Source organism: Bufo gargarizans, chromosome 6 (genome assembly GCF_014858855.1).
Source record: "Bufo gargarizans isolate SCDJY-AF-19 chromosome 6, ASM1485885v1, whole genome shotgun sequence".
Taxonomy (NCBI): Eukaryota; Metazoa; Chordata; class Amphibia; order Anura; family Bufonidae; genus Bufo; species Bufo gargarizans.
The window spans coordinates 228,256,275-228,544,632 of NC_058085.1; the positions used below are offsets into that span (position 1 = coordinate 228,256,275).

Consider the following 288,358-nt stretch of genomic DNA (forward strand, 5'->3'; position numbering starts at 1 on the left):
GGAGAAGCCTCCCCTCCTTCTATTATGCGCATTCCGACAGTGCGATTACTATTGCACTGTCTGGAATGCTAGGTGCTGCAGGCGGGAGATCAAAGGCTTCTCCCGCCTGTGTACTAGAAGCGCGCCCCCTGATGTGATGCGGGCCGGCGCAGTGACTTCATGGGCGGCGCGGTGCGGGAGTGCGGGCCGCCGGGGATAAATATCCGGCGGCCCCTGGCACTCAGTAGTTAGGACCGGACCCCCACCTGATAGGGGAGCACGTCCTGCGCTCCGGAAGAGAGCAGGCCGCCCACCCCCCAAGAAACATCCCCAGGACGACGAGCATCCCCTGGACAACGAGCGGAAGGACTAAGTATCCCCCCCCCCCACTATCCCACCAACGAATTACCTCCATTAACCCCCCACTATCCCACCAACAAATACCTCCATTAACCCCCACTCCTCCCCATTGAATTTAACCCTATAACCCCCATACCACTAACCCTATAACCCCCATACCACTATCCCACCTTATTATCCCCTATCCCACCAACGATCCCTACCACTATCCTGACCCCCCTACTGCAATATTCCCTTTACCCTGGTACCCTTGCCTACCCCATAACCCCTGGTTTACCCTGGTCCCTGATACCCTTGCCCTGGTTAACCCTTGCAGTTAGCCCCCCCCCCCCCCTTGGTTTAACCTCAGCACTCACTGGCAAATAACCCTTGCAGTGCTGAATCTATAGTGTCTGTGGCCTGCACTCGCCCCTGCAGCGCCACTGTTAACCCTTATTGTACCCCATAGGGACAGAAAGTAGTCAGGTGGGTGGTTGATATATACTTGTATGTGTGAACTGTATAGTTAGTTTATGGGTGGAATTTGGGAACGTGTAGTGTAGTTTTTAGGCTGTGTATTTACTGTATATCGTGTGCGTCAGGTGTTAATAAATACTGTTATATTTGTACCCTTTGTGTAGCGTGTACTTGTTAGCGGTAGTGAGTTAGGCGCATGCAGCTAGCATAGTGATTAGTGTAAAGTATAGCGAAAGTATTGTGTAATTGTTATATAAAGGTATAAACTAGACGGCTCCTCCTATTTAGGAATATTAATTATCGATATTTGCATAATATTGGTGATTAATATTCCCCCTTTACATCCGCCCACTTTATGAATGAAGCAGGCGGCGCTGGTGCGTGATTTCGTGATTTACGCTGCTGCCCGCCCGGCCTCCCAGCTGCTACAAAGTTAGTAGTAAGTAGTACATGCGCTGGATTTCAGATGATTTGAATGGTTTAACAATACCTACAAGTTAGATATGATTATACTACAGTGAGCAGGGCCATTACAAAACCAGATGCAGGCCCCCATTCACTACACAGGGACACTCTGTGGATGACACATTAGATAAGATGCTATATATGTGTCATCCACAGATCCCTCATAGCAGTGTCATGCCATCCACAGATGCCCCCATAACAGTGCAATCCACAGATGCCCCCATAATGATCCCCCATAGCAGTGCCATCCACAGATGCCCTCATAACAGTGCCATCCACAGATGCCCCCATAACAGTGCCATTCACAGATGCCCCCATAACAGTGCCATCCACAGACCACCATTAGTTCAAAACCGACCAAAAGCGCACCTTTTGGTTCAAAATTTATTTTTTCTTATTTTCCTCCTCAGAAACCTAGGTGCGTCTTATGGGCTGAAAAATACGGTACCTTTTCTTTTGGGCTGATTACCCCTTTCAATGGCTTTTACCTGCAAGGTCTGTGTGTTGATTTGGTGGCTATGCACACAATTGGCAGCTGCACCTGACAGGTTTTTCAATTGAGGATTTTTAATACTGTCGAAGTATTCACCAAAGCATTTTTTAAAGCTGGATCCTGCATTCAATACCATAAATAATATAATTGTTGTTGCAGTTAATAAAAGTATTGATATTGTGACAATATTTATTTGCTGTGGAGGTCACAAATTTAAAGGGTGTGACATGTTTGCATATATTACATCTGTTGTGACCGTGTTTACTGAGTCAAACGCTTTTGCCGTGTCTAACGCGGCCAAAGCCCATGATCTCTGATCTGCGCATCCCATCTGAGCAATAACCTGTGCCCTTCGTAAGTTGCTAGAGGTGGATCTACCAGGAATAAAGCCGGATTGGTTTTCGTGTATAATGGATGATATAGCTCTATTTAGTCTGTTTGCTAATAATTTGGTGAGAATTTTGTAGTCTAGGTTTAATAGGGAAATAGGGCGGTATGACCCGCATTCTAAGGGACTTTATCGGGCTTTAACAGGACTACAATAGAGGCCTCGTACAGCGACTCTGGGAGTATATCAGTATCCAGGGACGCTTTGTACATGCGCAGGAGTTGCGGTGCCAAAAAGTCTGCATACTTAGAATACATCTCCAATGGAATCCCATCCGGTCCAGGGGGCTTTGCCTGAATTTAACCCTGAGATCGCCTCACTCACTTCCTCCAAGGTCAATTCGCCATCCAGCATTTCCCTATCTGATGCAGACAACTGTGGGTAGGAAACCTCCTGAAGGTAGTCCTCTAGTGCTTGAGTGAAATACTGAGCCCGAGAGCAGTATAGGTCCTGATAGAAGTCTTTGAACCGGTCCAATATGCCTTCAGGCTCAGATATCACTGTCCCACTATTGTCTGTAATACGTAGTATCAGTGGAGACATGTTGTTCCTCCTCACTACCTGTGCCAACACTTTACCTACTCTGCTGCCTTGTTCAAAGGTTTGTTGCTGCATGAAAAGCATCTTGCTGTCACTTTTCTCTTGCAAATGGTTCATGTACTGTCTACCCTTCATCATCTAATTCCTCCTGTTTTCTTCAATAGGGTCAGAGATATATGCGATTTCTGCATTCCTGCACTGTGTGCTCAAGTCCTCCTCCTTACGACAAGTGAATTTCTTAATGTAAGAGATGGACGACTTAAGGCACCCACGCAGGAAGGCTTTCAAAGTCTCCCACAGCAGGGCCGAGTCGGTGTCAGCTAAGTTAACAGCAAGAAATGCATGAAGCTGGTCAGGTATCCTATCATTTAGGGACATTAAAGATAGCCAGAACGGGTGTATGCGCTATTTGGGTATACGGGTAGCAGAAAAGGGGTCAATAATCAAGGCCATTATAGGTGCATGGTCAGATGGACCCTGGGGCCCATAATGTATCTCTCGCGTTGCCATGAAGGTGCCAGGGGTGCCCAGGAGGTAGTCAATCCTAGATAAGGCTCCCCTAGAGGGAGTGAAGCAAGAGAATTCAATTCTATCTGGGTACCTCTCCCTCCAGATGTCAATCCACCCAAGCTCAGACAATAGGCGTGCCAGGGGGGTTTTACTTGATGTTTGTCTATAGGAGCAATTGGACGGATTGCGGAATCTATCTTTCAAATCATCCAGGAGCAGGTTAAATCCCCCATGCCGAGAATCCCGGCTGACGGAAATTGTGCTGCGAATCCTGCCGCTGCCTGTAACAGTGAGAGATTGGCAGGAGGAGGGTTGTACATGTTCAGTATCACATAAGGCATTCCATTAATATGAGCATATACAAAAATAAACTTCCCCTCTGGGTCAACATTCGTGTGATGGGGTTCCCATCGATCCGTCCTATGGATCAATAATGACACCCCTCTAGAGTAAGAATCGCCATATGCACTTTCCACCCATTGGGCCCAGGGTTTCCTAACTCTCCCACCAGTTTCTGTGGTAAGGTGTGTTTCCTGAAGACCTAGAATATGTGGAGCATAGCTGCGGATATGCGAAAATACTGCCATTCGTTTCCTAGGTCCACCTAAACCTCTGACATTCCAGGACATCACTCTTAAACCCGCCATAATGAATACCAGACATATAAATAAGAATAATCTCCCAACGCCTGGGGTCCACTATGGCAAGGATAATGTTCATTGTACAGTATATAACTCTCATAGCTTGACTATTAGACATTGAGGTAAAAGCGTAAAACATTGCGTATACTCTCAACCACCCCAACAGTGGGTGAACTATTAGAACATAATCACGTCCATAATAACAATTGGCCATGTGCTTGGGGGGCCTGCACGGTGTAAATAGGTGTTAACCTAATGCAGGTGGAGTAGCTGGCTCCCCCCATTTACAGTAATACTCACCAGTTACTTGAGTAACTTTGAAGAGCTACACACAATTATCCCCCATTGTCCCTGAGTCCACATAAAAAAAGAATGAGGCAATACATTACCCAACTCTGAACCAGGGTAACTTTGAAGAATAGAGGTATGGAAAAAATAAGAAAAAAAAAGGGTATTCATGGTGCAGTCCTTGCAGTAGCCTTTTCGTCTCCCTTAGGCTTATCAATAAAGGCCTCAACTGCTAGCTAAATCATTTGGGAGGGGAGCGACAGCGTCTTCCAGATAACCAGTCCTCCGCTTCAGCAGGGTTGGAAAAAAAAGTGATTTGTCGCGGTCCACAACTCTCAAGCGTGCAGGGTACGCCATGGAATACTTGAGGTTCATCTCACAAAGGCGCCTTTTAATGGAGACAAAGGTAGCATGTTTCTTCTGAAGGTCAGCAGAGAAATCCGGATACAGAGAAATGTTCGCTGAGCCCAGTGATATGGTTTGTGCGACTCTAGCTTGCGCCAGAATGAGATCCCTGTCACGCCAGTTTAGCATGCGGGCTAGTAGGGGTCTTGGGGGGGCACCAGGAGGTAGCGGTCTAGTAGGAACTCGGTGTGCCCTTTCTACTGCATACGCAGATGAAAAAACAGCATTGGGGAACACCTCCTTAAACCAACCCTCCAGGAAGGTTGCTGTATCTGGGCCTTCAGCCCGCTCTGGCATGCCGATGATGTGCACATTATTGCACCGTGCGCGGTTTTCAAGATCGTCACATTTTTGACTATATAATTCCACAGATGCCTCCACTGCGGTGATCCTTGCCGGTAAGGGATTGGTCAGATCCTCCAAGTCCGACACCCGAGTCTCGGTTAGCCGGACCCGCTCACGCAGCTGTTGCACATCCTGGTGCAGTAGGCCCAGGTCCACCCTCACCTCCTCTATCTTCCTTGTCAGGGAGACTTGGCACCCGGTGATGGGCATCATAAGTTGTTGGTGGGAGGTTTGCAGGGTAAATTCGGGTTCAGCCTCGGCATCAGAGTGTGGTTGCAGTGACATCTGGCTCCTGGTGCTGGCCGCACGTGTCGGAGACTGAGTCGCTGCGCCATGTTGGGCATCCTGTCTAGCGAACTCCTTTAGTCGCTCTGCCGCCATCTGTGCTTTGCTGGGGCTCATGATTCGGGTCTAGCGCTCGCTGCTGATTTAGGTAAGCTTGCCGGGTCAGAGTTCGGTGAATGTAGAGGTCAGGATGGCTCAGGATAGCTGGTGGGAGCCGGAGCTGCTCTTTGATGCGTCCGGCCATTACGGCAGTTGGCCACGCCCCCGTTGTGACCGTGTTTATATATACCTTTGCATGTAAACCAGTGTTGTGCATTTTTGCTAATGTGACTGTTTGGAGACCCATACATAGAGGGAGCTAAAGTATTACCTAGCGTGACACCCCGTTTGGCCACAATCTGATCGTATTCTAAAGAACAGTTAGTAGAAAAAGTAACTAAATCAGTATTGCGATTGGTGGTGTTACATTTTGTTGGGGAGTTTGCCATGGCGAAACACTTCGGCTCACTACCTATTAGCGTCCATCTGGCGCTACTGCGCAGGTCCACAATCAGGATGCTCTTCCGTGTCCAGGGCAATAGTGACCGCAGGCCTAGCATCGCTGATAAAGGTGAGGACACAGGTGTAATCACTAGTTATGCAAAGTAAACATTGAAATGTTTGTCCAACTTGATTGGCTTTTGGGCAGTAAGAACTTGCCCCTACACAGAGGATTGGATTAACCATTTGGGGGAGGTATGTGTGTTTTACTATTTATATGTGGGGCGATTCAGTCTGTAATTATGCTTGACAAAGGCTGAGTGCAGCCGAAACATTGCATTGTTTGTTTGTACATATGCTTTGAAGTACCAGAAATAAAGATTATTGGAGATGCTGCTGCAACCTTCTTTTAATTTACTGGTTTTGAAAAGAATCACTAATCAGAGTTAGATCCAGAAAGGAAATTTCATATGGATGGCTATTTAGGTGAAAATAAGTGAAAAATTATTGTTATTTAAAATTGTTTAGTGTCATCTGCAAAAACTGATATATTACTTAGCAAGATCTTATACAAGATCCTTAATAAATAATATTCAAGACAATAGGGCCCAATACTGACCCCTGTGGTACCCCACTAGTGATGTTGATCCAATCTGAGTGTGTACCGCTAATAATCACCCTCTGTATTCTATCACTGAACCAGTTAATTACCCACATACACACGTTTTATCCCAGTCCAAGCATTCTCATTTTATATACTAGCCTTTTATGTGGCACAGTATCAAATGCTTTGGAGAAGTCAAGATACGGGTATATGACTTCCATTGAGTCACCCCAGTCAAGTCTAGAACTTACTTCCTCATAGAAACTGATTAAGGCAGAGTTCACATCACTGTTTCATTTTCCATTCTTCCAATCCGTCCAAAGAACAGAAAAATTTGGATCCTGTAAAAAAAAAATCAACAACAACAGATCCAGTGCAGCAGTTAGGCAACACAAGCAGCATCAGGAGGATACCCCAGTGGCAAGGTGACATAGTGTGGAGGTGGCAAGGTTACATGGTGTGGAGATGGCAGTAGCAGCAGCATCAGGAGACCACAGAGTGGCAAGGTGACATAGTGTGGAGATGGCAGCAGCAGCATCATCAGACCACAGAGTGGCAAGGTGATATAATGTGGAGATGGCAGCATCAGGAGACCACAGAGTGGCAAGGTGACATAATGTGGATATGGCAGCAGCAGGAGAATACCACAGAGTGGCAAGGTGACATAGTGTGGAGATGGCAGCAGCATCAGGAAACCACAGAGTGGCAATGTGACATAATGTGGAGATGGTAGCAGGAGGATACCACACAGTGGCAAGGTGACATAGTGTGGAGATGGCAGAAGCGGCATCCTCAGACCACAGAGTGGCAAGGGGATATAATATGGCAGCAGCAGGATGATACCACAGAGTGGTATCAAATGCTTTGGAGAAGTCAAGATACGGGTATATGACTTCCATTGAGTCACCCCAGTCAAGTCTAGAACTTACTTCCTCATAGAAACTGATTAAGGCAGAGTTCACATCACTATTTCATTTTCCATTCTTCCAATCCGTCCAAAGAACAGAAAAATTTGGATCCTGTAAAAAAAAAATCAACAACAACGGATCCTGTGCAGCAGTTAGGCAACACAAGCAGCATCAGGAGGATACCCCAGTGGCAAGGTGACATAGTGTGGAGGTGGCAAGGTTACATGGTGTGGAGATGGCAGTAGCAGCAGCATCAGGAGACCACAGAGTGGCAAGGTGACATAGTGTGGAGATGGCAGCAGCAGCATCATCAGACCACAGAGTGGCAAGGTGATATAATGTGGAGATGGCAGCATCAGGAGACCACAGAGTGGCAAGGTGACATAATGTGGATATGGCAGCAGCAGGAGAATACCACAGAGTGGCAAGGTGACATAGTGTGGAGATGGCAGCAGCATCAGGAAACCACAGAGTGGCAATGTGACATAATGTGGAGATGGTAGCAGGAGGATACCACACAGTGGCAAGGTGACATAGTGTGGAGATGGCAGAAGCGGCATCCTCAGACCACAGAGTGGCAAGGGGATATAATATGGCAGCAGCAGGATGATACCACAGAGTGGTATCAAATGCTTTGGAGAAGTCAAGATACGGGTATATGACTTCCATTGAGTCACCCCAGTCAAGTCTAGAACTTACTTCCTCATAGAAACTGATTAAGGCAGAGTTCACATCACTATTTCATTTTCCATTCTTCCAATCCGTCCAAAGAACAGAAAAATTTGGATCCTGTAAAAAAAAATCAACAACAACGGATCCTGTGCAGCAGTTAGGCAACACAAGCAGCATCAGGAGGATACCCCAGTGGCAAGGTGACATAGTGTGGAGGTGGCAAGGTTACATGGTGTGGAGATGGCAGTAGCAGCAGCATCAGGAGACCACAGAGTGGCAAGGTGACATAGTGTGGAGATGGCAGCAGCAGCATCATCAGACCACAGAGTGGCAAGGTGATATAATGTGGAGATGGCAGCATCAGGAGACCACAGAGTGGCAAGGTGACATAATGTGGATATGGCAGCAGCAGGAGAATACCACAGAGTGGCAAGGTGACATAGTGTGGAGATGGCAGCAGCATCAGGAAACCACAGAGTGGCAATGTGACATAATGTGGAGATGGTAGCAGGAGGATACCACACAGTGGCAAGGTGACATAGTGTGGAGATGGCAGAAGCGGCATCCTCAGACCACAGAGTGGCAAGGGGACATAATATGGCAGCAGCAGGATGATACCACAGAGTGGCAAGTTGACATAGTGTGGAGATGGCAGCAGCAGCATTATCAGACCACAGAGTGGCAAGGTGACATAATGTGGATATGGCAGCAGCATCAGGAGACCACAGAGTGGCAAGGTGACATAATGTGGATATGGCAGCAGCAGCAGGAGCATACCTCAGAGTGGCAAGGTGACATAGTGTGGGGATGGCAGCAGCATCAGGAGACCACAGAGTGGCAAGGTGACATAATGTGGATATGGCCGCAGCAGCAGGAGGATGCCACAGAGTGGCAAGGTGACATCATGTGGATATGGCAGGAGCAGCAGGAGGACACCTCAGAGTGGCAAGATGGCATAGTGTGCAGATGGCAGCAGGAGGATGCCATAGAGTGGCAAGGTGACCTAACTGGAGATGGCAGCAGCATCAGGAGACCACAGAGTGGCAAGGTGACTTAATTTGAATATGGTAGCAGCAGAATGATACCCCAGAGTGGCAAGGTGACATAGTGTGGAGATGGCAGCATCAGGAGACCACAGAGTGGCAAGGTGACATAGTGTGGAGATGGCAGCATCATCATTAGACCACAGTGGGAAGGTGACATAATGTGGATATGGCAGCAGAAGCAGCATCAGGATACCACAGAGTGGCAAGGTGACATAGTGTGGAGATGGCAGCAGCAGCATCATCAGTCCACAGAGTGGCAAGGTGACATAATGTGGATATGCAGCAGTAGCAGCAGGAGGATACCACAGAGTGACAAGGTGAGATAGTGTGGACATGGCAGCAGCATCAGGAGACCACAGAGTGGCAAAGTGACATAGTGTGGATATGGCAGCAGCAGGAGGATACCTCAGAGTGGCAAGGCAGAATAGTGTGGAGATGAAAGCAGCAGCAGCATCAGACTACAGAGTGGCAAGGTAACATAGTGTGGAAATGGCAGCCGCAGCAGGAGGATACCTCAGAGTGGCAAGGTGACATAGTGTGGAGATGGCAGCAGCATCAGGACACCACAGAGTGGCAAGTTGACATAATGTGGAGATGGCAGCAGTATTATCAGATCACAGAGTGGCAAGGTGACGACATACTGTGGATATGGCAGCAGCAGTAGCAGCAGAAGGCTACCATAGAGTGGCAAGTAGATATAGTGTGTAGATGGCAGCAGCAGCATCAGGAGACCATAGAGTGGCAAGGTGACATAATGTGGAGATGGCAGCAGCAGGAGGATACCACACAGTGGCAAGGTGACATAGTGTGGAGATGGCAGTAGCATCAGGAGATCACAGAGTGGCAAGGTGACATAATGTGGATATGGCAGCAGCAGGAGGATACCTCAGAGTGGCAAGGTGACATAGTGTGGGGATGGCAACAGCATCAAGAGACCACAGAGTGGCAAGGTGACATAATGTGGATATGGCAGGAGCAGCAGGAGGATATCTCAGAGTGGCAAGATGGCATAGTGTGGAGATGGCAGCAGGAGGATGCCACAGAGTGGCAAGGTGACCTAGTGTGGAGATGGCAGCAGCATCAGGAGACCACAGAGTGGCAAGGTGACATAATGTGGATATGGTAGCAGCAGAAGGATACCCCAGAGTGGCAAGGTGACATAGTGTGGATATGGCAGCGGCAGGAGGATACCTCAGAGTGGCAAGGTGACCTAGCGTGGAGATGGCAGCAGCAGCATCAGGAGACCACAGAGTGGCAAGGTGACATAATGTGGATATGGCAGGAGCAGCAGCATCATCAGGAGGATACCACACAGTGGCAAGTTGACATAGTGTGGAGATGGCAGAAGCAGCATCAGGAGACCACAAAGTGGCCCAGTGACAGAGTGGGGCAGTGGGTGGCAATGCCAGTACCCACTTATTAGGGGTGGGCTGTATAGGCGATATGCGATATAAATTTGTGCCACGATATGGATTTTGTGCATATCGCCGGACTGCAATATGACCACGGAGCGACCATGGTATGTCAGTGAGCGGCATTATACTCACGGGGTGGAGGGGGGCCCCTGCCACCAATGATCAATACTGGAGAAGGAGGGGGGGGCCACCGCCACCAATGATGGGGGGAGGGGGACACTGTGGCCACTGCCACCAATGATTAATACTGGGGAGAGGGGGTGGGTTTGAGTTAGCAGAGGGGTATGATAAGAGGGAGAGGCTGGGGGGCACATGAGAGACGGGGGGTCTACATGAGAGGCTGGGGGGCTACATCAGAGGCTGGAGGGCACATAAGAGGTTGGAGGGCGAATCAGAGGCTGGGGGGCACATCAGAGGCTGGGGGGCACATGAGGCTGGGGCGCTGATCAGAGGCTGGCTGCCATGGTCAGCTCCCTGCTGTTGTGTGCACAAAGCACAGGGCAGCAGGGAGAGTGTAAAGTCCTATTCACCCTAATAGAGCTCTATTAGGGTGAATATGACAAGGGTTCTGAAAGGATTCTGATCTTTCTCCATACCCTCCCCTATCATAAAAACAGGAATGTGGCTGTACACATTAGGACACAGATGCGTAACCTATCTAGACAAGATAGATGCTGATACATGCAAAGATGGAGAATCACAGTTTCCCTTCAATCCCCTCTTAGAACCATTAAATTATATGACATGGTTCTTTCTCAGCTTTTCTATACTGGATTCCACAAACCCAATTTCCCATCGCCACTTTTGCTGATCCTTGGGACACCCTTTTATTTGGCAAAAGGTGAATTTATAGGTGGCAATCTGGGTGTCAGTGGAATTATACCAGAGGGTGTACCGATCGTCTTTTTTGGTAATAGCTACTTCAGCATAATTGCCTGCAAGGAAAGTCAGTATAGTCAGTACTATTACACATTGGAGCGTGCACCATTTTCCAAAACTCGGGGAGGATGTCATGTTCGAGGTCAGGGTTGTCTACCCTCTTTGCTACCTCCTTTTCTTGGTCCCTTTTTCCGAGGTCAGGGCTGTCTGCCCCCGTTAGTACCTCAGTATGAGCTTCTGGAGTGTGCTGGTATAGTTTGACTCTTGTAGCGTGTATTTTGATTTTGTAGGGTAGGGTAAGTTAGCATCTCTAACTTATTAGTGTAGCATTTGTAATTATGATGCAATTTTGTACTTTATTTGGTTTGCAGTGAGCTGTTGCATTGCATGTTTTGTTTAACAGTCTTGTTCTCAGCCATCGCAACGTGCCCCTGCGCTTTGGGATGTGCTGACTGACACCCTTTTTCTTTGCAGTTTGTGCTGGAGGTGTGGCTGCCTCCTGAGTCGTGCAATCCTGTCCAGCTCGTCTGCTCCATTGGCTGATTTTAATTAGTGTTAGTATATAGCTTGGCCTGCTCCCCCTCACTCACTGAAGCCATATGGCACCAGGAGACAGATAGTGTGTGGACTCTCATTGCAGTCCCTGGTGGCCATGTGGCGCCAGGGGGTGGTGTGGAGTGGGCCCGGCATGCATGCTGGTAACTGCTTTCCGTGGATATAATGGAGGCCATTTTGGCACCAAAAATGACAGAAATTCAGGCAGATCCAGCATGCATGTGGAACCTGCACTTCCTGAATTATATGGTAGCCGTCATGGCACACAACAGGTAAAATTTAGTGTTAGGAACCCGTCTAACTAGAGATCGCCTTGACGTGTGGCAGCCGGGCTCAAATAATTTTGTACAAAATGATTTGCTAAGCATTTCTAACTTAGTGGTGTACAGGATTGTATTATGCCCCATTGTCAGTGGAGTTGTAAGTTCAACCATCATTGCACAGGCTGCAAGAGATCTAAGACATGCTGGCATTCCTTGGACAAAAGCCGTATTAAAGGAAAACACGGCGCAACCCTAGCCCTGCTACTTGCCCGCAGGGCTAAGCTGCCTGCACAAACTACCTGCCCGGCGCCCGGAATTGCATGTCCCGGGCGTCGGGCGATAGGAATTCCACACCCCTGGTGAGGTTGTAGTCAGGGAGGCCCAAACCTGGACTTGTCATTAAAGCACATTTCAAGTAATCAAATGCATTCAACATTTCCTTTGACCATTTAATCAAATCTGGCTGTTCGTTCAGTGTGACTTGCTTCATTACATTGTCATAGTAGGAGCAATCAGGAATCTATTGTCTGCAGTAGTTTATCATACCAAGAAAAGATAGCATCTCTTTCTTGGTATGCGGGGTGACCAGGCCCGCAACAGACTGGACTCTTTCTGTGCTGATTCTCCTTTCTCCCTTTTTGAGGACAAAGCCCAAGTACTCAACTTGCTTCTTACACCATTTTAACAAAGATACACCATGTGTAACATTGGCCTCCTCTGACATACTACACAATAACAGATCATCCACATATTGAAAGAGCACAGAACCCTGGGGGGGGGGGGGGGTGCCATGGTTTTAAACTGGCTTGGAGGACAATGCTGTACACTACAGGTGAATCAGCATATCCCTAGAGCATCCTGCACCAGGTGAGTTGACGATCCTCAAAGGAAAAAGCAAAAAGGAGCCTAGTCTTCTTGTCAACCGGGATAGAGAAGAAAGCATTGAAACAAACAGCATCTGCAGGAATGGTTGAAAGCAACTGTCATGAACTGATCCCCTATTGTCATTAAGGGGAATCTCTCATCATGGACATTACGCCTCAAACGTTGTGAGATGGGAGGACTTGCAAAACTATCACTCTGTGAGGTATCCTCTTCTCCCTCAGCTCCCAAATCTTCCCCCTGCACTGAGGTAGAAGTGGGTGACTCCGCTGGTGGGCTTGTTGCAGCTGCGACCCCTGGTGGACCATGTGGGGGTTGCACCTGCTGTTGTGGTATCAGTAGTGCGGGTGGTGCAGTGGGTTGTTGCTGCAGGCTAGCATGAGCTCCAGCTGCTAATTATTCTTCTGTAAAACTAGGGTAGATCTTTTGTATATTACAACTTTTCTTACCCACTGAGCTGTCTGTATTGTTACAGGGGACATTAGGAACTTGGTATGGAGGAGATCTGTCTAAAACTTGACTCTTTCTACCTTTTCTTAGGTCTGCCTCAAGATTATGTTTCTTTGATTCATCAGGCATACTTTTAGGTGGTTTAGTTTTCTTTGTACTCCTATCATACCAATGGGGCGCTATTTCTAGACACTGTTTCCTTCCCTTCTGCATATATGTTATATCCCACTCTGGAGCTGGTTCAAAGTGCGGCCAGGCGACCTTGTCCCCTAGGCACAACCCTTTGACCATATCCATGTGATAAGGACCAGTGTCCCCGTCACGTGGAAAAGGACTACAGGCTTCCATGTATTCTGTCCAGCCCGCCAAATTATCTATCTATGGATTTATGAGATAGTAATTTGTGGGGCTAACCCTAGCAACATATTCTTTACATGTTTCTCCTACATTAGGGGGAGGGACATCTAGTTTTGAACCTTGTCCACCCATACAGGACACAATATAATGACAGTGGAGTATGTCTGTACACTTACCACCCAGACAGAATCTCCACACAATATAACAAATAATCTTATCACTCTATAATAATCTTATCACTTTAAAAAGTTATCTATATGGGTCAAACCAAGGTAGGTTAGTCTCCCTGAGACTTATGCCTTACTCACGTTAGTCTCCCTGAGACTTATGCCGTATTCACAGCAATACGCAGTACTCCAAGTACTGACTATAAACTCCCTGAGTCTATATTAAGGCTTTAACTATGTATCCTGGATACAAAAGTAAAACTTACGGATCGAGACGTGGCCAGTGCCCTCGGACCGGACAGGTGGACAAAAAAATGTCTTTCTTACCAGACGCGACGATGACCTTCTCGATTCCCAGATGAGAGCCCCCAAATTGAAAGGATTCTGATCTTTCTGAACCTCTAGGACTACCTTGATTTGACCCTACTGACGTTAGGAGAGTATTCCTCAGCAGCAAAGGACTGACACGCACACGGGTATCACTGAGAAACACTCTGGTTTATTGCACCTGAAGCTTTGCCTTTCATAGACAGTTAAGACATACGTGGCTAAATCAGAACAAAAGACTCCATACCCTCCCCTATCATAAAAACAGGAATGTGGCTGTACACATTAGGACACAGATGCGTAACTTATCTAGACAAGATAGATGCTGATACATGCAAAGATGGAGAATCACAGTTTCCCTTCAGGTTCTAGCCCTTAAAGGGAACCTGTCACAGGGATTTTGTGTATACAGCTGAGGACATGGGTTGCTAGATGGCCGCTAGCACATCCACAATACCCAGTCCCCATAGCTCTGTGTGCCTTTATTGTGTCAAAAAAACGATTTGATACATATGCAAATTAACCTGAGATGAGTCCTGTCCCTGACTCATCTCATGGACAGGACTCATCTCAGGTTAATTTGCATATGCATCAAGTCGTTTTTTTTTTACACAATAAAAGCACACAGAGCTATGGGGACTGGATATTGCGGATGTGCTAGCAGCCATCTAGCAACCCATGTCCTCAGCTCTATAACCCAAATCCCAGTGACAGGTTCCCTTTAAGGGGGCTAATAGTTATTAAATAAATGAAATAAAAAATTAAAAAAAGTTTAACCCCCCCTCCAAATATAGAAAACAATATATCGCATATTGCACATGCCTAAAATTATATTGCAATATAGATTTTAGGCCATATCGCCCACCCCTACCGCTTATGAAGCTGGCTGAAAGAAGGAGCTCGTGGCATCAGGCGGGTGGCAGCATCAGAGTAGTAGCTGAGGCAGGTAGTCAGAAGAAACCGGTATCTTTTATCAAAGTGTTGGTGTGGCACCATGGATGATCTAGTCTGATGCATCAGGAATTGGTGGTTGGAAATCCTGGCTAATCCATGCCTGATTCATCTTGACAAAGTTCAGGGTCTCCACAATTTGGGACTAAACAAATGGATGTCACACTACTGGCCGGGCAGGACAGCTTTTCCAGAGCAAACTCTGCTAGTTGCGGCCACAAATCCAGTTTGGCTACCCAGTAGTCCAGCGGATCTTCAGTGTGGGGTGGCAAAGTGCTGTCCAAATATGCCACCACCTGATGGTTCAGGTCATGCTCCAGGGCTACCTGCTGCTGCTGGTGAATAGTTTCTTCTCTATGCGGGTGAAGAAAGCTACTCATCAGCGACTCATGCTGCTGCTGATTAGGTTGGTACTGCTCCTGCAACCCCACCCCTCCCCAGCAGCCATGGCAGTGGAACGTGAGCGCAGAGGGCCCCCCCGGTCAGACCTGCGAGAGGATGGACGATGGCGCAGATAGGCAGCGGCCAACTTACTACATAGGATGTCTCTGTAGTAGTTAAGTTTGTCCTCCCTCTCAGTGAGTGTAAAAAAGGTCCCCATTCTGGACCGGTAGTGAGGGTCCAACAAGGTGGAGAGCGAGAAGTCATCCCTCTGCTGAATGGTGACGCAAGCAAGTGAGCATAAATCGGGCCATTTGTGTAAATGACTCGGAGGGACTCCCTGCCTCCATCTCCACTGCATACTGCCACGGTGTGTCCGGGTTCTCTGTCTCGTCTCCTCATCACCCTGTAGCTCCTCTGGCTGCTCCTGCTCCTCCTGTCCTGTCAGCTGAGTAGAAAAAACACCTATTTCTCTACACATTGCCTGTGCTTCAATGTCCTCCTCCCCCTTCTCTTCCAGGTCATCCCCCACAGGGCTCATGTGGCCATGAGATCTAGGCACTACGTCTTCTGTCCCCTGACCAGCCATTGTTACCAGCATTTGTTCCAGGACACGAAGCAGTGGAATTACATCGTTCAGCCTGTAGTCCTGCTGACTGACAAATAACGTGGCGACCAAAGGGCCTGAGCAAACAACAGGTGCCACGTATGAGCTGCCTCTGGCTGACATCGAAGTGTCCTCAACTGATACAGACGTCTCTGATAGCGAGAGGGACAGATATCCCAGGACTAGGGGACGCGGGCGTAACAGTTTTAGATCTAGACGCCGGGGCGGTCGCTATAATACATACCAGCCAAACGATCAGGCACAATGCGCGCCTCTCAGTCAACAATCATCTGCCCCACAGTCATCATCATCTGCCTCTTTTTTAGAACAAACCATACATTATCCACTTCGGAGTCGCAACATCAACCTCCCGCCCATTTGGTGGAGCCTTCAGATGACAAACTGGTCATTAATCTCTCATCACGTATACTAACAGAAGTAGAGATTACGGTACTGAGATGAGGCCTATCCTTCGTCCCCACCGACCCAATTCGATCTCTTTCACTGGACTAAGGATCTCCACCTGTTCGCCCGCAAGCTTAAGTGGCACAAACACTTTAGGCTCAAAGATAAGAAAGAGAGCCGCGAGCTGGGCGTGCCGGTGGAGATCCTTAGTGATGTACACTTCCTATTCAATCTGGATAGTATACCGGAATGTCCAGATGGTACAGGCCCCTTTACTGACCTAAAAAATAGGAGCACTAAACTGCCTCCAGTGGGTGACATCTCATGTGTTGATGTCTTTCTCAAACAGACCTTTGCCGAACTCTCCGAGATAATTCCCAACCACAAGAGATCCAATTGCAGCTGGAAGGAGAGACAAGCAATCAAAGAGCTGTCAAAGGATAGTAGCATCACGATCAAGCCCTCTGACAAAGGGGGCAATGTGGTCATCTTAGACACCTTAGCCTATCGAGACATATGCCTCACGCTACTGGGTGATAAACAAGGCTATGAGGTACAACCTTCTGACCCTACCCCCAGACTCCAGCAGGAACTGAGGGAGATCTTGTCAAAGGCCAAAACAGAAAAACAGCAGTGAGGAATTTGAATTCCTGTACCCAGCGCACCCCATAATGGCTACATTCTACTGCCTACCCAAGGTCCATAAGGGTACCCTGCCCCTTCGGGGCCGGCCGATCGTATCAGGGGTAGGCAGTTTACCGCAAAACTGCGGGATATATGTTGATCGCATATTGGGCCCGTTTGTGCAGTCCCTTCCATCGTACGTGAGAGACACAGGCGACCTTCTCTCTAAACTTGAGCACCTCAACCTACAGCCCAGCTGGTTCTTGGCATCAATTGATGTCAAGGCCCTGTATTCATCTATCCCCCACGACAAGGGTTTAACAGCCACCGCACACTACCTGAGGGCCAGGGGAATACAGTTTTCAGCACACAACGTGCTGGTCCTCCGTCTTCTGCGTTTCGTACTTACCAGCAGTTGCTTTTTCTTTGACGGTCGTATATACCACCAGCTCAGGGGCACCGCCATGGGCAGCTCCTGCGCACCATTGTACGCTAACCTGCTCCTGGGCTGGTGGGAAGAGACCATTGTTTTTGGCAATGTGCCCTGTTGGTACACAGAGTTTATCGTCCTCTGGGCCCGCTACATAGATGACATTTTCATCCTGTGGAGCGGCTCAGAGGACGATTTCAGTAGGCTGGTGGAGGAACTGAATAACAACGGTATTAACCTAAGATTCACTTCAGTCATCGTACGCAACAACCTCCCATTTCTGGATCTATGCATATCCAGGGATACAAAAGGGGGTTTGCAGACCACCATATAGCGAAAGGACACCTCAACTAATTTGCTGCTCCGATGGGACAGTTGTCACCCGGTCCCTTTGAAACGGGGGATTCCCGTTGGCCAGTACTTGCGGCTCAAACGCAACTGCTCGGACCAACGGGAATTCACACGTCAGGCCAAGGAGCTGAGAGAACGTTTCTTAGCACGGGGATATCCAGACAACACACTTAGACAGGCCTACCAGCGAGTACGACAGACGTCACGTACCAGACTGCTACATCCGACCGCGGACCAGAAACCCAAGCCACAAAACACACTTAGGATAATAGGTACATTCGATACAACGGCTACACAAATCAAAGAAATTCTTGGACGGAACTGGGGCACGCTTCTGATGGACCCAGACCTGGCTGATGTGGTCAGCCCCCACCCATCAGTCACTTATAGGAGAGGGACCAACTTAAGAGACCGTTTCGTCCACAGCCACTACAATCCCCCTAAGAAAAATACGTGGCTGCACGGACCGGTCAGTGGGTGTTTCAAGTGCGGTCGTTGCACTTTTGTAAATTTGTCACACAGTGCAAGTCCATTATTCTCGACCCCACGGGCTTTACCCACTATATACGGAACTTCATCAATTGTCACACCGCAGGGGTTATCTACCTGCTTACCTGCGAGTGCGGTATGAGATATGTGGGTAAGACCCGTAGGGAATTGAGGGTACGTATAGGTGAACACATGGGCAACATCCGCAACAACAGGGACACTTCGGTGGCAAGACATGTTCACTCCGCACATGGGGGACGGGCATCAGCTGTAACCTTCTTGGGCTTAGAACAAATTAAGAAGCCACTTTGAGGGGGAGACTGGGACAAAAAGATCCTCCAGAGAGAATGCTGGTGGATTTTTAAATTAAAAACCACACAACCCCTAGGTCTCAATGACCAACTGCAATTCGGATGTTTCCTGTGACCCATGCGAATCACAATTTACCTCTCACATCCACCATAAATTAGGGTGTCCCTTCCCTCGCCATGCGCCAATGGTCCCTAATTAAACCCAGACGTTGTCACCACCCCCTATGATCATGCTGCGGGCTTCACCTTGTGTCCCTGCCTTAGCTGGGTGTTAAGGAGGGTTTTCACCGTCCCTATTCCCACTTCCCACCCCCTAATGTGTTATAAGGGACCCTCCATGACACCCTGTTATGTGCCGTACCCCACACTTTTATCTTGTGTTATCTTCTTCATTAATGGGTCACCCTAGGTTTGATTGCAAAAGGGAGTAGACACCTATATAGGTCTCCTCCCAAATTATAACCACCAGTGGCCATCAGCCGCTATCTCTCCAAATTGATGGTTAGCGGTTACCACGATTGGGTAACTCTCTTTCCTCTCTTGTGACTCAAACCTGCCCATTAAGCCCCTGCCAGGTCCCGTGCTGGAGGGGATGGCTCTTGTCCTCCCCAGCACAGGCAGGTGTGCAGTCGCAGGAGCAAGGAGTATTTACTTGTATACCGGCTCCTCCCACACCAGCCTCCTTACTTGGACAGCTGCTGCAGCGCTCCGCCACGACCACGCCCCCATGCTATGATGTACATGGGGTGTCGCTATGTGGGCAGGGCTGAGCGGCGCCAAGGCTGCCCTCACTGGCAACGGAGCATGCGCAAGGGGTGATGCGGCCGGCCGCACCACGTGACATATACCAAACCACGTGAGCGGCGGCCGCACCTACCGCGCATGCGTCCGACCAGCCTGCCCCTACATTTAAACCACACAGCGCGCGTACAAGCGCTGTCAGACGCCGGCTGTCGGTTCGGCATGTGCATCCATCCTGCCGTACCCCACACAAGCCTTTAGACCTTCAGGCCAAACAGTAAGTAACCTGACATGCCGATGCTTTGAGTGTAGCGTATATATGTACCTGACTGTACCCCCATCGATGTCCTTTACTTTTTAGGTACCTGGGTCATTCTGGACTATCAAGTCCCGGTCAGTCTGCGCCATTCAATACCCACAAACCCCCCCCCCTGCATCTGCCATAACCATACAGATGGACTGAGAGTGGGGGCTCACATCCTACCTTATACCCCTGTCCCCTGATGATTTAAGGGGGTCTTTAATAGGTAGTGACTTCTATTCCCTTACTGTTGGATGTACCTTATTGGATATTCTCTTCAATGAAACGCGTAGGGACTCAGAGTATATCCCCACACAAGCCTGGGATCCAGAGCTTGTTTCCATTGTTACCCCCATATTAACCACCTCCCGACCGCTGTACGCGTATATGCGTCCGGGAGGTGGTTGCTTTATTCCTCCTGGACGCATATACGCGTCTTCTCGCGAGACGCGAGATTTCCTGTGAACGCGCGCGCACAGGCGCGCGCGCTCACAGGAACGGAAGGTAAGCGAGTGGATCTCCAGCCTGCCAGCGGCGATCGCTCGCTGGCAGGCTGGAGATCCGAATTTTTTAACCCCTAACAGGTATATTAGACGCTGTTTTCATAACAGCGTCTAATATACCTCCTACCTGGTCCTCTGGTGGTCCCTTTTGTTAGGATCGACCACCAGAGGACTCAGGTAGGTCAGTACAGTCGCACCAAACACCACACTACACTACACTACACCCCCCCCATCACTTATTAACCCCTTATAAACCCCTGATCACCCATGATCACCCCATATAAACTCCCTGATCACCCCCCTGTCATTGATCACCGCCCTGTCATTGATCAACCCCCTGTCAGGCTCCGTTCAGACGTCCGTATGATTTTTACGGATACATGGATCGGATCCGCAAAAAGCATACGGACGTCTGAATGGAGCCTTACAGGGGGGTGATCAATGACAGGCGGGTGATCACCCATATACACTCCCTGATCACCCCCTGTCATTGATCACCCCCCTGTCATTGATCACCCCCCTGTAAGGCTCCATTCAGACGTCCGCATGATTTTTACGGATCCGATCCATGTATCCATGGATCCGTAAAAATCATGCGGACGTCTGAATGGAGCCTTACAGGGGGGGTGATCAGTGACAGGGGGGTGATCACCCTGATCACCCCCTGTCATTGATAACCCCCCTGTAAGGCTCCATTCAGACGTCCGCATGCGTTTTGTGGATCCGATCCATGTATCCATGGATCCGTAAAAAATCATGCGGCTGTCTGAATGGAGCCTTACAGGGGGGGTGATCAGTGACAGGGGGGTGATCACCCTGATCACCCCCTGTCATTGATAACCCCCCTGTAAGGCTCCATTCAGACGTCCGCATGCGTTTTGTGGATCTGATCCATGTATCCATGGATCCGTAAAAAATCATGCAGATGTCTGAATGGAACCTTACAGGGGGGGTGATCATTGACAGGGGGGTGATCACCCTGATCATCCCCTGTCATTGATTACCCCCCTGTAAGGCTCCATTCAGACGTCCGCATGCGTTTTGTGGATCCGATCCATGTATCCATGGATCCGTAAAAAATCATGCGGATGTCTGAATGGAGCCTTACAGGGGGGGTGATCAGTGACAGGGGGGTGATCACCCTGATCACCCCCTGTCATTGATAACCCCCCTGTAAGGCTCCATTCAGACGTCCGCATGCGTTTTGTGGATCCGATCCATGTATCCATGGATCCGTAAAAAATCATGCGGATGTCTGAATGGAGCCTTACAGGGGGTGTGATCAGTGACAGGGGGGTGAACCCCCTTGTAAGCGGAAATTTTTTGTTTGTTTTTGTTTTTTCTTACAAAGTCTCATATTCTACTAACTTGTGTCAAAAAATAAAATCTCACATGAACTCGCCATACCCCTCACGGAATCCAAATGCGTAAACATTTTTAGACATTTATATTCCAGACTTCTTCTCACGCTTTAGGGCCCCTAAAAAGCCAGGGCAGTATAAATACCCCACATGTGACCCCATTTCGGAAAGAAGACACCCCAAGGTATTCCGTGAGGGGCATATTGAGTCCATGAAAGATTGAAATTTTTGTCCTAAGTTAGCGGAAAGTGAGACTTTGTGAGAAAAAAACAAAAAAAAATCAATATCCGCTAACTTATGCAAAAAAAAAAAAATTCTAGGAACTCGCCATGCCCCTCATTGAATACCTTGGGGTGTCTTCTTTCCAAAGTGGGGTCACATGTGGGGTATTTATACTGCCCTGGCTTTTTAGGGGCCCGAAAGTGTGAGAAGAAGTCTGGGATCCAAATGTCTAAAAATGCCCAACTGGATCGAGATTCAAGGTGTTGATTTTATTGAGGAAGTCCATCGTGTCCCTCGTATAAGCCGGGAGGGACACGACGAACTCCCTCAGAATCTGGTCCAGATAGATGCCACAGTTCTGGGTTAAGTAATTGACCCCTGAGACTATCTGGCGACCCTTGAGGGGAGAAGTCCCCTTATGGACTTTCGGAAGGCCATAAAATGTGGCTGTGAGTGGATTGGCCTGGCAATTCAAGATGTTCTTGAGTTCCACTAAATACAGTTGAGTAGGATTAGTGGATAAAACCTCGTAACACCCTCTGTCCTTCAAGAGATCCAGACACATATTTCTGTACCTATCGCAATCAAGGATGACCAAGTTGCCACCCTTGTCGGATGGTTTAATGACGATAGTGTCATCAGTCTCGAGTGACCTTAGTGCCTGCATCTCTGAGACAGAAAGGTTGAAGGTCCTGGGTCTCACCTGTTCCATCCGATCAAGGTCCCGTGTGACCAACTGGAGAAATATATCAATGTGCTCCAAGCTCGAAGGGGGAGGCATACGCGTGCTTCTAGATCGTAGTGTGGTGAAAGGGCCTGTTCCAGGGGTTTTATACTGCTCACTACTGAGATCCATGAGGTTTTGAAGATCATCATAGTCGCCCTCCTCAAGCCCCAGTCTATGGCAGGTATCACTATTGGAGTTCTTGTAGAACTTATGCCATTTGAGCCTTCTACAGAAGAGATGGAGGTCCCTAGTCCAAGCGAAAAGACTGAAGTCCGTGGTCGGTACGAACGACAGTCCCCGCCTAAGGACCCCCACCTCCTGTCGTCCTGTCCTACCGATTCCGAAGCTGGTAGGGGATCCCCCCCTTTTCTAAAAAAGAGGAAGAGGAGGAGGAAGAGGAAGAGGCAGCAGCGAGAGGTGGTTGCTGTGACAGGGAGGCAGAGAGGCGGGGGGCAAATTGTATTGCCCAGATCCCCCGGGGCCTCTGCCCTTGCCCCGATAGCCGCCCTGTTTTAGGGATAATCGGGCTTACGTATCGATACAGAGCCAGATCTCGGGTTCTGAACCTTCATCCTCGGAGGCTGACACCTCTGACACTGACTCTTATTCTAAACCACGTGGCGGATCATCTAATCGTGGTCGCCCTAACTTCAGACGTCAGGGGGGTCTAGGATGGTCAAGACAGGGCGACTATCGGGGCAAGGGCAGAGGCCCCGGGGGATCTCGGCAATACAATTTGCCCCCCGCCTCTCTGCTTCCCTCATCATCTGGTCCTTTGAATGCCCTGTCACAACAACCACCTCTCGCTGCTGCCTCTGCCTCTTCCTCCTCCTCTTCCTCTTTTTTAGAAAAGGGGGGGATCCCCTACCAGCTTCGGAATCGGTAGGACAGGACGACCTTCAAATCATCAATTTATCGGCGCGGGTCCTTCGCCCGGAGGAGGTGGGGGTCCTTAGGCGGGAACTGTCGTTCATACCGACCACGGACTTCAGTCTTTTCGCTTGGACTAGGGACCTCCACCTCTTCTGTAGAAGGCTCAAATGGCATAAGTTCTACAAGAACTCCAATAGTGATACCTGCCATAGACTGGGGCGGGCGACTATGATGATCTTCAAAACCTCATGGATCTCAGTAGTGAGCAGTATAAAACCCCTGGAACAGGCCCTTTCACCACACTACGATCTAGAAGCACGCGTATGCCTCCCCCTTCGAGGTCGGAGCACATTGATATATTTCTCCAGTTGGTCACACGGGACCTTGATCGGATGGAACAGGTGAGACCCCTGTCTCAGAGATGCAGGCACTAAGGTCACTCGAGACTGATGACACTATCGTCATTAAACCATCCGACAAGGGTGGCAACTTGGTCATCCTTGATTGCGATAGGTACAGAAATATGTGTCTGGATCTCTTGAAGGACAGAGGGTGTTACGAGGTTTTATCCACTAATCCTACTCAACTGTATTTAGTGTAACTCAAGAACATCTTGAACAAGGGGGTATTGAATCAAGTCATAAGTGCAGCTGAATATGATTTTCTCCTGCCGGCCAATCCACTCACAGCCACATTTTATGGCCTTCTGAAAGTCCATAAGGGGACTTCTCCCCTCAAGGGTCGCCCGATAGTCTCAGGCGTCAATTGCTTAACCCAGAACTGGGGCATCTATCTGGACCAGATTCTGAGGGAGTTCGTTGTGTCCCTCCCGGCTTATACGAGGGACACGATGGACTTCCTCAATAAAATCAACACCTTGAATCTCGATCCAGACTGTTTACTGGGCAGCATTGACGTCGAGGCTCTATATAGCTCCATACCACACGACTAGGGTCTCAAGGCTGTTGACCATTATCTGAGAACTAGGGGTATCCATTGTTTTCCCCACAATGCGTTTATTCTGGAACTATTGAGGTTCACCCTTAATCATAATTGTTTTCTTTTCGACACGCGGTTCTACCACCAGCTCAGGGGGACGGCAATGGGCAGTCCATGTGCCCCATCTTATGCCAACCTCTTCCTGGGCTGGTGGGAAGACACCCATGTGTTTCCGGACCACGTCGTCTGGTGGGCAGACAACATCCAACTTTGGACACGCTACATAGACGACGTGTTTGTTGTCTGGAAGGGTGACCCTCATAGTTTTAAACAGTTTGTCTTGGACCTCAATCAGAACCACATGGGCCTCAGGTTCACATATGAGATTGACCCGGTGTCTCTAGCCTTCCTCGATGTGAGGGTTACCAAGGTAGGGGACTCTCTATCCACCAATATTTATCGTAAGAGTACTGCCACAAACTCCCTGCTCCATTGGAGCAGCCACCATCCCATTGCTCTTAAACGAGGCATACCCAGAGGTCAATACCTCAGGGTAAGGAGGAACTGCTCCAATAATACTTCATTTTTCAATGAGGCTGGGAACCTGCAGCAGAGACTCCTGGCAAGGGGGTATCCCAGAGGAGTACTTCGAGAGGCTTTTCAATGTGCAGCAGCTAAACCTCGAACCGAACTTCTAGTTCCGAGATGCAGAACTACTGATGGTCCCCAACCAGCACGGATCATTGCAAACTTCGACACGGCCAATCGCGAAATTAGAGCAGTCCTCACTAAATATTGGCCTGTATTACAGATGGACTCCGACCTGTCGGACATTGTGAGCACATACCCCTCGGTTTCCTATAGACGAGGTAGGAGCCTGAAGGATCGCCTTGTCCGCAGCCACTTCTCACCACCAACGAGAGGTGGCTGCTGGCTGGATCGTAAACCTATCGGCGTCTTTAAGTGTGGGAGATGTAAGGCTTGCAAATACATCTCAACTGCAAGGACCACCACCTGCTCGGTGACGGGTCAGTCATATCAGATTCGCGATTTCATCAACAGCGTGTCTAAAGGTTTGGTGTATCTCTGCCAGTGCCCTTGTCCTATGGACTACGTGGGCAAGACCATACGCGAGTTCAGGAGAAGGATCCTTGAACACATTAACGATGTAGCCAAGAAGGAGTCAACACCACCAGTCAATAACTGTCATGGGGGGGATTCCTCAGTACTTAGGTTCACCGTCCTTGAATTGGTGCCCCCCTCTCCACGTGGAGGTGCCTGGGATAGGCGAATCTTACAAAAGGAGAGCGAATGGATACATAGGGTCTGTTCACAATCTCCTCGCGGTCTCAATGAGCGTCTAACTTTTTCTTGCTTTTTATGAGCTTTACCTGCGTCTGTGGTCTATATTCTTCCATATATTCTTCTTTTTCTCCCACTTTTTGCCTGCTATACATTCTTCTCAGGCTCTACTTCTTCATTTTTCCATCCTTTTATATTCTATAATATATATTTCTGTCATACTGCAATTATTCTGTTTTGCTACAGCCTTGGCCCTATGCGGTGGCTCTCCCTGTTAGGTCCCGTTTGCCAATTTGGCCATCCGTAGAATTATTTACTATTCCCTGTTTCATAGCCTGGGCACGTGAAGTACCCGAACGTAATATTTACGAAGGTGTGGCTCTATATCCAAGCACACCGTGTATCTGGCATCCGGTTATCAATGCGGTAGCCAGTTTTTTACAGTATATTTTGAGTATTTTTTCTATATCTCTATGTATTCCATTCTCTGCACAAATCCCCCCCCCCCCCCGTCTGCGCCTCCCATCTTGCTGCCCTAATGTTTAATCAGCAATTTGCATCCGTCACTTTAGACCATCATTAGCGCTCCGCCATATATGTTATAGATCTTTAGAGTTCATCATGATCAATATCATCTCTGTATCACTGTAACTTAATTAGGCCGACTTGGTATCTTACAGGGTTTACTGAGCAGTGAGCACCATCATCTGTACATTCCCTGCATCTGTCACCCTGTTCGGCTCTAACCCCGAAGTGGTATCCTCGGCATGCGTTCCACGCTGACACGCATAATGACGGCCACACAGGAAGTGCGGCTCACACACCGGATATCCGCCCGGCAGTGCCGCGATCATGTGTCTTCGGCGTGCGTCCCACTGTAGAACACACGATCTGCCCGGGAGCGGTTCGTTCACCAGCCCTGGGTGTGCGTCCCACTGTGGAACGCACCATACAAGCGGCAGTTGACGTGACTGTTCATCTGGGGGAGGTCCTTATTTTAGACGGCGGGTCGGTCATTTTACATAAAAAGGGGAGGGCTGGCTTTCATCCCTGTTGCTCCAGACCCTCTTCCCATCAGTTCCATCAACATGTGAGTACCTACTTTAATGATCTCTTGGTTTTGGCTTTAGGTTTATTACATTAGCCTCTGTTTATCTTTAGGTTCTCTTGGGTGGATAGCTCTACACCATAGAAGCTATTTTCAGCGAGTAATCCTCACACTGGGAGTGTACGGCAGCTTCATCCACCATGATGTGGGGTCATCATTTTTGATGCCCCTCTTTGAGCACCCGCATTATTTATCTTTGTGAGATAGGGTTGCTCCCTCTGTCTCCAGGTATCCGTTCTTTTACGTATTTGTTTAGATTTGGACGTGTACCTCTCATGTTCTTTTCTCTTATATCTACAATTATGTTTCCGATAGAGACGCAACCTCGCATGGACTCATGTTATCCTGCCGCTCACTTCATTTCCCATTGACTGTATGTACTCTCTTTTGGGGGCTGATTTATCGATCCTTATTTATCAATTTGGTTGGGTCTGGTGTCTTTTCCAACCACAATTATTAATTACGTATTATCATTAGACAGGGCCCACTGCATCTTTTAGTTGGGCCTTCTATACCTTGTATATCTACCTCGCATTACCCCCTGAGGATCCCACTCTGTGGGTGAAACGCGTCGGGGTTAATTTTGCATCCTTTGTACATCATTTAATTTTTGTATATATGTTTCCTTTGTGCGTGTGTTCTGTCTACGTAATTTTTAACTACTAGGTGAACCCGGTACCTCCTGGCAATAGGTCACGAGGGTTGTATACTGTGGACACCTCTTTGATTGTATCCTCTTGTGTTTTTTTTGTGTAAGTCAATCGTTGAGGAGGGCCACTTTTCGTCACTAGCATTCCTCGAATTGTCACCTTATCAGGGTTAGATAGGAGTTTCAGGCTAGGCACGAGGACAGGGAGTCCCCACCACCAGGAGACGTCCCTGGGCATAGGACTAGATTAGGGTAACAGTGGCAGGGATATCTTCCCCACCACTCACTCAGCCTGTCCTACTTATCTGTGGCCCACCCGATCTGACTTTGTTAGAGTTATAGTTTCCTCATTAAATTTAGTCATTAAATCCTTCAATAGGGTCTATTGCTGGACGTTCTGTTTTATATATGATTACCCTTATGCTTTATATTATCGATATCATTCTTGCTGGACTTCTGCTTTAAACAGTTTACCCACAACAGATGTTAAACTTACCGGCCTATAGTTTCCAGGCTCTGTTTTTGGACCCTTTTTGAATATTGGCACCACATTTGCCATGCGCCAATCCTGTGGGACATTCCCTGTCAATATAGAATCTGCAAATATCAGAAATAAGGGTCTGGCTATGACATTACTTAATTCCCTTAGGATACGAGGGTGTATGCCATCCGGTCCTGGCGATTTGTCTATTTTAATATTTTTAAGTCGCTGTTGCACTTCTTCCTGGGTCAGACAGGACGAGTGAATTACGTATATATTTTTCTTGTAGTACTGAAAGACTGTATGTTAGGGGTGAAGGGAGGGAAGTTACATGGGACAGTGGGGGTGAAGTGATGTTATTTACATGGGACTGAAAGTTCAGGGAGTGATGTTATTTACATGGGAATGCATGTTGGAGGTGTCTGGGGCAGGGTGATGTTATTTACATTGGACTTATATGTTGAAGGAGGCTGTGGGAGGGAGTGATATTATTTACATCAGACTGAATGTTGAGGGGTAATGTGATTTACATTGGACTGCATGTTGGAGGTGGCTGGGGAGGAAGTGATGTTTTTTGCATGGGACTGTATGTTAAAGGCGGCTGGGGAGGGGGTTATGCTATTTACGTGAGACTGTATATTGAGGGGGCAGGAGAGATGGTGTGATGTTATTTACATGGGACTGTAATTTAGAGGGGGGTATAGATAGAAAGGGATGTTATTTACATGGGACTGTGTATTGGAGGGGGCTGGAGAGATGGTGTGATGGTATTTACATGGTACTCTATGGCGGAGAATGGAAATAATGTTATTTACATGGGACTGTATGGTGGAGGGGCTGAGGAATTATACATTTCGAGGACAGTAAACGGAGGAATATAACTACATGGGTCACTGCAGGGGGCATTAAAAATACTAGGAGGGCTTTAGGGCGAGAATTATAACTGTAGGGGCGATATAAATACTGGGGCACTTCAGGGTGAGCATTATAACAGTAGGGGGCATTATAAATACCGGGGGCACTGTGGGGGCATTTTAAATCCAGGAGACATTAGGCGTTCTTATTACTACTCGGGTCTCTATAGGAGGGACTTATAGATCCCCATTATTTCTACTAAGAGGACTGTTGGGGTCTTATTACTACTGAGAGGTCAGTAGATAGCTTTATTACCACTGGGGGAACAATAGGGGGGTCTTATTTCTACTAGGGGCTCTGTAAGGGCATTATTAATACTGGAGGGCTCTTCAACTAATGGGGGAACTCTTGGGGAGCATCATCACAGTTGGGGGCAGTATTACTAATCAGGGCATTCTAGAAGGGAAATACTATTGGTGGAACTATGAGGAGCACTATTACTATGGGGAGCACTTCAGGATAGTATTTGGGGGTACAGAAAAATGAGAAAGCTAAGATGTCTGTGTGTCACACTCTGTAGAGACGAGGCGCGGCTGAGAGAAGTTGTCCGGATGGAATGGAGAAGAGGATGACAGAGAAGATCTACATCAGAGGAGACATCACCTGGGAGGAACTAGATGTGAGAAGTACGTACTGCTGTATAGCTATAGTGAGCTTAGGGGTCTGTTGGCCGACTTAAGAATTGGGCCATATGCATTGGGGCCCCGGATCTTTTGAGACCCTAGCAACACCCCTGTTGGACTGAAATAGGCTACTATATGCTTTGACCAGAAAAAACTTAGAGTGAAGTGCGTATATATTTTTGTTGCAGTACTGAAATACGCCCCTATACTCTTTCACCATAAATAACTGCAATGGCATAAATAACTGCCATTTTAGGAAAAATGTGATTTTAGGAAAAAGTTTGATTCGCAACAAATGCGAATTTCCTCACCCTTCGTGAAATTCGCATTTGTTGCGAATCAAACTTTTTCTGTAATTCTAAACGAATTCCACTTCGTCAGCTTCAATTCACTGATCTCTAATGAGGATGATAAAGACACTGTACTGCACATGGATATGGCTTTGCTGCTTCAAAGGAGACCCGAAGTAGGAGGATACTCTTGTTGCACTAGCTGGCGGCCACTTGTATTTTCCCATAGTAACTGGTGATGCCGTTTCATGTGGTCCAATAGAGCCATGGTGCCTGTGTTTATGTTTGAACGCCCACAGCTTATTTTAATGCTGCAGATCTTGCACACAGCAATGCTTCTGTCTTCCAGATGGGAGATACTCGAACAGAGCTAGCGGCACCCGGGGCGAACCCTTTGTTTGGCACCCCCCCCCCCCCCAAGAAAGTTATTTTATTTTTTGACACAAGTTAGTGGAATATGAGACTTAGTAAGAAAAAACAAAAACAAACAAAAAATGTCCGCTAACTTGTGCCCAAAAAAATGTCTGAATGGAGCCTTACAGGGGGTGATCAATGACAGGGGGGTTATCAGGGAGTCTATATGGGGTAATCACCCCCCTGTCATTGATCACCCCCCTGTAAGGCTCCATTCAGACGTCCGTATGATTTTTTACGGATCCACGGATACATGGATCGGATCCCCAAAACACATGCGGACGTCTGAATGGAGCCTTACAGGGGGGTGATCAATGGCAGAGGGGTGATCAATGACAGGGGGGTGATCAGGGAGTCTATATGGGGTGATCAGGGGTGATCAGTGGTTCATAAGGGGTTAATAAGTGACAGGGGGGGTGTAGTGTAGTGTAGTGGTGTTTTGTGGTACTTTACACAGCTACCTGTGTCCTCTGGTGGTCGATCCAAACAAAAGGGACCACCAGAGGACCAGGTAGCAGGTATATTAGACGCTGTTATCAAAACAGCGTCTAATATACATGTTAGGGGTTAAAAAAATCACATCTCCAGCCTGCCAGCGAGCGATCGCCGCTGGCAGGCTAGAGATCCACTCACTTACCTTCCGTTCCTGTGAGCGCGCGCGCCTGTGTGCGCGCGTTCACAGGAAATCTCGCGTCTCGCGAGATGACGCGTATATGCGTCGCTGTGCGCAGTGCTGCCACCTCCGGACCGCACATCTGCGTTAGGCGGTCCGGAGGTGGTTAATAAAATAAAAACCTGCACCCCCTTAAAAAAATCACTTTCCATCTGCACCAAAAAGAAAAAAAATCCAAATCCCCATCAATAAAATGAACAAATCCTGCACCCTCCCCTTAATTACACCCTCTCTCTCCCCTTAATTACACCCCCTCCCTTAATAACACCCCCCCCCTTAATTACACGGTACACCCCCCCCCCCCTTAATTACACACACAATTATTTACTCACATTTATTTTGTTGATGCCCGTCCGACCGCTGGTATAATGGATCCTTCCGCTTCTGATCCGTGAAGGCGGCGCGGCGTCAGCGTCGTGACGTCACGTCATGTTGCGCGCCGCCGCAATAATCCTTGTAGATGCTGTATTTTACTGGAGGTGACTGTCACTTTAAGGCGATGATTCGGATGATTTGTGGAAGTGCGCTTGTGCGCTTGCGCAGTGCACCACGTCACTTCCGCTATAGACTTTCGGCAAGCTATAGAAATCTGGCAGAACACCGGCGCCTGGCGGAGTCGCGTCGCGGTCGCGGTGCAGCATTGGATGGAGCCGGGGACCGGGGTGACTCCGTCATGGCACCCCCCTTGTGAGTGGCAGCGGGGGCGGCCCGACCCCCCCTTGGTACGCCACTGGCGGCAGCCAAACTTGGCTTAGGCTACTTTCACACTAGCGTTCGGGGCTCCGCTTGTGAGTTCCGTTTGAAGGCTCTCACAAGAGGCCCCGAACGCATCCGTCCAGCCCTAATGCATTCTGAGTGGATGCGGATCCGCTCAGAATGCATCAGTCTGGCACCGTTTGTCCTCTGCTCCGCTCAGCAGGCGGACACCTGAACGCTGCTTGCAGCGTTCGGGTGTCTGCCTGGCCGTGCGGAGGCAAACAGATCCGTCCAGACTTACAATGTAAGTCAATGGGGACGGATCCGTTTGAAGTTGACACAATATGGCTCAATTTTCAAACGGATCCGTCCCCCATTGACTTTCAATGTAAAGTCAAAACGGATCCGTTTGCATTATCATGGTAATGCAAACGGATCCGTTCTGAACGGATCTAAGCATTTGCATTATAGGTGCGGATCCGTCTGTGCAGATACCAGACGGATCCGCACCTAAACGCAGGTGTGAAAGTAGCCTTAAGTCTAGCACATTTTGAGCCTGCAATTTGATCTCTTTAATAATAATATTGTGTCACTTGGAAGCCAGGGAAAACTGTTGCCTACTACTTCTACTACTACTGGCTGGCAGCTACTGCTGCTACTAGGAGGATGAAGCCTGGATCTTTCATTTTGTACTCTTCCATTTCATTTCCCAGGCATTTTATTGATAAATGGCCTATAAATGAAAAGTCCCAGGTTTGGTACACACAGATTTTTAAACAGTACTAGCAAAATTACTGGCACTATTAAAACACTACACCCTATCATTGACAATTTACTTTGAGAATAGGTAATTTATGCAGTGAAATGTCTTTCAAGTATGCATTTAAGGCTGCTTTCACACTAGCGTTCGCTGGTCCGCTCGTGAGTTCCGTTTGAAGGAGCTCACGAGCGGACCCGAACGCAGCCGTCCAGCCCTGATGCAGTCTGAATGGAGGCGGATCCGCTCAGACTGCATCAGTCTGGCGGCGTTCAGCCTCCGCTCGCCTCCGCACGGACAGGCGGACAGCTGAACGCTGCTTGCAGCGTTCGGGTGTCCGCCTGGCCGTGCGGAGGCGTGCGGATCCGTGCGGATCCGTCCAGACTTTCAATGTAAGTCAATGGGGACGGATCCGTTTGAAGATGCCACAATGTGGCTCAATCTTCAAGCGGATCCGTCCCCCATTGACTTTACATTGAAAGTCTGGACGGATCCGTACTAGGCTATTTTCACACTTAGCTGTTCTATGCTAAAAATAATGCAGACGGATCCGTTCTGAACGGAGCCTCCGTCTGCATTATTATGAGCGGATCCGTTCAGAACGGATCCGCCCGAACGCTAGTGTGAAAGTAGCCTAATACCACTGGATCAACAATTACGTTTTTGTACAAAAATTTCTTTGAAACGCACATCTGATCTCTGATGCGTACACTAACATGGATACAACTATTGCAACAGTGTTTGCAGCGAATTGTTTTTCCACTGGAATAACATTTATTCAGCTATGACCTAAAATTTAGGCCTCTTTCACACTACCGTTTTTTTTTTCCGTTTTGCGGTCCGTTTTCTGCGTTCCGTATACGTTCCGTATACGGAACCATTCATTTCAATGGTTCCGCAAAAAAACCGGAATGTGTTCCGTATGCATTCCGTTTCCGTATTTCCGTTCCGTTGAAAGATAGAACATGTCCTATATTTGGCCGCAAATCACGGTCCGTGGCTCCATTCAAGTCAATGGGTCTGCAAAAAAAACGGAACACATACGGAAATGCATCCGTATGTCTTCCGTTTCCGTTCCGTTTTTTCTGAACCATCTATTGAAAATGTTATGCCCAGCCCAATTTTTTCTATGTAATTACTGTATACTGTATATGCCATACGGAAAAATGGAACAGAACAACGGAACGGAAACGGAACCACAACGGAAGCAAAAAAACGGAACAACGGATCCGTGAAAAACGGACCGCAAAACACTGAAATGGACATACTGTAGTGTGAAAGAGGCCTTATGAAAACATTGTCTGATCTAGCAATGCATGGGTAGGCAACCCCCGGCACTGCAGGTGCTGTGAAACTACAACTCACAACCAGCATGCACACTTGCTCTGCTCTTCTCATAACCCTCACAGAAATGAGTGAAACATGCTGGGCGTTGTAGTTTTACAAAAGCTGGTGTGCCGAAGGTTGCTGACCCCTGTAGTAATGCATCCGCTAACACGAATAATACAACAGAGTGTTTGCGACATATAGTTTTTTTCACTAGCCCTTAAATAACACTTGTTAAATTATGAAATTATTGGACTAAAATCTATAAAAACAACGACTTATGCAGTAATGTGCCCACTAACATGGATAAAAAACGGCAGTGTTTGCTGTCAACTAAGGGTTCAATAACATGGGTATAAAAATTGTGTTATTGCTGTATAATGTGACATGTTTAATAACACAGTTATAAAGCACTGGAAAAAATGTGTAATTGCTCAGAGTTTGCAGCAGAATTCTATTGGGGTGCTTTGCTGGCAATAAGGTTTTGAATAATATTAATAAAAAAGCAACAAGTTGTCTCTCTGTTCAAGTTTTTTTCTTGCACATTGTTGGTTTTGTAACTTAGAACTGCTAGAATGAAGTGCTGCTTGCAGCAGTAGCTGTGTTAGGGTCCATTCACACGTCCGTTGTTTCTTTCCCGATCTGTTCCGTTTTTTGCGGAACAGATCTGCAGCAGATCTGGACCCATTCATTTTCAATGGGTCCTGAAAAAAATCGGACAGCACAACGTCTGATTTTTTTTCAGGACCCATTGAAAATGAATGGGTCCAGATCTGGTCCAGATCTGTTCCGCAAAAAACGGAACAGATCAGGAAAGAAACATCGGACGTGTGAATGGACCCTTAAGCAGTGTGCCAAGCCGCTCAGCCCTCAGTGATCCACCCTCATCAGCAACTCAACACAGTAGGGCATTTGCTTGTTCTGTCCAGACTTCTTCCTGACTTCTGCCACTCCTCATTGGCTGATGAAGCTGTATGTCAGCCTCTGAGCCAATCAGGGCTAACCCTCCCCTTTACTTAGCAAATCAGAAAAGTTTTAGGTTTCAGTTTGTTACAAATTTCACAAAAATTTGGCCACTAAATTTGGTTAGTTATAAATCAATTCACTCATCCTTAAATCAGACCCCTTTTATTCTGTTTCAAACCTCTTTAATTCTAGTTTTAAACCCTGGAGCTTCTTACATTTTAGGGCTCTTTCACACTAGCGTTCTTTTCTTCCGGCATAGAGTTCCGTCGTCGGGGCTCTATGCCGGAAGAATCCTGATCAGTTTTATCCTAATGCATTCTGAATGGAGAAAAATCTGTTAAGGATGCATCAGGATGTCTTCAGTTCCGGACTGGAACGTTTTTTGGCCGGAGAAAATACCGCAGCATGCTGCGCTTTTTGCTCCAGCCAAAAATCCTGAAGACTTGCCGCAAGGCCGGATCCAGAATTAATGCCCATTGAAAGGCATTGATCCAGATCTGGCCTTAAGCTAAACGTCGTTTCGGCGCATTGCCGGATCCGACGTTTAGCTTTTTCTGAATGGTTACCATGGCTGCCGGGACGCTAAAGTCCTGGCAGCCATGGTAAAGTGTAGTGGGGAACGGGGGAGCAGTATACTTACCCTCCGTGCGGCTCCCGGGGCGCTCCAGAGTGACGTCAGGGCTCCCCAAGCGCATGGATCACGTGATCGCATGGCACGTCATCCATGCGCATGGGGCGCTCTGACGTCATTCTGGAGCGCCCCGGGAGCCGCACGGACTGTAAGTATACCGCTCCCCCGCTCCCCACTACTACTATGGCAACCAGTCCATAATAACACTGAAAGCATTTTGAAGACGGATCCGTCTTCAAATGCTTTCAGTTCACTTGCGTTTTTCCGGATCCGGCGTGTAACTCCGGCAAGTCGAGTACACACCGGATCCGGACAACGCAAGTGTGAAAGAGGCCTCCGACTTGGACTATTTTTAAGGGATTCAAAGTGAATTTTAGGCTTTATTTATCAGTTTCCATCCAACTGTCTCAAGTGAGAAGAGACAAAAGCATGGATCATATACACTCACCTAAAGAATTTTTAGGAACACCTGTTCTATTTCTCATTAATGCGATTATCTAGTCAACCAATCACATGGCAGTTGCTTCAATGCATTTAGGGTTGTGGTCCTGGTCAAGACAATCTCCTGAACTCCAAACTGAATGTCAGAATGGGAAAGAAAGCTAATTAAAGCAATTTTGAGCGTGGCATGGTTGTTGGTGCCAGACGGGCCGGTCTGAGTATTTCACAATCTGCTCAGTTACTGGGATTTTCATGCACAACCATTTCTATGGTTTACAAAGAATGGTGTGAAAGGGGAAAAACATCCAGTATGCGGCAGTCCTGTGGGCGAAAATGCCTTGTTGATGCTAGAGGTCAGAGGAGAATGGGCCGACTGATTTCAAGCTGATAGAAGAGCAATCGTTACAACCGAGGTATGCAGCAAAGCATTTGTGAAGCCACAACACACACAACCTTGAGGCAGATGGGCTACAACAGCAGAAGACCCCACTGGGTACCACTTATCTCCACTACATATAGGAAAAAGAGGCTACAATTTGCACAAGCTCACCAAAATTGGACTGTTGAAGACTGGAAAAATGTTGCCTGGTCTGATGAGTCTCGATTTCTGTTGACACATTCAAATGGTAGAGTCCGAATTTGGCATAAACAGAATGAGAACATGTATCCATCATGCCTTGTTACCATTGTGCAAGCTGGTGGTGGTGGTGTAATGGTGTGGGGGATGTTTTCTGGGCACACTTTAGGCCCCATAGTGCCAATTGGCCATCGTTTAAATGCCACGGGCTACCTGAGCATTGTTTGACCATGTCCATCCCTTCATGACCACCATGTACCCATCCTCTGATGCCTACTTCCAGCAGGATAATGCACCATGTCACAAAGCTTGAATCATTTCAAATTGGTTTCTTGAACATGACAATGAGTTCACTGTACTAAAATGTCCCCCGCAGTCACCAGATCTCAACCCAATAGAGCATCTTGGGATGTGGTGGAACGGGAGGTTCGCGCCCTGGATGTGCATCCCTCAAATCTCCATCAACTGCAAGATGCTATCCTATCAATATGGGCCAACATTTCTAAAGAATGCTATCAGCACCTTGTTGAATCAATACCACGTAGAATTAAGGCAGTTCTGAAGGCAAAAGTGGGTCCAACACTGTATTAGTATGATGTTCCTAATAATTCTAACCAATTCACATGGCCATTTTGTTAAAGGCCAGTGAAGAGCGGCTGTCCCAAAAAATAGGACGGATGGACCTCACTGAAATCGATGGGAACATTTTTCACGGCTGTTTAGACAGAAATGCACCCTTCTAATGACCATTTAAAATCGGTACACTGTGTAAAAAAAATATCTATCTATACTCCCCTCTCCACAGGCATGGCTGGAAACACCTACACCGTACTGGAGACACAAGGACCTGATTTTCCCAGGATAATCATGTGATGTCACAACTTTGGTAATCCCCCGCACCCTCAAGTGATGACCGAATGTTTTCAGCTGTGACTGTAGTGAGGTATTTTTTTCCCCATTTGTTAGCACTGTTGTGGGGGCATAGGGGGGCACAATGGAGGCATTATATCTACAAAGGAAACACCATGGGCCTTATTTTTACAGCAGACACAATGGCGGCAATTATATCTACAGGGAGCACTGTTTGGGGGCCAATATATATACTTGGGGCACAACTGGGGGCCAATATATATCCTGGGGGCACCATTGGGGGCCGTTATTTCTACTGGGGGCGCAAATGGGTACTATTATAGATACTGGGGGCACCATTAGAGCTATTATAGGGCACTACAGAGGGGCAATATTTATGCTCAGGGCACTATGGGGGCATTGTATATACTGAGGGCACTGTGGGGGGACTTAATGCATACTGAGGGTGTTATACCGATCGTGCATGCCCGTCGCTGCTCTACTGTTTCCAGAAGGTGACTCACTATGGTTGCCACCATCCTCTGCAATTTGCGGCCTGTATGCTCCTGCCTAGTGCTCCAGTATCTGTCCCCTTAGGGTAAACATGCGTCTGGCCTCTTAAAGAGCCAATGCGTGTGCTTCTGAATCCTTCCCCAGCCAATGGGTGTCTGAGCTTTAGGCTACCTGGTGACCAGCAAAGGTGTTTCCTAGTTTAGTGCTTCTGTGATTTGCCTGTTTTTCCTGCATTATTCCTGCCAGTGTTCCAACCATGTTCCAGTCCTGTACCCATCCTGCCTCTATGCTCAATCACTTCTAGTTCAGTTCTGTTTGAGTACCTAGTCTGCCTCCACCACTACTCTGCCCATTAGCCTATCCTGTGTCTAACCTTATCCACGTTTACAGTGTGCTGCGTGGATCTCCAAAATACAGTTTGCCTGTTCAGCTGCCAACTACACTGATATTATCCCAGGAGGTAATGGTCCATTTGCTCCCCTGCAGCAAAGTCCAAATTTCTGTACAGGGGTTAAAGGGTGAATAACAGAGTCGTGCCGGAATAACTGCCAAACAGGTTAGCTGGCACAGTGGGTCCACGCTCACTGACCTGTTTCAGGAGGCACTAGAGGGGTTAGGATTTTAAACAAAAGCCAATGAAATTCATGTATTTTTAATGGGCTTTAAAACTGGAAGCAAAACTGATGCAAGACGGATGTTAAAATTGGATAGATGGATGAAAAATGGATGCACACACTGAAGCAAAATGGCCATGAAAGACAAACAGTTTATACATTTTTTATAGATTTACTTTTAACTGATGTGTGAATGCACCCTAAGGCTACATTCACACAACAAGAAAAACAAACAAAAAACAGCCGTTAAAAATGGACACACTGTCAGTTTTTTATGGCCATTTTTAAAACATTTGTGCATGCATTTTCTGGCCATCTGGCCATTTTTAATGCCCATTTCACATTCATTTTTAACAGCCATGAAAAACAGCTATTAAAATGGATGATTTGATTGGAAATTAAAGATAAAACCCCAACTTTTGCAATGCTCTCAGTAGATATATTATGCCCCTCCCCATATTGCACCCAGTATAAATAATGCAACCCCTTGTGTCCCCTGTAGTTATAATGGCCCCCAGCTTGTGCCCCAGTATAGATAATAGCCTGCAGTTGTGCCCCCATACATATATTATGGCCCCAGTCATGCCCCCATACATATATATAATGACCCCCAGTTTTTCCCCTTTGTATAGAATACTCCTGCCTTCTCCACATCCCTGCTAGCTCCGGCATTAAAATAAGTAAATAAAATACTCACCTCATCCACTTGACTGCTCCCCAAACCCTCGCTATTCACTGCATACAGCAAGACATGATGTTCGAAGAGCGAGTGTCCCTGCGTGTTCAAGTTGATGAGGTCGTTTTTATTGGCAGTTAGATGGATGCACTTAAAAATGGGCCCATTGATTTCAATGAGAACATCCATAAACAGGACATGTCCTATGTGTTGACGGCTGCTATTTATTGGCCACTAAAAAATGCCCATGAGAATAGCCCCACAGACTTTAATCAGCTCTGAAAACAGCCATGTGATGGCCATTACAAAAATGACCTCCACACAGCCGTTTTTCACTTTTTTTTTTTATAGATGGAATTAAAGTCTAAATTGTCATCACTAGATTTAAATAACTCGTCCAGACCAAGTGGAACTCCTTAGACCTTTGCTTTGATAGCAGCTGTACTTATTACCACCAGAGAAAAAGCCCTATTACAGCCCTATCTTGGAACCTCAAGGTCATAGCCCTTAATCCCATATCACATGCTCTTGATGCAAGCAGCACTGCATAGCCCTTCATTACCATGATCCCACTACATGGCTGCTTCCATGAGGTTGTAGTTCCCCTTTATGTCCCATGCCAACCCCTTCCTACACTCCCTTACCCTCAGGAGTTTTTTTCGCTGTCAAAAATTCTAAATATTAAGAAACAAAAAAAAAAAAAGAAAATTATTCCAAATGAGTTGTTCTAGAAACCTGTACTGTAAAGGCCACATCATAGAAGAATATAATAAATTGGGAATGCATTAATTTGATGGCAAGATCAATATATAAACTGTGTGACAACATTGGCCTAAATTATTCCGCCACAGCTTGCTCATAACAGCTGCTCTTTTTGTGTGTTCTCCTCCTCTGAAGTGGCTGCTCTCTGTAGTCTTCTTCACTTGCTGATATTTCGCCCCCGGCTATGTCACTGTTATTTCCCTCCTCTTCAGAGTCAGACTCATCAGAATTCTCTTCTTCCAGGTAACGGTAGCCTTTTACTTTGTGACGTGGGGAAGGAATCTTAGGGATTCGAGGTTGTACCTTTAGGCTAATCTTATGCTCCATCCATAGGTATGAGAGAACCGATATCAAGGCAGAGGCCAGTACTAATCCCAGTTTTGCCTAAAAAGGCAAGAGATAAGAATACAGATTACACTACTTATTAGGCAATTTCCCCTGTTGTTCTCTATAAAATATATTGGAGAACAGTTCCTTCAGAAAGCATGACTACCCTCATACTCCAAAGAACCGTCCCTCTCAATTAGTCTCGACTACCGAAGTGCCCACTCCCCATACCAATCTCACAGCTCAATTGAAATAACAGCCGGACAATGGAAAATGGGGCGACACTTAGGTCAGCCATAGCTTTTATTAAATAACTTGTATAAACATTACTTAACTTTTGTTTATTCAACATGAATAGATTGGTTCGCCGAGATAAAAGTCTGGAGGTCCCCAACAGGCATGTGTCAACCCTCCTATGGCCTTTCAAGGGCTACCAACCCGCCGGTTATGGCATGCAGAACAAAAGCCTTCTAAAAGTAGCACACCAAGGAAAGGACGCTAGAAAAAACGTGCTGACTGACTGCCCCTCACCCTATATCACCCCTTCTTTAGCCAATCTGAACTACGCCCATGAAAATTAAAGCCGCCCTATTAACCCTTAACCACCCAAAACCCCTTAAATAACCAGATATTTTATTTGCTTACCATCATGGGTAGTCCAGACCAGAGATATACAATAAATATAGCGAGTGCTTGGAGCCAGTGGTAGATAGTGAACACAAAGTCTTGACGTCCTTTATCCTCATAAAACATCCCTATTAAAACTGGATAAAATAAAGAATTCCTAATTAATTCAAAAAAAAATAGCCATATGATGTTAAAATGTCTTCAGTCTGGAGAGTGTTCTGATACCCTTGATCATTGGGGTCTCCTCGGAAAGGGTATACACATTATTGGCAAGAGGGTAAAGCACTATCCATAGAAGAAATCATTCTGTTCTTTATAAATGCACAAGTAAATTTGCCATGTTTAATTAATTCTGATTCTGTGACATTGCACCACCGACTCAACCAACTTATTGCGGAGGTGGAAGCAATGTATATTACAAAGAAGTAGACTTTTTTTTTATATATTTTGCCTCCGAGCAGAGATACAGTATAGTTATGGGACCAAGGAAAGATTACTGAAAAATTCTGATTGTCCCACTTTTGATTACAAGTGCTCCATCTACAGTATATTAATGTCTATTCCAGGCTTATACAGTTACAAAAATGTTGTATATGTGAGTATTGAGGGTCAATCAGACAGGTTATTCCAAACTTAAAATATTCAACAAATAAAAAGTACAGTAAATGTGAATAGGGGAAAAATAACTGGAAAAAATAATGCTGTTGGAGGCCATGTTGCAAATCATTAGGCATACTGTATCCTATTATTGTTGATTTAAAAGGCATCTGTCAGCAGGATCGTCCCAAATAAGCCCTCATTTTGTCCTTATCACGTTTCTTTAAGTGCTGAGAGGGCCCCTACCAACTTGGTGCACCTTAGCTCCTCCTCTATTCCTCTTCTCTGGACATTTTCCTGTTCACTTGATAGAGCCAGGCATCTAGGGGAGTAGAACGTGTCCAGGGAATTAGGGCTGAGAAGCTAAGGACCACAGCAACACATTGGGGGAAGAAAAGTATGTTTTTAGTCAGCAAAGGAAGGCTGCTTTCACACTAGTGTTAAAGTTTTCCGGTATTGAGTTCAGTCATAGGGGCTCAATACCGGAAAAAACGCATCCGCTTTATCCTAATGCATTCTGAATGGAAAGCAATCCGTTCAGTATGCTTCAGGATGTCTTTTGTTCCGTCCCTTTTCTCCGGCCAAAATTCCGGAACAGATTGAAATGTATTAATGCCAGTACCAAGTGTTTAGGAAATTGACAGGTGTAGGTTTCCGGTCTGCACATGCGCAGACCTTTAAAAATGTGAAAAAAATAAATACCGGATCCGTTTTTCCAGATGACGCTGGAGAGACGGATCCAGTATTTCAATCCATTTGCAGACGGATCCGCATCCGGAACCGGAAACAAATGATACCCATTTGCATACGGATTTCCTGATCCGGCAGGCAGTTCCGGCACTGGAACTGCCTGACGGATTCTTCTAACGCTAGTGTGAAAGTACCCTAAGCCCTCTGCACTATGGCTTGTTTAATAGGGTGCAGCCTGCTCTCAGTTACCCTTTAATTGAATGTATTGGGATGAGGTGAAATCTGCAACAAAATCTACATGCTAAATGCTGCAGTTTGTGAATACAGCCGTATAAATTTCCTTTTAATACTATGTCTCCTCTAAATAATGAGCTCATAATAAATCTAAATAACTTAAAACATGTCTAAGATAGGAAGAAAATCCTAACTATGGAATTTAAGCAACAATACAAATGTAAAATATACTCATTGACAAATAATTGCACACCCAGATAGAAACGTCAGATTGCTGCAAAACTCGGCATGCAACTATGTAAATGATTACAAGTGTGGTCTTATTAGACACTGGGTCTTGCCACAAGAATACATCCTCTCTGCCTCATAAAAAGGCAGAGTCTGCTTTTGGGTGGAGTACCTCTTGGTGAGCGATTGTTTACAGCTAAACATGCCTCAACAATGACATTTTGCCCAGTTGACAACCTTTGAGAGGGGGCATATCACTGGACTGAGAGAAGCAGGATAGGCTTTGCCCACTATCTAGGTTGCTCTGACCTAGATGTTAGGAGGTGTTGGGAGCAGTGGTTATGTAAGGACACAAACACATGGCGAACAGGCTCCAGATGGCCGAGACAGACCCCGAGTAGAGAGGATTGTTTCATCTGCGGGCATACACATGTAGCTTCTACAGTTTTCTTGTTCACTATCCAGACACAGGTGGCACCTATAATGCACACCCCTGTCTCTGCCCGGACAATTTCAAGGTTCTTAGGATTGTCACGTCACCCCTTATATGTCCTGTTTTTGACAGCCAGCCACCATCACCTTTGTTTGCAGTGCTGTTGTGAACAAGAAACCTGGACTGTTACGCACTGAAACTGTGGATACCACGATGGTCAGGTTCAAGCATGGAGGCCTCGTAGTTCAATCTTGCCTTTGCCGTGGAGACACACTGCTCCGACTGATAGTGTGATGATTTGGTAAGCCATCACATATTACAGTCATCCTCTCATGGCAGCGCTTCCAACTGGCAATTTTCAGTAGAATAATGTTAGCTTATACACTGCAAGGGTTTCCCAGGAATGTCTCTGCCAATTGCCACTTCCTTGGCCTTCCTGGTCACCAGATTTATTGCCAATCAAACATTTATGGCACCAGCTGGGATGCCAGTTTCAGCAACCAATGAGTGTGCGGCATCTACAGGACCAGCTGCAACATCTGTGGGCAAATGTGCTGCAAGATAACATATGGAACCTGTATGCCTCCTTGGCCAACCATATCTCATCTTAAATCCAGGCTACAGGTGGCCCAACAGCGCCTCGTTTCAATTGTACAGTTATCCCCAATAAACATTTTGCGCTAATATTGTAATCACTTGCAGTACATACAGTATATCATCATTACATTCACACATATGAAGTTTCATTTTATTCTAACAACTCCTTCTTGGTGTGTTATTTTTTGTTAGTGTATTTTGTGTCCAAAAGCCAATACTCACTGCTGACACTGGTCTTGTTCATAGCACTGCCCATACCCCACAGGACAGCCACCAAATACAGCACAGGACTCTGTGACTGGTCCTTGGGAGTTGGACTCCAGAAAAACAGTCCAATCAGGATACAGGAATGGAGTAATGGTCCAACTAACAATGGGATTTGTCGAGGAAGGCGAAGAAACAAAAGTGCAAAAGAAGAGAAGACGCAGGCTGAAAGACCATAAGCTGTTAGGATATGTGGAAGATTCTCCAGCCCAATTGAGCATACCCCATAACCCTGTTTGGTAAAAAGATAAAAGCAGTGAACAAATACATGAACAATAAATTATATTTTTATCTATCTTTATCTATTTTTATATCTACATCCTTCCCTACCTATATTTAAAAAAATTACAGAGGACAGCAAAAATAAGTAGTTCCTGAGAGCAAGAAAATATGATACAAAGAAAGGGCTTCATTTATGAAATCTAGTGCAGACAAGCCCATAGCAACCAATCCAATTTTTTTTTTTAAAGTATGATATACCATAATAGTGATCAGGTTGGTTGCTATGGGCCATAAATGGCTAATAGGCCAGTCATGTTGTCAAAATCCGTGTGGAAAACAGTTAAGTATTGATCCTCTAAATGGCAATGTCACTCACCAAAGCAAACCCAGTGCAGGCAAACAGAACCTCAAATCCAGTGTAAAGGAAGTAAGGACTCAAACAGCGCAGGCGATAGTCTCTGGCATGCTTGAAGGGTAACTGGAAAATGTTACCCCAGCCGATACTTCGGAGGTCAATCTCTTCAGTTGGCCGATATGCTGAACCACAGAGGATCAGGATCTAAGTAAAAGATAAAGTAGAATCATAACACATATTTTCTAAATGCCAATTAAAACTCAATTTCTCTTCTCTTACCAGTAGCATAGATGACAGAGCAACCAACATGAGCACACTTTCCATATAGATAAGATTCACACTGGAAGGCAGAGAATGTAGGACAGTCACATTAAACCCTGGAAGAAGTCCATGTGGGATGGATGCACCTGCAATGATATCATGTAACACATGGCACTTTGAACTTACTCTAGGACAGGACCTCTGATAAAACTTTGGAGGGCAGCTGATCACTTACCACACTGCTTGACATCACATAATGTGTGGTTATACCCATATAAGAATCTACCAAGGAAGAAGTAAACTGGGAACTGGGACAAAATAAAGCACAGCTGTGAAGAGAAGAGAGAGATGAGCTATAGGGATGTCAGAGAAAAAGTTATAAAAAAAGACTGTAATGGTGGTCACTCACATGGAAGACAGAAAAGAAAATGCTCTGAAATATGATGATATACTTGTGGCTGGCTCCTCGTGGCAGCTTGCGCTGTTCTCGCATGTTCTCCTCTTTATAATTAGCAAATTCATAATATCTTTGAGCCATTCTGTAATGAAATGACTAGTAAGTTTTGTAATTTTGGGATTAATACTGCATTTACCAAATATTTTTTAGTGAGGGGTCCATGGACTTATATAAACTATAAAAAATGTATAGCTTGTTTGTTTCTTGCTCCATTAAAGGGGTTGTCCCACTTTAGAAAATGGCATTTATAACGTAGACAAAGTTAATAAAAAACACTAATGTATTGTGATTACTTATTGCCTTTTTTGAAAGCTTGATTGATTTTTCCATTGCATTACACACTGCATGTTTCCAAGGGTTACGACAACCGCTGCAACGGTGGCCGTGCTTGCACATGATAGGAGAAAGTGCCGGCCTTTCTGGTGGCCGGGACAATGGGAGTGCACATATGCAGGCATGCACAGCAGCTTTCTTCTGGGACTTATCTGTGCTACAGCGGTGGCCATAACCCCTGGAAACAAGCAGTGTATAATGTGATGGAAAAATTAATCAAGCCAGCAAAAAGAGGCAATATGGGCAATCACAATACATTAGTAAATGCCTTGTAATAACTTTGTCTACATGATAAATGCCATTTGCTGAAGTGAAACAACCCCTTTAATAAAACCGATCAAAGTGTTACCTGGTAATGTAGTTGCCTATTGATGCCCAGAAGGGGACAATCATGGCTCCAATGACTGTAGCAGAAGGGACAAGTGTGTAGTATCTTTCCCAGTAGTTGGTGGAGACAAACAAAGCATAGATCCCAGAGGAGAGGAACAGCATCCATTTTGTACCAAAGTACCTGCAATGTAAAGTTAAATTTAGGTGGTGTATTGAAAAATGTGCAGTGTCCACTGTAAGAAGGTTTAGATGTGTAACTCCTGGCTTCAGTCTAGAAAAGACTAAATGGTCTCATGCACATGGCCATGGCCGTATTGCGGCCACTTGAATGGGTCTGCAATCCTGGAGATGCGGTCTGGTGCGGAACGGAGGCACGGATCGGAAGTCCACGGAAGCACTACGGAATGCTTCCATAGGTCTTCTGTCCGTGCCTCTGAGTATGCACTACTTTTTTGCGGTGCCGACCGTCAGATGCGGATCCCATTCAAGAGAATGGTTCCGCGATCCACATGCGGCCTCCCCACGGTCGGTGCACGTGCTTTGCGGTCCGCAGCACAGGCCAGGCCAGCACACGGTCGTGTGCATGAGCCCTTAGGCCTCATGCACACGACAGTATTGCTTTTTCAGTGTTTTGCGGTCCGTTTTTTACGGATCCGTTGTTCCGTTTTTTGTTTCCATTGTGTTTCCGTTTCCTTTCCGTTCTGTTTTTCCGTATGCCATATACAGTATACAGTAATTACATAGTAAAAATTGGGCTGGGCATAACATTTTCAATAGATGGTTCTGCAAAAACGGAACGGATACGGAAGACATACGGATGCATTTCCGTATGTGTTCCGTTTTTTTTGCGGACCCATTGACTTGAATGGAGCCAAGCACCGTGATTTGCGGACAAGAATAGGACATGTTCTATCTTTTCACGGCACGGAAATACTGAAATACTGAAACGGAATGCACACTGAGACACTTCAGTATTTTTTGCTGAACCATTGAAATGAATGGTTCAGTATATGTTCCACATACTGAACTACAAAAACGGCCAGTATACTGAACGCAAATTACTGTCGTGTGCATGAGCCCTTACTGTGCATTTCTGTAATTGAGATAACAAGCCATATCTACCGACCACTAGGTGCAGCTGTATCCTCTCCCCTGAAGGAGGAGCAGGCTACAGCCAGTCTAGTCTAGTCCAGTGTGAGTCTAGATGCTGATGGGAGCATACCTAGCTGATTCGTGCTCGGGATTGAATCCGCCAGAAGCAAAGCAAAGCTGCAGAATAAGCAGGGAGAAGTAGAGAAAAAAAAATGAAGAGATATACTTTGAGAGCATGGCAGATGTAAAGAGGCAGCATAGAGTAGAATTTCATTGAATAATTGCTGTCTGATGAAGACCACTGAGTCTCCATTGCTGTGTGTCTGGGAGTATAAATCTGTCCTTCACTCACTGCGCCTGCGCCTAATACTAAAATGGACGGCGCAGGCACGGGATTTGCGGGGCATGGAGGAAACCGAGGAAGTCAATCACCTTTACAAAGGCATGCCAAACAGTGAGAGGACGGAGCCTCTAGGTGCTGCAGCAACGCCCCACTAGCACCTAGAGGCTAATTTGCATATTATAAATGATAAGTCATTATTTAGCGCAAACGGCGGCAAGTAGGGAGATAAAAGTCATACAATTATGTTCTGCTGTCAGCCAGCTACATAACGATTTTTATGATGACAGAAACCCTTAAAAAATTTTTAAAAATCCACGTTTAAAAAAAATACACAAATTGCAAAAATAAAATCTCATCCACATATTTGTTAGTGCCCCATCCATAATAACTTGCACTACACAATTATGATGTAAATTATCTCATACAGCGAATACCTTAAAAATACTAAATTGCTGTTTTTCACTTATTCACAACCAACAAAATGAAATAAAAGAAATTAAAAAAATCTTATGTACCTCAGAATGATAACAATGAAAAGTACAACAAAAATCAAGCTCTCACACATCTCAGTAGAAAGATACCAAGACAAAACTATATGTATTTGGTATCATTTAGGGGCGGAGTGGGAAAAAAACTGGGGCTCGTGACCTGTAGGTGGGTCCAAACTGACAGAAGGTGGGGCAACAAAAGTAGGCAGGGCCAACACAAACTACAAGTAAGCAGGGACAACAGAAGTAGGCTTGGGCCAGCCATACCCTAGGGGATCACAAAATACCGCTCTAGCAAAACCAAATACCACAGTGCAGCACAAAATACTGCCTTATCACCATACTGAGGACAGCAATACAGTTGAATTCAGGAGGCCACCATGCTGCTGACCAGGTGCACAAGTACTTGATACTCCTAGCATTAATTAATGCTGAGAGCATCAGATCTTTATGTACATAGACATTGGCCAAGAGGAGGGCTTGGGCAGTCCCTTTGGTCCCTTTGGTATCGGCCCACTGGGAAATTTCCCTGTGGGGTCTGTGGCCAGTCTGCCCCTGGTAACTCTGTAAATGTACTGACCCAGAGACTAAAGTTATCATGTTGTGTATGCTGACGAATTAACTCCACAAAGTTTAGAACATAAAAAGTCTGTGGAAGTATTGTTGTGTTTTCCATCCCCTCCCTAGAAAGAATAAATAAAACTTAAACAGTAAGTTTATGTACCCCAAAATGGTGCCATTAACAACTGCAACTTGTCCCACAAAAATCAAGCCTTACATGGAAAGAAAAACAAAAAAGTTGTAGCTTTCAGAATATGAAAATGAGAAAAATAAAAAAATTGCTTGGTCCCTATGGCCAATAACAGGTTGGTCAGTACAGGAGCACTGTCACCACCAGACATCTGAGAAGCTCTGACAGACATTCTTCAGAACCTCCTCCTTGAGGTTCCTTTTGTTTTGCTTTCGTTTTCTCATCTCGTTAGCCTCTCTCAGCTGTCATGTAGTTGCACTGATTGCATCCCTTTAAATCCCTTCCCATACTGCATCACTTTGCGGTTTATTCAACTTCCTTGGGTGTGTGCATGCTGGATGCTACTACTGAATCTTCTACAGATAAGTTTTGTTCATTCATTTGTGTTTTCCTGTTTGCTGGATCAAGTGTAGGGAGCCGGTGGTCGTGTTATAGGGTGTTCAGGTGTTATACAGTCGAGGAACGAGGATATGCGATCATCTACCATTGAGATTTTTGCATAGGCTGAGCAGTTAGGGAGAGAGCCAGGTCTGTTGCAGGGCTCTCCCTTTGGTTCCTTAGTTTTGGATCCAGTCAGTCGGATCTTCATTTTGTGTCTTCTAGTTTTCTGTACACCTTCCGTGACAAGCACTCAAAGGGCTCTCAAAAATAACAAAAAGGTTTATGTTCCTTTGAAGACTTGTTTTCTCTTTCATCCTCTTTCTATTTTCTAGCAATAAGGCCTCATGCACACAACCGTTTTTTTTTAAGGTCCGCAAAAACGGGGTCTGTAGGTCCGTGATCCGTTTTTCCTTCCATGGGTCTTCCTTGATTTTTGGAGGATCCACGGACATGAAGGAAAAAGTTGTTTTGGTGTCCGCCTGGCCGTGCGGAGCCAAGCGGATCCGTCCTGACTTACAATGCAAGTCAAGGAGGACGGATCCGTTTGACGTTGACACAATATGGTGCAATTGCAAACGGATCCGTCCCCCATTGACTTTCAATGTAAATTCAGGAGTCCCTATTATACCATTGGATCAGAGTTTTCTCCAATCCGATGGTATTTTTTAACTTGAAGGGTCCCCATCACCATGGGAACGACTCTATGTTAGAATATCAGATTTGAGTTACATTGTGAAAACTCATATCCGACGCTTCTAGTTAGAATATACTATGAACTGTGTACATGACTGCCCCCTGCTGCCTGGCAGCACCCGATCTCTTACAGGGGGCCATGATCAGCACAATTAACCCCTCAGGTGCCGCACCTGAAGGTGTTAATTGTGCGTATCATATCCCCCTGTAAGAGATCAGGGGCTGCCAGGCAGCAGGGGGCAGACCCCCCTCCCTCCCCAGTTTGAATATCATTGGTGGCCAGTGTGCGGCCCCCCCTCCCTCCCTCTATTGTATTATCATTGGTGGCCAGTGTGCGGCCCCTCCTCCCTCCCTCTATTTTATTAATATCATTGGTGGCCAGTGTGCGGGCCCCCCCTCCCTCCCTCTATTGTATTATCATTGGTGGCCAGCGTGCGGCCCCTCCCTCCCTCTATTGTATTTATATCATTGGTGGCACAGTGTGCGGACCCCCCCCCCCCCCCGCCCTTTCTCTATTGTATTTATATCATTGGTAGCACAGTGTGCGGCCCCCCTTTCCTCCCTCTATTGTATTTATATCATTGGTGGCACAGTGTGCGGCTTCCCCCCCCCCCCCCCCGATCATTGGTGGAAGCGGAGAGTTCCGATCGGAGTCCCAGTTTAATCGCTGGGGCTCCGATCGGTAACTATGGCAACCAGGACACTACTGCAGTCCTGGTTGCCATGGTTACTTAGCAATATTAGAAGCATCATACTTACCTGCTGGCTGCTGCGCTGTCTGTGACCGGCCGGGAAATCCTCCTACTGGTAAGTGACAGGTCTGTGCGGCGCATTGCTTAATGATCTGTCACTTACCAGTAGGAGGAGCTCCTGGCCGGTCACAGGCCACCAATGATATAAATACAATAGAGGGAGGGGGGCCGGGGGGGCCGCACACTGTGCCACCAATGATAAAAATACAATAGAGGGAGGGGGGGGGGGGGGGGCGCACACTGGCCACCAATGATAATACAATAGAGGGAGGGAGGGGGGCCCGCACTGGCCACCAATGATATAAATACAATAGAGGGGGGGCCGGGGGGCCGCACTGGCCACCAATGATATTCAAACTGGGGATGGGGGGGTCTGCCCCCTGCTGCCTGGCAGCCCCGGATCTCTTACAGGGGGCTATGATACACACAATTAACCCCTTCAGATGCGGGACCTGAGGGGTTAATTGTACGGCTCACAGCCCCCTGTAAGAGATCGGGTGCTGCCAGGCAGCAGGGGGCAGTCATGTACACAGTTCATAGTATATTCTAACTAGAAGCGTCCCCATCACTATGAGAACGCCTCTGTGTTAGAATATACTGTCGGATCTGAGTTTTCACGAAGTGAAAACTCAGCTCTGAAAAAGCTTTTATGCATCACGGACACGGATGCCAATCTGGTGTGCATCCGTGTTTTTTCACTGACCCTTTGACTTGAATGGGTCTGTGAACTGTTGTCCGTCAAAAAAATAGGACAGGTCATATTTTTTTGACGGACAGGATACACGGATCACGGAGGCGGATGACAAACGGTGCATTTTCCGAGTTTTCAACGGACCCAGAAAATCACGGAAAACGGAACAACGGCCACGGGTGCACACAACGGTCGTGTGCATGAGGCCTAAGGAAAATATATTAAATAATTGGATCTAATTAAATTAGAGATGAGCAATCCAGTTGGTAACAAATCAGGTTTGTTATGAACTTCCCAAAGTTTCATCCGGCAGATGAACCTGAAGCTTTTCAGGTTTCTTTTGCACAAATCCATCTTACTGCACTTTGGTTGAAGAAAGCAAAATAAAGGAAGATGAAGGATGCTGTGGGGATTTGCTCTGGTAAACATGCATGAGGATAAGCAAAACAAAAAGTCATTTTCAAGGAAAACAGTCACCTTGAGTCTGGCGTTTGTGTTTGTTAACACCATGCAGCAATGCAGAAGTCCTTAGACATAGCAGAAACCAGCTGCTCTCACGCCAACAAGGTAGCAGGCCTATACCCAGGACCAAACTCCCAGGTCTCAACACAGAGCCTGACAGAGCTTCACTGTCAGAGAGGAGTAATTTCCTACCACCTGACAGTGCTGCCTGTGTTTTATAGCCCAAAACAAGACCAAGCCTGGAACGTGGGGAGCAGCCACCCACTCTGCACTTTGGCTGCTCCCAGTAAGAGCCGGCCGGATCGGCTTTACAGCCATACTAAATGGAAAAACCATGTCAGCCAACACTAGCTGCCGCTTACACATGAAATTACCGGCTCTTACCTCACCAAGGCCAGGAATCTTGGTGACACATATCTTCCGCCAATGACAGACACTTGCGCCTTCCTACATACCTCCCCATTTGTTCAACCCTGAGGGGGTGAACACCTGCCAGACGGTGTACCCGGGACAGGGCATCCGCGTTTCCCTGTAAGCAGCCTGCCCTCTGTTCCACTGAGAACTTCTGTAACGACAAGAACCATCTGGTAACCCCGAGCATTCCTCTCTTTGGCTTGGCTCATCCACGTGAGTGGCGAGTGGTCGGTCACCAGACAGAACTTTATCCCCAACAGATAATAGCGGAGAGACTTGAGCGCCCATTTGATGGCCAGGCACTCTCTCTCCACTATACTGTTCCTAGTCTCGGTTGGGGTAAGCTTTCGGCTCAGGAAAACAACAGGATGTTCCTTCCCATTGATGTCCTGAGAGAGTACCGCTCCATGGCCTACTTCAGAGGCATCGGTCTGTACCACAAATTCTCTCTGGGAGTCAGGTGTCACCAATACCGGGGACCCACACAGGGCCGACTTCAAAGCGGAGAAAGCCTTTTCCACCTGTTCATTCCACTGAACCATCTCTGACTTTTATCCCTTCAAAAGGCCTGTCAATAATGCTGTGACTGTAGCAAAATTGGGGACAAACCTCATATAGTACCCCACCATACCCAGGAATGACTTTACTTGCTGAGTAGTGACAGGTCAGGGCCAATTCCTAATTGCCTCAATTTTGTTCACCTGAGGTTTAATCATTCCATACCCCAGATACTTTGTCTCTTCTAACCCTATCACACACTTTTTTGGGTTAGCGGTTAAGCCAGCCTTCCTAAGGGAATCCACTACAGCCTGTACTTTAGATCCTGTACTTTCCCAGTCGTTGCTATGGATAACGATATCGTCCCGGTACGCCGAAGCACACCGACGATGTGGACGGAGTACGATGTCCATTAGCCTTTAAAACATTGCGGGAGCACCATGTAGACCAAAGGGTAATACCTTGTACTGATACAGCCCCTCTGGTGTGATGAAAGCCGATTTTTTTCTTGGCAGCCTCCGTCAAGGGTACCAGCCAGGACCCTTTAGTGAGGTCCAACACAGAAAAATACCGGGCTTGGCCTAACTTCTCAATAAGCTCATTTACTCGGGGCATGGAATATGTGTCAAACTTGGACATCTCATTCAGTTTGCGGAAGTCGTTACAGAACCGCAATGTCCCATCCGGCTTGGGTATTAAGACTATCGGACTGGCCCATTCCCTTTTTGAATCCTTGATGACACCTAGCTGGAGCATTAGCTGCACTTCTTCCGCGATGGCTTGTCGCCGAGCCTCAGGTACCCGGTACAGTTTTAACCAGACTTTTGAGTGAGGCTCAGTGATAATGTCATGCCGGATTATGGACGTGCATCCAGGGAGGTCCTAGAACACATCCGTGTTCCGACTAATGAACTTCCTGGCTTCCTGAGCCTTTTTACAGTAGAGGCTGTCAGCAATTTCAATGTTGCTTCAGACAGAGGGGCAGAAACCGCTTCCCCTAAGAACCCTGGTCATGGGCTGTCTTCCGTACAGGTTTCCTATCTCTCCATGATTTGAGCAGATTCACATGGTACACCTGATTCAGCTTTCGCCTCCCTGGCTGGTATACCTTGTAATCTACCTCCAATTTTTTCGAGTATCTCGTAGGGCCCCTGCCACCTAGCTAGGAACTGTCTACAGTCGGTACCAGAACCAACACCCGATCACCCGGGTTAATGTTCCGGACCCGAGCCTGCCGATTATAGACCCTACTCTGGGCTTGCTGTGCTGCCTCCATATGCTCCCTAACCAGAGGTAACACTGTTTCCATCCGTCCTTGCATCTAGGTGACGTACTCGACAACACTTTTGTGTGGTGTGCGTTGGTGTTCCCACGCCTCTTTGGTGACGTCCAACAGACCACGAGGGTGTCTGCCGTATAGTAGTTCGAAGGGTGAGAACCCAGTAGAGGCTTGGGGCACTTCTCGCACTGCGAACATGAGATAGGGCAGAAGAAGGTCTCAGTCCCTCCCATCCTTAGACACCACTCTTTTTAACATATTTTTTAATGTTTCATTAAACCTTTCTACCAGGTCATCCGTTTGCGGATGATACCCGGACGTCCGTAATTGTTTTATGTGGAGCAACTTACAGAGTTCCCTCATGACCTTGGACATAAACAGGGTCCCTTGGTCAGCCAGAACCTCCTTAGGCAGACCCACTTGAGAAAACATCTCCATTAACTCCTTGGCTATGAGTTTGGCTGATTTATGACGCAGTGGCACCGCCTCCGGGTACCGAGTGGTGTAGTAGAGGATGACCAAGGAGGAAGGGGTGTATACCCTGAAACGCGTTTGGGCAAGTTAGGACAGTGAGCCTTCTCCCCTAAGTACTACAGGTGACCGAGCAGTGATCACGTCGGTTGGGGTGATTTGTATACCAGTCTCGCATTGAGGTGGTGTTTGTAAAACTCAACAAGATTTGCCATCACAGTTCCAGCTGAGGAGTCACGTGAGACGTCACGTCTTGACTCTACACCACGTGGGACGCCGCGTTAGCTGGGATCAGCCGCTGCTTCGAATCACCACAGTGAGCCGTGTGAAGGCATATGGTAAGAAGCATCTGCTACTATTTCGCTACTATATCTGAAGAGCGATTATTCTCAGAACTTGATACAAATTATCTTTCCTCCTATCCTGGAGGTTGGATTCTGGACATTGTTTGGCAAATATATCTTTAACTGATACAACCTAATCAGACGCCTTGGAATCACATTCAGGTGCTTTCAGACCTGCTGGGACTAACTTTCATTGTGAGCTGTGTCCCATGAACCCCTGAATTTTTATTATCAACAGGTTTTTTCAGGACCCTATCTTCATTGATCTTACTTTCCATTTTTATTTTTTATTTCATAGTACTATTTGTTATTATAATGTTTTTATGGATGTTAAATTGATGTGATATATATTATTTCTATTAAATTTTAACCCTTACTACCGATCATTGTTCCCTTATAAGGAGTGCCCCTCATCTTTTTATTACAATGACCAAGATGTGTTGGTGCCCTCTAGCGGACTTCGGTACTGGGCCTATGTGTCACGGATGGTGTTGCAGAAAACAAGAAGTAACAAATAAAGATCCGACTGACTTGATCCCAAACTAAGGAACAAAAGGGTGAGCCCTATTAAAGCCTTATAGCTCCTGACTGCTCAGCCCATGCAAAGATCTCTGTGATAGAAAGTTGCATGTCCACGTACCTAGACTGAGTTACACCTGAAAACCCTATAATAGTGAGAGGACACGACCACCGGCTCCCTGCACTAAATACGAAGGGAGTCAGGGTCACCTAGAATCAAGCCAACAGGAAAACACAAATATAGGGATAGACTTATCTGAGAAAACAGCAGTAGCAAACTTCTAGCAGTGAGCACAATCCAGGAAGTAGTATAAACCGCAAAGTGAGGCAGTATGGGATGGGATATAAAGGGAGGCAATCACTGCTAATAGATGACAGCTGGAAGAGGGAGAAGAGATGTCAAAGCGAAACCAAAACAAAAGAACATCATGCAGGAGGTACTGAAGAACGTCTGTCAGAACTTCTCAGAGATCTGGCGGTGACACTATGAGATCCATAGCGGTCCGCTCGAATGGAACCTCAATAATCGGGAGAGGGACCAGAGGACTACGGAAATGTGGCTGGGGGCTGGTTATCTGGCAGGTTGGGCAAGACTTGCAATACTCTTCCACCTCTCTGAACACACTGGGCCAGTAGAACCGCTGTAGAATCCGGTCCTGCATTTTTCGGCTGGCCCAGGTGTCCCCCAAGAACATGTTGGTGGGCTAACTCCAACACGAGCTTGCGATACGCCTTGGGCACCACCAGCTGTTCAATATGCTCACCACGTAGTTGATTTACCCGGTACAGCATCTCCTGTTGAACCACAAAACGGGGAGACATAGACTCGGCCCCCGGTTGTGGAGGCTCACCCTCAACTACTACCACTTTCTCCCAGCCTCGGGATAGAGTCAGGTCCTGATACTCTGCTGTACCAAAATTATCTCTGGAGACGTTGAGGTCTGCCAACTCCGGACCCAAGTCCTCCACCTCTCCCACCATGACACTTAGCAGAGTTGTCACCCCCTCTTCCACCGAAGTGGCGTCACCCCTACCACTGGCCCTTTGGACTCAGGTTCCCAGGGTTCTGATCTCCCCCCTGAGCCAGGCCACTCTGCTAGGGTTACGTCTATCTCCTGGGTATCGGTAACTTTCGTATCTGGCCATAGTCTCTCCCAATTATGAGTTCATACTGTAATTGTGTGGCGACGGCCACCTCATGTTTCCACCTGCCAGCCACCATCGATAGAGAGACCAGGGCAGTGGGATAGTCCTTTAAGTCTCCATGAATACACACTACGCCTACCTTTCGGCCAGTATACTCAGCGGGCCATACCAGAGCAGCTTTTACCAGGGACACCAGGCTCCCTGAATCCAGCAGAGCCACCGCCAGAGTGTCCCCCACTTCCACCTGCCACAGGTGGCTATTGTCTATAGTCTCGGAGGTTCCTGTGGCACACAACTTCCTGACATATAATGATTGGCGGTAGCCATAGTTGGTGTCCCTGGGTTCACCCCGATGGGGACAGTTGGCCCTTATGTGTCCAGGCTCCTGACATCACCAGCAGACCACCGGGGCTGGGTCTACAATCCAGTGCTGGAGTGGGTATGGCAAAGCCCTCCAGAACACATCCGCCAAGAGACGGTCCAGCATAGCAGTAGGGGTCAGCACGTCAGGTGCAGCCATTTTTGCAAACGGTGTGACAGGTCATAATACTGCGGTCTGGCGGGTTCAGCCGGGTTAAATTCCCACAGATGCACTCGCTGGGCCCGGACCAACACATTTACACCCAGTCTCGCCAGGATCTCACCTCATCGGGGAGATGGAAAAAAACTTACTGGGGTCCAGACGCCAGGAACCGAGCGACGACCTCAGCCCACTTGTCTCGAAACCTCAAAAGCAGCTACTTGATAGGACATTTTTATTTTTCTATTTTAACAGAAATACAGTATTTTTTGTGGGGGCTCAAAACTGTACTGTTTTGCCATTTAGAGCTACAGATGGATCTGGATAGATTGGATGCTTCGGCAGATAAGTGGCAGATGAGATTTAACACTGACAAATGTAAGGTTCTGGGCCCCTGTGAACAAGGCAGACATAGCAGATCTGCAGAGGGTTCAGAGGAGGGCGACTAAAGAAATAACTTGAATGGGTGGACTACAGTACCCTGAAAGATTATCAAAATTAGGGTTATTCACTTTAGAAAAAAGACGACTGAGGGGAGATCTAATAACGATGTATAAATATATCAGGGTTCAGTACAGAGATCTCTCCCATAATCTATTTATCCCCAGGACTGTGATGAGGGGACATCCTCTGCGTCTGGAGGAAAGAAGGTTTGTACACAAACATAGATGAGGATTCTTTATGGTAAGAGCAGTGAGACTATGGAACTATCTGCCTGAGGTGGTAGTGATGGTGAGTTCACTAAAAGAGTTCACTAGGGGCCTGGATGTATTTCTGGAGTGTACTAATATTTCAGGTTATAGTTACTAGAGATGTGTCATTGATCCAGGGAATTATTCTGATTGCCTGATTAGAGTCGGGAAGGAATTTTTTTCCCCCTAAAGTAGCAAAAATTGGCTTCTACCTCATTTTTTTTGCCTTCTTCTGTATCAACGTGCAGGATAACAGGCTGAACTAGATAAATGTCTTTTTTCTGTCTTATAAACTGCGGTATGTTACTATGTAGAGGATAGACAGCATTTGAAATTGTTAACTACTAGTCCAAAATCCATGTCAGGGCATTTCTAGAGAGTTATTTTCTTTTTTTCGGTGGGGGGGGGGGGCATATACGTGTTTATTACAATACAAAGTGAAATACTAGTCCGAAATCTGTGCCGGTGAATCTCCAATACAAAGGAAGGTGGTAGTGGAGTGATAGAGGTAGGATCAATCATGCCATGGGGCTGTGTTGCAGCCAACAGCAAGGGAAACATTTCATGGGTAGACAGAAGAACGGATTCAATTAAATTACTGCAAATTCCAGAAGTAAATATAACACCAACTGTAAAAATGCTGAGGTGAAAAGAAGATGGCTTCTACAAATGAATAATGATCCTAAACACACCTCGACATCCACAATAGACTACCTCAAAAGCTGAAGGTTTTACTACAACCCTCAAAGGCCCCTGATCTAAACATCATTGACAATCTGTGGATAAACTTCAAAAGAACAGTGTTTGCAAGACTTTTGCAAAGAAAAATGGATGAAAATCCCTCAAAGAAGAACTGAAAGACTTTGGCTGGCTACAAAAAGTGTTTACAAGCTGTGGTATTTGCCAAAGGGGTACTACTAAGTACTAACCATGCAAGGTGCCCAAACTTCTGCTTCAAGCTCTTTTCCTTTTTTTGTTATTTTGGAAGTGTAAAATATGCAAATAAAAAAATAGTTTGGGCTTAAAATACAAAGAGAATGTGTCATCTCTTTATGCCTTTTGGAGATCAGTTCTTCTTCATCTTGTTTAACTGTTCACAATAACAGTATTTTTGACCAAGGATGCCCAAACCCTTGCATGTCACTGTACAATAAAGTAGTAATAAGTTTGGGAGAATACAATATAAAGATAGCAGTTTTATTTTATTTTAAGTTTGGGAAAATAGCATTAGCATATATGTGTGTCTGACAATACGATGTCAGTGCATCTCCACGCAGTTCAAGGGTTTTTGTTTAACCCCTTCCCGACCACCACCGCTGCAACTTTATGATGGTGCCAGTTCGCAAGCGCTATAGCCTCCGGGTGCGTGCTGTTTTTTACAGCAGACACTCGTAGCAATATCTGGTAATACTGTTCGTGAATCTTTAACCCTTCAGATGCCGTAGTCAAAGGGACTGATTCATTGGAGTCTATGAAAGAAGCAATCCAATGATTTTCCCTGTAGGAACTATAAAAAAAAAGTGTAAATTTTTTTTATTGAAAAAAATGGAAAATAAAATGAAAATAAAAAGTCCATAAAAATGGTTTTAGGGATTTAGGTCACAAGCTTAGGGCAAGGACCTCAAAATTAATGTTTTCTGAAATACTACCTGTACCATGAGCCACACCAGAAAGGCAGCATGAGATTAGGGAGGTTAATAAGTGGCTCAGGAACTAGTGTAGGAAGGAGAGGTTTGGGTTCCTGGAGAACTGGGCCGACTTTTCTGTCCGCTACAGGCTCTATCGTAGGGATGGGATGCACCTCAATGGGTAAGGTGCAGCTGTTTTTTGGGGAGAAGATGGCTAGAAGAGAAGCGTTTAAACTAGGGACTGTGGGGAGGGTAATTACATTATAGGAGTATCATGACTGACGTGCCGATCACATACGTGACGCAAAGGGAGGGAAAAGGGAAGGCCCTGTCCAAAAGAGAGGGAAAGGTGGTGACCCCTAACTCACCTTGAGGCTGGCACCTGACTGCCCTGACGTCCCTAGACGGGTTTCTCACCCGTACGCCGATCACGTGCCTAAAACCCTGGCTTTCGATAAGATGAGCCCTAGGTAGTGAACAGGGCGGTGGGAACACTAGTCCACACCACTAACACTAAAGGAAAACACCAAGGAGAGGACAGACAATACACAAAAAACATATAACCCCAGGTGGGCGATAACAGTGTACAACAAAAGCCCAACAGGGATCCGGAGGGTAACGCTCTGGAACAACAACCAGGAAACACAGCTACACAGCTCCAGTGGGTCAGTATAGAAGTCCAGGCAGGAAGCTCTATATCTGGCAACCAGAGAAGTGGGAGAGGGGAATATAAGGAGGTTGGGAGTGACAAACAAGAAACAGCTGAGGAGAAGAAGCTACGGATCCCTGAGTGAGACAAAAAGGATTGCAAGGCAAACACAGAAAGCTATCTTTAAGAAGCAGCATGATCTTTAGACATAGAGCGCGCAGCCACCCGCTGCGACTTCCTGACCCCGTGTATAACGGAGTCAGACGTGGCTCTTGACACCCTCGTGACAAGGAGGGGAAGATAGAGACCTGGGGCAAAGTAATGAAACTGGGGGAGGAGTGGGAGGAGGGACTAGTACAGTTCCTAGGGATAGGTGCAGGGTAAAATATATATAAAAATCTCTCAATTGTATGTATACTAATGCCAGAAGCCTGACTAATAAAACTGGTGAACTATATACAATGTTAATCCCTGTTCTGTCCCCACATGCAGGCAAGGATGTTGGGCTTCCTCACTTCTCCCTGCTGCTGTGCGCCGTGCCGACAGTTCTGGGTTCTTCTTAGCTGTGGTCTGTGCTCCTGCTGTCGGCATTCTCCTCCTGGCTCTGAGCGGAGCTTGCACTCCGGCTCAGAGTTCCTTGTGTGCATATAGGATGTATCCTGAGGATAGGTCATCAGTTATAAAGTCTTGGAAAACCATTTTAAGTTTTGGAAAATAGCATATACATGTGTCTTACAATTCAAAGGGTAGCAGTTTATATTTCTGAGTGATAATGTGATATACTAGGCCGAAATCCATGTTGGTGCATCTCCATGTAGTTAAAACATTTTGGTTTGTATTTATTTGGGGGAAAAAAGCATAATAAGCATATACAGGGAGTGCAGAATTATTAGGCAAGTTGTATTTTTGAGGATTAATTTTATTATTGAACAACAACCATGTTCTCAATGAACTCAAAAAACTCATTAATATCAAAGCTGAATATTTTTGGAAGTAGTTTTTAGTTTGTTTTTAGTTTTAGCTATTTTAGGGGGATATCTGTGTGTGCAGGTGACTATTACTGTGCATAATTATTAGGCAACTTAACAAAAAACAAATATATACCCATTTCAATTATTTATTTTTACCAGTGAAACCAATATAACATCTCAACATTCACAAATATACATTTCTGACATTCAAAAACAAAACAAAAACAAATCAGTGACCAATATAGCCACCTTTTTTTGCAAGGACACTCAAAAGCCTGCCATCCATGGATTCTGTCAGTGTTTTGATCTGTTCGCCATCAACATTGCGCGCAGCAGCAACCACAGCCTCCCAGACACTGTTCAGAGAGGTGTACTGTTTTCCCTCCTTGTAAACCTCACATTTGATGATGGACCACAGGTTCTCAATGGGGTTCAGATCAGGTGAACAAGGAGGCCATGTCATTAGATTTTCTTCTTTTATACCCTTTCTTGCCAGCCACGCTGTGGAGTACTTGGACGCGTGTGATGGAGCATTGTCCTGCATGAAAATCATGTTTTTCTTGAAGGATGCAGACTTCTTCCTGTACCACTGCTTGAAGAAGGTGTCTTCCAGAAACTGGCAGTAGGACTGGGAGTTGAGCTTGACTCCATCCTCAACCCAAAAAGGCCCCACAAGCTCATCTTTGATGATACCAGCCCAAACCAGTACTCCACCTCCACCTTGCTGGCGTCTGAGTCGGACTGGAGCTCTCTGCCCTTTACCAATCCGGCCAGGGGCCCATCCATCTGGCCCATCAAGACTCACTCTCATTTCATCAGTCCATAAAACCTTAGAAAAATCAGTCTTGAGATATTTCTTGGCCCAGTCTTGACGTTTCAGCTTGTGTGTCTTGTTCAGTGGTGGTCGTCTTTCAGCCTTTCTTACCTTGGCCATGTCTCTGAGTATTGCACACCTTGTGCTTTTGGGCACTCCAGTGATGTTGCAGCTCTGAAATATGGCCAAACTGGTGGCAAGTGGCATCTTGGCAGCTGCACGCTTGACTTTTCTCGGTTCATGGGCAGTTATTTTGCGCCTTGGTTTTTCCACACGCTTCTTGCGACCCTGTTGACTATTTTGAATGAAACGCTTGATTGTTCGATGATCACACTTCAGAAGCTTTGCAATTTTAAGAGTGCTGCATCCCTCTGCAATATCTCACTATTTTTGACTTTTCTGAGCCTGTCAAGTCCTTCTTTTGACCCATTTTGCCAAAGGAAAGGAAGTTGCCTAATAATTATGCACACCTGATATAGGGTGTTGATATCATTAGACCACACCCCTTCTCACTACAGAGATGCACATCACCTAATATGCTTAATTGGTAGTAGGCTTTCGAGCCTATACAGCTTGGAGTAAGACATAAAGAGGATGATGTGGTCAAAATACTCATTTGCCTAATAATTCTGCACTCCCTGTACTTGTGTCTGACAATACAAAGGGTGGCACTTCACATCTTACAAACTAGGTCGAAAGTCATGTCGGTGCATCTCCAGGCTGTTCAAGTTTATATATTTTTTTAGTTTAGGCTTAGAAAAATTGCATATTCATGTGTCTGACAATACAGAGGGTAGTGTTTTACATATCTGAATGATAACGTGAAATACCAGACAGAAATCCATGTTGATACATCTCCAGGAAGTTCTTTTTTTTTTTTCTTTAAGTTTGGGAAAATAGCATATATGTGTGTCTTACAATACAAAGGGTTGCGTTTTGCATCTCTGAGTAATAAGGTGTTCTACTAGGGTAAAGTCTGTGTCAGTGCATCTCTATGCAGTTAAAAAAATAATAATAATAATTTGGGAAAATAGCATTATAAGCATATACAGTACAGACCAAAAGTTTGGACACACCTTCTCATTCAAAGAGTTTTCTTTATTTTCATGACTATGAAAATTGTAGATTCACACTGAAGGCATCAAAACTATGAATTAACACATGTGGAATTATATACATAACAAAAAGTGTGAAACAACTGAAAATATGTCATATTCTAGGTTCTTCAAAGTAGCCACCTTTTGCTTTGATTACTGCTTTGCACACTCTTGGCATTCTCTTGATGAGCTTCAAGAGGTAGTCACCTGAAATGGTTTTCACTTCACAGGTGTGCCCTGTCAGGTTTAATAAGTGGGATTTCTTGCCTTATAAATGGGTTTGGGACCATCAGTTGCGTTGTGGAGAAGTCAGGTGGATACTCAGCTGATAGTCCTACTGAATAGACTGTTAGAATTTGTATTATGGCAAGAAAAAAGCAGCTAAGTAAAGAAAAACGAGTGGCCATCATTACTTTAAGAAATGAAGGTCGGTCAGTCCGAAAAATTGGGAAAACTTTGAAAGTGCCACCAAGTGCAGTCACAACAACCATCAAGCGCTACAAAGAAACTGGCTCACATGCGGACCGCCCCAGGAAAGGAAGACCAAGAGTCACCTCTGCTGCGGAGGATAAGTTCATCCGAGTCACCAGCCTCAGAAATCGCAGGTTAACAGCAGCTCATATTAGAGACCAGGTCAATGCCACACAGAGTTCTAGCAGCAGACACATCTCTAGAACAACTGTTAAGAGGAGACTGTGTGAATCAGGCCTTGATGGTAGAATATCTGCTAGGAAACCACTGCTAAGGACAGGCAACAAGCAGAAGAGACTTGTTTGGACTAAAGAACACCAGGAATGGACATTAGACCAGTGGAAATCTGTGCTTTGGTCCAAATTTAAGATCTTTGGTTCCAACCACCGTGTCTTTGTGCGACGCAGAAAAGGTGAACGGATGGACTCTACATGCCTGGTTCCCACCGTGAAGCATGGAGGAGGAGGTGTGATGGTGTGGGGGTGCTTTGCTGGTGACACTGTTGGGGATTTATTCAAAATTGAAGGCATACTGAACCAGCATGGCTACCACAGCATCTTGCAGCGGCATGCTATTCCATCCGGTTTGCGTTTAGTTGGACCATTATTTATTTTTCAACAGGACAATGACCCCAAACACACCTCCAGGCTGTGTAAGGGCTATTTGACCATGAAGGAGTGTGATGGGGTGCTGCGCCAGATGACCTGGCCTCCACAGTCATCGGACCTGAACCCAATCAAGATGGTTTGGGGTTAGCTGGACCGCAGAGTAAAGGCAAAAGGGCCAACAAGTGCTAAGCATCTCTGGGAACTCCTTCAAGACTGTTGGAAGACCATTTCAGGTGACTACCTCTTGAAGCTCATCAAGAGAATGCCAAGAGTATGCAAAGCAGTAATCAAAGCAAAAGGTGGCTACTTTGAAGAACCTAGAATATGACATATTTTCAGTTGTTTCACACTTTTTTGTTATGTATATAATTCCACATGTGTTAATTCATAGTTTTGATGCCTTCAGTGTGAATCTACAATTTTCATAGTCATGAAAATAAAGAAAACTCTTTGAATGAGAAGGTGTGTCCAAACTTTTTGTCTGTACTGTACATGTGTCTGAAAATACAAAGATTAGTGTTTTACATCTCTGATTGATAACATGAAATACTAGCCTGAATGTCATTTTGAGTGCATATCCAGGCAGTTCATTTTTAGTTTTGATTTGGGGAAAAAACATATACATGCGTATGACAATACAGAGGGTAGGATTTTACATAATGTAAAATACTAGTCCAAAATCCATATCAGTGCATCTCAAGAAAATTCAAAGTATATATATTTTTTTTTTGGGGGGGGTGTTTGGGAAAATAGCATATATACTTGTCAGTTATAATACAAAGAGCAACGTAGAGATTGTGGACTGCATGGCTCACGCCTCCCTGTCGCAGCAGGATGGCATAGAGGTGACTTCTGAGTCTGACATCATGCCAAGGAGCCAGAGGTCACAGCATTCCTCATGCGCCTTCTCCCTGCAGCTCCAGAGAAGGCTTTCTGTGGAGTCCTCTCTGTCTTCACTGCCCCTTCCTTTTTCTTAAGAAGTGGCAAGAAAACCCCATGGCAGATCATCAAGAGAGTCTTCCTGTTGACGACTTGTGTTAGAGCAGTCACTATTTGTAATGCCTTGAGGAGGAGGTACAGGAGAAGGTCGGGGACCCCACGCATAGATGTGTTGGTGGTGATAATAGTGGGGCTCGTACACACGGCATTGGCTGCGGATGCAGTGATAGTGGCAGACGGGGCAAATGCAGAGCAGGGGAGCCAGGGAGCCCAGCATGATATCTTACAGTCTGAGACAGTGGCAGGGAGGGTGATGACTCTGATGACTATTGTGTGTCAGACAGGACCTGGGAGCCTAATCGGGGTGTTGAGGATGAGGCAACATCAGAGGAGGAGGGTGGTGGTAGTATCAATGAAGAGAAGAAGCTACATACCTCCCAAAGAACAGTCAGGGCCATGTCTGCTTTGGGATCTGGTGATGCCGCTGACACTGGGTGTGTTAGGCCCAAAATGTGTCAAAGCTAAGCCAAGCTCAGCTGCCTCTAGCTAGTCCTGCGCGAGTATGGTGTTTTTTCTCCACAAAGCTACAGTCAAAACCATAGCCGTGTGCAAAAATAAACCTGTCCTACTTCTCCCGATCCGCCTTGTCGCAACTAACCCCAAAGCAATACAGTGTCCTTGTTTTCTCCTTTTCCTGATAAGAATCCATCTGCTCCTTGTCCTCCACTTCACCGTGAGACATCTATACCAGAATGTTTGGCCTGGGAAAAACTTTTCTCGACAAGCAATTAGTTTGTCTACAAGCTGAACTAAGTTGGCTAAGTTGAACCTGAGGGAAATAACACATGCTCCCTGCATGGCGCACGTCATTTCTCCTTGTTATGGAACGTTTTTTAAAAGAATACACTGACTTGCACAAGGTGCTGGCTATGTCGACTGTCCCCCTTTTCAGCCATTTTTATGTGGCGAGGAACGCTCTCCTAGACTAGCAGCAACAGAACGGTCTGCCGCTACACCGTTTCCGATGTTCCAACTCGTTGAAATTCAACATTGCTCATGTTAGTGCGTCTGTACGAGCAGCAGAAAGCCATGGATGATTTTGTCATGCAGGGAGCATGTGTTGTTTCAATGTTGGGCAGTGGCAACTCATACTGTTAATGCTGAAGATGTGCCTCAACCAGCTCATATGTATCTTAAAATAGATAGTGATGTTCATGCAACAGGGGGCAACTGAGAAACAGCTAACGCATCTTGGTGTCTGCCCTCTAGCTGTTGGTAACCCCCAAGCAGCAACTCCCATAGAGGAGGAGGAGGAGGAAGATGAGGAGCTGGCACTGGAGGAGGAGTCGGAGGATGATGATTATGATAAGGATGGTGATGGTGGGGGGGGGTGGAGTTGAAAATACCCGATTCCTCGGACATACAGCCCAGAATTGCGAGCTGTATACTCGCTTGCTTGCTACTTGACAGGTGTATGATTGACATCATGCAGTCTGGTGATTACTGGATAGCCATGCTTTTAGAACTTCACTATCAAAGTGGGGGAATGTTTTCCTCCCTCTAAAAGGGAGGCAAAATTACATTATAACCAGGAAACACTGTGTTTTTCGGCAAACACACACCTTCGCTAAGCGTGTCTGAAAGGGAGGCCTCTCTCCGCCCCTCACAGAGTCAGCCCCTCTCGTCACCACAAGCAGTAGAAGCAGCTGCAGCCAGCGTAATCTTCTCAACATATTTTTTTTTCATTTGCCACACCAGGCTGAGGCCAAACAGGAGGCCTCAGCACCCAGGTTCAAGCCTACCTATACTATGGCCTGTCTCCAGTGCATACCCTGTTCCATGACCCCATGGATCTCTGGGCAAGCAGACTGAAACAGTGGCCCAAACTGGCAAAGTATGCTCTCTTTCTTTCATCTTGCCCAGCCTCCAGTATCATCTTGGAGATGGTTTTCAGCACCACAGGAGGCATAGTGACACCCAAATAGACCAAGTTGTCTTCCGCCAGTGTCCAATACATAATTTTTGTCAAAATGAACCAAGCCTTGATTCAAGAGGATTTTCAGACTCCTCTGGCTGAGGCTGATGTATAGATTTGGCCTTGCTGATGATACCCCATCTTACCACTGTTGCTGTCTGCCTACCATGATGTTCTGTATGGCTGCTGCCGCCTCCGTCATACTGCTTCCGCCATCATGCTATTGCTGCTGCTGCCTGTATACTATCGAGTTCCGTATGGCTGTTGCTGCCTGCCTAACAACATATTTAATATGGCTGCTGTTGCCTCTCTCATGCTGCTGTATCCCTACCAACATGTACCATTCGGCTGTAGCTGCCGCCACCGCCTCAGCTGCTGCTCCTCGCTGCCACCATTATTAATGCTATGCATCTACCACTACTGCTACCACTACTACTACTACCCATAGACAGCCGATCTACTGACATGTATGTTCCATGCTATGCTGCTGAAACGTGCGCCTCCTCCCAGGGCCCCTATATCGCGACACAGGTATAGTAGGAATGCCGAGTGGTGTAGTGCGGCCTAAATGTCTCTCTATGTGTGCCACAGTGCTCCTACCTGGATACCCCTGAACCCCAGGCTTTGGCTCCGAAGCAATAAATAGGGGAATAATTGAGGGATAAAAGAATAACTGGAGTCCAGATCTTGAGATGAAAATCAATGGCTGCTTTACTTTGAATAAACATTCTCCAAAACGGTTTACAGACTATGTCTTGGTTTCAGCAGGCTTTAGCATGAAACTGGCAGGCAAACTCCACTCTGCTATGTGTCTGTTTCTCTCTGACTCTGCTGTACTGACAGGCTGGATGTATAACTTAGCTTTGTCTGTATGCTACACTTCTTCTCTGTAGTCTTACTCTAGGTTATGCCAGGGAACTTTCCTCCTGGCTCCTGAGGCTTTAAGCTTTGGCCTCAATGGCCAGCAGAGCTTAGGGTGCTTTGCGTGGCGCGGGCACGTCCAACAGAGACATGCCCCTGCACACCCTTCCCTTGTCTAGGGAAGACCTAAACTCACTAACTGGTCCCCACTATTCCTGCAGGAAATATGGCTGGCTGGCCCACTTCTCTCCAGAGGAGGGTTAGAATGGAATGGTAAGTTGCATTCTATCTAAGTACAGCTCTGCCGTGTTTTCTGCCACCTGCTGGTGAAGCAGGCACAGTACATGAATGTAACAGTCGCAAACAGATTAGGAGAGGAATGCACAGTGTATAGGACCTGGACAACAATACATAAGATGACATTTTGTTAGCCCATTAGCGATAGTAGCAGGGTGCAGTAGTGGTAACACCACTCTGGAGTGTTACACTGCTTCTGCTGATGCTACTATTGCAGCCACATGCCTCTAATACCCTACTTTTTCCACATCCACACTGCACTGCTGCTGCTCCCAATTAAACAGGAAAGTTTTTATAGGCTTGTTCACAACCAGCAACTTTTCTCCTGCTGGTGAAGCAGGCACAGTACATGAATGTAACAGTTGCAAACAGATTAGGAGAGGAATGCACAGTATATAGGACCTGGACAACAATACATAAGATGACATTTTGTTAGCCCATTAGCGATAGTAGCAGGGTGCAGTAGTGGTAACACCACTCTGGAGTGTTAGGCCCCTTTCACACGAGCGAGTATTCCGCGCGGGTGCGATGCGTGAGTTGAACGCATTGCACCCGCACTGAATCCTGACCCATTCATTTCTATGGGGCTGTTCACATGAGCGGTGATTTTCACGCATCACTCTATGGGGCTGTTCACAGCATGCTCCTCTTTGTGCGTTGCGGTGCGATAATCCACGCAACGCAGGCCCCATAGAAGTGAATGGGGTTGCGTGAAAATCGCAAGCATCCGCAAGCAAGTGCGGATGCGGTGCGATTTCCACGCATGGGTTCTAGGTGACAGTCTATTCACTGTATTATTTTCCCTTATAACATGGTTATAAGGGAAAATAATAGCATTCTGACTACAGAATACATAGTATAATGCTGCTGGAAGGGTTAAAAAAATAAAAAAGTTAACTCACCTTATCCTCTTGTTCGCGTAGTTCGTTCCCGGTCTGTTCTTTGCTAGCTGTGGGCTTGGGCTAAAGGACCTTTGATGACGTCAGATCACATGCTCCATCACCATGGTGATGGACCATGTGATTGGAGCATGTGATCTGACGTCATCAAAGGTCCTTTAGCCCAAGCCCACAGCTAGCAAAGAACAGACCTGGAACGAACTATGCGAACAAGAGGATAAGGTGAGTTAACTTTTTATTTTTTTAACCCTTCCAGCAGTATTATACTATGCATTCTGTAGTCAGAATGCTATTATTTTCCCTTATAACCATGTTATAAGGGAAAATAATACAATCTTCAGAACATCAATCCCAAGCCCGAACTTCTGTGAAGAAGTTCGGGTTTGGGTACCAAACATGCGCGAGTTTTCGCATGAAAACGCATGACAATGTTTTGCACTTGCGCTGAAAAATTGCGCATTTTCCCGCAACGCACCCGGCTCTTATCAGGGCAAAAAACATGACGCCCGTGTGAAAGATGCCTTACACTGCTTCTGCAGATGCTACTATTGCAGCCACATGCCTCCAATACCCTACTTTTTCCACACTGCACTGCTGCTGCTCCCAATTAAAGAGGAAAGTTTTTATAGGCTTGTTCACAACCAGCAACTTTTCTTCTGAAAATAATACTGGACAATTTTTGGAAGCTTTGGAAGATGAGAGAGAGCTGCTTCTCTCACTAATAAATGAGGGTTCTGAATGGGAGATTTCCATCTATAAACCCAGAATTCTGTAGTAGTGAATATAAAAAATCTTCTGCCCACACTGCTGGGAAAAATTGCTGGAGAAGGCGTGGCAGTTGCAGAGAGAGGAGAGCCTCTAGATCTAATGGCAACACCCCCTTTGCTCTTAGAGAATGATTTGCATATATTAAAACATCATTTTTCTCAGCAATGTGAGCACATATGAACATGGGACCAACACAGATGTCTTCAGCTGCAAAGCGCACATGCAACAGGTTAGCCAGTTTCATAGGTACAAATCTGCTGACAGATGCCCTTTAAGTCCTTTATTTCTATGTACCGGTCTGTATCAAATGTAATATCTTGCACCACAATAAGCTATATAACACGTCTACATACTAACCTGATAAGAACAGGAGTATATAGCAGGGCAGCAATTGGGGTGACATTAATACCCATCAGCATCTTGTTATCAATATCCTGCAATCCCATGTTACCATATTTCACTTCTCTGTAGGTTTCATCATAATGTAAAATCAGTTGCATCTCAAGGAGTCCTGAAATAAAAGGATGGCAACATCATGTCATGTATGTATGTACGACTTCCTACTTTTGTATAGAATAATTTATTCCAACCTGAAAGTGGTTAACAGGTTAATGTTTTTGACCAAGCCAGTTTTAGATAGTTACATATTTGTTATGGTTAAAAAAATACAAAAGTCCATCAAGTCCATCAAGATTTAGAGAAAACAATATAGGTCAATTGGAATAAATGGCCAGACCTATGTAGATAACATACAATTTGTAGTGAATGGAAGAAAAACTAGAGCTTACCCTCGAACTCCCCCCCCCCCCTCCCCCCCCAGAAAAAAAACAAAGGTTATCTGATCACATAATACCAAGATAAATAGACAGTCCAATTCACTCAAAATAGGGTTTATTGTAGGTTGCTTTTCTGAAGAAGTACGTAGGTTTAACAGGTTGATTTTTAAGGTTTCGAAGGTGGGGAAAATCTGATCAGATGAAATAGTGAGCTCAAGATTATGGGGGTTCTGCGGGGGAAGTCTTGTAGATGGTTCTGTGAAGAGTATATAAGAGGATACCAAAGAGGGAGATTAGGTCAGAGATCTATGGAGGGGACTGGTTATGAACTGGTTATGGACAGTGCTGTATGTCACTGATACATTTTTAACAGAATTTGCAAGGCTAAGGGTAGCTAGTAAAGGAATTGGCACGAGGAGAGACTGAGGATAAATATTGGGACAGGTGGATTAATTGGGAAGCAGGGTTGAGGATGGATTGGAGGGAGCAAGTGTGTTAGGATGGGAGGCCACAGAAATGGATGCTGTAGTGGTCTAGATGAAGGCATGTACAAGTATTTTGTTGACTAGAGGTTGAAGGAGTAGATTTGATAAATGTTTTAGAGGTAAAGGAAGTGGTAAGAGCTTTGCAGTTTGAAAGAGGGGGTAGAATTAGAGATTTTCTGGAGGCAGTGGCATTAACTGTGACTGATCATTTTGGTGAGGCGATGGTTGAGCGAGATGTGGGAAATATGATGTATGCTGGTTGCTTGGGGCTGTGTGCTGGCTGCGGTGTCTTGTGTGAACTTGCCTGTGAATGTGTGCTCTCCCTGTGTCTGCATCTCTGTGCAGTTCTTGCCTTGGTTGCTGTGTAGACTGGCTGCAGGCTCTCTTGCGTACTGGCTGCAGGCTGACACCTGTGTATGCTGGTTGGTTGGGGCTGCGTGCAGTTTGAAAGAGGGGGCAGAATTAGAGATTTTCTGGAGGCAGTGGCATTAACTGTGAATGATTGTTTTGGTGAGGCGATGGTTGAGCGAGATGCGGGAAAGATGATAAATTCAGTTTTCTCAATTTTTTTGAAGTTTTAGAAAATGGGGAAGAAAGAACATATCGTTTATAAGTCACTCTGGAGTTTTGGTAAATATGAGTGTTAAAACTGGTACTGAGATCCATGGAATTCTATTAATCAAAGGTTCCCGGGCCAAAGAGGTTGTCACAGTACAGTTCACTGTGACAGTTGTGGCTATGTAGGCTGGCTGCATGCACTCTCGCGTACTGGCTGCAGTATTACTCCTGTGTATGCTGGTTGCTTGGGGCTGCGCGCTGGCTGCTGTGTCTTGTGTGAACTTGCCTGTGAATGTGTGTTCTCCCCGTGTCTGTATCTCTGTACAGTTCTTGGCTCGGTTGCTGTGTAGGCTGGCTGCAGGCTCTCTCGCGGACTGGCTGCAGGCTGACACCTGTGTATGCTCGTTGCTTGGGGCTGCGTGCTGGCTGCGGTTTTGTGTTTGAACTGTGGCCTGTGTTTGTAGCTTCCGTGTCTGTATCTCTGTGGTTCCTGTCATCGGTGCCGTGCAGGCTGGCTGCATGCGCTTTGTATTCTGGCTGTGGGTGTTACCATGAATGCTGGTTCTGCAATGCATGTAAACTGTGGTCTGTATCGTTTATTACCAGTGCTTCTGGTTACCCCTGGTCCTAATGGGGTTAACTATCTCTGGTCTGTTCCTGGGTGTGGCTTATAAGCAGGGGCGTAGCTATAGGGGGTGCAGAGGTAGCAGTCGCTACCGGGCCCAGGAGCCTGAGGGGGCCCAAAGACCCTTGTGCTGCATAAGAAGATACACAAAGCACTGAGGGAAGGGGGGCCCAAGCCTAACTCTTGCACCAGGGCCCATGAACCTTTAGCTACGCCCCTGCTTATAAGGTGCCCTCATTATGCAGCTATTTCTATCTGTGTGCTGTGGTGCTTGTAGTCAGTCTGTCTTGTTCCTTGCTGGGTATAGCCCCTTGCTGCAGACCCAGGGGGTTTTGCCATCTGCCCTTCTGTGTAGTGTCGCCTGGTTAAGCATTGGTGTTAATGTTATTCTGTTGTCTGATCTTCTGTACCTATTCTGTGGTGATGTTGTTATATTCTTGTCAATGTTTTGCCTGTTCTTCTGTTCCTGTTCTGTTGTGCGTTTCCACTGGTGTTTTCATCAGTGTGGTTCTCTGCAGGTAGGGGCCAAGTGTATCGGGACTGTCAGAACTTCTGAATATAAAATAATTCATCATACATATATATATATTTATATATATATATATATATATATATAAAGAGAGAGAGAGAGAGAGAGACTTTGATATCCTGATATATGTGCTGTATGATGGCTATTTTGTCTTAATTTGAAAGGGCAAGATGAGTTCAGGATCTTTTGAACTCAGAATTACTAACTTTAGGTTAACAATCTGTACCAAAGTGTTTACCCAAGTCTGCTTTTGTGAAAAGGAGGTTTCACAAGGTCTAATGAAAAGTATATATTTATATAAGACATTGGGGTAGAAATGTGCTGAGTTTTAGTGTTATTATGTTAAGATATAGGAAGTAAACTATAATCATATAAATGCCTTATATATAAGTATATTCATGGTATCTATTATAGAAATAGCTGAATTTCTTGTATAGTCTGAATGTGTATGTTACTATGTCACTATGGGGAGTTAACTATTTCAGTCTCAGGTGTTACTTCAGGAGAATTGTAGAGAGAGAGATCATGAACAAATAGTGTATCTTCATTCTAAAGACAATAGACCAAAGTATCACCAGAAAGTTGTCTATCCCAATGAATAGAAAAGGGACTTTATAGTATTTGTCTTAATTAGATAGGTTTAATCCTGGATTTCGAAATAGAATGGATGTCTGGTGGAGTTGTATACTAAGGTGTCTGTGTGACTAGAGTAGGACTTTGGATTGTGTGACTAGACTGGAAGTTAACAAAGTGTATATATGATTGCTTGGCGAGAGTCAACATTCTATTGTTTCCCTGTTAGACATTCCAAATCCTGTTCTGAAAATCAGTTAATAAGTAAAATCCGTATTAATTCCCAAAATGTATACTTGGACCTCTGGTGCCATCTAGTGGTAGAATAGAATTAAGGAATGAATTGTGAAATCACTAGGGGAGGTCCTATTAGTTATAAAGTGATGTCACTAAGTAAATGATCAAACCAGACCAGTCCCATTTTAGATGGGCTAAAAAGATGGTATGGGCTGACAGAGATCATCATCTGAACACACCTCTGGAGGGGAATATCTTGAAAGACACATCTCGAGACATCTTGATCCATCTGATCCAACCACTTGACCACCTTTTCAGCCATTGGAGGCAGCCATCTTAGAACCATTGAAACAGATTTCTGCTAGCTGACATTTTGGTATAGTATAACCTTACCTATATTTTATAGGATAATTAATTAATATAAAAAAAATATATATATATATATATATATATATATATTCAATTAACCATACTTTGCGTATAGTATCTGTTTTGAAATAAGATTGGGGTGTACCTGCAGTATCATCCTAAAACTTGATCCGATTCAGGGAGATTTATATGTACTGTTGGAAACACGGTATAATCTCCAAAGAACTGAATTCAGTTCTAGGCCGGTATGGTTAATTATGTATATATATTTGTATCAATAAAAGAGGAAATCTGAAATAGACCAGATTTGGATTTGATCAGACATTTGTCGGCTAAGAAAAATCAAGTATCAAATTGATTCAAAATATAATTGAAGGGTATTGTCATAATAAGACATAGTAGTGGATATATACACTGCTCAAAAAAATAAAGGGAACACTTAAACAACACAATGTAACTCCAAGTCAATCACACTTCTGTGAAATCAAACTGTCCACTTAGGAAGCAACACTGAGTGACAATCAATTTCACATGCTGTTGTGCAAATGGGATAGACAACAGGTGGAAATTATAGGCAATTAGCAAGACACCCCCAATAAAGGAGTGGTTCTGCAGGTGGTGACCACAGACCACTTCTCAGTTACTATGCTTCCTGGCTGATGTTTTGGTCACTTTTGAATGCTGGCGGTGCTTTCACTCTAGTGGTAGCATGAGACGGAGTCTAGAACCCACACAAGTGGCTTAGGTAGTGCAGCTTATCCAGGATGGCACATCAATGCGAGCTGTGGCAAGAAGGTTTGCTGTGTCTGTCAGCGTAGTGTCCAGAGCATGGAGGCGCTACCAGGAGACAGGCCAGTACATCAGGAGACGTGGAGGAGGCCGTAGGAGGGCAACAACCCAGCATTAGGACCGCTACCTCCCCCTTTGTGCAAAGAGGAACAGGAGGAGCACTGCCAGAGCCCTGCAAAATGACCTCCAGCAGGCCACAAATGTGCATGTGTCTGCTCAAACGGTCAGAAACAGACTCCATGATGGTGATATGAGGGCCCAACGTCCACAGGTGGGGGTTGTGCTTACAGCCCAACAGCGTGCAGGCATTGCCAGAGAACACCAAGATTGGCAAATTCGCCACTGGCGCCCTCTGCTCTTCACAGATGAAAGCAGGTTCACACTGAGCGCATGACAGACGTGACAGAGTCTGGAGACGCCGTGGAGAACGTTCTGCTGCCTGCAACATCCTCCAGCATGACCGGTTTGGCATTGGGTCAGTAATGGTGTGGGGTGGCATTTCTTTGGAGGGCCGCACAGCCCTCCATGTGCTCGTCAGAGGTAGCCTGACTGCCATTAGGTACCAAGATGAGATCCTCAGACCCCTTGTGAGACCATATGCTGGTGCGGTTGGCCCTGGGTTCCTCCTAATGCAAGACAATGCTAGACCTTATGTGGCTGGAGTATGTCAGCAGTTCCTGCAAGACGAAGGCATTGATGCTATGGACTGGCCCGCCAGTTCCCCAAACCTGAATCCAATTGAGCACATCTGGGACATCATGTCTCACTCTATCCACCAACGTCACATTGCACCACAGACTGTCCAGGAGTTGGCAGATGCTTTAGTCCAGGTCTGGGAGGAGATCCCTCAGGAGACCGTCCGCCACCTCATCAAGAGCATGCACAGGCATTGTAGGGAGGTCATACAGGCACGTGGAGGCCACACACACTACTGAGCCTCATTTTGACTTGTTTTAAGGACATTACATCAAAGTTGGATCAGCCTGTAGTGTGTTTTTCCACTTTAATTTTGAGTGTGACTCCAAATCCAGACCTCCATGGGTTTAAAAATTAAATTTCCATTTTTTTATTTTTGTGATTTTGTTGTCAGCACATTCAACTATGTAAAGAACAAAGTATTTCAGAAGAATATTTAATTAATTCAGATCTAGGATGTGTTATTTTTGTGTTCCCTTCATTTTTTTGAGCAGTGTATATATATATATATACATATATATATATATATATATATATATATATATACACATATACATATATATATATATATATATATATATATATATATATACACACACACACATATACACTCTAGATTATTTTGACTTTCTTAAAATGTTGCATATCATTGATTGAATTTCAATTGTCACCAATTTTCTTTTATATATATATATATATATATATATATATATATATATATACACACTCACCTAAAGAATTATTAGGAACACCCTAATTTTGCCTTCAGAACTGCCTTAATTCTACGTGGCATTGATTCAACAAGGTGCTGATAGCATTCTTTAGAAATGTTGGCCCATATTGATAGGATAGCATCTTGCAGTTGAGATTTGAGGGATGCACATCCAGGGCACGAAGATCCCGTTCCACCACATCCCAAAGATGCTCTATTGGGTTGAGATCTGGTGACTGCGGGGGCCATTTTAGTACAGTGAACTCATTGTCATGTTCAAGAAACCAATTTGAAATGATTCGAGCTTTGTGACATGGTGCATCATCCTGCTGGAAGTAACCATCAGAGGATGGGTAGATGGTGGTCATGAAGGGATGGACATGGTCAGAAACAATGCTCAGGTAGCCCGTGGCATTTAAATGATGGCCAATTGGCACTATGGGGCCGAAAGTGTGCCCAGAAAACATCCCCCATACCATTACACCACCACCACCAGCCTGCACAGTGGTAACAAGGCATGATGGATACATGTTCTCATTCTGATTACACCAAATTCGGACTCTACCATTTGAATGTCTCAACAGAAATCGAGACTCATCAGACCAGGCAAAATTTTTCCAGTCTTCAACAGTCCAATTTTGGTGAGCTCGTGCAAATTTTAGCCTCTTTTTCCTATTTGTAGTGGAGATGAGTGGTACCCAGTGGGGTCTTCTGCTGTTGTAGCCCATTCGCCTCAAGGTTGTGCTTGTTGTGGCTTCACAAATGCTTTGCTGCATACTTTGGTTGTAACGAGTGGTTATTTCAGTCAACGTTGCTCTTCTATCAGCTTGAATCAGTCGGACCATTCTCCTCTGACCTCTAGCATCAACAAGGCATTTTCGCCCACAGGACTGCCGCATACTGGATGCTTTTCCCTTTTCACACCATTCTTTGTAAAAGGGAATTTGTCATGTGAAACAGCGGGGGTAATCTACTTGTTAGAGTGCCTCTGCAAGACACAATATATAGGTCGTACTCTAAGAAAATTAAAAACCTGCATTGCTGAACATGTCCGAAACATTAAGAAGGGTCTGGAGACCCACAGTGTTTCGGCACATTACAAAAAAGTGCACCAGAAAAATCAGAGCGGTTTAAAATTCTGTGCCGTTGAACTGGTGCGGAGACACTGGAGAGGGGGAGACCCTGTTAAACAGATAAACAAAAGAGAAGCAGAGTGGATATACGAGATGGGCACCCTCCTACCACACGGCCTTAACATAGAATTGGGATATTAAGGCAGCTTGCATGTCATAATCGCAGGCTGCACAGTTTGTGTAAACTCTGTCATATTTTAACTTTTTTGTATTTCCCATGCTAAGCGCATGTGGATAATGTTTGGAATTAGTTTTTTATTTGATATTGTGTATGATTGATTTTTGTAGTATGGATGTTTTTAGTGTTGTTTGTATTTAATGCATGTCACCCGCCCTCCGGACAAATTGGAAGTTGGGTGTGGCCCTAGAGCAATTTAGGAAGGATATTTAACACTGAGTCTGAGGGAATTCAGTTCCTCAACCCCTGACGAAGCCTAAGGCGAAACCCGGGTCGGGTGTGATTTTATGAAATGTCTTTTATCACATGGACTTTGTAAGTACAATAAATTGGATACTTACTTTTACCACTTGGGTATTGCGCTATGTGTTTCTTTGTCTTGTGAAGGAATTGGTGCCGTACATTGAATTTTTCGGTTGGCATCAAGACGCTGCAGGAGACGTCCATAGGAGTGGATTGATAACAGCTGCCTGCTGGAGCGTGTTGAAGTCAGCATTGTGTCTATTACTGCAGAATACTGAGATGATCAAAACTCTGGAAAGATTTGGATCAAGTCTCTAGAGAATTGGCAGGATGTCAACAATTAAAATCAGAATTAGAAAAGGAATGCAAAAGATTGCGTAATGATAATAAAAAGTTACAGAGCGTGATAGATAATCAGAATGTATCATATCTGCCGTATAGACAGGAAGAATCCGCCAGTAAAATGAAGGTTAGACATTAAATATGGAGGTCAGAGGCAGAAAGTGAATATGATGGCCCCTCTGAAGGAGAAGACTTAATGTCTCTGAGAGAACGTTCTATTCTTAAGTTAAAACCCATATCACCCCCTGGGACCACCAAAAGTTTGTCACAGAAAGACTATCAGCCTATGATTGATACTACCAAAGTGATTAAGTTTCTGTTTCACCTAGAAACATATGAAGAGGCAATGAAAACATTACATTTAGAAAAGGATAGACAGAAAATTGAATTTATTACCTGGGTATTTGAACCAAAGCACCGGTACTTCTTTAATTCCCTCAGAGATATGGGCAAATATAGTTGGTCAGAGGTGGTATCAGAAATTAAGACTGAGTTTGGTCCGTATAAGTCTGCAACTGGTGCTAGGAGGGCCATGTTTACACTGAAGTGCAGGCCAAATCAAAGTCCCAGGGAATTTTTGTCAGTCCTTAAAGGGTTTCTACCACTTCCTTTTCACATAATTAGCTTTCAGACACTAGCGATCCGCTAGTGTCTGCTCTGCCAAACAATCCTAATATAATAGCTTTTGGGGCAGCCGTTTCACAAAAAAAAAGAACTTATATTGATATGCTAATGACTCTCTAGGTGCTATGGGGGTGTCATTAGCACCTAGAGGATCGGTCTACCTTCACAAGATGCCGCCGCCCAGCGCGTCCCTCCAGCCCACCCATCTCCTTCGGAATGCGATCAAGCGGACGACTTCTCACGCATGCGCCGTGAGCATCTGTATTCGGCGCATGCGCAGTGAATGTCCGACCGCTTCCCTGCTCAGACATCTCCTTTTCGCCTGCGCCGATGACGTCATAGTGCTCCATCGGCGCAGGCGCAGTGGAGCTGTCTGAGCAGGGAGGCGGTCGGACATTCACTGCGCATGCGCCGAATACAGACACGCACGGCGCATGCGCGAGAAGTCGTCCGCTTGATCGCATTCCGAAGGAGATGGGCGGGCTGGAGGGACACGCTGGGCGGCTGCATCTTGTGAAGGTAGACCGATCCTCTAGGTGCTAATGATGCCCCTATAGCACCTAGAGGGTCATTAGCATATCAATATAAGTTCTTTTTTTAGAGAAACGGCTGCCCCAAAAGCTATTATATTAGGATTGTTTGGCAGAGCAGACACTAGCGGATCGCTAGTGTCTGAAAGCTAATTATGTGAAAAGGAAGTGGTAGAAACCCTTTAAAAATGCTTATAGCTTGGCTGAAAAATATCCCAATTTTGAAAATTGTGAATTCATCCAGTTGTTTTATGACGCATTACCTAATAAAATAAAATTAATTTTGACTAGGGATTACCATCACAGAAAAACTCTGGATTGGTTGCTAACAGAGAGTAAAAGTCTGTATACCGCGCTACAAAATAGCGATGAGTCTCCAGATAGATTTTAAAAAATCTAATGAGGAGATAGCTGAAACTCATATAAAAAGAGATCAGGGAAAATTTCAGAGCCCCAAAAGGAGTTATGCGGAGGTGGTAAAAAGCTCTAGGCCTTCCCAGACAAATATAATTCAGCCTAGACCAGATGATAATAAGGGCCCAAAAGTTGCTAAAAACCCAAATAACAAGAATGAGTTGAGGAATAAATGGTTCCCTCCTTTCCAAAGATACCAGAGAAATTATTACAGATTTCAACGTGGGCCAGAAAGGGTTCAAAGTGGTTCTGAGTCAGATGATTCTGGGAGATCCCAATCATATAGGTCCCAAAATCAATCTCCAAAAGGTAATGGGAATAAGAGAGTTAACTTATATGATCGAATGGATCAAATCCAAAGCCAGTTTGGAGTGATGATGCAGCAGATTGTCCAAAGCATTATCTGCTAACCTTAAAAATCCTTTTTTAGGAGCAGCTCCTCCTGTAGAGAATCCTACCCAATTATAAATGGGGGGAAGCAGGTAAGTATGTCCAATGTTGCAAACACTGAAGACTTAAGTGTATGTAATAATGGGGAAACTAACACAAAGGTCTTTCCCCATGAAAATAATTTAACCCTTCCAAAGCCACATGGCAAGGAGGAGGGGAGACATGTTTGTTCTGTCTTACAGCCCACAAAGTCTTCAGCTGTGCAGATGACGACATGCAATCCTGCTAATAAAAGGAAGGAGGAGTAGTCGAGGGTAAGGATGACTGCAGAGCAGGAAAACAATTTCACTTTCCATTCCAAATATCTTTGTTCTTTACAGGAAATAGAACAATGATATTACATGAAAGTGGAATTGTTCGATAATTTTCCACCAATAATAGCCTTGATGGATACAGGTAGCCAAGAAACTTTATTATCTCAAAAGTATTTCCAACAACTACAGGATATATCTTCTGAGAGGTATAAGTTAAAAAGTTTTAATGCTAACTTGGTTAGTGTCTCAGGCAATGCCCTCAAGGTATTAGGATTTTAAAGTAGGAAATAAAGTAATCAGCCATCCTACATTGATCGTGGATATGCCCATTATTGGCATCGATTTCCTCAAAAGATTAAGCCCTGTGATTGATTTTGTTAATAAGGTTATATAGTCTTAAGTAAGGATGCCCATCAGTAATGAACAGTCACAATCCTATCACAGTCGGCGTAGCTGCCATATGATAGAGGAAAGGTCGGAATCCATTGAGGTACATTTCAGAAATAGCCAAATCCCTGATGTCTCTTTCCTGCAAGCAACCCCTAACGCCACTGTGGATGGACTGGAGGATAACACCATATGTGTAGCTCCTGAACAAGTTAAAGATGTCTGTTTGGAAGGGGATGTTCTTACAATCCATCTACATCCAGAAACTACTGACCCTACTGGGTTTAGTGGTCATGAACAATTCCTAGTGGGGATTGAAAAGGTGGATGATGAGGTGTTCTTCCCAGTACAAGTGAATGACCTAGGAAGAATGAAAAGGGCTAAATTGGATTTGTGCCATGAAAATAGTTATATTAGTAGGGATCTACTACATCAATTGGCCAATCCCAAAGTAATTAGGTATCCAAATCCTCAGGATAATTGGGTCCATGGCTTGGATACTTACTCTGATAACCATAATATAATAGCAAAATGTATGTTAACCATTTCCATTGCAGGTAAATCAGCAACTCATTTATTCCTGGTGCTAAATGAACCACGGTATCAAATGTATATAGGTAACAATATAATACATTGTTTTGCCATTCATGTGGATTTTACGTAAATTCCACAATGTGGACAAGGATAAACGGAAATCCTGATAGTTTTATGGATGAACATGAAGCTCTCAAGTCATCCCAGATACTGCCATATGCAGTCAGTGTATTAGTACCACGAGATGTAATCATCCCTCCAGGTACTAATAATTTCCTGTTACCCATTCAGGTATCAAAAGGCCAAAAATTAAGAATTCTGATGCATTGATATGCCTATCAAACAGAATGCAACAATTAGGTATTTCAGTAAATCCTACCCCTATGGTGAATTTACAAACCTTTAAAAACCAAATAATTATGAATAATGGTATGCCAAATGAAGTCCATTTGTCTAAAGACACAATCATTGGTATGGCATTAGATTCAGATTATTATACCTTTGGGTTTCAGAATGTAATTATTGGCCTAATACCTGAATCGTATCGAACAGAAGAATAATTGGTTGAACAAACATTTTATTCTTCTCCTGAAGGATTATTCACCATTAGTTCAGTATATCCTTTTAATCTTGAAAAAGGTACGTGTAGGGTAGAGGAATCCTCCCTGACCTTTAGTCATACCATTAATGAGCAGGAAGCCCAGGAATATCATGAGTTTGCTGAAAAAGCAGGTCAAATCATAACCTCACTGACAGGTTGGAGGAAGCCCATGAAATAGGTCAACCTGAAGTTTTTCCAGGGTTCCTAGAAATGGTACAGCAGCAAATATTGTTGGCTGATGGATTCTCCAATGACCTAGAGTGCCAACAATTAAAAAAAGTTCTCTTAGAATTCAAGGATATCTTTGCTAAAGATTCCTTTGATTGTGTTCTGACTGACATACACATTGCCAGGATTCAGACTGATCCTGAGGCACCTCCTGTTTATATCAAGCAATATTGTCTTCCACTAGCTTGTTACGACTCATTAGCAGAAATAATCTGAAATCTCAAGGAGAGAGGTATTATAAGACCGGTGCACAGTTCTTATAACAATCCTATCCTTGGAATTCTTAAACCAAATGGTCAATAGTGTTTATGTGCTGATCTCCGGCAGCTCAATAAACGAGTATATATGTCCGGCTGGCCCGTGCCATATATAGACCAATGCTTGGTACAAATCCAAGGCGCCAAGATCTTTACCACATTAGATTGCACTCAGGGGTATTGGACCATCAAGGTAAGTCCTGAAGACCAACATAAATTGGCATTTACCTTTGGTAAGGAACAGTTTGCCTGGACCAGACTATCGTTTGGATACATAAACTCAGGTCATGAATTTGCGGTGTTTTTACATAAGGCTATGCCACGGAAAGAGGAAGCTTGATGTTCGTGGATGACATTTCAATGAAAAGTACCTCATTTGACCAACAAATCCAAGAGATTAGGCATGTGCTTAATCAGTTGAGAAAGGCAGGTGTGAAAATTTCTTTACAGAAAGCCCAGTGGTCTCGAACCAAGGTAAATTTCCATGGACATAAGGTTACTTCTGAAGGCCTGAATCCCCTAATGGAAAAAGATGGAGACTGTAATGAAATCTAAAATGCTTACCAATATCAGTGAACGGAGGTCATTTTTGGGTATGATGAATTACTCATGTAAGTTCATTTATAACTTGTCACGGACGGTGTACAGGAAACAAGACAATGCAACACGCATATATGACTCACTGGATCCAAAGCTAAGGAACCAAAAGGGAGACCCTTGCACAAGACCTGGCACTTTCCCTGGCTGCTCAGCCTATGCAAAAATCCCAAAGGTGGATGGTTGCATATCCACGTACCTCGACTATATAACACCTGAACACCCTACAATAGTGAGGGGACACGACCACCGGCTCCCTACACCAGACATGGAGGGAGTCAGGGTCACCTGGGATCCAGCAAACAGAAAATAACAGATAAATGTACAGCACTTAACTTAGTAGCAGACTGGGAAATAGGATCAGCATACACACACACTCCAGAAAGAAGTATAAGCCGCCCAGTAATGCATTATGGGACGGAATTTAAAGGGATGCAATCAGTCCAACTACATGACAGCGGAGAGAGGCTAACGAGAACATCACAACAAAGAAAACTCAAGGAGGAGGTTCTGAAAGGCTTCTGTCAGAGCTTCTCAGCTGTCTGGTTGTGACAGTACCCCTCCCTCTACGAGTGGACTCCGGACACTCAGAGCCCACCTTATCAGTAAATACGGTAATAGGGTGTCTGGCTCCCTCTAGCCAATGGCGCCATTCCTCAAAAGCCAACTTGATGGCCAACAATTCCCTATCTCCCACATCGTAATTTCTCTCTGCGGATGAGAGTTTTTTCGAGAAAAAGGCACACGGTCGCCATTTGGCAGGAGAGGAACCCTGAGACAAGACCGCACCCACACCCACACCCACCTCAGAAGCATCAACCTCAACTATGAAGGGTAAAGAATTATCAGGTTGCACCAAGATGGGAGCGGAAGCAAAACTCTCCTTGATATTAGAAAAAGCCTTACGCGCCTCTACTGACCAAGAAGAATAATCTACCCCCTTTCTGGTCATATCAGTGAGTGGTTTAACAATAGAGAAATAATTCAAAATAAACTTCCTATAATAATTGGCAAAGCCCAAAAAACGCATCAGCGCCTTCTGATTCTCAGGAAACTCCCACTCAAGCACAGCGCGGACCTTATCGGGGTCCATGCGAAAACCAGAAGCGGAGAGAAGAAACCCCAGAAATTGAATTTCTGGAACCGCAAACACACATTTTTCCAGTTTCGCATATAATTTATTCTCCCGCAGGATGAGCAAGACCTGACGTAAATGTTCCTTATGAGTTTTGAAATCAGGAGAAAAAATCAAAATGTCATCCAAATACACTAATGCAAATTTTCCCATCAAATGATAAAAAATGCTGAAAAACGGCTGGGGCATTCATCAAACCAAAAGGCATAACCAAATTCTCAAAATGGCCCTCAGGGGTATTGAAGGCCGTCTTCCATTCGTCTCCTTCTCTGACCCTGACCAGGTTGTATGCCCCTCTTAGATCTAATTTGGAAAAGACTTTAGCCCCAACCACCTGGTTAAACAGGTCCGGGATCAGAGGAAGCGGATAAGGGTCACGAATAGTGATACTGTTCAGCTCCCTGAAATCCAGACATGGTCTTAAAGAACCATCTTTTTTCTTAACAAAGAAAAAAACAGCGGCAACAGGTGACTTCGAGGGTCGTATGTGTCCTTTTCTCAGACTCTCAGAGATATAAGCACGCATAGCGATCCTTTCAGGTTGGGAAAGATTGTATAAACGAGATTTAGGCAGCTTGGCGCTTGGGATGAGATTAATAGGGCAATCGTACTCCCTGTGCGGGGGCAAATCCTGAACTCCACTCTCAGAGAAGACATCCGAAAATTCTGAGAGAAAAGATGGTACAGTCTTAGTAGCAACCTCAGAAACAGATGTCGTGAGGCAATTCTCTCTGCAAAAGTCACTCCAACCATTTATTTGCCTCGCTTGCCAATCAATGGTGGGGTTATGTTAAGTGAGCCAAGGTAGCCCCAACACTAGAGGAGTAGGCAAACCGCTAAGGACGAAACATGACACATCCTCAACATGATCATCACTCACAATTAAACGGATATTGTGAACTATGCCCTTTAATGATTTCTGAGAAAGTGGAGCGGAATCAAGAGCAAAAACAGGAATATCCTTTCCCAAAGTGCACACCTGGAAACTATGAGTTATTGCAAATTGATTATCAATGAGATTGACAGCTGCTCCACTATCCACTATCCAGGCAGGACAAAACGGGAACTACAAGCAAACGGAAAACCTTCAATTTCCGCCTCAACCCTGCCAATAGTAACAGACGGAACATTTTTAAAAGATTTTTTCCTCTTTGTTTCTTTATTACTCCCAGAGAACTGCCTGACTCTCCTAGAGGGACAAACATTTGCCAAATGATTTATACCTCCACAACAAAAACAAACCCTCCAATGCGGGCTGAATCTTCTATTGTCCGAAGCAATCAACCCCAACTGCATGGGCTCCTGCTCAGAAGGGGCTGACAGCGACTGAGACCCCTGCGCACAGAATGGGACCGCTGCACTGTCCTGGGACTAAGTATGACAGGAAGAAGAGATCTCTCCTCTCTCTCTAAGACACCTGTCAATACGAACGGCCTGAGACATAGCAGAGTCCAAGGAAATAGGCCTTTCATGAAAGGCAAATGCATCTTTCAATCCCTCTGAAAGACCATGGCAAAATTGACTTCAGAGTGCAGCATCATTCCAACCAGTATCAGCTGCCCATCTCCGAAATTCTGAGCAGTATATCTCTGCGGATTGTTTACCCTGGCATAATAGACGCAGTCTAGACTCAGCCAGAGCAATACGATCCGGATCATCATATATCTGACCCAGGGCTAAAAAGAATTCATCCACTGAACGGAGAGGCCGTGCCCCCTCCGGCAGCAAAAAGGCCCAGGTCTGAGCGTTACCCCTGAGCAGCGATAAAATGATCCCTACCCTCCGTTCCTCATCACCAGAGGAATGGGGAAGAAGGCGAAAATGGAGTTTGCAAGCCTCTCTAAAACGCACAAAATTCTCACTACCCCCGGAGAACGTATCCGGGAGCGAGATCTTAGGCTCAGAACAAACTCCATGAACGCAAGCTGAACCGGTCACTTGAAGCTGAGAAAAAGTCTTACGGAGATCAGCTACCTCCAATGAAAGACCCTGGAAACGTTCAGCCAAAAGTGAAACCGGATCCATGCTTGAGACGGTTTTGGCGGCTTATAATGTCACGGACGGTGTACAGCAAACAAGACAATGCAACAAGCATCTATGACTCACTGGATCCAAAGCTAAGGAACCAAAAGGGAGACCCCTGCACAAGACCTGGCACTTTCCCAGGCTGCTCAGCCTATGCAAAAATCCCAAAGGTGGATGGTTGCATATCCACGTACCTCGACTATATAACACCTGAACACCCTACAATAGTGAGGGGACACGACCACCGGCTCCCTACACCAGACACGGAGGGAGTCAGGGTCACCTGGGATCCAGCAAACAGAAAATAACAGATAAATGTACAGCACTTAACTTAGTAGCAGACTGGGAAATAGGATCAGCATGCACACACACTCCAGGAAGAAGTATAAGCCGCCCAGTAATGCATTATGGGACGGAATTTAAAGGGATGCAATCAGTCCAACTACATGACAGCTGAGAGAGGCTAACGAGATGAGGAAATGAACATCACAACAAAGAAAACTCAAGGAGGAGGTTCTGAAAGGCTTCTGTCAGAGCTTCTCAGCTGTCTGGTTGTGACATAACTATGCAGAGATCAGTAAACCGTTATTAACATTGTTAAAGAGGAGGGAGGAGGATCAGGAACAAGCCATGACGGAGCTTAAAAGGAGACTCACCCAAGCCCCATGTCTAGCGTATCCCGAGGGGGGGGGGGTAAACCCTTTTATCTGGAAACTGGTTTTACAGACCTTAGTATCAGTGCCATCTTATGTCAGAAACAGGATAAATTGCATAAAGTTATTGCTTATGCAAGTAAGTCCCTGTCACCGGTAGAAATAAAGTTTAACGATTGTGAAAAAGCTTTATTAGCCACAGTCTGGGCACATCAAAACTTTAGAAGTTTTATTCAGGGTGAAAAAATCATTGTTGAAACGGCACACCAACCCCTACATACTTACAGAGTGAGACAATTAGGGATGGTAACTTGTCTAATAGCAGAATTACTGTTTGGACCTTGTCTTTACAAGAATGGTCGTTGGAAGTTTGGTATAAGCAAAATAAAAAGTGTCCAGTAGCCCCAGGACTCGCCGAACTTCATGATTGTGCAGCTCATTATTATAAAGAAGAGCTGGTAGATGATTTTCTAGAGGAACAAAAATCTTCCCCTTACAAAGTATATGACGAAGATAATTGTTCTCTACTCCCCTGTGTGTATATAGATGGTTGTGCTTATCACACTATGGTAGGGGATGAGAGAAAATTGGTGGCAGGAATTGGCATTACTTGGACAGATGAATTTCCTAATATTTCAGTGGGATACAGTATTGGTGCTAAAAGTAACCAGGTAGCAGAATTAGCTGCTGTATACCAAACTGTTAAGATTGCTATAGAGAACAATATCAAAGAATTTGTCATAGTTACTGATTTTAATTATGTCCGGAACAGTTTTGTAGAATATATGCCCACATGGAAGAGGAATCACATGTTACGGTCCAACAATAAACTGGTGAAACACGCCAAGTTGTTTTGTGCCATAGATGAATTGGAAAAAGACTAAAGGTAATTCCAAAACCCAGAATATAAAGAGGTTAATGACCTAGCTGATAAACTGGCTAAACAAGGAGCCATAAATGGTGACCACATGGATATAGATAATTTATTAGAGATGATTCCCATTGATGCTATCACTAGACAACAGGCTAAGGCTCAACCTGTGGCCCTCCAGCTGTTGCAAGACTACAACTCCCAGCATGCCCGAACAGCCTACAGTTATCATCCTACAGCAGGGTGTTGTGGGAGTTGTAGTTTTACAACAGCTGGAGGGCCGCAGGTTGAGCATGACTGGTGTAGCCCAATGGAGCCAAGAATCTACCAGTGAGGATCTGATCAAAAGCCAGAAGGAAGATCTTATATTAGGAATCTTTTATAAACATATTGAGGATCCTAATAATAATCCCATATCGGAAGATGATTATGGCCAAAAGGAAGATCTACTTATGAATACCAAATCCCAATTTAGTATTCAAGATGGGTTATTGATGAGAACCTCTAAAAACGGTATTCAACAATGGGTAGTTCTCACTACGTTTAGAGGTTTGATGTTACATCATGCCCATGATGCGCCTACAGGTGGTCATCGTGGAGAGAAGATTACATATTAATTACTACATGATTATTACTACATGATTATGCCTATTGGCCTCATATGTTGAAGGATGTCCAGATTTACTGTTAAGGTTGTTTGGTGCATGCTCAATTTCAACCTCAAGGTCCAACACATCGTGCTCTGCTTCAGAAAAAGGGTTTTTCATTACCATGGTCTGATATCCAAATAGATTTTATTGGTCCTGTTACGCAGTCGTCTCGAGGGAATAAATACATTTTGACAGTCACTTGCGTGTTTACCAAATGGGTAGAGTGTCTACCAGCCAGCAATAACACAGCCGAGACCTGTGCCTTTTTGTTGATTAACCATGTATTTTCCAGATTTAGGTTACCGTTAAGGATCGATTCAGACCATGGATCACACTTTGTAAGTGAGGTAATGGAGAAGATGTGGAAGATCTTGGGGGTAAAACGGAGATTACATATTGCCTATCGTCCAGCCTCTAGTGGATCCGTTGAGCATTATAGCCAGTCTATTGTCAACATCCTTAAGAAATATGTCAAGGAGTCAGGTAAAGACTGGGACATAAAGTTACCGTTAGTGCTCATGGCCATTAGAGCTACTCCAAGCACAGCTACCATGATGTCACCCTTCGAGCTGATGATGGGAAGAAGAACTTCCGAAAGATCTGTTGTATCGCACATCAGATCATAACCTGATCAATGCAGCCACAACACATCAGTATGTGGAGGACCTTCGTAAGTATCTTCAACATGTGTTTGTGTCTGTCACGACCATGTTATGGCCGTGACTCCTTGGGAGCCGCATACAGTTGCCCGCAGTTTGGGTTGTAGTGTCAACCGCAGCTGTAGGCATAATGTTGTAGGCCTCAAGTGTGGTTGCTGCGGACAACAGCTATGTGTGCGGTTCCCTTGGAGTTGTGTGCGTGTTTGTAAGCACTTTTGTATGTCTGTGTGCACTTTGCTTATGTGTGGTGTAGACTTACATCTTCCCCTCACTGTGGTTGCCCGTGGCAACGTTTGGTTGTATAGTGTACATGTGGTGGCAGTGTCCCGGCCTTCGGGCTGACTCCCAGGACATGAGTGCCACCCATGTCGTTGCCTGCGGCAACAGCCACAGTGTGTTCGTTGATTGGACACTTCCCCTTTTAGTTGTGTTTTCCCTTCTGTGGTTTTAGAAGGGTTAACTCCCTTTCTGTGTGTGTGAGTCACGGGGTGTTTCTGATTGTTGGGTGTGGCCTCTTGGCCCTATATAGCCTCAGTTGTAGGCAGTAGTCAGAGAGGGTGCTTCAGCCATGCTTGCTGGAGACATCCTCCTGGTTACTTACCAACTGCCAGTGGGGGCCATCCTTCTGGTCATAGAAATATAATATCTTGTTTGGTGTCTTGAAGATGTGTTTGTGTCACAACCAGACATCTGAGAAGCTCTGACAGATGCCTTTCAGAACCTCCTCCTTGAGCTTTCTTTGTGTTGGTTTTCAGTTCCTCATCTCGTTAGCCTCTCTCAGCTGTCTTGTAGTTGGACTGATTGCATCCCTTTAAATTCCTCCCCATAATGCATTAGTGTGCAGCTTATACAACTTCCTGGAGTGTGTGTGCATGCTGATCCTATTTCCCACTCTTCTACAAGATAAGTGTTACATTCATTTGTGATTTTCTGTTTGCTGGATCCCAGGTGACCCTGACTCCCTCCGTGTCTAGTGTAGGGAGCCGGTGGTCGTGTCCCCTCACTATTATAGGGTGTTCAGGTGTTATACAGACGAGGATATGCGATCATCTACCATTGGGATCTTCGCATAGGCTGAGCAGTAAGGGAGAGTGCCAGGTCTTATGCAGGGGTCTCCCTTTTGTTCCTTAGTTTTGGATCCAGTGAGTCATATATTAATTTTGCATTGTCTTGTTTCCTGTACACCTTCCGTGACATTATAAGCCGCCAAAACCGTCTCAAGCATGGATCCGGTTTCACTTTTGACTGAACGCTTTCAGGGTCTTTCATTGGAGGTAGCTGATCTCCGTAAGACTCTTTCTCCGTTTCTAGTGACCGGTTCAGCTTGCGTTCATGGAGTTTGTTCTGAGCCTAAGATCTCGCTCCTGGATACGTTCTCCGGGGGTAGTGAGAATTTTGTGCGTTTTAGAGAGGCTTGCAAACTCCATTTTCGCCTTCTTCCCCATTCCTCTGGTGATGAGGAACGGAGGGTAAGGATCATTTTATCGCTGCTCAGGGGTAACGCTCAGTCAGTGGGCCTTTTCGCTGAATTCTTTTTAGCCCTGGGTCAGATATATGATGATCTGGATCGTATTGCTCTGGCTGAGTCTAGACTACGTCTCTTATGCCAGGGTAAACAATCCGCAGAGATATACTGCTCAGAATTTCGGAGATGGGCAGCTGATACTGGTTGGAATGATGCTGCACTCCGAAGTCAATTTTGCCATGGTTTTTTAGAGGGATTGAAAGATGCATTTGCCTTTCATGAGAGGCCTATCTCCTTGGACTCTGCTATGTCTCAGGCCGTTCGTATTGACAGGCGTCTTAGAGAGAGAGGACAGAGCACTCCTTCCTGTCATACTCAATCCCAGGACAGTGCAGCGGTCTCATTCTGTGCGCAGGGGTCTCAGTCGCTGTCATTCTCTTCTGAACAGGAGCCCATGCAGCTGGGGTTGATTGCCTCTGACAATAGAAGATTCAGCCCGCATGGGAAAGTTTGTTTTTGTTGTGGAGGTATAAATCATTTGGCAAATGTTTGTCCCTCTAGGAGATTCAGGCAGTTTTTTTGGGAGTAATAAAGAAACAAAAAGGAAAAAATCTTAAAAATGTTCCATCTGTTACTATTGGCAGGGTTGAGGCGGAGATTGAAGGTTTTCCGTTTGCTTGTAGTTCCCATTTTGTCCTGCCTGCCAGGGTGGCGCTAGAGAGCAAGAACATTTTTGTGAGATTTTTGTAGATAGTGGAGCAGCTGTCAATCTCATTGATAATCAATTTGCGATAACTCATGGTTTCCAGGTATGCACTTTGGGAAAGGATATTCCTGTTTTTGCTCTTGATTCCGATCCACTTTCTCAGAAATCATTAAAGGGCATAGTTCACAATATCCGTTTAATTGTGAGTGATGCTCCTGTTGAGGATGTGTCATGTTTCGTCCTTAGCGGATTACCTACTCCTCTTGTGTTGAGGCTACCCTGGCTCACTAAACATAACCCCACCACTGATTGGCAAGCAAGGCAAATAAATGGTTGGAGTGACTTTTGCAGAGAGAATTGCCTCACGACATCTGTTTCTGAGGTTTCTACTAAGACTGTACCACCTTTTCTCTCAGAATTTTCGGATGTCTTCTCTGAGAGTGGAGTTCAGGATTTGCCCCCGCACAGGGAGTACAATTGCCCTATTAATCTCATCCCAGGCGCCAAGCTGCCTAAATCTCGTTTATACAATCTTTCCCAACCTGAAAGGGTCGCTATGCGTGCTTATATCTCTGAGAGTCTGAGAAAAGGACACATACGACCCTCGAAGTCACCTGTTGCCGCTGTTTTTTTCTTTAAGAAAAAAGATGGTTCTTTAAGACCTTGTCTGGATTTCAGGGAGCTGAACAGTATCACTATTCGTGACCCTTATCCGCTTCCACTGATCCCGGACCTGTTTAACCAGATTGTTGGGGCTAAAGTATTTTCTAAATTAGATCTAAGAGGGGCATACAACCTGGTCAGGGTCAGAGAAGGAGACGAATGGAAGACGGCCTTCAATACCCCTGAGGGCCATTTTGAGAATTTGGTTATGCCTTTTGGTTTGATGAATGCCCCAGCCGTTTTTCAGCATTTCGTGAACAGCATTTTTTATCATTTAATGGGAAAATTTGTATTAGTGTATTTGGATGACATTTTGATTTTTTCTCCTGATTTCAAAACTCATAAGGAACACTTACATCAGGTCTTGCTCATCCTGCGGGAGAATAAATTATACGCGAAACTGGAAAAATGTGTGTTTGCGGTTCCAGAAATTCAATTTCTGGGGTTTCTTCTCTCCGCTTCTGGTTTTCGCATGGACCCCGAGAAGGTCCGTGCTGTGCTTGAGTGGGAGCTTCCTGAGAATCAGAAGGCGCTGATGCGTTTTTTGGGCTTTGCCAATTGTTACAGGAAGTTTATTTTGAATTATTCCTCCTGTTGCTAAACCACTCACTGATATGACCAGAAAGGGGGTAGATATTTCATCCTGGTCGGTAGAGGCGCGTAAGGCCTTTTCTAATATCAAGGAGAGTTTTGCTTCCGCTCCCATCTTGGTACAACCTGATATTTCTCTACCCTTCATAGTTGAGGTTGATGCTTCTGAGGTGGGTGTGGGTGCGGTCTTGTCTCAGGGTTCCTGGGGTTTCTTCTCTCCGCTTCTGGTTTTCGCATGGACCCCGATAAGGTCCGCGCTGTGCTTGAGTGGGAGTTTCCTGAGAATCAGAAGGCGCTGATGCGTTTTTTGGGCTTTGCCAATTATTATAGGAAGTTTATTTTGAATTATTTCTCTATTGTTAAACCACTCACTGATATGACCAGAAAGGGGGTAGATTATTCTTCTTGGTCAGTAGAGGCGCGTAAGGCTTTTTCTAATATCAAGGAGAGTTTTGCTTCCGCTCCCATCTTGGTGCAACCTGATATTTCTTTACCCTTCATAGTTGAGGTTGATGCTTCTGAGGTGGGTGTGGGTGTGGGTGCGGTCTTGTCTCAGGGTTCCTCTCCTGCCAAATGGCGACCGTGTGCCTTTTTCTCGAAGAAACTCTCCTCCGCAGAGAGAAATTACGATGTGGGAGATAGGGAGTTGTTGGCCATCAAATTGGCTTTTGAGGAATGGCGCCATTGGCTAGAGGGAGCCAGACACCCTATTACCGTGTTTACTGACCATAAAAATCTGGCCTACTTGGAGTCAGCCAAGCGTCTGAACCCGAGACAGGCCAGATGGTCTTTGTTCTTTTCAAGGTTTAATTTTGTTGTCACGTTCTGCCCTGGGGTTAAGAATGTTAAGGCAGATGCCCTGTCACGTTGTTTCCCGGGAGGTGGGAATTTTGAAGACCCGGGTCCCATTTTGGCTGAAGGTGTGGTGGTCTCTGCTCTTTTTCCTGAATTGGAGGCAGAGGTGCAGGTAGCCCAGTCAGAGGCTCCTGATCTTTGTCCTCCTTGGAGGTTGTTTGTGCCTCTCGCTTTAAGACACAAGATTTTTAAGGAACACCACGATACGCTCCTTGCTGGGCACCCGGGGGCAAGAGCCACAGTGGATCTCATCGCTCGGAGATTCTGGTGGCCTGCGCTTCGTAAGTCGGTTGAGGGTTTTGTGTCTGCTTGCGAGACTTGCGCTCGTGCACAAGACCTGGCACTTTCCCTGGCTGCTCAGCCTATGCGAAAATCCCAAAGGTGGATGGTTGTATATACTCGTACCTCGACTGTATAACATCTGAACACCCTATAATAGTGAGGGGACACGACCACCGGCTCCCTACACTAGACATGGAGGGAGTCAGGGTCACCTGGGATCCAGCAAACAGAAAATCACAAATGAATGTACAACACTTATCTTGTAGAAGACTGGGAAATAGGATCAGCATGCACACACACTCCAGGAAGTTGTATAAACCGCACACTAATGCATTATGGGGAGGAATTTAAAGGGATGCAATCAGTCCAACTACATGACAGTTGAGAGAGGCTAACGAGATGAGGAACTGAAAACCAAAACAAAGAAAGCTCAAGGAGGAGGTTCTGAAAGGCATCTGTCAGAGCTTCTCAGATGTCTGGTGGTGACAGTTTGCTTTCGCGCAGAAGAATCTTGAGAAAGCCGCCGTAACAAGACTTATTACGATTTAAAGACCACTAAGAAGGAATATGAGGTAGGAGATAGAGTGTATCTCTACAATTTTGCCCGGGATCAGGTAAAAAAGAGGGAATTCCTCCCATCATGGAAAGGTCCTTATGACATCATTGATAAAATGTCACCTGTGGTATACAAGGTGAAAATGGATTAAAAAGCGGGGTTCATGTGAATAAATTGCGGGTGTGTCACCCAAGGTCAGAACTGAGAATCATAGAAGGTGATACTGAATAAAAGAATGAATAAGGATAGCGTTAATCTGATTTCTCTCAGTTCACAGACGTTCCGATTTGGTGTTTCCTTGCAAAGTATTTTTCATAGCAACGCTAGGGAAATTGTATATATCAAAATATTAAATAATATGTATTCATACTCTCATTTTATTTTATAGAAGGACGGTTTGAACCAAGACATGATCCACCTCCACCGAGACGACGATGATTAACTTCATCCCAAAAAACCTTTCTACTGCATTTCATTGCTGTCATTAAAGGACCTGCTGAGATCATTTCAGTAATCGTCTTGTTAACTCAGGTGAGAATGTTGACGACCACAAGGCTGGAGATCATTATGTCAGGCTGATTGGGTTAAAATGGCAGACTTGACCTGTTAAAAGGAGGGTGATGATTGAAATCATTGTTCTTCCATTGTTAACCATGGTGACCTGCAAAGAAACGCGTGCAGCCATCATTGCATTGCATAAAAATGGTTTCACAGGCAAGGATATTGTGGCTACTAAGATTGCGCCTCAATCAAAAATTTATAGGATCATCAAGAACATCAAGGAAAGAGGTTCAATTCTTGTTAAGAAGGCTTCAGGGCGTCCAAGAAAGTCCAGCAAGCGCCAGGATCGTCTCCTAAAGAGGATTCAGCTGCGGGATCGGAGTGCCACCAGTACAGAGCTTGCTTAGGAATGGCAGCAGGCAGGTGTGAGCGCATCTGCACGCACAGTGAGGCGAAGACTTTTGGAAGATGGCCTGGTGTCAAGAAGGGCAGAAAAAAAGCCACTTCTCTCCAAAAAAAGTCATATTCTCCGATGAAGCCTCTTTCCGATTGTTTGAGGCATCAGAAAAAAGGCTTGTCCGGAGAAGAAAAGGTGAGCGCTACCATCAGTCCTGTGTCATGCCAACAGTAAAGCATCCTGAGACCATTCATGTTGGGGTTGCTTCTCATCCAAAGGAGTGGTCTCACTCACAATTTTGCCCAAAAACACAGCCATGAATAAAGAATGGTACCAAAACACCCTCCAACAACAACTTCTTCCAACAATCCAACAACAGTTTGGTGAACAATGCATTTTCCAGCACGATGGAGCACCGTGCCATAAGGCAAAATTGATAACTAAGTGGCTCGGGGACCAAAACGTTGACATTTTGGGTCCATGGCCTGGAAACTCCCCAGATCTTAATCCCATTGAGAACTTGTGGTCAATCCTCAAGAGGTGGGTGGACAAACAAAAACCCACTAATTCTGACAAACTCCAAGAAGTGATTATGAAAGAATGGGTTGCTATCAGTCAGGAATTGGCCCAGAAGATGATTGAGAGCATGACCAGTCAAATTGCAGAGGTCCTGAAAAAGAAGGGCCAACACTGCAAATACTGACTCTTTGCATAAATGTCATGTAATTGTCGATAAAAGCCTTTGAAACGTATGAAGTGCGTGTAATTATATTTCACTACATCACAGAAACAAAGATCTATAAGCAGTTTAGCAGCAAACTTTGTGAAAACTAATATTTGTGTCATTCTTAAAACTTTTGGCCACGACTGTATGTTACTATGTCACTATGGGGAGTTAACTATTTCAGTCTCAGGTGTTACTTCAGGAGAATTGTAGAGAGAGATCATGAACAAATAGTGTATCTTCAATCTAAAGACAGTAGACCAAAGTATCACCAGAAAGTGGTCTATCCCAATGAATAGAAAAGGGACTTTATAGTATTTGACTTGGATAGGTTTAATCCTTGATTTAGAAATAGAATGGATGTCTGGTGGAGTTGTATACTAAGGTGTATTTGTGAATAGAGTAGGACTTTGGATTGTGTGACTAGACTGGAAGTTAACAAAGTGTATATATGATTGCTTGGCGAGAGTCAACATTCTATTGTTTCTCTGTTAGACATTCCAAATCCTGTTTTGAAAATCAGTTAAGTAAAATCATAATTAATTCCCAAAATGTATAGGTGGACCTCTGGTGCCATCTAGTGGTAGAATAGAATTAAATAATGAATTGTGAAATCACTAGGGGAGGTCCTATTAGTTATAAAGTGATGTCACTAAGTAAATGATCGAACCAGGCCAGTCCCATTTTAGATGGGCTAAAAAGATGGTATGGGCTGACAGAGATCATCATCTGAACACACCTCTGGAGGGGAATATCTTGAAAGACACATCTAGAGACCTCTTGATCCATCTGATCCAACCACTTGACCACCTTTTCAGCCATTGGAGGCAGCCATCTTAGAACTATTGAAACTGATTTCTGCTAGCTGACATTTTGGTATAGTATAACCTTACCTATATTTTATAGAATAATCAATTAATATAATATATATCTATATATATTCAATTAACCATACTTTGTGTATAGTATCTGTTTTGGAATAAGATTGGGGTGTACCTGCGGAATCATCCTAAAACTTGATCCGATTCAGGGAGATTTATATGTACTTTTGGAAACACGATATCATCTCCAAAGAACTGAATTCAGTTCTAGGCCGGTATGGTTAATTATGTATATATATTTGGGTTCAGGCCTCCGAGAAAGCTGCAGAGATGCTGATGCCCAAGAAAGATCGCATTGCCATCTACGAGCTCCTTTTTAAGGAGGGAGTTATGGTGGCCAAGAAAGATGTACATATGCCAAAGCATCCGGAACTAGCTGACAAGAACGTGCCCAACCTCCACGTCATGAAGGCCATGCAGTCTCTGAAGTCCCGTGGCTACGTCAAGGAGCAGTTTGCCTGGCGTCACTTCTACTGGTACCTGACAAACTAAGGCATCCAGTATCTGCGGGATTTCCTGCACCTGCCCCCAGAGATCGTCCCTGCTACTCTGAGGAGGAGTCGTCCAGAGACTGGCAGACCACGACCCAAAGGTTTGGAGGGTGAGCGCCCTGCCCGCTTGTCCCGAGGAGAGACAGACAGAGACACTTACAGACGCAGCGCTGCTCCACCTGGTGCCGACAAGAAGGCCGAGGCTGGCGCTGGAGCCGCTACAGAATTTCAGTTTAGAGGAGGCTTCGGATGTGGTCGCGGACAGCAACCTTCACAATGATGCGGCTCTCATTCTTTTGTCAATAAAACATTTGTGACATAAAAAAAAAAAAATTATGTATATATATTTGTATCAATAAAAGAGGAAATCTGAAATAGACCATTTGTCGCTGAGAGAAAATCAGGTATCAAATTGATCTAAAATATAATTGAAGGGTATTGTAATAATAAGGCATAGTAATGTATATATATATATATATATATATTATACACAAACACACACTCTCGATTTTGACTTTCTTAAAATTTTGCATATCATTGATTGAATTTCAATTGTCACCAATTTTCTTATTTACACTCACCTAAATAATTATTAGGAACACCTGTTCTATTTCTCATTAATGCGATTATCTAGTCAACCAATCACATGGCAGTTGCTTCAATGCATGTAGGGTTGTGGTCCTGGTCAAGACAATCTCCTGAACTCCAAACTGAATGTCAGAATGGGAAAGAAAGGTGATTTAAGCAATTTTGAGCGTGGCATGGTTGTTGGTGCCAGACGGGCTGGTCTGAGTATTTCACAATCTGCTCAGTTACTGGGATTTTCACGCACAATAATTTCTAGGGTTTACAAAGAATGGTGTGAAAAGGGAAAAACATCCAGTATGCGGAAGTCCTGTGGGCAAAATGCCTTGTTGATGCTAGAGGTCAGAGGAGAATGGGCCGACTGATTCAAGCTGATAGAAGAGCAACGTTGACTGAAATAACCACTCGTTACAACCAAGGTATGCAGCAAAGCATGTGAAGCCACAACACGCACAACCTTGAGGCGGATGGGCTACAACAGCAGAAGACCCCACCGGGTACCACTCATCTCTACTACAAATAGGAAAAAGAGGCTACAATTTGCACAAGCTCACCAAAATTGGACTGTTGAAGACCAGAAAAATTTTGCCTGGTCTGATGAGTCTCGATTTCTGTTGAGACATTCAAATGGTAGAGTCCGAATTTGGCGTAAACAGAATGAGAACATGTATCCATTATGCCTTGTTACCACTGTGCAGGCTGGTGGTGTAATGGTGTGGGGGATGTTTTCTGGGCACACTTTAGGCCCCTTAGTGCCAATTTCAATGCCACAGGCTACCTGAGCATTGTTTCTGACCATGTCCATCCCTTCATGACCACCATGTACCCATCCTCTGATGGCTACTTCCAGCAGGATAATGCACCATGTCACAAAGCTTGAATCATTTCAAATTGGTTTCTTGAACATGACAATGAGTTAACTGTACTAACATGGCCCCCACAATCACCAGATCTCAACCAAATAGAGCATCTTTGGGATGTGGTGGAACGGGAGCTTCGTGCCCTGGATGTGCATCCCTCAAATCTTCATCAACTGCAAGATGCTATCCTATCAATATGGGTCAACATTTCTAAAGAATGCTCTCAGCATCTTGTTGAATCAATCCCACATAGAAATAAGGCAGTTCTGATGGCAAAAGGGGGTCCAACATAGTATTAGTATGGTGTTCCTAATAATTCTTTAGGTGAGTGTATATTAGTTTGCACCATATTATTGTTATTTAATAAATATATATTTTGATTTATGACCGCCTTCTTTGTGTCGTCTAACTTAGTGCAGATCACAAGCTCATTTTAGCTTGGTATTTATGATAATAGATTAGAATCTCCATTATAGATGCAAATTTCTCTTCTTATATGCCAGAAAACTAGCATAAATTAAGACAGAAATCTATGGCAGTTCTGAGCTGCCATTGATTTCTGTTTGGGCGCACAGACTGCTGGAGGATGCACTTCCTTTGAAAGTGCAGGCGATATCCTAGATTGCCATAAGTATGAGAAAGGGGTGTACATAAATCTTATAGGGCCCCAAAGCAAAACTAAGTATGGCCCCCAGTCCCACTCAACTTCCCAGTATGCAGGTGACAATCACTCCTAAGCAACGCAAAGCTCAACTCCCCCATTTTCTGAGAAAATAACTTTTTTTTAATTAAGCAGAAGAAAGTTTAACTAAAAATACCAGACCCACTTTATCCAAGAATTGGCAAAAAATACATTGAAAAATCTGCTTCCTTTCTATTACAAAGCTTTCTGCCTGCAGACACCACTAGGAGGGGCGCAGTGCGTAGGAATTCATGTAGTTACTTTTTACTGGTAGCTGAAATAAGCTAAGCTACCCTTAGTGCGGCTGCTTGAAAATGCAGTGTTCTCTTGTCAGGAGAATGAGTTTAGTGCTGGTATGAGGCGTTAAAAACAGGAGGGAGTGGTTGACCTATTTCGAAAGCACAGGAAAAGGAACAGAGTAACGCCCCTTTCACACGAGCGAGTTTTCCGCGCGGGTGCAATGTGTGATGTGAATGCATTGGACCTGCACTGAATCCTGACACATGCATTTCAATGGGTCTGTGTACATGAGCGTTTTTTTTCACACAGCAGTTCTGCGTTGCTTGAAAATCGCAGTATGTTCTATATTCAGCATTTTCACGCAGCCCTGGCCCCATAAAAGCGAATGGGGCTGTGTGAAAAACGCATTGCATCCACAAGCAAGTGCGGGTGCGATGCGTTTTTCACTGATGGTTGTTAAGAGACGTTATTTGTAAACCTTAAATTTTTTCATCATGCACATCAACAACTGAACGCAATCGCAGACAAAACGGACTGAAATTTCTTGCAAAATGGTGCGAGTTTCACTGAATGCACCCTGAACCTATCCGGACCTAATCCGTCACGCTCGTGTGAAAGGGGCCTAAGTGCTCAATCAGACGACCAAGGTTTTGGTCTGCATCCAAGCCGCATTTTTTGCGGCTCGGGTGTGGACTTATTCATTTCTATGGGGCTGCAAAAGATGCGGACAGCACTCTGTGTGCTGTCCGCATCCATTGCTCTGTCCCGTGGTCCTGCGAAAGTTATGAGTCATGTCCTATTCTTGTCCATTTTGCGGACAAGAATAGGCATTTCTCTAAAGGGCCGTCCCTTCCGCAAATCTGCATCCGTGTTTAGCAGATCCGCAATTTACGGACCTCAAAACATGGCATGGTCATGTGAACAAGCCCTAAGGGCTTATGGACACGACCGTGTCCCCGCCATGGCCGTATTGCAGCCCGCAATACATGGGGCATCGGCCTTGTGCACCCCGCATCACGGATGCGGATACATTTACTTGAATGGGTCCGCAAACCCGGAGATGCGGTGCAGAAGCACAGATGGGAACCCCACGGAAGCACTATGGGTGCTACTTGTAGGCCTAGGTTGGGAGCTCTAGTATATGTGATTGAGGGGCTTGTTGGTAATAGAGGTCCTATCAGTTTATCTCCCAAGAGAGGGTGCCAGTGTTTTCTAAAATTCTTTTGTTCTCATCTTTTTTGGTCTCATTATCTATCTTGTTGTTAGAAATAAAATAAAAATCACTCCTATTCATCGTTCTTACTTTGTTTAATGAGGCATCCACTATTTCTCTTGGGTAGTCTTTTGCTAGAAATTGTTGTTTTAGATCATTAGCTTCTTTTTCAAATTGATCGGTTTCTGTGCAATTTAGTTTTAGTCACCTGAATTGACTAGTCGGAATATTGGTTAAGCATCTAGGAAGATAACAGTTGGAGTATAAGATGTAGTTATTTTTCATGACATGTTTCTGATATGTTTTGCATATAATAATTTTTTCCCACAAATTTCCACTGTCAGAAATAGGAATTCAACATGGGTGTGACTAATATTCGTGGAGAAATTCAGATCTCTGTCGTTATTATTAATTTCTTTTAGAAAGCTCTGTAGATCCTCCTCCGTATCTTGCCATATAAAAATGATCTCTATGTACCGATGCCATAGCACCAGGCTCCCCCCCAGCGTAGGCGAATGACTTCCATTTCCCACTGTGGCATAAAGATGTTTGCATAGCTGAGGGCGAACCTGGTACCCATGGCGGTACCACGTTTTTGTAAGAAGTAATCTGATTCAAATTTGAAATAATTGTGTGTTAAAATGAAATTGACTCCCTCTATAACAAATTCAATTTGTATACTCATACAGATGACAATAAAAAGAGGCACATAGATCTTAGAACAAACAGTAGAACAGATTGCCAAATTGAAAGAGATAATTTATACACTACCACAAAACGAGGACTTTATGAGATGGCAAGAATGCATATGTACCAGTTTAGACACACTAGAGAGGGAGATAATGAACAAAAAGAATAAAAAATGAAAACATAGAATACAAACAGAATGAGCACCTAGTCATACTAAGGATTCACAGAAAATACCATAAGACAGGACCAAAGAAAAAAGGAAGAAAAATAGTCTACCGAATAACACACAATCACATTATAGTATCCCTACAAATAACCGATTTGAAACACTATCTCCGCCTCATTTTTTAGACCAGACTCCACCTCACCACAGAACAAGGACGCGATGACAGTCCCAATCCCCGAGACACGACATAAGGACACAATCTCCTATACACATATACAATTTGAGACAATGACGCCACTCCCAGATAGGGAACACAATGAGGGACCATGTAGAGACACAATCACAGGGCACTCTGAACAATCACGATCACCAAAAAGGCACAAGAAAAAAAAAATCTATACAATGAACACAGGATACAATAATCACAGAGGACATAATAGTGAACTTAAGGAAAACTAATCTAATTGAATCACAAAAGAAACTATTGAATAAAGGCCTAAAATTTTCCCCAACACCCAAATTGGATAAATTCAATACCTATGAGAGGTACATACTGTATGAGAATAAAAGGTTAGGGAACAAAAATAAACCAATGTGGATAAACAGAACTGTAAAGAAAGCAATAAATGACAAAAATATAGCATATAAAACACTAAAACAGGAGGGTAGCACGGAAGCACTGAAAAACTATAAGGAAAAAAATAAAACATGTAAAAAACAAATAAAAGCGGCCAAACTAGAGACCGAGAGATTAATTGCCAAAGAGAGTAAAACTAACCCTAAAATGTTCTTCAATTATATAAATGTTAAAAAGTATAAATCTGAAGGTGTCGACCCTTTAAAAAGTAATGAGGGGGGAGTCGCAGAGAGCGACAAGGAGAAAGCAAAGCTGTTAAATATTTTTTTCTCCAATGTATTCACTGAGGAAAATAAACTGTCAGATGAAATGCTGAATGTTGAAATAAATTCCCCATTAAAAGTGTCCTGTCTGACCCAGGAAGAAGTACAACAGCGACTTAAAAAGATTAAAATAGACAAATCACCAGGACCGGATGGCATACACCCCCGTATCCTAAGGGAATTAAGTAATGTCATAGCCAGACCCTTATTTCTGATATTTGCAGATTCTATACTGACAGGTAATGTCCCACATTACGCATGGCAAATGTGGTGCCAATATTTAAAAAGGGTCCAAAAACAGAGCCTGGAAACTATAGGCCGGTAAGTTTAACATCTGTTGTGGGTAAACTGTTTGAAGGTTTTCTGAGGGATGCTATGTTAGAGCATCTTAAAGGAAATAAGCAAATAACGCCATATCAGCATGGCTTTGTGAGGGATCGGTCATGTCAAACTAATTTAATCAGTTTCTATGAGGAGGTAAGTTCTAGACTTGACAGCGGCGAATCAATGGATGTCGTGTATCTGGACTTCTCCAAAGCGTTTGACACTGTACCACATAAAAGGTTAGTATAAAAAATGAGAATGCTCGCACTGGGAGAAAACATCTAAACATCTGTAGGTGGGTAAGTAACTGGCTCAATTATAGAAAACAGAGGGTGGTTATTAACGGTACATACTCAGATTGGGTCACTGTCACTAGTGGAGTACCTCAGGGGTCAGTATTGGGCCCTATTCTCTTTAATATATTTATTAATGATCTTGTAGAAGGCTTGCATAGTAAAATATCAATTTTCGCAGATGACACTAAACTGTATAAAGTAATTAACACTGAAGAGGACAGTACAGGGAGTGCAGAATTATTAGACAAATGAGTATTTTGACCACATCATCCTCTTTATGCATGTTGTCTTACTCCAAGCTGTATAGTCTCGAAAGCCTACTACCAATTAAGCATATTAGGTGATGTGCATCTCTGTAATGAGAAGGGGTGTGGTCTAATGATATCAACACCCTATATCAGGTGTGCATAATTATTAGGCAACTTCCTTTCCTTTGGCAAAATGGGTCAAAAGAAGGACTTGACATGCTCAGAAAAGTCAAAAATAGTGAGATATCTTGCAGAGGGATGCAGCACTCTTAAAATTGCAAAGCTTCTGAAGCGTGATCATCGAACAATCAAGCGTTTCATTCAAAATAGTCAACAGGGTCGCAAGAAGCGTGTGGAAAAACCAAGGCGCAAAATAACTGCCCATGAACTGAGAAAAGTCAAGCGTGCAGCTGCCAAGATGCCACTTTCCACCAGTTTGGCCATATTTCAGAGCTGCAACATCACTGGAGTGCCCAAAAGCACAAGGTGTGCAATACTCAGAGACATGGCCAAGGTAAGAAAGGCTGAAAGACGACCACCACTGAACAAGACACACAAGCTGAAACGTCAAGACTGGGCCAAGAAATATCTCAAGACTGATTTTTCTAAGGTTTTATGGACTGATGAAATGAGAGTGAGTCTTGATGGGCCAGATGGATGAGCCCGTGGCTGGATTGGTAAAGGGCAGAGAGCTCCAGTCCGACTCAGACGCCAGCAAGGTGGAGGTGGAGTACTGGTTTGGGCTGGTATTATCAAAGATGAGCTTGTGTGGCCTTTTTGGGTTGAGGATGGAGTCAAGCTCAACTCCCAGTCCTACTGCCAGTTTCTGGAAGACACCTTCTTCAAGCAGTGGTACAGGAAGAAGTCTGCATCCTTCAAGAAAAACATGATTTTCATGCAGGACAATGCTCCATCACACGCGTCCAAGTACTCCACAGCGTGGCTGGCAAGAAAGGGTATAAAAGAAGAAAATCTAATGACATGGCCTCCTTGTTCACCTGATCTGAACCCCATTGAGAACCTGTGGTCCATCATCAAATGTGAGATTTACAAGGAGGGAAAACAGTACACTTCTCTAAACAGTGTCTGGGAGGCTGTGGTTGCTGCTGCACGCAATGTTGATGGTGAACAGATCAAAACACTGACAGAATCCATGGATGGCAGGCTTTTGAGTGTCCTTGCAAAGAAAGGTGGCTATATTGGTCACTGATTTGTTTTTGTTTTGTTTTTGAATGTCAGAAATGTTTATTTGTGTCATGGTCTTACCTCCTTGCTGTTCCCTTCGTTTGACATGTGCTGGCGGCCATCTTGGTTTCTGGGTTTTCTTGTAGCCTCCCACCCTGCGGCTCCTCCTTCCCACTGGGAGGAGCTGGATGCCCAGCTCATATATATAGGAGGTCTGTGGCTTCAGTTCCTTGCTTGGTCCTCCTGTGTTCACATGCTTCCAAGACTGCTGCTGCTTCTGGTTCCTGATCCTGGCCTCGTCTGACTACCCCGTTGGTTCCTGATTCCGGCTTCGTCTGACTACCCCGTTGGTTCCTGATTCCGGCTTCGTCTGACTACCCCGTTGGTTCCTGTTCCTGGCTTCGTCTGACTACCCTTCTGGTTCCTGACCTCTGTCTCCGCAAGACCCTGCTTCGGTTTAGCCATCCGTTCGGACTTTGCTTACGGCTTGCTCTTCAATAAAACCTTCTTATTTTCCACTTATCTCTTGTTGTACGTCTGGTTCATGGTTCCATGACATTAGGACCAAGCCATGAATTCTGACGGTACAGGGCCACCCTCGCTACCTACGCTGGTTGCCAGACTTGATCAGCAGGATCACCTGTTGGGTCGGTTCGCTGTGGCGTTGCAAACCCTGCTTGAACGCACGGCTCATTTAGCTTCCGTTGCCGATGGGTCGGTTGTCGCTCCTGGGCCCGCTCCTACTGCCGCTCCGGTTGTTGCGCCAGAGTCTACCCTGACACCTGTTGCTGCGCCTGTGGTGTTTCAGGGTATGACCGGTTCTGCCCCCCTTCCACAGCGCTTTGGGGGAGAGCCAACTCAGTGCCGAGGTTTCCTTAACCAGGTGGGCATTTACTTCGAGTTGCTGCCACATGCCTTTCCTACTGAGAGATCAAGGGTGGGCTTCTTGATCTCGCTGCTCTCGGACAAGGCCTTGGCCTGGGCCAGCCCTTTATGGGAGAACAACAATCCGGTGGTTGCCGAGTTTTCCGGTTTTGTTGCTTCTCTTCGGAAGGTATTCGATGTGCCGGCTCGTGCTGCCTCTGCTGCGAAGCTCCTTATGTCCATCAGACAGGGTTCACGATCCGTAGCTGAATACGCCATTGAGTTTCGTACCCTGGCAGCAGAGGTGGGCTGGAATAATGAGGCTCTGGTCGCTGCTTTCTCTCATGGTCTCTCGGATGCCTTGAAGGATGAGGTTGCAGCTAAGGACCTACCAGTGGAGCTCGAGTCTCTTATTTCTTTCCTGATTTTGATTGACACCAGACTCAGGGAGAGACCTTCCTTTAAGGAGAGCCTGCGGAGGTCTCCTAACAGATTGGCGCCTACGTTTGCTGTCCCACCCGTGCCTCCCTCTCCTCCCACGCCTCCTGGGGATGACTTGTCTGGGGGTGAACCCATGCAGCGGGGGTTTGCTCGCCTGTCCGAGGGGGAGAGGGCACTCCGGAGACGCGAGGGCCGATGCATGTACTGTGGTCTCGGTGGGCATTTTCGGTTGGCATGTCCGAACCGTCCGGGAGAACGCTCGCACCTGAGGTCCTGTCGGGGGCAGATCTTGGGTGGAGTCTCCTCGTCCCCGGTTTCCCGTGTTGACAAACCACTGATTACTGTTGTCCTCTCCTGGGTCGGGGGCTCGGTGACGACCCAGGCGTTGGTGGACTCTGGTGCTGGTGGTTTGTTCATTGATAGTGTGTTCGCTGCCGCCAATTCCATTCCTCTGCAGCCTCGAGGTTCCCCACTGGCTCTTGAGGCGATAGACGGCAGACCCCTTCTGCCGCCACACGTGACTCATGAGACCCTTCCAGTGGGGATGGCCATTGGTGCCGTTCACAGAGAGTCGGTCTGTCTCCAGGTTATTTCGTCTCCACACTACTCGGTGGTCTTGGGGTACCCCTGGCTCCAGAAGCATAATCCGACTTTCGATTGGAGATCGGTCGAGATCCTCTCGTGGTCACCGCAGTGTGGGGCTAGTTGCATCCATGGGCCTGTCAAGTTGCTGTGTACTTCCTCGGACTCTCTGTTGCCTCCTGAATACGAAGAGTACCGGGATGTATTCGATAAGGTGCGCGCGGTTGCCCTACCTCCGCACCGCCCATACGATTGTGCCATAGAGTTACAATCCGGTGCCGTTCCTCCTCGTGGCAAAGTCTATCCACTGTCGGTAGCGGAGAATGAGGCCATGGAGGAGTACGTGAGGGGGGCGCTTTCACGCGGACACATTCGCAAATCCTCGTCCCCGGCAGGGGCTGGATTTTTCTTTGTGAAAAAGAAGGGCGGCGAGTTGAGGCCTTGCATCGATTACAGGGGTCTCAATCGCATCACGATCAAGAATGCTTACCCGATACCCTTGATTTCCGAGCTGTTCGATCGCCTCAAAGGGGCCACGGTCTTTACCAAACTCGACCTGAGGGCGGCATATAACCTGGTAAGGATCAAGGCGGGCGATGAGTGGAAGACCGCGTTTAACACCAGGACCCGTCATTATGAATCCTTGGTTATGCCCTTTGGGTTGTGCAATGCGCCCGCAGTCTTCCAGGAATTCATCAACGATGTTTTCCGTGACCTGTTGCAGCAGTGTGTGGTGGTCTATTTGGATGACATCTTGGTATATTCTGCATCCATGGAGGCCCACATTCTGGATGTCAGACGAGTGTTGCAACGCTTACGAGAGAACAAGCTGTTCGGTAAGCTTGAGAAATGCGAATTTCACCGATCCCAGGTAACCTTCTTAGGTTACATCATTTCCGCTGAGGGGTTCTCCATGGATCCTGAGAAGGTTTCGGCTGTCTTACAGTGGCCCCAGCCCAGTGGGCTTCGTGCCCTGCAGCGCTTTTTGGGCTTCGCCAATTATTATCGGAAGTTCATCAGGGACTTTTCCATGCTAGCCAAGCCTCTCACGGATCTGACCAGGAAGGGCAGTAATCCTCAGGTCTGGCCGCTCGAGGCCATCCGAGCTTTTGAGGCTCTAAAGTCCGCCTTTGTGTCGGCTCCGATTCTGTCGCATCCCAACCCTGGGTTGCCTTTTGTCCTCGAGGTGGACGCGTCTGAGACGGGAGTAGGCGCCCTCCTGTCTCAGCGTAGAACACCAGAGGGTCCTCTGCTTCCTTGTGGGTTTTACTCCCGGAAACTGTCTTCCGCGGAGTGCAACTATCAGATTGGTGACAGGGAGTTATTGGCCATCGTGCAGGCCCTTAAAGAATGGAGGCACTTGCTCGAGGGCTCGGTGGTTCCGGTTCTCATCCTGACGGACCACAAGAATCTGACCTACCTCTCTGAGGCCAAGAGATTGACACCACGTCAGGCCAGATGGGCTCTGTTCTTGTCACGTTTTAATTACGTGGTCTCCTACCTACCCGGCTCCAAGAACATCAGAGCGGATGCCTTATCACGGCAGTACTCCGAGCTGTCCGGGGAGGAGTCGATTCCGACTACGGTCATACCCCCGAATCAGATCCTGGCCGCTATTCGCACCAGCCTGACTTCTCCTCTGGGTGAGCAGATTTTGGCGGCTCAATCTGGTGCTCCCTCTGGGAGACCCAACGGCAGATGTTTTGTGCCTGAGGAGTTGCGCACTCGGTTGTTGCGAACCTACCATAACTCCAAGGCCGCGGGGCACCCTGGAAAGAATCAGCTGTCCTGGGCGGTTTCACGTCTGTTCTGGTGGCCTTCTCTACGTTCCGACATCGCCGCATATGTAGCGGCATGCTCCGTTTGTGCCCAGAGTAAGTCCCCTCGGCACCTTCCGTTGGGCCTTTTGCAACCCATAGCCACCGGGGAGCGTCCATGGTCACACCTGGGGATGGATTTCATTGTGGACCTCCCTGCATCCCGAGGCCATACGGTCATTCTCATGATTGTGGATCGGTTTTCCAAAATGTGCCACTGTGTTCCTCTCAAGAAGTTACCCTCTGCACAAGAGTTGGCCTCGATTTTTGCCAGGGAGGTCTTCCGGTTGCACGGTTTGCCCAAGGAGATTGTGTCGGATTGGGGGAGTCAGTTTGTGTCCAGGTTCTGGCGTGCCTTTTGCTCCCAGTTGGGGATTCATCTCTCTTTCTCCTCGGCCTACCACCCTCAGTCCAATGGGGCCGCAGAACGATCCAATCAGGCCTTGGAGCAATTCCTTCGTTGCTATGTCTCCGATCACCAAGACAATTGGGTTGACCTCCTGCCTTGGGCTGAGTTTGCCAGGAACACGGCGGTGAACTCTTCCTCTGGGACGTCTCCCTTCATGGCCAATTATGGGTTCCAACCTGCCGTGTTACCGGAGGTATTCTCTCCCCAGGATATTCCGGCTGTGGAGGATCACCTTTCCGTCCTACGTGCTTCTTGGGTACAGATCCAGAGGTCCCTTGAGGTCTCTGCGCAGCGCCAGAAACTCCAGGCTGATCGCAGACGAGCGCCCGCTCCTTCCTACCAGGTCGGAGACCGCGTATGGTTGTCCACCCGCAACCTCAACCTTCGAGTGCCCACTCCCAAGCTGGCGCCTCGCTTTGTTGGTCCCTTCCGAGTGCTTCGCAGGGTAAACCCGGTAGCCTATGCCCTTGCGCTTCCTCCTGGAATGCGGATCTCCAACGTGTTTCATGTCTCCCTGTTGAAGCCACTGGTGTGTAATCGTTTCACTTCCTCGATTCCTCGGCCTCGTCCGGTCCAAGTGGGCAATCGTGAGGAGTATGAGGTGAGCAATATCCTGGACTCACGCCTGGTCCGCGGCCGGGTGCAGTTTTTGGTCCATTGGCGTGGTTATGGTCCAGAGGAGCGTTCCTGGGTTCCCTCCGCAGATGTCCATGCTCCTGTCTTGCTCCGAGCCTTCCATGCACGCTTCCCTCAGAAACCGTTCCTTACTCCGCGGAGGAGGGGCCCTTGAGGGGGAGGTACTGTCATGGTCTTACCTCCTTGCTGTTCCCTTCGTTTGACATGTGCTGGCGGCCATCTTGGTTTCTGGGTTTTCTTGTAGCCTCCCACCCTGCGGCTCCTCCTTCCCACTGGGAGGAGCTGGATGCCCAGCTCATATATATAGGAGGTCTGTGGCTTCAGTTCCTTGCTTGGTCCTCCTGTGTTCACATGCTTCCAAGACTGCTGCTGCTTCTGGTTCCTGATCCTGGCCTCGTCTGACTACCCCGTTGGTTCCTGATTCCGGCTTCGTCTGACTACCCCGTTGGTTCCTGATTCCGGCTTCGTCTGACTACCCCGTTGGTTCCTGTTCCTGGCTTCGTCTGACTACCCTTCTGGTTCCTGACCTCTGTCTCCGCAAGACCCTGCTTCGGTTTAGCCATCCGTTCGGACTTTGCTTACGGCTTGCTCTTCAATAAAACCTTCTTATTTTCCACTTATCTCTTGTTGTACGTCTGGTTCATGGTTCCATGACAATTTGTGAATGTTGAGATGTTATATTGGTTTCACTGGTAAAAATAAATAATTGAAATGGGTATATATTTGTTTTTTGTTACGTTGCCTAATAATTATGCACAGTAATAGTCACCTGCACACACAGATTTCCCCCTAAAATAGCTAAAACTAAAAACAAACTAAAAACTACTTCCAAAAATATTCAGCTTTGATATTAATGAGTTTTTTGGGTTCATTGAGAACATGGTTGTTGTTCAAAAATAAAATTAATCCTCAGAAATACAACTTGCCTAATAATTCTGCACTCCCTGTATACTACTACAGAGGGATCTGGATAGATTGCAGGCTTGGGCAGATAAGTGGCAGATAAGGTTTAACACTGACAAATGTAAAGTTATGCACATGGGAAGAAATAATGCAAGTCACCCGTACATACTAAATGGTAAAACACTAGGTAACACTGACATGGAAAAGGATCTAGCAATTTTACAGCAAACTAAGCTGCAAAAAACAGCGTCAGGCAGCTGCTGCCAAGGCTAATAAGATAACGGCCACCTCGTACTTACAGCTGCAGCCTCTGTAATGGAGGCTCAGCAGCTTTGAATATTTATCCTGCGAACCACAGATACACGCTCCTGACGAGCCTTATGGCGAAACGCGTTGAGTGTGGTGTGGGGATGAATCAATGTTCATTTGTATCTGCTTTGCGCTCACACTGCAGTTGAGGTCTGCGGTTCTCAGCCCTCTGCAGTTAGATGAGCAACAGCAATCCAGATCTGCCTGTTTCACCCAGCTTAGCTTAGATCCAGTGATTCGTGTCTGCAGGGCCGATTCTTAGACATCCGTTTCACATGAACGGATGGATTCAATTGAGATCGGCTTCTGCAGGCAGATGTTTATCACTGGATTAGTCTATCCATAACTTTAGTCGAGGGATCCATGAGCTGGTAGTGATTCAGAGCACACTGACCGCACCTTAGTGCTTACTTCTGTGGAATCAATTAGCACGGCCCCATGGCCCTCTGCTTTCACTTGCAGTATAGCACTAGCCTGCGGCATTTCTAGTGACCCCATCCGCAGCTGCATTTACCGTGTATGCGGCTTATAGGTCCTCATATCGACCCTATACTGAATGGATGGTGTCCTAGAATTTTAATATAGGTTAGTCCCCCTTCCCTTTTGTTTTTCTGATTAATAAAGTAACAGTTTTAACAGAAATGTAGCGTTCCAAACGACAGTGATTTGATGTCAATAAGATAATGGGTTGCATCAAAAGGGGCATGAGCATAGTCCTACCACTTTACAAATCATTAGTCAGACCACACATGGAGTACTGTGTACAGTTCTGGGCTCCAGTGAACAAGGCAGACATAGCAGAGCTGGAGAGGGTCCAGAGAAGGGCAACTAAAGTAATAACTGGAATGGGGCAACTACAGTACCCTGAAAGATTATCAAAATTAGGGTTATTCACTTTAGAAAAAAGGCGACTGAGGGGAGATCTAATTACTATGTATAAATATATCAGGGGTCAGTACAGAGATCTATCCCATCATCTGTTTATCCCCAGGACTGTGACTGTGACGAGGGGACATCCTCTGCATCTAGAGGAAAGAAGGTTTGTACACAAACATAGAAGAGGATTCTTTACGGTAAGTGCAGTGAGACTATGTAACTCTCTGCCTGAGGAGGTGGTGATGGTGAGTACAATAAAAGAATTCAAGAGGGGCCTGGATGTATTTCTGGAGTGTAATAATATTACAGGATATAGCTACTAGAGAGGGGTTGTTGATCCAGGGAGTTATTCTGATTGCCTGATTGGTGTCGGGAAGGAATTTTTTATTCCCCTAAAGTGAGGAAAATTGGCTTCTACCTCAGAGGTTTTTTTTGCCTTCCTCTGGATCAACTCGCAGGATGACAGGCCGAACTGGATGGACAAATGTCTTTTTTCGGCCTTATGTACTATGTTACTATATCGGGGTAGAATTTTTTATTTTTTTTAATTAATTCTTTATTTTCAGAATTTTTTCAGTATAGAAAAAAACATACAATGACCTGAAGGTCTTACTTTGAGATCGATAGATATACAGCAACATATTTTCAGGCATAACAAACAGTAAGTACACATAGCAATGTTATGATCATTTACAGAATGGTAGCCCGCTGTGTAGAAGGAGATGTAAAACCGTGTGTGACATCCGAATAGTCGCACCCACAACCATGCAGCCATGAGCTCGACTACCCAGGTCCACACCTACAATTTATTGTTGGGCGAGTTAAACATCTAGTATATGTACTAATAGACAAAAACCTTTATAGGAAAATTATAATCAAGTACTTTGAGCAGAAGAAATTGGGGAAGGGGGAGAAGAAAGAAGAAGAATAGGGGGGGGGAGAGGGGTGGGGGGAGGAGGGGGGGGGGGCATATACCGCTGGCTAAAAACAATAAGCCTATCTGGTATCTAAGGTACCTAGTGGATGTATATCTTTGTGATGCAATAATAAGCAATAACCTTGCCCGTTACCTCAAACCATCCCTACAGTGAGTTCACTGCACTCACCCTCGATCAGATTCTTCCAAGGTTGCCAAGTTTTCAAATATTTCTCATGGCTTCTTGTAATCCAGCTCGTCATTTCTTCGAATTGGCATATTTGGTTTACTTTGGCTTTCCATTCCTGTATTGAGGGAGTATTGGTGTTTCTCCAGTGGAGGGGTATAATAGCCTTTGCTGCCGAGATAAGGTGAGTCACTAGATTGCGTTTAGATGGCCTATATAGGTCAGATGGTAGAGAAAAGAGAACCATCTCCAATGTGACCTTGAGCTCAGGAGTAGCAACTTTGTTGATTATCTTAGTGACATTTTCCCAGAAAGGTATAATGAGAGGGCAAGACCACCATATGTGAGATAATGATCCCACATCTCCACCACATCTCCAGCACAACCGATCAGGGGCCAGACCACACCTATGTAAGAACTCAGGGGTTCTGTACCATCTCGATAAAAGCTTGAAATGGTTTTCTTGTAAGCGTATACATGGTGTCGTTTCATGTGAAAAGGCTAAAACCTTCTTGAGTTCCTGATCCGAGAAGGTAGTATCAAGCTCTCTCTCCCATTCCCTGATGTATAAAGGTTTTTTCACCTCGCCCTCGGCTCCTACCAAAGCATAGAGTGACGAAATTCTCCTCTGTTCAGGAAGTGGTGATAGTAAGATCTTTTCGAAGTCAGTTAAAGACCTACCTGGGTTGCACCTCTTATCAAGTTCACCGCACACAGCACCTAAGTAAGATTTTGTTAGGAAGAAGCCCGCAGAATTCTTGATTTGCTTCGGTAATCTACTCAGTATAGCCGCTTCAGTGTCAGGGAGTAAGTCCCTCAGTCTAGCTTGGGTTAATGATGTCCAGACCTCCTGATGAATGTCTCTGCTTTTTCCTAGCAAATCCGGGTTAGGGAAGTAGCTCATGATTCAGAGAAAGAGATGTTTAGAATTTCAGACTTAGAGTGATTGACCTTAAAATCTGAGATTGAGCTAAAGATCTCGATTTTTTGGGCTAGATGTACTAGTCCTGTCTCGGGGTTGGTTACCAAAAATAGAAGATCGTCTGCAAACGCAGTACATTTCAGATCTCCTTGGCCTCTGCCAACTCCTTTAATTTCTGAGGTGTGTCTAACTAGCTGAATGAGTGTTTCTACAACTAGAATGAATAGGGAAGGGGACAGAGGGCACCCCTGCCTTGTTCCATTTGTTATTTCAAAGGTCGGGGACAGGGTACCATTGACCTTCAATCTAGCATGTGGGTGCTGATAGAGGGTGAATATTGAATGTATGAAAGGTTCTGATATGGCAAATTTTTCAAGTGTCATTTTCATGAAGCTCCAGTTGACCCTGTCAAACGCCTTCTCAGCATCTATGCTCAACAGGGTCAACGGGAACCTCTTTGTTTTAGCTGCGTGAATTGCGTGGAAGATTCTACAAGCGTTGTCTTTCCCCTCTCTCCCTTGTATGAACCCCGACTGTTCTGGGCCTATTAGATAGGGTAATAGTTTACCTAGTCTAGTTGCTAATATTTTGGCCCAAATCTTCAGGTCCAAATTCAAAAGGGAAATAGGCCTATAGCTTCCACAATTCTGGGGGTCTTTCCCTTCTTTGTGTATAAGCGTGACATAAGATTCTTGCGTCTGTCTAGGGAGTTGACCTCCTTGTAATAGTGAGTTGCATACGTTAGTAAATCTGGGTAATAGAATATCCCAAAAACTCCTGTAGTAGAGTAACGGCAGACCGTCGGGTCCTGGACTCTTTCCCGGGGGGAAACTACAAACAATGGACTCTACTTCGTCTAGCGTAATTGGAGTAGTCAGGGAGTCTGAGTCCTCCGGTCGTATAACCGGTAGCTTCAGGGAGTCCAGAAAATTTCTGATTAGTGTTTGCCTATTATCCTTTTGGTCTGGGGGTTTGTCCTTATTTAGGTTGTATAGGTCCTCATAAAATTTTTGAAAAGCCTCGGCTATCTCAGACGTTTCCTGAGTGGTTTTACCGTCAACTTTTTTTATTTTAGAGATGTGTGATATATTTTTAGTTTTTTTTAGGATCGAGGTCATCATTTTGCCTCCCTTATCACCATGTGCATATACCCTATGCTGGAAGTTTAGTAGCTGTTTCCTCACTCTATGAGATAACAGTTTTTTAAGTTGGGCTCTGAGGTCCGCTAGCTCTTCCTGTTTTTTTCTGCAAGCAGACAGTTTGTTTAGCTTTTCGATTTTCGATATCTGAGATAGGATGGAATCTATGGCCTTTTGCTGTTCTTTTTTGGCCCTAGTGCCAATGGAGATGAAATACCCTCTAATGTATGCCTTGTGTGCTTCCCATTCGATAGGAGAGGTGCTGTGTGAGGTGGAGTTGACCCTGAAATACAGCTCCAGTTGAGATCTGACCTGTTCAGTATGAAGTTTGTTATTCAACAGAGATTCGTTCAGTTTCCAATTCCATTCTCTTCTTGGTAAGGAGGCCAGGGCAAGGATCACATGGCAGGGTGCATGATCAGAGATGGTGATACTCCCGATCTCGGCACTTCTGGAAACGGGTAAAAGAGAAGCAGATGTTAGGATGTGGTCGAGTCTCTGATAGGAGCCGTGCGGATTGGAAAAAAAAGAATAATCCTTAACCAAGGGATTGCTATATCTCCATACATCGATCAGTTGTAAGTCCTGTAATTTTTTATGTAATTTGCTAATGTGTTTCTGAGAAATATGTGACTTGGCGATGGAAGAGTCGATTTCTGGGTTGAGAACTAGGTTAAGATCAGCTCCCAGTATCACCTGTCCCTCTGCAAAGTGTTTTAGGGTTTCCAAAGCTTTGAGAAGCCATTGGACCGTAGCCTTATTTGGGGCGTATAGGTTAGCTAAAGTGTATTTTCGTGAGGCTATTTCCCCTTTCAGAATCAGGAGTCTGCCTTCTTCATCTGCAAACTGTTGATTCAGTGTGAAAGGTATCGAGTGATGGATGGCAATAGATACTCCCTTAGAAGCTGAAGTAGGGTGAGCGCTGTGAAACCACTGGCTAAATGGGTGAGATGGCAACTTTGGGATTTTTTTCTGACGCAGGTGAGTCTCTTGTAGAAAGACTATGTGCGCGCCCATTTTTCTTATGGCTAACATCACCTGACCTCTCTTTTGAGGAGAGTTGAGGCCCTTTACATTAAAGGTTGTTATTTTAATTTCCGCCATTTCCTTCTTAGTGACACAATCCCGTTTATCCTCTCTAGTTTAGTATATTTGTGTACTTTTTACAGGATGGGAGAGGGGGGAGAGGGAAAGGGAAAGGAGGACAGTAGGGTATAGAATAGAACTAGGAAAAGAAGAAAAATTCGAGAAGAGAGAAAAAAAAAAAGAAACAATAGAAGAATGCAAGTATTAATCAATACAATAAATTCTTGGTAAGGGGTGTATCAAATAGGAGTCGGGAGAGAGTAAAGCAACTGGACTGTCCCCACACACTCCATCCCACAAACCAGTTTTCATTTCCCCAACTGATAACTTATGTTATGTTGTGTTAATTGACCAACGACTGAACAACAAAAGATATGAGAAAACTCAGATCTCAAACCCTGCAAGAGGAGACAGCTCACTAAGGGACAGCAGTCATCTGTTGATGCACCAACTGTCCATCGTGCGATGCGGCCTGCAAACCCAGGATCAGCTTTCAAGGTGGAGGGGAGCGCATCTCCGTCGCCGTTCTGTTCGCCTTGGACTTCGGTTTCTGCATCCTCTTCCAGTCCGTTGATTGTGCTATCGGCATCCATGAAGAGACTTCTACAGGCTGAATTCCGATGGCATCACAGGCTCTCTCCAGGTCGTCGGGTGTGTGTATAGCGATGCGTTTTCCGTTCCTGATAATCGCAATTCCGAATGGATATAACCATACATATGGGATCTTCTGCTCTCTCAGCTCGTCCAAGAGTGGCTTCATTATGCGCCGCTTCGCTAATGTGGTGGGCGCAATGTCCTGGTACAGTGCTATTTCTGCGCCGTCATAAACAATTTGCCTCTTTTCCCTGGCAGCCGCCATTATGCGGGCGGTGTCCACATATGAAAGAAGGCCACAGATAACATCTCTGGGCCTGTCAGTCGGCTTCGGCATGGGCCTCAAGGCCCTGTGGATCCGTTCAATTACAATTGAGCCCACCGACTCCTCGCCAAGCAGATCGGCGAAGATTTCCAGGGCGACTTTGCGCAGGGATTCAGCGGCCCAGGACTCAGGTAGGCCCTTGAAGCGTACATTACGTCTTCTGCCTCTATTCTCCTGGTCTTCGAGCATTAACATTGCTTTGTTAAGCTCTGCAGTATGAAAATTGAGGTATTCCTCTACTCCTGTGGAGTGCGACACAATCTCTTGCGTTGCGGTTTCCAGAGTTTCAACACTGTGTCCCATCTGCGCTATCTCCGATTTGATATCGGACAGTTCATTAAGTACTGGTTTTATAGCTTTTTCAAGCGCTTGTCCCAGTACCTTTGTGAGAAAGGATTTTGACACTGGCGAAGGGTCTCTCGGTTCCGCTGTGTCTCCTTGAGAGCTGGCTGCATCAGAGTCCTCCCCTTCTTTACATGCCGCTGCCGCCGTCATCTTAGGGCCTGCGCCTGGAGAGATGAGTGCTTTCTTTTTAAGAAATCTCTGCATAGCTTGCTGGCTCTTTTGGGTTCTCGGGGTGTCAGGAGCATCAGCACTCCTATCTCTCCTGTATTTGACCATTATAAAGTGGGTCACCGCTATTTAAATGGTTTGAATCGCTAGAGTGTGGAGGAGCCGAGGTCTCACACAACCATCTGCAGTCACAGCTAGGCTCCGCCCCCTCTCGGGGTAGAAAATTTAATTAGTAAATTGTGTCTGAAAAAAGATTTCATGAAGAATGATAACCCGAGATATAAAACAAACCCATTCAATTTCTCCATACAGACCTTAAAGCCAAATCCATTAAATATCCTAGACAATAAATATCAAAAGACTTAGCGACATTTCAGAAATCTGTGGAATCAGACACCAGGGAAATTTAAAATAATAAAATACCTGAAAATCTGACCAAAAAAGAAGAAGAGGCCCTTAAATTCAATCTATAAATGATATAACGATTAGGCCAGCGGATAAAGGGGGAGCCATTGTAGTGTTAGATACAGAGGATTACATGAAGGAATATAAAAGACAACTATATGATCAAACCACATACAATATGCTGAAAACAGACTCAACAGAAGAACATCATAGAGAACTTCTGAAATACTGCCAAAGAGGACGCGACAAAGATATTTTATTAGAACAGGAATTTAGATTCATTACGGGATCCCAAAAGAGATTACCAATATTTTATTATCTATCTAAAAATCATACAATTCTAACAAACCCACCAGGTAGACCCATAATCTCAGGTATTGGATCAGTTACCTCCAATTTATCCCAATATATAGATCACAGTCAAAAAATGACCATCCTATATAATAGATACTACGGACATTATAGCAATACTTGAACAAATTGAATATCAGGACCATTGGTTACTAGGTACAATGGACATGAACTCCCTTTATACTATATTTGATTACGACCAGGAAATGGACGCACTAAAAAACAGCTCAATTACAATAAGGCTCGCATAAAGATCAAATTGAATTTGTTATAGAGGGAGTCAATTTCATTTTAACACACAATTATTTCAAATTTGAATCAGATTACTTCTTACAGAAACATGGTACCGCCATGGCCACCAGGTTCGCCCCAAGCTATGCAAACACCTTTATGGCACAGTGGGAAATGTACAGTGGGATGCGAAAGTTTGGGCAACCTTGTTAATCATCAGGATTTTCCTGTATAAATCGTTGTTAAGATAAAAAATGTCAGTTAAATATATCATATAGGAGACAAACACAGTGATATTTGAGAAGTGAAATGAAGTTTATTGTATTTACACAGAAAGTGTGCTATAATTGTTGAAACAAAATTAGGCAGGTGCATAAATTTGGGCACCACAAAAAAGAAATGAAATCAATATTTAGTAGATCCTCCTTTTGCAGAAATTACAGCCTCTAAACGCTTCCTGTAGGTTCCAATGAGAGTCTGGATTTTGGACCATTCCTCTTTACAAAACATCTTTAGTTCATTCAGGTTTGATGGCTTCTGAGCATGGACAGCTCTCTTTAAGTCACACCACAGATTTTCAATTATATTCAGGTCTGGGGACTGAGATGGCCATTCCAGAACGTAGTACTTGTTCCTCTGCATAAATGCCTTAGTGGATTTTGAGCAGTGTTTAGGGTCGTTGTCTTGTTGAAAGATCCAGCCCTGGCGCAGCTTCAGCTTTGTCACTGATTCCTGGACATTGGTCTCCAGAATCTGCTGATACTGAGTGGACTCCATGCGTCCCTCAATTTAACAAGATTCCCAGTCCCTGCACTGGCCACACAGCCCCACAAGCATGATGGAACCACCAACATATTTTACTGTAGGTAGCAGGTGTTTTTCTTGGAATGCTGTGTTCTTTTTCCTCCATGCATAACGCCCCTTGTTATGGCCGAATAACTAAATTTTAATTTCATCAGTCCACAGCATCTTATTCCAAAATGAAGCTGGCCTGTCCAAATGTGCTTTAGCCCACCTCAAGCGGCACTTTTTGTGCTGTGGGCGGAGAAAAGGCTTCCTCTGCATCCCTATCGCATACAGCATCTCCTTGTGTAAAGTGCGCCGAATGGTTAAACAATGCACAGTGACTCCATCTGCAGCAAGATGATGTTGTAGGTCTTTGGTGCTTGTATGTGGGTTGACTGACTGTTCTCACCATTCGTCGCTTCTGTCTATCCAAGATTTTTCTTGGTCTGCCACTTCGAGCCTTAACTTGAACTGAGCCCGTGGTCTTCCATTTCCTCAATATGTTCCTAACTGTGGAAACAGACAGCTGAAATCTCTGAGACAGCTTTCTGTATCCTTCCCCTAAACCATGATGGTGAACAATCTTTGTCTTCAGGTCATTTGAGAGTTGTTTTGAGACTCCCATGTTGCTACTCTTCAGAGAAAATTAAAAGAGGAGGTTAACTTACAATTGACCTCCTTAAATACTCTTTCTCATAATTGGATTCACCTGTGTATGTAGGTTAGGGGTGACTGAGCTTACCAAACCAATTTTAGTTCCAATAATTAGTTCTAAAGGTTTTGGAATCAATAAAATGACAACAGTGCCCAAATTTATGCACCTCCCTAATTTTGTTTGAACAATTATAGCACACTTTCTGTTAAGCCAATAAACTTTATTTCACTTCTCAAATATCACTGTGTGTGTCTCCTATATGATATATTTAACTGACATTTTTTTATCGTAACAACCAACGATTTATACAGGAAAATCATGACAATTAACAAGGTTGCCCAAACTTTCGCATCCCACTTTAAGTCATTCGGCCTAGGCTGGGGTGGAGCCTGGTTCTATGGCAGCGGTACATAGATTATATAATTTTTATATGGCAAGATACAGAGGAGGATCTACAGAGCTTCCTAAAATAAATTAATGATAACGACAGAAATCTGAATTTCTCCACAAATATTAGTCGCACCCATGTTGAATTCCTAGATCTGACAGTGAACATTTGTGGGAAAAAATTAATATGCAAAACATATAAGAAACCGGTCATGAAAAATAACTACATCTTATACTCCAGCTGCCATCTTCCTAGATGGTTAACCAATATTCCGACTAGTCAATTCAGACGACTAAAACGAAATTCCACAGAAACCGACCGATTTTAAAAATAAGCTAATGATCTAAAACAATTACTAGCAAAAGACTACCCAAAAGAATAGTGATATTTTTTTATTTTCTAACAACAAGATAGATAATGAGACCAAAAAGATGATAACATTTGTTTAATAATGCCATTCAATGCTCAATATAAGACCATAGAAAAGATTATTAGAAAACACTGGCACCATCTCTTGGGAGATAAACTGATAGGACCTATATTACTAACAAGCCCCTCATTCAGATATACTAGAGCTCCCACAAGTAGCACCCTCAATTAAAAATATACCATCGGGAGTTAAGTCTAGTTGGCTAACACTTCAGAGATTTTTTTGATGCGCTAGATGTAAAAATTGTAACATTTGAAACTTCCCGAAAAAAACAACCATAATCAAATCAACATGCAATTCCCACAAATATCATATAAGAGATCATCTATTGTGTAACTCATCTGATGTTATCTACCTATTACAATGTCCATGTCATAAAAAGAATATAGGAAGAACTAAGAGACCTTTCATGAAAAGGGTAGCTTAACATATTTCGACTATCATAAAAGGCTATTAACAACATTCAGTTTCAAAACACTTCAAGGACCACCACACTCAAGATCCTTCAGTACTTACATTTGTGGCCTTTGAAAAAAATCAGAAGACATTGGAAAGGGGGGAACTGTATAACAAACATGTCGAGAACTGAATCTAGGAGAATCTTTAAATTTGACACTATGATCCCTAAAGGTTTGAACGCGGAAATTGAACTTTGCGGTTTCCTGTAAACTTGGGGTGGGTGCCCTTTGAGGACGGGACATCGAGTGTCTGGCTCTTTATCAACACCTCCTCTCCTTGGAGGGCCCCCATCCCTATCCACAACCCCATCACCTCTCTACTGTACGTATATTTCTATCCAAAACATAAATCATAAGAGCAATATGAGAATATATTAGGAATATCTCAATAAATAGACCCCATTACTTATCTCATGAACATATCCTATTATTCTTCACAAAATGTTTTGACTAATATAAAAAACGCACACAAATCGCATAGCTAACGCAGTTGCCATTTATTGAGGCATTCATCAACTTTTTTATTTTTTATGACATACGTGCACATTTATATTATATATATATTTAATATATATATATATATATATATATATATATATATACACACACACTCACCTAAAGAATTATTAGGAACACCTGTTCTATTTCTCATTAATGCGATTATCTAGTCAACCAATCACATGGCAGTTGCTTCAATGCATGTAGGGTTGTGGTCCTGGTCAAGACAATCTCCTGAACTCCAAACTGAATGTCAGAATGGGAAAGAAAGGTGATTTAAGCAATTTTGAGCGTGGCATGGTAGTTGGTACCAGACGGGCCGGTCTGAGTATTTCACAATCTGCTCAGTTACTGGGATTTTCACGCACAATCATTTCTAGGGTTTACAAAGAATGGTGTGAAAAGGGAAAAACATCCAGTATGCGGAAGTCCTGTGGGCAAAAATGCCTTGTTGATGCTAGAGGTCAGAGGAGAATGGGCCGACTGATTCAAGCTGATAGAAGAGCAACGTTGACTGAAATAACCACTCGTTACAACCAAGGTATGCAGCAAAGCATTTGTGAAGCCACAACACGCACAACCTTGAGGCGGATGGGCTACAACAGCAGAAGACCCCACCGGGTACCACTCATCTCTACTACAAATAGGAAAAAGAGGCTACAATTTGTACAAGCTCACCAAAATTGGACTGTTGAAGACCAGAAAAATTTTGCCTGGTCTGATGAGTCTCGAATTCTGTTGAGACATTCAAATGGTAGAGTCCGAATTTGGCGTAAACAGAATGAGAACATGTATCCATTATGCCTTGTTACCACTGTGCAGGCTGGTTGTGTAATGGTGTGGGGGATGTTTTCTGGGCACACTTTAGGCCCCTTAGTGCCAATTTCAATGCCACAGGCTACCTGAGCATTGTTTCTGACCATGTCCATCCCTTCATGACCACCATGTACCCATCCTCTGATGGCTACTTCCAGCAGGATAATGCACCATGTCACAAAGCTTGAATCATTTCAAATTGGTTTCTTGAACATGACAATGAGTTAACTGTACTAACATGGCCCCCACAATCACCAGATCTCAACCAAATAGAGCATCTTTGGGATGTGGTGGAACGGGAGCTTCGTGCCCTGGATGTGCATTCCTCAAATCTTCATCAACTGTAAGATGCTATCCTATCAATATGGGCCAACATTTCTAAAGAATGCTATCAGCACTTTGTTGAATCAATGCCACGTAGAATTAAGGCAGTTCTGAAGACAAAAGGGGGTCCAACACCGCATTAGTATGGTGTTCCTAACAATTCTTTAGGTGAGTGTATATATCCAAATACTATTTTTTAAGAGATATTTGCTGTGTACTATATTTATATTTTTATAAATTTATATCTCCACTCTATATGTTCACATTCCAGTATGTATTTTAAATAAGAGAGCTCCTATCAGGGAATTTGGATGTGACTGTTCGGTCCACAAACTAGATAAAGTCCGGTCCAGCGTTTCATTATATTCGTCACGGACCCATACCTTTATATATATCCACCAAACAAGATGGCTATCAATACCCACTGAGGAAGAAGCATGTACGCTCTGAAATGAGTTTGGGGGATTATGATAGCCAGCACGCCATATGTGACTAACAGATATTGAATTCCATACTTAAGTAGTGCATGCATTAACTATCAGCCTAACAGCAATCTGAGACATTAAAAAAGCACTTCTACTTACTTATTACATAACTAACCAGTGAGAAAGCAGAATTCCACTACAAGCCCGGCGCGACCTCGAACAATACACCACGTGGGATGCCCCGTGGGACGCCTAGGGCAGCGGGATTTGTGATTAAGCCGTACAGCCAATAGGAGCAAGAATACCACAGAGGGGAGAAAGTATCCACAGATCGGTGAGTGGTAACATGTGAAGCATAATATTACAATATGTTTCAACACTGAATTTTACACTATAAGTGATAATAGACTTTGTGACTATGCGACCACGGTCTATGTATCAAAGGAGCGATCTGAACTAAGGATCGATCTGTTTGGAACATTTTTGAAAAGAAGGAACGCACCGGTGTGCTCAGCAACACCAAAAGACCCGGAAGACCACGGAAAACAACTGTGGTGGATGACCGAAAAATTACTTCCCTGGTGAAGAAAACACCCTTTACAACAGTTGGCCAGATCAAGAACACTCTCCAGGACGTAGGTGTATGTGTGTCAAAGTAAACAATCAAGAGAAGACTTCACCAGAGTGAATACAGAGGGTTCACCACAAGATGTAAATCATTGGTGAGCCTCAAAAACAGGAAGACCAGATTAGAGTTTGCCAAACGACATCTAAAAAAGCCTTCACAGTTCAGGAACAACATCCTATGAACAGATGAGACTAAGATCAACTTGTACCAGAGTGATGGGAAGAGAAGAGTATGGAGAAGGAAAGGAACTGCTCATGATCCTAAGCATACAACCTGATGAGTGAAGCATGGTGGTGGTAGTGTCATGGCATGGGCATGTATGGCTGCCAATTGAGCTGTTTCTCTTGTATTTATTGATGATCTGACCGCCGACAAAAGAAGCAAGATGAATTCTGAAGTGTTTCAGGCAATATTATCTGCTCATGTTAAGCCAAATGCTTCAGAACTTATTGGACGGCACTTCACAGTGCAGATGGACAATGACCCAAAGCATGTTGCAAAAGCAACCAACAAGTTTTTTAAGGGAAACAAGTGCAATGTTATGCAATGGCCAATCCAATCACCTGACCTAAATCCAATTGAGCATGCATTTCACTTGCTGAAGGGAAAATGCCCCATTAGCAAGCAGGAACTGAAGACAGTTGCAGTAGAGCCTGGCTTGATCCCTGGCAGAGCATCACTACATTTGAATTTCTCAACTTTTAATACAGATAGTAATGCCTCAAAAAATAGTTATCAATCAACATTCCCCATATCTCTGCTTTATGTTTGCATCATTTTGTAAATGTCATTTTATTTTTTAGGATGTTAGAAGGCTTAGAAGCCATTTTTCAAATTTTCAAAAAATTTCCAAAACCATTTTTTTAAGCGCTAATTCAGTTATAAGGTGATTTTGCAGGGCTTTTCTTAATAGAAACCACCCATACATGACCCCATTTTAGAAACGACACCCCTCAAATTATTCCAAACTGATGTTACAAACTGTGTTAACCCTTTAGGTGTTCCACAAGAATTAAAGGAAAATGCAAGTGACATTTCTAAATGTAACTTTTTAAGCAGATTTTTCATGTTAATCAATTTTTTTTTGCAACACAGCAAGGGTACACAGCAAACTAAACCTTAATATGCATTACTCTGATTCTGCAGTTTATAAAAATATACCCCATATGTGCTGGTAAACTGCTCTATGGGCACATGGCAGTGGTCAGAAGGAAAGGAGCGCCATATGGATTTATGAGGCAGCTTTTGCTAGAATGTTTTTTGGGAACCATTTTGTATTTGAAGATACCCTAACGTACCCCTACAGACAGTGGAAAACCTCAAAAAGTGACCCCATTTTGGAAACGACACCCTTCAAAGAATATATTAAGGGAGTTCTGAGCACTTTGACCCCCTAAGCATTTTACGGAAATTGAAAATACTTGGCCGTGAAAAAGAAAAGTTTCATTTCTTCCAATAAAATGCCCCAAATTTCTCATTTTCACAGGGGGTAACAGGAGAAAATGCACCCCATAATTTGTTACCCATTTTATCCTGAATACGGCAACACCCCATATGTGGTGGTAAACTGCCGTCGGGGGACACATGACAGGACTCAGAAAAGAAGAAGCGACATATGGCTTTTGATGGATTGGTTACAGGTGCCATTGGTTATTATTTTTTGAGTGATTGTCTTACGTGGTGGCAATTTTTTTGTGGGATGAGGTGACCTTTTCATTAGAACCTAAGGGTACATAAGACTTTTTGATCGCTTGGTATTACACTTTTTGTGAGGCAAGGTGAAAAAAAGGCTGTTTTGGCGTAGTTTTTTTAAACTTTTATTTTTTACAGTATTGACCTGAGGGGGCATATAATGTGATATTTGTATAGAGAAGGTTGTTACTGATGCAGCGATACCCAATATGTCTATTATTTTTATTTTTGTTATCTTTTACACAGTAAATGCATTTTTGAACAGAATTAAATCTTGTTGCCATTTTCTGACTGCCCTATTTTTTTTATTTTTCTGGCGATTGCCTTAGGTAGAGTCTTATTTTTTTGTGGGATAAGATGGCGGTTTGATTTGTACCATTTTGGGGTACATAAGACTTTTTGATCGCTTGGTATTATACTTTTTGTGAGGGAAGGTGACAAAAAATGGTGCCTGATTCAAATCCCTGTATGTAGAGGGGGTATCTAACACACGGTCTGAACCAGTCTAGGCCTGAAGTAAATATACTGTTTTGGCATAGTTTTTTTTACAGGACGTGACAATACCTAATATGTCTATCATTTTTATTTTTGTTAAGTTTTACACAATAAATGCATTTTTGAACAGAATTAAATCTTAAATCCCGGGCTAAGAGTGGTGTGCTCTGATTGGATGCGCTCACAGCCAGGGAGAAGAGAACCGCCCCCAGCAAAACTGCGAGTCTCCACCTAGTATAACCGAGTTGGCTCATTATAATATAAGGCGCTGAAATCAACGGGGCCAAGAGCAGACGAACAGGGGATGGGGGTGGTTTTGAAAAAAAAGTGCCATGGCATTTATTATTCAAAACTAGAGTTGAGCGAACACCTGGATGTTCGGGTTCGAGAAGTTCGGCCGAACTTCCCGAAAATGTTCGGGTTCGGGATCCGAACCCGATCCGAACTTCGTCCCGAACCCGAACCCCATTGAAGTCAATGGGGACCCGAACTTTTCGGCACTAAAAAGGCTGTAAAACAGCCCAGGAAAGGGCTAGAGGGCTGCAAAAGGCAGCAACATGTAGGTAAATCCCCTGCAAACAAATGTGGATAGGGAAATGAATTAAAATAAAAATTAAATAAATAAAAATTAACCAAAATCAATTGGAGAGAGGTCCCATAGCAGAGAATCTGGCTTCCCGTCACCCACCACTGGAACAGTCCATTCTCAGATATTTAGGCCCCGGAACCCAGGCAGAGGAGAGAGGTCCCGTAACAGAGAATCTGGCTTCATGTCAGCAGAGAATTAGTCTGCATGTCATAGCAGAGAATGAGGCTTCACGTCAGCCACCACTGCAACAGTCCATTGGCATATATTTAGTCCCAGCACCCAGGCAGAGGAGAGAGGTCCCGTAACAGAGGATCTGGCTTCATGTCAGCAGAGAATCAGTCTTCATGTCATAGCAGAGAATCAGGCTTCACGTCAGCCACCACTGTAAGAGTCCATTTTCATAAGTTTAGGCCCAGCACCCAGGCAGAGGAGAGAGGTCCCGTAACAGACAATCTGGCTTCATGTCAGCAGAGAATTAGTCTGCATGTCATAGCAGAGAATGAGGCTTCACGTCAGCCACCACTGCAACAGTCCATTGGCATATATTTAGGCCCAGCACCCAGGCAGAGGAGAGAGGTCCCGTAACAGAGGATCTGGCTTCATGTCAGCAGAGAATCAGTCTTCATGTCATAGCAGAGAATCAGGCTTCACTGTCAGCCACCACTGCAACAGTCCATTGGCATATATTTAGGCCCAGCACCCAGGCAGAGGAGAGAGGTCCCGTAACAGACAATCTGGCTTCATGTCAGCAGAGAATCAGTCTTCATATCATAGCAGAGAATCAGGCTTCACGTCACCCACCACTGTAAGAGTCCATTTTCATAAATTTAGGGCCAGCACCCAGGCAGAGGAGAGAGGTCCCGTAACAGAGGATCTGGCTTCATGTCAGCAGAGAATCAGTCTGCATGTCATAGCAGAGAATCAGGCTTCACGTCACCCAACATTGGAACAGTCCATTGGCATATATTTAGGCCCCGGCACCCAGACAGAGGAGAGGTTCATTCAACTTTGGGTAGCCTCGCAATATAATGGTAAAATGAAAATAAAAATAGGATTGAATGAGGAAGTGCCCTGGAGTCCAATAATATATGGTTAAGGGGAGGTAGTTAATGTCTAAGCTGGACAAGGGACGGACAGATCCTGTGGGATCCATGCCTGGTTCATTTTTATGAACGTCAGCTTGTCCACATTGGCTGTAGACAGGCGGCTGCGTTTGTCTGTAATGACGCCCCCTGCCGTGCTGAATACACGTTCAGACAAAACGCTGGCCGCCGGGCAGGCCAGCACCTCCAAGGCATAAAAGGCTAGCTCTGGCCACGTGGACAATTTAGAGACCCAGAAGTTGAATGGGGCCGAACCATCAGTCAGTACGTGGAGGGGTGTGCACATGTACTGTTCCACCATGTTAGTGAAATGTTGCCTCCTGCTAACACGTTGCGTATCAGGTGGTGGTGCAGTTAGCTGTGGCGTGTTGACAAAAGTTTTCCACATCTCTGCCATGCTAACCCTGCCCTCAGAGGAGCTGGCATTGACACAGCTGCCTTGGCGACCTCTTGCTCCTCCTCTGCCTTGGCCTTGGGCTTCCACTTGTTCCCCTGTGACATTTGGGAATGCTCTCAGTAGCGCGTCTACCAACGTGCGCTTGTACTCGCGCATCTTCCTATCACGCTCCAGTGCAGGAAGTAAGGTGGGCACATTGTCTTTGTACCGTGGATCCAGCAGGGTGGCAACCCAGTAGTCCGCACAGGTTAAAATGTGGGCAACTCTGCTGTCGTTGCGCAGGCACTGCATAATGTAGTCGCTCATGTGTGCCAGGCTGCCCAGGGGTAAGGACAAGCTGTCCTCTGTGGGAGGCGTATCGTCATCGTCCTGCCTTTCCCCCCAGCCACGCACCAGTGATGGACCCGAGCTGCGTTGGGTGCCACCCCGCTGTGACCATGCTTCATCCTCATCCTCCTCCACCTCCTCCTCATCCTCGTCCTCCTCGTCCTCCAGTAGTGGGCCCTGGCTGGCCACATTTGTACCTGGCCTCTGCTGTTGCCAAAAACCTCCCTCTGAGTCACTTCGAAGAGACTGGCCTGAAAGTGCTAAAAATGACCCCTCTTCCTCCTCCTCCTCCTCCTCCTGGGCCACCTCCTCTTCCATCATCGCCCTAAGTGTTTTCTCAAGGAGACATAGAAGTGGTATTGTAACGCTGATAACGGCGTCAACGCCACTGGCCATGTTGGTGGAGTACTCGAAACAGCGCAACAGGGCACACAGGTCTCGCATGGACGCCCAGTCATTGGTGGTGAAATGGTGCTGTTCTGTAGTGCGACTGACCCATGCGTGCTGCAGCTGAAACTCCACTATGGCCTGCTGCTGCTCGCACAGTCTGTCCAGCATGTGCAAGGTGGAGTTCCACCTGGTGGGCACGTCGCATATGAGGCGGTGAGCGGGAAGGCCGAAGTTACGCTGTAGCGCAGACAGGCGAGCAGCAGCAGGATGTGAACGCCGGAAGCGCGAACAGACGGCCCGCACTTTATGCAGCAGCTCTGACATGTCGGGGTAGTTGTGTATTAACTTCTGCACCACCAAATTCAGCACATGCGCCAAGCAAGGGATGTGCGTCAAATTGGCTAGTCCCAGAGCTGCAACGAGATTTCGCCCGTTATCACACACCACCAGGCCGGGCTTGAGGCTCACCGGCAGCAACCACTCGTCGGTCTGTTGTTCTATACCCCGCCACAACTCCTGTGCGGTGTGGGGCCTGTCCCCCAAACATATGAGTTTCAGAATGGCCTGCTGACGTTTACCCCGGGCTGTGCTCAAGTTGGTGGTGAAGGTGTATGGCTGACTGGATGAGCAGGTGGAAGAAGAGGAGGAGGAAGCCGAGAAGGAGGAGGTGGCAACAGGAGGCAAAGAATGTTGCCCTACGATCCTTGGCGGCGGAAGGACGTGCGCCAAACAGCTCTCCGCCTGGGGCCCAGCTGCCACTACATTTACCCAGTGTGCAGTTAGGGAGATATAGCGTCCCTGGCCGTGCTTACTGGTCCACGTATCTGTGGTTAGGTGGACCTTGCTACAGATGGCGTGTTGCGCAGTGCACACTTGATTTTATCGGATACTTGGTTGTGCAGGGAAGGCACGGCTCTCTTGGAGAAGTAGTGGCGGCTGGGAACAACATACTGTGGGACAGCAAGCGACATGAGCTGTTTGAAGCTGTCTGTGTCCACCAGCCTAAATGACAGCATTTCATAGGCCAGTAGTTTAGAAATGCTGGCATTCAGGGCCAGGGATCGAGGGTGGCTAGGTGGGAATTTACGCTTTCTCTCAAATGTTTGTGAGATGGAGAGCTGAACGCTGCCGTGTGACATGGTTGAGACGCTTGGTGACGGAGGTGGTGGTGGTGGTGTTGGTGGTACATCCCCTGTTTGCTGGGCGGCAGGTGCCAACGTTCCTCCAGAGGCGGAGGAAGAGGCCGAGGCGGCAGCAGCAGAAGAGGTAGCAGGGGGAGCCTGAGTGACTTCCTTGGTTTTAAGGTGTTTACTCCACTGCAGTTCATGCTTTGCATGCATGTGCCTGGTCATGCAGGTTGTGCTCAGGTTCAGAACGTTAATGCCTCGCTTCAGGCTCTGATGGCACAGCGTGCAAACCACTCGGGTCTTGTCGTCAGCACATTGTTTGAAGAAGTGCCATGCCAGGGAACTCCTTGAAGCTGCCTTTGGGGTGCTCGGTCCCAGATGGCGGCGGTCAGTAGCAGGCGGAGTCTCTTGGCGGCGGGTGTTCTGCTTTTGCCCACTGCTCCCTCTTTTGCTACGCTGTTGGCTCGGTCTCACCACTGCCTCTTCCTCCGAACTGTGAAAGTCAGTGGCACGACCTTCATTCCATGTGGGGTCTAGGACCTCATCGTCCCCTGCATCGTCTTCCACCCAGTCTTGATCCCTGACCTCCTGTTCAGTCTGCACACTGCAGAAAGACGCAGCAGTTGGCACCTGTGTTTCGTCATCATCAGAGACATGCTGAGGTGGTATTCCCATGTCCTCATCATCAGGAAACATAAGTGGTTGTGCGTCAGTGCATTCTATGTCTTTCACCGCTGGGGAAGGGCTAGGTGGATGCCCTTGGGAAACCCTGCCAGCGGAGTCTTCAAACAGCATAAGAGACTGCTGCATAACTTGAGGCTGAGACAGTTTCTCTGGTATGCATGGGGGTGATGTGACAGACTGATGGGGTTGGTTTTCAGGCGCCATCTGTGCGCTTTCTGCAGAAGACTGGGTGGGAGATAATGTGAACGTGCTGGATCCACTGTCGGCCACCCAATTGACTAATGCCTGTACCTGCTCAGGCCTTACCATCCTTAGAACGGCATTGGGCCCCACCATATATCGCTGTAAATTCTGGCGGCTACTGGTACCTGAGGTAGTTGGTACACTAGGACGTGTGGATGTGGCAGAACGGCCACGTCCTCTCCCAGCACCAGAGGGTCCACTAACACCACCACGACCATGTCCACGTCCGCGTCCCTTACTAGATGTTTTCCTCATTGTTATGGTTCACCACAACAACAAAAATATTATTTGGCCCAATGTATTGTATTCAAATTCAGCGAGATATAAATTTGAGGCCTAGTATTTAGGCACTGGGTGACCGGTATGGATTTACTAACAGAATTGGACTTGGAAATGCACAGTAGCGTGTGTGTGAAGTTATTCTGAATGACCCTATGTGCACCTTGAATATTATATACCCTTTTAGGGATAGATTTCAAATAGCTCTGATATAGCAGGAACCACTAAATTATGAAATTGCTAAATTGGGAATTGTATTTCAACCCAGAACAAAAAATGTGCTTTGACGGACACTAAATAACTTTCCTAGCCACAACAGTAAAGCGGTAACGAGAGATTTAGCGGGATATAAATTTGAGGCCTAGTATTTAGGCGCTGGGTGACCGGTATGGATTTACTAACAGAATTAGACTTGGAAATGCACAGTAGCGTGTGTGTGAAGTTATTCTGAATGACCCTATGTGCACCTTGAATATTATATACCCTTTTAGGGATAGATTTCAAATAGCTCTGATATAGCAGAAACCACTAAATTATGAAATTGCTAAATTGGGAATTGTATTTCAACCCAGAACAAAAAATGTGCTTTGACGGACACTAAATAACTTTCCCAGCCACAACAGGACAGCGGTAACGAGAGATTTAGCGGGATATAAATTTGAGGCCTAGTATTTAGGCGCTGGGTGACCGGTATGGATTTAGTGACAGAATTAGACTTGGAAATGCACAGTAGCGTGTGTGTGAAGTTATTCTGAATGACCCTATGTGCACCTTGAATATTATATACCCTTTTAGGGATAGATTTCAAATAGCTCTGATATAGCAGGAACCACTAAATTATGAAATTGCTAAATTGGGAATTGTATTTCAACCCAGAGCAAGAAATCTGCTTTGACGGACACTAAATAACTTTTCCAGCCACAACAGGACAGCGGTAACGAGAGATTTAGCGGGATATAAATTTGAGGCCTAGTATTTAGGCGCTGGGTGACCGGTATGGATTTACTAACAGAATTAGACTTGGAAATGCACAGTAGCGTGTGTGTGAAGTTATTCTGAATGACCCTATGTGCACCTTGAATATTATATACCCTTTTAGGGATAGATTTCAAATAGCTCTGATATAGCAGGAACCACTAAATTATGAAATTGCTAAATTGGGAATTGTATTTCAACCCAGAACAAGAAATGTGCTTTGACGGACACTAAATAACTTTTCCAGCCACAACAGGACAGCGGTAACGAGAGATTTAGCGGGATATAAATTTGAGGCCTAGTATTTAGGCGCTGGGTGACCGGTATGGATTTACTAACAGAATTAGACTTGGAAATGCACAGTAGCGTGTGTGTGAAGTTATTCTGAATGACCCTATGTGCACCTTGAATATTATATACCCTTTTAGGGATAGATTTCAAATAGCTCTGATATAGCAGGAACCACTAAATTATGAAATTGCTAAATTGGGAATTGTATTTCAACCCAGAACAAAAAATGTGCTTTGACGGACACTAAATAACTTTCCCAGCCACAACAGGACAGCGGTAACGAGAGATTTAGCGGGATATAAATTTGAGGCCTAGTATTTAGGCGCTGGGTGACCGGTATGGATTTAGTGACAGAATTAGACTGGGATATGGCCAAAAAATAACCACACTATTGCTGGTTAAATGCACTTGGTGACGGGCGCAGCTTGCCCCTGATGTAGTATATGGCCAAAAAATGAACAGACTATTGCTGGTTAAATGCACTTGGTGTCACAGCTTGACGAACCACACTACTGAGGGTTAAATGCACTTGGTGACGGGCGCAGCTTGCCCCTGATGTAGTATATGGCCAAAAAATGAACAGACTATTGCTGGTTAAATGCACTTGGTGACAGGCGCAGCTTGCCCCTGATTTAGTATATGGCCAAAAAATGAACAGACTATTGCTGGTTAAATACACTTGGTGTGATAGCTTGACCAACCACACTACTGAGGGTTAAATGCACTTGGTGACGGGCGCAGCTTGCCCCTGATGTAGTATATGGCCAAAAAATGAACAGACTATTGCTGGTTAAATGCACTTGGTGACGGGCGCAGCTTGCCCCTGATTTAGTATATGGCCAAAAAATGAACAGACTATTGCTGGTTGAATGCACTTGGTGTGACAGCTTCACCCTGATGTAGGCTTTAGCCAAAAAACAACCACACCATTGAGGGTTAAATGCACTTGGTGACAGGCGCAGCTTGCCCCTGATGTAGTATATGGCCAAAAAATAAACAGACTATTGCTGGTTAAATGCACTTGGTGTGACAGCTTCACCCTGATGTAGGCTTTAGCCAAAAAACAACCACACCATTGAGGGTTAAATGCACTTGGTCGCAGCTTGTGCTGGCGCACCACAAGACACAAAATGGCCGCCGATCACCCCAGAAAAATGTGACTGACAAACGGTCTGGGCAGCCTAAAAACAGTGAGCAATTGAGTATCAGCAGCTTAATGACCCACAGCTGCAGATCGATCAATAATCAAGTCCTTTGGAGGAGTTAATCTGCCTAATCTCGCCCTACTGTCGCAGCCGCAACCTCTCCCTACGCTAATCAGAGCAGAGTGACGGGCGGCACTATGTGACTCCAGCTTAAATAGAGGCGAGGTCACATGGTGCTCTGGCCAATCACAGCCATGCCAATAGTAGGCATGGCTGTGATGGCCTCTTGGGGCAAGTAGTATGACGCTTGTTGATTGGCTGCTTTGCAGCCTTTCAAAAAGCGCCAAGAAAGCGTCACAAAAGCGCCAAGAAAGCGACGAACACCGAACCCGAACCCAGACTTTTACGAAAATGTCTGGGTTCGGGTCCGTGTCACGGACACCCCAAAATTCGGTACGAACCCGAACTATACAGTTCGAGTTCGCTCATCCCTATTCAAAACTTAATTTTAACTTAAATTTTTTTTTTTTATGTTTTATTCCCACAACTATTGGGGGTCTGATCCCCTGTACAATGAATTACAATACTTCTGTATTGTAATGCATTGGCTGTAAGTGTATTACACACTGTAATACACTTACAGCCTTCCTGTCTGTGAGATCCAGGGGGCTGGATCTCACAGGCTTACATGGAAGACAGCCTCGATGCTCCCTCCCTCCACACACCCCGCACATGCCGCGGTCATCGCTGACCGTGGCATAGTGAGGGTTAATGCACCGGAATCAGTGTTTTCACCGATGACGGCGCATACATTAGGGGTCCAGCTAACGGGAACAGCTGGTTCCCTGCAGCTAATCGGGCGGGTGCAGCTTCTGCATCCACCCAATCAGCGCACCGTAGTACTACGGTGCTGGTCGGGAAGTCACTTCCCGCAGCGCCATACTAATACGGCGCTGGTTGGAAAGGGGTTAAGGTGGGCATTGTTGTTGAGGGAGTTTTAAGGCAAATGGGATTAGTTAGATGGGGCGATAACTATACATACAGGAAATGTCTGAAAAATGGCTTAAGGATGGGTGTGACTTTAACCTCTTAAGGACATAGGGCGTACAGGTACGCCCTTATGTCCTGATACTTAAGGACACAGGGCGTACATGTACGCCCTGTGTATTTTCGATCACCAGCGAGCGGCGATCGGAACCCCGTGCCTGCTCAAATTATTGAGCAGGTACTTGGGGCAAATGCGCCGGGACCCCCCCCCCCCCCCCCCCCCATGTATGCGATCGCAGAAAACCGCAGGTCAATTCAGACCTGCGGTTTTCTGCGTTTCCGGGTTATTCGGGTCTCTGAAGACCTGATAACCCGGAAAAGGATGGTGATGGTGGTGTGATTTCACCCCACCAATCACCATCCAGGATCCTGAGTGGTGATGGTGACATCACCACTCAGGATCGCTTCTGATTGGTCTGTGGGCGGTCCGGCGGCAAATTGAAAAGAGGCAGGCGCTCCTCTCCTCCTCCCTTTGTGTTCCAGAGCCGGAGGAGCTGCCTGCACGTGTCGTCCATCGTTGCCAGCAGCACCCAATCTGTGCCCCTGGGACCCGATCTGTGCCCCAGCACCCCCCATCAGGTAACATAGTACATAACATAGTACATAAGGCCGAAAAAAAGACATTTGTCCATCCAGTTCGGCCTGTTATCCCGCAAGTTGATCCAGAGGAAGGGAAAAAAAAAAAAAACCTGTGAGGTAGAAGCCAATTTTCTCCACTTTAGGGGACTATAAACTTCCTTCCCGACTCCAATCAGGCCATCAGAATAACTCCCTGGATCAACGACCCCTCTCTAGTAGCTATAGCCTGTAATATTATTAATCTCCAGAAATATGTCCAGGGCCCTCTTGAATTCCTTTATTGTACTCACCATCACCACCTCCTCAGGTAGAGAGTTGCATATTCTCACTGCTCTTACCGTAAAGAATCCTTTTCTATGTTTGTGTACAAACCTTCTTTCCTCCAGACGCAGAGGATGTCCCCTCGTCACAGTCACAGTCCTGGGGATAAATAGCTGATGGGATAGATCTCTGTACTGACCCCTGATATATTTATACATATTAATTAGATCTCCCCTCAGTCGTCTTTTTTCTAAAGTGAATAACCCTAATTTTGATAATCTTTCAGGGTACTGTAGTTGCCTCATTCCAGTTATTACTTTAGATGCCCTCCTCTGGACCTTCTCCAGCTCTGCTATGTCTGCCTTGTTTACAGGAGCCCAGAACTGTACACAGTACTCCATGTGTGGTCTGACCAGCGATTTGTAAAGTGGTAGGACTATGTTCTTATCACGGGAATCTATGCCCCTTCTGATGCAACCCATTATCTTGTTGGCCTTGGCAGCAGCTGCCTGACACTGGTTTTTGCAGCTAAGGGCTCTTTCACACCTGCGTTATAGTCTTCCGGCATAGAGTTCCGTCGTCGGGGCTCTATGCCGGAAGAATACTGATCAGGATTTTCCTAATGCATTCTGAATGGACAGTCCGTCCTTCAGGATGCATCAGGATGTCTTCCGTTCCGGAACGGAACGTTTTTTGGCCGCAGCAAATAGCGCAGCATGCTGCGCTTTTTGCTCCGGCCAAAAATCCGGAACACTTGCCGCAAGGCCGGATCCGGAATGAATGCCCATTGAAATGCATTGATCCGGATCCGGCCTTAAGCTAAACGTCGTTTCGGCGCATTGCCGGATGCAACGTTTAGCTTTTTCTCAATGGTTACCATGGCTGCCGGGACGCTAAAGTCCTGGCAGCCATGGTAAACTGTAGTGGGGAGCGGGGAGCAGCATACTTACCATCCGTGCGGCTCCCGGGGTGCTCCAGAGTGACGTCAGGGCGCCCCAGGCGCATGGATGACGTGATCGCATGGATCACATGATCCATGCGCATGGGGCGCTCTGACGTCATTCTGGAGCGCCCCGGGAGCCGCACGGATGGTAAGTATGCTGCTCCCCGCTCCCCACTACTACTATGGCAACCAGGACTTTAATAGCGTCCTGGGTGCCATAGTAACACTGAAAGCATTTTGAAGACGGATCCGTCTTCAAATGCTTTCAGTACACTTGCGTTTTTCCGGATCCGGCGTGTAATTCCGGCAAGTGGATTACACGTCGGATCCGGACAACGCAAGTGTGAAAGAGGCCTTAGTTTGCTGTTTATTAAAATTCCTAGATCCTTTTCCATGTCAGTGTTACCGAGTGTTTTACCATTTAGTATGTACGGGTGACTTGCATTTTTCCTTCCCATGTGCATAACTTTACATTTATCAGTGTTAAACCCCATCTGCCACTTATCTGCCCAAGCCTCCAATCTATCCAGATCCCTCTGTAGTAGTATACTGTCCTCTTCAGTGTAAATTACTTTACACAGTTTAGTGTCATCTGCGAAAATTGATACTTTACTATGCAAGCCTTCTACAAGATCATTAATAAATATATTGAAGAGAATAGGGCCCAATAGGTACATAGGGAAAGTTTGGGTTAGGCAGGGAAAAAAAGGGAAAGTTAGTTTGTGAACTTTTATTGCATCACCCTAAGTTAGGGTGTCTGGGGTGTGTCTGTGTGACCCTAAGCACAGCTGTGTGACCCTAGACCCCCCCAGGAGGGACCCCCTCCCTCCCCCGCACACTTTTTTGGGGTGCAGTTATTTTTTTTTGTGTACGCTGACTGTGGCCGGCACTCTTAGCGCATCGCACACCCCACCGCTGATCAACTTCGGACGGTTGATCAGCGGTTTAGACATTTTTTTTCCAAAATTTTTTGCCCTTTTTTTAGTTATTTATTTTATTTTTTCTGTTTTAGGGTGAGTTTGTGAACACCCGTGCCCCCACACACACGCACACCAAATAAAGATTTACACACACTCACATATACACGCAGACACACACTCCCCTATGGCCCGCCGGACGTTCTCGGCCGAGGCGGCATACGCCCAGCTTGCCCCCGACTCCGAGAGTCCCAGTGAGGATGAGGATGACCCCACATTCCTGTAGTCATCCGCGTCCTCCTCATCATCTGACGATGATGATGAGCCCCCAAGGCGGCGGAGACGCCGCCAGGCGGAGCAAGGGGATCGCATGTACCCTGTGGCCCACACTAGTACGAGCAGCTCTGGTGCTCATACTGGTTTCCCGGCCCACCAGTTAAATCTACCGGAGCACCCTGCCGGTGAACTTGTCTGGTGTAGCCCAGAGCGATACGAGCCCGTGATTCCTGATTTTGTAGGCCAATCAGGAATCCAGATTTCCACAGTGGGCTGCACTGAATATGACTTTTTTTTCATTTTTTCAGTGACCCACTGGTAAATCTGATGGTGGAGCAGACGAACCTGTACGCCCAACAGTTCGTCACTCAACACCCGGGCTCCTTTTTGGCCAGGCTCGGTGGCTGGACGCCGGTCAGTGCAGCCGAAATGAGGACATTTTGGGACCTCGTGCTGCATATGGGCCTGGTCAAGAAACCCAGTGTCAGGCTGTACTGGAGTGGGGACGTCCTATACCAGACCCCACTTTACAGTACGGCCATGACACACTCTCGGTTTGAGGCCATCCGGAAATGTCTGCATTATTACAATAATGCAGCATGTCCCCCCCCCCCGAGGTGATCCTGCCTACGACCGTCTGTATAAGATACGGCCGGTCATCGATCACTTTGGGGCCAAATTCATGGAGGCCTATGTACCTGGAAGGGAGGTCGCGGTTGATGAGTCTCTCATTGCGTTCAAGGGGAGACTCATTTTCCGCCAGTATGTGCCCTCCAAGCGGGCAAGGTATGGCGTGAAGCTATACAAAATTTGTAAGAGTACCTCAGGGTACACTTACAAATTCTGTGTATACGAGGGGCGAGATTCCCGGATTCAACCCCCAGAATGTCCCCCCACTCTGGGTGTTACCGGGAAACTTGTGAGGGACCTTATGTACCCACTGCTGGATAATGGTTACCACCTTTACGTGGATAACTTTTATACCAGTATCCCCTTGTTCCAGTCCCTTGACGCCAGATCCACGTCCGCTTGTGGGACCGTGCTGAAAAATCAACGCGGTCTCCCTGCCCACCCCCTCCAGGTACCTATCCCCAGGGGTGAGACCTGTGCCCTTACCACTGGAAACCTGTTGCTGGTCAGGTATAAGGACAAGAGGGATGTCCTTATGCTGTCCACAATTCATGGTAACGGCATCACCCCTGTCCCTGTGCGAGGTACCGCGGCAACGATCCTCAAGCCCGATTGTATCGTCGACTACAATCGGTATATGGGAGGAGTTCATCTCTCGGATCAAGTCCTCAAGCCATATAACGCCATGCACAAAACCCGGGCATGGTACAAAAAAGTTGCGGTCTACTTTGGTACAGGTTGCCATGTACAACTCTTTTGTACTATCCCGAAGTGCTGGCAGCACAGGGACATTCCTCCAGTTCTATGAGGCAGTCCTTAAGGCCCTGATCTTTTCGGACCGGGAAAGAGCAGGCCGGAGTACCTCGGGAACTTTAGGCGCCCGGATCGTCCCTGGCCATCACTTTCCAGGTGTGGCCCCCATACTGGAAAGAAGGGATGAACCCCAAAAAAGTGCAGAGTGTGTCGCAGGAGGGGGATACAGAAGGACACCACTGCTCAGTGCGACACGTGCATCCGGGCCTCTGCATTGACGGCTGCTTCAGGGAGTATCACACTTCCATGGAGTACTAAATTTATATCCCAATTTAGCACTGACATCGGATAAAAAAAAATGGTTTTCAGAGTTGAGACACCCAAAAAACTGAAGTAATTTATTAAAAGTAGACATATTAGGTATCGCTGCGTCGGTAATAATCTCCTCTATAAAACTACCTCATGACCTAACCCCCCAGATTAACACGGTCCAGAAAAAAAAAAAAAGGTGCAAAAAAAGTTATTTTTTTGTCACCTTGCATAATAAAAAGTTTAATAGCAAGTTATCAAAAAGTCATATAGCCCCCAAAATAGTGCCAATAAAACCGTTGTCTCATCCCGCAAAAAATGAGCCCCCAAATAAGATAATCGGATACAAAAAATGACACTTAGACTTGAGATATAAAAAAACATTTTTTGTATCAAAAAGGATGATATAGTCAAAAACCTAAATAATTGTAAATAAAGTTGACTTATTAGGTATCACCACGTCCGTAAGAATCTCCTCTATAAAAATACCCCATGACCCAACCCCCCGATTAACACGGTAAAAAAATTATTTAAAAAAAACTGTGCCAAAACTGCTATTTTTGGCACTTTTCCATTTTAATCCGTTTTTTCCAGTAACAAATCAAGGGTTAACAGCCAAACAAAAGTTAAAATTTATTACCCTGATACTGCAGTTTACAGAAATGCCACATTTGTGGTCGTAAACTGCTGTATCAGTAAATGGGAGGCCGCAAAAGGAAAGGACCGACATGGTTTCTGGAAGGCCGATTTTGATGGCCTTTTTTATTGACACCATGTCCCTTTTGAGGCCCCCCTGATGCCCCCCTAGAGTAAAAACTCCATAAAAGTGATCCCATCTAAGAAACTACACCCCTCAAGGTATTCAAAACTGATTATACAAACTTTATTAACCCTTTAGGTGTTCCTCAACAGTTAATGGCAAATGGAGATGTAATTTCAGAATTTCTATTTTTGGTAACCTTACCTCACAAAAATGTAATATGGAGCAACCAAAAATCATATTTACCCCTAAAAATAGTCCCCCCAAAAATGCCACCTTATCCCGTAGTTTCCAAAATGGGGTCACTTTTAGGGAGTTTCTACTCCAGGGGTGCATCAGGGGGGTTGAAACAGGACACAGTGTAAATAAACCGGTCCATAAAAATCAGCCCTCCAAAAACCAAACGGCGCACCTTTCACTCTACTCCCCGCTGTGTGGCCGTACAGTAGTTTACGGCCACATATTGGGTGTTTCTGTAAACGGCAGAGTCAGGGCAATAAATATACAGTCTTGTTTGGCTGTTAACCCTTGCTTTGTTAGTAAAAAAAAAATGGGTTAAAATTGAAAATTAGACAAAAAAATTAAATTCTCAAATTTCATCCCCATTTGCCAATAACTCTTGTGCAACACCTAAAGGGTTAACGACGTATGTAAAATCAGTTTTGAATACCTTGAGGGGTGTAGTTTCTTAGATGGGGGTCACTTTTAGGGAGTTTCTGCTCTAGGGGTGCATCAGGGGGCTTCAAATGGGACATGGTGTAAATAAACCAGTCCAGCAAAATCTGCCTTCCAAAAACCAAACGGCGCACCTTTCATTCTACGCCCCGCTGTGTGGCTGTACAGTAGTTTACAGCAGTCTTGTTTGACTGTTAACCCTTGCTTTGTTAGTGGGGAAAAAAAAGGTTAAAATGAAAAATTAGACAAAAAAAGGAAATTCTCAAATTTCATCCCCATTTGCCAATAACTCTTGTGCAACACCTAAAGGGTTAACAATGCATGTAAAATCAGTTTTGAATACCTTGAGGGGTGTATTTTCTTAGATGGGGGTCATTTTTGGGTGGTTTCTATTATGTAAGCCTCGCAAAGTGACTTCAGACCTGAACTGGTCCCTACAAATTGAGTTTTTGTAAATTTCTGAAACATTTCAAGATTTGCTTCTAAACTTCTAAGCCTTGTAACATCCCCAAAAAATAAAATATCATTCCCAAAATAATTCAAACATGAAGTAGACATATGGTCATCACAATTTTTGGGGGTATAACTATGTATTACAGAAGTAGAGAAACTGAAACGTTGAAATTAGCAAATTTGTCCTGTTTTTTGGTATTTTTTTTTTTTTTGTTTTTTTACTTCATTTTACCAGTGTCATGAAGTACAATATGTCACGAAAAAACAATCTCAGAATGGCCTGGATAAGTCAAAGCGTTTTAAAGTTATCAGCACTTAAAGTGACACTGGTCAGATTTGCAAAAAATGGCCTGGTCCTTAAGGAGAAATAAGGCTGTGTCCCTAAGGGGTTAATTGGGTACATAAGGTTTCCAAACTGGTTTACACTTTGCAAGTGCAGTAACTCAGAGCAGAGGGACTTGTAATGTACCATTATGTAACATTATGCCATGTATTGCATTGTTATTCATTGCAACCATTATAGCTATGTATGGATGGCACAACCGGATTTAATAATCCTGGCTCAGCCCTTGTAGGAGACTAGGTGGTGGATGGCTCTAACCGTAGCTTGGGAATGTATAGGGACTGTTGAGAGAGAGAGAGAGAGAGAGAGAGAGGAGGATGTTGCCTCATACTCCCTCTCCTGATGCCAGAAAGCTTCAGAGACTAACAGATTTCTGCAAGACCTAACAAGAGAGAGAAAGAGAGGAAGATAAAAGAGAACTTAGAATCCGTATGGCAAAGGAGTTAGCAAGAGATCCGCTACTACAGCCACTCAGACTTTGCTGCTGTGAGGGAGACCATTAACACACGCCTCACACCTGGACATAAGGAATAATAAGGGAGCAGGTCACCTCCTAGAGCGTCCCTAATCCTCTCCCTGACTCCGATGGTAGGATGACTCATACTCAGGATTCTTAGAAACCCTAAGTCGCCCTGGTAATCCCTCACCAAGGAGCAGAGAAGAGGCGACCTGTTCATCCCAGAAATGGAGGAACAGGAGTCTATCTGAGGCCAGGCTGCAAGTAGAGAGGAACACATACAGCATAAGGAGATGGCAGGTAAGCAAAACAAATAACACACTTACCTGCCAGAGACACACTGACTGGAACCCGTGCACTAGTGCTGCTGTCCACACTAACATTAAAGGACACAGAACACACACCACAAACCACACAGGAACCCAGGACACCATAGCTGCAATAACATGAGACAGGGGAATGTCTAGTAAACATGCTGGAGACCAAACACCACCAGACATGGAACACCAGACTAGACATACAAACACCCTGAACATAATACACTCCATACAAATAAGGACAAAAAGGGAAGGAGACACCGGGATAACATAGATGACCACAAGGGTGGCCCTCACTGGACAGATGGAACACCCTGGAATGGAGCAGAGCTCCAGCACCAACAACAGCTGAAGTACAACTAACTCCAGCCAGGAAACCACAGAAGATATAAGCCAAGTGACCACACACAGACAGGGAGTTAACCCTTACAGCACCAGACAGAGGGAGGCTACAAATTAAAGGGGAAGTGCACACACAAGCATACTAAACCACACGTTACCACCGGCAACAGCATGCGTGGCAATCATGTCATGGCAATCACCCAGAAGGCCGAGACACTGCCACCGCATGCTCACACAGCAACACGCTGTGTGGCAATAGTGTCACAGTGTACACCATAGGCCGTGACACCATCCTTGCTTAGATCCATACATTGCTATCTGGGATAGACATGCACTGTGCACTGTGTAACTGTGACTGCTATAGTTGGATGTACTACAACTCCCATTTCGCACTACAGCAAAGAGTGACATTTATTCTTGCACCACGGGCCTGGTTTTCTGACTCTTATACCATACGTTGGCCATTGCACTTTACATCGTGGGCATAAACCATGGTGTGCCCCAGGGGAAGAAAGGGTGCACCCTCCTTTCACTGTATTACAACAAAGAGCAACAGTGTGAGGAGACCGTGACTGAGTGTGACAGTCAGAGCCACTACCACTTTAATCCTCTTCTCCAGCTCCTCCCGGGCCACTGCACAAATATAGCCCTGCAGATTACTTTTCTTGTAGTAAGAAACATAGACAAGCAGAATCTAATGTAAATAGAGTCCAACTCATATCACTGGGTGTTATATGATCCAAAGGGGTTCAGCGTGCATGGTTTCTGATTCAGTATCGCAAATCAGTTCCTTAACCCTTAGGATACCAGAGTGTTTTTTTGTTTTTGCATTTTCATTTTTCTTCCCTATTTTCCTTGAGCCATAACTTTTTTATATTTCCGGTCACATAGCTTATTTTTCACAGGAAAGGTTGTACTTTCTAATGCCACCATTAATTATGGCATAAAATGTAGTGGGAAGTGGTAAAGAAATTCAAAATGTGACGGAAATAGAAAAAATAAAAACGCAATTCCTTGGTTTTATGGGTTTTGCTCCCACAGTGTTTTGTTTACGGCAAAACAAAATGTAAAGTTTGATAAAAAAATGTTTTTTACATCACCATATTCTGACCCCCATAACTTTTTTATACTTATGTCTACTGAGCTGTTTAGGGGCTCAATTTTTTAGGAACAATCTGTAGTTTTTATTGATACCATTTTGGAATATGCAAGACTTTTGGATCACATTTTATTAAATTTTTTGGGGTAAGAGCAGCAATGAAAAAATTCGGCCATTTTGACCCTTTTTTCCATTACGCCATTCGCCGTATTGGCTTTTTTTTTATTTTATATTTTAATAGCTTGGGCATTTTTGGTTGCAGTGATACCCATGATGTTTATATTTATTGTTATTTAGGTATTTTTTTATTTTTTTTTATAAATTCTTTATTTCTGTATCATATATCAGTGTTAACAACAACACAAAGGAAACATTGTGGTGGGACGCAGCCCAAATTATGAATCATCGTCTCATGGATTAAGGTATATAATAGCTAGTCACAAAGTAATAAAGCCGGCTTGAGAAGCTGAAGAGCCGAAAAATAAAAGACATCTTGGCCTCGGATCATAAAGACCAAATAAAGACATGATCCTAAGAGTGGTAGCATGTAACAGGTTCCCTTCAAGTTTGGGGGCTATCAGAGTGTGGGAGGGTAAGACAATGGTCTCACCACAGCGCCAACAGAGGGGGGAGACTGTGGAAAACATTGCGTGTAGTTTGGAAGGGACCCTGTACCACCTAGAAAGTAACTTGAACCCTGCTTCCTGAACAATGCTAGCTATAGACGTCTTGTGTGTAAACATGTAAAGGCTGTCCTTCTTTTCCGTCGAAAAAGTCACCCCAAGGTCGTTTTCACATTGTGTTATGTAATTCGGGGTTGGAAGTTCCGAGGGAGAGTTCAGCATGCCATACATCTGGGATAAAGCATGTCTAAGTACGTCTCCACGGTCGCAGAGTTTTTCAAATTCAGTTCTATCCCTGTTGTATGTGGTCGCTGGCGGCAATGTGGCTAAGAAGTGGCATAATTGTTGGGATTGCCAATATGACAGGGTCGGAGGAATACCGTCAGGGAGGGTAGAGTCAGGTAGCGTCCAAGTGTCTTCAGTGATGAACTGATGAGCTCAGAATACATTCCTGGCGAATAGTGTCTGGAAGCTCCCCGTGTCAAGCCCAGGTGAGAATTGGGGATTACCTAAGATCGGGAACAGAGGGGAAGGGGAGGGGGAAATAATGTGTTTCTCCGCTGTGGATACAAATAAACGTAACGTCGGGCCAATGGTGGGGTGTAGACGTGCTTGTAAAGGGATGACGGCTTCTAACTATGGGGTCGCAGACAAGGGAGTGGGAATGAAGGACTGTTACACCTGCACCAATTGTTTGTGCGACTGGTGATGACACCAGTCGATGATACAGGTCAGGTGTGATGCCTTGTGGAAGACCACGAAGTTGGGCAAACCCAGTCCCCCGTCACTTTTCGGACGGAACAAAATGGAGCGGGCAATCCTGGGTGACTTCCCCGCCCATATGAAATGAGTGAGCATTTTTAGAAGCGAATGAAAAAATAGGCGTGGAATATGGAGAGCCTGGAAGAGGTAGAGTATCCTAGGTAATATATTCATCTTAAAGATGGAAATTCTGCCAAACCATGAGAATACGCCCCTATGCCATTTGTCTAGGTCCAACCTTATTTGCCGAAGGGGCAATAATTAGCCAACACAGAAGTGTGTCAGGTCAAGTGTATACCTAGGGAGGATCTGGCCCATTTAAACAGGAAGTCCTGACAGGTCTTGGACCACGGCCGAGGGCACAGTGATATTAAGTACTTCAGAATTTTGGAGGTTAATTTTATCGTTTGAAAGGTGAGCGTAGGTTTTGAGAATGCGGAGTAGATTTGAAATGGAAATGTGAGGATTAGTGATGAAGAAGAGTAAATCATCCGCATAAGCGGCTACTTTGTGATGGGTGCTTTGGATTTGCAGGCCATTTTTGTCCAATCTGATGTGACTTAACAGGGGTTCCAGGCAGAGAATTAAAATCAAGGGGGAGAGGGGGCAGCCCTGACGAGTCCCATTTCTGATAGGGAAGGATGCCGAGAATTGGCCGTTCACTCGAACTGAGGCCGTGGGGTTAGAGTAAAGATTACGAATGCGGGACATCATAGTGTCTCCCAAACCCACATGCTCCAGGGTTGCAAACATGAAGGCCCAGTTCACTCGGTCCAAAGCTTTGTTTGCATCAGTCGAGAGCAGAAGCATGGGCAACCGAGACATAACTGCTTTGTAAATCATGTTTATGGCTCTGGTGGTGTTGTCGCGGGCTTCTCTCAGAGGCATAAAGTCAGTTTGGTCTAAGTGGATAAGGTGTTGTAAATGGGGAGCTAGACGTTAAGATCTATGTTAATTAACTAGATCGGGCGGTAACTTTGGCACTGAGCTGGATCTTGTCCTTCCTTCGGAATTACTGCTATGTGGGCTCTGAGGGTGTCCTGGGGGACATGTCGGGGTGTACCGAGCGAGTTGTATGCCGCTAGAAACTGTGAGGATAGGAGGTCCGAGAAAGTTTTATAATATGACAATGGCAACCCGTCAGGGTCGGGGGCGGTTCCCGATCTGGATTTTTAATGGCGACCCTTAGCTCTGTCTCTGACAACAGCCGATCAAGCGTCGCTTCCGGAGAGAGCTGCGCCATGCCGGTATTGTCTGTCAAGAAGGGGATGTAGGAGCGCATTCTTGCGGTCCGCAGTGCCCTCGCTAACGTCCTACCTGGTTTGTTTCCATGTTAGTAATAGTGTCTGCGGCATCTAACTATGGTCGCTTTGGCCTTGGTCATGCAGTGAGAGCGGGTTTTCTCCCTCAGAGAGCGTATTTCATTCCCTATTTGATCCTCCGTGGAGGTCTTGTGTTGATTCTCAAGAGTATGGAGTTTAGTGATCAGGGATGCAAGGGTTGCCACTTTCTCTCGTTTAAGTCGTGACCCTAGTTTAATAAAGAAGCCCCTATCAATGCAATTATGAGCTTCCTAGACGGTACGGGGGTCGCATTGTGCCGGAATTGTTATGGGAGAAGTAGTTAGCGAGATCCTTTCGGATCTCTGTCAGTACTTGTATGTCCTGGAGGAGGGAGGTATTGAGGCGCCAGTGCCAAGCTCTAGGTTGGAAAGTTGGTATAAGGAGGGACATAGAAATCAGAGCATGGTCAGAGAACGCTATTGGGTCAATTCGAGCTCCTGACAGCATGTCTAGTTGATTATGTTGTAGGAAAAAAATAGTTCAGCCTGGAGTAAGAGTTATGGGGGGCAGAGTAAAATGTATAGTCCCTGGTTGTAGGGTGGAGCGTGCACCATGTCTCTATCAGCCTATGAGGAAGAATGATCAGCCTAAGAAGGTTCGACGGGGAGGTTAAAGTCGCCCCCAAGTTCCACAGTCTTGTCCGCAAAGTCCTCTAGGTCAGTGAGGGTTTGGTCTAGGAAATGGGCCTGTCCCGAGTTAGGGGGGAAAAAGTGTAGCTAGAGTGACAGACCTCCCCGCAAGCATACCTTTTACAAAGAGATATCGGCCTGCTCTATCAGTGCAAACCCCCTCCAGCTCCCAAGTGACGGTGTTGGAGACCAAGATAGTGACTCCCTTCATCTTGGAGTCAGGAGAAGTGCTGTGGTAGACATAAGGGAAACGGCGGTCGGCGAGATTGAATGGCATCCGAACGGAAATTAGTCTCCTGAAGAAAGGGGACGTGGGACCGCTTCTGCCAAAGAAGCTTGAGGAGGGAGGATCATTTTTCCGGGATGTTCAGGCCCTGTGTGTTAAGAGAAGTAAACAATACGTCATGCATGGTGAAGGTGGAGTTAGATAGATAACCTCCAGTGACCAGTAAATAGAGTAGTTAATAGGCTAGAGAAGAATGAAGGAGAAAAGAAGCAGAGTGGATCAAAGAAAGGAGGAGGGAGGAAGGGGAGGGTGAGTGCACGATAAGGATGAGTTACAACACGTAACAGAGGTGCTAACAAATGCGATAACGCTAACGAGCTCTGAGATGATCACTCCGGTGAAAAACACCAAAGGGATCGATAACACAGTACCATAAAGGGGGAAAGTGGAACAGCAGGCCACAAAAAAGTAAACAAGAATGTTGAAACTGAGCATCCTGTAGTCGCCTCGGTGACTTTAAGAGAACGCGAGCCCCGATTTCTGAGACCATCGGGTGGCATGACTACAGTCCAATGAGCATGGTAGACATCCGCCGGATGGGGTACGCCTAGTTCAGGCAACCGTGCAGGAGGCAATGAGCAGATAGCGGTCGTGTCCCACAGGGGCCTAGGCGAGGTTTGTATAGGCGCCAGGAACCAATAAGGCAATCCGCCAGTCTGGGCTCAGCTGCCCAGAGTGACAAAAACAAGAGTCTCCTCATGTCGTTAGTGAATAGGGGAGTGGGGAGCTCTGGACGGCGATTGACGTCGGCGATTCCTGATGTTTGCTGGCCGCTGAGGTAAGGGTAGTTGATTCCGGCGAGACATGTCTTCATGTAAGGCTGGGGTGAGGAGCAGAGGTGGAGTGGTCCAGTCAGGAACGGAGATGGGCGGTACCTCCAGAAATGTGAAGGCCTCTGGGAGGTCATCAGGCAAGCGGACTGGGAGAGATTGGCCTCTGGGTTTCCGTATGATAATGTGGAAAGGGTTACCCCAGCGGTAAGTTGCTCCTGCTTGTTTTATGGCCTCCAAAAGTGGACGGAAAAGGAGTCTGAGGCCGGCGGCTCTATCAGTCCGGGTCGTAGAAACCGCGCGATCGAATGGCTTGAGGCGACTACCGGCTGGCTCCTTGATCATTTGCCTCTAGTCATGTCCCTTAATGTGTGGGGATCTCGCTGTCTGCTGCTGGTAAGCTGATGGCGAAGCAGGAGCTCACTGTGAGGGAGTCTTCAAGTGGCCAGGTCAAAGCCACGCCTCCTTTATTTTTTTAATTATACGGAAAGGGGGGTGATTTAAACTTTAATATTTTTTTACTTTTTTTAATGTTTTGTGATGATTTTTTGGCTCATATATGAGCCTATAAATTATGTTTTTAAATTTTGGTCCATCGGGGATTTTTTAAATGCCATTTAAACTTAATTTTGCTAATTTCTTATTTTGGCAAAAGAACACAAAAATGGAGCTCATAGTACCAGAAAGTAAAAATATGCTTTATTAGGACATAATTAAAAGGTATACATAAGTAATGGAGCAAATAAATATAGTGCCATTTAAAAAGTGAAAAGGAGCAGAAAAAAGGCGCCACCCTGGGGTAGCACACTGGTCAATAGTAAATATATATGTATGGATCAAGAAAAAATACTGGGTACAATGACCGACCAATGACCCAACAGCGAGGTGAAAACCTAAATATACAGGTGAGTCGACGGTCAACAGGCAGACCCGCACGGCAATGGAAAAAGGTTTGTATGGCAAATGCAATATAAAAATAATCAACAACAAACCAGCAGTAGAGACCAGGTGTAATAGGGCACCAAAGTCAGAAATGCCATACAGGTGATAGAGGAGCAAATACTCACCTAAAAAAGATCCTATGCTAAATTACCCAGGGTGGCGCTACCCCAACGCGCGTTTCTGCGTGTGTTCTTTTGCTATTACACTCGGGAGCTTTTACCGAGTCACAAACCATGGGTGTCCTTTATGGTTACATTGGATGGGCACTGTCCTTCACCCTCCATTGGGACGCCCTGGGTATTTTTTGTTTTTCTAATTAATTTCTTATCTTGGCCTGCCATCTTGTGGCCAAAATAAGAATTGCAGCATTAACACTTTCAGCCTCATCAGCGAGGCTGAAAGTGTTTAGTGCGAGTACCGATGCCCCAATTGACCACAAGAGGCATCGGCAGGAAGCTCGAGCTTCCGGGTTTTTGTGCAGTTAGATGCGATGACCTAACTTGGTCACGGCATCTAAAGTATTTAATTACCGCGATCGGCATTATTGCCGGTCACGGTAATTAGCCGCAAGGCTCTGCTGTTTGAAACAGCAGAGATCTTCCGGCCATGGAGCCCGCATGTGCGAGCGGGCGCCATGTTTACACATTTACCATACATGTACGGAGCTGGTATCGAACGGGTTAAAAGCAATATGTCATCAGAAAATGACCTATTGTTTAAGTCACATTTTTTATGTTAAGAACTTTCTTTTTAGAATTTTCGGTACAAAGGAGCAGGCAAACGCCTCAGGTCAGCCTGGAGCTTCTGACGGTGAATTTGTCCTGTGAAGATTGAAGGATTATATACATTTTTAATTATAGATAGGGACATGGAAAATTAAAAAATAAAATTCTAAAAAATAAAATATAGGTGATTTATACTATAGGGAATTTTCTGATGACACATTCCATTTAATGTCTAGTTTCACTCGTCTGCCTATGATATTCCTCTGGCCATTTGGCATTTTTAAGATAACTTTTTCATTGAATATTTTCATTGTATTGTTCAGACTAAAGGTATGGCCAAAACTTAGAGTGGATTATAAAAGGAGTGAAAGTAACCACTAATGTTCCCATTTTTTTTTAATTCACTCCTGGTTTTGGTTTCCAAAACTGCATCTAGAAACCTAATTGTATGACCCTAAGGATTACAAAATATGAATAGCATCAATGATAAAAATAGAATTCCCATAGTCATTCATATTGTCTAACATACCTAGGTAGACACCATATGTCATAGCTGCTCCCAGACTTGCAGATAAAACACTTTTCACTGTTAGCAATCTCTTCCGTCGGTAATACCTCTTCTCTTCGGCTTCCTCATCATAATCTGCATTATCACCCAATAATTCTTCCAACTGCTGAAAAATGAAGCCACCTCATTAACATAATTATCACGTTCTGGCAGATGAATATCACTGTGCAACGAGATGGAATTTGGTCACTAAGTTGTTAGCAGTAGGCATGAAATCCCTGGGAATACTTTGGTCTAATTAGAGTTCCCACGTGGAGCAATTGGTTTAGACATGTACCACCAGTAACTGATGGCTTTCTTATTTGCTCTCTTAATAGGAACTTATAAATAATCAAACAGGTCGTGGCAGAATAATGAGATAGATAATGAGATAGATATATAAAAAGGATATTCTGATTAGAACAATTTATCCCATTAGGCCATAACTGTTTTGTGGGCCATAAACTGCAGATCCGCAAAACACAGATACCAGCTGTGCGTGTCTCGCATGTTCCCCTCGGTGTTAAAAATGCCTATTCTTGTTTGTGAAACGGAAAAGAATAAGACATGTTCTAGCTTGTTTGCGGGACAGTGAAATGGACTTATTTTTGCTTCCCTTATTGTTCGATTTGCAACAAATGTGGATTGGATGCGGACCAAAAATACGGTCCTGTGCCTTTTACATTTGAGAGGCGATAGCTGTTAGATTTCTGGGGGCCCAACTGCTGAACTCCAAACTATTTCATATGATGAATAGAGCAGCAGGTTGAGCATGCGCACTGCTGCTCTATTCAACTCTGTAATCAGCTTGCAGTCCCATAGAGAATGGGAAAGGAGTGCATGCTTTAATCTGTTGCTCCATTCATACAGGGTAGCCTCATGGTTGAAACCACATTAATCTAAGCTATCCCCTATGCATTGGATTAAAAACTTGTTGGAAAATTTAAATTCAAACGTGTAGCTCCGTAACCCGTAGGATACCAGTGCAGTATATGTACTGGGTCTGAAATCCCAGCGCCGTACAGCTATGGTGCGCTGATCGGGCGGCAAACAGTCATCTCATCCTGCAAAAAATGAGATCCTACTTAAAACAATCACCCAAAGAAAAACGTCTGTCAGAAAATGGCAACACAAAAACAAGATTTTACTCTGTTAAAAAACGCTTTTACTGCGTAAAACTAAAAAATTTGCGCTATACAAATATCACATGAGATGCCCCCTCAGGTGAATTCTGTAAAAAAAAAAATATATAAACTATGCCAAAACAGGCATTTTTTGTCACCTTGCCTCATAAACAGTATAACACTAAGTGATCAAAAAGGCTTATGTACCCCAAAATGGTATCAATCAAACCGTCAACTCATCCCGCAAAAAATGAGACCCCCCACCGAAGACAATCGCCTAAAAAAAACAAAAAAACAATAGGACTCTTAGAAAATGGCAACACAAAAACAAGATTTTATTCTGTTCAAAATGCTTTTACTGTATAAAACTTAACAAAAATAGAAATAATAGACACATTGAGTATCACCGCATCCGTAACAACCTGCTCTATAAAAATATCACATCATATGCCCCCTCTGTTTCACGGGAGCCAGGAAACCAGACCACATGCAAACGTAGGTAAAATAAAGTCATTTATTTAAAGGAACATAAATAAACATTCATCAGGGACAGCGAGGTTAGGAAGAAGCCGGTCAAGTCCAATGCAGGTAGTCGTCCAAGCCGGAGTCAGGTCCAAAGCCGGTAGTCATCCAAGCCGGGGTCAGATCCAAAGCGGGTACGTCTGCCGATGCGGAGTCGAGAGCCAGAGGAAACATCAGTCCGGCTGGATCATACACAGGAAAACACAAGGAACTCAGACTGCCAGAGATGCACCTTGGAGAACAAAATGCAAGGGCAATGAACCTGAAGCCTGAGCAGACTGATATAGTAAGGTTTTGCCACATCATCACTGTGCGACCCCAGGCAGCGATAAGTGACCATGGAAAGTATCGAGAAGGGAGGGCACCCAAATATCAGTGGAGGAAACCCAGGAGTGCTCCTCAGGACCATAACCTCTCCAGTGAAACAAGAATTGGACTCGACCTTGGAGCAGACAAGAATCCAGGATGCTGCTATTCTCATACTCCTAATGATTGCCCACAGGAATGGGACGAGGGCGAGGAGGTGAGGCAGTATAGCGATTGCAAACCAGTGGCGTCAAAAGTGACACATGGAAGATGTTAGAGATACGCATGCCAGGAGGAAGGTCAAGGGCATAGGCAACCGGTTTCACCTTACGGAGGATGCGAAAAGCTCCAACAAAACGGGGGGCCAGTTTCGGAGAAGGCACCTTGAGGTTGAGATTATGAGTCAATAACCACACCCTCTTCCCAAATCGGTACGAAGGAGCAGGCCTGGAGCTTCTGACGCGGAGCTGAAACCCGTAACGACTTTTGAATCCACACCCAAAAGGAACGGAGGGCATGAAGATGATCCTCCACAGCCGGAATGTCTTGTGGCAAGAACGACTCAGGCAACACAGAGGGCTGGTAACCAAAATTCGCTATAAACTGAGACATTTAGAGTTAGAGAGTTAATGGCAGAGTTCCTGGCAAACTCTGCCCAGGGCAGCAGATCAACCCAATTGTCATGATGGTCAGAGCTATAGCAGCGGATAAATTGCTCCAGGGCTTGGTTGGAAAGCTCAGCGGCACCATTAGACTGTGGATGGTAGACTGAGGAGAAAGAGAGGTGAACACCCACCTGAGCACAAAAGGCACGCCAGAACATAGAGACAAACTGTCTCCCGCGGTCTGAGACAATCTCCTTAGGCAAGCCGTGTAAATGGAAGACCTCTCTAGCAAACACTGAGGCCAGCTTCTGAGCGGTAGGCAGCTTCTTAAACGGAACACAGTGGCACATCTTGGAGAACCGATAGACAACCATGAGGATAATCGTGTAACCTCGGAATGCAGGAAGTTCCAGAATAAAGTCCATGGCCAGGTGAGACAGGGACACTCCCATTGGGAACAGGATGCAGTAGACCCAAGGGTAGGTGGCAGGAAGATTTGTTCTGGGCACAGACAGAACATGCAGCCACATACACGGCAACATCAGTGTGGAGAGACGGCCACCAGAACTGACGGGAAACAGCCCAGGACATCTGGTTCTTACCAGGATGACCGGCAGTCCTTGAATTGTGGTATGTGCGCAGCAGCTCGATGTGCAACCCCTCAGGCACAAAATATATCTCACCGTAATTGCATTGTACTGAGCAGCCAAGATCCGTTCCCTAAGAGGAGAGGTCAAGTTGGTGCAGATATCAGCCAGGATATGAGCGGAAGGTATGACTGGCGTCGGCACGGAGTCCTCCCTGGATAACTCAGAATATCGGCGAGACAAGGCATCAGCCTTAACATTCTTGGAGCCAGGCAAATAGGAGACCACACAGTTACAACAACACAAGAATAAGGTGAATCTAGCCTGATGGGGGGAAGCCTCTTGGCCTCCAAGAGATATGTCAGATTCTTATGGTCGGTAAGAATGAGAACCAGAACCTTCGAACAAGTATCTCCGCTCTTTTAGAGCCAGGATGATAGCCAAGAGCTCCCTGTCTCCAATCTCGTAATTGCATTCTGCTGGAGACAACTTCTTAGAGTAGAAACCACAAGGAAGCAAGGGTCCATCAGGTGTCCGACACTGCGACAGGATGGCGCTTACTCCTGTCTCAGACACATCCACCTCTAGGAAAAAGAGAATTGGAGCCAAAGCGAAAGCAGACTTGTGGCCCTCAAAAGCCTGGGAAGCGGCAGGTGTTCAATTGTGGGGATTGCTGCCCTTCTTAGTCAGATCTGAGATGGGTTTGGCCAATGCGGAAAAGTTCCTGATAAATTCCGATAATAGTTGGCAAACCCAATGAAACGCTGAATGGAACGGAGACCACTGGGGCGAGGCCATTGCAGAACCCTTCAGCAGAAATTATATAGCCCAAGAAAGCAACCTGAGACAGATGAAATTCACATTCCTCAAGCTTACAGAAAAGCCCATTCCTACGTAACTGTTGAAGCACCCGTCTGACATCCAGGTAGTGTGATTCAATGGAGTTCGATTAAACCAAGATGTCATCCAAATAGACCACCACACATTGCTGCAACATATCATGAAATACATCATTAATGAACTCCTGGAAGACAGCAGGCGCATTTCACAAGCAAAAAGGCATGACCAGATATTCATAATGACCGATTCTGGTGTTAAACGCAGTCTTCCACTCGTCACCCTCCTTGATCCTTACAAGGTTATATGCTGCCCTTAGGTAAAGCTTGGGAAAGACAGTTGCTCCCTTGAGGTGGTCGAACAATTCGGTAATCAACGGAATCGGGTATGCTTTCTTGACAGTAATGCGATTGAGACCCCTATAGTCAAAGCAAGGTCTCAACTCGCCTCCCTTTTTCTTTACGAAGTAAAAGCCAGCACCTGCTGGAGAAGTGGACTTGCGAATGTGTCCCCAGAAAAGCGCGCCCGCAACGTACTCCTCCATCGCCTTATTCTCCACAACGGAAAGAGGATAAACCCTGCCATGAGGGGGAATGGCATAAGGTTGCAGCAACAAATGTACTGTCAATAAAATAATCGCCAGCACCGGAGTCCACCCATGCTACACGTTTGAATTTAAATTTTCCAACAAGTTTTTAATCCAATGCATAGGGGATAGCTTAGATTAATGTGGTTTCAACCATGAGGCTACCCTGTATGAATGGAGCAACAGATTAAAGCATGCACTCCTTTCCCATTCTCTATGGGACTGCAAGCTGATTACAGAGTTGAATAGAGCAGCAGTGCGCATGCTCAACCTGCTGCTCTATTCCTCATATGAAATAGTTTGGAGTTCAGCAGTTGGGCCCCCAGAAATCTAACAGCTATCGCCTCTCAAATGTAAAAGGCACAGGACCGTATTTTTGGTCCGCATCCAATCCACATTTGTTGCAAATCGAACAATAAGGGAAGCAAAAATAAGTCCATTTCACTGTCCCGCAAACAAGCTAGAACATGTCCTATTCTTTTCCGTTTCACAAACAAGAATAGGCATTTTTAACACCGAGGGGAACGTGCGAGACGCGCACAGCTGGTATCTGTGTTTTGCGGATCTGCAGTTTATGGCCCACAAAACAGTTATGGCCTAATGGGATAAATTGTTCTAATCAGAATATCCTTTTTATATATCTATCTCATTATCCTGCCGCGACCTGTTTGATTATTTGGCATAATAATGTACAGCACAAACGTAGGGACGATGAGGAGGAAGGGCAACAGCGCACATCTTGTCAAATACATCCAGATACTCAAGATATTCAGGAGGCAAAACAGAATCCAAGGAGGTACAAAGTAACTTAACAGGCCCATTTATGCAAACAGCGCCACACTGTGGAGACCAAGAGAGGATCTCGGCCGACTGCCAATCAAAGATTGGATTGTGCCGCTGAAGCCAAGGGAACCCCAAAACGATGGAGTAGTACGGGGACGAAATAACCTGAAAAACGGGCAGATTCCCTGTGAACAGTCCAATTGCCTTATCAACCGGAACAGTCTCGTTGGTAACCTGCGCTGGTCGCAGAGGTCTCCCATCAATGGCCTCGATGGCCAGTGGAGTAACACAAGGCTGCAGGAGTATGGAATTTGCAGCAACAAATGTACTGTCAATAAAATAATCGCCAGCACCGGAGTCCACCAATGCTTGAGTAACTGCTGTGCCCCCTGTTCAGGAGAGGACAACTGTCATCAGCGGTTTATCTTTACGGGAAGCCAGGTATGAGGAAATTCCACCCAAGATCTGCCCCCGACAGGACCTTAGGTGTGAGCGTTTCCTGGACAGGTTCGGCATGACTTCAGGAATTGCCCACTGAGACCGCAATACAGGCACCGGCCCGCCCTCCTCCTAAAGCCCACTCAGCCTCAGAAAGGCGAGTGAATTCCAGCTGCATAGGTTCACTGCAGACGCACCATCCCTAGGAGGCATGGGAGGTGAGGGAGGAATGGGTGGGAAAGAAAACATAGGAGCCAATCTGGTAGGAGGCCTCCGCAGGCGCTTCTTAAACGAAGGACTCTCCCTGATCCTGGTATCGATCAAAATCAGGAAGGAAACAAGAGCCTCGAGCTCATCAGGGAGATCCTTAGCCGCAACCTCGTCCTTCAATGCATCAGAGAGACCATACGTGAAGGCAGCCACCAGTGCCTCATTATGCCAACCCACCTCTGCAGCCAGGGTACGGAATTCAATGGCATATTCAGCTATGGTTTGTATGCCCTTTTGAATGGACAGGAGTTGCTTTGCAGCAGAGGCAGAACAAGCAGGTACATTGAATGCCCTACAAAAAGAGGCAACAAAACTTGGGTAATCGCGTATCACAGGTTTATCGTTCTCCCGTAAGGGATTCGCCCAGGCCAAGGTCTTGTCCGAGAGCAACGAAACCAGGAAGCCCACTTTTGACCAATTAGAAAGAAACGCCTGAGGGACCATCTCATAATATATGCCCACTTGGTTTAGGAAACCACAACACTGACTCGGTTCACCCCCATAACGCTGCGGCAGGGGTATTGAACCAGTCATCCCTCTGGAAACAGGGACCTCAGCTGCAACTGCAGAAGTGGGAGTACCTGCATCGGCAGGATTCATGACCCCTACGTAATGTCACGGGAGCCAGGAAACCAGAACACATGCAAACGCAGATAAATAAAGTTGCTTATTTAAAGGAACATAAATAAACATTCATCAGGGACAGCGAGGTTAGAAAGAAGCCGGTCAAGTCAAAATGCAGGTAGTCGTCCAAACCAGAATCAGGTCCAAAGCGGGTAGTCGTCCAAGCCGGGGTCATATCCATATCTGCCGATGCGGGGTCGAGAGCCAGAGGAAACGTCAGCCAGGCCAGATCATACACAGGAACACACAAGGAGCTCAGGTTGCCAGAGATGCACCTTGGAGAACAGACGCAAGGGCAATGAACCCGAAGCCTGAGCAGACTGAGATAGTCAGGTGTTGCCACATCATCACTGTGCGACGCCCAGGCAGCAGGCAAGTGATGATGCACTCACAGATTATAAGAGACTGCAGTCTGCACATGTCCAAAATGGCGCCACCATGAGGACAAGGTAAGACCTTGACACTCTGGTGAATGCTGTAAAAAAAATAAAAATAATAATACTACGCCAAAACAGCCTTTTTTTTTTCACCTTACCTCACAAAAAGTGTAAGGCCCCTTTCACACGGGCGAGTATTCAGCGCGGGTGCAATGCGTGAGGTGAACGCATTGCACCCGCACTGAATCCCGACCAATTCATTTCTATGGGGCTGTTCACATGAGCGGTGATTTTCACGCATCACTTATGCGTTGCGTGAAAATCGCAGCATGCTCTATTTTGTGCATTTTTAACGTAACGCAGACCCCATAGAAATGAATGGGGTTGCATGAAAATCGTAAGCATCCGCAAGCAAATGCGAATGCGGTGCGATTTTCACGCACGGTTGCTAGGAGACAATCGGGATGGAGACCCGATCATTATTATTTTCCCTTATAACATGGTTATAAGGGAAAATAATAGCATTCTGAATACAGAATGCATAGTAAAATAGCGCTGGGGGAGTTAAAAAAAATTATAATAATTTAACTCACCTTAATCCACTTGATCGCGAAGCCGGCATCTCCTTCTGTCTTCATCTTAGCTGTGCGGAGGAACAGGACCTTAGGTGACGTCACTTCGGTCATCACATGATCCATCACCATGGTAAAAGATCATGTCTGCACTGCAAAAGCCATATGCCGCTCCTTCCTTTCTGAGTCCTGTCATGTGCCCCCACAGCAGTTTACCACCACATATGGGTATTGCCATATTCAGGAAAAAATGGGTAACGAATTATGGGGTGCTTTTTCTCCTGTTACCCCTTGTGAAAATGAAAAATTTGGGGCTAAAGCAACATTTTATTGGAAGAAATTAAACTTTTCATTTTCACAGCCAAGTGTTTCCAAATTCCGTAAAACACTTAGGAGGTCAAAGTGCTCAGTACACCCATTAATATATTCTTTAAGGGGTTTAGTTTCCAAAATGGTTTCAACTGTAGAGATACGTCAGGGTCTTTTGAAATACAAAATGGTGCCTAAAAACCGTTCTAGCAAAATCTGCCTCCAAAATCCATATGGCGCTCCTTTCCTGACCACTGCCACATGCCAATTGAGCAATTTACCACCACATATGGGGTGTTTTTGTAAACTGCAGAATTAGGCCTCATGCACACGACAGTGTTTTTTGTGTCCGCAAATTGTGCGTCTGTCAAAAAAAAAAAATGCATGCGGCATCCATTTTTGGGGTGAGGATCCGTTATTTTCCAGAGATCCCTTGTAATAAATGCCTATCCTTGTCCGCAAATGTAAAAAAAAGTAGGACATTCACAATTTTTTTTGCTGAAGGAAAACACGGACAACGGACACGGAACACAAATGGATGAACTATCATCATTTTTTGGCTGACCCATTGAAATGAATCCGCAAAAAAAAACAGAATGGAGGCTGAGAAAAACAACGTTGTGTGCATGAGGCCTTAGAGCAGCGGTTCTCAACCTAGGGGGTCGATCGGCCCTTTCCGGGGGGTCGTCTGAGGCTTCCTATTAGGGCTGCACGATTGTAGCGTTACATTACCCTACTTCGCACTGCTAATGACGTGAGGAGGCGTTCCTGAGTTTTGACGATCTGCGCATGCGCAAACCGACAGTTTATGGAAAATCTCAGCGGAGTTCAGCTTCACACCGGGACACTGCGCATGCACCGGCCGGAGTTAGCCGCGCTTGCGCACTGGGCCGTAATATTTCCCTACTAAGGCTCTCCTGCTCATACGCAGTGTCCCGGTGTAAAGCTGAACTCTGCTGAGATTTTCCATAAACTGTCGGTTTGCGCATGCGCAGATCGTCAAAACTCAGGAACGCCTCCTCACATCATTAGCAGTGCGACAGAAAGTCAGGAGGTAGGGAAATCTCACGAGGTAGGGTAGTATAACGCTACAAATAGGAGAGAGATTGTTTCACACAGGAGTAACATACTTTACACGCAAAGACAGTTATGTGCGCAGTTTAGGACACATGAGGGGACACATAGGGCCATGAGGGGGACCAGCATAAGATGCTATATGTCTTATGCTGGCCCCCCTCATGGCCCTATGTGTCATAGCACACATCCCCTATAACAGTGTACTCCACAGATCCACCCCATAACAGTGCCATCCACAGGTCCCCCATAGGTGTCCTCCACAGATCCCCCATAACACTGTCCTCCACAGATCCCCCATAACAGCGTCCTCCACAGATCCCCGATAACAGCGCCCTCCACAGATCCCCCATAACAGCGCCCTCCACAGATCCCCCATATCAGCACCCTCCACAGATCCCCCATAACAGCACCCTCCACAGATTCCCCCATATAACAGCATCCTCCACAGATCCCCCATATAACAGCGTCCTCCACAGATCCCCCATATAACAGCGTCCTCCACAGATCCCCCATATAACAGCGTCCTCCACAGATCCCCCACAACACAGCGTCCTCCACAGATCCTCCACAACACAGTGCCATCCACAGATCCCCCACAACACAGCGCCAATTACAGAACTACCTACCACCTTGTAATAGACTGGCATACATCCTGCATATCAGATATTTACATTACAATTCATAACAGTAGCAAAATTAGTTATGACGTAGCAAGGAAAAAAATGTAATGGTTGGGGGTCAGCACAATATGAGGAACTGTATTAAGGGGTTACGGCTTTAGAAAGGTTGAGAACCACTGCCTTAGAGTAATGTATATTGAGGTTTATTTTGCTGTTAACCCTTGCTGTGTTGCAAGAAAAAAATAATCGATTAACAAAAAAAATCTACCAAAACAGTGAAATTTTGAAATTTCACCTCCATTTTCCTTTAATTCTTGTGGAACACCTCAAGGGTTAATAAAGTTTGTAACATCAGTTTTGAATTATTTGAGGGGTGTAGTTTCTAAAATTGGGTAATTTATGGGTGGTTTCCATTATGTAAGCCCCTCAAAATCATTTTATAATTGAATTGGTGCTTAAAAAATTATTTTGGAAGTTTTGTTGAAAATTAAAAAAATTGCTTCTAAAATTCGAAGCCTTCTAACATCCTAAAAAAAAAATTTTACAAAATTATGCCAACATAATGCAGACATTTGCGGAATGTTGATTGCTAATTATTTTATGAGGTATTGATATCTGTCTTAAAAGGAGAGAAATTAAAATTTAGAAGATTGTGAATTTTTTTCAATTTTTTTATGAATTTTTGATTATTTTATAAATAAAGTGTAATATATTGACTCAAATTTATTACTGTCATGAAGTACAATGTGTCACTAGAAAACAATCTCAGAATGGCTTGGATAAGTAAAAGTGTTCCAAAGTTATTAACATATAAAGTGACACATGTCAGATTTGCAAAAATCAGCCTGGGATTTAAGGTGAAAAGTGGCTCGGTACTGAAAGGGTTAAATTCTTATTAGATACCTGATATAAATAAACATACAATGTACAGACGAGCGTACCTTTTGAGATTTGGTTTGGTACCGATTCAGCAAGTTTAGTTCGTACTCGAATTGATTAGTTCCGAACCAAAGTGACTTCGATTTCTCATAGGACTAAGAATTTTTAGGAAAACATGTTATCTCTCTTTATTTATTTTATGAGTTTTTGCTTTTTCTCTCCCCCCTCCCTAAGTTCTTAAATGCAATGACAGAAATAGTAAATAATAGTCCCCAACAGCTAAAGGTGGATAGCAAGATGCGTTAGATATTCTTCCACCATTGTCCTCTGCTGCATGAGCGTCAGCATCTGTTCCAAGTTAAAGATGACTGGTATGAGATCGCTCATGCCTCAGTTTTCCTTAAATTTTGTGTCCTCTTCGAAGGGTCTCAGCATCTGACAGGCATCTCAGATGAGCTGCCACTGTCGGGCCTCAAAACTAAATATGCTAACTGCTGAGGCGGTCTGGTGCATGACAAAATCATTCACGGCTTTCTGCTGCTCGTACAGACGCTCTAGCATATCCAATGTTGAATTGCAGCAAGTTGGAACATTGTAGATTAAAGAGGCTCTGTCAGCATGATTAACCTTATTAAACCAGGCATACTGAATGGTAGGGCTCATCATGCTGATTAAAAGATAATTTTCCTTTTTATGCTAAACATCTGCAGAGATATCTGTGTTTTTATTCATATGCAAATGGGAAAATGTTGGAGCACCAGGAAGCAGGGATTAATCATTGGAGCACTACTTTTGTCATATCTCCTGCGCTCTGCCCTTTCCTTTGATTGGCAGGGCTAGACATCAGTATGTACATATCATTTACACTACTTTTTTTTATAGCCTTAGCACATTGAAAAATGTGGATTTCTATGCTTAAAAACCTAATATACATATTACTTGTTTATTCACAATATATAATTATAAAGAAACCAGTACTGTGTATTAGTATAGAAAAAACACTGTCATCAACATGGTAAGTGGTCAGCCTTGCATTTAGAGATCCAGGTTCAAATCTTAGGAGAGAATTTCACATTCTTTTCTTCATATATTTTTTACTCCCTCATTTAACTCATAAAAAATGTCTATAGCGTTACAATATTGAGAAAAAAGTTGTTATGCTTAGAAAGCTAATACATATTACTGGTTTCATTATAATTATTAGAGATGAGCAAATTCACCATGCAGGGTGTTAAACCAGCTACTGTATATCCCAGCATGCAGGGAGAGAGTATCTTGGTGTACATCACTGTGCATTGCAGCAACATGCATAGCAGGTCCTTTCTGGTAGTGAAACCATTACTGTGCGTCAGTATGACAGGCAGGTGACAGACATCACTATTAAGCTCAGTTCACACTTCACTTACTTTGTCAGTTATGGGTCAAAAACACAGAACATGTGCAGATCTTTTCATGATACCTTACCTTATCTGGCTCCTGATTTTGGCTTACCATACAGTAACTGTTGGAATTAATTGACCAAATAACTGAAGTGTGACTTCAGCTTTACAGGTCAATGTTAGCATAAGGTATAATGTACTTATCCGTGGAGTGACCCAAGATTCTACTATAGAGTGAAAGAGCTGTCTAATTTCACACCGTCTGCTGATTCCACATAGATTGCTAGATAACTTGTTCTGTTAGCCAATGATACAAGTAGTGGTCCCATGACAGAGTGGGGAGGGTGTCAGCAGTAAGTTAGTGTTGACATCACTGTTTATTTTTCCCTTCTATTGATTCATCAGAAAAACAACCCAAAAACCAAATCCTGTATTTTGAGCATCCGCCTTCACATGGTCAGTGTTTGATCAGTATTAGTTAGGCAAAAACAGGAGTGAGTCCAAAACAGAGATGCTATGCTTTTGGCTTCCAAATCCTGATGCAAAATACTGACGGTGTGATAGAGGCCTCATGCACAATTTGCTTGAGTTGTGGACTTTTGCATCCAAAAATCGCTTTTATTCAGATGGAAAAGAAGTCCTGCATGCAGTTCTTTCATGGCCTCTATTACACAGTCAGTATTTTGTCAGTTTTTTGCATCAGTATTTGATCAGTATTGGTAAGGTAAAAACAGAAGTGTGTCCAAAACATCCTGCTTTTGGCTGCTTTTGGCTTCCCAATCATGACCAAACCCTGATGCAAAATACTGACTGTGTGATCGAGGCCTTAAAGATGCTCCAAAGACAGGATCCATTGTATTTTTCATTTTTCGATTCTTCTAACAGATCAGAAGGGTAAAATAAATGGCGATGTCCACAAGCCCAAACAAGGACACTAGTGGTCCCGTAACAGAGTGGTGAGGGTCAATCAGCAAGAGGAGCTAACATAGTGGCCCAGTCACAGAGTGGGGAGGGTGGCAAGTTAATCTCTCTACATTTTGTGTTGAAAGGTAACTATGACCCCCATCACACTAACCACCCACAGTACTGACCGGGCAGGAAAGCTTGTCCAGTTGTGGCCACAATTCAAGTTTAGCTGCCCAGTAGTCCAGGGATTCTTGGATCTGGGTTGACAGGGTACTTTCACGCACACTCCCGTGACAGGTGCCAGGAGATCAGAGAGATTTGCAACACGTGGGTTAATCTGACTAGTGATGAGCGGCAGGGGCTATATTCGAATTTCCGATATTTCACAAATATTTTTTAGAGTATTCGTCATATTCGCAAATTTTGAGAATTAGAGATTTTATTGAATACGAAAAATCAGCAATGTAAAAATCACGCAATGCGAATTTGTAAAGCGAAATACAGGCATGGGTCAATTTGGCTACATTTTTCAAGCTGGTATAAGTTTCCTGATACTGGAGAAAACGGTTGGCACGGCAGAACATTAGAATAGCTTTATATGCAGATAGAGTCAAGTGCTCCAATATATTCGCGATTGCGCTAATTGGCAGTGATTAGAATATTATTTTGCACTACGTGCAACTTCACATTTTAGCAGGTCTGACTACAGATTACTGACTGATGCACTAAGTATTGTTGTGAACTTGACATTTCTTCCTTCTCATTGGCCCACAAGCAAGAAGCAGAGCGGAATCGTGTTCAGATGTAAAAAAAAAGTCAAATATTCAATATAACGAATATATAGAACTATATTCTAAATATTCGAGAACTCTCGAAGTGGCGATATTTCTGATAAAAATTAGCTATTTGAATATTCGTGCTCAACACCAAATCTGACTTGTTCCTTGTGGATCATTTGTGTCTGTGTTGTTTTGGCAATGACCACACCTCTTGCAGGTGTTGTTGTTTTGGTCATTTAACTTCCCCTATTTATTACTGCTTACCCCTTCTGGGGTGTGGTTTATAGCTTCAGTTTCTGGACTCCGGCCTGCTGGTTGTTGGATCTCGGTTGAGCTCCTGGCGCTTGCTCCATGTGAAGTTAAGTGTCGTCTTCCCTATTTGTATTTTGTTTGCTGTATTTCCCTGTCTTTTGGATCTAGACCTGAGGGAGACTCCTGTTCATCCTTCTGGTGGAGGAATATGTTATCTCAAGTCCTGTCACTATACCAGGGCCCTACAGGGTGTGTTAGGGCTCTAGGTTCCTGTGTATTAACTTTCCTACCATCAAGGTTAGTTCATACTGATAGGTAGTCAGGACTTGGATTAGGGTTGTTCTAGGAGATGACCTTCTCCTTTATGCTAGTTTCCAGGCCTAGTTTCTGCCCCTTTTCCTCCTGTGCTCGGTGTGGAGTTTCCCACCAACAACGCATCTGTGACATTATAAACTGCTGAATAACCGTCATTTTGTTTGTCTGTATCAGTTCAGACATGGATGCTATCGCTGCACTGGCCAGACAGCTGCAGGGGCTGTCTCTGGAGGTAGCTGACCTCCGCACGACCATCTTAAGATTCAGAGATGACAGGCGGCTGATCCTAGTATTGGTTACCAGGCCTGTCTTGAACCTAAAGTTGCCCCCCCCCGGATAGATTCTCGGGGGGAAGTGATAATTTCATTTGGTTCAGGGAAGCGTGCAAATTGTATTTTAAGCTACGTCCATACTCATCTGGGGATGAGAGTCAGAGAGTGGGTGTGATTATTTTGTTGCTTAAAGGGGACACCCAGTCTTGGGCTTTTTCTCTGCTGACCGGATGACAGTTCCTCTGATCGCTGGATTATTTTTCAGAGCTCTAGGTCTCATCTATGATTACCTGGATCGGACCTCCCTGGCCGAGACCAAGTTACGCAGCCTGCGTCAGGGAGAGCATTCTGTGGAGATCTATTGCTCTGAGTTTAGGAGGTGGGCTACGGATACTTAGTGGAATGATCCGGCTCTCAATAGTCAGGGATTATCTGAGAGGCTGAAGGAAGTGTCTTCCTCTGACACTTTGGGTGAAGCTACTCCTGGGTTTGGGTTGGGAGACGAACCCATGCAGTTAGGGGGAGCTACCCCTGGATCCACTGGTAATAGGAAGGGAGTGGTTTTTTTTCTGCGGAAAAAAGGGACATTTTATCAATCTATGTCCAGACATGCAACCGCAAAAAGAGAGAAAAAAGACATTTAATTCTCATTTGACTCTTTGTGGAGTGAGAGGATTGGGGTGATTATTTCATTGACAATTGTCTGAATACATATTTTTCTGTTGTAACTACCAAGAATTTACCCTCTTTTATATCTGAGTTTGCCGACGTGTTTTCTGAGAGTGGATGCCAGGATTTACCTCCACATCGGGAATATGATTGTCCTATTAATCTTATTCTCGGAGCTAAGTTGCCTAAATCTAGGTTGTATAACCTTTCTGAAACTGAAAGACAGGCCATGAGAGAGTATATTACCGAGAGTTTGGCCAAAGGACATATAAGACCTTCCAATTCTCCAGTGGCAGCAGGGTTCTTTTTTGTTGAAAAGATAGATGGAGGTCTTCGGCCATGTTTGGATTTCCGTGAACTTAATCGGATTACTGTCCGTGATCCCTAACATCTTCCTTTGATTCCCGATTTGTTTAACCAGATGATTGCCACTAAGGTGTTCTCCAAGTTGGACCTAAGTGGGGCATACAGACGTGGACAAAATTGTTGGTACCCTTTGGTCAATGAAAGAAAAAGTCACAATGGTCACAGAAATAACTTTAATCTGACAAAAGTAATAATAAATTAAAATTCTATAAATGTTAACCAATGAAAGTCAGACATTGTTTTTCAACCATGCTTCAACAGAATTATGTAAAAAAATAAACTCATGAAACAGGCATGGACAAAAATGATGGTACCCCTAGAAAACACAGAACATAATGTGACCAAAGGGACATGTTAATTCAAGGTGTGTCCACTAATTAGCATCACAGGTGTCTACAACCTTGTAATCAGCCATTGGGCCTATATATATGGCTCCAGGTAATCACTGTGTTGTTTGGTGATATGGTGTGTACCACACTCGACATGGACCAGAGGAAGCAAAGGAAAGAGCTGTCTCAAGAGATCAGAAAGAAAATTATAGACAAGCATGTTAAAGGTAAAGGCTATAAGACCATCTCCAAGCAACTAGATGTTCCTGTGAGTACAGTTGCACATATTATTCATAAGTTTAAGATCCATGGGACTGTAGCCAACCTCCCTGGACGTGGCCGCAGGAGGAAAATTGATGACAAATCTAAGAGACGGATAATCCGAATGGTAACAAAAGAGCCTAGAAAGACTTCTAAAGAGATTCAAGGTGAACTTCATGCTCAAGGAACATCAGTGTCAGATCGCACCATCCGTCGTTGTTTGAGCCAAAGTGGACTACATGGGAGACGACCAAGGAGGACACCATTGTTGAAAACGAATCATAAAAAAGCAAGACTGGAATATGCCAAACTACATGTTGACAAGCCACAAAGCTTCTGGGAGAATGTCCTGTGGACAGATGAGACAAAAATCGAAGTTTTTGCCAAGGCACATCAGCTGTATGTTCACAGACGAAAAAATGAAGCATATCAAGAAAAGAACACTGTCCCTACTGTGAAACATGGAGGAGGCTCTGTTATGTTCTGGGGCTGCTTTGCTGCGTCTGGCACAGGGTGTCTTGAATCTGTGCAGGGTACAATGAAATCTCAAGACTATCAAGGAATTCTAGAGAGAAATGTACTAGCCAGTGTCAGAAAGCTTGGTCTCAGTCGCAGGTCATGGGTCTTGCAACAGGACAATGACCCAAAACACACCGCTAAAAACACCCAAGAATGGCTAAGAGGAAAAAATTGGACTATTCTAAAGTGGCCTTCTATGAGCCCTGACCTCAATCCTATTGAGCATCTTTGGAAGGAGCTGAAACATGCAGTCTGGAAAAGGCACCCTTCAAACCGGACACAACTGGAGCAGTTTGCTCATGAGGAGTGGGCCAAAATACCTGCTGAGAGGTGCAGATGTCTCATTGACAGTTACAGGAAGCGTTTGATTGCAGTGATTGCCTCAAAAGGTTGCGCAACAAAATATTAAGTTAGGGGTACCATCATTTTTGTCCATGCCTGTTTCATGAGTTTATTTTTTTACATAATTCTGTTGAAGCATGGTTGAAAAACAATGTCTGACTTTCATTGGTTAACATTTATAGAATTTTAATTTATTATTACTTTTGTCAGATTAAAGTTATTTCTGTGACCATTGTGACTTTTTCTTTCATTGACCAAAGGGTACCAACAATTTTGTCCACGTCTGTATAATCTGGTTAGGCTCAAGGAAGGGGATGAATAAAGACGGCTTTCAATACTCCTGAGGGGCACTTTGAGAACCTGGTCATGCCTTTCGGGTTGACCAATGCTCCTGCGAGACACCATGTGAGACAGGTGTTACAGATCCTAAGGGACAAAAAATTGTACGCAAAATTAGAAAAAATGGGTTTTTGCTGTACACGAGGTGCAGTTTTTGGGCTACCTGCTGTCATCTTCGGGTTTTCAAATGGATCCGGAGAAAGTTTGTGCTGTATTGGACTGGGATCGACCCGAAAATCTAAAGGGTCTTATGCGGTTTTTAAGGTTCACCAACTATTACCGAACATGTATTCAGAATTATTCGACAATAAATAACTAACATGACTAAGAAAGGAACGGATGTTTCAGTGTGGTCTGTTTCAGCGTTGTGAGCCTTTTCTGCGATTAAAGAATGCTTCTCTTCTACCCCTATATTGGTGCAGCCGGATATATCACAAACTTTAATTGTGGATGTGGACGCGTCCGAGGTGGGGGTCGGAGCAATTTTATAGCAAGGCCCGTTACCTGTTAAATGGCGACCATGTGCTTTTTTTTCTCTAATAAACTCTCTCCCGCTGAGAGAAATTATGATGTGGGTAACAGAGAGTTACTGGCCATTAAGTTGGCATTTGAGGAGTGGCATCATTGGTTGGAAGGGGCGATTCATCCGATCACAGTGTTCACTGATCACAAAAATCTGGCCAAATGACTCAAACCGAGACAAGCCAGATGGTCATTGTTTTTCACCAGATCCAATTTCACTGTCACCTATCGTCCTGGGGTGAAGAACATTTTTCGTCACCATTGTCATTAATATGGCAAAAAATTCAAAATAATTTGAAGAATATGGGCAACAAGTATAAACGTGTGGCTGACAAGAAATGTATGAATAGTGGGAAATTCTGTGTGGCTGTCCACAAGAAACATTAAGTTGAAAGTACCTTCTTGGAAGTTAGGTCCAAGATTTATTGGTCCATATAAGATCACTGCCATCATTAATCCTGTAGTTTTTCATCTTGAACTTCTCCAGGCCCTAAAAATGTATAGTGTGTTTCACAAATCTTTGTTGAAGAGATATGTTTAACCTTTGGAGCCGTCTTTCTTGCCACCCACTCCTGTAATGGTGGACGGTAGTTTGGAATTTCAGATCGCCAAGATAGTCGACTCTCGAGTTCTCCGTAGATGTATTCGGTACCTTGCCCACTAGAAGGGTTATGGACCAGAAGAGAGGATGTGGGTACCAGCATCCGACTGAATGCCAGTCGCTTGGTGAAAGCCTTTCACAAGTTTTACCCGGATAAGGTTGGTCCCGGGTGCCCGGAAGTCATCCGTACAAGGAGGGGGGGGGGGGGGGGTACTTTCACAGACACTCCCGTGACAGGCGCCAGTAGATCAGAGAGATTGGCAACACATGGGTTAATATGACTTGTTCCTTGTGAAAAAGCCAGAGAGCGAAACGGTCGTCGGGTTTTCTCCCCCTATCCAGGTTGGTCATTTCATTGCTATGTACTTTTTTATGCCTTCGCTGTTTGTGTGATCACTGGTGCCCCTGCTGTGCTGCACTTTCTCCATGCTCCAGTGTCTCCTCAGTCTTCCAGTGTGGTATTCCATCTGGGATGTTACTACATTGTTACTGAGGTGACTCCTCTTTTTGGAGCAGGTTCACATATTTTTTATGCTGACAGATAGTTTCTCTGACGCATCCAGTATTTCTCTGGTGTGTTTTATCATCATTTTCTGCAGTAGCTTTGCGGGGGTCCCTGGTATATCACCTTGACAGGGTCAATTTGTTACAAGCATGTATGGATATACATACTGGTCTTAGGGGGTACTGTTCATCCACACTTGTCTGCATTTTCTTCAGAGTTTTAATATGTATTGTATTTTTTGCTTATATGTTTACTAAAATATTTTGTATGAACATCACCGCTGGCGTGCTGTGCATTTATAGGAGTTTATGACTTGTTCCTTGTGGATCGTTTGTATCTGTGTTGTTTTGGCAATAACCACACCTCTTGCAGGTGTTGTTTTGGTCATTTAACTTCACCTATTTATTACTGCTTACCCCTTCTGGGGATGCGGTTTATAGCTACAGTTTCTGTACTCTGGCCTGCTGGTTGTTGGATCTCGGTTGAGCTCTTGGCGCTGCCTTTGCTCCACGTAAAGTTAAGTGTCATCTTCCCAATTTGTATTTTGTTTGTTGTATTTACCTGTCTTTTGGATCTTGGCCTGAGGGAGACTCCTGTTCATCCTTCTGGTGGAGGAATAGGTTGTCTCACTATACCAGGGCCCTACAAGGTGTGTTAGGGCTCTAGGTTCCTGTGTATGAACTTTCCTACCATTGAGGTCAGTTCATACTGATAGGTAGTCAGGACTTGGATTAGGGTTGTTCTTGGAGGTGGCCTTCTCCTTTACCCTAGTTTCCAGGCCTAGTTCCTGTCCCCTTTCCTCCTGTGCTCGTTGTGGAATTCCCCACCCACACTGCATCGGTAACAGGTACACTCCAAGTATGCTACCATGTTCAATGTCATGCTTCTGCTGGTTGTTTTTTTCAGTTGACGGGTGAAGAAACATGCTCATCAGAGACTCGGGACTCAAGTTACTGCTGACTGAGCTTGTGCTGCTCCTGCCCCACATTCCCCCTCCAGCAGCCATGTCCACGTTTGGGTGTAGGAGGGAAACACCACAACGGACATAGGAGGGTAAGGGAATAAGGCCTAGAAACTAGGGAGAGGAGATGGACACCTCCTAGTAAAACCCTAAGTCCTGACTAACTACCAGTATGAACAGACCCCAGAAGTAGGCAAGTTCATACACAGTATGCCTTTTGTCTTAACTCACCCTATAGGACCCTGGTACTAATGTCTAATGTGAGTTTATCATCTCCCTCAACAAGTGTAAAAAAGGCCTCCATTTTGGCCCAGTAGCAAGGGTCTAACATAATGGAGAGCCAGTAGTCATCCCTCTGCCGAATGGTGATAACATGGTTGTCACTACGCAAGCAATTCATCATGCATCTGGCCATTTGTGCAAGGGAATCGGAGGCATTCCTTGCCTCTATATCCACTGCATACTGCAACATTCTGTCAGGGTCATCTGCCTGGTCTTCCGCATAATCCTTCAGCTCCTTATGCTCCTCCTGCTCCTCTCCTGTCACTTGTGCAGATAAACCACCAATTTCTCTATGCATTTCCTGTGCATTAATGTCCTCCTTGTCTGCCAGTTCAGCCTCCTCAGGGCTCAGGTGGCTAAGAGATGTAGGTGCCACGACTCCTGTCCCCTGGCCAGCCTGATATAACAGCATCTGCTCCAGAATGTAAAGGCATGGAAGAACATCATTCATCCCGTAGTCCAGGCGACTGACAAATAAAGTAGCCTCCTCAAAGGGCCTGAGAAAACTGCAGTTGTCACGCATGAGCTGCTGGCTAACATTGATGTTACACAGCGAAGTACCTCTGTCCGCATGCAACATCACGAAATTGTTCACAGCCTTCCTCGGCTCATATAGTCGGTCCAACATGTCGATGGTGGAGTGCCAACATGTGGAAAAGTCGCATATCAAGCAATATTGAGGAACACGATTCTGCCTTTGCAGCTCAAGGAGGGTGTATTTTGCCCAGTAAGAGTGGCTGAAGTTCATGCACAGTTTCCTGGCTATTTTTAAGATGTCTTGGAGTTGGGTTACAACCAGATTAAAGATGTGCACCATGCAGGGTGCATGGGTCACCCCTTATTATCCTTAACCATGGTTCCAATCTTTAGTTGGTGAGGAGACAGCCAGGATTTGATTTCTTGTTTGATGACGCAGAGCAGCTCTCTTTCCTGATGTGACTCAGTTTGCCCACTGTAACGGATCTCCTAGCACCCCGACTGGGTACCTCCGTTGATGGATGCTCCTAGTGCTTCCTGAGGGCTCCAAGCACTCCGCACGACACCGTAACCACCACAGGAAGAAGAACAGCTCTTACAAGAGCTAGGAGTTTTAGCCAGGGTAGTATACAGCGTATAGCAATCCCCACACAAATGAGACAAGGCTCTATGTTGAATGTAAAACAGGAACTCTTTATTGACCACCCAAACATTGTCTTTTATACACATTTTACACCAAGGTTAACACCCCAGTGGACCTGGTTGGGAACTGAGGACATAACATAGCAGACAATCATTTAGTTTTACAGTTTAAACACAAAACTCCCTTCCCTCTGTCTGTAACGCAATCAACAAAATACAATGGGCATTGTCTTTGATGCAATCAACAAAATACAATTACCAAAACACATTGGGCTCTGCCTGTGATACAATTGCCAAACATAATAGGCTACGTTAATCACTCACAGGCAGAAAACACACATTTTTCCCAAAACACAGAAAACACCTAAAAAAACCACATATCCCCATAATTTATACATCCATGGATAGCTCGTATCTGGGTGAACAACACATCAAAAAATCACCCAGATCAGAGCAGGGGTTCCCGAATTCCATGGAAGTCACATTTGGCCGACCGCAAGCATGGCTTTCCTGCCCAAAACAGTTCCTTAGATTTAGGCTGTGCGGCCGGTCTGTCTTCTCCTTTAAAGTTAGTATATGGGCCATAATCCTGAGGCAAGAGGCTGGCAAACAGGCCCCTCCAAAACCCAGTGGCGAGGGTTTTTTCGCCACACCCACGCTGGCTAGGAGCAGAACAGCGTGACACCACCCCGCTCTGCATAGGTGGTATGGAGGACCACCCAGAACTGTGCCTACAGTTAAGGCTGAGGACAAGATGGAGGATGAGGAGGCAGAGGAGGACATTGGCGTCGGAATCATAGCATGAGAACAAAGAGACGGTATTGCCATCACATAGCCAAGTTGCTTGGCAGGAATCACATTAACCCAGTGGGCCATAAAGGACATATATTGTCCTTGACCATAGTCTCTAGTGATGAGCGAGCATGCTCGGCCGAGTACTGTTTCGGCTCAAGCATCGCTATGCTCGGCAGATCCGTGCGCTCGGCCGAGTACCACATGTGCTCGAGTGCGATGCTCGAGTCTCCTCCCCGCACGTTTGGCGCCTTCTAAGCAGCCAATAAACATGCTGGTAAGTATTGCCATCACTGTAATGCCATTAGCCATGTTTTCTACTGGCATTACAGTGATTGGATGGCTGGAACACATCATTGGGTGCTATATAGCACCCGGTCACACGGGTTCAGCTCATTGCAAGTTAGGGAGAGCTACTGTTAGGAAGGGACAGACAGTGTAGGGAGATTGTGATCGCAAATTACTCTTTCTCAAGACGTTTCAAAGACCCAAAAGTCATTTTAAGGAATACTGTGTGTGTTGGCAGCAATTTAAAGTGCAGATTTGCACTTTATTTATTTTTTACAAAAAAGAAATAAAAAAAATCTTAATAGAAGGTGTCTGCAGTGACTTCTGACATCAGTGCAATACCTTCTGTGTATCAGGGGCATAGATAGGAAGAATATCAGGGAAAACAATATATATATATACAAATTTCACTGAAACAGCACCCACTTTTTTTGTCTGCGGCAGAAACAGTTTATCGCAGCGCATTGCATTTCTATACCGTCTGAGTGCTTCAATCCTATATATTGGGAAAAAGTGAAAATCAATATATACACAAATTTCACTGAATCAGCACCCAGTTTTTTTTGTCTGCTGCAGAAACAGTTTATTGCAGCACATTGCATTTCTATACCAGTGAGTTCCTCAATCCCAAATATTGGGAAAAAGTTAAAATCAATATATATACAAATTTTACTGATTATGCACACAGTTTTCTTGTCTGCGCTAGAAACCATTTATCACAGCGCATTGCATTTCTATACCATCTGAGTGTTCAATCCCATATATTGGGAAAAAGTAAAAATCAATATATATATATATATATATATATATATATATATACAAATTGTATTGAATTTGCACCCAGTTTTCTTGTCTGCGGCAGAAACCGTCTATCGCAGCGCATTGCATTTCTATACCGTCTGAGTGCTTCAGTCCCATATATTGGGAAAAAGTTAACATCAATATATACACAAATTTCACTGAATCAGCACCCAGTTTTTTTTTTGTCTGCTGCAGAAACGGTTTATTGCGGCACATTGCATTTCTATATCATCTGAGTTCCTCAATCCCAAATATTGGGAAAAAGTGAAAATCAATATATATACAAATTTCACTGATTATGCACACAGTTTTCTTGTCTGCGCTAGAAACCGTTTATCACAGCGCATTGCATTTCTATACCATCTGAGTGTTCAATCCCATATATTGGGAAAAAGTGAAAATCAATATATATATAAAAATTTTACTGAATTTGCACCCAGTTTTCTTGTCTGCGCTAGAAACCGTTTATCGCAGCGCATTGCATTTCTATACCGTCTGAATGCTTCAATCCCATATATTGGGAAAAAGTGAAAATCAATATATATATACAAATTTTACTGAATTTGCACCCAGTTTACTTGTCTATGCTAGAAACCGTTTATCGCAGCGCATTGCATTTCTATACCATCTGAGTGCTTCAATGCCATATATTGGGAAAAAGTTAAAATCTATATATATACAAATTTCACTGAATTTGCACCCAGTTTTCTTGTCTGCGGCAGAACCCATTTATCGCAGCACATTGCATTTCTATACCATCTGAGTGCTTCAATCCCATATATTAGGAAAAAGTGAAAATATATATATATATATATATATATTTGTGGTCATGGCTACGGCCAAGAGGTATCCAGAAAACCCTAGGGAGAAAACAACGGGAACAACCTAACCCAGCTAGGCGTGTCTTAGCTGACCTCACTAAATGGCTTGTTGTGTGCCCTAAGCCATGACCGTGGGTAGGCCTATAAGTGGGCATACCCTGTGGAAATGAGAAGATAAGGGAGGGAGGGTGGGGCACCTGAAAACACACACCTGTGAGTGAGGGTGTGGCTCGTATATGAAGAGCCTCCGCCCCTCCCACAAATGCAGGCTGACTAATCAGCCTTACCAACTTGTGGTCATGGCTACGGCCAAGAGGTATCCAGAAAACCCTAGGGAGAAAACAACGGGAACAACCTAACCCAGCTAGGCGTGTCTTAGCTGACCTCACTAAATGGCTTGTTGTGTGCCCTAAGCCATGACCGTGGGTAGGCCTATAAGTGGGCAAAAACCAAGCCAAGTAGGGTAGAAGAGGAATTTGAATGGCATGTACAAACTAATCCCCAAGCCAACTGCAAGGCATCCGGGATCTAGAGCGAAAATTCGGGGTATGTGAGGCAAGAGCAGAAGGAAACCTACAACCCATCTTGTGGATGACAAGGCCAGAGACATGATGCTCAATATTGCGGATATTGCACAAAAGCGGAATGGAGGACCGAGAAAACGTTGTGAAATGGATCATAAAAACCAACTGAAACTTGTAAAGTTTGGTTCTAGTGTGAGTACTGGCAATGCCCTAGCGTCAGGAGATCATGGGACCAAAACCTAACTGCCTAGACTATGCAGGAATGAGGGCCAAAAAGAACCATGTAGATAGGAAGAGAATCCTTGAATAGTTACCCAGACAACAGCTATCCGCGCTTTGTTCTACTGTGCGCCCCTGAGAATTGTTTTTACGCTTGAGACGTGAAGACCGACCTACTATCTGAATCTTCTACCGTGAGAAAATGCTGGACCTTGTCCAAAATCCGATTCAGCGTGGTTGTAGGGAGTCGGAGGTTAGTGCGGCAAGAAGCTATGAAGCCATAATATACAAGATTCTGTCTATGCCCTCCCATGAGTGAGGGAATGCAATGCAATGAAGCTACTGGCGAAAATGAATTCCTGGTCGTGGTAAAAAGGCAAAGACTTTGCGTGGGGACCTGGTTGACAAGATATGATCGACTACAATCAGAGACTGAAATGCTAGAGCGAATTGCCCTACTTGTTCTTCCTCTGGCAGGACCTGAACGAAAGCATAAAAAATATAAGAAAGACGAAATATCTGCGTAAGACATGACAATAATGCTGTAGGGCGAACCGGACCAGTTTGCGGTCAAAACATAAAATGAGCGATCAACGTGGATTATTAGGGAAGCAGGTATGTATGCGATACATAGGGGCCATGGGGCCGAAGCAGTCGTCGGGCCCCCGAAGCCATGGGGCCGAAGCAGTCGTCGGGCCCCCGAAGCCATAGGGCCGAAGCAGTCGTCGGGCCCCCGAAGCCATAGGGCCGAAGCAGTCATCGGGCCCCCGAAGCCATAGGGCCGAAGCAGTCGTCGGGCCCCCGAAGCCATGGATCAACATGGAGCGATCAACATGGATTATTAGGAAATTAGGGAAGCAGGTATGTGTGCGATACATAGGGGCCAGCCTAGATGCACAGATGGACAACCAACCAGGCAATCAGCCCAGCAGGACTGAAAACAGTCGTCGGGCCCCCGAAGCCAAGGGGCCGAAGCAGGTCGTCGGGCCCCCGAAGCCATGGGGCCGAAGCAGGTCGTCGGGCCCCCGAAGCCATGGGGCCGAAGCAGGTCGTCGGGCCCTCGAAGCCATGGGGCTGAAGCAGGTCGTCGGGCCCCCGAAGCCATGGGGCCGAAGCAGGTCGTCGGGCCCCCGAAGCCATGGGGCCGAAGCAGGTCGTCGGGCCCCCGAAGCCATGGGGCCGAAGCAGGTCGTCGGGCCCCCGAAGCCATGGGGCCGAAGCAGTCGTCGGGCCCCCGAAGCCATGGATCAACATGGAGCGATCAACATGGATTATTAGGAAATTAGGGAAGCAGGTATGTGTGCGATACATAGGGACCAAATCAGCCTAGATGCACAGATGGACAACCAACCAGGCAATCAGCCCAGCTGGTTTGAAAACAGTCGTCGGGCCCCCGAAGCCATGGGGCCGAAGCAGGTCGTCGGGCCCCCGAAGCCATGGGGCCGAAGCAGGTCGTCGGGCCCCCGAAGCCATGGGGCCGAAGCAGGTCGTCGGGCCCCCGAAGCCATGGGGCCGAAGCAGTCGTCGGGCCCCCGAAGCCATGGATCAACATGGAGCGATCAACATGGATTATTAGGAAATTAGGGAAGCAGGTATGTGTGCGATACATAGGGACCAAATCAGCCTAGATGCACAGATGGACAACCAACCAGGCAATCAGCCCAGCTGGTTTGAAAACAGTCGTCGGGCCCCCAAAGCCATGGGGGCGAAGCAGTCGTCGGGCCCCCGAAGCCATGGGGCCGAAGCAGTCGTCGGGCCCCCAAAGCAATTTTTTTTTTTTTAAGAATTATAACTATGAAAAGTGACATGAATAAGGTGCACTTGAATTAAACCATGAGCCTGACCGATGTGGCAGGTGATACCCAAGATAAACTACGTGGCCTGAATAACATGCAAAGCGAAATATCGTTAGGAACGAGACCTGACCAATGTGGAAGGTGACCCCAATAGTTCAACTGCATGACCTGAAAAGACGAAGGGAAATGTGACAGAAAATGGAGATAATAATGGACATTAACTCAAATTAATAACATAAGCAGGTAAAGATATGAGTCATTCAAAAGCATAGCTGCACAGGTGGACAGACAACCATTGGTCAGACCCCTGAAGCCATGGGGCTGAAGCAACCACCAGGGGCCCATGGGGCCGGGCAGCCGCCGGGATGCGAACCTTAGAATTAAGGACGGCTGGGGAAAAGATTGGGCCTTAACCCAACGGGTTTAGTAAGCAACCGGGACTCGAGAACCTAGAAAGACAAAGACATGGACTCGCATAACCTCCAACAGAAACCTGGGACACTAACCAGCCTACAACCATGTCGTACCCTTAACAAACAAAACATGAAAAGCGGTCAAGGGGCCCCCGGAGCCATGAGGCCGGATCGGTCATAGGGCCCCCGAAGCCAGAGGGATGACGTTGCGGTGACGATAAGTAATTAAAACGTAAGCCGGACCTGATGGCATATGAAGCGACTTGAATGATTGGATTGGTTAGAAGGTGGCCTAAGGAACATGACTGCCAACAGGCGTTTAAAAATATAGACATTAGTAATCCGAAGCACGTGCATACATAAAACACTAACCACCGCGAACCATAAATGTAAACATGAAATGCCTGGGGCATTGCGAGTTCGCTAAGAGAAGTCTCTTATCGTGACAAACAAATGAACAGCTTGTGAAAACATACCAGGAAACGGACTCCTATCGGCCCACTGACCTCCGCTGAGGAGCTGTTTGGTGAACTGGGGCAGGAGACCAGTCTGAGTAAATACGAAACAGGATTAAACAGAAACTAGGCCTATGGAATGTTACAGACCACCGAGGAAGGGAACGTAAGCCTGAAAAGAACGCAGTTATGTTTGTCAGGAGAGAGGTACCAGAGCGGTGGGTGCAGACTGCCCCGGTGAGATTGAGCAAAACCATGATGTAGCAATAAACAGGAGAATGCAGCTTGAGTGGGAGCAGAGTACAACACATGATGTAACAACAAATGGGTGAATGCAGCTTTGGATGTGAGTGGTACCTAAAAACATGGTATAGGCGCATGAAAAGCATGGTATAAAGACGTATAAATGCAACCTGAAAATGAGCAGAGTATTGACGTGATGCGAAAGCAGACGTGGACGCAGCTCTAGTAGTGAAAGGAGTATAGGACAAGATGTGAAAAGCAGACATGCGGACGCAGCTTTGGATGTGAACGGAATATTAACTTGATGTGACCGCAGACATGGAAAGCGGCTTTGGTGAGTGGGGTATACAACCTGGTGTAGCAGTAGAACTGTGAACACAAATTTGGGTATAAGCAGAGCATGAAGATTGGTATAATTGCAGCTCTGGTTGTGAGTGGAGCAAGGTGGGAACACCAGGGTGGTGCGTCCAGAGCATGAAAACGGAGTAACAGTAGCAGCTATGGCTGTAAGCCGAGTATACAACATGTAATGACAGGCATGTAATACGGATCCGGCTGTCGGCTGGGGATGGAATGAGATGTAACAGCCAACAGGTGAGCGCAGCTTGAGTGTGAGACCAATCTGAGTGAATACGAACCAAGAGTAGAAAAGTGCAGTACAGTGAAGACGTGCCGATGCAGCATAAGACATTAAATAAAAGCCGAAAGTGTAAATGCCGCTCAGGATAACAGCGGAGCATGAAAGTATGAGATTGTGGAGAAGCTCTGCCTGTATATTTATGTTTAAATTGTACTGGAGCTGTCATTTGGCATTCCGGGCACTAGAGGCCGCTGTTTTGCAGCACAGTCAGCATGCTTCTGGGTGAACCAGTAAGTGTTGATCTGACATGGTGGAAGGATTGTGCTGTGAGGGGCTGGATCCGATTCCATCCTGGCTTGCAGATGTCCGGCAGTGAATGGATACTCAAAGGAAGGAGAGCATCTGCTGTCCCCTGTCTGGATCCAGCACTTTGAAAGAGAGGTTGTCCCAGGAAGACCAGTTCCAGTGTATGGACAGAAAACCGTAGCATCAAGCAAGGCCGCACGGTTGCTGAGAGCTTGGTGGCCATCCCGGGTAAGCGGCATCCTAGGGCCCAGAACGGACGCAGGTCAGTACATCTGATTACCAATTGTACTTCACTGTTTGGCGCCTAAAGTAACAGAGACTAGCCTAGGCCTTGTATGAGCTAGTTAGATAGGGTTATAGCTTTGTTAGGCCTTACTGTACTGGACTGCAGCAGTAATTGACTTGCAGGCTCTGCTGTGTCTGCCAGGTGTGTCTTCTATAGCGGCACAGTACGACTTGTAGGCTCTGCTGTGTACGCCAACAGGCTAGGCCTGTCCCTCGGACAGGGACGGTGACTGTGGGCCTGGGGTATTACTTATACTGTTTGTACTTGTGTTAATACTGTTTCCAAAGTAAAGTTTATATTCTTGCATATAAAGCTGGTGTCAGTGTTGCTTCCATGTCTGTGACTTTGCTGTATCCTGGGGAGCCCACCCCGGTACACGGCTTACGAAAGTGAAATACATGAAGTTTAAAGATGGTGGTAGCGGGGGGGGGGGGGGGGGACACATGGCAAGGAACAGCTACAGCAAAAGGCCTAAACAATAAACACTGTGTCCGATCTCCAAACATGACGTCAGGTGCAGCCCGGGTAACTCTTACTTCAGCTGGATTGCTGTAAAGAAACTTTTTATACGAGACGAACGAAGCAAAGTGAAACTTGTAAGATTTATAGGAACCAACTCTTATTACCAACAAACAAAAATGAAAAGCAAATGGAAGTATTTAGGCCCAAACGAGCAAACCTGAGGTAGCAGATTCTGAGGCGAAGCCTCCCGTTCGCTAGCAAAGTCGGATCCGACCGGCCTGGAGAGACGGCCCCGGCCCAACCTACTTACGTAGTATGGCGCGTGCATGCTAAGGTAGCAGAGAGCAAAATAACAAGCTCCATGCTGCAAAGAAAGACTCCTACCACCAGAGAACCTAGTGTGCTAATGACACCCAGCGGCAGCTGTGCACCTGAAAACACACACCTGTGAGTGAGGGTGTGGCTCGTATATGAAGAGCCTCCGCCCCTCCCACAAATGCAGGCTGACTAATCAGCCTTACCAACATATACAAATTTCACTGAATTTGCACCCAGCTTTTTTGTCTGCGGCAGAAACCGTTTATCACAGCACATTGCATTTCTATACCAATATGAGTGCTTCAATCCCATATATTGGGAAAAAGTGAAAATCAATATATATACAAATTTCACTTTTGTGGACAGTAAATAAAACAGCGTCACAACCAGTAAAAAATCCATAAATATGAAGAAGGCCAGCACTAAGGGACAGGAAAATGGGTGTTATGCTGATGGTTCAGGCAGAGGTCATGGCACTGGGCGCAATGAAACTTATAAAACCGTACCCAGCTTCATGTCCAACTTAGCTAGGTGGCGCACGACAACACTGTCCAAGTCAGATCAGTGCAAACAGTTGGTCGGTTCGCTTGCTGATGATAATGCTTCCAGTTGGCTAAGCACCACCCTCTCTTCCACCAAGTCCAGTCTCTGTAGCCAAGAGTCTGGTCAGCCTACTCTTAGCTCAGATCATTCTTACTCCCACTATGGAGTGGCCTGCCAAACGAGTGATCCGACTCTCTGATATTCCCAGGAGCTCTTTTCAGCTCCACTATTAGATTTGGCCCTTGCGGCCAGCATGCTTGAAAAGGGACCTGAGATATTGTGCCCTGATTCCCAACCTCTCGAGCCTTCACAGTCTCAAGAAGATGACAGTGGTGAACGTCAATCATTAGTTCACAAGGTGGATGACAATGAGACACAGTTGTCAATCAATGAGGTTGTGGTTAGGTCAAGACAGGAGGATGATCAGAGTGAGAAAGCAGAAGAGGAGGTGTTGGACGATGAGGTCATTGACCCAATATGGGAAGGTGAAAAGCCGAGCAAGGACAGCAGTACAGAGGGGGAGGGATCCGCAAGCACCGCAACAGGCTGGAAGAGGCAGTGGGGTTGCAGAATGGAGAAGTCAGCCCACACCAAACAGGCTTGCAACCGTTACACCGATCACCCCCATGCGCAAATCAATCTTAGCAAGGGGTAGGTGTTCCGCAGTATGGCGCTTTTTTGAGGAAAGTGCAGAGGACAAAAGAGTGGTAGTTTGCAACTTGTGCGGTACCAAAATGAGCCTAGACATGAACACTAGCAACCTCACCACCACCAGCATGATCCGCCACATGGCATCCAAGCACCCTACTAAGTGGTCCGAACGCCTGGGTCCACAATCTGGGTCTGTGGTCACACCACTGCCTCCTCTTCCCCTGTGTTACGTGCTGTCCAATCCCCTGTCCAAGACGCAGGCCCGGATGCCTCTCACCCTGCACCCGGCCCTTCGAATGAACCAGCAGCAACAAAATCCACTTCCCTGTCCCAGTGCACTGTCAACATGTCCATACCACAGTCATTTGAACGCAAGTGCAAATACCCACCCACAGGCCATAGCACTTAATTGCCAACTTTCAAAATTGCTGACCCTTGAAATGTTGCCATATAGACTTGTGGACACTGAGGCCTTCCGCAGCCTGATGTCGGCCGCGGTCCCTCGATGCGCAGTCCCCAGCCGCTACTATTTTTCACGGTGTGCCGTGCCTGCCTTACACCAGCATGTGTCCCAGAACATCACCCGTGCCCTGACCAACGCAGTTACTGGGAAGGTCCACTTAACCACAGACACATGGACAAGTGCTGGTGGCCAGGGACGCACACTGGGTGAATGTGGTGGAGGCCGGGAGTGAGTCATACCCTGGGATGGCACAGGTGCTACCCACGCCCAGGATTGCGGGCCCTAAGTCCATCAGGATCTCCACAAACAGCTATGTTACTGGCTTCAACCCCCACTTCTCCTCCTCTTCTGCCTCATCCTCCTCCACTTCCACCTCCAGCAGCCATCAGTCGCTAGCTGGAAGCAGTGTAGCACTGCTGTGGGTAAGCGTCAACAGGCCATGCTGAAGTTAATCTGCTTAGGGGACAAATAGCACACTGCCGCAGAGCTATGGCAGGGTATAAGGAATCAGACCAAGCTGTGGCTCTCTCCACTCAACCTACAACCAGGCATGGTTGTTTCTGACAATGGCCGTAACTTGGTGGTGGCTTTGGAGCTCGGCAAACTGACACACATCCCATGCCTAGCCCACGTCTTAAACTTAGTGGTTCAGCGGTTTATCAAAACATACCCCAATTTGCCAGAGCTACTAGTGAAGGCGCGCCGCATGTGCCCATTTCCGCAAGTCGTCCACAGCCTTAGCTGGCCTGTCAATGCCGCGCTGGAACTCTATGTTCTATGTTCTATATGTTGCCCAGGCTTTGTGAGCAGCAGAGGGCAGTTGTGGAATACCAGCTGCAACACGGTCGTCGCCTTTTAAGTCAACTGCCACCATTCACAAGCGAGGAGTGGGCATTGATGTCAGACCTGTGTGATGTTTTAAAAAACTTTGATGAATCCACACAGATGGTTAGTGGTGATAACGCTATTATCAGCATAACCATCCCACTGCTGTGTCTACTGAAACGATCGCTGCTCACAATTAAGGACGACGCTCTGAATGTGGCAGATAAGGAACAGTTCGTCTTCTCAGCAGGAATTGGACTGTGAAGAAGAGGAGATGGAGACTGTTGCCTCTGCTACTGAGGCTAGTACCCATGGAACTTTAATTCCATCTGTTCAGCGTGGATGGGCCGAAGGGGAGAAGGAGGAGGAAGAGGAGATGGAGTCATCCTGATGTCGACATCTTGCCTGTTTGTACTCTGGCACACATGGCTGAATTCATGTTAGGCTGCCTCGCGTTATACGCATTTTATGTTAGACCCTCGCGTTATACGCATTTTAGATGTTCACCCTTCTCAACCCCCGCTACAAAGAAAACTTCTTATCTCTCTTTCCTGAGGTGGAGAGGACGAGTAAAATGGTGCAATACCAGAAGGTACTTCTAATGATCCCTCAGTGTCTTACAACTACTGGGAGTGCCAAGCTGGACACGTGGCACGAACTTGCGCTCTATGCCTTGGAGGTGTTGGCCTACCCTGCTGCCAGCGTTTTGTCTGAGCGTGTATTTAGTGCTGCTGGTGGCATCATAACAGATAAGCGTATCCGCTTGTCCACTGGCAATGCTGACCGGTTGATAAAAATAAACAAGGCCTGAATTGCCCCTGACTTCTCCACTCCACCAGAGGAACGCTGAGCTAGTGAGGAACAAACACGCAATTTAAATGTATGCTTTACAATGTACTCAATCCACAAGATTCAGATGCACCCTTTTCACATCCAAAAAAGGGTATATGTTTGAATCTTGTTTACTCATCCTCCTCCTCCTCCTGTTCTATACAGTATATATGCCCTCAATACAATTTTCATATGGTCTGCGCTAACCTGTAGGCCCTCACTGCAATGATTCATACGGTCTGCTCACCTGTAGGCCCTCACTCCAATGTTTCATACGGTCTGCTCACCTGTAGGCCCTCACCTCCAATGTTTCATACGGTCTGCTCACCTGTAGGCCCCCACTACAATGTTTTATGGGGTTTTCTCACCTTCAGGCCCTCACCTCCAATGTTTTATGGGGTTCGCTCACCTGTAGGCCCTCGTCTCCAATGTTTCATACGGTCTGCTCAGCTGTAGGCACTCACCTCCAATGTTTCATATGGTCTGCTCAACTGTAGGCCATCACTACAATGTTTTATGGGGTTCGCTCACCTGTAGGCCCTCACTACAATGTTTTATGGGGTTCACTCACCCTCAGGCCCTCACTACAATGTTTTATGGGGTTCACTCACCCTCTGGCCCTCACTACAATGTTTCATATGGTCTGCTCACCTGTAGGCCCTCACTTCAATGTTTTATTCGGTTTGCTCACCTTCAGGCCCTCACTACAATGTTTTATGGGGTTCACTCACCTGTAGGCCCTCACCTCCAATGTTTCATACGGTCTGCTCAGCTGTAGGGCCCTCACCTCCAATGTTCCATACGGTCTGCTCAGCTGTAGGCCCTCACCTCCAATGTTTCATACGATCTGCTCAGCTGTAGGCCCTCACTACAATGTTTTTTGGGGTTCGCTCACCTTCAGGAACCTCACGTCCAATGTTTCATATTATTATTATTAATAATTTTTAAAGGGTGTGTATGATGCTCTCCTTTATGTGTAATAAAAGGTGCATTGGAGTGCCTGTTCCTTGTAATTTTTGGCAGGCCCTTACTTAGTACATAGGCTGTATCAGTGTAGAGTCCCACTACCTGAACAATTGTAGCACCATGTAAATGAGGCCCTCCTTTATGTGATATAGAGGCTGTATCTCTTTTTTTTTTGTAATTTTTGGCAGCACTTACACTGTATATATAATTTAATCTACAGGAAAGAATGTTTCCTAACAATTTTTCCTCTAAAAAAGATTTTTTTTTTGTGGGGGCGGGGTTTTGGGCGTTTTTTTGTCAGTCTGTAATAGTGGCGTACAACTCTGACAACATGGTCCCCAGCAGCGACATTGGTGTCCAAGATGCATCCAGACGTGAACCTCCTGCTGTTCCTGATCGATTTCAGAGGTGTTTCCATCACTTTCAGACCTTTTCCTATGAATCAGGCACCCTCCCCTCATCCAAGCAGGGAGTGCCCGGTCGCCTCCCATTGACTTCCATTACACTCGGGTGCTCGGCCGAGCGCATGAATATCGGTATGTGTTCGGACCGAACACCCGAACACTTTGGTGCTCGCTCATCACTAATAGATACAGCTCCACACGTCGGCGCTGCCATGAACTGTTCCAGACACTGGCAGGCTCAAGGACTGGCTCAGAAGGTGGGCCAGTCCTTGAGCCTGTCTATTTCTAGAGCTGGACTTGCTAGTTGAGTCCGTGAGCAGTTGAGACACAGGGAGCTTATGGCGTGGAAGATAGGCCATAGGATTTTGCAGAAGCAAAACACGTGACAGGTGTGTTTTTAAACAAGCTGTTCATTAACGTTGTCAAATATGCGTTCACCCATAGCTATATACAGTGGATATAAAAAGTCTACACAACCCTGTAAAAATGTCAGGTTTCTGTGACCTATAAACTGTACAACTCAAAACAAACTGAAATCTTTTAGGTAGAGGGTAGAAAAAATATAAAAATAAAATAATATGGTTGCATAAGTGTGCACACCCTTAAACTAATACTTTGTTTAAGCACCTTTTGATTTTATTACAGCATTCAGTCTTTTTGGGTATGAGTCTATCAGCATGGCACATTTTGACTTGGCAAGATTTGCCCACTCTTCTTTGCAAAAACACTCCAAATCTGTCAGATTGCGAGGGCATCTCCTGTGCACAGCCCTCTTCAGATCACCCCACAGATTTTGAATCGGATTCAGGTCTGGGCTCTGGCTGGGCCATTCCAAAACTTTAATCTTCTTCTGGTGAAGCTATTTTTTTGTAGATTTGGATGTATGCTTTGGGTCGTTGTCATGCTGAAAGATGAAGTTCCTCTTCATGTTCAGAAGCCTGAAACCTGAAGGTTTTGTGCCAATATTGACTGGTATTTGGAACTGTTCATAATTCTCTCCAGATTAACTATGTCCCCAGTACCAGCTGAAGAAAAACAGCCCCAAAGCATGATGCTGCCAACACCATGCCTCACTGTGGGTATGGTGTTCTTTTGGTGATGTGCAGTGTTGTTTTTGCGCCAAAAGTATCTTTTGGAATTATGGCCACATGCTTTTGGGAGACTTCAAATGTGTTTTTGCAAAATGTAGCCTGGATTGGATGTTTTTCTTCATGAGAAAAGGCTTTCGTCTTGCAACTCTACCCCATAGCCCAGACATATGAAGAATACGGGAGATTGTTGTCACATGTACCACACAGCCAGGACTTGCCAGATATTCCTGCAGCTCCTTTAATGATGCTGTAGGCCTCTTGGTAGCCTCCCCAGACCAGTTTTCTTCTTGTCTTTTCATCAATTTTGGCGGGACATCCAGTTCTTGGTAATGTCACTGTTGTGCCATATTTTCTCCACTTGATGATGACTGTCTTCACTGTGTTCCTATCTAATGCCCTCTTCCACAGGAAGCCAGGAGCCCGGACCTCACCCTGAACCTTGGGCGCACAGCGAATCCCCAAAGAAAGAAAGAAGGTCCAGCTTCACTGAAAAATACTTGAGGCTTTATTCAATCCCGTGCAGATAAAAACCAACATACAGCAATGCAGAAAATCGACCGGTTTCGGATCACTATAGATGCGGATCCTTAGTCATGATGTGCATTAGTAGGAGGTGAGGTCGAGACTAAATAGTGAACCACCAAACACAGGTGATCACAATCAGGTACAGGACACACCTCCTGATGACATCCTTCCCAGATAAAATGCATAGTAATTACAACATGCCAAAAGACATAGAAAAATAAGATAAAATTAACAATTTGCAATGATAAAAAAGAAGAGGAGTAAACATATTAGTAATGTAGAATAGTATCATGACGCCTGTTCAGTCCTGATGGTATCCGTGAGCCTAATTTGAAAACCCAAAAGCACTCACGATTGAGCAACTTTTTCTTGTGATCACCGCCTCTACTTGGTCTGTTAACCCTTTCCACTCCTTGTACTGACATGCTATCTGTATTACCAGATGTGTTGCCTGACGTGCTGTTACTTTAGCAAATATGGTGAGCCCCTCTCTATACCAGGATAAACCTGGCTCCCAGCCTACTTGGCTGACAAACATAGGTAATTTTAAATGTGGGCATAAAAGATGTGCATGTTGCTCATATATGAGGATGGGCTCGCATATTGTGTCTACAAGTAACCACACCACTCATACTATTCAGCAATACATCAATTGCAACACCACATATGTGGTATATTGCATAACATGTTCCCTGTGCAATTTACAGTACGTCGGGTGCACATCCAACTGTTTGAAAATTCGAATTTGCCGTCACATCTCTGATGTACCTCATGCTAAAATAAAAAGTGTTTCTGCCGCTAGTCTGCATTTTGCTGCGGTCCACGATGGTAATACAGATAGCATGTCAGTACAAGGAGTGGAAAGGGTTAACAGACCAAGTAGAGGCGGTGATCACAAGAAAAAGTTGCTCAATCGTGAGTGCTTTTGGATTTTCAAATTAGGCTCACGGATACCATCAGGACTGAACAGGCGTCATGATACTAATCTACATTACTAATATATTTACTCCTCTTCTTATTTATCATTGCAATTTGTAAATTTTATCTTACTTTTCTATGTCTTTTGGCATGTTGTAATTACTATGCATTTGATCTGGGAAGGATGTGATCAGGAAGTGTGTCCTGTACCTGATTGTGATCACCTGTGTTTGGTGGTTCACTATTTAGTCTCGACCTCACCTCCTACTGATGCACATCATGACTAAGGATCCGCATCTGAGGGAGGCGTGGCCTGACTGCTATGGTGTGAGGTCACAAGTTGCTTCGGCTCCGCTTTCATCCTGACTTTATCCTGTCTATCTGAATGCAAAGATCCTGCTTTTCTTCAACAAAGACCCTCGGCGGGAACCGACAACCGGTCTGCATACCGGTGACCTGACCATCTACCTTGCGGTGGTTACCGTCGCTGCCTGACTGGTCCCCCCTTTTGCGCGGCCTGCACACAGCAAGACACCCCGAACGGCGGACCTTCCGGTGAGAGCTGGAGGAGTGGGACGTACAGACATTGTACCTGCTGGTGCCGGTGAGCAAGCGGAGCCTGGTGTTGCAGGTCGGAGTGACCCCCGGGCTCTCTGCTGGCTGACTGGCTGAAGTAAAGTTTCCCCCACGTGTCTGATGTGACGGGCGCCATCTTGGTCGCGAGTCAGCGGTTCGGGGCGTTCTCTCTACACTACTGGTGCTGGCCTGGCGGTGCTGTGGACCCTCCTGTCCTTCTGCTTTTCTGTGCCTGCAATATAAGAGGTTCATACCTGGAGGGAAAGATCGCTGTGCTGGAGGTGGTGGGGTTATCCCTTATGCTACAGTGAAGACTCATTCAACTCAGTGACGCAGCTGGAGTACGTTTATTCCTGGGGAAAGTGAGGGCTGGTGGCCGGCTGATACTGTCTCTAGCAAAAGAGTGGCTGCCTTATGGGCCGGAAAACAGGCACCTCAGGACCGGCTATCCCGCCTAAATTAATGCTGGACAATATGAGTCAAACGGAGGATGGAATGGTTGGGGCCCCTTATACACAGTCGGAGGGTGATCTGGCGAAAGTTATGGCGGCTATCACTGGTTGTCAGACTGCACTCAGCTTGATCATGTACAAGCTGATCTAACTCTCCTCAGGCATGATATTGACAAGATAAGAGAGAGAACAACCGAGGTGGAAAGGAGACTTAGTGACGTGGAAGACAGAGCTCAGCGTGAACATTCTGAAATTCACACACTCCAGACTCAAGTCAAGACCCTGATGGCGAAAGTTGAGGATGCGGACAACCGTAATAGACGGAACAATGTCCGCATTATGGGTCTACCCGAAAAGGCGGAAGGTACCACACCTGAGGAGTTTGCGGAGAACCTCATTAACCTCCTCACGACCGCCGTACGCAGGATTGCGTCTTCGCGGCGGTCGTGCTGTTCTGGGTGGACACGCCGGTGCGTCCTCTCGCGAGACGCGAGATTTCCGGGTATGCCGGCCCGCGCATGCGCATCGCGGGCCGGCAAAATTCAAAGAAGAAGTTCGTCATCAACCTGCCGGCCACGATCATTGGCTGGCAGGTTGATGATTTTCAAAAAATCCAATCAGCAGCCATTTAACCCCACATATTAGTAAATATGATGGGGTTATATGGCTGCTGTGCTCCTCTGCTCCTCCTTTTGGTCGGTTGGTTCCAGCAGAGGAGCAGAGGAGCACACATCACTGTGAGTACCCACTACACTACACTTAGCCCCCAGATCACCCCAATTAACCATTTGATCACCCCTTCTTGCCCCTGTCAATCACTAGTGAAAAGGAAAAAAGTGATCAGTGCAAACTGTCACTTTTTTTTTTCACTGGTATTGACCGTTAGGTTTTAGGTATAGTTTAGGTCCCTTGGTTAGGTAGTTAGCGATCAGTTAGCGCCCAGCCCACCGCACCGCAGTCCGTTATTCGCTGATTAGCGTATCGCTAATCAGCATTTGTACTTTTATAGTATCTGAAAGTGATCAAAACTGATCACGGTCAGATCTATAATTGTATTAGTGTCACTTTAGTTCGCCCTCCACCCAAAACGCAGTGTTTGCCCGATCAGGCCTGATCGGTCGCCCACACGTGCGTTCGCCCACGCCCGCCCCACCGCAGTGACAAAAAAATTTTTTTTTTTTGATCACTGCACATTCACTTTACACGCACTGCGGCGATAAAAAAAATCAGTTTTGATATTTTTTATCAACCGCAGCGGCCTCCGGTACTTCGCTAGCCTCCCATTTGTAAGACAGGCTTGCTTTTTTTTTCTTGGGTAGTCTCAGGGAATACCCCTAAATTTAGTTGCCCAAATGTCTAACAGGGGGTATTCTTCTGAAGAGGCCTACAGGCTTCTGACCCAGTCGGATGAGGAGTGGGAACCCTCATCTGATGAATCCAGCGGGTCAGAATACGAACCTGTAGAAAGCAGTGGCTCTCTGACCCAAAGTTGGGACGAGGAGGCTGAGGTCCCTGATAGCAGCAGGCGTACCCGGCCCCGTGTCGCTAGACCGCAGGTTGCGCAGGATCCGCTTCAAGAGCAGCAGAGTGGGGCTGGTGCTGTCGGATTACGTGGTGAGGCATACACCAGCAGCCCAGCCCTTCCTGGACCTAGTACCAGCACTGCCGTACAACCTGGTGAAGTAGCGAGCACCAGAAGGGCAGTTGAAGCTGGTACGGTGGCACGTGCAGTAGTGACCCCGTCGCAGCCACCGCAAAGACGTGCCCGTAGAGCCCCTAGAATCCCAGAGGTGCTGGCAAACCCTGATTGGCAGTCCCCAACTTCAGCCGCACCTGTAGTTTTCCCTTTCACTGCCCAGTCTGGAGTTCGGGTTGAGACAGCTCAGATCGGTTCGGCCCTGGGATTTTTTGAGCTGTTCTTGACTGCGGAGCTCTTAGACTTAGTTGTGGCTGAAACAAACAGATATGCCACACAATTTATAACCGCTAACCCGGGAAGCTCTTATGCCCAGTCTTTCCGGTGGAAACCAGTCCAAGTTTCCGAAATTAAAACTTTTCTGGGCCTCCTCCTCAACATGGGCCTGACAAAAAAGCATGAATTGCGGTCATATTGGTCCACGAACCCAATTCATCACATGCCCATGTTCTCTGCTGCTATGTCCAGGACACGATTTGAGACCATCCTGCGTTTCCTGCACTTTAGTGATAACAGCACCTCCCGTCCCAGAGGCCACCCTGCTTTTGACCGGCTCCACAAAATTCGGCCCCTCATAGACCATTTCAACCAGAAATTTGCAGATATTTATACCCCAGAGCAAAACATCTGCGTAGACGAGTCCCTGATACATTTTACCGGGCGCCTTGGCTTCAAACAATACATCCCAAGCAAGCGCGCCCGGTATGGGGTCAAATTGTATAAGCTCTGTGAAAGGGCCACAGGCTATACCCACAAATTTCGGATCTATGAGGGAAAAGATCAGACCCTGGAGCCGGTCGGTTGCCCTGACTACCTGGGGAGCAGTGGGAAGACAGTTTGGGACTTGGTGTCACCCTTATTCGGCAAGGGGTACCATCTTTATGTGGACAATTTTTACACAAGTGTGGCCCTCTTTAGGCATTTGTTTCTAGAACGGATTGGCGCCTGTGGTACCGCGCGAACTAGTCGCGCGGGCTTCCCCCAACGGCTCGTTACCACCCGTCTTGCAAGGGGGCAGAGGGCCGCACTGTGTAACGAAGAACTGCTCGCGGTGAAATGGAGAGACAAGCGTGACGTTTACATGCTCTCCTCCATTCACGCAGACACGACAATCCAAATTGAGCGAGCAACCCGTGTCATTGAAAAGCCCCTCTCAGTCCACGACTATAATTTGCTCATGGGAGGGGTGGACTTCAATGACCAGATGTTGGCTCCGTATTTAGTGTCCCGCAGAACCAGACGCTGGTATAAGAAGGTGTCTGTATATTTAATTCAATTGGCTCTGTACAATAGTTTTGTTCTCTACAGTAAGGCTGGGAGAACTGGATCCTTCCTCAAATTTCAGGAAGAGATCATCGCGAACCTCCTGTACCCAGGAGGTTCCGTGGCTCCATCCACCAGTGTAGTTAGCCGTCTACACGAGCGACATTTCCCCAGTGTCGTTCCTGGTACCTCAAACCGACCGCCACCCCGAAAAAAATGTTGTGTCTGTAGCTGGAGTGGAATAAGGCGTGACACCCGTTATTTCTGTCCTGACTGTCCTGACCACCCTGCCCTATGCTTTGGAGAGTGTTTCCGGAAGTACCACTCACAGGTACACTATTAGCATAGGGATCATCTCACCAGGACAGGCACACAGGGCTATTAGGGCCCATTCACTCACAGCTGCTGCAAACGTCTCCTTTCACATGGGACAAAGTGCATAACGCACTTCGCCACATCTTTGGGCGATTTGCGCTTTGCACATTGACCCATGGGGAAGGAGAGGTTTGTTCTATAAAGGTAAAAAAAAAAAAAAAAAAAACACACCAGTAAGCAAACACGTTAATATTTAGTTCAAAAAGTTAAAGTTTACATGTACTGTTCCAAAGTTAATAAAATTATTGCGTTGTGGCCTGGTTTTTTTCTTTTTTTTTTTTTTCTTTTTTTACCTTCCAGGTGGACCAACCGATCTACTAGCTGCAGCACCGATGTGCATTCTGACAGAAGCATTGCGCTGCTGTCAGATTACACGCAAGTCGGTGTATGCGGCGCTGCAAGACGGGATTTTCTCCTCTGCAGTGACAGATACGTTTGCCAAGGCATACGAGCTGAGGAGGAGGCGGCGTTCCTATGCTTTGGCAAACATTTTGTATATATATATAAAAAATAAATAAAAAAAAAATCCCGGCAATGATTTATTCATCCACATCGATTGATGCGAATGGAGAAATCTGGTTTGCCAGGGCATACGAGCTAAGTGGGTATGGATGTCCTGGCAGACGCCTTTCCCCTCCATTTTTTTTTTTTTTTGGCAGAGATTTTTTCATCCATATTGATCGATGCGAATGAAGAAATCTGTGCCGTTCATTTTTTTCTTTCAGCCCAGAGGCTGAACGGAAAAAAAAATCTCATTACCTGTATGTTCAATATAAGGAGAATAGCAGAAACTTCTAATTCTGGCCATGCATGTAATGATTGCGGAGACCCTCAAATGCCAGGGCAGTACAAACACCCCACAACTGACCCCATTTTGGAAAGAATACACCCCAAGGTATTTGCTGAGGGGCATATTGAGTCCATGAAAGATTTAAATTTTTGTCCTAAGTTAGCGGAAAGTGAGACTTTGTGAGAAAAAACAAAAAAAAAATCTATTTCCGCTAACTTATGCGGAAAAAAAAAAATTCTATGAACTTGCCAGGCCCCTCATTGGATACCTTGGGGGGTCTTCTTTCCAAAGTGGGGTCACATGTGGGGTATTTATACTGCCCTGGCTTTTTAGGGGCCCTAAAGCGTGAGAAGAAGTCTGGGATCCAAATGTCTAAAAATGCCCTCCTAAAAGGAATTTGGGGACCTTTGCGCATCTAGGCTGCAAAAAAGTGTCACACATCTGGTATTGCCGTACTCAGGAGAAGCTGGGGAATGTGTTTTGGGGTGTCATTTTACATATACCCATGCTGGGTGAGATAAATATCTTGGTCAAATGCCAACTTTGTATAAAAAAAATGGGAAAAGTTGTCTTTTGCCAAGATATTTCTCTCACCCAGCATGGGTATATGTAAAATGACACCCCAAAACACATTCCCCAACTTCTCCTGAGTACGGCGATACCAGATGTATGACACTTTTTTGATGCCAAGGTGGGCAAAGGGGCACATATTCCAAAGTGCATCTTTCGGATTTCGCAGGCCATTTTTTACACATTTTGATTGCAAAGTACTTCTCACACATATGGGCCCCTAAATTGCCAGGGCAGTATAACTACGCCACAAGTGACCCCATTTTGGAAAGAAGACACCCCAAGGTATTCCGTGAGGGGCATGGCGAGTTCCTAGAATTTTTTATTTTTTGTCGCAAGTTAGTGGAATATGAGACTTTGTAAGGAAAAAAGAGAAAAAAAAATCAGCATTTTCTGCTAACTTGTGACAAAAAAAAAATTCTAGGAACTCGCAGTGCCCCTCACGGAATACCTTGGGGTGTCTTCTTTCCAAAATGGGGTCACTTGTGGCGTAGTTATACTGCCCTGGCAATTTAGGGGCCCAAATGTGTAAGAAGTACCTTGCAATCAAAATGTGTAAAAAATGACCGGCGAAACCCGAAAGGTGCACTTTGGAATATGTGCCCCTTTGCCCACCTAGGCTGCAATAAAGTGTCACACATCTGGTATCGCCGTACTCAGGAGAAGTTGGGGAATGTGTTTTGGGGTGTCATTTTACATATACCCATGCTGGGTGAGAAAAATATCTTGGTCAAATGCCAACTTTGTATAAAAAAATGGGAAAAGTTGTCTTTTGCCAAGATATTTCTCTCACCCAGCATGGGTATATGTAAAATGACACCCCAAAACACATTCCCCAACTTCTCCTGAGTACGGCGATACCAGATGTGTGACACTTTTTTGATGCCAAGGTGGGCAAAGGGGCGCATATTCCAAAGTGCACCTTTCGGATTTCACCGGTCATTTTTTACAGATTTTGATCGCAAAGTACTTCTCACACATATGGGCCCCTAAATTCCCAGGGCAGTATAACTACGCCACAAGTGACCCCATTTTGGAAAGAAGACACCCCAAGGTATTCTGTGAGGGGCATTGTGAGTTCCTAGAATTTTTTGTCGCAAGTTAGTGGAATATGAGACTTTGTAAGAAAAAAAAAAATCATCATCATTTTCCGCTAACTTGTGACAAAAAATAAAAAGTTCTATGAACTCACTATGCCCATCAGCGAATACCTTAGGGTGTCTACTTTCCGAAATGGGGTCATTTGTGGGGGTTTTTCTACTGTTTGGGCATTGTAGAACCTCAGGAATCATGACAGGTGCTCAGAAAATCAGAGCTGTTTCAAAAAGCAGAAATTCACATTTTTGTACCATAGTTTGTAAACGCTATAACTTTTACCCAAACCATTTTTTTTTTTTGCCCAAACATTTTTTTTTTATCAAAGACATGTATAACAATAAATTTGGTGAAAAATTGATATATGGATGTCGTTTTTTTTGCTAAATTTTACAGCTGAAAGTGAAAAATGTCATTTTTTTGCAAAAAAATCGTTACATTTTGATTAATAACAAAAAAAGTAAAAATGTCAGCAGCAATAAAATACCACCAAATGAAAGCTCCATTAGTGAGAAGAAAAGGAGGTAAAATTCATTTGGGTGGTAAGTTGCATGACCGAGCGATAAACGGTGAAAGTAGTGTAGTGCCGAAGTGTAAAAAGTGCTCTGGTCATGAAGGGGATTTCAACTAGCGGGGATGAAGTGGTTAAACAAGTCCTGAATCCGATAAATCTTTCAGGGACTTTTGCAATTGAGCGGGCCCACAGGATCCCTACTCGTCCTCTACCTCCGGGGGCCCCACCCCGTCCTTTCATTTTTAAAGTCCTGAATTATAGGGACCGAGATGCTGTGCTGGCGGCTGCCCGCAGTCTAAAGGACATACGTTTCGACAACACTCGGATCTCTTTCTACCCGGACTTCTCTACTGAGGTGCAGAAGCAACGTAAACAATTTACAGCAGTGAGGACCCGGCTACGGGAGAAGGGACTTGTCTACGCCATGATTTATCCAGCGCGGCTCAGAATCCAGGACGGTGATCTGGTGAAATTCTTTACCAACCCTGAGGAGGCCTCAGACTGGCTTGATCGCAGGGGCTGAGTATAACGAGATGTCTGGGCGGAGGGTCTCAGCATATACTTTCAGATGACTACACTGTATGATGGAGCTGAATGTGTGATGGTTACAATACTTTGCTGTCTAGGTTAGGTTCAGTGGTTTACCTAGACTAGTTGATTGAGTACGGGTCTTCGTCCCTATTTTCTCTAAGAGACGAATGGGGGGAGGGTATTTAGGCTTGGATGTGTTGGGGTTATCTGGGCAGGGTGGGGGGAGGTGTCAGGTGTTTTGGGCTTCTGGGAGGTTTTTGGATTTGAATGTGAGGAGTGGGTATGAGTGTGTGAATGTATGGCTTGGGTGGTGGAGGTTCTTTTGGGATCATTGTCTTATCAAACCGCCATGATGACGGTCTTTCGGTTCGTCTCCTAGAATGTCAGGGGTCTCAATGATAAAATTAAACGATCTCTGGTCTTTAATTTTTTACGTAATCACAACCCAGACGTACTGATATTGCAGGAGACACATCTGCAGGGACGCAAACTCTTGGCACTGCGGAGGCCATGGGTGGGCGCAGTCTATCACGCTGCATATAATTCTAGAGCTAGGGGTGTATCAATTTTGGTGGCGAAATCCCTTCCCTTCCGGTTGCATTATGTGCATAATGACATGTTGGGACATTTTGTTGTTCTTCATGCTGCAGTCAGAGGCATTGACTACCTTGTGGTTGGGGTTTATGTTCCCCCTCCCTTTCGGAGGGAAATTTATGAGACGTGTAGCAGCTTTGGCCCCGATGCCTCTGATTGTGCTTGGAGACTTCAATGCGGTCCTAGACCGTTCACTGGATCGGCTTCGCCCCAGTGACACCCATAGTGAGACGTTAAGATCCTGGGCTGAGGTGTTTGATTTAACGGAGGGTTGGAGGTATTTGCATCCGGAGACACGTCAATATTCCTGTTACTCTGCCTCTCACGCAGCTCTCTCCCGGATAGACTTAGTGTTCCTTAGTAGAGACCTGTTGTCCTCTCTGGTGGTAGCTGATTATTTGCCAAGAGGTGTTTCTGACCATGCCCCCCTGTTGATGGTCCTGAAACAACCTCTTACACCGGCTGAAAGAATGTGGAGACTCAATAGTAAGTGGCTGGAGGTCCTACCTGTAGTTTGGTCTGCACAGCAAGGTATGAAGGACTATTGGGAATTTAATGAGGGCTCAACTAATCCGTCAGTGGAGTGGGAGGCTTTTAAGGTGGTACTACGTGGTACTCTGATTCAGGCGATAGCTATGCACAGGAAGGAGTTGAGTGCTACTAGGTCTAAGTTAGAAGGAGAAGTAGTAGAGAAAGAACAGGCTTTTATTGTAAACCCGAATGCAGAGAGTCGTAGGATATGGGATGAGGCACAGAGGAAACTTAGTTTACACCTAACTGAGTATACCCAGAAGAAGCTATTGTATCAAAGGCGCTTAGTATTTGCTGACGGAGATAAGAATGGGAGAGCTTTGGCCTTCCTGGCTAGGACTGAGATGCCTCAGACGGTGGTCCCGCACATTACATGTGGGGATGGCTCGAGGGTATATCGGCCGGGAGAGATCTGCGAGCAGTTTGCCCAGTTTTACGCAGACCTGTATAGTTCTAAAATTAGCTTGATCCCGGATGAGATCCGATCTTTCCTTCAAACCATTCCCCTTACATCATTAGCGAGGGCGGACTGTAAATACCTAGAGGGACCTATTGATGAAGGGGAGATTAAAGGTGCGATTGGAGATATGGCAGTGGGGAAATCACCTGGTCCGGACGGCTTCCCAGTGGAATGGTACAGATTGGATGCTGAGTTACAATCTGCACGATTGCTCAAACTGTTTAACTACGCCTATGAATCCGGTGGGCTGCCTTCATCCTTTGGAGAAGCTACCATCGTGGTGATTCATAAAGCTGGGAAGTCTCCGGACCACTGTGTGTCATATAGGCCTATTTTCCTACTGAATACTGACGCCAAAAGTTTTGGCCAAGCGACTTAGTAAAGTTGTCCTATCTATCATTGATCCCGACCAATCTGGGTTTATGCCTGGGAAAACAACGAATATCAACCTTAGGAGGCTATTTACAAACTTGCAGGTCAGGCATGATAATGCGGGATCAAGGGTTCTGGCGTCTCTCGATAACGAGAAAGCCTTTGACTCAGTAGAATGTCTCCCAAATAAAATGCCAATGTCCCGCCTTCATTTCCCTCCCTCGTTTATTAAATGGGTCCAACTGCTGTATCAGGCCCCCACAGCGCGCATTAGAGTAAATGGCTTTACTTCCCGATCTTTTAGACTGTATAGGGGCACAAGGCAGGGTTGTCCCCTGTCTCCTTTGCTGTTTGCCCTGATAATGGAACCCCTTACACAATTAATCAATAATAGCTCGTTGATAGAGGGGTGGTCGATAGCCGGGATACAAGAGAAAGTGTCGCTATACGCGGATGACCTGTTGGTGTACTTGGCTGACCCTGGCCCTTCCTTAGAATCCCTGCTGGATGTGGTGAACGGATATGGGAGATATTCTGGCTTGCGAGTGAACTGGGCTAAATCCAGTCTATGCATAGTAGATGTAGATGAAGAGGTAGATATTTCTCCGGTGTCCCCCCTGAGAGTGGTGGACAGCTTTATTTACTTAGGGATTCATATCCATAGAGACCCTAGGCAATTCTGTCTTTTGAATCTGAGACCCACTATGGAATACGTTACACGTTAGCTAGAAGCCTTGGAAAATTTACCCTTGACCTTAATAGGCAGAATCAACATTATTAAAATGGTGCTGTTGCCTAAGCTATTATATGTCTATAGAGCAGCTCCGGTAAAGATTCCGAAGTCCCATTTTGATGTTTTAGACAAAGTCATGTCTCGATTCTTGTGGTGTCACCAGAACCCAAGAATAGCTAGAAAGACTTTGAAAGCTTCCTACTTACAGGGGGGTTTGCAACTTCCGGACATGTATATTTACTACATAGCGACATGCCTGATGTATGCTTCCTGGTGGATTAGAGCGGATGCCAATAATCCAGCGGTGGTTTTGGAGGCGGCGCTAGTTGTATGAAGCTCTGACAAACCTGGTCTATAGGGGAGGCGGGACTCTGGTTCATGGGAGATATACGGAGGCCATGGTGACGGTTATAGAGACATGGGCGAGATTTGTGAATACACATATGGTTACCCAAACAGGAGAATCCTGGTCTCCGTACATCCCACTATGGCGTAATAAGCACCTCCCTGAGCTTCTACACCTGTCAGATTTTGAATTTTGGCCTAGGAAAGGGCTTAAGTATTTGACGCAGTTGTTCCAAGAGGGGATCTTTCGCTCCTTTGAGAGTCTGCAGTCGGAATTCCTGTTACCTCGGACGAGTTTTTACCGGTTCCTCCAATTGAGACACGCTTGTGATAAGCAGTTCCAATCTTTGACCCTAAGCTTCAAGTGTGGTCCTCTGGAATCTGTAGCTAGGAGAGAACAATCACACAAACCAATTTCCTCCTTTTATGCTGAAATTATTAAGATGCAAGACTCCCCTATCCAGCGATCATTTGTTAGATGGTCGGCGGATATCCCAGAACTAGAGGATTCTCACTTGGAGGAATGGCGTCTAGGGTGGAGGAAGTCTGTTATAAGCACTCGGGATCAACTCATTCAGGTCAAATGGATACATAGGGTATTTCTGACCCTGTTGTGCTTGTGTCAGATGCGGAAGATACCGGGTCCTGGGTGTGACAGATGTGGGGGGGACAGAGGATCCTTTTTTCATAAGGTTTGGAGGTGTCCGACATTGCAGATATACTGGAAGGGTGTGTGCAATTTTATTAGTGTTAAGTTGGGGCTTCCAGGGATCTGTGATCCAATAATATACGTTATGGGATTGGTTTCTGATGTAACCCCATCCAAGTATAGTAGAATTTTGCTACGGTTACTAATGTTTTATGGTAGGAAAAACATACTGTTGAACTGGAAACCACCCAAGTGCCCCACGGTGGATCAGTGGGTGCAACTTATTAACAAAGACCTTCAGATGTACAAATTGACATACGAAGCAAGAGGAGTGCCCGATCGATTTGACAAAATCTGGGGAATATGGGTACAAGCGGAGGGCACTGTTTGAGGTTCATTGATGATTGGGCCTGCATTACCCAAGTGTGTGATTGTGTGTGTGGATGTGGTGTGGGCGAGTGCAGATTTCTCTTTGTGACGACAGTAATGCTCTGTAATAAAGATACATTTATGTTTTTTACTGTTGTGCAATATGATAATGATGGATTTATCTGGACTTGCTTATGTGTATGATTGTCATGCTGATTGTTTTTCCCTTTGGGATTGTTGTTTTAACCTTTACAAAACATATTAAATAAAGGCTATTAAAAAAAAAAGGATCCGCATCTATAGTGATCCGAAACCGGTCGATTCTCTGCATTGCTGTATGTTGTTTTTTATCTGCACGGGATTGAATAAAGCCTCAAGTATTTTTCAGTGAAGCTGGACCATCTTTCTTTCTTATGGCATATCTAATGCCTTGGAAATTCTTTTGTACCCTTCTCCTGACTGATACCTTTTAACAATGTGATCCCTCTGATGCTTTGGAAGCTCTCTGTGGACCATGGCTTTTGCTGTGGGATGTGACTAAGAAAATTTCAGGAAAGACCAAGTAGAGCAGCTGAACTTGAGGTTAATCAGAGGCACTTTAAATGATGGCAGGTGTATGCTGACTCCTATTTAACATGATTTTCAATGTGATTGCTTAGGGCTCTTTCACACTTGCGTTCTTTTCTTCCGGCATAGAGTTCCGTCGTCGGGGCTCTATGCCGGAAGAATCCTGATCAGTTTTATCCTAATGCATTCTGAATGGAGTGAAATCCGTTCAGGATGCATCAGGATGTCTTCAGTTCCGGAACGGAACGTTTTTTGGCCGGAGAAAATACCGCAGCATGCTGAGCTTTTTGCTCCGGCCAAAAATCCTGAAGACTTGCCGCAAGGCCGGATCCGGAATTAATGCTCATTGAAAGGCATTGATCCGGATCCGGCCTTAAGCTAAACGTCGTTTTGGCGCATTGCCGGATACAATGTTTAGCTTTTTCTGAATGGTTACCATGGCTGCCGGGACGCTAAAGTCCTGGCAGCCATGGTAAAGTGTAGTGGGGAGCGGAGGAGCAGTATACTTACCGTCCGTGCGGCTCCCGGGGCGCTTCAGAGTGACGTCAGAGCGCCCCGCGCGCATGGATGACGTGATCGCATGACACGTCATCCATGCGCATGGGGGCGCTCTGACGTCATTCTGGAGCGCCCCGGGAGCCGCACGGACGGTAAGTATACTGCTCCCCCGCTCCTACTATGGCAACCAGGACTTTAATAGCGTCCTGGCTGCCATGGTAACACTGAAAGCATTTTGAAGACGGATCCGTCTTCAAATGCTTTCAGTACACTTGCGTTTTTCTGGATCCGGCGTGTAATTCCGGCAAGTCGAGTACACGCCGGATCCGGACAACGCAAGTGTGAAAGAGGCCTTAATTCTGAACACAGCTACATCCCCAGTTATAATATAATATATGCAACCACATTATTATTTTTTTTTTGTTTGTTTTCTTCCCTCCACCTAAAAGATTTCAGTTTGTTTTTCAATTAAGTGGTACAGTTTATAGGTCACATTAAAGGTGCAAAAAGTTCTGAAATGATTTATCTTTGTCTAATTTTTTTATATCACAGAAACCTGACATTTTAACAGGGGTGTGTAGACTTTTTATATCAACTGTATGTCAGTGTCACTCTAACCTGATTTACTATTGCTGTCATTGCATTTAAGAGCTTAGTGAAGGAAAAATAATAAAAAAACAAAGATATCCTAGGAGACTAGAGGGTGTTAGATAATCCAGGGCAATTGGAGCCACTTAGGTTCGGGCCGAAATTATTTGGGTCCAAACAGAACTTTAAAAAAAATCTGGAGCATCAGAACCAGTACTAGAACAACTTATAAAAACTGTTGCATAAAGTTTATTTTATAGTACGGAGATGCTTGTTTGATTTTTAGGGTTGCCTTGTACACAGGTGTCTCTGTGCACATTTCCATGATATCATTAGTGAACATTTTGTAATGAATACAACTTACCTGTTCATTACCTTCATCTAGTACTGGGGTATCCTGTGGCACTACTCGATCAGCTGCCACCCCATTAATGGAGGCTTCAGGATTCAACTGGGCCATAATAAGTGTTTAAGTTCCTTAAAATACAAATAAAATAATAAATACAAATATTGCAATAAAATACAATGAAAACAAAGCATACTGCATTGAAAGTCTTCATGTATAGCAGTATAATGCCACACATATACAGCATAGCTGCACACTTCATAATAAAGTAATTTTTGAGCAAAGCAAGCTATGTTAGCTGTACATATTATTACATTCGCCATTAGGAAATTAATTCTAAGGCTTAGTGTAAAATACTGCATATGTTTTGGCATTTTAAATTGTTTTAATCAACAGCAATACATGGTAAATGCAGCAAAACAGTCTTATGGCGTGTTCAAATTAATGAAATTCATGAGTTTTGGCCTCCACCAATTTCCAGAACAACAGAACTGTTAGCACCATATAGAGCACCTAAAGACCTCTTGATCCAATGCAATTGATTTAAACTATCTTTTGTTTGACAGAATTCCTACAAGAGAAACCTATGAATGGGGAATCAAATCTCACAGACTTCATGGATGTGGTCATTTCATGTAGTTTTACAACATCTCAAAAGTTCACTTTTGGATGTATTTATGAAGTCCAGAGGTCTAACAAATAGTAATAATTCAAACATCTCAAATAGGGCATGGAACTTGTTACAGTAGCATTGCTATCATTACAGGTTCCTTACATACATTCCAAGGGGTTGGACCAATGTGTAGGTAAGATGACTATATAACAAATACTAATATAGCCTTTGTTGATTTTCTGTTCCATTTGCTATATTTCATGTCATGTACCCTCGTTGGGCAAATCTTCTGTGCTGTTCACACAGAAGACCTGTCCATAAGATGGCCACTAATGGAGGGTCATGTGACCAGGCAAAAATAACTTCACTTAGCCTTCACAGCTTAGCCTTCTCTACTAAAATACACCAAATCTGCCATCTGCACTTGCAATGTTGATAGTTTAGTGCAGATGCAGTGTATTTGAATGGAGGAGACTGGGTGATATGTCTAGTCACATGACCCTCCATCAATGGCCATTTTATGGACAGAACCTCTGTGTGGACAACACAGAAAACTTGACCAACAAAGGAAATACCTTACGAAATGTAGAGAATGATGCAGAATATCAACAAACACTATATTACTAAGTGCCATATAATCATCTTACAAACACATTGATCAACAGAAGCCAGAAAGTGGCCAACCCTTTTAACATCCAGACCTGAAGTTCTGATTAGTGTTGATCGAGCACCATAGTGCTCGGGTGTTCAGGCCGAACACATCGTGATATTCGGGTGCTCGACCGAGCACCAGAGTATAATGGAAGTCAATGGGAGAACCCGAGCATTAAACCAGGTACCCCCTGCTCTGAAGAGGGGAGGGTGCCTGGTTCATAAGAAAATGTCAGAAATTGTTGGTAACACCACCGAAATGGTTCTGTAACAGCATGGGGAGGATGTATGGATGCATCTTGGACTCGCTGGTCGCTGCTGGGATGTTGTCCGGATAGTACGCCACTTTTACATAATGACAATAATTACTTGTATATAAAGTGCAAGTGCTGCCAAAAATTACAAGGAAGAGGCACTCCGATACCTCCTTAGTTACACATAAAGGAGGGCATCATACACACCCTTTAAAAATTGCGATTGATGGCCTGCTGGTGAACCTCAAAAACATTAGGAGCAAGGGCCTGCTGATCTGACCATCCAAAACATTATGGGCGGTGGCCTGCTGCCGCTTTGGTGACTCTAGTTAACCTGGGGCGATGGCACGTCCCCGTGATTGCGACGATCCATTCCGATGTCTGGCCTATCAACTTTCGATGTAATTGTCAGCTCAAAACCATTGTAAAACTACGGGTAATGGGGAATCAGTGTTTGATTCCGGAGAGAGAACCTGAGAAACAGCTACCACATCCAAGGAAGGCAAGCGGGTGGCGCGCAAATCACACACTCCCGACTCGTGGAGGTAGTGACGATAAATAACAATACAGGTCTCTTAAGATGCCCTGTTATTGGAATGAGTAATACAAAAATTCTGGGAATGTCACTGCGGTATTTTGGATGAGAAAACATTATACAGGAGAGGCCCTGCTGCCGCTTTGTTGACTCTAGATAACGTCTGCCTGATCGCACGTCCCCGTGACATCCACGAACCATTTGCATATCTTCCCTATGAACTTTCGATGTCAGCTCAAAACCATTGTAACTACGGGTAACAGGGGAATCAGTGTTTGATTCTGGAGAGGAAGCCTGAGAAAAGGCTATTGCTACCACATCCAAGTAAGGCAGCATGCGTACAAATTACCTATTAGGTATAATTAGCTGAGAGCCTGCAGATGAGCTGACCCTTTAAAAGATTTTAGTTGCGGGCCTGCTGGTGAGCTGAGGTGGAACCGATAAACCCAACTTGATTTTGATGGCTGCATTAATCTTCAGGTGACCATCATACAGCTCTACAGATTTGTTTCCATCTGCATCTTTCTAAACAATCTGTGGCCTCAGTCTTTTATCCAGACTCTGTCATTGTGACACTATGTGGCCTCCTCATGCTGCCATCTCCACACCATGTTACCTTGCAAATCATTTGTATCACCATGCTGCTGCTGATGCTGCTTAAAAGGCCTTAAACTGATCACCAGGCCCACAATTAAATTAAGGTTTTAGAATCGATAAACCCAACTTGCTTTTGTGGGCTGCATCAGTGGCTTAGCTAGAAATTACTGGGGTCCACAGCAAATTTTTGAATGGGGCTCCATCCCACAGTAATTTTTTAGCGATCCCTTCCTTTCATGCCGCCCCCATTCCTGTGGCTAGTAAAGATCGGTCTCTCAGACCAGGGCCGGCAGTTGTTCCATCCGTTTTATACACTGTCTATACTGTCACTGTATATAATTTAATTGTGTAAAACTGTTGAGGGGGTCCTGACCAAATACTTTAGTCCTCCTCCTCCTGGATGGGCCCCTTCTGGGTCATGGCCCCAAAGCTGCAGCTTCCCGTGCTTCCCCTATAGCTACACCCCTGGTCTGCATTAATCTGCAGGTGACCGTCATACAGCTCCACAGATTTGTTTCCATCTGCATCGTTCTAAACAATCTGTGGCCTTAGTCTTTTATCCAGACTCATTTGTGTCCTTGTGCCACTATGTGGCCTCCTCATGCTGCCATCTTCACAGTATGTAACCTTGATACTCATTTGTATCACCATGCTGCTGCTGATGCTGCTTAAAAGGTCTTGAACTGATCACCAGGCCCACAATCTAATTAAGGAAGGAATTTAGGAAGCAAGCAGAGCCTGGCGGCACCACGCATACCCCAACTATGCTACTCTAAATGATAAGTATTACAACTTTCCTATTTTCTTGTTGATGGATTTCATGCATTTTAAACTGTTATACATTCATCTATGTGGGGGCATGTTCATGGCTTTGTGGCGAGTCAGGGTGGCATGTGTACATGTTTGGTTCACATGGCCTTGATTTATTGTATACAATGATTTTAACCCATTCTTTGTTGTGTCTGTTGCAAATAAATTTGATACTTTTTTAGATGTCCGGCTCCTATCTCGGTATTCTTTTCTTCCCCTTTGAACCATATTGTGTACTATATACCGTGTGCCGGCACTCTTACTTTAATGTCGATGTGCCCCCGTTTTCTGAATTACATAATTAAGGTTTTACGCACAAAACCAAAGTAAAAAATTGATTTTATAGGAAAAATTGATTGAAAACATTCTTTCCTATATATTTACTTGTATATAAAGTGCAAGTGCTGCCAAAAATTACAAGAAAGAGGCACTCCGATACAACCTGTATATCACATAAAGGAGGACCTCATTCACATTGAGTTGCGGGCCTGCAGATGAGCTGACCCTGTAAAAGATTAGATTTGTGGGCCTGCAGGTGAGCTGACCCTGTAAAAGATTTGAGTTGCAGGCCTGCAGGTGAGCTGACCCTGTAAAAGATTTTAGGTTTTGGCCTGCAGGTGAGCTGACCCTGTAAAAATTTTAGGTTTGGGCCTGCAGGTGAGCTGACCCCCTAAAAGAATTGAGTTGTGGGCCTGCAGGTGAGCTAACCCTGTAAAAGATTTGAGTTGCGGGCCTGCAGGGGCATTATATGTGACGAATAAGCAATGTATGTTGATATGACGGAAGAGGAGGAGGAGGAGAAAAGGAAGATTCAATCATATACCCTTGTTTGTGGTGGAAGGTGTGCATGGGAATACAGTCTATTAACTACATTAAAAACAACGCACGTAAAGTGCCTTTATGTTCGTCAGCATTCCTCTGGTGGAGTCTAGAAGTCATGGTCAATCCAGGTTCATTTTTATATCAGTCAACCTGTCAGCATTTTCAGTTGACAGGCGGATACGCTTATCTGTTATAATGCACGAAATACACGGACAACACGGATACTCAGACAAAACGCCGGCGGCAGGGCAGGCCAGCACCTCTATAGCATAAAGCGCCAGTTCGTGCCACGTGTCCAGCTTGGACACCCAGTAGTTGTAAGGCACTGAGGGATCGTTGAGGTCTGCGATGTACTGCGTCACCATCTTCCAAAATGTTTCTCTCCTTGTGGCAGTAGGGCACACATCAGGGTGAGGGTGCTGGCAGGGTGTCATGAAACTGTCCCAGGCTCTGGAGAGTGACTCCCTGCCTCTGTTGGAACTGCTGTGTGTTCCCCTCATCTCCCCTCCTCTGTTGGCCAAGGAAGTACGAACTCTGCCGCCAGCGTTATCAGATGGATCTTCTGGTATTGCACCATTTTGCTCGTCCTCTCCACCAGGGAAATGAGAGATGAGAAGTTATCTTTGTAGCGGGGGTCGAGAAGGGTGAACAACCAGTAATCTGTGCTGTTTAAAATGCGTATAACGCACTGATCGTGGGAAAGGCAGCCTAACATGAAGTCAGCCATGTGTGCCAGAGTACCAACAAGCGAGACTTCGCTGTTGTCATCAGGAGGATCACTTCCAATCTCCTCATCCTCTTCTGTCCACCCAGGCAGAACAGATGGAACTGCCATGGCTACTACCCTCTGTAGCAGAGGCGACCGTCTCCTGCAACCTGTGCCACACCAAAATGAGCCGGGGCGTGTACACTAGCAACCTCACCACCACCAGCATGATCCGCCACATGGCATCAAAGCACCCTAATAGGTGGGCGAACACCTTGGTCCACAATCTGTGTCTGCGGGTCACACCACTGCCTCCTCTTCCCCTGTGTTACGTGCTGGCCAATCCCCTGTCCACGGACACATGTACAAGTGCTTTCGGCCAGGGACGCTACATTTCCCTGACGGCACACTGGGTGAATGTTGTGGAGGCCGGGAGTGACTTATACCATGGGATGGCACAGGTGCTACTAATGCCAAGGATTGCAGGCCCCAATTCCATCAGGGTTTCCGCCACCACCAACGTTAGAGGCTCCAACCCCCACTTCTCCTCTTGTGACCCGCAGACACAGATTGTGGACTGAAAGTGTTCGGCCACCTATTAGGGTGCTTTAATGCCATGTGGCGGATCATGCTGGTGGTGGTGAGGTTGCTAGTGTTCACGCCCCGGCTCATTTGGGTGTGGCACAGGTTGCAAACTACTATTCTTTTGTCATCAGCACTTTCCTCAAAAGAGCGCCATACTGCCGAAAACCTACCCCATGTTAAGGGAGATTTACGCAAGAGGGTTCTCCATGGAACAGTTGGGAGATCCTTCCCCCTCTGTACTGCTTTCCTTGCTCGGCTTGTTGCCACCTTCCCAGGTTGGGTCTGTGACCTCGTCATCCAGCACCACCTCTTCCACTTCCTGATCATCCTCCTGATTTGTTGACCTAACCACAACCTCAGTGATTGACAACTGTGTGTTATCCTCTTCCTCAACCTCTTGAGACAGTAATTGTGTTTGAGTCATTGGCAACTGTGTCTCATCATCATCCACCTCATTAAAACAAATTTCTATTCCTCAGCTTCATGTTCTTGTGACTTTGGATGCTCAAGAGGTTGGGAATCGGGGCACAAGATCTCAGGTCCCTCTTCAAGCATTCTTGGTGAGAGGGCCAAATTAATCAACGGTGATGAAATGAGGTCCTCGGAATATCCTGTTGTGGAAATTTTATTATGCAGACATTTTATCCTAGGATGTGTGTGTTTTTATAGATTGTCACCTGTCTCCCTGTGTCGGATTTAACCGAACGCTCTAGCATAGGGTACTTGGGTTGAATCGGGACCAGTGGTAAAACCGTCAGTATGAAAACCTTTTCATGGGCTTGGAGATGTGTTCTCAGTGTGTAGGGGGGCGTTTGCCGGTTTGTGAGCACTAAGTGCAATGCACTGGGCTTCTTCCCTTCAAATGTCTATACACATTAGAGAAGTGAAGTCTGCATAACGAGAGATACATATTATACCTCTGCTGCGGCTTCACTATCCCGTTCTGGATACATATATGCTTTTAAGACATGCATATCTGCCTCATCGGTATACTCGTACCATATACTGACAATAGCCGTAGCAATGTCTTGCAGATAATCTCAAACCTATAAGAACCAGTAGAATGATCTTCACTAGATACTGGTCACTTTGAGCATTATTGAATGGGGTCCATTCTGACAGTGATGGGGGATGGGCAGCCACCTGGCTGATCAGACAATGGACATGACTCATCCTTCCTTATACAGGGATGGGGTGTGTGCATTGCACTGTTTGGCCAGGTTCATGCCCTCCCCTGTCCTTTGACATGTACCTGTACTTTCTCATATTCCTGTGTCATCACTTCCTGTATCCTTGTTACATGAAGTAAGTGGTCGGGTGACGGGCCAGCCCCTTTTCTATTGTTACTGTGACTAAATAAAAGGTGAGCAGACTGTGGTGGAGGGGGAGCGCTCAGCAAGAATTCAAGATGGTAACATCTTTGTCTGACTGCGGTTGAGCGGCCTTTCCTTACACAAAGTTTGATGCAAGCGGATTTCAACTACAAATAGTTCTATAAAAATCCTGAATGTGGGATCACTTGTTTGGCCAGACTGAAAATGGTGGGAGGAAGGAGGATCAGGGTGAGGATTGTGTGGAGCACTTAGACTGGACATGGTGGAAGATAGGGTGGTGCTTAACCGACTGGAAGCACTATCTGCGCAAAACAAAACCGATCACCTGTTCGCATTGGGCTGACTTCAAGAGTGGTGTCCTGCGCCGCCCTGCAAACTGGGACATGAAGCTAGCTAATCTTGGATGATTGTTTTTCTTGTGCTCTGGCAGCAGGCACAGTTTAAATGCGCCCAGGGCCACGGCCTCTGCGTGCACCATCAGCATCATGGCCACTTCACCGTCCCTTGATATTAAATGTTATATGCACGTGTGACACACAAGATGTGGCATGGATATCACAGTTCACATCAAGCACAGTATATGGAAAAAGTATGTAAAAGTATGGAAAAAGGAAAATAGATTTCACTTATATTTTTACTTACTCTTGTCCTGACACACACACACGCAGATGTGACAATTCACTGCCGACACTGTTTATAGGTAAAGTGTGGATAAATTATGGAAAATATATATTTGTTGTCACTAATATTTTTCCCAATATCTGGGCCTGACACACAGACGCTATTGCAGCACAGATGTGACAATTCACTATAGGGACCGTTTATATGAAAATTATGGATAAATTAAGGAAAATATATATTTGCGGTCATTAGGGTTGAACGAACTTTAGGATTTTTGGACCCCGAACCCGAATATTTCAGTAAAAGTTTGGGTTCGGTGTTCGGCGCTTTCTTGGCGCTTTTTGAAAGGCTGCAGAGCGGCCAATCAACAAGCGTTTAACTGGCATGGCTGTGTACTAATGGCATGGCTGTGATTGGCCAGTGTAGCATGTGACCCAGCCTCTATTAAAGCTGGAGTCACGTAGCGCTGCACGTCACTCTGCTGTGCTTAGTGTAGGGAGAGGATGCTGCTGGTGATTTCAGGGAGAGAATAGGACTGAATCTTTGCTCAAAACCTGAATCTAACTCAGCGATCTACATACATTGTGTTTTGTGGGTGCAGGACACAATTCTTTTATCCTGCCCTGAGCCCAGTGACCGAAAACAAATAACTTTTATAAGTCAGTTAGGTGGGCAGCGGCGGCGGCCATTTTATGCCAGCTCAGTGCACTAGCATCCGATTTACAACATCTGGTGCATTTGCAGGCCTAATGAGTATGCAATTTAAGCTAGAAATACAGCCATCATTTTCTGGGTTTTTAAAAACACACTTTTTTGCCAAAAAAACACTATTTTCCAGATCTGCAAGTGTTAAATTCAAGTTTAGTATATACAGCTTTCATATTCTGTTACCAAAAAAAGACTTTTTTGGCAATATACAACATCTGGATTAGTCAGTGTGCAATTTAGGCCTCATGCACACAACCGTTGTTGTGGTCCACATCCGAGCTTGGGTGCGGACCCATTCACTTCAATGGGGCCGCAAAAGATGCAGACAGCGATCCGTGTGCTGTCCGCATCCGTTGCTTTGTTCCGTTGCCCCGCAAAAAAAAATATAGCATGTCCAATTCTTGTCCGTTCCGTAAATTGAGGAAGGCACATGGGCGGCTTCCGTTTTTTGTGGATCCGTGGTTTGCAGACGGCAAAAACGGCACGGTCGTTTGCATAAGGCCTTAAGCTAGAAATACAGCCATCATTTTCTGGGTTTTTAAAAACACACTTGTTTTCCAAAAAACACTACTTTCCAGATCTGCAAGTGTTAAATTCAAGTTTAGTATATACAGCTTTCATATTCTGTTACCAAAAAAACACTTATTTCGCAATATACAATACCTGGATTAGTCAGTGTGCCATTTAAGCTAGAAATATATGTCATGGTCTTACCTTCTCACTGTTCTCCTTCGTTTGACATGTGCTGGCGGCCATCTTGGTTTCTGGTAGCCTCCCACCCTGCGGCTTCTCCTTCCCACTGGGAGGAGCTGGATGCCTAGCTCATATATATAGGAGGTCTGTGGCTTCAGTTCCTTGCTTGGTCCTCCTGTGTTCACATGCTTCTAAGACTGCTGCTGCTTCTGGTTCCTGATCCTGGCCTCGTCTGACTACCCCGTTGGTTCCTGATCCTGGCTTCGTCTGACTACCCCGTTGGTTCCTGATCCTGGCTTCGTCTGACTACCCCGTTGGTTCCTGATCCTGGCTTCGTCTGACTACCCTTCTGGTTCCTGACCTCTGTCTACGCAAGACCCTGCTTCGGTTTAGCCATCCGTTTGGACTTTTGCTTACGGCTTGCTTTTCAATAAAGCCTTCTTATTTTCCACTTATCTCTTGTTGTACGTCTGGTTCATGGTTCCATGACATTAGGACCAAGCCATGAATTCTGACGGTACAGGGCCATCCTCGCTACCTACGCTGGTTGCCAGACTTGATCAGCAGGATCACCTGTTGGGTCGGTTCGCTGTGGCGTTGCAAACCCTGCTTGAACGCACGGCTCATTTCGCTTCCGTTGCCGATGGGTCGGTTGTCGCTCCTGGGCCCGTTCCTACTGCCGCTCCGGTTGTTGCGCCAGAGTCTACCCCGACACCTGTTGCTGCGCCTGCGGTGTCTCGGGGTATGACCGGTTCTGCCCCCCTTCCACAGCGCTTTGGGGGAGAGCCAACTCAGTGCCGAGGTTTCCTTAACCAGGTGGGCATTTATTTCGAGTTGCTGCCACATGCCTTTCCTACTGAGAGATCAAAGGTGGGCTTCTTGATCTCGCTGCTCTCGGACAAGGCCTTGGCCTGGGCCAGCCCTTTATGGGAGAACAACAATCCAGTTTTCCGGTTTTGTTGCTTCTCTTCGGAAGGTATTCGATGTGCCGGCTCGTGCTGCCTCTGCTGCGAAGCTCCTTATGTCCATCAGACAGGGTTCACGATCCGTAGCTGAATACGCCATTGAGTTTCGTACCCTGGCAGCAGAGGTGGGCTGGAATAATGAGGCTCTGGTCGCTGCTTTCTCTCATGGTCTTTCGGATGCCTTGAAGGATGAGGTTGCAGCTAAGGACCTACCAGTGGAGCTCGAGTCTCTTATTTCTTTCCTGATTTTGATTGACACCAGACTCAGGGAGAGACCTTCCTTTAAGGAGAGCCTGCGGAGGTCTTCTAACAGATTGGCGCCTACGTTTGCTGTCCCACCCGTGCCTCCCTCTCCTCCCACGCCTCCTGGGGATGACTTGTCTGGGGGTGAACCCATGCAGCTGGGGTTTGCTCGCCTGTCCGAGGGGGAGAGGGTACTCCGGAGACGCGAGGGCCGATGCATGTACTGTGGTCTCGGTGGGCATTTTCGGTTGGCATGTCCGAACCGTCCGGGAAACGCTCGCACCTGAGATCCTGTCGGGGGCAGATCTTGGGTGGAGTCTCCTCGTCCCCGGTTTCCCGTGTTGACAAACCACTGATCACTGTTGTCCTCTCCTGGGTCGGGGGCTCGGTGACGACCCAGGCGTTGGTGGACTCTGGTGCTGGTGGTTTGTTCATTGATAGTGTGTTCGCTGCCGCCAATTCCATTCCTCTGCAGCCTCGAGGTTCCCCACTGGCTCTTGAGGCGATAGACGGCAGACCCCTTCTGCCGCCACACGTAACTCATGAGACCCTTCCAGTGGGGATAGCCATTGGTGCCATTCACAGAGAGTCGGTCTGTTTCCAGGTGATTTCGTCTCCACACTACTCGGTGGTCTTGGGGTACCCCTGGCTCCAGAAGCATAATCCGACTTTCGATTGGAGATCGGCCGAGATCCTCTCGTGGTCACCGCAGTGTGAGGCTAGTTGCATCCATGGGCCTGTCAAGTTGCTGTGTACTTCCTCGGACTCTCTGTTGCCTCCTGAATACGAAGAGTACCGGGATGTATTCGATAAGGTGCGCGCGGTTGCCCTACCTCCGCACCGCCCATACGATTGTGCCATAGAGTTACAATCTGGTGCCGTTCCTCCTCGTGGCAAAGTCTATCCACTGTCGGTAGCGGAGAATGAGGCCATGGAGGAGTACGTGAGGGAGGCACTTTCACGCGGACACATTCGCAAACCCTCGTCCCCGGCAGGGGCTGGATTTTTCTTTGTGAAAAAGAAGGGCGGTGAGTTGAGGCCTTGCATCGATTACAGGGGTCTCAATCGCATCACGATCAAGAACGCTTACCCGATACCCTTGATTTCCGAGCTGTTCGATCGCCTCAAAGGGGCCACGGTCTTTACCAAACTCGACCTGAGGGCGGCATATAACCTGGTAAGGATCAAGGCGGGCGATGAGTGGAAGACCGCGTTTAACACCAGGACCGGTCATTATGAATCCTTGGTTATGCCCTTTGGGTTGTGCAATGCGCCCGCAGTCTTCCAGGAATTCATCAACGATGTTTTCCGTGACCTGTTGCAGCAGTGTGTGGTGGTCTATTTGGATGACATCTTGGTATATTCTGAATCTATGGAGGCCCACATTATAGATGTCAGACGAGTGTTGCAACGGTTACGAGAGAACAGGCTGTTCGGTAAGCTTGAGAAATGCGAATTTCACCGATCCCAGGTAACCTTCTTAGGTTACATCATTTCCGCTGAGGGGTTCTCCATGGATCCTGAGAAGGTTTCGGCTGTCTTACAGTGGCCCCAGCCCAGTGGTCTCCGTGCCCTGCAGCGCTTTTTGGGCTTCGCCAATTATTATCGGAAGTTCATCAGGGACTTTTCTATGCTAGCCAAGCCGCTCACGGATCTGACCAGGAAGGGCAGTAATTTCCAGGTCTGGCCGCTCGAGGCCATCCGAGCGTTTGAGGCTCTAAAGTCCGCCTTTGTGTCGGCTCCGATTCTGTCGCATCCCAACCCTGGGTTGCCCTTTGTCCTCGAGGTGGACGCGTCTGAGACGGGAGTAGGCGCCCTCCTGTCTCAGCGTAGAACACCAGAGGGTCCTCTGCTTCCTTGTGGGTTTTACTCCCGGAAACTGTCTTCCGCGGAGTGCAACTATCAGATTGGTGACAGGGAGTTATTGGCCATCGTGCAGGCCCTTAAAGAATGGAGGCACTTGCTCGAGGGTTCGGTGGTTCCGGTTCTCATCCTGACGGACCACAAGAATCTGACCTACCTTTCTGAGGCCAAGAGATTGACACCACGTCAGGCCAGATGGGCTCTGTTCTTGTCACGTTTTAATTACGTGGTCTCCTACCTACCCGGTTCCAAGAACATCAGAGCGGATGCCTTATCACGGCAGTACTCCGAGCTGTCCAGGGAGGAGTCGATTCCGACTTCGGTCATACCTCCGAATCAGATCCTGGCCGCCATTCGCACCAGCCTGACCTCTCCCCTGGGTGAGCAGATTTTGGCGGCTCAATCTGGTGCTCCCTCTGGGAGACCCAACGGCAGGTGTTTTGTGCCTGAGGAGTTGCGCATTCGGTTGTTCACGTCTGTTCTGGTGGCCTTCTCTACGTTCCGACATCGCCGCATATGTAGCGGCATGCTCCGTTTGTGCCCAGAGTAAGTCCTCTCGGCACCTTCCGTTGGGCCTTTTGCAACCCATAGCCACCGGGGAGCGCCCATGGTCACACCTGGGGATGGATTTCATTGTGGACCTCCCTGCATCCCGAGGCCATACGGTCATTCTCATGATTGTGGATCGGTTTTCCAAAATGTGCCACTGTGTTCCTCTCAAGAAGTTACCCTCTGCACAAGAGTTGGCCACGATTTTCGCCAGGGAGGTCTTCCGGTTGCACGGTTTGCCCAAGGAGATTGTGTCGGATCGGGGGAGTCAGTTTGTGTCCAGGATCTGGCGCGCCTTTTGCTCCCAGTTGGGGATTCATCTCTCTTTCTCCTCGGCCTACCACCCTCAGTCCAATGGGGCCGCAAAACGATCCAATCAGGCCTTGGAGCAATTCCTTCGTTGCTATGTCTCCGATCACCAAGACAATTGGGTTGACCTCCTGCCTTGGGCTGAGTTTGCCAGGAACACGGCAGTGAACTCTTCCTCTGGGACGTCTCCCTTCATGGCCAATTATGGGTTCCAACCTGCCGTGTTACCGGAGGTATTCTCTCCCCAGGATATTCCGGCTGTGGAGGATCACCTTTCCGTCCTACGTGCTTCTTGGGTACAGATCCAGAGGTCCCTTGAGGTCTCTGCGCAGCGCCAGAGACTCCAGGCTGATCGCAGACGAGCGCCCGCTCCTTCCTACCAGGTCGGAGACCGTGTATGGTTGTCCACCCGCAACCTCAACCTTCGAGTGCCCACTCCCAAGCTGGCGCCTCGCTTTGTTGGTCCCTTCCGAGTGCTTCGCAGGGTAAACCCGGTAGCCTATGCCCTTGCGCTTCCTCCTGGCATGCGGATCTCCAATGTGTTTCATGTCTCCCTGTTGAAGCCATTGGTGTGTAATCGTTTCACTTCCTCGGTTCCTCGGCCCCGTCCGGTCCAAGTGGGCAATCGTGAGGAATATGAGGTGAGCAATATCCTGGACTCACGCCTGGTCCGCGGTCGGTTGCAGTTTTTGGTCCATTGGCGTGGTTATGGTCCAGAGGAGCGTTCCTGGGTTCCCTCCGCAGATGTCCATGCTCCTGCTTTGCTCCGAGCCTTCCACGCACGCTTCCCTCAGAAACCGTTCCTCACTCCGCGGAGGAGGGGCCCTTGAGGGGGAGGTACTGTCATGGTCTTACCTTCTCACTGTTCTCCTTCGTTTGACATGTGCTGGCGGCCATCTTGGTTTCTGGGTTTCTTGTAGCCTCCCACCCTGCGGCTTCTCCTTCCCACTGGGAGGAGCTGGATGCCTAGCTCATATATATAGGAGGTCTGTGGCTTCAGTTCCTTGCTTGGTCCTCCTGTGTTCACATGCTTCTAAGACTGCTGCTGCTTCTGGTTCCTGATCCTGGCCTCGTCTGACTACCCCGTTGGTTCCTGATCCTGGCTTCGTCTGACTACCCCGTTGGTTCCTGATCCTGGCTTCGTCTGACTACCCCGTTGGTTCCTGATCCTGGCTTCGTCTGACTACCCTTCTGGTTCCTGACCTCTGTCTACGCAAGACCCTGCTTCGGTTTAGCCATCCGTTTGGACTTTTGCTTACGGCTTGCTTTTCAATAAAGCCTTCTTATTTTCCACTTATCTCTTGTTGTACGTCTGGTTCATGGTTCCATGACAATATAGCCATCATTTTCTGGGTTTTTAAAAACACACTTGTTTTCCAAAAAACACTACTTTCCAGATCTGCAAGTGTTAAATTCAAGTTTAATATATACAGCTTTCATATTCTGTTACAAAAAAAAAAAAACACTTTTTTGGCAATATACAACATCTGGATTAGTCAGTATGCAATTTAAGCTAGAAATACAGCCATCATTTTCTGGGTTTTAAAAAACATTTTTTTTTTTTTTTTTTGCCAGATTCCACAATTTTTCTGGTCTTGCAGCAATAGCATGTGTGAAATTCCAGGGTTATATACTGCTATCAAATTCAGTTATTAAACAAACACCCGTTTGGGCAAGAAAAGTTTGGCAGCCTTTGCTGCATATGTCATTGTGAGATACACCCTTTATACATTTGGGTTATATTCGGATATTTGAAATACCACCATTTGGTGCACAAATCTTTAAGTTAGGCTTAGTCTGGTTCAGGCCATGTGATATACACCCTTTAAATAAAGGGTTTTGATTCAGGCATTTGAAATACAGCCATTTTAGGCAAATAAATCTTTAATTGAGGCCTAGTCTGGTTCAGGTCGCATGAAATACACGCTTTAAATACAGGCGTTTGATTCAGGTATTTGAAATACAGCCATTTTGGGCAAACAAATTTAGGCCTAGTCTGGTTCAGGCCGTGTGAGATACACCCTGTACATACTGTCGTTATATACTGCTATTAATTAAACACCCATTTAGGGCAAGATCCTAAGTTCGAGAAATACGAGGAGAGCGTCAAAAAAGGGACGTGGCCCAGGTCGTGGTGCTGCTGGTGGAGCTCCTGTTGCAGGGAGAGGACGTGGTCGATCTGTGCCAGCTACACGCACAAGTGAAAACCCTTCCTCAGGTGAGAGTAGGCGACAGAACCTGCAGCGGTATTTGGTCAGGCCTAATGCGGCTCTACAAATGGTGACGCCTGAACAAGTACAGGCGATAGTAGATTGGGTTGCTGACAGTGGATCACATTGTCTCCCACCCAGTCTCCTGCTAAAAAACAACAGTTGGCACCTTCAGCCGATGTCCATCAGTCTTTCACCTCACCCCCTTGCAAATTAGCCAAGCAGTCTGAGCCCCAAGTTATGCAGCAATCTCTTCTTCTTTTTGATGACTCTGTTAGCAGGGTTTCCCAGGGCCACCCACCAAGCCCTGGCCCAGAAGTGGAAGAGATTTAGTTGCACCGATGCCCAACAACTTATCTTTCAAGATGAGTACATGGGAGGACCATTGCAGCATGTCTCGGATGATGACGAAACACAGGTGCCAACTGCTGGGGCTTTTGAAAGTGTGCAGACCGACAAGAAAGGCAGGGGTAAAGACTGGGTGGAAGATGATGTGGAGGACGATGAGGTCCTCGACCCCACATGGAATCAAGGTCATGCGACTGACCTATGTAGTTCGGAGAAAGAGGTGGTGGTCCTCTAGACAGTACGCCTGCTACTGCCCACCGCAGCAAGGGACCGAGCACACCAAAGCCAGCTCGAAGGAGTTTCCTGGTGTGGCATTTCTTCAGACAATGTGCTGACGACAAGACACAAGTGGTTTGCACGATGTGCAATCAGAGCCTGAAGCGAGGCATAAACGTTCTCAACCTGAGCACAACCTGCATGACCAGGCATTTAAGTGCAAAGCACGAGCTGCAGTGGAGTAGACACCTCAAAAACCAAGAAAGGTCTCTGGCTCCTCTTGCTTCCTCTTCTGCTGCAGTCTCGGCCTCTTCATCCACCTCTGGAGTGACAGTGCCACCTGCCACTCCGCAAACAGAGGATCTGCCAGCAACACCAACACCTGGGTCACCAAGCATCTCCACAATGTCCCACGCAAGCGTTCAGCTCTCCATATCCCAAATGCTGGAGAGGAAGAGGAAGTACCCCCCTACCCACCCGCGATCCCTAGCCCTGAATGCCAGCATTTCTAAATTACTGGCCTTTAAAACTCTTCATCTCCACCAGACGGAATGACAGCATTTTAAAGACCTTATGGCGGTGGCTATCCCACAGTACGTCGTGCCCAGCCGCCACTACTTTTGCAGGGGAGCTGTCCCTGAGGCGGATAGCAGTTTGGCGCATTTCCATCCACCACCGAGGATTGCAGGGCGCTTCAGTTTGTCTACTGTTGTTTCTTCCTCCTACTCTGCTTCCTCATCCTCTACCAGCTCCTCATCCGGTCAGCGTAAAACCTTCACCACCAACTTCAGCACAGCCAGGGGTAAATGACAGCAGGCAGTTTTAAAACTTATCTGTTTGGGGGACAAACCCCACACCGCGCAGGAGCTGTGGACGGATCTTGAACAACAGACCGATGAGTGGTTTGTGCCAGTCAGCCTCAAGCCCGGCCTGGTGGTGTGCAATAATGGGTGAAATCTCGTAGCAGCTCTGGGACTAGCCGGTTTGATGCACATCCCTTGCCTGGCGCATGTGCTGAATTTGGTGGTGCAGCGATTCCTTAAAAATTACCCCGATATGTCAGAGCTGCTACATAAAGTGCGGGCCGTCTGTGCGCGCTTTCGGTGTTCTCACCCTGCTGCTGCTCGCCTGTCAGCACTGCAACGTTCCTTCCCGCTCACCGCCTCATATGCGACGTGCCCACAAGGTGGAACTCCACCTTGCACATGCTGGCCAGACTGTGCGAGCAGCAGCAGGCGATAGTGGAGTTTCAGCTGCAGCACGCACGGGTGAGTCGCTCGGCGGATCAGCACCACTTCATCACCAATGACTGGGCCTCCATGCGAGACCTGTGTTCCTTGTTGCTCTGTTTCGAGTACTCCACCAACATCGCCAGTGCCGATAACGCCAATATCATCGTTACTATCCCACTTCTATGCCTCCTTGAAAAAACGCTCCTGGCAATTATGGAAGAGGATGTGGCACAGGAGAAGGAGGAGGAGGAAGAGGGATCATTTCGTAGGGTTTCCGGCCAGTCATTCCCAAGTGGCTCCGAGGGTGGGTTCCTGCACCCACAAACGCCAGGTACACAATTGTCCAGCCAGGGCACAGTTCTGGAGGATGACGAGGTGGAGGATGAGGAGGAGGAGGAGGAGATGGAGGAGGAAGAACAATGTTCACAGCAGACCAGCTCATGGCCATCACTGGTGCATGGATGGGGGGATACAGAGGACACAGACGATACACCTCCCACAGAGGACAGCTTTTCGTTGCCTCTGGGCAGCCTGGCACACATGAGCGATTACATGCTACAGTGTCTCCGCAACGACCGCCGAGTTGCCCATATTCTAACTTCTGATGATTACTGAGTGGCCACGCAGCTGGATCCCCATTACAAGGACAATGTACCATCCTTAATTCCCTCACTGGAGCGTGATCCTAAGATGCACGAGTACAAGCGCACGCTGGTAGACGTGCTGCTGGTGGCATTCCCACCTGACAGCAGGGGCACAGTGGAAGCACAAGGCGAAGGCAGAGGATGAGGAAGAAGTCGCCAACGCAGCTGGGGCACCGTCAGCACCTCAGAAGACAGGGTTAGCATGGCCGAAATGTGAAAAAGCTTTGTCAGCACGCCACAAATCACCAGCTGATATGGAACGTCTTAGCAGGAGGCAGCATTTCACCAACATGGTGGAGCAGTATGTGTTCACATACCTACACGTAATGAATGATGGGTCTGCCCCCTTCAACTTCTGGGTTTCCAAATTGGGCACATGGCCTGAGCTTGCCCTTTACGCCTTGGGGGTGCTGGCCTGCCCTGCAGCCAGTGTATTATCTGATTGTGTGTTTAGCAAGGCAGGGGGCATCATCACAGACAAGCGCAGCCGCCTGTCCACAGCCAATGTGGACAAGCTCACGTTCATTAAAATGAACCGGGCATGGATCCCACAGGACTTGTCCGTACCTTGTGCAGAATAGACATGTATACCGGCACTAACCAGCCATTGTTATACAGGGAGTGCAGAATTATTAGGCAAGTTGTATTTTTGAGGATTAATTTTATTATTGAACAACAACCATGTTCTCAATGAACCCAAAAAAACTCATTAATATCAAAGCTGAATATTTTTGGAAGTAGTTTTTAGTTTGTTTTTCGTTTTAGCTATTTTAGGGGGATATCTGTGTGTGCAGGTGACTATTACTGTGCATAATTATTAGGCAACTTAACAAAAAACAAATATATACCCATTTCAATTATTTATTTTTACCAGTGAAACCAATATAACATCTCAACATTCACAAATATACATTTCTAACATTCAAAAACAAAACAAAAACAAATCAGTGACCAATATAGCCACCTTTCTTTGCAAGGACACTCAAAAGCCTGCCATCCATGGATTCTGTCAGTGTTTTGATCTGTTCACCATCAACATTGCGTGCAGCAGCAACCACAGCCTCCCAGACACTGTTCAGAGAGGTGTACTGTTTTCCCTCCTTGTAAATCTCACATTTGATGATGGACCACAGGTTCTCAATGGGGTTCAGATCAGGTGAACAAGGAGGCCATGTCATTAGATTTTCTTCTTTTATACCCTTTCTTGCCAGCCACGCTGTGGAGTACTTGGACGCGTGTGATGGAGCATTGTCCTGCATGAAAATCATGTTTTTCTTGAAGGATGCAGACTTCTTCCTGTACCACTGCTTGAAGAAGGTGTCTTCCAGAAACTGGCAGTAGGACTGGGAGTTGAGCTTGACTCCATCCTCAACCCGAAAAGGCCCCACAAGCTCATCTTTGATGATACCAGCCCAAACCAGTACTCCACCTCCACCTTGCTGGCGTCTGAGTCGGACTGGAGCTCTCTGCCCTTTACCAATCCAGCCACGGGCCCATCCATCTGGCCCATCAAGACTCACTCTCATTTCATCAGTCCATAAAACCTTAGAAAAATCAGTCTTGAGATATTTCTTGCCCCAGTCTTGACGTTTCAGCTTGTGTGTCTTGTTCAGTGGTGGTCGTCTTTCAGCCTTTCTTACCTTGGCCATGTCTCTGAGTATTGCACACCTTGTGCTTTTGGGCACTCCAGTGATGTTGCAGCTCTGAAATATGGCCAAACTGGTGGCAAGTGGCATCTTGGCAGCTGCACGCTTGACTTTTCTCAGTTCATGGGCAGTTATTTTGCGCCTTGGTTTTTCCACACGCTTTTTGCGACCCTGTTGACTATTTTGAATGAAACGCTTGATTGTTCGATGATCACGCTTCAGAAGCTTTGTAATTTTAAGAGTGCTGCATCCCTCTGCAAGATATCTCACTATTTTTGACTTTTCTGAGCCTGTCAAGTCCTTCTTTTGACCCATTTTGACAAAGGAAAGGAAGCTGCCTATTAATTATGCACACCTGATATAGGGTGTTGATGTCATTAGACCACACCCCTTCTCATTACAGAGATGCACATCACCTAATATGCTTAATTGGTAGTAGGCTTTCGAGCCTATACAGCTTGGAGTAAGACAACATGCATAAAGAGGATGATGTGGTCAAAATACTCATTTGCCTAATAATTCTGCACTCCCTGTACTGCAGCGCAATTGCTCATTCTTGTATTTTTGATATTTCACACTCTTTTGGAGTGTACCCTAATTTAAAAAAATAAAATTAAAATCAAAATCCTGTGTTGGCTACCTTGTCCTCCTCCACCGCCGCTTCCACCTACACCATTACGTCCACCGCCATCTCAGACTCCTACTCCATATGGAACTCCACCTCATAAATCCAAATTTCTTTTTTATTATTTGTACGTATTTTATTTTATGTCATTTTACTACTTTGTCAGTTACATTTTTGGGTGAAATTCACCAATTTTTGGGTGTATAGTACCACTGCTATACCTAGTAGACAGGTTAAAAAAAATTATCATTTACATTTTTGGGTGAAATTCACCAATTTTTGGGTGTGAAGTACCACTGCTAAACCTAGTAGACCGGTAAAAAAAAAATAAAAAAAAATTGTCATTTACAATTTCTGGTGAAATGCACCAATTTTTGGGTGTGAAGTACCACTGCTATACCTAGTAGAGAGGTTAAACAATAAAAAAATTGTCTGTTACATTTTCTGGTGAAATTCACAAATTTGTGGGTGTGATGTACCACTGCTATACCTAGTAGAACGGTTTAAAAAAAAAAATGTCAGTTACATTTTAAGGTCAAATTCAGCAATTTTTGGGTGTAATATACCGCTCCTCTACCTAGTTGGCAGCTTAATAAATTGCAATAATTTTTATTTTACATTTTCGGGTGACAATAAACAATTTTTTTCTACCAAGTAGACAGGTTAATACATTTCTGTAATTTTTCTCTTACATTCTTGGGTTGACATTATACAATTTTAAACGTGAATAAACCCCTGCTCTGCATAGGTGACAGGGAATATAATTTCTGAAATGCTTCTTTCATTGATGCGCGCCACCTCCTTTGATTCAATGCTTGAATTTAAACAAGTTGTACTACATTTGCACTTCTATAATTTGTCCCACATTTCCGCTATACTCTTTTGGCCAACATTTGCGCCTCAATAGCTTTTCCCACATTTCCGCTTGATTGTTTTAGCCCACATTTGGGCTTCTGTAATTTGTACATTTGCGCCTTAATAGCTTTTCCCACATTTCCGCTTGACTCTTTTGGCCCACATTTGGTCTTCTGTAATTTGTACAACATTTGCCCCTTAATAGCTTTTCCCACATTTCCGCTTGACTCTTTTGGCCCACATTTGGGCTTCTGTAATTTTTACAATATTTGCGCCTTAATAGCTTTTCCCACATTTCTGCTCGATCCCAAATTTCTTAAATAAATTTATCTCCCTTAAATTTGGTCTCTTTCTCACGCTCCCTCTCCGACGTGGAACCCTGATTCGACGATAACCGTGATCAACATGGTAGGCTCAGAAAAGAACATTGAAAGTTAATAGAGAAGATATCCAAATGGATGGTGGATGTCGATAGGTGACAGGAGCATAAAAAAAAAAATCATCAATAACATTGTCAGGTGACATTTTTCAAATTTTGCCGGATAGAAACCCCTGCTCTGCATAGTTGACAGGGAAAAAAATGTAAGACATTCTTCATTAATCGATGCGCGACACATCCTTTCATTCAATGCTTAAACTTTAAAAAGTTGTCACACTTTTATGCTTTAATAATTTCTCCCATAATTCAACTCTATAATTTGAAATTTGAAAAAAATGAATCCTCCCTTGGATGTGCTCTCTCTTTCTCACGCTCCCTACCCGGCGTGGAACTCTGATTCCCCGCCACCCGTGATCACCATGGTAGGAGCAAAAAAGAACATTGAAAGTTGATAGAGCAGATATCAAATTGGATGGTGAACATCACAGGGACGTGCGACATGGTGGGGCAGTAAGTTTGCACACGCCTACACAAACTGACTGACAGGGGTCAGTCCCTGCAACTTCTTGGTCTCCAAATTGGGCACATGGCCTGAGCTTGCCCTTTATCCCTTGGAGGTGCTGGCCTGCCCTGCAGCCAGAGTATTGCCTGAATGTGTGTTTAGCACGACTGGAGGGTTATATTTCCCAATGTTTTGGGGTGTACCATAATTTAAAAAATATATAAATAAATGTTAAACCAAAAAGCAGTGTAGGCTACCTCATCCATCTACACCGCCACATCCACCGCCTCCTCAACCTCCTACTCCATATGGACCTCGTCCTCCTAGATCAAGATTATTATTTTTTATTTTTATGTATTTTATGTTATTTAAAGTCATTTCCCTATCCACATTTGCTTGCAGAGCACTTGCCATGCTCTTAACAACATTTTGATGCCATTTCCATTACATTTTTACATCCATTTTAGTGCTCAAAAGTTTGGGTCCCCATTGACTTCAATGGGGTTCCTTGTGAAGTTCGGGTCCCAAACTCGAACTTTTTTCTCAAGTTTGGCCGAACCCGTCAAACCCGAACATCCAGGTGTCCGCTCAACTGTAGTTGTCACAATTTTTCCCAATATCAGAAGTTAAGTCCTCTGCGTGAAGAACGTGATCTGTATGCCAGCAGCCCCGTATTAGAAGCCGAGTTGGAAGGCTGAAAAGTCTGCTGCCTAGTTGATACAGGGTCAGAGTGCACCCTAATGCCTCTGGAGTTATTCGAGAGACACTTCGGGCATATGATGGAGCTCGAAGATGGGAGCCTCATCAGGCTGACGGCTGCTGATAATAGAGAGATGGATGTTCGAGGGATAGTCTGGATGCGGGTCCGACTGTTTGGGCAAGACATCAGCAAGAAAGGGGTCGTGCTGGTGGACCATTCGTCCCAGAAAGAAATGGACGTAACCCTGGGCATAAATATACTGAGAGAACTAGACCATCAACTCTATGCCAAGGAAAGGCCAAAGTACTGGCAAAGGGCCACCGCACACCGGCCTACCCAGAAGGTCCTACAACAAATGGTGGAGAAGTGAGGGTGCTACGGAGGACTCCGTTGAAGATCCCACCTCGACAGGAGCAAATATTGATGCTGCCAGTGGGGACTGGGCGACGACTAAATGGACTGGAGGTCCTGATCGAGCCCGCTTATCAAGAAGAAACGCAGATTCGTCCACTGGTAGCCCGGGCCCTCGCCGTTGTGAAGGATGGATGTGTGCCTATACATTGCTGTAATGTTGAGGACTGCGAATTAACCATCCCTGCAAACACTCTGCTGGCCAAATTTTATGTGTCCGAAGGGGGTATCGCTCGACGAACAGCGGAGTGGAACGGTCGAGTGATCATGGCCCGTATGGAAGTGGACTGCAGAACCCTGACCCCGGGGGAACAAAAGCTGCTGGAAGACACCCTCTGGGAATTTCAGGAGGCCTTCTCAAGACATAATGAGGACTTTGGTTGTGCTAATGGCATCGAACATGAAATCCCAACCGGCGATGCCGCGCCGATCAGGGAACGTTACCGGCAGATCCCACCTAAGATGTATCAGGAGGTGAAAGACATGGTGGCCAGCATGTTGGAGAACCGGGTGATCCAGGAGAGTCAAAGTCCGTGGGCTGCTCCGGTAGTCTTGGTGCGGAAGAAAGACGGGAGTCTCCGGTTCTGCATGGATTATCGGAAGCTGAATGCTCAGACCATCCATGGATTGAGGAGTCATTATCAGCCCTAAGCCAAGCAAAGTTCTTCTCAACTCTTGACCTGGCTAGTGGGTACTGGCAGGTGCTGGTGGCCAAGAAGGACAAAGCCAAGACGGCCTTCATTCTACCTATGGGACGCTACGAGTTCAACCGAATGCCCTTCGGCCTCTCCAATGCTCCGGGGACATTCCAGCGATTGATGGAACACTGTCTGGGGGACCTCAACTTCGAATCAGTATTGATATACCTGGATGACATAGTAGTGTTCGGGGCTTCCTTTGAAGATCACCTCCAGAAGCTGCGACAAGTCTTGGGACGGCTACGAGACCATGGGCTCAAGATCAAGACAAAAAAATGCCAGCTGTTCCAACAGCAGATAGAGTACTTAGGACATGTGGTCACCCAGGAGGGGGTAAAACCGGCCCCCAGCAAGGTGGAGGCCGTTCAGAAGTGGCCCCAGCCAAGTACGCTACGGGAGGTACGGGCATTTGTGGGACTGGCTGGCTACTACAGGAGGTTTATACCAAAATTCCCTCATCTGGTGGGCCCGTTGAACGAGTTGCTAAGAGGCACGGCTGGGGGCCCGAAGAAACGCCCCGTCGACTGGGGGCCCCGACAACAAGAGGCCTTTGAAGTGGTGAAAGAGGCGCTGACCAATGCGCCGATCGTGGCTTATGCACGGTTTGATACCCCATTCCTGCTGTATACTGATGGAAGCCTACATGGTCTGGGGGCCGTATTGTCCCAAGTCCAGGATGGACAGGAGAGAGTCATCGCCTATGGGAGCCGGTCCCTAAGAGAGTCAGAACGCAACCCTGATAACATAGCTCCTTTAAACTGGAACTGCTGGCACTGGTGTGGGCCATGACCGAAAGGTTTGCAGAATACCTGACTGGTGCAGAAGTGACCGTGATGACGAACAACAACCCATTGGCACACCTGGAGAATGCCAAGCTCGGTGCACTCGAGCAAAGATGGTTGGCCTGCCTTTCTAAGTACCAATACCGCATCAAGTTCCGGTCCGGCAGGGAGAATGGCAACGCCGATGCACTCTCTCGAGTTCCATTAGGACAGTCGACTCAGAGAGCCAAAGAGGAGTTAGAGGATACTGAAACTCCTGACCTTGGTCGCTTACCTCTGTTCCCGGATGTGGCACATTCAAGTGGGGTGGCGTCTGGAATGCCGCTGGTGCTGGGGAAAACGTTGACTGATTGGGAGAGAGTCCAGGATAGCTGCCGAGACTTGTGGAAAGTGAAAGAATGGGTTCGGAGCAAGATCTGACCTCGGCCAGAAGAACGAGCCTGCCTGACCCCAGAAGGTCAGAAGTTGTTGAGGCAGTGGGATAAGCTGACAATTACCCAGGGCCTCCTGTGCCGTATAGTATACTTACAGTCAGAGCTGCAGTACCGGCAACAGATTGTCATTCCCATGTCATTAGGACCGGAGGCCGCCAGGGAAGCTCATGAAAAGGGAGCTCATTTTGGGAGCGACAAAACGTTCAAGTGGCTCCAAAGGCTGGTATACTGTCCAGATCTGGCCGTGGCATGTTTTAAGTGTCGATCCTGTGGGTTGAGTAAGAGTACTGAACAGCGGGCTCCTGTGCAGACCATCCGCACCTCAGCGCCCCTAGAACTTCTGATGATAGATTATGTACAGATTGGATACTCTACTGTCTAGTTATGACAGATCACTTTACCAAGTATGCGGTGGCTGAGACCAAACCGCAGAGTCGGACGCCAAAGCTGTTTGTAAACACTTTATACAGGTGTTCGGGTGTCCACGGAGGATACATTCTGACCAGGGAGCATGCTTTCAGGGTACTCTAATGAATGAACTGTACCAACTGTATGGGATTGAACGCTCTCGCACCACTCCGTATCACCCACAAGGAAACGGGGCGTACAAACGCTTCAATCGCACCTTGCTTCAGATGCTGCGGACTCTGGAAGACAGTCAAAAAGCTCAGTGGCCCGCGTACCTACCTGAGTTGATGTGGGCCTATAACAACAGAGTACACAGTACCACCGGATACTCTCCACATATGCTCATGTTTGGACAAGCCGGACGGGAGATTGAAGATCTCCACATGCCCAACCCGATGGAGCCCCCACCGAGAAGTACCACCGCATGGGTGCAGGAGCACCGCCGCCGGCTGCGAGCGGTCCACAAGGTTGTGGGGGAGCGCCTGGGACAGGTGGTACACCCTAACCCAAGACCAGTGCAGAAAGATGGGTATGTCCCTGGTGATCGGGTGATGGTCAAAGCCAAACGGCCGTCAGGGAAGTTGGATGGACCGTGGGAGGCAGTTCCATACATGGTGAAGAGAAGGGTAGACCCCGCTATTCCGGTCTATGAGGTAGAGCCGGTAGGGACAGGGGGACCCTCACCGAACTTGCACCGTAATATGTTGAGACGTTGCAATTTTGATGAGCCGGTGTGCGTAGAAGGGGGTGCCTTCTCACGCTCAGGGTATGAAGGAAAGTCCCTCAGATGAGGAAGAGGAGGAATGGTGGGTCGTCCCCGCCCAAGTGTCCACAGAGGTTCCGGCCATGGCAGGTTTGCCACACAGATGCAATGCTGAGCAATCAACAGCTCCTCTCGTCAAATATGCCTGATGCCCCCAGTATTTCTGAAACCCTTAATCTGAGAAGGTCAGCGAGGCCCAATGCTGGTGTGCCTCCACAGCGTTATGCCCAGGATGAGTTTGTATGGGGAGAGTTGCCGAGGACGACAACTTCTAGTGGGGTGGCATGTGAGATTGTGGATAAGCTCTGCCTGTATGATATTTATGTTTAAATTGTATTGGAGCTGTCATTTGGCATTCCAGGCACTAGAGGCCACTGTTTTGCAGCACAGTCAGCACACTCTGGGATCTGCATATGCAAAGCAGATGATGACTCGTGCTTCTTTGTGAACCAGGAAGTGTTGATCTGACATGGTGGAAGGATTGTGCTGTGAGGGACTGAATCCGATTCCATCCTGACTTGCGGATGTCCGGCAGTGAATGGACACCCAAAGGAAGGAGAGTATCTGCTGTCCCCTGTCTGGATCCAGCTCTTTGAAAGAGAGGTTGTCCCAGGAAGACCAGTTCCAGTGTATGGACAGAAAACCTTATCATCAAGCAAGGCCGCACGGTTGCTGAGAGCTTGGTGGCCATCCCGGGTAAGCGTCATCCTAGGGCCCAGAACGGACGCAGGTCAGTACACCTGATTACCAAATGTACTTTACTGTTTGGCGCCTAAAGTAACAGAGACTAGCCTAGGCCTTGTATTAGCTAGTTAGATAGGGTTATAGCTTTGTTAGGCCTTACTATACTGGACTGCAGTGCATTAATTGACTTGCAGGCTCTGCTGCGTCTGCCACCGGTTAGGTGTGTCCTCTATAGTGGCACAGTACGACTTGTAGGCTCTGCTGTATACGCCAACGGGCTAGGCCTGTCCCTCGGACAGGGACGTTGACTGTGGGCCTGGGGTATTACTTATACTGTTTGTACTTGTGTTAATACTGTTTCCAAAGTAAAGCTGGTGTCAGTGTCGCTTTCCTTGTCTGTGACTTTGCTGTATCCTGGGGAGCCCACCCTGGTACACGGCTTACACGAGCAGGCAGAGAGGTTTAGAGCTTTTCTGTCCGACCACTGGAATATTTTAGTAGATATGTTTTATATTCCTCATGTCTTAAGTAGACATAAATGTTAGCTTACATTGTCAGGTACACTACATGATTAATGGGCCGGGTGGCGGGGCTCCGGTATTCACTGAGCTCACTCACCCATGTACCCCCCCATGGCCCATTACTCCAGGTTTATACTTACATTATGGCACCCCTCTGTGCCCTCAGGGACTCAGTCCCACTTTATTGTGTTGATAGTCGGTTATTTCCATTGTTCCCCTTCCGTGTCGTCTCTACTACGGTAGCGGTATGAAGGCAGCAGGGTCACTGGTTGTAGGCTTGTTTGAAGAGGTGGGTTTTCAGGTTTCTTTTGAAGGATTCCACTGTAGGTGAGAATCTGATATGTTGGAGTAGCGAGTTCCAGAGTATGGGGGATGCACGGGAGGATTGTGGGATAAGAGGAGAAGAGAGAAGGAGGTCTTGTGAGGATCGGAGAGTGCGTGTGGGGGTGTATTGGGAAAGTAGCTCAGAGATGTAGGCAGGGGACAGGTTATGGACGGCGTTGTATGTATTTGTTAGTACTTTGAAGTGAATTTGCTGGGCAATGGGGAGCCAGTGAAGGGATTGGCAGAGGGGAGAGGCAGAGGAGTAATAGGGTGAAAGGTCCATACCATCGGGTGAGAGCCCCGGGCCGGATGGATACCCCATCTCCTATACTATAAAAAGTTCAAAGAAGTCCTTATCCCCCACTTCACTAGGATGTGTAACTCCCTTTTAAAAGGGGCGTTGCTTCCTCCACAATCTCAGGCAGCTTATATCACCATTATCCATAAAGAAGGAAAGGACCAAGAAGTGTGTGGTAGTTATAGACCTATCTCCTTAATACAGATCTCCAGTGGTGGGCCAAACTGTTCAGCTTTCGCATCTCCAAACTGCTGCCTGGGCTTGTGGGGGAGGAACAAGTGGGATTCGTCCTGGGAAGAGAAGATAGACACAATGTGAGCAGAGTACTGCATGCAGTATATAGAGCTACAGAACAGAAAACCCCTCTTGTGTTATTGGGTACGGATGCTGAAAAGGCATTCGACAGAGTAAACTGGCAATATATGTGAAGTACCCTAGAAGCGTTTGGCTTTCCTAAGGGATTTATTGAGGAGATTTTTACAGTATACTCCTCTCCAACAGCACGTATAATGGTTAACGGCACTCTGTCAGACGCCTTTGAAATCCGGAATAGGACGAGACAGAGATGCCCCCTTTCTCCTATACTTTTCATCCTCACTTTAGAGACCCTACTCCTAAAATTTAGGCAAACTACTAAAATCAGAGGTCTACATATGGGTAATTTCACACATAAAATGGTTTGCAGCCGACCTTCAGCTAATAATCACTAACCCGGAGGAAGCTATGCCAGAGGTGTTAGACATATTCAAGAGTTTTGGAAGGGTTTCCAATTTTAAGATTAACTTAGACAAATCTGAGGCGCTGGGGGTCTACTTGTCCTTGGCACAGCAGAAGAGAATTAAGGGCCTAACCCCGTTTAAATGGCCTCATCAGGCAATCAAATACTTAGGTATCAACATACTCAGTGACACTAGACTACTGTATCGGCTTAATTACTCACCCACACTACATAAAATACAAGCCTTTCTACTTAAAAGCACAATACCCTTTCTGTCCTGGTTGGGAAGGAAGAATGTAATAACCACATATGCTTTCCCTCAACTACTGTACTTACTCCAATCTCTCCCAATAACTCTTCCCAGAACGTACCTCCAAAAACTCAGGAGCAGTACCTATGGGCAAACAGGAAAGCTAGGTTATCTTGGGCCCTACTTACCAGGAAAAGGAAGCAGGGAGGCATCTCCATACCTGACATAGATGGTTATACTCAAGCCATAAACTTGGAGAGATGGCTAGCTTTGACTAACATTGGCCCAGCCCCTATCTACGTTGACTTAGAAAAGGCAATACTAGGAAGTAACAGGGAATACTTACTATGGTATAAAGGGGGGAAAAAGGGCAAAGAGAAGTTGATTACCCCACTGAAGCTACGGCTATATTGAAATCAGTCCCAGGTCTTAAGATGGGGGACTTAGCAAAACTAGTTGCAACTAGAGACTTTTACAACACACTCACTGGGCGACAGCTAAACAAGGATAATATTATACAGAACTGGGACTTTGCGTCCTCGTGCTCTAGTTTTTAAAAAATCTAAACTTATGCCCCTTCTCGAACCCACCTGGCTAGAAACCTACACAGAATTGCCCTCACTCCCTTCAAAATGTCTGTCCTTGATATATAAACTACTCCTGCTAAATAGAGGCCAGCTAGACCCTGCGTACATATCTGCTTGGGAAAAAGAACTGAAAATCAAACTAGATGATAAAAGTAAAAACTTCATACTAACAAATTTGCATGGTCATCCAAATGTATAAAAATCCAAGAAAACTCGCTGAAAATCTTATCCAGATGGTATAGAACACCTGAATTCTTACACAGAGTACACCTACTGGATACTGACCAGTGTTGGAGATGCTCAGATGGTTTAGGAAATCTCTCTCACATTTGGTGGTCAACTGGTCATGCTCGGCACTGAGAAAGTATTGGTCGGAGATTGAGAGGGTCATTAACCTAATATGTTCCACTCAATTGTGTCTTTCAGCTCCATTAGTTTTGCTGTGGTTGCCTTCTGACTCATACAGGCCTAATAAAAGATTCTTTCAAACACACATGATAACCGCAGCAAAACTTCTAATCCCCATTAAAAAATGGAGATCCACAGAGCCACCCACTATTGAAATGTGGTATGAGAAAATGTGCAACATATGTCGCATGGAGGAACTTGTGGAAACTTAACTGTAGGGATAAATTCCTGAAAACCTGGCAGCCTTGGTTGTCCCACATATGTGAGAAACAGAGGGCAGAAGTGAATGGGGGAGGGCCTGATCCTGGGATCTAGAGAGAGATCGTGTAGGGATGCTAGAATGTAGGTAGAGAAAAAGAAAAAGACAGTGCTACTTAGCTATGCTACAAACTGCACAGTGACTACATAGGCGGATATATATAGGACCCGAGACGACACACCTTCCCCTGTTAGAGAGTTAATATGTCTTCAAGTTAGGGTCTCTCTTCTAAGAATACCCGCAGCATCGCAGAAAGACTCAGTATCACATAGCCTGTTAAGTTGGGAGGATTCCCCAGAATATCATGTCTCAAACTGTGTCTTGAATTGCTAATTGTGATATATTGTTACGCTATTAAGCTAACCCTGAACTGAAAATGTGACATTTCTTGTTCATATAGATTTGTTTCTCTTGCTTTGTCTTTGCTTACAATAAAAAGAGATTTAACAACAACAAACTAATTTAATCAGTTTCTATGAGGAGGTAAGTTCTAGACTTGACAGCGGCGAATCAATGGATGTCGTATATCTGGACTTCTCCAAATCATTTGACACTGTACCACATAAAAGGTTAGTATATAAAATGAGAATGCTCGGACTGGGAGAAAACGTCTGCATGTGGGTAAGTAACTGGCTCAATGATAGAAAACAGAGGGTGGTTATTAAAGGTACACGCTCAGATTGGGTCACTGTCACTAGTGGGGTACCTCAGGGATCAGTATTGGGCCCTGTTCTCTTCAATATATTTATTAATGATCTTGTAGAAGGCTTGCATAGTAAAGTATTAATCTTCGCAGATGACACTAAACTGTGTAAAGTAATTAACACTGAAGAGGACAGTATACTACTACAGAGGGATCTGGATAGATTGGCGGCTTGGGCACATAAGTGGCAGATGAGGCTTAACACTGACAAATGTAAAGTTATGCACATGGGAAGGAATAAAGCAAGTCACCTGTACATACTAAATGGTAAAACACTCGGTAACACTGACATGGAAAAGGATCTAGGAATTTTAATAAACAGCAAACTAAGCTGCAAAAACCAGTGTCAGGCAGCTGCTGCCAAGGCCAATAAGATAATGGGTTGCATCAAAAGGGGCATAGATGCCTGTGATAAGAACATAGTCCTACCACTTTATAAATCGCTAGTCAGACCACACATGGAGTACTGTGTACAGTTCTGGGCTCCTGTAAACAAGGCAGAGATAACAGAGCTGGAGAGGGTCCAGAGGAGGGCAACTAAAGTAATAACTGGAATGGGGCAACTACAGTACCCTGAAAGATTATCAAAATTAGGGTTATTCTCTTTATAAAAAAAGACAACTGAGGGGAGATCTAATGAATATGTATAAATATATCAGGGGTCAGTACAGAGATCTCTCCCATCATCTATTTATCCCCAGGACTGTGACTCTGACAAGGGACCACCTCTGCGTCTGGAGGAAAGAAGGTTTGTACACAAACATAGAAGAGGATTCTTTATGGTAAGAGCAGTGAGACTATGGAACTCTATGCCTGAGGAGGTGGTGATGGTGAGTACAATAAAGGAATTCAAGAGGGGCCTAGATGTATTTCTGGAGCGTAATAATATTACAGGCTATAGCTACTAGAGAGGGGTCGTTGATCCAGGGAGTTATTCCGATTGCCTGATTGGAGTCAGGAAGAAGTTTTTCATTCCCCTAAAGTGGGGAAAATTGGCTTCTACCTCACAAAATTGGCTTCTTCCTCTGGATCAACTTGCAGGATGACAGGCCGAACTGGATGGACAAATGTCTTTTTTCGGCCTCATGTACTATGTTACTAATAATATTTTTCCTATCTCTGCCCTCTGCCCCTGACACACAGATTGCTGAACAGATGTCACAAATCACTGAAGACACCCTCTATAAAAAAAAATCAAAGACTACTTTGCAAGATTAAATTGCTGCCACCACACACAATAGTCCTTAAAAGGACTTTTGGGTCTTTGAAACGTTTAAAATTGAATAAATTGTGATCACAAACTCCCTACACTATCTGTCCCTTCCTAAGCGCAGCTCTCCCTTACTCGCAATGAGTCAAACCCGCGTCATCGGGTGCTATATAGCGTTCCGGCAAGCCAATCACTGTAATGCCAGTAGCCAAATGGCATTACAGCGATGGCAGTAATTATCTGCACGTTTATTGGATGCTTAGCAGCCGCGAAACGTACGGGAAGGAGACTCGAGCATGGCGCTCGAGCACATGCAGTACTCGGCCGAGTACCGCCATGTGCTGAGCATAGCGATGCTCGAACCGCACAGATATTTGGCCGAGCATGCTCGCTTAACACTAGTTCTGAAATTAAAATTATACTCTTCATTACAATACATATTTGTTCAGTCTAATTGGTCCAGAACTGAAAGGGAATTCCACTTCTACCATTCCGTTGGTGAAAAAATGCTAAACCTACAATAGCAGAAGCTGTATGAGCAATCCTATAATGTACTTTGTAATCACTTTCCTTTGGTTCTCTGGTATCTACCTCTCCACTATTTTTATCTCCATAATCAATACAGGGTGTTTATGATTAAAATGTCAAAAATTAAAACACAGTTTTTGTAGATGCCACACAAAAATGTTGAATCGTATTAGGGTACAACCACTTGCGGTCATGCTGTGGTTCATTAACGCGTGTCAGTATGGGCCACAAAGGGCTTTAATTAAACTAATGAGACCACATTGTTTAGATGGTCTTCACTGTTAATGGTCACGCAGCTAATAACAATGCAGATCGCAGTCTGATTAGTTAAATTGGAGCCTGCTGTGGCCTGTGGTGTGGTTGTAGCCCTGGAATCAAACCCCTGTTGATACATTATGCTCTAGGTAGAGTAACACCAATTCACAAACTATGTGTATGCAGCTATTTGTCACTCAACGTTTTTATTTTATGCCATTTTTCAATTCAGGTTTTCATACAAAAACTTACATACTGGCCCATATATACTAATGTGTCTACACCTAGAATCTACACATTTTACCTCTTGTTTAAAAAGGGGGCAGGGCTCAGAAGGAAAGGAAGTGCTAATTAGTACAGGGGAACCAGGAAGCAGTGAATGCAGTGCTTCCTGGGTTCTGTACTCACCACTTCCTGTTCCTCGGCCACTCACTGTGCTGTAACTGCGCACAGTGTGAGGACGTTGGCATGCTGTGACCTCATGCTGTGCGCGTCAGTGCACAGCACAGAGTGAGGCAGACTGAACTAGAAGAGCATGGATGTAAGGAGTGGTGGCTGTGCCCGAAGCAGGGGAGGTAAGTTAATTATTAATTGTTTTTTAATGTTTGCTCTGAGCTTGGGTTCTGATCTGAGGTCTGCCTGGGGGTCATTCATATCAGGCTCCGATCTGAGGTCAGCTTGGGGGAGTTCATTCACATTGGGCTCTGATCTGAGGTCTGCTGGGGGAGATCATTCACATTGGGGCTCTGATCTAAAGTCTGCTTGGTGGGGTCATTCACACTGGGGGTCTGATCTAAGGTCTGCTTGGGGGAGCCAGACAAGGGATTCTGCACATTAAGGTGCTGAGATACGGCTAAACTAGAAATTGGGAATAGGATGTGTATGTGTGTGCAATAAGGGAAAACTTTGAGAAATATCCTTTCTTCTCGACTTTTTCAATCGAAACAAGTCAAAAATAAAATCTGGTTGTCACAAACAGGTTCATTTTCTTGTGGTGTAGAAATGATTTATATTTTTATTAATCACCTTTATCTTAGTTTGGATGATTCTTTATTTCATTTGGTCTAAAATGATGTTGACATTATATATTCTAATATATACGCTGTGTATTTCATCTGTGAGGTTTCACTTCCACATCTGTTCCGATTGGTCTGTGTTGGTTTTAAATGTCTAGTGTCCTGCAATGTTTGTATACCATGATTTAGCACTGAGTGTCTGAAACATTTACTGTAGATATGTTGGACCTCATCTTTTTATGTTTTTCATTAAAAGCTGCTAATGTTTTAGAAGATTAATTACCTTCTTCATTTTTTGCTTATATGCTGAGCATCAAGGCCAGGAGTTTGAATTCTGTCTTCACTAGCAAAGGTGATTTCTGCATTACACAGAGCAATAGCTTTACTATAAAACAGAATTTATCATCTTTCCCCCATCTTGCCTAACCTTTTCCCCCAGACCTATCTATCATGATCAATAGCTGCACACTCGTCCACTCTGCCAATCCCTTCCCTTGCTCCCCATTGCCCAGCAAATTCAGTTTAAAATACTAACAAATACATATAAGGCCGTCCACAACCCGTCCCTTCCATACATCTCTGGGCTACTTTCCCAATACATACCCACATGTAGTGTCTGATCCTCCCAAGATCTCATTCTCTCCTGTCCTCTTATCACCTCTTCCCATAACCGCCTCCAAGATTTTTCCTGTGCATCCCCCATACTCTAGAACTCTCTACCCCAACATATGGGACTCTCACCTACAGTGGAATCCTTCAAAAGAAACCTGAAAACCCACCTCTTTAGACAAGCCTACAAACTAGTGACCCTGCTGCTGCTATACCGCCCTGACCAGCTTTACCCTCTCCTACTGTGTCCTTCCTCCATACCTTGCAGATTCTAAGCCCTTGCGGGCAGGGGCCTCTTTCCTTCTGTACTAGTTTATAACTCGTCTTGTTCATGCTTATGGATGATGGCCTATCCCATGCATGCTTAACCGTTTCACGACCAAGGGTCATTGATGCCCTAGTGTCCAGGTCAAAATTTACAAATTTGACATGCGTCACTTTATGTGGTAATAGCTTTGGAACACTTTTACTTATCCAAGCCATTCTGAGATTATTTTCTCGTGACACATTGTACTTCATGATAGTCATAAATTTGAGTCAAAATATTTCACCTTTATTTATGAAAAAATCCCAAATTTACCCAAAAATTTGAAAAATTCGCAATTTTCAAAATTTCTATTTCTTTGCTTCTAAAACAGAAAGCAATAACTCATAAAATATTTATTACTTGACATTCCCCATATGTCTACTTTATGTTGGCATCATTTTGGAAATGTCATTTTATTTTTTTAGGACGTTAGAAGGCTTAGAAGTTTAGAAGCAATTCTTCAAATTTTTAAGAAAATTGCCAAAACCCACTTTTTAAGGACCAGTTCAGGTCTGAAGTCACTTTGTGGGGCTTACATAGTGGATACCCCCATAAATGACCCCATTGTAGAGACTACACCCCATCAAGGTATTCAAAACCAATTTTACAAACTTTGTTAACCCTTTAGGCGTTCCACAAGAATTAAAGGAAAATGGAGATCAAATTTTTAAATTTCACTTTTTTGGCAGATTTTCCATTTTAAGCAAATTTTTTCTTTAACACATCGATGGTTAACAGCCAAACAAAACTCAATATTTATTACCCAGATTCTGCGGTTTACAGAAACACCCCACATGTGGTCATAAACTGCTGTATGGGCACACGGCAGGGCGCAGAAGAAAATAAACTCCACATGGTTTTTAGATGCCATGTCCAATTTGAAGCCCCCTGATGCACCCTTACAATAGAAACTCCCAAGAAGTGACCCCATTTTGGAAACTAGGGGATAAGGTGCCAGTTTTATTAGTACTATTTTTGGGTACATATGATTTTTTGATCATTCATTATAACACTTTATGGGGAAAGGTGACCAAAAAATTGGTTGTTTTAGCACAGTTTCTATTTATTTATTTTTACAGCGTTCACCTGAGGGGTTCAGTCAAGTGACATTTTTATAGAGCAGATTGTTATGGACGTGGTGATACCTAATATGTATACTTTTTCTCATTTATTAAAGTTTTACGCAATAATAGCATTTTTTAAACAAAAAATTATGTTTTAATGTGTCCATGTTCTGAGAGCTATAGTTTTTTTTATTTTTTGATAGATTTTCTTATGTAGGGGCTCATTTTTTGTGGGATGAGGTGACTGTTTTATTGGAACCATTTTGTGGGACATACGCGTTTTTGATCACTTGGTGTTGCACCTTTTGTGATGTAAGGTGACAAAAATTGCTTGTTTTGACACAGTTTTTCTTAGTTTTTTTTTACGGTGTTCACCTGAGGGGTTAGCTCATGTAATATTTTTATAGAGCTGTTTTTTAAGGAGGCGGCAATACCTAATACGTATACTTTTTTTTATTTGTTTCACTTTAAAACAATAATAGCATTTTTTTAAACCAAAAAAAATATGTTTTAGTGTCTTCATGTTCTAAGAGCTATAATTTTTTTTATTTTTTTAGAGATTTTCTTATGTAGGGGCTCATTTTTTGTGGGATGAGGTGACGGTTTTATTGGTACCATTTTGTGGGACATACGCGTTTTTGATCACTTGGTGTTGTACCTTTTGTGATGTAAGGTGACAAAAATTGCTTGTTTTGACTTTTTTTTTTTTTTTACGGTGTTCACCCGAGGGGTTAGGTCATGTGATATTTTTATAGAGCTGGTTTTTACGGATGCGGCAATACCAAATATGTCTATTTTATTTTATTTAAGGTCATACAAGACCTCTGGGGGACATTTACTTCACTTTTTCTTTTTTTTTCACTGTTGATTTCTCCTGTAACTGGGGCTGACATAGTAGCCCCAGTTACAGGAAAAATACACCCCCCAGAGAGGCTGTACAGCGCAATACAGTGCTGATTGAGGTCTGTGACCGCCGGGCCGGAACAGGAAGCGCATAGCGCTGTGTATGCAGCGATCTAGAAGGCAGGGACACCTGGGCACTGTCCCTTCCTTTTCTCTGGGTTGCCCTGCTGTCACTGACAGCGGGCAACCCGATCAGCAGCTGCAGTTTCTGAACGGACGTTTTAAAGCGTCCATTCAGAAATAGAGATCCACCCATAGGACGTTTATATCGTATGGGGGGACGGAAAGTGGTTAACCTTTTATTCCCATACAGTATGAACCTCTCACAATGAGATTTTAGGATGCTTTTAAAGATATCCCATTTTGTGGCTGTATTTTTATTTTTGAGGACTTTGTCCCCGTTAGTTAGGCCTATGGCCTCTCTTAGTTGGCTAAATTTAGCTTTTTTGAAGTTTGGTATTTTTGTTCCTCCCTGTAGAAACGCTCTTTTGAATGATAATTGGAAGGTTATTACTTTATGGTCACTATTTCCCAGGTGTCCCCCAACCTGAACGTCTTTTGTTCTGTCAGGCCTACTGGTTAAGACTAAGTCCAGTATGGCCGTCCCTCTAGTCGGGCCCTGAACCAGTTAGGAGAGGTAATTGTATTCCTTTATGGGATGTACAGCTTTTAGTTTCCCAGTCTATATCTGGGTAGTTGAAGTCCCCCATAATAACCACCTCATTATGATTTGCTGCCTTGTCTATCTCATTTAGAAGCCATTTGTAATGACCGGCAACACGCACAGGGAGGAAAACAGGGAAAGCCCTGCCCAAGGGAGAGGGAAAGGTGGTGACCCCTAACTCACCTTGCAGCTGGCACCTGCCTGCCCTGACGTCCCTAGACGGGTTCCTCACCCGTGCGGCGATCACGTGCCTAAACCCTGGCTTTCCCTGAAATGAGCCCTAGATAATGAACGGGCCGGTGGGATCGCTAGTCCTCACCACTGCACTAAGAGGGAAACACCAGGGAGAGGACAGACAAACACAGACAAACACAAACACCCAGGTGGACGGCAACAATTGTCCACAAAGGTCCAACAGGGATCCGGAGGGTAGCGTTCTAAGGCAACACTCAGAGAACGCAGCAACACAGCTCCAGTGGGTCAGAATAGATGTCCAGGCAGGAAGCTCTATATCTGGCAACCAGAGAAGTGTGAGAGGGGAATATAAGGAGGATTGGGAGTGCTGGACAAGGAACAGCTGAGAGAAGGAGCTACGGATCCCTGAGTGAGCCAAAAGGGTTTGTAAAGCAAACCCAGAAAGCTACAATAAGGAAACTTCCCTATCTGACACAGAGCGTGCAGCCAACCGCTGCGACCTCCTGACCCCGGGTACAACGGAGTCAGGCGTGGCTCTTGACACCCTCGTGACACCATTTTTCAAATTTTCAAAATTTCCAAAACCATTTTGTTAAGCACCAATTCAGTTATAAAGTGATTTTGAGGGGCTTACGGAATGGAAACCAAACCACCCATAAATGACCATTTTAGAAACTACACCCCTCAAATTATTCAAAACTGATGTTACAAACTTTGTTAACCCTTTAGGTGTTCCACAAGAATTAAAGGAAAATGGAGGTGAAATTTCAAAATGGTACTTTTTTAGTAGATTTTTTTATGTTAATCAAATTTTTCTTGCAATACAGCAAGGGTTAACAGCAATATATATTATTCTAATTCTGCAGTTTGCAGAAATACCCCATATGTGGCAGTAAACTGTCCTATGGGCACATGGCAGTGGTCAGAAGGAAAGGAGCGCCATATGGATTTTGGAGGCAGATTTTGCTAGAATGGTTTTTAGGCGCTATTTTGTATTTAAAGAGACCCTGATGTACACCCACAGTGGAAACCCTCACAAAGTGACCCCATTTTGGAAACTACACCCCTAAAGAATATATTAAGGGTTGTACTAATCACTTTGACCCCCTAAGCGTTTTTTGAAATTTGGAAGCAGTTAGCTGCTTTAGCCCGAAACTTTTCACAAGGGGTAACAGGAGAAAAAGCACACCCTAATTTGTAACCTATTTTCTCCTGAATACAGCAACACTCTATATGTGGTGGTAAACTGCTGTGGGGGTCACATGGCAGGATTCAGAATAGAAGAAGCGCCATATGGCTTTTGCAGCGCCTATTTTGATTAATTGTTTTACGGGTGCAACTGGTTTTTATTTTTTGAGTGATTGTCTTATGTGGGGGCTCATTTTTTGCGGGATGAGGTGGTACCATTTTGGGGTACATAAGACTTTTTGATCACTTAATATTACACTTTTTGTGAGGCAAGGTGAAAAAAATGGCCGTTTTGGCATAGCTTTTTAAACAAATTTACAGCATTCACCTGAGGGGCTATCTCCTGTGATATTTTTATTAAGCAGGTTGTTACGGACGCGGCGATACCTAATAAGTCTATTATTTTTATTTTTGTTTTACACAGTAAAAGCCTTTTTGAACAGAATAAAATCTTGTTTTTGCGTTGCCATTTTCTGAGAGCCATATATTATTTTTTTTGGGCCGATTGTCTTAGGTAGGTTCTCATTTTCTGCCGGATGAGATGACGGTTTGATTGGTACCATTTTTGGCTAAATACTCCTTTTATATCACTTAGTATTACACTTTTTGTGAGGCAAGGTGACCAGAAAATGTCTGTTTTTGTACATTTAATTTTTTATTTTATTTTTTTACGGCCTTCACCTGACTGGGTGGATCATGTGATATTTTTATAAAGCCGGTCGATACGGATGCGGCGATACCTAATATGTCTACTATTCTCTTTTTCCCTTTTTTTAAATAATTTTTCTTAACTTTATTTTGGGAAAAGGATGCTTTTTTTTTTTTTTTTTTTTTTTTTTACTTGAAACTTTTCATTTTTTGTAACACTTTTTTATTACTTCTTTTTTAACTTTTTTTTTTCCCAATCTGGGACTTCAACTTTTGGGTGTCTGATCCCCTTTACAATGCATTACATTGTAATGCATTTCCCCAACTCGAGTTCGGTTCCAAGGTACCACTTGGAACCGAACCCGAGTTTGGGAAATATTTTTTTACAGTACAAATTTAATTTCTGTAGTTATTGTGTGAAGTCTCGCGAGACTTCTCGAAGCAATAACTTTGGCTCATCGGAGCCAATACATTCTAATATTGTACGGAGCTCCTGCTCCGTGCAGTATTAGAAAGAAGTTTTATGCAAATTCGCTATTCGCTTATCCCTAATTTCAATACTTAATTATTAATAATAATACTATTTTGATGTTATAATTTTACTAGTTGATGCCAGACACTTTTATCTAACTCTATACCATCTATACCAATAGATGAATAGAGTTAGACAAAAGTCTCTAGAATGCACGAAATTTATCATCCAGCCTGAGCCAATATGTAAATTATAGTGCAGGTTTAGTCTGTTTTAATTTACGCCCTCTACAGGCTTAGTAAATCTCGGCCACTGAGTGGAAAAAGGCATTTGACAGTATAAAATTACAGCTATTCTCTGCTGCTATGCTGCCAGCAATGTTAATCTGCTTAGAGCTTTCCAACATGATATTGTAGACATTGGAACATTGATTTACAGTGTATTATAAAGTAAAAGAATGGAGCTCTCAGTGGAGGCCTGGCATGACAAGGGAGAGGAAAGGGAGACAAACAGGTTAACATTGGAAGTAGGATGTATAAAAAGATGGTGGGAGGGTCTTACCTTCTTTGGAGATGGATGAGACGACATGGCAGATTTGTTGAAATTACTGCGGCAGATAATAGAGGTGGCAGCCCTGCATACATCCAGCAGCACCTTAGGGAAGCTTGCTACAGCACCCAGGATGGTATAGGGGCCTCATTGGGTGATATTGCATTTCCTGACCCACTAGGTAGCACCATATTAGGTCAGCTGTTGGGTATATTACAAGGCCTTTTGGAAAAAATGGAAGATGTGGGTGAAGATTAAAGCAATACTTAGATAGAGTTGCAGCCGCGTTGCTCAGGTTGGGGGTTTACTTATGGCTTCTGCCATTCCTTTGATCCAACATCCTCCTGTTTTTGCAGGTAATCTGAAGTCGATAGGAGAACATCGGGGGTGGCAACTGATAAATGAAGGAAGGAGGTCGAGCTGGGGTGGATGATGGGGATACTCATTGGCCCAAATTTGCGGGTTTCCCTACAGGGGTTGTTCCAAAGAAGAAGCCCAATAAGTTTAGTTTCAAAAACCATTTGTCCTTTCCTAGCAAATGGTGGTATTTCCCAAGAATTAACTACAGTTGCCTATGTGTCTTTTGATAAGGCATAGGCATTGGTTAGGGGCACTAATGGCAAAAACGGATATTGAATTGGCTTTCGATCTGTTCCTTGGACATCCCGACAGCTTCTATTTGTTTGGATGTATGGGGAAAAAGGGTACTATGTTTTCTGCCCAGTTGGTGCATGGACTGGTCAAAAATCTGGCACTCCTGGAACGGTTTCCCATTCTAATGGCAGTGGAGCTGTGGAGCCTTTATTTCTCCAATAAGCGGGTGTTTTTATTGTGACAGGCGGTGGTGCATGCCATTTCTTACCTGACTTCTTCTTCTTCCCCTCATTTGTGGCCTGTGTACAACATTTAGTATTGTGTTGCTTGGAGCTGAACACTTGTATATCTGCCAAGCACCTGCGAGACGTAATGAACTTGGTAAATGACGCTTTGTCCTGTAGGTTTTGGGAGTTAGTGCCTTATACAAATGAGGTCAGGGGCGTGTCCCCGAAACCTGTGGACCTTGGTGGAAGTGCAGTGATTCAGTTACTGTAGTGGTCTGTATCAAGCAGGACATGGCGCCAGTACCAGCAGGCTTGGGATGAGTGGGACAGGGTGAGTTGCATGGTTGATGTTGGTCTGGCATACGATTGTCTAGCTCAGGTGTTGCAGCTGTTAAGTGAGCATTTTGCTTGTGGAGATTCGTCTCCGTACAGTATTAAAATGTGTGGGCTCCGATGAGCTGAAGTTAGTTCGGTTTCAAATTTTTAAGTGGTTTTCCATTTTAAAAATCAACTACCGAAGTTATTTAACGAAGTCACGCTTGACTTCACGAATAACTAACTTTTGCTCATCGGAGCCCATACATTCTAATACTGTAGTATGTAGTACTGTAGCAGAGGCGTATCTATCGCGAGGCAAACAAGGCATTTGCCTGGGGCGGCACTTGCCAATGGGGCGGAAAAATGCCTTGTTTGCCTAGTTAGTTAATGTACACATCGATCCGATCCTTCACTATGCTGCTGCGAGCTGCAGCATCGACAGGGGCAGCCTCAAGGAGAGGCCAGGGCCACCATAGTCAGTCTGACATACATACCACCTTTATTTATGGGGGCAGTCACAAGGAGACACTACACTGTATGGGGGCTGCCACAAGCAAATAGTGCACTCTGCACTGTGTCATAAATAAAAGGTGGTATGTGAGACTGTCTATGGTGGCACTGGCCTCTCCTTGAGGCTGCCCCATACAGACATACCACCTTTATTTATGACACAGTGCAAAGTGCACTATTTGCTTGTGGCAGCCCCCATACAGTTTAGTGTCTCCTTGTGGCTGCCCTGGCCCCGCCCCCCATACAGTATAACGTCTCCTTATGTCTTCCCCCCATACAGTATGTATAATGTCTCCTTGTGGCTGCCCCCGCCCCCCATACAGTATATCGTGTCCTTGAGGCTGCCCCCATACAGTATAATGTCTCGTTGAGGCTGCCCCAATACAGTATAACACCTCCTTAAGGGCTGCCCCCATACAGTATAACGTCTCGTTGAGGCTGCCCCCATACAGTATAACGTCTCCTTGAGGCTGCCCCATACAGTATAACGTCTCCTTGAGGCTGCCCCATACAGTATAACGTCCCCTTGTGGTTTTTTCTTTTAAACGGGTATTTATTGCGATATATATATATATCGTTATCGCGATAAATTTTTGAATATTATTATGCAAAACAGGAAAGGGTGGAGCCTAAAGAGGAAGGGGTGGGGTTTACAGAGGAAGGGGTTTGGCCGTGACAGGAAGGGGTGGATCAAATTTATATTAGGGGGGTGCCCGAGTTTAGTCTCGCCTAGGGCAGCACAAAACCAAGATACACCACTGTACTGTAGTATGTAATAGTGGAGTCAAATCTCCATACAGTATTATTCCGAAGTTTTGAACAAAGCGACTTCGGATGAAGCAGTGGGTATTAGGGGCTACATGCACAACCTCAACTAATATCCTGTTTAAGAGCATAAGGTCTGAGAGTTATGCTGGTTTCTTTAGGTTTGGGGGTTCACACAAAGGGGGGTGTTAAAATTTTTGGTCACTTATCATTTCCGTTTTTTGTTGTTTGTCGATTTGATGTTTACTATTTCCTGGTTTCTTTTAGATGCATGTCAATAATGGATTTTGGCCATTCATACATGTTCTGGGTTCACGACAGGCAGACATTCGTCCAAACAGTCGATAGCTAGGGTTGAGTAGCGATTCCACTGCAGAGTGGTGGATCGTAACAAGTGGAATAACTCTGTGTTTTCAGAGTTTCATTACTATTAATGAGGGGACTCAACGCCAGCTGTACTAAAGTTGCACATTGACAGAATGATTTAGGTTTACAGTCCTCCAGAGAATTGATTGGGGATATTAAGTTTGATATATGGAGGCTGTTATCCGAGTTCCCTGGTATAGTGGTCAAGTGGTCAGACACTGGGTATGGTGACCTAGTGGTCATTGGTATTTACGTGTTTTGAAATATTTCAGATTGGGCAAGAGGTCCCATCGGGAGCAGTGTTGATATGAAAAAAGTAGGAGCCAGCGCATTACGGCTGCGGTGGTTTTTGTGTGGCTTACTCAGATGGTTTCTTACCTAGGTCAGAAAGTGGTGATCTGTAAACAATTATCCTGTGATGAAATAGGTTATGAAATATGTTGCATTGTTTGGCTAATTTTATGTGCATGTTTATATAATTAAGGTAATTTCATGTTATTGCTAATTAAACTGTGGCCATTAAAATCCAGTCGCAGGCAGCATGCTGGTCTTCATTTTGGGGATTTTGGGGGGGATTGTGAAGGAGGCGACCGTAGGATCCCTCTTCCCTTTGTCATGGCTCAGTGAAAATATGGTTGTATCAAGGCTATTGGTTCAAATCTGACTAGAACAATATCTGCATGGTAGTAGGACGAATTGGTTTCTTGTGACAATAATCCTTGAATTAACCCCTTCACTACCAGCACTCGACTTGGCGCCCGCTCTCATGTACTCGTGGTTCCTACCGACATCCTCTGCGGCCAATGAGGATGCTGATAATTGATTTTAGTACTCTGGGTCTCACTGGAGACCTACAGCATTAAATCTGCAATTCTTATTTTGGCCAGCAGGTGGCAGGCCAACATAAGAAATGAGCAATTCTGAACAATTAATGGAAGTAAAAAATCCATGATTGCTCAGAATTTTTTTTATTTTTTTATTTTGTAGGCTCAAATACGAGCTTCACAATAATAAAAAAAGAAATTTAAATCACCCCCTCCGTAGAATAAAAAAGTAAATACAAACTGGATTCCAAAAAAGTTGGGACACTATACAAATCGTGAATAAAAACTGAATGCAATGATGTGGAGGTGCCAACTTCTAATATTTTATTCAGAATAGAACATAAATCACGGAACAAAAGTTTAAACTGAGAAAATGTACCATTTTAATGGAAAAATATGTTGAATCAGAATTTCATGGTGTCAACAAATCCCTAAAAAGTTGGGACAAGGCCATTTTCACTACTGTGTGGCATCTCCCCTTCTTCTTACAACACTCAACAGATGTCTGGGGACCGAGGAGACCAGTTTCTCAAGTTTAGAAATAGGAATGCTCTCCCATTATTGTCTAATACAAGCCTCTAACTGGTCAATCGTCTTGGGCCTTCTTTGTTGCACCTTCCTCTTTATGATGTGCCAAATGTTCTCTATAGGTGAAAGATCTGGACTGCAGACTGGCCATTTTAGTACCCGGATCCTTCTCCTACGCAGCCATGATGTTGTGATTAATGCAGAATGTGGTCTGGCATTATCTTGTTGAAAAATGCAGGGTCTTCCCTGAAAGAGATGACGTCTGGATGGGAGCATATGTTGTTCTAGAACCTGAATATATTTTTCTGCATTGATGGTGCCTTTCCAGACATGCAAGCTGCCCATGCCACACGCACTCATGCAACCCCATACCATCAGAGATGCAGGCTTATGAACTGAGCGTTGATAACAACTTGGGTTGTCCTTGTCCTCTTTGGTCCGGATGAAATGGCATCCCAGATTTCCAAAAAGAACTTTGAATCGTGACTCGTCTGACCACAGAACAGTCTTCCATTTTGCCACACTCCATTTTAAATGCTATTTGTCCCAACTTTTTGGGGATTTGTTGACACCGTGAAAATTTGAATCAACGTATTTTTCCTTTAAAATGATACATTTACTCGGATTAAACGTTTGATCTGTCATCTACGTTCTATTACAAATAAAATATTGACATTTGCCATCTCCACATCATTGCATTCAGTTTTTATTCACAATTTGTTTAGTGTCCCAACTTTTTTGGAATCCGGTTTGTACATAAATAACAAAAAACATAAACATCTTGGGTATCACCATGACCAAAAACACCCGTACTATTAAAATATAAAAATATTTTTCCAATATGCAAATGGAGTAATAGAAAAAAAAAAAAAAATGGCCAATTTGCCATTTTTTCATCACCTCTCTTCCAAAATAAGTAATAAAAGTGATCAAAAAATCACACACAGACTACAGATTATCTTGCAAAAAATGAGCACCCACACAGCTCCATAGATATACAATCAGCTCCATAAATATTGGGACATTGACACAATTCTAACATTTTTGGCTCTATACACCACCACAATGGATTTGAAATGAAACGAACTAGACGTGATTTAACTGCAGACTGTCAGCTTTAATTTGAGGGTATTTACATCCAAATCAGGTGAACGGTGTAGGAATTACAACAGTTTGCATATGTGCCTCCCACTTATTAAGGGACCAAAGGTAATGGGACAATTGGCTTCTCAGCTGTTACATGGCCGAGTGTGTGTTATTTCCTCATTATCCCAATTACAATGAGCAGATAAAAGGTCCAGAGTTCATTTCAAGTGTGCTATTTGCATTTGGAATCTGTTGCTGTCAACTCTCAAGATGAGATCCAAAGAGCTGTCACTATCAGTGAAGCAAGCCATCATTAGGCTGAAAAAAACAAAACAATCCCATCAGAGAGATAGCAAAAACATGAGGCATGGCCCAAAAAACTGTTTGGAACATTCTTAAAAAGAAGGAAGACCACGGAAAACAACTGTGGTGGATGACCGAAGAATTATTTCCCTGGTGAAGAAAACACCCTTCACAACAGTTGGCCAGATCAAGAACACTCTCCAGGAGGTAGATATTTGTGTGTCAAAGTCAACAATCAAGAGAAGACTTCACCAGAGTGAATACAGAGGGTTCACCACAAGATGTAAACCATTGGTGAGCCTCAAAAACAGGAAGGCCAGATTAGAGTTTGCCAAATGACATCTAAAAAAGCCTTCACAGTTCTGGAACAACATGGACAGATGAGACCAAGATCAACTTGTACCAGAGTGATGGGAAGAGAAGAGTATGGAGAAGGAAAGGAACTGCTCATGATCCTAAGCATACCACCTCATCAGTGAAGCATGGTGGTGGTTGTGTCATGGCGTTGGTATGTATGACTGCCAATGGAACTGGTTCTCTTGTATTTATTGATGATGTGACTGCTGACAAAAGCAGCAGGATGAATTCTGAAGTGTTTTGGGCAATATTATCTGCTCATATTCAGCCAAATGCTTCAGAACTCATTGGACGGCGCTTCACAGTGCAGATGGACAATGACCCAAAGCATACTGCAAAAGCAAACAAAGAGTTTTTTAAGGGAAAGAAGTGGAATGTTATGCACTGCCCAAGTCAATCACCTGACCTGAATCCGATTGAACATGCATTTCACTTGCTGAAGACAAAACTTAAGGGAAAATGCCCCAAGAACAAGCAGGAACCGAAGACAGTTGCAGTAGAGGCCTGTCAGAGCATCACCAGTGATGAAACCCCGCGTCTGGTGATGTCTATGCTTTCCAGACTTCAGGCTGTAATTGACTGCAAAGGATTTGCAACCAAGTATTAAAACGTGAAAGTTTGATTTATGATTATTATTCTGTCCCATTACTTTTGGTCCTTTCACAAGTGGGAGGCACATAAGCAGACTGTTGTAATTCCTACACCGTTCACCTTATTTAGATGTAAATACCTTCAAATTAAAGCTGACAGTCTGCAGTTAAAGCACATCTAGTTTGTTTCATTTTAAATCCATTGTGGTGGTGTATAGAGCCAAAAATCTTAGAATTGTGTCGATGTCCCAATATTTATGGACCTGACTGTAACTATAAAAAAAGTTATGGGAGTCAGAATATAATGATATAAAAAATAAAAAAATTCTCAAAGCTTAAATTTATTTTGACACTATTTAGACATAAAAACCTATACATACGTTGTAATTGTACTGACCCAGAGAATGAAGGGCAGAGGTCAGTTTTGCCACAAACGGAACACTGTGGGAACCCGTAAAACGGTGGAGGCATTGCTTTTTTTTCCCATTTGGAATTTTTTCCCTCTTCCCACTACATTGTATGCCATATTAAATGGTGGCATAGGAAAGTACAACTTGTCCCGCAGAAAATATGCCCTCATACAGCTATGTGAACAGAAAAATATATGGCTCAAGGAATATAGGGAAGAAAAATTAAAAAACAAAATCGAAAAAAACTCCAGTATCCTAAGGGTTAGGGCTTATTCACACGACCGTTGCCCCTCCCGTGCTGTGGACCGCAAATTGCGGAAATTGCGGTCTGCAATACACAGGCACGGGCCGTGGTGCTGCCGCATTTTGCAGTGCTGAGGCACGGAACAGACCCCACGGAAGCACTCCGTAGTGCTTCTGTAGGGTTCCATTCTATGGTTCTGTTCTGTTTCGTTCCGCACCGCATCTCTGGATGTTTTGGTGAATGGGTCCACATCCGTGATGAGAAATGCACACGGCCCTGTGAATGAGGGGAAACGGCCATGTGAATGAGCCCTTAAACTGTGAACATGACTAACAACAGTAACCAATTTGCCAATATGCTACTCTGCCTAAGGGTGCTGGCAATATCTGGGATAAAAGAATTGCAAACCATACACTTAGGGTGCTGGCACACAGTACAGTTCTGACATGTGTTCAGGATGCAGTTTTCAATTAAACCAGTTTAGCGGCCTCATTAAACCCTGCTGTTCTGTATAGTGGGAATTATTTAATTAATGTCAGCTAGCTACAATAAAAAACTGCATCCTAACTGCACTGTGTGCCAGCACCCTAAGGCTAGGTCTACACGACGACATTTGTCGCGCAACATTTTGTTGCACCAATGTCGCGCAACAATTTTTATAATGGCAGTCTATGTTGTCGCACTGCAACATGCGACATGCTGCGACTGCGACGCGACAGTCGCAGAAAATCCATTCAAGATGGATTTTTCTGCGACTGTCGCGTCGCAGTCGCAACATGTCGCATGTTGCAGTGCGACACCATAGACTGCCATTATAAAAATTGTCGCGCGACATTGGTGCAACAAAATGTCGCGCGACAACTGTTGCGCCCTATCTGTTGCGCGACTTTTTGTCGCGCGACAAATGTTGTCATGTAGACCTAGCCTAAGTGTATGGTTTGCAATTCTTTTATCCCAGATAAGAGAATCAATGGTGTTGAAAGATGTGTCCCATTATGTCTGCAGATATGAGGAATATGTTGGTGTTATCAAATAATTCTGTTCACTCATCAGACTGCCTCTGAACAAAGCATTCTCAACATCAGATATCCCAGTTGTTAAGGTGCTCATACACTTATAATAGCCATTGGCCCATGGCTATTTCTCCTATTTACACATATATGCTCAGTATATTTGTTTTCAGTGGGGAGAGAAAAAAAAGCTGCTGCCAGACAACAGTTTTGGGACACCTACACATTTTACACCTACAGGAGCTTTTATCACCTCTCATTCTAAATACGTAGACATTAATATGAGGCTGGTCCATTCTTTTCAGCTAATTTTGCCCATTCATTCCGAAGAGCATTTGTAAAGTTACAAACAAATAGAATGGAAACAAAATAAGAGTATTGCAGGCAGTGGTGTGCCTAAGGTATTTCGCATTGGCACCCAGTGTGGGGACTTTCCCTGGCACCCCCCTTCCCCAATAAAGTGATTGGGGCTCAGCTGCAACACTAAGTAAAGCCGCTATAAATTGTACGCCGCTGTGCTTGGTGAGCAGGCAAGAAGGGAATAAAATTGAAATGTCATCCCCCTCGTCCTAAATTCTCAATCCAACCCACCTTCCACCCCAGCTCTACTGTTAAAAAGATATTTGGGTGGACATCACATACATCGCTACAAAACATACAGGAGAATATAGCACCACATATCTCTTACTTCTGATGTAGACATTCTCTTTCCTCATCTCCTTCATTGGAGATAAGACCGCCTTGGCTCTGCAGAATTTACCACACAAACATCTTATATTCCCCACTTTTCTCTCATCCTTAATTTCTTGGTGCCCCACCATTGTCATCCTGCTGCCACCCCTAATACTGTGCTCTCCAATGCCCACAAACACTATATTGCAGAACAACAGTGGGGTACAGATAGTCCCTCATAGTAATAGTGCTCCCAGACTGCACTCAATAGTAATAGTGCCCCTACTGTACTCCCAATAGCAATCACATTAGTAATTCCCTCCAAATTGCCCCTAGTAAAAAAAATAAGGCCTCTATAGTGCACTCAGCAGTAACAAGGCCCCTCTATAATGCCCTGTATAGAGCCCCCAGTAGCAATAAGGCTGATCTATAAGGCACTTCCTTATAGTGGCCCCAATATTTACAATGCCCTATGTAGTGCTCCTGTATTATACATATTTATTACATAATTTTTTATTTTATTTTTTAGACCTGTGTTTCGCTCTTCGTCGCTGCCTCTGTCTAGAGTTCCGCTATCTCGTCAAAGGCTGTAGTGAACATATCACAGTACCATATCACTGAGCTGCATCATCACGTTATTTAGGCCCAGGGCAGGAGGTTATGGTGATGTAATCACTATCTCTTACCTCATAGACTTCAGGCCTAGGGGTCTGAGGAGTACAAGTCTGAATGGTGGAAACGGGAGCCATATGCTCTAGTGCCGCACAATGAAATGTCGCCCCTTCCCCATGCTTCTACAGTCTGGCCGTTAGCAAGGCACCCCATCATAGTTGGCACCTAGGGCGGAGAGCATTTGCATGATGGATAAATATCTGCTTGTACTTATCAGCATGGAGGACACCATTAATCCTAACCAAATCCACAACTCTATTTGCTGAGATGCAGACACATACTTGCCAGGAACTTCTATGATGCTTCACTGTTGCCTGCACACACTCTTTATTGTGCCACTCTTTAGCCACTTGATAAACAAACAGCCTTCTGTTACAACCAAATATTTCACATTTTGACTCCTCATTTGAGAGCACCTACTGACATTTTTCTGCACATCAGTTCCTGTTTCCGAGCATAATTAAGTTGCCTTGCTTTGTTTCCATGTCAAAGGTATGGCTTTTTGGCCACAGTTCTTCCATGATGACCACATCTGGCCAGACTTCTGTGAACAATAGATGGGTGTGTCTACCACTGGTTTCTGATAGTTCTGAGCTGATGGCACTGCTGGACATCTTCAGAAGGGAAGTAAGCATGATGTGTCTTTCAGCAAATAGAGTTAGGGATTTGATCAGGATTAATGGTGTCCGCAATGCAGAGAAACATAGGTAGATACATATCCATCAGGGATGCAACACCGTCAGGGAGGCGGCTGCTTGGCTCCAAATTTACTCTGCGGCAGGACAATATGGAAGTGCTCATTAGTACGTGAGGCCCAGGGAACAGTAAGTATATCCTAGCACTAACATTACTCACCACTCCCTGGTCCTCTTCTCCAGGCGTCCACACAGCATTGTTTCCTGACAGTATACAGCTTCAATACATAGTGTGTGTAGGTGTGCATTATTATTTGATGCAGTGCTGCACCAAGAGTGTGCAGATCAAGAGTGGTGGTGGCAGCATGCAGAGGAGGAGCGGAGAGGAGAGGTGAGTATATTTTTTTTGTCTGGTCTGGCGTCTGCATTTTGGGGTTGTAGAGGTGATAAGTGTCTGCATTATTTTGGGGTCTCTTCTGGGGTCTGTATACATTTGGGGTCTCATCTGGGGTCTGTATACATTTGGGGTCTAAATGAATTTGGGGGCTGATCTGGGATCTATATGAATTTGGGGGCTGATCTGGGATCTATATGAATTTGGGGCTGATCTGGGCTCTGCATTAATCTTAGAGTCCAGTCTAGAGGTTTATAATAATTTTGGGGCCTGTATTAATATTTCAGTCTGTCTGGAAGTCTGTATTAAAGGACTTGTCTGGCTTTGGAGCTGAAAACATCCTGGGGTCCTAACCTGTGCCCCTGAACATAGAAAACCCCACTCATCTGCCTGTGGTCCTACCGCTGCTCTATTTCTGGATGCTTTTGGTCCCTGCAGGACTGATAAAACTTTCTAATGTTTTACCATGTATAGCACCGATAGATTGGTGCACAAAGTTGAAGCGTGGTTGATGGCAACTTGTTGTTTCAAAGAAGAGCAGGTGGGATACACATGGCTATAAACTAAACGGGTTCAGGGACCTATTTGTTCAAAACAACAATGTGAGTAACTACTGCTGGACTCCTAGTTTTGACTTTTCAATTATGCACATTAGAAAGTTAGACACTCTCTAAAACATAGGAAGACATACCGTCAACCTGACACCCTTTTATATTATTTTAAGACACAGCACACCCCAAATACATCTGACTGGATATCCATTATGCCATAACAGAACCAAGCAAGCTGCAAGTATAAAGACTATTAATATAATAGAGTGCACTTAATTTATCTTTCTTCTCTGAATTTAATGTACAGTACAACACTTGTGACCAGCACCTATTCCCGGCAATAACTAAGTTTTTAATACCTGTTCAGCCTGGCTTGTCTTTCACTCCTCTTCCAGTTGCTTTACTCTTCCTTCTTGTACCGAAAGAGGAAGCAGCAGTGGGAGGGGAGTATGCAGTTGGAGGAGGGGAGAGGTATGCTGTAGAGGAGGCCAGCCTTTCTACATTATCAGAGAATGTTGACAGGACAATGCTGCCTGTTCTACAGCTGCTTTCACTTCCTTCTCTCAGTTCCTCTTGTTCAGAGATTTACGTGGGCAGCTAAAGAAGAGCAATATACATTTTATTAAATATTAAAGGGGTTGTCTGGCTTATTAAAATCCCCCCGAAACTTTAAATTGTCATAAAAAAAAATATTCACCAAGAATAGGAGTAGAGCTGTGGTATACACAGTGAACAAAGCCTTTTTCTTTCAGCTCTCTTCGCTGTTGCTGATTGTAGGGATGCGGGGTGTTGGACCCCCATCAATATGATATTGATGACCTGTCCAGAGGATAAATCATCAATATCTGAATGCTGGACAACCCATTTAAAGTGTTTGTCCAAGTTACCTATAAATAAGCTTCATGCCAGTAAATACCTTTAAAAAAAATCATTATATACACCCCTTTCTCCTGCGCAGTTCTCTGTTGCAGCTTTAATCCTCCTCCCGTTACTTTTATACAAGGCTGCAGCAGTGACATGAAGGTATAATACACATAACCTATTAGGAACCATAAAAAAGTCTGATACCAGCTCCATACAGGCAATCTACAGAGTATTATCATACTGCAGAGTAGACTATAAAAGAAATTTCAGCACTGATCATAAGCAGGAAGGATAAAAGTGAAAAAAATATCAGTTAATTGATTATAAAGACAATTAATACAAGAGCCTAGTTAGCTCTATACCCAAACCAACAATGTATAAATTTAAAGAAAAAAGGAATTTTAACTTTAATAAAGAGAACCTGCCCGCTTTACTGACATGTCTCTTTTGTAGAAAGCAGGGGAAGGGGAGATGCTACCTATATATATGATGTAGTAGATGTTACAAGGAGACCTAAGTAATACCACTGGTAACACAAAGTTAATTCTCTGAATACAGATAATGTAGTAGATGTTACCCAAAGTCAGGGCCAGGACAAGGCATTTCGATGCCCTATAGGCAGATGAGGAATATGCCCCCCCCCCCCCCTTTCTGCACATACACAAACTTGAAACCAATTCGAAATAGCAAGTGGCGAAAAATAAAACTCCTCTAACCTCACAATACACACCTCAGCTGCTGTCAAACATAATACACAACTTCGCTGCTGCAAAACCTCATAATACAGACCCCAGCTGCTGCAGAACCTCATAATACACACCTCAACTGCTGCAGAACACCATAATACACACATCAGCTGCTGTAGAACATTATAATACACACCTCAGTTGCTGTCAAACATTATAATACACAGATGAACTGCTGCAGAATCTCATAATACACAGATCAGCTGCTGCAGAACCTAATAACACACATCAGCTGCTGACATTATAATACACAAGTCAGCTGCTGCAGAACCTCATAATACACACATCAGCTGCTGCAGAACCTCATAATACACACATCAGCTGCTGCAGAACCTATAACACACCCATCAGCTTCTTCAGAACATCATAATACACACCTCAGTTGATGTCAAACTTTATAATAGAGAACTCCTCTGCTGCAAAACATCATAATACACCACTCAACTCCTGCAGAACACCATAATACACAACTCAACTCCTGCAGAACACCATAATACACACCTCAACTCCTGCAGAACACCATAATACACACTCAACTCCTGCAGAACACCAAAATACACACCTCAACTGCTGCAGAGCATCATAATCACACCTCAGCTGCTTCAGAACTTCATAATACACACATCAGCTGCCGCAGAACATCATAATACACACCTCAGCTACTGCAGAAGATCATAATACACACCTCAGCTGCTGCAGAACCTCATAATACACACCTCAGCTGCTGCAGAGCATCATAATCACACCTCCGCTGCTTCAGAACTTCATAATACACACATCAGCTGCCGCAGAACATCATAATACACACCTCAGCTACTGCAGAAGATCATAATACACACCTCAGCTGCTGCAGAACCTCATAATACACACCTCAGCTGCTGCAGAACCTCATAATACACACCTCAGCTGCTGTAGAGCATCGTAATGCACACCTCAGATGCTGTCAAAGATTATAATACACCCCTCAGCTGCTGTCAAACATTATAATACACAACTCCGCTGCTGCAAAACATCATAATACACAACCCAGCTACTGCAGAACACCAAAAAAGGAAAGAAGTTTGTACACAAACATAGAAGAGGATTCTTTAAGGTAAGAGGATTCTCTGCCTGAGGAGGTGGTGATGGTGAATTCACTAAAAGAGTTCAAGAGGGGCCTGGATGTATTTCTGGAGTGTAATAATATTACAGGCTATAGCTACTAGAGAGAGGTCGTTGATCCAAGGAGTTAGGGCTCATTCACACGACCGGGGATTGGTTCTGCATCCAAGCCACATTTTTTGTGGCTCAGGTGCGGACCCATTCACTTCAATAGGGACGCAAAAGATGCGGAAAACACCCCATGTGCTGTCTGCATCCATTGCTCCGTTCCGTGGCCCCACAAAAATTATAAATCATGTCCTATTCTTGTCAGTTTTGCGGACAAGAATAGGCATTTCTATAATGGGCGGTCCATTCCGTTCCGCGGTAGGCACATGAGCAGCATCCGTGTTTTGCGAATCCGCAATTTGCGGACCGCAGAACACGGCATGGTCGTGTGAATTAGCCCTTATTCTGATTGCCTGATTGGAGTCGGGAAGGAATTTTTATCCCCTAAAGTGAGGAAAATTGGCTTCTACCACACAGTTTTTTTTTTTTGCCTTCCTCTGGTTCAACTTGCAGGATCACTGGATGGACAGATGTCTTCAGCCTTATAAACTATGTTAATCACACCTCAGCTGCTAAAGTACCTCATAATACAGACCTCATGCTGGCAGCTTGGTTCACAAGCAGGGCCCTTTTGCAGCATAGTAGTGGAGGGGAGAGGCAGGGATGTTCAATAACTGACAGACAGGAGGAAGAGGAGGACTGCTGCTGCTGGACATAGATCTGTCTGGAAATGCTCTTCGCATGAAAGAATTGAGTTTCCAGCAGGGGCGGATTGGCCATAGACCCTACAGGGAAATTTCCCGGTGGGCAGATGACTAGGAGGGTCACTCAAGCCCTACTCATGGCTGCCAGCTTGGTACACTATGATCCAGTGTCGGACTGGGGTACCTAGGGCCCACCAGTAAAATTTATTTAGGGGGCCCACCGGTCGGATACATTCAAATATAATAAATAATTGAACACGTTTTTTATATGAATATAGGCTGGTTGAGGTGCTGTACATTGAATATATGTATGTAGTGCAGTAAATCTAATGTGTTATGTGCCACTTGTGCAGGGGGTGGGAGACTAGGGGCCTACCTTGCTCACGGGCCCACCGGCGGATTCCCCTGTACCCCTGTGGGCCAGTCCGAGCTTGCTATGATCTAATTCTACTACGCACCTGGCCAGCAGCTGCAGGTGCCCTCCTGAATTCAACTGTACTGACATCTTCAGGACAGCTATACAGTTCAATACTATGACGCAGGTGGCAGTATTTTGTGCTGCACTGCGGTATTTGGTTCAGCTAGGGCGGTATACTGCTCTGCACTATGGTATTGCTGGCCCTGCCTACATATGTTGGCCCTGCCTAATTATGTTGCCTTGCCTTCTGTCAATTTGGGCCCACCTGCAACATGCGGCCACTCCTTTGGGGACACCCCATCTAGTGCTCTGCTTCTACTTTGGGAGGATCTCTCCACACAGGCGTCAGACTCTACCTTCTTCCTCACAAGCAAGGAGATATGCGCTCACAGCACAGTCAGCCTGAGAATTTGTTTGGAGCCCTGGAGGATTCCCGATTCTGCAGTAAATTAGACAGGCGGCATTCAGGCTGCTGCAGCCTTCCATGAAATTCAGAAAAGGAGAAAAAGAGAGCAAATCCGGCACTCCAGGAAAATATTATAATATATAATATAAACTTTTATTCCAGAGGTAGCACACCATCTGACGGGTCATTAGTCAAGATAAGTGTGAATACAAACATGAGTAATATTTAAAGGCTATGTACACCTTTGGGGAAACTTTTTTTATGATTGCATTTTACTTATTTGGGGCTAAAACATAGTTGTTCAATTAGTCTTTATTAAAAATATTGAGCCGTTCTGTCCCAAAGGGTTAAATGTTTTTCCAGCTGTGTGCATCCTATTAGAGATGAGTGAATTTAAAAAAAATTTGATTCGCCGGTTTGCCAATTTTTTTGAGAAAATTTTGGATTGATCCGAATAAATTTGCGGCAAATTACATTAAAAACGGCTATTTCCTGGCTGCTCAGAGCCTTTATAGTGGTGTAGAACACTGTGCCTTACAGTAACACGCATAGGGAGTCTGATTTGGTAGTGAAATAATACTGTAAGTCCATATGACATGCAGATGACAGGATTTGCACTTAGAATCACTGCACACTTCACTTATTTGGGCAGTCACGGGGCCAAAACTGACCACGTAACTGAAGTATTAACTCAGCCTTACAGGTCAATGTTAGCGCCAAGAAGCCCACTCCTTTTACACTGTCGTCAGCTGATTCCACATAGATGTCTACAGAACCTGTTCTATTAAATGCTTATACAAGTAGAGCCCCCCGACATTCTGGAAAGGGTGTCAGCAGTAAGTTTGTGTTGATGTCACTGATTATTTTGCCCTTCCTCTGATCAATCAGAACAATAACCCACAAAAAAGGGATCCTGTGTGTTGAGCATCGCCTTCACTCGGTCAGCTTTTGGTCAGTAATCCATCAGTATTGCTAATACCCCAAAAAACAGTAGTGGATCCAAAACAGAGGTGACATGTAAACAGAATATTTGCAAGTCTTCTGTGTTTTGTACCCACTCCTGCTTTTGTCTGAAATCACAAGCCAGTTATGATGGGAACATACAGGCCTTACAGCTGCTACACAGTGTAAGAAGGTACAAAGAATCATCTTGGCTGATAGGTATGTGTCACCGAGGTGGGGTAAGAGTCGTTTTTTATAGGTCAGCAGCAGTTGCTGTTTGACACCTTGGTACTTAGCATGGCTGTAATAGCTGATCCAGGACAGCTCTTACTGGGAGTAGTCAACGTGCTCTGTCCACGTTCCAGGCCGGGTTTTGCTAGGAATAAAAACCAGCCAGCACTGCCAGGTGGAGAGGATTACCTCTGTCTGACAGTGGAGCTCAGGAGGTCTGTGTGCTGGTATCTGGGGCCTGTGCTGGAGAGCGAAGACCTGTGTGTCAGTGGAACATGCTGCCTAAAGCCTGTATTTGAACTTTCTGAGGCAGAACTGCCACCAAGGTGACTTTTGTTTTTATTAACTTCCCATTGGGTAGTTGTGGGGACTCGCTCTGGTAGACAGGATTAGTGGACGCAGTATAGAGGCAAAAACAAGTTCTTTGGATCAAACAGTTCCGTGTTTTATTCACACTTTAGGCAAGTGACAAAACAAGCACTCATATTCAAATGAAAAGTCACCTTGCGGTGTTGATGGTAATTCACACCATGCAGCAATTCTGCCTCAAAGAGTCCTTGCTGATAGCAGCACCAACCTCTTTTCGCGCCAAACAGGTAGCAAGCCTTCATCCAGACACAAGGCTTCCAGATCCCAACATGGCTTCTGAGCCCAGCTGCCTATTTAAGGACAGTCAGGTCCTGCCAAAACCTGGCTGTAAATCAGCCCAGCAGTACCTGTGGGAAAACAGGTATTTTCCTGACCAAAGCTCTCACTGTGTCACACTTGCCATTGGGTGTGAAGTAACACTAACACTGAAAAAGTGTTGTATTTTGCCTCTGTACTGCACCCGCTTATTTTAACTACCAGAGCGAATCCCCACAATTGGTGGAGGATGCGGGCAAGAGCAGTGAGGCTGGCGTGAACTCCAAAATATTTTTGGGTTTACACTTTTGGGCACGGTGATATGTCATACATCAAACCAGCGGTATTACAACCCGTGTCCCACGACAAAATGGAGGCTGTTATGAAGGCCCTCATGAAGGCTAATCTGCAGCAGCGAGAGACAAACCTGCAACAATGGGAGGCTAACAAGCAGCAGCAAGAGACCAACCAGTTGCTGCTACAACACGTGATGGCTTTGCAGACAGCAGGAGCAACCCCGAGCATCCACGATTCCCGGAAAGCAGTCTGTGCGGCGATTCTTAAGATGACACCCGCAGACGACATTGAAACCTACCTGGCGATGTACGAAAAAGTGGCCACTAGGGAGAAGATACCTTGAGACCAGTGGGCTGAGGTCGTCACTCCGTTTTTGGCATCCGATTCCCAGCGGTTGTATTTCGACTTGACAGACGATCAAGCGGCCGACCACCAAAAAATGAAGGGTGAGATTTTGGCAAGACTGGGGGTGAATGTGTTGGTCGGGGCCCAGCGGGTAGGTTTAAGCCGGCTGAGCCCACGAGACCCCAGTATTATGACTTACTCCACCTTTTGCAAAAGTGGCTACAGCCTGAGGTGCTGAGTCCCATGGCTATGCTGGATAGACTATTGGTTGAAATGTTCTGGAGGGCTTTGCCACCCCCTCTCCAGCACTGGATCAGCCAGGTCTCTCCAGGTAATGCCCTTGAGGTGGAATGATGTGAGGCTACCCGGAATCTACAGGGGGGTTCTTTTGGGAGGGGGGGCAGTCAAATACGTAAATCTCCACCCCAGAGCCGGCGACTTGTGTCAACCAAACCCGCCCGGGATGTACCCCATATGGAGCCATCTCCAATAGTCTGCTGGTGGTGTCGGGAGCCTGGCCATGTACGAGCTAACTGTCCACATCAGGTAGAACCCATGGACACGAACTATGGCTTCCGTCAAACGTTATATGCCAGGGAGCTGTGTGCAGCGGGTACCCCAGAAATTCTAAATCACTTGTGCCAGGTGGAAGTGGGAGACACTCCAGCGGAGGCTCTGCACTCAGGGAGTCTGGTGTCCCTAGTAAGGGCTCCCCTGGTACAGTCCGTTGAGTATACTGGCCGGAAAGTCGGGGTCATGTGCATTCATGGGGACTTAAAAGACTATCCCACTGCTCTGAGTCCACCTAGGCCGGCAGGTGGACTCACGAAGTGGCAGTTGCCAAAAACGTACACTACGAACTTATAATAGGGAGAGACTTCCCAGGTTTCCTGCCACTCTGGCCTGCTACGAAAGTGACTGATACCCATGAGACAGGGGTGACCCCAGCAGAGTAGACTTGCTCCGGGGGGAGGCCAGAACCCGAGGACGAAGGGCCAGCGGTAGGGGTGACCGCCACTTCGGTTGAAGAGGGGGAGATAACCCCACTGAGTGTAATGATGGGAGACGTGGAGGACTTGCCTCCGGGGCCTGAGCTGTCTCCGAGGATAATTTTGATACTGCACAACACCGGGACCCCACCCTATCCCGGGCCTGGGAAAATGTATTAATAGCAGATGGTGAACCACAACAAGCTGGGGCAGAGTGGGCGTTCACCTGTTTTGTGATTCAGCAGGATATGTTGTTTCGGGTAAACCAGCTGCAGGGTGAACCCATTGAACAGTTGGTGGTGTCTCAGGCTTATCGCAAACTTGTGTTAGAGTTTGCCCACTAACATGTTCTCTGGTTCATCTGGGAATGCAGAAAACACAGGACCGGATTCTACAACGGTTTTACTGGCCCAGTGTGTTTAGGGAGGTGGATAAATTCTGTAAGTCTTGCCCGACCTGCCAGGCAACTAGCCCCCAGCACCTTTTCTGTAGTCCCTTGGTACCTCTCCCGATCATCGAGGTACCGTTTGAGCGTATCGCTATGGACCTTGTAGGCCCAGTACTAAAGTCCGCTAGAGGACACCAACACATGTTGGTCATCCTAGACTACTCCACTCGGTATCCGGAGGCAGTGCCACTGTGACATACATCTGCTAAACTGATAGCTAAGGAGCTAATGGAAATGTTCTCCCGAGTGGGGCTACCTAAAGAGGTTCTGACTGACCAGGGGACCCATTTTATGTCCAAGATGATGAGGGAACTCTGTAAGTTGCTGCACATAAAACAGCTACGGACGTCCGTTTACCATCCACAAACAGACGGTCTGGTAGAAAGGTTTAACCAAACATTAAAAAATATGTTAAAAAGGGTGGTGGCTAAAGATGGGAAGGACTGGGACCTTCTTCTGCCCTATCTCATGTTCGCAGTGCGAGAGGTACCCCAGACCTCTCGCCTTTCAAACTGCTATATGGCAGACACCCTTGCGGTCTCTTGGATGTTTCCAAAGAGGCATGGGAACAACAGTCCACTCCGTATAAAAGTGTTATTAAGTATGTTACCCAGATGCAAGAATGGATAGAGACAGTGTTGTCTCTTGTTAGGAAGCATATGGAGGCAGCACAGCGAGCCCAGAGTCAAGTCTATAAGCGGCAGGCTCAGGTCTGGATCTTTAACCCGGGTGATCGGGTTTTGGTTCTGGTACCGACTGTGGACAGTAAGTTCCTGGCTAGGTGGCAGGGGCCCTACGAGGTACTCAAGAAAGTTGGAGAGGTGAACTACAAGGTACACCAGCCAGGGCGGCGAAAGCCGTAACAGATCTACCATGTTAATTTACTTAAGCCGTGGAAGGATAGGGAGACCTCTACAGAAGACAGCCCGCATCCGGGTTTTCTAGGGGAAGAGGTTCCGGACCCTTTGTCTGATGCAAGGGAAGCGGTTGCCACTGTAAAAGTTGCTGACAGCCTCTCCTTTAAACAGGCTCAAGGAGGCCAGGGAGTTCGTTAGTCGGAAAACAGATATGTTCTCGGACCTCCTTGGACGCACTTTCACAATTCAGCAGGACATTGTTATGGAACCCCAGGCAAAGTTAAAACCATACCGGGTACCCGAGCCTCGGCGACAAGCCATCTCGGAGGAAGTGCAGTTAATGCTGCAACTAGATGTCATTGAGGAGTCTAAAAGTGAGTGGGCTAGTCTTATAGTGCTAATACCGAAGCCGGACGGGAGACTCCGGTTCTGTAACGATTTTCGTAAACTGAACGAGATTTCCAAATTCGATGCGTATCACATGCCCCGGGTGGATGAGCTTATCGAGAGGTTAGGAAAAGCCCAGTATTTTTCTGTTTTGGACCTCACGAAAGGGTACTGGAAGGCGCCCTTAACGGAGGCTGCCAAAGAGAAAACTGCCTTCATCACACATGAAGGTCTGTATCAGTACAAGGTGCTACCCTTTGGTTTGCATGGTGCCCCCACCACTTTTCAACGGCTTATGGACATTGTGCTGCGTCCACTTCGTTGGTACATTTCAGCTTACCTGGACGATATTGTAATCCACAGTACCGACTGGGAAAGTCACCTACCCAAAGTGCAGGCTGTAGTGGATTCCCTTCAGAAGGTGAGACTAACCGCTAACCCAAAAAAATGTGCAATAGGGTTAGAGGAGACTAAGTACCTGGGGTATGTCATTGGGCACAGAGTCATCAAACCCCAAGTGAACAAAATACAGGCAATACGAAATTGGCCCCGACCTGTCACCACTAGGCAAGTGAAGTTATTTCTGGGAATGGTGGGCTATTGCATATTACATTTGCTATGGTAGCCGCTCCATTGACAGGGCTCTTGAAGGGACACAAGTCAGTGATTGTTCGCTGGGATGATCGGGCAGAAGAGGCTTTCTCTGCTTTGAAGTCGACCCTGTGCGGGTCCCCATTTTTGGAGACGCCCGACTTCAAAAGGGAGTTTATAGTACAGACCAATGCTTCCGAAGTAGGCCTCGGTGCTCTACTGTCTCAGGAAGTCAACGGGGAGGAGCATCCCGGTGTCTTCCTCAGCCATAAGCTCACACCAGCCGAGACCCGGTATAGTATAGTGGAGAGAGAGTGCCTGGCTATCAAGTGGGCACTCGAGTCTCTCCGCTATTATTTGTTGGGGAGAAAATTCCGCCTGGTGACTGACCACTCCCCATTCAAGTGGATGAGCCAGGCCAAAGAGAGAAATGCCCGAGTCACCAGGTGGTTCCTGTCCTTACAAAACTTTAAGTTCTCCATAGAACACAGGGCAGGCCGGTTGCAGGGAAACACAGATGCCCTGTCCCGAGTATACTGTTTGGCATGTGTTCACCCCCTCAGGGTTGAACAAAAGGGGGAGGTATGTAAGAAGGTACAATGAATCATCTTGGATGATAGTGTTGGTTTTTATGTGTCAGCAGCAGTTGCTGTTTGATACCTTGGTACTTAGCATGGCTGAAATAGCTGATCCAGGACGCCTCTTACTGGGAGTAGTCAAAGTGCTGGGTGGGGGACTACTCCCCACGTTCCAGGCCGGGTTTTGCCAGGCATAAAAAACAGCCAGCACTGCCAGGTGGAGAGGATTACCTCTGTCTGACAGTGGAGCTTAGGAGGTCTGTGTGCTGGGATCTGGGGCCTGTGCTGGGCTGGAGAGCGGAGACCCATGTGTCAGGGGAACAGGCCACCTAAAGCCTGTATTTGAACTTTCTGAAGCAGAACTGCCACCAAGGTGACCTTTGTTTTATTAACTTGCCATTGGGTATGAAGTAACACCAACACTGCAAAAGTGATGTTTAGTTTTTGGCATCATGTGTGAATAAACACGGAAGTTTGAATTACTAACTTGTATTTTGCCTCTGTACTGCGTCCGCTTATCCTAACTACCAGAGCGAATCCCCACAACAGACAGGATCCGTTGGGCGTCTCATTTTACCTTCCTTCTGACAAATCAGAGGAGGTAGTAAAAGGGGTGTGGAGTGATAGGGGTCCACCGTTTTTAAAACTTCTTGGTGCAAAAACCACGACCTCAAATTATTTACATATAGGTGTGATGGTGTGGGGGTGCTTTGCTGGTGACACTGTTGGGGATTTATTCAAAATTGAAGGCATACTGAACCAGCATGGCTACCACAGCATCTTGCAGCGGCATGCTATTCCATCCGGTTTGCGTTTAGTTGGACCATCATAATTTTTTTTTCAACAGGACAATGACCCCAAACACACCTCCAGGCAGTGTAAGAGCTATTTGACCATGAACGAGAGTGATGGGGTGCTGCGCCAGATGACCTGGCCTCCACAGTCACCGAACCTGAACCCAATCGAGATGGTTTGAGGTGAGCTGGACCGCAGAGTGAAGGCAAAAGGGCCAACAAGTGCTAAGCATCTCTGGGAAGTCCTTCAAGACTGTTGGAAGACCATGTCAGGTGACTACCTCTTGAAGCTCATCCAGAGAAAGCCAAGAGTGTGCAAAGCAGTAATCAAAGCAAAAGGTGGCTACTTTGAAAAACCTAGAATATTACAAATTTTCAGTTGTTTCATACTTTTTGTTATGTATATAATTCCACATTAATTCATAGTTTTGATGCCTTCAGTGTGAATCTACAATTTTCATAATCATGAAAATAAAGAAAACTCTTTGAATGAGAAGGTGTGTCCAAACTTTTGGTCTGTACTGTATATTGTACTACATCCATTGATTCGCCGCTGTCATGTCTAGAACTTACCTCCTCATAGAAACTGATTAAATTAATTTGACATGACCGATCCCTCGTGAAGCCATGCTGGTATGGCGTTATTAGCTTATTTTCATTAAGGTATTCCAAGATAGCACATCTTAAGTTTACCCACGACAGATGTTAAACTTACCGGCCTATAGTTTCCAGGCTCTGTTTTTGGACCCTTTGAATATTGGCACCACATTTGCTATGCGCCAATCCTGTGGAACACTTCCTGTCAGTATAGAGTACTTAAATATCAGAAATAAGGGTCTGGCTATGACATTACTTAATTCTCTTAGGATACGGGGGGGGGGGGGGTGCCACCTGGTCCTGGCGATTTGTCTATTTTAATCTTTTTAGGACGCCGCTGTACTTCTTCCTAGGTCAGACAGGGCACTTTAAATGGGGAATTTACTTTCACATTCTGCATATCATCTGACAGTTTATTTTCCTTAGTAAATACAGTGAATAAAAAAATATTCAAAGGGAGTCTGTCACCTCCATATGGCCATATACAGTGCTTACATGGCTCTGTATCACACCTATACAGGATTGTTCTTTTCTTTAGACTTGCACCAGAAGGAAAAACTAAGTTTAATTCATATGCAAATGAGCACTTGCAAGTGCCCAGGGGCGGCTTTCACTTTACTCCTCCCCAACCTCTTCCTTTGCCCTATCGATGAGGCAAGAGACTTGGAGGGCGGGCAAAGGAAGAAACTGGGTAAAAAGAAGGCAGAGCAGCCTGGGCACCTACACACTGAACGCTGCCTGGGCACTTGTGAGTGCTCATTTGCATATGAATTAAACTTCGTTTTTCCTGCTGGTGCAAGTCTAAAGAAAAGAACAAAGGTACCGTTACAATCCTGTATAGGTGTGCTACAGAGCCATGTAAGCACTGTATATGGCCATATGGAGGTGACAGAATCCCTTTAATAGCTTTGCTTTCTCCTCATCGCTCTCTGCAACTCCCCCCTCATTACTCTGTAGAGGACAAACACCTTCAGATTTATACATTTTACCATTTATATAATTGAAGAACATTTTAGGGTTAGTTTTGCTCTCTTTGGCAATTAATCTCTCGGTCTCTAGTTTGGCTGCTTTTATTTGTTTTTTACATATTTTATTTTTTTCCTTATAGTTTTTCACTGCTTCCTCGCTACCCTCCTGTCTTAGGGATTAAAATGTGTTTGTTTTTTTTGTCATTTATTGCTTTCTTTACATTTCTATTTATCCATATTGGTTTTTCCTTAATCTTTTATTCCCATAAGGTATGTACCTCTGACAATTAGATTTTAGGATGCTTTAAAAAATATCCCATTTTGTGGCTGTATTTTTATTTTTGAGGACTTTTTCCCAGTTATCTAAGCCGATGGCCTCTCTTAGTTGGCAAAATTTAGCATTTTTGAAGTTTGGTATTTTTGTTCATTCCTGAAGAAACACTCTTTTGAATGACAATTGGAAGGTTATAACTTTAAAGGAAAGGAGAGAAAAAGAGACAGGAGGCCGCGCCTCGTGTGTGTGGCTGTATTTACGGTCTTAGTTCACTCTATACAAGAAGCGCTTACCGTATGTTGTTGTGTGTAGCCACAACAACTGTAGAAGGCTTGTGCTGGTATTCTCCCGTCCAGCATGCGGGGTCCTGTGCTGCTGCCAAGGGTTCCTTATTCTCTGCACCAGGGGTGGCAGAAGGGATAAGTAGGAGGATAAAAAGTAGTCGTATTGAACCCTTTTTTTGCGGCCCTGGAAACAGGAGGCGGATTTTCATAAAATACTTTTTTCGAGAATGAAAGTAAAATAGCTTGTTTATTTTTTTGTCAACGCGTTTCAAGGGCATCCAGCCCTCTTCGTCAGGACAATAAAATATGCTTTTATTGTCCTGACGAAGAGGGCTGGATGCCCTTGAAATGCGTTGACAAAAAAATAAAAAATAAACAAGCTATTTTACTTTCATTCTCGAAAAAAGTATTTTATGAAAATCCGCCTCCTGTTTCCAGCGCCGCAAAAAAAAGGTTCAATACGACTACTTTTTAAGGTTATAACTTTATGATCACTATTTCCCAGGTGTCCCGCGACCTGCCCATCTTTTGTTCTGTCAGGTCTATTGGTTAATACTAAGTCCAGTATTGCCATCCCTCTAGTCGGGTCCTGAACCAGTTGGGAAAGGTAATTGTCTTTGGTTATTGCCAAGAACATGTTTCCTTTATGAAATGGGGAATCTATATATAGCCCAAAATAAATTCAGGGCCCACCCCTGATTAAAGTATCGGGCGCCATGTAAAGAGCACTTACTATGTTATACTAGTCAGGTGAGTTGGAATAGATGGATGACAGGCCAGCCAATGACATTAGTGTTCTGATTAACGTCAGCCTATCAGCAAATTTGACATAGCCGCTCCACCTATTTAAGAGACTATCCTTATCACACTAGCCAGTACCCCTTGAAAAAGCTAAACGCGAAACGTGCGTTGGGGAGCGGACCGGTGGTGTTCCTGTGAGGTATACTAAGCTGCTTGGTCAGTATCTTCTATGTGCCTATTACAACTGTAGTCACCATTTGCCTTAGTTAGCCTGTGTGGTGTGTACTTCCACCCCTAAAATTTTGGTATTTGTTGTACTATATTTGCATATGGGTTGGATTATGTAATTTGGAGCCATAGTGGTTAGGTGTTACACACCTTATACTGATGACCAAACAAAATTATTGCATGTGCACTTTACTAATATATACCAGCAGTCCACTATCGGTCCTCTTGGTTTTTAATTTGTTCATGTATTGTGACCTGTATTAAATGTCTTTATGTGACTTGTGTCAATAATGTCTTTCTGTGATTTTCTAATAAAATTATGTTACTTTTGGATTACGTACTATAAGTATTTTTTTGTACTTTATTGACCCACTCCTTTTGGTCGGTTTTCATCCTTATGAGATTTACAGGTTTTAGTTTCCCGGTCTACATCTGGGTAGTTGAAGTCCCCCATAATAACAACCTCATTATGATCTTCCGCCTCATTTATCTCGTTTAGTAGTAGATATTCTGTGGACTCTGGTATATTAGGTGGTTTATAATAAACTCCTATTAGTATTTTATTATTGTTTTTTCCTCCATGTATTTCTACCACAGTGACTCCACATGTTCATCTCCCTAACTTATATCTTCTGTGGGCTTTAAACAGGACTTTACTTAAAGGCAGACCCCTCCCCCTCTCCGATTTTGGTGATCCTTTCTAAACAGACTGTAACCCTGTACATTAACTGCCCAGTAATAGCTCTCATCCATCCATGTCTCAGTTATTCCCACTATGTCATAGTCCTTCTCACACATCACTAATTCCAGTTCCCCAGTTTTATTAGTCAGGCTTCTGGCATTAGTATACATACAATTTAGAGGTTTATGTATATTTTTTTACCCTACCTTTTGAACTGTTCTAGTCCCTCCTTCCATTTCTCCCCCAGTTCCATTACCTTGCCCGCGGTCTCTATCTGCACTATCTTCCCATCCTATAACATAATTAAAAGTGTTGGTCGAGCACCAAGTGCTCGGGTGCTCAAGTAAAACACCTTGGGATGCTCGGGTGCTCTACAGAGCACTCGAGCACAATGGAAGTCAATAGGAGAACCAGAGCATTAAACCAGGCACCCCCTGCTCTGAAGGGTGGAGGGTGTCTGGTTCACAGGAAAATATCAGAAATTGATGGAAACACCACTAAAACAGCTCGGGAACAGCATGGGGAGGATGTCTGGATGCATCTTGGACTTCCAGGTCACTGCTGGGAATGATGTTGTCCAAGTAGTACGCCACTTTTACAGACTGACAATAATACGCACTAAACCAAAGATAAAATCTATTTTAGAGGAAAAGATGTTAGGAAACATTATTTTCTGTATATTTAATTGTATATAAAGTGCAAGTGCTGCCAAAATTTACAATGAAGAGGCACTCCAATACAACCTGTATATCACATAAAGGAGGGCCTCATTCACATTGTGTTACAATTGTTCAGGTAGTGGGACTCCTACACTCATAAAGACTATGCACTAAGTGAAAGGGCTGCCAAAAATGAAAAGGAACAGACACTTCAATACACCCTTTATTATACATAAAGAAGGGCATCCAACACACCCTTGAAAAATTATGATTGATGGCCTGCTGGTGACCCTCAAAAACTATTGGAGCAAGGACCTGCTGATATGACCATCTAAACATTAGGGACGAGGGCCTGCTGCTGATCTGACCTTCTAAAACATTAGGGGAGAGGGCCTAGTGCTGGGCTGACCATCTAAAACATTAGGGGCAAGGGCTTGCTGCTGATCTGACCATCTAAAACATTAGGGATGAGGATCTGCTGCTGAGCTGACCATCTAAAACATTAGGGGTGAGGGTCTGCTGCCGATCTGACCCTATAAAACATTAGTGGCGAGTGCCTGCTGCTGATCTGACCATCTAAAACATAAAGAGCAAGGGCCTGCTGGTGACCCTCAAAAACATTATGAACAAGTGCCTGCTAGTGACCATCTAAAACATTATGGGCGAGGGCCTGCTGGTGACCCTCTAAAACAGGGGTGTCAAACTCAAATTCATCGGGGGCCGCATCAGCAGTTTGGTCACCCTCAAAGGGCCGGGGGCCGGCATCTGCTTTTATAATGACAGCGGGGCCCGTGCAGTGACTATTCTACTACACGGGCCCCGCTCACCGTATAATCGTATCTCTAATAGTTAATGGTTACCGTATGTATATAATGGCATAAGGAGCGCTGTGTATTACCGGTACTTACAACTACAAGCGCTCGCCGAGAGGAGGGAGGAGGCACGCCGGGAGGACAGGCGCTGGAAGCGTGAGTCATACGTCATGCGCCCACGCCGCCTGCTTTATTCATAAAGTGGGCAGCGCAGGTGCGTGACGTATGACTCACACTGCCAGCACCCATCCTCCCTGCCTGCCTCCTCCCTCCTCTCGGCGAACGCTTGTAGTTGTAAGTACTGGTAATACACAGCGCTCCTTATGCGATTTATTATCACTTCCTATCACTTTATCATATGCAAATTACCTGTCTACCAGCGAGTAGGGCGGTTACTTGCTGGTAGCAGCCGCATCCTCCTGTCATGGAGACCCCCCTCCTCATGTTGACTGACAGGGCAGCGAACGCGCTTGTTCTCTGGCTTGCCCTGTCTGCATTCAAAATCTGGCGCCTGCGCCGTACCTGTCTTCAGTCGCTCGCTCGGCCGCTCCATCCTCAATGCAGACAGGGCGAGCCAAAGAACAAGAGCGCTCGCTGCCCTGTCAATCAACATAAGGAGGGGGCGTCTATATGACAGGAGGATGCGGCTGCTACCAGCAAGTAACCGCCCTGCTCGCTGGTAGACAGGTAATTTGCATATGATAAAAGTAAGTTTTTAGGAGAATCTACTGAACCAAAATCATATTATAACATTATGTATTGTTAAACTGCAGTATAGGGATTATAAGTAGCCAAAAAAATAAATAAAATACTTTAGTGGGGTGACAGAAGCCCTTTAAACACTGTTACATTACACTTCAAATGTTTTATATTTATACCTTTTTAGAAGTGATTATCTGGTGTCAGGACTGTCTTGGTCAGGTTGAAAAACCACTGCTGCACTGTCTGCAGGCAGGGCACAGTGGGCACTACTTGGGCGCTGGAGCTGGACTGGAGAGGAGAAGAAGAATGATTTCAATTCTCCCTCCCTGCCTCTCTCTCTGATGTCACTTCCTGTGTGGACTTGACTTCCTTATCAGAGAGAAGGAGGGAGGGACTAGTCTGGGAGGCAGGGGAGGAGCGAGGAGGAGGAGCGAGGAGGAGCAAGGAGGAGCGAAGACTGGAGACCGGAGACTGATTGAACACAGTGAGTGAGCAGCTGCGCTGCCTGGAATCATTCACTGTTACACTGTAGTGACTGTGTAGACTAGAGGAGGGGAGGGACTCGGGGAGGCTCGGGAGGAGCTCTGGCTGCCTCAGCTGATCACCCGGCCCCGGCTACCGCAGTGAGTGACAGCAGCTAAGCTTATGCGATCGGAGTCAGACATCCACACTGCAGTTTGTCAATCCCGGACGGGTGGCAACCCTAGGCTACGTGGGCCACATGACGAGGTCTGGCGGGCCGGATTCGGCCCGCGGGCCTTGTGTTTGACACCCGTGCTCTAAAACATTATGGGTGAGGGCCTGCTGATGACCCTCAAAAACATTATGGGCAAGGGCCTGCTGGTGACCCTCAAAAACATTATGGTTGAAGGCCTGCTGGTGACCCTCAAAAACATTATGGGCAAGGGCCTGCTGGTGACCCTCTAAAACATTATGGGTGAGGGCCTGCTGCTGAGCTGACCCTCTAAAACATTAGGAAAGAGGGTAGCCTAATAAGCATGTTGATATGATGGAGGAGGAGGACGAGAAAAGGGAGATTGAACCATATACCCTTTTTAGTGGTGGAAGGGGTGCATGGGAATACAGTGTATTTAATACACCATAAAAGTAACATTTAGAGTGCCTTTATGTTTAGCCGCTTCCCTCTGGTGGAGTAAAGAAGTCACGGGCAATCCAGGCCTTATTCATTTTTAAGAGTCAACCGGTCAGCATTTTCAGTTGACAGGCGGATGCGCTCATCAGTTATTATGCCCCCAGCAGCACTAAATACACGCTCTAACAAAACACTGGCGGTGGGGCAGGGCAGCACCTCCAAGGCATAGAGCGCTAGTTCGTGCCACGTGTCCAGCTTGGACACCCAATAGTTGTAAGGCACAGAGGAATCACTGAGGACGTTGACACTGGCTGCTAAGTACTCCTTCACCATCTCCCAAAATGTTTCCCTCCTTGTGACACTAGGCCACACATCAGGTTGAGGGTGCTGGCGGGGTGTCATAAAACTGTCCCAGGCCTTGGAGAGTGTTGCCCTGCCTCTGTTGGAACTGCTGTGATTTCCCCTCGTCTCCCCTCTTCGGTTGGCCAAGGAACTACATACTCTGCAGCCAGCGTTGTCAGCTGGAAATTTGTGGAGCAATTTTTCCACAAGGACCTTCTGGTATTGCACCATTTTGCATGTCCTCTCCACCACAGGAATGAGAGATGAGAAGTTCTCTTTGTAGTGGGGGTCGAAAAGGGTAAACAACCAGTAATCAGTGTTGGCCAAAATGCGTACAACGCGAGGGTGACGGGAAAGGCAACCTAACATAAAGTCAGCCATGTGTGCCAGAGTTCCAACAGACAAGACTTTGCTGTCCTCATCAGGAGGATGACTCTCAATCTCCTCATCCTCTTCCTCCTCTTCTACCCATCCACGCTGAACAGATCCTCCTCTTCATGATCCAATTTGCGCTGAGAAGACAAACTAAAGGTGGTCTGGCTATCACCCTGTGTACTGTCTTCCCCCATTTTCACCTCTTCCACATGCAAAGCTTCCCCCTTAATTGTGAGCAGCGAGCGTTTGAGTAGACACAGAAGTGGGATGGGTATGCTGATAATAGCATTATCGCCGCTCACCATCTGTGTTGATTCCTCAAAGTTGCATAAAACCTCACAGAGGTCAGACATCAATGCCTACTCGTTGCTTGTGAAGAGCGGAAGCTGACTGAAAAGGCGATGACCATGTTGCAGCTGGTACTCCACTACTGCCCTCTGCTGCTCACAAAGCCTGGCCAACATGTGGAACGTGGAGTTCCAGGGCGTGCTCACGTCGCACAACAGTCGGTGAGCTGGCAATTGAAAGCGCTGCTGCAGCGTTGCCAGACCGGCGGAAGCTGTCGATGCTTTGCGGAAATGGGCACACATGCGGCGCACCTTCACCAGTAGCTAAGGCAAATTGGGATAGATTTTGAGAAAATTAGCTAGGCATGGTATGTGTGTGAGCTTGCCGAGCTCCAAAGCCGCCACCAAGTTACGGCCATTATCAGACACAACCTGGTTCTAGGTTTAATGGCGAGAGCCACAGCTCCGTCTGGTCCCTTATCCCCTGCCACAGATCTGTGGCGGTGTGCTGTTTGTCACCTAAGCAGATCAGTTTAAGTATGGCCTGTTGCCGCTTCCCCACTGCAGTGCTACACTGCTTCCAGCTACTGACTGATGGTTGACTGGTGCTGCAAGATGAGAATTCAGAGGTGGAAGTGTAGGAGGAGGTGAAGGAGGAGAAGGGGGGTTGCAGCCACTAACATAGGTGGTGGCACAAGTAGGGCCCGCAATCCTTGGTGTCGGTAGCACCTGTTCCATCCCAGGGTACGACTCGCTCCTGGCCTCCACAACGTTCACCCAGTGTGCCGTCAGGGAAATGTAGCATCCCCGGCCAAAAGCACTTGTCCATGTGTCAGTAATTAAGTGGACCTTCCCAATAACTGCATTGATCAGGGCAAGGGTCATGTTACGGGACAAATGATGGTGTAAGGCTGGGACTGCACATCGTGAAAAATATTGACGGCTGGGGACAGAGTAGCACGGGGCGGCCACCTCCATCAGGCTGCGGAAAGCCTCCGTGTCCACAAGCCTAAATGGCAAAATTTCCAGGGGCAGCGATTTGAAAAGGTGCACATTTAGTGCTATGGCCAGAGGGTGGCTGGGTATTTACGATTTCATTCAAAAGCCTGGGGTATAGACATCTGTACGCTGCGCTGGGACACAGAAGTGGATGTGCTAGCTGATGGTACTTGCAAAGGTCCAGGTGCATGGCAGGAGGCATCCGGGCCTGCGTCTTGGACAGGGGATTGGCCAGCATGTAACACAGGGGAGGTAGTGGTGTGACCCGCAGACACAGATTGTGGACCCAGGCGTTTGGCCCACCTATTAGGGTGCTTTGATGCCATGTGGCGGATCATGCCTTTGGTGGTGAGGTTGCTAGTGTTCACATCCCTGCTCATTTTGGTACGGCACAGGTTGCAAATGATAATTCTTTTATCGTCCGCACTTTCCTCAAAAAAGCGTCAGACTGCAGAACACCTAACCCTTGGCAAGGGATATTGCCGTATGGGGGTGCTCCTGGGAACAGTTGCGGGCCTGTTCGGTGGTGCCTGCCTTCTTCCTTTTGCCACCCCACTGCCTCTTCCAGCCTGTTGAGCGGTGCTGCGGATCCCTCCCCCTCTCTACTGCTGTCCTCGCTCGGCTTGCCACCTTCCCAGGTTGGATCAGTGACTTCATTGTCCACCACCTCCTCTTCCACTTCCTCACTCTGGTTATCCTCCTGACTTGTTGACCTAACAACAACCTCAGCTATTGACAACTGTGTCTCCTTATCATGAACCTCTTGAGACACTATTTGCGGTTGACTTATTGGCAACTGTGTCTCATCATCATTATCCACCTCGTGAAACACTAATTGCCATTCCTTACCGTCATCTTCTTCTGACTATGGATACTCAAGAGTTTGGGAATCAGGGCACAATATCTCCTCATGTGTCTTTTCAAGCGGGCTTTTCGAGAGGCCCAAATCAAGGAATGGCGATGAAAAGTACACAGAATGTCACAGATATTTTTAGGATGCGCACACATTAAACAGGAGATGTAGCACAGATAATGTCGCTGTCCGCAGCGTCTATGAAAAAAGTACACTGAATGTCACAGATAATTTTAGGATGCGCAAACGTACAGGAGGTATAGCGCAAGTAATGTCGCTGTCACCAGTGGCTAAAAAATTACACGGAATGAATGTCACTCATATTTAGGATGCCCAATAGCGCAAGTAATGTCACTGTCACAAGCGGCTAATAAAAAATTACACTGAATAAATGTCACTGATATTTAGGATGCGCAAACGTTATACAGGAGGTATAGCGCAAGTAATGTCGCTGTCACCAGCGGCAAAAAAAAATATACTGAATTAATGTCACTGATATTTAGGATGCACAAACGTTATACAGGAGGTATAGCGCAAGTATTGTCACTGTCACCAGCGGCTAATAAAAAATTACACTGAATGAATGTCACTGATATTTAGGATGCACAAACGTTATACAGGAGGTATAGAGCAAGTAATGTCGCTGTCACCAGCTGCTAATAAAAAAACTTACACTGAATTAATGTCACTGATATTTAGGAAGCGCAAACGTTATACAGGAGATGTAGCGCTGGTAATGTTGCTGTCACCAGCGGCCAAACAATTGCGCTGAATGTCACAAATATTTAGGCTGCTCAAATGCAATATAAAAGATGTAGCAGAGGTTGTGTTACTATCAGAAGCGGCACTAACAATTGCACTCAATTTAGCGCAGGTTGCGCTAATAATATAAAATGCAGTCAGATACAACTATAGTCCTTAAAAGGACTTTTGGGTCTCTAACAATATATTGCTGCCAGATACAACAATAGTCTTTAAAAGAAGTTTTGGGTCTCTAACAAGTTTTTTCACTAAAATATTACTATTTCACTCCCTACACTATTTGTCCCTTCTTCAGCACAGCTCTCCCTGACTAAGACTGAGCCGAACACGTGTCATCGGGTGCTATATAGCACCCGAGGACGCATTCCGGCCAGCCAATCACTATAATGCCAGTAGCCAACATGGCTACAGAATTACAGTGAGTGCCAGCACCTCCGCACACGTTTTTTGGCTAGCAGCCAACAAACGTGCGGGAAGGAGACTCGAGCATCGCGCTCAAGCACACGCAATGTTCAGCCGAACACCGGGATGTGCAGAGCATCGCAATGCTGGAGTAAAATTAGTGTTCGGCAGAGCATGCTCTTCCAACACTAGTAATTACCCTCCCCAGTCCCTACTTTAAACACTCCTCCAACCTTCTAGCCATCTTGTCCCCCAACACAGCTGCCCCTTCCCCATTGAGGTCCAGCCCATACCTACAATAGTGCCTGTAGGCGACAGAGAAGTCTGCCCAGTTCTCCAGGAACCCAAACTTCTCCTTCCTACACCAGTTCTCGAGCCACTTATTAACCTCCCTAATCTGCCGCTGCCTTTCTTGTGTGGCTTGTGGTACAGGTAGTATCTCGGAACCCCCCCCCCTTTGAGGTCCTTGCCCTAAGCTTTTGATCTAAATCCCTAAAATCATTTTTAAAGGGACACTGACAGGCCCAAAAAGCATATTTAGGGGTATATATGACAGTATAGGTCTTATAAAGGGTATTAGAATCATCTAAGTATCCCCCCTGTCCACCTCATAAATGCAGTAATCTGAAGTTTTATAACCTGCTTTCCTGGTGTTCAATCTGCCCAAGGGGCGGTGCTTCATATCAACTTGCGCCCAGCCAGCCTCGCCACAACTGCCGTTTGAAGCGCCGCCCAGCTCATCAATATTCACTGAGCTGGGCGGCCAGGCCAGTGAGGGTGCTGGGCGCATGCGCTGAAGATGGCCGGGGACACTAGTACAGCGCTTCAGAGTAGCCGCCCAGCTCAGTGAATATTGATGAGCTGGGCGGCGCTTCAAACGGCAGTTGTGGCGAGGCTGGCTGGGCGCAAGTTGATATGAAGCACTGCCCCTTGGGCAGATTGAACACCAGGAAAGCAGGTTATAAAACTTCAGATTACTGTATTTATGAGGTGGACAGGGGGGATACTTAGATGATTCTAATACCCTTTATAAGACCTATACTGTCATATATACCCCTAAATATGCTTTTTGGGCCTGTCAGTGTCCCTTTAAGGACACTCCACCTACCGCTAACTTGGTCATTGGTTCCGTAATGGATCATGACTGATGGATCTTCTCCAGCCCCTCCCAGTAATCTGTCAACCCGATCCGTGATGTGTCGAACTCGAGCACCAGGAAGACAACACACCGTTCGATGAGCCCGGTTTTCGTGACAGATCACCCTATCTGTACCCCTAATAATTGAGTCTCCCACTACCAGCACCTGTCTGGCCTGCCCTGCTCTCCTGGTCCCCTGCTTACTGGAGCTGACATTCCGCTAACTGGCAGACTAAGGCTACTTTCACACTAGCGTTCGGGGCTCCGCTTGTGAGTTCCGTTTGAAGGCTCTCACAAGCGGCCCGAACGGATCAGTACAGCCCCAATGCATTCTGAGTGGATGCGGATCCGCTCAGAATGCATCAGTTTGGCACCGTTTGGCCTCCGCTCCGCTCAGCAGGCGGACACCCGAACGCAGCTTGCAGCGTTTTCGTGTCCGCCTGGCCGTGCGGAGCCAAACAGATCCGTCCAGACTTACAATGCAAGTCAATGGGGACGGATCCGTTTGACGTTGACACAATATGGTGCAATTTCAAACGGATCCGTCCCCCATTGACTTTTAATGTAAAGTCAGGAGTCCCTATTAATATACCATCAGATCGGAGTTTTCTCCGATCCGATGGTATATTTTAACTTGAAGCGTCCCCATCACCATGGGAACGCCTCTATGTTAGAATATACCATCTGATTTGAGTTACATCGTAAAACTCAGATCCCACAGTATATTCTAACACAGAGGCGTTCCCATGGTGATGGGGACGCTTCATGTTAGAATATACTGAGAACTGTGTACATGACTGCCCCCTGCTGCCTGGCAGATGCTGCCAGGCAGCAGGGGGCAGACCCACCCTTCTCTTGTAATTAACTTATTGGTGGCCAGTGCGGCCCCCCCCCCTCCCTCCCCAGTATTAATTGTAGCCAGTGCGGCCCCCCTCCCTCTATATTCATCGGTGGCCAGTGCGGATTCCCAGTATTAAATATGACCAGTGCGGCCTCCCCCTCCTTCCCTCCCTCCCTAGTATTAAATATGACCAGTGCGGCCCCCCCTCCCTCCCCAGTATTAATAGTAGCCAGTGCGGCCCCCCTCCCTCTATATTCATCGGCGGCCAGTGCGGATTCCCAGTATTAAATATGACCAGTGCGGCCTCCCCCTCCCTCCCTCCCCAGTATTAAATATGACCAGTGCGGCCTCGCCCTCCCTCTATATTTATTGGTGGCCAGTGCGGATTCCAAGTATTATGACCAATGCGGCCTCCCCTCTCTCCCCCCCCAATTAAAATCACACCACCCCCCATCATTGGTGGCAGCGGAGAGTACCGATCGGAGTCCCAGTTTAAATCACTGGGGCTCCAATAGGTTACTATGGCAACCAAGACGCTATTGCAGTCTTGGCTGCCATGGTTACTTAGCAATAAATACAAGCCTTATACTTACCTGAAGAACTGCGATGTCTGACCGGACAGGCGCTCCTCCTACTGGTAAGTGACAGGTCTGTGCTATAGGCAATGCGCCTCACAGACCTTTCACTTACCAGTAGGAGGAGCTTCCGGCCGGACACAGACATCGCAGCTCTTCAGGTAAGTATAATCCTTGTATTTATTGCCAAGTAACCATGGCAGCCAAGACTGCAATAGCCTCTTGGCTGCCATGGTAACCGATCGGAGCCCCAGCGATTTAAACTGGGACTCCGATCGGTACTCTCCGCTGCCACCAATGATGGGGGGGGGGGTGATTTTAATTATGGGGGGGGGAGAGGGGAGGCCGCACTGGTCATAATACTTGGAATCCGCACTGGCCACCAATAAATATAGAGGGAGGGGGAGGCCGCACTGGTCATATTTAATACTGGGAATCCGCACTGGCCACCGATGAATATAGAGGGAGGGGGGCCGCACTGGTTACAATTAATACTGGGGAGGGAGGGGGGTCCGCACTGGCCACCAATAAGTTAAATACAGGAGGGGAGGGTCTGCCCCCTGCTGCCTGGCAGCATCTGCCAGGCAGCAGGGGGCAGTCATGTACACAGTTCTCAGTATATTCTAACTTGAAGCGTCCCCATCACCATGGGAACGCTTCTGTGTTTAGAATATACTGTCGGATCTGAGTTTTCCGAAGTGAAAAATCAGATCTGAAATAAACAGTTATGCAAACGGATCCGTTCTGAACAGATGCAAGCGTTTGCATTATAGGAGCGGATCCGTCTGTGCAGACACCAGACGGATCCGCTCCTAACGCAAGTGTGAAAGTAGCCTAAGTGTCCGGCTGCAGCAGTGCTGTCCCTGAACTGACATCCCCTTCATCTGCCAACCTTGCAAACTTGTTGGGGTGTGTCACATTAGGGCTGGCCTTCCTGGCACTCTTCACTCTACCCCGCTTTCTAACTGTTACCCAGCTAGCTACCTAACTTTCCTGGGCCTCCTCGCTACTACCCTCCCCCACATCTGCCCCATAGAGTGCTTGCTCAGTGAGCAGCAAACTCTTTTCCAAATTGTCAATGCTTCTTAGAGTTGAAACTTGCCTGGTTAGATACTTGATGTGCGATTCCAAACAGGCAATTTGCTCGCATTTTGATGTTCCAGGACTGCATACATTAGACAAGATGTGCACTAGACTGCATTGTCAATAATGGAACACATACTAAATGGGGATTACACAAGAAAAGAGAAAAAAAAAGCATGATGATGGGTTGTCAATCTGATGGTGCTGACAGTAACAGAAGATTTTGATTGGGCTGAGAGGAAAGAAATAATACTAGTGAATAGATGTAGATCGCCCAATTTCTTATGGTGGACTATATGGGTATGAATATAAGTGTCTACACATAAATATGTGATATGTGTGCACATGTGTATATACAGTATACAGTACAGACAGGGGTCAAGTCGAGGGGGAACGGGTGGGAACGGCGTTCCTGAACTTTTTTCACAGCAGGAACGCCGTTCCCGTTCTGGGCCGGCGCTTCCATAAGGCAGACCAAGCGGCTGTCTTAGGACGCACTCTGCACAGAGAAAGGGGTGGGCGGAAAAACTAACTTTTTTTTTTTATCACTTACTTGCCAGCAGCGCTGCCGGGCGCCCTCCCCTCCCCAGCCAGTGTTCACTCTGTCTAAGGCTACTTTCACACTAGCGTTCGATCGGATCCGTTCTGAACGGATCCGCTCATATTAATGCAGACGGTGGCTCCGTTCAGAACGGATCCGTCTGCATTATAACTTAGAAAAATTTTCTAAGTGTGAAAGTAGCCTGAGCGGATCCGTTCAGACTTTACATTGAAAGTCAATGGGGGACGGATCCGCTTGAAGATTGAGCCATATGGTGTCATCTTCAAGCGGATCCGTCCCCATTGACTTACATTGTAAGTCGGAACGGATCCGCTCGCCTCCGCACGGCCAGGCGGACACCCGAACGCTGCTTGCAGCGTTCAGGTGTCCGCTCACTGAGCGGAGCGGAGGCTGAGCGCTGGCAGGCGGATGCATTCTCAGTGGATCCGCCTCCACTGAGAATGCATTAGGGCCAGACGGCTGCGTTCAGGGCCGCTTGTGAGCCCCTTCAAACGGAGCTCACGAGCGGACACCTGAACGCAGGTGTGAAAGGAGCCTTAGCCACAGATAGGAGCAGGAGGCTGCTGATTGGCCAGTATCAGCTAGCTGCCCTGCCATTGGTTCATCCTTTCACACCCCCTTCTCTCCGGAGCTGAACACAGCAGGAGGCAGGCGTTCTCACAGTGGATCATGTGACCATGTAGGAGCATGTGACCAGTGACGTCACAGACCTCCTTCTAACAAATCCATTCTAGCATCTACCCAGCATGTATGGCAGGACTCTGCTGAGCAAAGACCATGTGCCCAGGTGAGGTGACCACAGAAGTGCCCTGGCATCTGTCTGCTGCTGGAAACTCAATGTGGAGCTTTATGAATGTAAAAACTAATAGCCAAGAGGCTAAAGAACCCCCTGCTTGTCTGTTTCTGACCCTAATCTTAACACATAACGTTAATTTGATTGCAATCTACCCTAACACCTAAAGGGATTTTTTAATGCCTGCTGTTTCTCTAGATGACCTTATGCTGATTGTAGTGTTAATAGAGTCCCAAAGGTCTGTAAAAATAGGGTAACTGCTTTTATAGACCCTTGAGACTATTAACACTACTATAAACATAAGGTCACCTGGGGGGGGCGGAACCTGCAACGAAGCCGGATGGCTGTGTGAAGTGCGGCTCTCCATAGGCATTACCCTCACAGCGCTTCATTTTAAGCTTATTCGATACCATAATGGTCAAAAGTGGTGGCCAAAAGCCTGCTGACCTGGCGGGTCATACTCGTTCCCTCAGCCAGTCGGGCGAAATGGAGAAATTCATCAGAAAAGCGGCGGTGATAGCCGTTAACAAGGATTCCAAGATGGCGCCCGGAACACCTCGCTCCGGCTACAAGCACGCTGCAGCCTCCAGCTCTGACAAGGTAGGAGACGAACCCTGCGACACTGATTGCCTACCTATCTCCAGGGCCTTCCTTAAGGATGCACTCGCTGACGCCCTGGGACCGCTTAGCCAGGACCTTTCCTCAATAAAGGAGGACGTTCGTCATATAGGCCGGAGGGTGGAGGTACTTGAAGACACCCAGGCCGCATTACTACAGCATCAGAGCGAGGTATCCTCAAGCCTGGCTTTAGCCCAGAAACATATCAACTCCTTATACACAGCACTAGAAGATCAGGAGAAGAGAAGTAGGAGGAACAACCTCCGCTTCAGAGGCATCCCTGAGACGATCCCTGCAGCTGATATCCCAGAAGCGGTCACTCAGATATGCCTAAAGTTACTGGGCCCGGACTCTGTACATGAAGTGTTAATTGAAAGGGCGCACAGGGCTCTTCGTCCGAAGCCGCAAGCGTCCGAGCCAGAGGGATGTGATCTGCAAATTCTTACACTTCCTAGTGAAAGAAGCTGTACTATCTTGCTCCAGAAATTCCAACTCAGTAGAATGGGAGAAAAACTCCATCACCATCTTTCAAGATCTGGCTCAATCTACCCTCAAGAAAAGAAAAATGTTGAAGCCACTTACAGATTGTTTACGCCAGCGCAAGATTATATATAGATGGACATTCACTTTTGGTGTCTCCTTTCTCCACGACGGCCGTCGTCTCCATATTGCCTCCTTCAGTGACTTGGATAAGGCCTATGACCTTCTTCAGATCTCACCACTGCCCATAGAAAATTGGGACGCTGCCCAGATCATGACCACCCTACCTGACCTGCCTCAAGTGATACCCTGGGAACCTCCTCAGACCCCAAGACTCCAAAGATCCAGAAAGGGGAACCTCTCAACCACCCCTAAGCGCCTATCCCTGATGGACAAATAAGCATCTCTTATTATCCTTTCATGGTACAGATGGCATATAGGACTTAATACAGAAATTCTGCATCATTCTACTATATTACCTGGTTTATCACATGAACACTGGATTTCCATGCTGATTGAGGTTAAGGTTACATACCCCCTTTTATTATATTTCAACATGCCTTTTCCTCACTCAGTATTGATAGAAGAGACAGTAGGGATTCTCCTCCCATCTGTATGTATGCTAAAATAGTCATTTAAGACATATAGTAGTGTATAAGATCCCCATACTACTGCCTTTTCTCTGATCCCCCTTTCCCCCCTCCCCTTCCCTCATCTTCTCTAGCCACAATTCCCAGGCTTTCCCAAAACTATCATCTCCCTTAGGTATCATCCACTCCTTAGAGGGTGCCGCCTTTATTAGGTAATTTTACCTTCTCCCCCCTCCCTTATGCTACCTAATCAAGTTACTACATTTATTAAGTTCCACTACACTTTACAACTAAGTAATTACTCTTGGTTACTGTTACTGGTTATGTTTTCTGTTTCTTACTTTTACTGTTTTGACAGGTACTTAAAAGCTTCAAGGGTGACCCTTCCAATATACGAACTGGGGCTGGCACAGAATATGAGGTTACTCTGTATTATGTGGGGGAACTGGATGTGGGATGACCCTCCTCGAGGTAGCACCTTTCTTTTTCTTCCTTTGCAGGCAATTCAGCCCTTCTCCGGAATTTATTCCAGAGATTGTGCTAATCCCTCACACAGACCTCTAGATGGCTGACCTCAAGCTTGTTTCCTTTAATGTCAAAGGACTGAGATCCCCCTCTAAGAGATGTCAGATCCTATCTATGCTAAATAAGGAAAAATGCTCAGTGGCTTTCCTTCAGGAAACCCACTTTAAGCATGGCAGATACCCAAACCTTACCCACTCTAAATTCCCTAACTGGTATCACTGCGGAGCGGGAGGTGCTGCCTCGAGGGGCGTTAGTATCGGCTTTCATAGAAATCTTCCTTTTCAATACAAATCCCACCTGCAGGACCCAGATGGCAGATTCCTAATAGTAAAAGGGTTGCTGGGACAAACATTATATACATTCGTGAACATTTACGCCCCCAATTCAGAACAGGTCAACTGGCTCATTGATATCCTTTCCTTGGTGGCTTTTTGATAATAGCTGGCGACTTTAACTTGGCTCCTAACCCCCTTGTGGACACTTCATCAGGAAAATCCCCTGTATCAATGAGGGCCCTTAAATTGTTTCACAATAAGCTCTATAACCTGGGGATGGTGGACATTTGGCGCTGTCTAAATCCCGAGACAATAGACTTTTCCTTTTATTCTTTAGCAAATACATTGTACAGTAGGATAGACTATATCCTTATACCTAAAGAAAAACTCCAACTCTGCTCATCCTCCCATATAGGTAACATTACTCTGTCGGATCATTCCCCCATTTATTGCACCATACGCCCGGACCTCAGGTCTGACAGGCATTTTACCTGAAGACTTAACGAGTCTCTGAACACAAATAGCTTCCTTTATAGAGGAATATTTCTCAATTAATAATACCCCTGAGGTCTCCCCCCAGACTCTCTGGGATGCCTATAAACCGTATATCAGAGGCAGACTGATTAGCTTATGTTCTTTCCTTAAGAAAGAGTCAGAAAAAAAACTCAACACCTTATTAGCAAAAATACACGATGTGGAAAAAATCCATAAGCAATCCTTACTAGCGAGCCACCTTACGGAGCTCTCCTCTCTTAGATCACAACTCAAAAATCTTCTGAATGAACGCTCGGCTAAGTTTTTCCTGTCTGCCCAACAAAAAACCTTTGCGCATGGCAACAAAGCCTCGAAATACATGATGCGCAGAATAAAGCAGAGAAGAGACTCCCGCTATGTGCAATGTATCAAATCTTCCCAGGGCGTTAATCTGTTCAAAGCTGAGGAAATTGCGGAACAGTTTAGGTCCTTCTATGAGTCCCTATACAATCTCCCACTCTCCAATCTCCCTAACCCTTCCTTAGATAGAGAAGCCAACATCGAATCTTTTTTAGACACCCTTAACCTCCCCTCATTAACGCCATCACAACAGGAGCTGCTATCTAAACCTTTCACCTCTTCAGAACTGATGACTGCTATTAAATCGACCCCTAAAGGAAAGAGCCCTGGCCCTGATGGCTTGCCCATCTCTTACTATGCGACCTTCAAGGATCTACTCCTCCCGTTCTTGCTCCCTGTCTGTAATAGCTCACTAACTGGTCACTCGCTTTCTGCAGATATGACGAATGCCTCAATTGCAATTATCCCTAAAGACGGCAAAGATCCTACTTCCTGCTCTAATTATAGGCCCATTTCCCTGCTTAATGTAGACCTCAAGCTACTAGCAAAAATGCTGGCCACAAGACTACAGAACCTTCTTCCTGACTTGATCCATCCCGATCAGGTAGGCTTTGTTAAAGGGCGTGAAGGGAAGGACAACACCACTAAGATATTGGACGCTCTTTTTTATGCTTCCCATAAAAATACCCCCCTAGTCATAATTGGCACGGATGCCGAAAAAGCATTTGACAGGGTGGACTGGACGTACATTAAGAAGGCTCTTTCAAAATTCCAGATTCCTGTCCAGTTCATAAATGCTATGTTCTCCATGTATACGCATTCTTCGGCATCCGTGTCGGTCAATGGCCTTATGTCCTCCCACTTCCCAATTAGAAACGGCACGAGACAGGGCTGCCCACTTTCGCCTCTTGTATTTGTCCTTGTGATGGAGTCACTATTGCAATCTCTCAGGCAAGACAAGGAAATTAGCGGTCTGAGGATGGGTAGTCATGAATTTAAGTTGGCTGCTTTTGCAGATGATCTGCTCATTCTGACTACCAACCCCCTTAAATCCATATCCAAAATAGTCTCAAAACTTACTCTATTTCGGCTCGTTATCTAACTTTAAAGTTAACCCCTCAAAATCCCAAGTCCTACATGTTGGCCTATCTTCCTCAAATCTCTTATCCCTTCAGGCAAACTCCCCATTCAATTGGCAAACTCAACAATTAACATATCTAGGTATAAAGATCTCCCCCCATTTGTCAGACCTGTTTAATCTAAACTATAAACCCCTTCTAGCTTCTATTCAGACTCAATTGGAGTCATTAGATTTCCCGTACCTCTCCTGGTTTGGGAGGAAAAATATACTAATGTCCTTAATCTTGCCCAGACTTACTTACCTGATGCAGGTGCTTCCCATTGAAATCCCTAAACTGTACCTCATAGCCTTAAATAAACTAATACACAAATTTATCTGGCAAGGCAAACACCCCCGCATCGCTTTTAACACCCTAACTAGGCCCAAAGCCAAAGGGGGAATTGGGCTCCCTGATCCAGAGACATATATGAAAGCTATCCAACTATCTAGAGTCATAGACTGGATTAGAAACCCATCCCATAAATCTTGGCTTATTTTGGAGAATGCCCTTTTAGCATCCCCTACCAGAGCGCTTCTATTAGCTGATAGACTACCTCCTGTACTAAGCTCCATCCCCAACCCTCTTATACGGAACACTTTAAAAGTTTGGAAGAGTTTCTTGTCCAACACTGGGGTCCTAACTCTACCCTCCCCCCTATTGCAGATAAAAGACATAATCAACCTGGCTCCCAAAGACCTGAGAGATAGCTGCCCCCTTGCTCTGAGATCCTCAGAGATCGCGATTTCACGGATCTTAGATCAAGATGGGTGTGTACTATCTAACCCTGAACTCTTTAAGGTCCTGGACATACAGGCTCTCAACCCTCTCCTGTTACACTATCTTAAAACTGAATCTCTCCTTCTCATTAAAAAAACGCCTCTACCCGGTGTCATTAGCTGGTTTGAAGAAATGATAAACAATAAGACATATCCACGCAAAACTATTTCCACAATATATAAACGCCTGATATCCCCTCCTCCAACTCTTAAACCTGCTATAATTGGCCTTTGGGAAAAAGACCTCCAAAGGACCTTGTCACCCACCGAAATTACTAAGTCCCTGATCTCTCCACATAAAATATCGAGATGTGTGCGCATTCAGGAGAACAGTTACAAGATCCTCATGAGATGGTACAGGACCCCAGATAAGATGTGTCTCTATGGCTCCACTGCCTCAGATACTTGCTGGAGGTGTAACAAGGCAAAGGGCTCCTTCTTACACATCTGGTGGTCATGTGAGTTAATTAATCCGTGGTGGCATACTATAATTACTAAGTGTAACCAGATCTGTCAGACCTCTCTCCCCTGTACTCCGGATCTTACTCTGTTAACACTGGGTTTGGATAGAATAGGCTCATCAAAACCCTCGCTCTTTTCTCTCCTTGTGGCAGCAGCCAGATTACTTCTCCCTACCCTTTGGTTGTCCACGGAAGTACCATGCATTGACCATTGGATTAACAGGTTAAACCAGATTTACAGATTAGAGGAGATTTCACACTGGGAGTTGCGCTCTAGATCCACCTTCCTTCGTATTTGGTCCCCTTGGAGAACATATAGGAATTTCACTCCACATCATATTAACAATATCTTAATTTACCTGTCACCCTTTTTGTTCCTCAGTTCAAGGTTTTATTTGTTTATTTATTAGTTTTTTCATTTGAATGCGCGATCTCGCATACTCAAGATACTTGTGGCTTGACAAGCCTTCCTTTTTAGTTCACAATGCTATTTAACGGCTATATGTAGTCAAGATATCTCAATGCATGTCATCTACTCTGTATGAAATGTTTCATGCTTTGTACTTGTCAATATTTAATCCTTGAAAATGAAAAACAATAAAAATTGTTAATTACAAAAAAAATAAATATAAGGTCACCTAGAGAAAAAGCAAGTTAAAAAAAAAAATTCCCTTTAGGTGTTAAAACATAACTTATTTGATTGCTTGAACACCTAAAGGAAAACAAATAAAAAACCTGCTGTTTCTTAAGATGACCTTATGTCGATAGCAGTGGTAATAGAGTCTGAAAGGTCTATAGAAGCAGTTACCCTATTTTTACAGACCTTTGAGGCTCTATTAACACTAATGTCAACATAAGGTCATCTAGAGACACAGCAGGTTTTTAAAATGATTTTTCCTTTAGGTGTTACAGCAACCAAATGAAAGTTATGTTATAACTAGAGTTGAGCGGAAACCTGGATGTTCGGGTTCGAGAAGTTCGGCCGAACTTCCCGGAAATGTTCGGGTTCGGGTTCGGGATCCGAACCCGATCCGAACTTCGTCCCGAACCCCATTGAAGTCAATGGAGACCCAAACTTTTCGGCACTAAAAAGGCTGTAAAACTGCCCAGGAAAGAGCTAGAAGGCTGCAAAAGGCAGCAACATGTAGGTAACTCCCCTGCAAACAAATGTGGATAGGGAAATGAATAAAAATAAAATAAATAAAAATTAACCAATATCAATTGGAGAGAGGTCCCATAGCAGAGAATCTGGCTTCACGTCACCCACCACTGTAACAGTCCATTGTCAGATAATTAGGCCCAGGCAGAGGAGAGAGGTCCCGTAACAGAGAATCTGGCTTCATGTCAGCAGAGAATCAGTCTGCATGTCATAGAAGAGAATCAGGCTTCACGTCAGCCACCACTGCAACAGTCCATTGTCATATATTTAGGCCCAGGCACCCAGGCAGAGGAGAGAGGTCCCGTAACAGAGAATCTGGCTTCATGTCAGCAGAGAATCAGTCTGCATGTCATAGCAGAGAATCAGGCTTCACGTCACCCAACATTGGAACAGTCCATTGTCATATATTTAGGCCCAGGCACCCAGGCAGAGGAGAGAGGTCCCGTAACAGAGAATCTGGCTTCATGTCAGCAGAGAATCAGTCTGCATGTCATAGCAGAGAATCAGGCTTCACGTCACCCAACATTGGAACAGTCCATTGGCATATATTTAGGCCCCGGCACCCAGACAGAGGAGAGGTTCATTCAACTTTGGGTAGCCTCGCAATATAATGGTAAAATGAAAATAAAAATAGGATTGAATGAGGAAGTGCCCTGGAGTACAATAATATATGGTTAAGGGGAGGTAGTTAATGTCTAATCTGCACAAGGGATGTGGGATCCATGCCTGGTTCATTTTTATGAACGTCAGCTTGTCCACATTGGCTGTAGACAGGCGGCTGCGTTTGTCTGTAATGACGCCCCCTGCCGTGCTGAATACACGTTCAGACAAAACGCTGGCCGCCGGGCAGGCCTGCACCTCCAAGGCATAAAAGGCTAGCTCTGGCCACGTGAACAATTTAGAGACCCAGAAGTTGAATGGGGCCGAACCATCAGTCAGTACGTGGAGGGGTGTGCACATGTACTGTTCCACCATGTTAGTGAAATGTTGCCTCTTGCTAACACGTTGCGTATCAGGTGGTGGTGCAGTTAGCTGTGGCGTGTTGACAAAACTTTTCCACATCTCTGCCATGCTAACCCTGCCCTCAGAGGAGCTGGCCGTGACACAGCTGCCTTCTTGACCTCTTGCTCCTCCTCTGCCTTGGCCTTGAGCTTCCACTTGTTGACATTTGGGAATGATCTCAGTAGCGCGTCTACCAACGTGCGCTTGTACTCGCGCATCTTCCTATCACGCTCCAGTGCAGGAAGTAAGGTGGGCACATTGTCTTTGTACCGTGGATCCAGCAGGGTGGCAACCCAGTAGTCCGCACACGTTAAAATGTGGGCAACTCTGCTGTCGTTGCGCAGGCACTGCAGCATGTAGTCGCTCATGTGTGCCAGGCTGCCCAGAGGTAAGGACAAGCTGTCCTCTGTGGGAGGCGTATCGTCATCGTCCTGCCTTTCCCCCCAGCCACGCACCAGTGATGGGCCCGGTCTCGCATGGAGGCCCAGTCATTGGTGGTGAAGTGGTGCTGTTCCGTAGTGCGACTGACCCGTGCGTGCTGCAGCTGAAACTCCACTATGGCCTGCTGCTGCTCGCACAGTCTGTCCAGCATGTGCAAGGTGGAGTTCCACCTGGTGGGCACGTCGCATATGAGGCGGTGAGCGGGAAGGCCGAAGTTACGCTGTAGCGCAGACAGGCGAGCAGAGACATGCTGAGGTGGTATACCCATGTCCTCATCATCAGGAAACATAAGTGGTTGTGCGTCAGTGCATTCTATGTCTTCCACCGCTGGGGAAGGGCTGTGTGGATGCCCTTGGGAAACCCTGCCAGCGGAGTCTTCAAACAGCATAAGAGACTGCTGCATAACTTGAGGCTCAGACAGTTTCCCTGGTATGCATGGGGGTGATGTGACAGACTGATGGGCTTGGTTTTCAGGCGCCATCTGTGCGCTTTCTGCAGAAGACTGGGTGGGAGATAATGTGAACGTGCTGGATCCACTGTCGGCCACCCAATTGACTAATGCCTGTACCTGCTCAGGCCTTACCATCCTTAGAACGGCATTGGGCCCCACCAAATATCGCTGTAAATTATGGCGGCTACTGGGACCTGAGGTAGTTGGTACACTAGGACGTGTGGCTGTGGCAGAACGGCCACATCCTCTCCCAGCACCAGAGGGTCCACTAACACCACCACGACCATGTCCGCGTCCCTTACTAGATGTTTTCCTCATTGTTACCGTTCACCACAATAAGAAAAATATTATTTGGCCCAATGTATTGAATTCAAATTCAGGCCTTTTTTTACAGACACCTAACACTATCTGGCTATCTATTTAGGTACCATATTACACTAATACAGGCACAGCAGTAATGACAGATTTAGCTGAATATAAATTTGAGGCCTAGTATTTAGGCGCTGGGTGACAGGTATAGGTTTACTGACAGAATTAGACTTGGAAATGCACAGTAGCGTGTGTGTGAAGTTATTCAGAATGACCCTATGTGCACCTTGAATCTGATATACCCTTTTAGGGATAGATTTAAAATAGCTCTGATACAGCAGAAACCACTAAATTAGGAAATTGCTAAATTCGGAATTGTATTTCAACCCAGAACAAAAACTGTGCTTTGACGGACACTAAATAACTTGACCAGCCACAGCAGTAACGACAGATTTAGCTGGATATAAATTTGAGGCCTATTATTTAGGCGCTGGGTGACAGATATAGGTTTACTGACAGAATTAGACTTGGAAATGCACAGTAGCATGTGTGTGAAGTTATTCAGAATGACCCTATGTGCACCTTGAATCTTATATACCCTTTTAGGGATAGATTTAAAATAGCTCTGATACAGCAGAAACCACTAAATTAGGAAATTGCTAAATTGGGAATTGTATTTCAACCCAGAACAAAAACTGTGCTTTGATGGACACTAAATAACTTGACCAGCCACAGCAGTAACGACAGATTTAGCTGGATATAAATTTGAGGCCTATTATTTAGGCGCTGGGTGACAGGTATAGGTTTACTGACAGAATTAGACTTGGAAATGCATAGTAGCGTGTGTGTGTGAAGTTATTCAGAATGACCCTATGTGCATCTTGAATCTTATATACCCTTTTAGGGATAGATTTAAAATAGCTCTGATACAGGCGCT

The 288,358-nt window shown here is 45.5% G+C and overlaps 1 protein-coding gene and 1 pseudogene across 2 annotated transcripts; one reads left to right on the forward strand and one right to left on the reverse strand.

Annotated features, from left to right (window-relative positions):
• Positions 1 to 38,983: 38,983 nt before the first annotated feature.
• Positions 38,984 to 240,785, reverse strand: UNC93B1 (unc-93 homolog B1, TLR signaling regulator). 2 transcript variants are annotated; one of them, XM_044296694.1, is made up of 12 exons: positions 240,764 to 240,785; positions 199,849 to 199,961; positions 149,144 to 149,288; positions 69,465 to 69,618; positions 45,614 to 45,775; positions 44,884 to 45,013; positions 44,710 to 44,803; positions 44,493 to 44,620; positions 44,235 to 44,417; positions 43,595 to 43,868; positions 40,612 to 40,730; positions 38,984 to 40,023 (listed from the first exon to the last, which is right to left on the reverse strand). In XM_044296694.1, exons 2-12 carry the CDS (start codon positions 199,942 to 199,944, stop codon positions 39,715 to 39,717), a joined length of 1,794 nt encoding a protein of 597 aa, XP_044152629.1. In that variant the 5' UTR covers positions 199,945 to 199,961; positions 240,764 to 240,785; the 3' UTR covers positions 38,984 to 39,714. The 2 variants fall into 2 exon arrangements, with proteins under 2 accessions (XP_044152629.1, XP_044152630.1); XM_044296695.1 differs by lacking the exons at positions 149,144 to 149,288; positions 240,764 to 240,785 and having other exon boundaries at positions 199,849 to 199,963.
• On the forward strand, positions 96,090 to 96,666 carry LOC122940222 (annotated as a pseudogene).
• Positions 240,786 to 288,358: the final 47,573 nt, after the last annotated feature.

Coding starts and splice junctions, on each gene's coding strand:
- UNC93B1 (XM_044296694.1), bottom strand. CDS start 199,944: ATGGCCCAGTTGAATCCTGAAGCCTCCATTAATGGGGTGGCAGCTGAT. Junction 43,869..44,234: donor CCTGCACTGGGTTTGCTTTG/GTGAGTGACATT, acceptor TTTACCAAACAG/GGTTATGGGGTATGCTCAAT. Junction 40,024..40,611: donor GGTCTGGACTACCCATGATG/GTAAGCAAATAA, acceptor TTGCCTTTTTAG/GCAAAACTGGGATTAGTACT.